Source organism: Lutra lutra, chromosome 3 (genome assembly GCF_902655055.1).
Source record: "Lutra lutra chromosome 3, mLutLut1.2, whole genome shotgun sequence".
NCBI lineage: Eukaryota > Metazoa > Chordata > Mammalia > Carnivora > Mustelidae > Lutra > Lutra lutra.
The window spans coordinates 29,264,005-29,509,177 of record NC_062280.1 but is presented as its reverse complement, the minus strand read 5'-3'; the positions used below and the strand labels follow the sequence as shown (position 1 = coordinate 29,509,177).

The following is a 245,173-nucleotide window of genomic DNA, read 5'->3' as shown; positions in this document are numbered from 1 at the left end:
GGTCCAAATGAGGCTTCAGGGATCAGAAACAAGGGAGAGGCTTTGAAAGCAGGAAGAACTCTAGATTCATGTTACAGCTAGAAAGGCCGGCAAGGAAGGGAAGAGTGGGCCTGGGATGGCAGGGGATAGGCTGTTCCCTCCTCTCTTGGGTGTGCATAATTCCGGAGAGGAGTGGAGTGGAGTGGAGTGAAGTGGAGAAGGTCTTCCCCACATGATTCCAGGCTGGTGGTCAAAGAACGCTTGGCCCCTAAAGCAGGACTGGGATGAACTGCTTGGTCCTGGAAATCAGAAAGTTCAATGCCCTTCCAGAGGAGCCACATGAGAATCAAGAAAGCTGGACCCTCTTGCTTCATCAAACGTTCTGAGCCTCTTCTCTCTGCCTGATGTGTTGACACTGGAGATACGGAGCACCTCATGCACGGTTCCCGCCCTCCAGCAGCCCGCTGGGCGGGGAAGGGAGACTTCCGCACGTTAACAGATGTGGGGCGGCATGGTAAGTGGGGTACCAGAATAAGCCTTTTTGCTCTGCTTGAGAAGTAATTACCACAGACCTTGAAAACAAAATGAGCACATCCATCAGCTTTCCCCAAGCTTGAAGGCTTAACCTTGTAGAGGGTGTGGAGAAATGGGAATTCTTAAACAGTTGGTCGAAGCCTAAATTGATGCATCTCTTTTGGAGAAAAAAAAAATGGGCAAGATCTAGGGGTCCTGATGGCGGTCTTGCTCTAGAGAAGTTCTCACACAGGTGAACAAGAAGAGAAGCCGGAGAGCCACAATCTCAGAAGCCGATTAAATGTCCTTCAACAGGAGAAGATGGACAAAGAGTGGCACAGAAGTTGAAATGGGTGAACTACAAGAAAGAATCTTACCAAAAAATTCTTCCCAGAAAAAAAAAAAGCAAATTAGGGAAGAATCATACAACAGGATACCATTTATAAAGATCTTTAACTCGTAAAATAATGTCGTGCGTCATTTACAGATAAATTTATATTTTGCTATATATTCTGGTAGCATGTGTGTCTTACAAAAATAAAGAAAGCAAGGGAAAGTATTAACACTAAATTTGGAACAATGGTTCTCTCTGGGAGAAAAGGGCAGTGTATGCAGTTGGAGAGGGATTCTCTTTCTTAAGCTGGGTAGCAGGTGTTTATTATATTATTCTTTATACTTTCCTGCCTGGAATATTTCATAATTTTTAATGAGGATGCTGTCTCCATAAATTTAACACTTGCCTGGCTTTTAAAATATGATGCAAGGGCCTTGTCTGATGATTTTGAGAGGACTGGGATTAAACCATACATCGTCATTACTTCTCTATTTGCCTTGAGCAAGACTGTTGACCCTTTTGTGGGTCTCCCTCCATCCCATGAACTGGGGCAATAATAAGAACGCCCTCCTAGAATTACAATGGGGATTAGAAGAAAGAAGGCGTAGAAGTTGCCTAGCTCACTGCATGACACATGTTGCGTCACCATACACGTTGGGTCCCCTCACCAACTCCCATTCCCCAACCCCTGCTGTCGTAGTAAGAGAAGGTAATGAATTAAGCTGGGGGGATTGCTTAGGGACACAAGGACTCCAGGAATCCTCATACCCCACAGGGAGGACTGACAGGGTTTACCAGTCTACTGGCAAGGCCAGCCCTGGCAGTTGCAAATTCCAGCCTCCCCGGGCTCTGTCTACAAAGCCAGACACCATCTTGGCCCCCATGACTGCTGGCCCACACAAGGCATCTCTGACCTCTTGGGTAAGCTTGAGATATTAGAAATGATGCCCCTTACTGTGGGGCAACAGGTTTGGGGCAAAGAACTCAACCCCTGGAATCACCTAGATTCAGCCTCAAACCCCGTCCCTCTGTGACCTCAGACAAGTTCCTTCTCTTCAGCTGCTCCACTGCCCTTTCCTTGAATGTAAAACTAGTGTGATCTCGCACCTGGCAGGCTTTGTCATTACATCATTTCGTTCCCCTGTACTAAGCATTAATTAGGCGCCAGCCACTGTGCTAAGCGCTCTGCATACATCATCCCATTTCATCTTCACGACAACCCTGTAGGTAGGTCCTTTCACAACGCCATTTTGCACAAGAGGAAACTGACACTCAGGTTAAGCAAGTAGCTCAAGGTCATGAGCAAAACCAGTAATATTCGGGAGTGGGAATGGCTTGGCGCCAACCATGCTCTTCACTGCTTTTCTATCCCTTCTGGTGAGGAGCCTGGCAAAAGATATCAAAGGAGCCCCATGCACAGCCAGCTCTTGATAAGAGGGAGCACACTCTCTTTCCCTCCGCCTTCTCCTCACTCTCTCTGTTGAAATAAGGGGTCAGATCGGATGCATCGGCTGGGCAGGGTTGCAAGGATGCGTCCCGCCAGCCAGGAGAGGTAGGACCAGAGGCCAACGATGAATCTGCTGTGGGGCCCAGGGCTTGTAAAGTGCCTGCACTTCCTGTTCCAGTGCTGCTTACTCCATCCTCCTCACCCCTAGATCCAGAGCCTCTCAGCAGCCCTGCTCCTGAGCAGAGTCTCAGACCCACATCCTGGTTACCATCACTCTGTCCTCCACCCCTGCACGTGCTCTCACGTACCAGCACACTTAAGGGGGCACACTCACATATGGAAGTCTCTTTCCATCTCCCCATCTCACCTGTGCACACAGGAGCCCCGGGAACACCTGGAGTCCTAGGGATCCCTCACACCACTCGCCTGGGTCCACTAGGACCCTCACTAGAATGCCCAGCCCCCGACCCCTGCTCACCATGCTGCTTGGCTGGGTGCTGGCTTGGGTTGTCTGTCTGTCTGCTGCTCGATGAGAGGCAGATACAGGTCTGTGAGAGACCTACAGCCACCGGTCTCATTATACTCTCCGGTCAGCTCTCAGCAGGGAAAATGTAGTTAGAAACTGCCCCAGGAGGGCAGGCCTGTTGACTTGGTTACCAAGTGCTGGGCCTGGGCTCAAACAGAGCAGCAAGGTGGGTTGGGTAGAGGAGGGGATCGGCTGGTCCCCCCACACAGATCCCCCCACTGTGTACCGGGTACACAGGGTCTGCAGCTCACTCAGTCCCATTTCCTGGTGGCTCACTGGCAGGGGAGGATTCAGAAATCAAAGCCCCTGAGCTCCAGCGGCAAGGCCACCCTTAGGGTGGGTGAGGACTGGAAGTGGAATGTGGGTGGCGCTAAGAGAGTGCACTGAGCCGGAAATAATGAGTCCTAGGGCAAGAGACCAAGCCTCAGGGCCTTTGGGATGGAAACTCAGAATATTATAGGACATAGGGAACTAGAGCTCAGTCTTAGGGCCAGTTCTGGTATTTAAGGTCTTTTCCCACCTCAGTTTGCTTATATGTAGAATGGGGAGAAGTGGTATGGTGAGGATGAAAACAGATAAACAAAGAATGCTTAGTCTAGAACTGCTGTTGTTCTCCACAGGGAGAGAACGCCCAGGAGCAGGGGCTCAGGGCTCCTCTCAGGGTCTCTCCCTATTCTAAGCAAGTGGCTGCCGGGCCCCGGCCTTACTTCCTCACACGCCTCTCCCTATGGCCTCTGGCAAACTTATGAAATACAAAAGCGACTCTGTCACATTCATATCCCATTTTGTGGCTCTTGAGGTGGCTACACCCCTTATCTCCTTTGAGTCCCTCAACAGCTTTGTGAGGTAAGCAAGGTGGGGCCTCCATTCCCCTGAGGGAGAAAAGGAAATGGAAGCCTCTTGCATCTGGCCCAAGATCACATGGGGGCTCATTAGCGGTAGAATTAAAACCCACCTGGGACTCAGGCTCAGTGCTTCTCCCCTCTCCACAAGGCAGAGCTTTCACTGTCCCTTATCCCCCCTTCTATGTCTGTATCTCCTTCCTTTCCATCTTAAATTCCACAGCGGCCATCATCGCTCGCTTGCCTCTCTCCACTTCAGCATCCTCGTTTGACTAAACCACAACCCTGATTCTTCATCAACTCTGCGGCTGCACTGAGCCAGCTAAACAGTGGCTATAGAAAAACCCAGAAATGGGCTGACTGACCTGACTTCAAATGTATGACCACTAACCTCAAAGGGACTGTAATGCTGCCTGGAAACCACACTGTGCCTCTCCAGTCCTTCTTCTGATTAGCGCCAATGACCAGGAATAGGAATGCCAGGTTTAGCAAATAAAGGAATTTTATCTAGCAAACCTATCCATGAAGCAGTTGGTAATATGAAATTTCAGTCACTGTGCCAAAAGGCGGAGGGAGTTATTAGGTTGGGGGCTATATTAGACTATAACCTAATTATATTAGAGGGGGCTATATTATAAAGGTTGGGGGCTCTGTTAGAGCCCTTCTCAACACAGTGTACCAGGGAGGACCCAGAATGTCAAGATGGTTAACTCTGGTTTTGGCTGTGAACTGCAGTCATCACTCTCCCAACTGGAATTAAGAGGCCAAGAAGGCCAGAGAGAAGACACAGCCAACCAACGCTTCAAAAGTCAGCAAGCCCAGCCTACACTGGGTTGATCCACGAAGCCAAAGACCTTAGGAATTATTATCCAGTTGGAGGGATTTGGGGTCCAGAGGGCCCAGTGGCCCAAAACACTTCAACTTCCCAACTGGCCTTCAGAGTTGGGCAACTCAAGAGTCAACGTAGACATCACCAACTCTGGAAAGTAAACTATCCTGAAGGTAGGCCAGGAGGAGAGTCTTATGTACAACAAAGTAAAGAGACCAAGATTTTAAAAGCATATTAATGGGGGTACCTGGGTGGCTCAGGGGGTTAAGCCTCTGCCTTCGGCTAAGGTCATGGTCTCAGGGTCCTGGGATTGAGCTCTGCATTGGGCTCTCTGCTCAATGGGGAGCCTGCTTCCCCTTTCTCTCTGCCTACTTGTGATCTCTGTCAAATAAATAAATAAAATATTTATTAAAAAGCATATTAATGTATCTCAGTTATAAAATGAGAGGAAATCTATATCTTAATTTCTTCAACAAAAATTTATTGAGAGTCTGCTATGTGCCAAGGACTGTTCCAGGGGCCAAGGATATAGTGATGGACAAAGAGGCTGTGTTCTAAGGAGCTTACATTTTCTTTTTCTTTTTTAAAGATTTGTTTACTTATTTGACAGAGAGAGAGAGAGAGAGTGAGCACATGCAGGGCAAGTGGCAGGGAGAGAGAGAAGCAGGCTCCCACTGAGAAGAGATCCTGATATGGGGCTGGTCCCAGGACCCTGAGATCATGGCCCAAGCCAAAGGCAGACACTTAACCGAGTCAGCCAGCTATCCCAAGGAGCTTACATTTTCATGGAGAAGACAGATAATAAATAAATAAACAAGGCAATTTCAGAAAGAAATAAACACATGAAAAAAAAAAAATAAACCAGGATAATGGCAGAAAGAGATGGGGCTACTATGGAAAGGGAACAGCTCTCTAAGAAGCTGATGTTTGACAAAGGAAGGAAGGAAGGGAGGGAGGGAGAAAGGAAGGAAGGAAAAAGAAAGGAAGAAAGAAAAGAAGAAGCAGATGTTTGAACTGAAACTGAATGCTAAGGAGTCAACTATAACAACGTCTGGATCATGGATCATAGTGCTCTAGATCAAGAGAACTGGTGAGGCTAAAGGAGCCAGCCTGGTGTGTTCAAGGAGAAAGAGAGAGGCAGGGAGGGAGCTCTGCAAGATGAGAACACAGAGGTAAAAGAGTCTTGGAAGAATGGCTTCCATTACTAGGGCAATGGGAGGGTATAAGCAAGCATAATTGCCTACTTTGTGTTTAAGAGAGATTATTGCTGCTGCTGCTGCTGCATGGAGGAAGCATTATAAGGGTAAGCAAGTCCAGGTGTTCAAAAGTAGAAGCAGGACAATAGTTAGAAGTCTACTTTTGGCATCCAGGAATGAGGGATGGTAGTTTGGAGTGGAGCAGGGATTGTAGGAAGTAGCTGGGTTCAAAATAAAGTTATAGGACATGCTAATGTGGGGTGTGCAGATCCACCTAACAGCCTTACTGCCCCCTGCCTCTATTTTGTCTTTGTTGGTAGGGTCTTGAATTTGTATATTTACCCTTCCACTTGCTCAAGGAAGATGGCCTTTCTCAGACCTAGGTGTGAGTATAAATTACTCTAAACCATTAATGGTAATTCCATTCCCTCCTTCCAACTACTGGTTTAGGCAAGGGACTAGTGAGATATGAGGGAAGTCTGCAAGGAGGCTTGAAGACAAGGATTTTCTGACTGTGGGAGGACATCCACCTTTCCAGCCTTAGTAAATGAGAACATGACACTTGGAGCTGCTGCAGTCATCTTGTGATCACAAGAGAAGATGCCACCAGCCATTGAGGATGTCAGAGCGGATAGCTGGAAATACTGGAGTTGTTGGTGACATCATTGAGTCAACTCTGGAACCGCCCTACACTCAGATTTCTTGCAGGATAATAAATATCCTCATTGTTTAAGCCTCTGTTAGTTAGGCTTTCCGTTATTTGCAGCCAAGAAAATTCTAAGCAAAAAAGAGAGGAAGGAGAAAGGGAAAGAGGAATGTAGGATGATTCTAGGTTTTTAACGTAAGCATGTGGGTAGAAGACTTGGAAGCCTTAGGACAGAAGCATTTTTGGCAGGGAGCAGGGTGAGAGTGGGACATTGGGAGTTTTACTTTGAATTTGTGATGTTTGAGATGTCTAACAGGCTTTTAAGTGCTAATGTCAAAAAAGCAAATAAGCATGTGAATCTGATATTCAGAGAAGTCCTAAAGAACATATAAATTTGTGACTTATCAGCACATAGATGATATTTCTTTCCATTCTATTCTCTTTGGTTTGTGAATGTATACACTCTAGTTCTATTCCTTTTTTAATGACCCTAAAATGTTACAGTAACTTTTTATTTTTTTTATTTTTTTATTTTTTTTTAAGATTTTATTTATTTATTTGTCAGAGAGAGTGAGCACAGGCAGAGTGGCAGGCAGAGGCAGAGGGAGAAGCAAGCTCCCTGCTGAGCAAAGAGCCCGATGTGGGACTCAATCCCAGGATGCTGGGATCATGACCTGAGCCGAAGGCAGCCGCTTAACCAACTGAGCCACCCAGGCGTCCCTACAGTAACTTTTTATTAAGAACATTTAATAATACACCCCAAAGTAGAGATAATATAATAAAACCCCATATACTCTACATTTACCTTCAAGAACAATTGCTCCTTTGGGGAGGAAAAGAGAGAGCCTGGAACTGAGCCTTGGGAAACACCCATTAGGGGTAAGCCATCAAAGACTACCAAGAAGGAATGGCTGGAACCAAGAGAGAGGTGTGTCACTGAAGCCAAAAAGAAAGTTTTTCAAGGAGAAAGGAAGGGTCAATTATCTCAAACAATGGCGAGAGGCTGAAAAAGATGTAAAAATGTGACCTTTAGCTTTAGCCAATTGGAAGTCACTAGAGATTTTGGCAAGAACATAGAATGTGAACCAAGCCTGCGGGGACAGTGAAGAGGAGAGAAGACGTGAATATATCCCTTTCGAAAGACGGTACTGTGAGACAGAGGACAGCTGGTAGATACTCTAGTCTTAAAAAATGGAAGGATATGCACTAAGGCTCAGTTCCAACTTTCCCAGATGGAATCAGTGAAGACATTTTAAATTTTGAGGACCTTGCTGCATGGCTCCAAGACAGAGGGGAGACTCTGGGAAGGGGTTAGAAAAGATGGAGATAACAAAGGGCAAGGGGAAGAGGGAAAGAGATCCAAAGACAGAGTGGTCTGCAGGACACCCTTGGAGTGTAGACAGTCTAAGCAGTGATTCAATTGGAAAAATGAAGAAGTGTGGAGCATCATCTTCTAGATTCTGTACATATGTGTGAATGTCCAAGTTTTCAGGGTGCCTGCATGTCTCAGTTGGTTAAACGTCTGCCTTCGGCTCAAGTTGTGATCCCAGTGTCCTGGGATTGAGTCTTGCATCAGAGGGGAGTTTGCTTCTCCTTCTGCCCCTCTCCCCTGCTATGCTCTCTCACTTGTGCTCTCTCTCTTTCTCAATAAATAAATAAAATCTTTTAAAAAAATGTTCAAGTTTTCAATCTGGCAATATGGATTGCTGCTTGTACACCCACCCAGACGTTATGGCCCTATTCAGGAGATACATACATACTCCAGGTCATGTGCACACATGCACGACTGTACACACACACAGAGGCAGAGGCAGAATCTATATTCTACTAACAAGTCTTGGACATTTCTCCCTCTACCCTTGTCTTCTCCATCTTGCCTGCCAGGGGTTATAAACTTCTTGCTAAGGGCCAGGGTAACATAAATATGTTACAGTTGAGCATATGATGGTAAATGGTGGACTGAGTGATTTGGAGCAGCTTGCTGTCCAGCCTTAGAAGGTAGCCACCAGCCAGCTCTATTTGTTGCCCTACTGGTTTCCTACTGCTGTTTTAACAAATTGCTACAGGCTTAGTAGTTTAAAACAACACAAATTTATTATCTTATAATTCTGGAGATCAGAAGTCCAAAATAGGTCTGGGGTTACAAGTCTCTGATTTATAAGAAAAATATTTATGTGGTTATTCAGATGACCAAAATATAGTCCTCATATACATTCGGTCTTTGTGTAGGATAACTGGCTCACAGCAGCTAAAACCCTTGGAATTTCATTAAGTGTTGAGAGTGATAAAGATATCTTTTGTTGGGGCCCCTGGGTGGCTCAGTGGGTTAAGCCTTGCCTTCGGCCCAGGCCATGATCTCAGGGTCCTGGGATGGAGCACTGAGCACCAAGCCCCACCCCCCTCTCTGCTCTTCAGGGAGCTTGCTCCCCCGGACCCCTGCCTGCCTCTCTGCCTACTTGTGTCTCTGTCTATCAAATAAATAAACAAAATCTTTTTTTTTTTAAAGAGAGATATCTTTTTTACACTAATGAGGTGTCATTCGGAAAGCACCTAGGGTTGGGGGCAGGTGGCCAGTAGAGTCAACCAAGTGTTAGAGGGTTGGAACTTTCAGTCCCTTTCTCACCTCCAGAGAGGCGGTGCCCACCCAGAAAATGTAGAATAAGGTCACCTCAAGAGTGGGGAGAAGAGCTAGAGCAACACCAGTGGTCCGTGATTCCATCCACCATGCCTATGTAATGAACCGCCATAAAACCCCAAAAGGATGGCGTTTGGAGTTTCTAGGTTGGTGAACATGTGAAAATACTGGGAGAGTGGCATGCATGGAAAAGGCATAGAAACTCCTTGTCCTTCCTCCACACCTTGCCCTATGCCTCTCTTCCATCTGGCCATTCCTGATTTGTATCCTTTTATAATAAACAAATGATACAGGAAGTGAAACATCTCTCTGAGTTCTGTCGGCAACTCTAGAAAATTAATCAAACCCAAGAAGTAGTCATGGGTACCTCTAATTTATAGCCAGTTGATCAGAAGCCCAGGAAACAACAGGAGTACTGGAGAGGCAGTTGTATAGGACTGTACCCTCAGCCAGGGGAATCTGATGCTATCTCTGGGTAGGTAGTGGCAGAATTGAGTTAAATTCCCAAGACACCCTGCTAGTGCCTGAGCATTGCTTGGTGGTGTATGGGGAAGCCCACCCCCAGAATTAATACCAGAACCTATTTAAGGTATAAATAAACTCAAGGCATTGGCAGATTGCCTTCCTTCTAGAGACTCTAGAGGAGAATCTGTTCCTTGCCTTTTCTTCCTTCTAGAGGCTGCCCATATTCCTTGACTCATGGCCTCTTTCCACCTTGAAAGCCAATAATCACATCACTTTGACCTCTGCTTCTGACCTCTCCTTCCCTGACTCTGTCTCTCCTGTCGCCCTCCTCTACTTATAAAGACCTTTGTGGTTATACTGGGCCCACCCAGAAAATGGAGAATAAGCTCACCTCAAGACCTTCACTTTAGTCACATCTGCAGTGTTCTGCCACGTAAGGTGACATAGTCACGGGGTTCAGGGATTAAAATGTGGACATCTTCGGGGGACGATTAATTCTGACTATCACAGTTGCTAATTGGGAATGCAAGCCTGATATAGCCAGATCTTCCAATTCTTTTCAAGATAAGCTAGGAATCTAGGTTTTTATATGACTGTGCAGAAAGAGTTAACACAGTTGAGACTGCTCCTTAGAAAGTTCTGCTGTTAAGATTACCTCAATGCCCTTGGCTGGCATTGAGAACTTGGCTCTTAGAGTGTCAGTCAGTCAGTCAGTCAATAGTTAAAGGACCAGGATGGTTTGTTGTGCCTAGACTGTGTGTATGAAGAATATGGTTTGTGCTGTGGGGCACCGGGGCTGCTCAGTCGGTTAAGCACCTGACTCGATTTCAGCTCAGGTCACAATCTCAGGATTGTGAGATTGAGCTCCTCATTAGGCTCCGTGCTGGACGTGGAGTCTGCTTAGGATTCTCTCTCTATCCCCTTCTTTCTGCCCCTCCCTCCGCTGTCAAATAAATAAAAGTCTTTTTAAAAAAAGATAATGGCTTATGCTGAACAGCTGCTTTTCTTCTAGGAGTCTGGAATTTGGGTATGTGCAAGGCAGAGGTGTCTATGTGACCAGCCCTCTCGACAAGTCTTGGGTGCTGAGTCTCTAACAGGCTTCCTTAGGCAGAACTACTGCAGGGAAATGTTGCTCCTCTTCCGTTTTGAAGGAAGAGAATGCTGTGGGAGCCCTACCGGGAGGGAGAGGGCAAACATTCCTTCAGATTCAGCTCGTGTCTTTCCCCCGTATGATCCAGCTGTGCAGCCTTCCTACATCACTAATAAACCTTAATAGTTTATTTAACAAGTAATAAACCTTAGCTAGGGGGTTATTTATCAACTTTATGCTGAGTCCTTCTAGTAAATCTCCTGACATGGGGGTGGTTTGGGGGATGCTCCAGAACAAAGGCAGTTCCTGCTTTTTCTCATATATTCTAAACGCTATGGGGATTTAACACTGTGAGGGTCTAACAATTCTGAGAGGGAACTTGGCCTCCAGGCTGCCAATTTGCAACTGCTGGCTTCTTAGAGTTCTACCCTAATTTTATTCCCATCTCAGAAGCGAAACAATTCTTCTGACACACATTTAGCCAATGCTTACCCTGTGCGAAACACTATGCTAGGATCTAGGGACACAAAGATGAATAAGATCTAGTCCTTACCTGGAATGAGTCTGCAATTTCTAAGATGGACATGGACACAAATAACTGCAGCCTGGTGTGCCAGCGCACTAAAGCGAAGGAAGGATATGCTCCAAGAACCCATTCAGATGCTTACACGGCACTTTGCTGTGTATGTACACAGCCCCGAAGTTCATCAGGTCCTCACAGTCTGAAGTTATCCCTGTTTCACAAAGGAAGAACCTGAACCTGAAGGTCAAAGGAGTTTAGGGTTTTGCCTGAAAGAGCTCAGATCTTTTACCATACTCATTCTGTAGGGACTGGGGATGCACAAGGGAAGAGGAGGGCCCGGGAAGGTCTGCAAGAGATTGTATGCTCTGTCATCACCAAGGGTCTTTGCTCTGTAGAGACCATGACCCTATTTCCCAAAGCAGCTTCACTATATGACCTTGCCCCTTTCCATGTTTATGAATGAGTCTTGTTCTCCCAACCATACAGCAAGTGCATAGGGAAGAGAGACCTTGTCATGCTTCACTGTGTTCCTTTCCATGCCTTGCTCAGGTAAGGTGTCAATTAACTATTTTGTTGGCAGGAAGTTGCCATTGTAGTTATTTTAGCCTACTGTGTTGTCATGTCAGACTGTCTAGTGGTCCAAGGAAACGCTATCATGGAGATGCAGGTGAATCATTTCCAAGGAACTAGACTGGGAGACACGTTTCTTCACGATATGCTGATGGGCTCGAGGGGAACTTCCTGATGATTTCCCCAGTGAGGGGAGAGAGCTAGAAAACATAAGGCATACAAGGGAAAGCAGAAGATCGATAAGGGGCACCTGGATGGCTCAGTTGGTTAAGGAGCTGCCTTCTACTGCGGTCATGGTCTCAGAGTCCTGGGATCTAGCCCCGTATAGGACTCCCTGCTCAGCAGGGAGTCTGCTTCTTCTTCTCCCTCTGTGCTCTCTCTCCTCTCGCTCTCTCTCTCTCAAATAAATAAATAAATAAAATCTCTTTAAAAAGTAGATGGAAAAGCCCATTCTTGCAAGAAATGGAAATGAAATGTGGAAAGAAGGGGTAATTGATGTTGAGGCCTCTGCCTGAGCGCTAAGGGCGTTGAGATGTGGTCGCAGATGCCTGCCCGGCCCGGGAAACAGGAGAAGATGAGAAAGTCAAAATCAGCTATGATACCAGAATCTCCACTTTCTTTTTTCCTCTTCAGAGTCAACGCACATTTTGATACCTCACAACAATGCTTTCAGTGTAGGATCATCGCCTCCTTTTCACCGATGAATATGCCAAGGACTCAGTGAGGTTAGGTCACTTGCCCAAGGTCACATAGAACAGTCTGGCTTTTTACGCAGGTCCCGAGGGCTTCCGCCCAGAGCTCTGGCGGTTCTGGCGGCAGGGAAGCCGGCAGGTGTGGGTGGCGAGGGCTCCCTAATAGTGACGGCGTTGATGACGGGGCCACTGACCCGCGGGCAGCCGGCGAGCCGCGCCAGATTCCTGGGGTCGGCCCTTGCAGACAGGCTGCGGAGCTTGGCTCTGTGGGGGTACTCTGAGGGATCGGCACCCTGGGGCTCAGACTGTGCAGCTCCTTGTCCTCGGCCGCCCACAGGCATTGGCGAAGGCCAGCCGTCCCGGCCGAGGACCAGCAGGCCGTGTGCCGCTGCAAGGGGTTCCCCCGAGATTGGCCAGAACCACCAGGGAGGCAGGGCGGGGAGGGGGGCACGGGCGAAGGCCCGCTGAAGCCACTTCGCAAGGACAGCCTCTACAGCACCCGGCCTAAGTCAGAACACCCGGGTGATGGGCGCCCCGGGGATTCAGGTGCAGGCGAGATGCGCCCTGGCACCGCGCCCTGCGCCCCTGCAGTGGAGATCGGGAACCCAGGGTGTCGGCTCAAAACCTGGAGCGAAGGGCAGAGGCCCGCATCGCTACACCTAACCCAAGTGCGACAGGTGAGAGACAGGGACAGGGCAGGGGGAGGAGACCCGCCCTGACCCCGTCCCTTAGCGCCGCCTACCATGCGGGGGCGTGGCCTCCGGGCCGCTCAGCTCCTAGTGGGCGAGAGCAGCGCGCGGGCCCCGCCCTCCGCCTATAAGAGCTGTGCGGCACTGCAGCTAGCGCAGTTCTCACTGAGACCCGTCACCCGGACTCTACGTGAGACCCACCGCCCGGACTCACCATGGTGAGTGCGGCCCCGCGGAGATCGCGGCTCTCCCCTTATTGCCCTTCTCCTTCGGGACCCTGCATTCCGGGATGCTCCGGACCCCCATCCGATGTTCCCGGGCTCGAGGACGCGCGAGGGTTTGTGCATTCCCCCACCCCCACTCTCTCGTGACTTTGGCCGAGACGTGCTGTCCACTTTTGGAGGCTGGGGAAGGGGGATGGAGTGGGGTGGGATTCTTCACTAACTGAGAAGAGTCCTTCTGGAAATCGCCTCCTGCTCCAGCAAGCATTTGTGCCCTAATCCTCCTAAAAGGGAGTCGCGATCCCGCGCCCAGTCCTTTCCGCGGATGAAGGAGACCCGCTGGGCTGCCCTCCGCCCCAGCCTCCCGCCACCCCTAACCCCGCTTCCTGGATCTGACCGAACACGTGCTTAGCCCAAGAAGGTGGTAGGGGGTCACATTACTTGGTCCAGCATACCCCTTTCCTCCGACTGTGTGTGCATCCCTCCTACCCAGAGCCCCCCCCGTGACTCAGCACCCCGATTCTGAGCCGGGAGGGGTGGCGGGAATGGGGTTCGGCGTTGTGAGGCGAGCTGGACCCTCTCCAGCTGGAGCCCAGCGAGCGGACGGGCAGAGACAGCTGGCGCTGAGCGAGAGTGCGGGCCCAGGCCAGGTTGGGGGGAGGGGAAAGAGGTGTGTGTAGGGGGTTGATATTTATAGACCAGGAACGGGGGCCGAAATCCAATCTTCACTTTCGGCTGGGATGTAACTGGAAAGAATCTAGAAGGGGGCGAATGCAGGGCCCTGGTGCAGGATGGCGCTTGCACTCCGCACCGCAAGGCGGGTTACCTCTGGGGCCTCACCCCAGGTTCCACTTCCTTTTCTGGGTATTTGGAAACCGTCACCCCGCCATTTCGGCGTTAGGAAGGGAGGCTGCGTGAGCCCTGCGCCGCACCACTTTGGCTCTTTACGGGTTAATTTCAGACTGGCAGGGATGAGCCTAAGGCGCCTAGTGCCCCAGTGCCCACAACCCTTATTGCCTGCACCTGCCATCTGCACACTTTGCTATTTCCGTGAGGGCTGCGCGGTGGATGAAGGTGGTGAAGATACCCAGAGTGCGGGGGTGGAGGTGGGGAGAGCAGCCAGCTGGGATTGATCTCCAGAGCCAGATGGGATTTAAAGGTGGGGGAGAGGGCATCCTGAGGGGGGCCAGTTGATGCCAGATCAGAAGGCTGAGACCTTTCTGCAGCCCACAGGAAAGAAAGGGAGAGAGTTGTAAGAAATTCTAGTTCACCTTCAAAGAGGGCTTCTGGCTATAAACCCATGCCTCTGGAACACCTGTCCCTTCTCAGGCTGGAGAAGCTGGCTTTGGGAGTAGAAAACTGGAAACAGCTGAGAAGTTGTGTGCTGTTGTGTGTTTCTGCAGCGTCTGCCTGTCTTTCATATGCACTTGCCCTCTCTGTCCTCCCTGAGTGTCCTGTGAGTGTGGCAGGGTCATGCGGAGCCACAGTTCTTACTTGACAAGGTCCCCACAGAGAAGTGAGCTAAGGGATTTTTCCCTACTGGGTGCCTCCAGTTGTCAAGTCCTATGTGGGGGAGCCTGGGCAGGCTGCCAGCCTCTTCTGACCTATGCCCAGGCCCAGGCCTCCACTTTTGCCAACAGAATCACCCTAGCCAGTAGGCAGTGGGGTGGAAGAGAGGCTCATGAGGTGAGGACTGCAGATGTGGTGCTTATGCTGTGTCCCCTCTCTTTATCCCTCAGCGCGAATGCATCTCAGTCCATGTGGGGCAGGCAGGCGTCCAGATGGGCAATGCCTGTTGGGAGCTCTACTGCCTGGAACATGGGATCCAGCCTGACGGGCAGATGCCCAGCGATAAGACCATCGGTGGAGGGGATGACTCCTTTACCACCTTCTTCTGTGAAACTGGCGCTGGGAAGCATGTGCCCCGCGCCGTGTTTGTGGATCTGGAGCCCACGGTGATTGGTGAGATGAAGATGGGGTGGAATTGAGGGGAGTAAACCGTGACTCCAAGCTTCCCTCTGCAGGGATGGTGTCTAGACCCGGCTTTCCTGGCCCTCAGCTCTGCCCTGTTTGCAGCTGATCGCAGGCAATTCTGGGTGGTGGGTCTGGGTTTCTCACCCACTGCTATCACAGGCCAGCAGAAGGATGAGCTTTTCCACACATCTGGCCATAGCTACTGTGCTGGGGGAGGGCGATCCCTGCTGAGCATGGCCTTGTGGTTTTTGCCCTAACGATGTGTTTGTGCCCCACCAGATGAGATCCGAAATGGCCCGTACCGCCAGCTCTTCCACCCAGAGCAGCTCATCACCGGGAAGGAGGACGCTGCGAACAACTACGCCCGTGGCCACTACACCATCGGCAAGGAGATCATCGACCCGGTGCTGGACCGGATCCGCAAGCTGGTGAGAATCTGGGATGGAAGGGAGGGGGCTTTTGAGATGATGCTAATGGTCCGGAAATTATTTTTTTCCAGGACCCATGTCTTATGCTGCTGCTATGAGATACTTCCTAGTCTCGGCCCTGACTCCTGAAAGAGTTCAGGCATTTGTGGAGTCAGAAGGTAGAGCTCTACAGGCCCCTGACATACCTACATGCTCTTTCTCTTTCCTGCCTTTCAGTCTGACCAGTGCACGGGACTCCAAGGCTTCCTGGTCTTCCACAGCTTCGGAGGGGGCACCGGCTCAGGCTTCACGTCTCTCCTGATGGAGCGGCTCTCGGTTGACTATGGCAAGAAGTCCAAGCTGGAGTTCTCCATCTACCCCGCGCCCCAGGTGTCCACGGCCGTGGTGGAGCCCTACAACTCCATCCTGACCACCCACACCACCCTGGAGCACTCGGACTGTGCCTTCATGGTGGACAACGAGGCCATCTATGACATCTGCCGCCGCAACCTGGACATCGAGCGCCCCACCTACACCAACCTCAACCGGCTCATCAGCCAGATCGTGTCCTCCATCACGGCCTCCCTGCGCTTCGACGGGGCCCTCAACGTGGACCTGACGGAGTTCCAGACCAACCTGGTGCCCTACCCCCGCATCCACTTCCCCCTGGCCACCTACGCGCCGGTCATCTCTGCGGAGAAGGCCTACCACGAGCAGCTGTCGGTGGCAGAGATCACCAACGCCTGCTTCGAGCCTGCCAACCAGATGGTGAAGTGTGACCCCCGCCACGGCAAGTACATGGCCTGCTGCCTGCTGTACCGGGGCGACGTGGTGCCCAAGGACGTCAACGCCGCCATCGCCGCCATCAAGACCAAGCGCAGTATTCAGTTTGTGGACTGGTGCCCCACGGGCTTCAAGGTCGGGATCAACTACCAGCCCCCCACCGTGGTGCCCGGGGGCGACCTGGCCAAGGTGCAGCGCGCCGTGTGCATGCTGAGCAACACAACCGCCATCGCCGAGGCCTGGGCCCGCCTGGACCACAAGTTCGACCTGATGTACGCCAAGAGGGCCTTTGTGCACTGGTACGTGGGTGAGGGCATGGAGGAAGGGGAGTTCTCGGAGGCCCGGGAGGATATGGCTGCCCTGGAGAAGGATTACGAGGAGGTGGGCATCGACTCCTATGAGGACGAGGACGAGGGAGAAGAATAGAACTGCCTGGACCCCACTCACTATGTTTATTGCAAAATCCTTTCGAAATAAACAGTCTCCTTGCACGGTTTCTTGTCCCCTCTGTGAGTGCTTGAGCTTCTGCTGTCTTCCTCTCTGTGCTGCTGCTGCCCGCTGCTTCTGCTGCTGCCCTCATTTTTGCTGCCTGTGACCCCTTTCCCTTCTGTGGCTGAAGGTGAAACCTGCCAAGGGGTCCTTGCCAGGCCCGAGGAAACATGACCCCGGGGACCTTGATGTAAGACCCCGGGGATGCCCAGGATGGTAGAGAGGAAATGAGGACTTACTCCCGGACCTGTGCATCCAGCCGCAAGCTGTTGAAAGACACAAGTTTTCACTTCCTTTCCAAGTAGGAGTTTAAGTCCAGCAGTTTCTGTATTTGAGTTAGACTGCCACCCTGTTCTTCCTGCTGCTTCTGCATTCACCGATTCTGGAAGCTTGGCCCCGGGCACTTCTGTGTGTCATGAGGGCCTGGGACCAGGACTGGGCTGGCCCACAGTTGCTGGGCATGGAGCCTAGTCATGAGCTTGGGGGATGGGAAGGGACAAGGGCGATCTCCTAGCGTTGTCTGTGTCACCGCACCTCTGAGCAGCTTCGTACAGCTATCTCTCTTGCTGCATTGCTGGGGCCTAGGGCTGTGCCATTAAAGTCAGGTCGTCTCCCCTCTGTTTGTTCTTTCTTTCTGACCTCAGCCTCTATGCTAGCCCAGGGAGCCTCCTGCCAGGGCCCTGGGGAAAATACCAACATTGCTAATAGGCACCCCAGGACCCACATCGACGTCAACACATGGGGGTGAGCATGGCTGTGGTGGGGGATGGGGGGGTGGGGATGAAGCTTCAATCTTGGGAGCAGAAGATGTCAACCCTGCCCTTCCCCTCCCTGGTGATTCAGGGACGCAGTGCCCTTCCCTAGGGAACATGTTTCAGCCCAGCAAAGCCAGGGCCCCTGTTTACTCAGCAGAGTAGGGCAGGAAGTGGCAGCTGGATACAGCCACGCCACACCGGCCTCATTAATCATTAACCATGTGTGTGCTAGAACCCTCTGGGAGAAACTCTGGGCCAAATGGCTGCCACCTCCACTCCCCTCACCCCCAGGCTGAGGCCAGGAGAGACCTGCTCAGCTGCGGTCCAAGAGCTTCCTCAGGTGTCTCCACCCAAAAGCCCTTGCCTGGCAAACCGGCTGGGCTGCTCTGACTCAGCTACCTACTCCTGGGAATGAAGGAAAGAACAAACTGAATGTGCTTCTGGGGTGGGGGGGGGCATGGTCCCAGTTCTTAGCACACAAGCCAACTCGATCCAGAACAGCATAAGTTTCTGACTGAGACAGGCTGGGAGAAGATATGCCTCCTCCAGCCAGCCAGGTCTCAGGTAAGGACACTTGCCTCCTTAGGTGGAAGGACGAAGTCATGTCATTCCTCACGAAGCCAGTCCCTCTTCCCAGTCTGTTCCCTTGGAAATGGCAAACAGGGCCCCTGGACCCTCTTCTCTCTCCCTCCAGGAACAATGAGACTAAGATCCACACCAAGCTGCTTTCACTTTATTCTTCTATTTATACATTCTCCTGCTCCCAGATGTGAAGGCAGACCATGATGTAGGCTCTGCAGTCCTGCTCAGAGCCTTTCTAAATTCTATCCGTTTCCCTTTCCCCCTCTCCCATCCTCGTCCACCCCAACTCAGTCAGTCCCCCTGTCCAGTTGTTGCTTTTGGAGGTCAGAGAGCAGAAGCAGAGAAATAAGACTGAGTCAACTGTCCCATCCACCTGCCCCAGTGACAAGACAGCAGCCCTGGAGAGACTGGATGGAGGTTCTGAGGGATGGGAGCCAAGGCACAGGGGCCACCATCTCAATGTGGCCACTGGCTCATTCAGATTTGGGTGGTGTGCTGGCCCGAAGCTGGGGGTTGCAGTGCCTCCAACTGACTGAGAAGGAGAGAAACAGGCGGGCGCTGCTGGGGATCTACAGTCATCATGGAGGTCAGCAGCTGCCGTAAGGCTGAAGAATGCCTGTGGAAGGAGGCGGGCAGAGTGACTGGAGGGTCGCTGTTCCCCGTGCTAAGGTTCCAACTCTGCTAATGGCAGGGAGGAGTCTGAAATGTTTTGGTGCCCCTTTTATTGCTCACCTGGGGCTCTGCGGGATGCTGAGTTGGTTCTGCACAGCAAGGGCCACGCTGTCACCCTTCTGGAACACCATGTCATACGGGCCTTCCCCAAACATCATGGCGTATAGCACACAGCCTAGGGACTGAGCATAACTTGGTTATTCCTTGGCAAGGGACCAACGGAGGTGATTATCTCTCCTCTTATTTGGTAGTGAAAGGTGACTTCATAAGCTAAAAAGAATATGCTGACCTCAGCCACAGGACATCACGAGAGTCCAGAGAAACTGCCAGTTCGCTGGAGGCCTCTGTACCCCTTGCTTGACCACTGCCTTCAGCCTTGCCACTTAGCTCTACTCAGTCTGTTCGAAGGGCAGGATTATACCACTTCCTGAGCAGCTGAGTACCATGTCAGTGACAGTTCCCAGGAAGGAAGTCGAGGGGGATGGGGACATACATGGTTCCTGGGGCCCCATGCTTTTGAAACCAAAGTCCCACCCCTCCATCACACAGCAGGCAGAACAGCACTCCTCCCCCGCCATGTGCCTGGCCACACGATCCTCACCCAGACATCAGTGCGCTCGTCAATGACACAGTGGCTCTGCACGGAGAAAAGCTCCGGGGCCCGGTAGGAGATGGTGCATCGCTGGGCTGCCCAGTCCTGGAACAGTGGCCCCAAAGCTCAGATGAGGGGCACAGGTCATGGTCACGTGATCAAACTGGGGCAGGCAAAAGAAAAGGTTGAGGATGGGGAACAGGAGGGGAAAGGAACCTGCACACTCTTTTACCTGCAGGGCTAGAGCCTGGCGGGAGCCCTCCACGTGGATGCAAGCTTGATTCATGGAACCCAAGTCCATTAAAATTGGCTGCCCCTCATCTCCAAGCAAGATATTGGTGGGCTTCAGGTCCCTGTAGGGAAGTGGAAATGGCCCATGAGCATCCCTGGATAGGGAGGCTAGAATTCCTTGGGGCAAAAGAATCATGGGTACTGTTCCTCGGGAGGAGAGCAGGACCTCTCATTCCTTTTGGTGAGGCCCTTCCTTTCTGCCCCATAAGCACACAGGGCCCTCCCACTGACCTGTGGGCATAACCTCGGGCATGAATGGCCTCAAGGCCTCTGCAGATACCCAGCAGCAGCTGAAGGATCTGATCTTCAGTCAAGAAGTTGCCTTTGTCCTTTAGCCTTTCTATCTCGTTCCACAGCGTACCCTTCTGCAACACAAATTTCCCCATAGTTGGCCATCTTTTCTGAGCCTCTGCTTCCTCATCCTAATCCCTTTTCTGTGCCACAGCCTAGCAACTCTTTCACCATACACACTCACACACTAGACACCTCACGGTCCCACTTGGGTTCCTCTAAACCCCAAATCTGCAGCGGCTCACCCCAAGACACGGTCTCTGCTTCCTAACATGCTGGACTACTCACACAGCCCTCGGTAGATGATTCTGTTGCAAGCCCCTCCATTGCCAGGAGACTTTCTGACCTTGAAGAAGGGCAGCAGCAGCCAGGCCTCATGTTTAGTGCCCCGCTCCCTCAGACAATAAGCCACAAGGCGAAGGATGTTGGGGTGATGGAAGAGGCGATGCATGTCTGCTTCTCGTTGGGCCTCCTCCCGATCCTGCTGCTCGTGACACAGGATCCGCTTCAGGGCGTAGAAGTGTCCATCATGTAACCCCTCCACTAGGTCCACATAGCTGAACCCACTGTGGGCCAAAGGGGTCAGTGAAGGACCATGGTCATCTCCCACACTGCTTGGACCCCGAGGAACTCCCTGGGGAGAAGGGGAGGGGGGTATCTTTCCCAGTTGGCAGAAACCCTCCCAAGATGTGGCTTCAAGAGAAATCTGAAGATTTTACATTCTGAGCTCAAGAGCAGGAAAACCATAATTTGAGGTACTCTGGTCATAATGCACTGTTCTGCACATGACAAATGCTCCATAAATATCACATGAGTAACAGTCAACATTACCAAGTGCTAGGAATCAGGCCCTGGGTGAGATGTTTTATACGCAATATCTCATTTAATCCTCACAACTCCATCACCAACAAAAGACAATTATCTCCATTAAGCAGATGAAGAAACCATGGCTTTTCAAGGTCACACAAGGTGGATCCAGGAGCCCTGGCCCCAGAATCCACTTCCTTGACCACCATGTCACTAGGCTCTCTCAGGTGAGCTAAGAGGATAAGTTAAGAGAATAAAACTTCTATGCCCCTATCATGTGCAGACTGCTGTCCTTCAATCACCAGAACCTTGGGGACTAGCTAAGTGATTTCCAAACACTCACCCCTCCCCCAGTTTTTGGATGAAGAGGTAGCGCTTATTGTCAATGATGACAGTTCCCCGAGAGCAGACACACAGTGCGTGGCCCATAGTGTCTCAGTCATCCTCCTAAAGGGCGGTCTGAGGCTGCCGACAGCTGCGTTCAGGTTGAGTGGGCTCTTCCAGGTGATGCGCTGGGGGCCCAGCGGATCATGCTGGAAGGAAAAGAACAGCAGGGTCGTGGGTCAGGCACGATCCAGACGATTCCTGAAGTACTAATGTGGAAAGCTGGCGCCCGGGTCTCGGAACGTGGAGAAAAGGGGCCTTGGCGACGTCAGCTCCAAGAAGGCTGGGGTCGGATGCCTTAAAGCCTCCGGCCACGCAGCGACTGCAAGGCCGCTTCCTCCAACCCCAGCCCACCTCTGAGCGGCCCCCGCTCCCCAGGCCATCGGGGCGTCACCGCAGGGCAGAGGGTAGTCCGGCGGGGTGCGAGGCCCAGGCCCACCCCTGGCAGGGCCCACCCCTCAGGAAAGCCCACCGCCAGCCTCTGCGCGCAGAGCCCCGGGAAGGCCAGCTCCGACTCCCCACTGACCTGGCTCGGGCTGTAGAGAAGCGCCGGGGACCGGAAGACGTGGATACGTCATCAGTCCGCGCCGGCGTAACGGCCCGCGGTATCCTAGCAACCGCTGGGCATCGGGATAATGTCGGGGCACCGAGCTGAGAGGCCGGGGGCGGGCTAAGCCTGGGGGAGAACGGGTCCCAGGACCCGGGTGAGGGTTCCGCATCTGGCCTTCAGTAGTGGTCAAGACGCAGGCACCCACGCCAAAAGGGAGCAAAGCCGGGCTCCGCCCGAGGCCCCCAGGACCTCCATCTCCCAATGCCGGAGGTAGGAAGCTGACTACAGTCCAGCCCCGAGGGGCGGGTGCTGGGGCGCGTGCTGCCGGCCTGGACTCCTACCCCCTACAGCTCTGATCAGTACAATCTTGGGGGCTCTGACCTGTATCCCACTCCCCTAGTTTCAGTGGTTGAGACCTTAGGCTATTGAGCCAGACTAGGTTCTAAATCCTGTCTTAATAGCTTAGTTACTAGCGTGTGGTCTTGGACCACTTAACCTCTCAGAGCCTCAGTCTCCCTAATTGTAAACAAGGTATAGTGGTACCTAAGATTAAGTGCACGTACTGTGAGGCCAGATGGCCTAGTTCAAATCCCAGCTCTGCTAAACTAGTAGTGCGACCTTGAACAGGTTATTTAAAATTTCTGTCTCTCAATTTCCTCATCTGTAAAATGGTAATAATAACTATCAACTGCACGGAGTTTTTTGAAGATAAAATGAGATGTGACATACTTAGCACAATAGCTGACATAGCCCTCAGTGTCAATAAACAAATTACTGATATTTTTATTATTATTTTATTTTTCTTATTCTGATCCTTACATCCCAGGTTTGGGACTGTGAAGGCAGGAGCCATGGAAATTCACAAATTCCCAAACCTTAGCACCAAGTAGCTGTCCTTGACATCTCTCACACAGGCAGGCAGGGATAAATTGAAGAGCAGTGCACATCCAAAGAAGACAGAATGGCTGAGGTGATACAGGGCCACCGGGAAAAAGAGCCCTCTTATAACTTGGTCCCCCGTTTTTCACACCACTGGGAAGATCTGGTTTCTCTTGGTTCTGAACCGTTTTAGCCCCCTGGTTCTGACATTCATTCATCTAGATTTAACCTGCTATGTGCCAGGCCCCATGCTAGAAGCTGAGGATTCAAGATGGACAAGGTACTCTTCACCCTCAGGGAGCTCAGTTTAGTAGGACAGTGCTTCTCAATCTGGAATGTCTTTAGGATCACCTGGGAATCTTGTTAAAATGCAAATTCTGATTCTATAGGTCTGAGGTAGGACCTGAGACTCTGCATTTCTAACAAGCTCCCAGGTGACGATGATGAAGCAGATTCAAGATACAGAGGATTTTTACAAACGTAGAGTAATGGGGTGGACAAGTCCAGGCTACTGGCCTGGCAACTTGAGGTGGTCCCCGCCCCCTTGCTCGCTGAGGTTCCCTCCCAGGAATCCGCCACGTGACAGCCGGACCGCCCTCTCAGACTAGAGGAGCCCTGTTAGCGCCATGGCCCCCAAGAAGCCTCTCTGCCTTCCCGCCCTGCTGTTGCCACTTCTGACGCTGCTGCTGCCCCAGGTAAAATGACAGGATTGAGTCAGCAGGCTGGGTGTGGTGAGGCGGGACTAGACGGAGCCCAGGAGGGAAGGAAAGTGAAAATCACAGAACAATGGGCAGGGCTCGTTCCACCTCCTCTACCGACACTGCGCCTCCTCCCGTCCCCCCTCCCTCCCCCCCCCCCGCCACCATCCCGGACTCCAGACCTCTGCTGAGCATGTTCTCTCTCTCTGCAGGCAGGCACTCGGTCGTTCGTAGTGGATCGGGAAAATGACAGATTCCTCCTAGATGGGGCCCCGTTCCGCTACGTGTCTGGCAGCCTGCACTACTTTCGGGTACCACGGGTGCTTTGGTCAGACCGGCTTTTCAAGATGCGAATGAGTGGCCTCAACACTGTACAGTTGTAAGAAGTGCTCAGGAGAGCCGTGGAGGGTGGGATTTACCCTTCCTACCACCCCTATAAGAAGGGGTTTGGGGACAGGAAGACCAGCTGGGTATGAGAGCTCCAGGACTTTCAGGCCAAGGGTGGGAAAGGGTAAGCCAGGACCACCTTCCGGCAGCTTCCTGGAGATTCCCTGCAAGGCCTGAGCCCTTAGGCTTCCCAGCACCTCCCCACCTTGGGCCCTGTTAACCTCTTTCTTTCTCAGTTATGTGCCCTGGAACTACCATGAGCCCCAGCCTGGGGTCTATAACTTTAATGGCAGCCGGGACCTCTTTGCATTCCTGAATGAGGCATCTTTGGCGAACCTGTTGGTCATACTGAGACCAGGACCTTACATCTGTGCGGAGTGGGACATGGTGAGTTAGGAGAAGGGACAGAACCAGAGCCACTCACAGGCAGTTCCTCCACACCTCCCATCTGCCCTCATTGTAGGGCCACTTCCAGTGCTGCATTCAACATACTCCCTTCTTACACGCCCCCCGCTCCCCCCCCCCCCCGCCCCCGCCAAACAACAAAACCTCCTGTTTATGTTTGTCTCAGGGGGGCCTCCCAGCCTGGCTGCTTCAAAAATCTGACATACAACTGAGAACCTCAGATCCAGGTGAGTTGAGACAACATTTTTAACACAGAAAAAAAGCAACCAACAGCCACAAAATGGGTCGTTTGGGTGCCCCAAACCGGAGAGACCATCCCCAAACTGGAGCTCATTCATGCAGACATTTGAGTGTCTCCTTCATGCCTAGTGAGGCGCCACATACTGGGGGACCAGACAGACCCAGCTCCTGTGCAGTGGAGCTTTTGGTGAAAGAAACAGCTTTTTATAAAACCAAAACCTGCAAGATTAGCACAACCTGTAAAAATACCAGCCATGGAAATAGACAAGGAGTTGAGATCATGAGTAACAGGGAAGGCCCGTTTGGGGTAGGGACATCAGAAAAGGCTCTTCTGAGATGATGACATTTCACTTGGCTCTAGGGAAGGGAAAGTACTGGTCATATGAAGAGTGAAGTGACAGCAACCAGGTAGAGGGAACAGTCTATTCTAAAGCCCAGAGTTGGGAAAGAACATGGCCTGATTGAGGCCAGCTTGGCTGGAGCATAGCGGGTAAGGGAGGGAAGAATGTGTCGTGAAACTGGAGATAGATCAGGACTGTTCAGGCAGGACCTGGTAGGCTGCTGTAGGGTTCACATTTTATTCCAAGCACAGCAGAAATCCATTGAAAGAGCCTAACCAGACAGGTTTGATTTGCTTTCAGATTACTTTTGCCTGGATGTAGAGAATAGAGGGAATTTCAAGGAGTTTGAATTTTACTTCAGGTGTGTAAATAGGAAGTCATCAGAGCAAGGGAGCGATTTTATCTGATTTCTGTCTTTCAAAAAGATCACTCTGGTAATCTGGTAAGAACACTTTGTATCTGCTAGGGACCCTGCAGGGACTGTCCCACTTCTGAGGGTGCTGAAGGGCTTTCTGCCCCTCACAGCAATTCCCCAACTCAGCTGGCTATGAAATACATTTGAAATGGTAATTTGTGCTGGAACACCGGCAGGCGGTGTCCGCTTTTCTCAAGAAAGCCAGTGACCTCTTCACTGCTGAGTCCACACTCCCTTTCCAGGCCTCTCTCCTCCTTGGCCAGTCAGGAGCTCCCAGCCCAGCTTTTCCCACAATCCTTTGACATACACTCTTCTCTTGGCTTCCAGGATACCACCTTTATCTGATTCCTGCTCCTTCCCTGCGCCCCAGCCTTGCTGACCACTCCTTATTAGTCTCTTTTGTTTGTTTGTTTTAAAGATTTTATTTATTAATTTGAGAGAGAGAGGGAGAGAGAGAGATCCCGGGGGCAGGGAGAGAGCGAGAGAGAGAGATCCCGGGGGCAGGGGGTGGGGCGTGTACAGAGGGAGAAGCAGGCTTGCTGCTGAGCAGGGAGCCCGAAGCAGGACTCCATCCCAGGAGCCTGGGACCGTGACCTTAGCCAAAGGACGAACCACCCAGGCGCCTTCCTTCCTAGTCTCATGCTGGCTCTTCTCCCATTCTCTTTCCGCTAAATGCTGGGGTATTGCAGGGCTCAGTCCTTGGACGCTTCTCTGTTCTATGTGTTCATTCCTTAGACAATCTCATCCATTCTCATGGCTTTCGATCCATCTAATAGCTAATGACTCTGAAATAGGAATCTTCAGTCAGGGTCACCTAGGTGGCTCAGTCGGCTCAGGTCATGATCCCAGCGTCCTTGGCTTGAGTTGTGCGTCACGCTCCCTGCAGAGACCCTGCTTCTCCCTCTGCCTGCTGCTCCCCCGGCCATTCCTACGATCTCCTCTCAGTTAATGGTGACTCCGTTTTGCAACTGATCAGGCTAAGTAAGCACTGTGGTGTAATTCATTGGGCCTCTCCCTCCCACTTCACATTCAACCTATCAGAAAACCCTGCAGCTTTACTCTCAAAATACATTGAATTCAGCCCCTTTTCACCACCCTCATTAATCCAAACCACCTCCCCCACCTGGCTTCTTTAATAGCTTACTTACTGGTTTCCCTTCTTTGCCCCTAGCCTCTGTTCTTGACACACGGTGATCCTATTAAAATAGAAGTTTAAATACATATCTCAGATCATGCCATTTCACTGCTTAAACATCTCCAATAGGTTCTCACCTCATTCAGAATAGGAACCATGGATTCCTTAAAATGGCCTATTAGTGGGGCGCCTGGGTGGCTCAGTGGGTTAAGCCGCTGCCTTCGGCTCAGGTCATGATCTCGGAGTCCTGGGATCGAGCCCCGCATCGGGCTCTCTGCTCTCTCGGGGAGCCTGCTTCCTCCTCTCTCTCTGCCTGCCTCTCTGCCTGCTTGTGATCTCTCTGTCAAAAAAAAGAAAAAAAAAGGCCTATTAGATCCTACCTAGTTGGCCCTGTCATCTCCCTGACCTCTGCTCTTTTCCTCATTGTTCATGCTGGCCTCCGTTGCTGTTTTTCAAACCCACCAGGCACATTCCTCCTTTGAGGTGTTTGCACACAGTGCTCCCACTGTCTTCCCACAAATGAGGCCTGCCCTAGGCTACTCTCTAAAATTTAAGCCCCCCATGATTTTATATCCTTCTTCCCTGCTTTATTTTTTCTCCTTGGCACTAACATACTATCTATTTTAGCTATTTATTTATTGTCTGCCCTCCTCACTGGGAAGGAAATTTCACAAGGGCAGAGATTTTTATCTATTTTGTTCTACTCTGTGTCCCTAACACCTAGAACATTGGTACACAGGAAGCATGAATAAATATTTGTTGAATGAGATTTAATATATGCTTGGATTAAAGGAGACAGTTAAGTCTGGACACCCCTTATACAGAACACAAAATGTAAAGGAATTCAATGTTTTTGTTTGTTTTTTAAAGATTTTATGTATTTGTCAGAGAGAGAAAGGGCTCATTCACAAGCAGGGGGAGCGGCAGGCAGCGGGAAAAGCGGGCTCCCCACTGAGCAAGGAGCCTGATGCGGTATGATGCAGGACTCTATCCCAGGACCCTGGGATCATGACCTGAGCCAAAGGCAGAAGCTTAACCAACTAAGCCACCAGGCGTCTCTAACATTTTTCTTACGTTTAAAAATTAAAATTTAATAATTAAATTTATAAACACTGCTTTTAAGGTTTCCTGAGCTCAGATGTCCTTGCCATGCAAATTCACAGGTGCTCAGGGTTCAGAGTCATTTGTGGACAAGTGGAATGCAAACTGTAGCCCAGGGTTCAGACAGCACTGAGCTTGCTGACCTTGGTGCTGTGGGTGGGGGCTGCAAAAGTGGTTGTGTCCTAATGAGCAGACCACCGCTTCTTCCTTTAGCCTTTCTTGCCGCAGTGGACTCCTGGTTCAAGGTCTTGCTGCCCAAGTTATATCCATGGCTCTACCATAATGGGGGCAACATCATTAGCATTCAGGTACAAGTGGACCGGGCAAGAGGAAGGTGGTGCCAGGGGTCCTAACCTCCACTGGATAGCTGAGCTCCACTCCTCCTTTTCCCTGGCAGGTGGAGAATGAATACGGTAGCTATAGGGCCTGTGACTTCAGCTACATGCGGCACCTGGCTGGGCTCTTCCGTGCGCTGCTGGGAGACAGGATCCTCCTCTTCACCACAGATGGGCCTGAAGGACTCAAATGTGGCTCCCTCCAGGGACTCTACACCACTGTGGATTTTGGCCCAGGTCTCCTGAGCTGGGGTGGAGTGGAGTCTGGGGACTGGGCATCTCTTCTATGCTCATCTCTCATCTTTGCCTCCTTTCTGCAGCTGACAACATGACCAAAATCTTTGGCCTACTGCGGGAGTATGAACCCCATGGGCCACTGGTGAGGAGCTGGAGGGGAGGGCAGTCAGAGCTGGAGTCAGGGTTAGGAATGGGTCGAGCTCAGTTCCCATCCCACTTACAGCTGCTGTCACTCCACATTTTAGGTGAACTCCGAGTATTACACAGGCTGGCTGGATTACTGGGGCCAGAACCACTCCACACGGTCCATTTTGGCTGTGACCAAAGGCCTAGAAAGCATGCTGAAGCTGGGAGCCAGTGTGAACATGTAACTGGAGACACGGGGGCCAACATGAAGCCATTAATGGGGTATTGGGGGATCAGAGCGATTCAGTGGGTCAGCTTTTGCCTTTCTCCACTTTCCCCCACTTCAGGTACATGTTCCACGGAGGCACCAACTTTGGATACTGGAATGGTGAGTCCGCAGGGTCCCTGGGGTGGAATCAGGGAGGCATCAAGGAATTTGAATCCGAGGGCTGGGTAGATTAGGAGGTCTAGAAATTGAATGTGGCCACCACTGCCCCCACTGGTGGCAAAATTCTTTGCATGAATGTCTTTGCTTAGTGCCTATCATTTGAAAGACACTGAATTAAGGAAATTGGTTTGACCCCAGGTGCTGATGAGAAGGGACGCTTTCTTCCAATTACTACCAGCTATGACTACGATGCACCAATATCTGAAGCAGGGGACCCCACACCTAAGCTTTTTGCTCTTCGAAACGTCATCAGTGAGGTGCCCTACCACTTCATTAAGCGCCCAAGGCTCTTATTAATTTGGGGAAAGGGAGTACCTAAATTGTTCGTAATGGGATCCCATAAATCACTGGTGGTTGTCTGGGCCACGGAGCCCAAAGAACCGTTTCCCAGCTATGCAGATGGGACTACCTGGGAAGATAGACACAAGCATGTGCAAAAGTACAGGATCTTCATGACCCCTTGAAACCATTCCCTGGACCCCAGATTGAGAACCCTATGCTAGGGTCTTGGAATAAGGGTTGTTTGTGTGGTTTTCCTATGGCTCCTGAGAGAATTTGGGCTCAGTTCCAGGAAATTCCCCTGGGACCTTTACCTCCCCCCAGCCCCAAGATGACGCTTGGACCTTTGACCCTGCAACTGGTAAGTTCTTCTTCATCTTTTCTGATCCTACCCTTTGTTCTCTAAATGGCCCAGCCTATCCTGCCCTCTATTCTGGAACTTCCCTTTTATTCTAATACCTTCCCCTTCTTCCAATAGGATGGGGATTTGCTGGCTTTCCTAGACTTCCTGTGTCCCCAAGGGCCCATCAGTTCAATCTTGCCAATGTCCTTTGAGGCTGTCAAACAGGTAAGGCAGAATCCCACATCCAGCAGGCATGGCAGCTTTCCTCAACAGCCATGGCCAAAGTTTCCTTCTGCCCCACACACCTTCCCCAGAGCATCCTCTCTTACCTCTCAGTTCATCTTAAATACTTCCTCTTCCATACCCAGGACCGTGGCTTTGTGCTATACCGGACCTATCTGACCTATACTGTGTCTGAGCCAACACAGTTCTGGGTGCCTAACAATGGAGTCCATGACCGCGCCTATGTGATGGTAGATGGGGTAAGGACCTAATTCTAGGCTACCCTTGTGAGCCTTTCTCTTCTCCCCCCAGCATACCTAAGCCTTAAGTTCCCTGTATCTGCCTTTTCCCGCTGTCTGCCCACATTTGTTGGGGGCCCTCGGATAAGCTGGGATGAGGAAGAATTTAACTGAGGCTAAGGTTCCAGAATGCATAGGTAACCGACAGATGGGCTACGTTCTCTTTGCTCTTCAAATACGTGGGCTAACATAGCTTTCTCTGTCACGGCCATGAGTTAGAGGCTGAGGCCTTCCTCTCACAGCTCCTCTTATCTACAGGTGTTTCAGGGTGTTCTGGAACGAAATATAAAACACCAACTATTTTTGATGGGGAAAGTAGGGGCCAAACTAGACATCTTACTGGAGAACATGGGGAGGCTCAGTTTCGGGTCTAACAGCAGTGACTTCAAGGTAAGTTAGTTTTTCCCACCCCTTCTCCTCCGGACTCTTACTGACCAGACTCCCTTGGAAAAATAGGGGCCTAATAGAGGACAAACAAGAGCTTAATGAATGATGAGTTTTCATTTGCCTTCTTTGCAGGGCCTATTAGAGCCACCAGTTCTGGGGCAAACAGTCCTCAGCCAGTGGCTGATGTTCCCTCTGAAAATTGATAAGCTTGTAAAGCGGTGGTTTCCCCTCCAGCTGAAGAAAAGGTCACATCCTCAAGTTCCCTCTGGCCCCACTTTCTACTCTACAAAGTTTCCAATTTTAGGAGAAGGCGGGGACACTTTTCTCTCTCTACCTGGATGGACCAAGGTACTGCTGACAGTGGGGTCAGAGTGATGAGAGGAGTATCATGGAAGGAGGGGGGAGCAGAAATTATTCCCTATTAGAAACCCAAAAGGGAGGGGCACCTGGGTGGCTCAGTTGGTTGAGCATCCAACTCTTGATTTCAGCTAAGGGTGTGATCTCAGGGTCATGGGATCAAACCCCCGTGTCAGGTTCCATGCTTGGGATTCTCTCTTTCTCCCTCTGCCTCTCCCTGCTGCGCTCTTTCATTCTCACTCTCAAATAAATAAATCTTGAAAGAAAGAAAGAAAAAGAAAACCCCAAAAGGGGATGATTCTACCCCTTGAGAGCTGACCCTTTTATTTTCCGCTCTTCTCTTTCCCAGGGCCAAGTCTGGATCAATGGGTTTAACCTGGGCCGGTACTGGACAAAGCGGGGGCCCCAAGAGACCCTCTATGTGCCAAGACCCCTGCTGTTTTCTAGGGGAGCCCTCAACAAAATCACACTGCTAGAGCTAGAAAACGTGCCACCTCAGCCCCAAGTCCAGTTTCTGGATAGGCCTATCCTAAACAGCACCCTGCATAAGACATACATCTATTCCCTCTCAGCTGATACACAAGGTGCCTCTGAACCAATGGAGTTAAGCGGGCACTGAGAGAAAGGTAACCCTTGGACCTGGGACACGGAGTGGGCAGGATTCCTTGGTGCTGGCCACGATGACCTCAAGGAACCAAAGGCCACAAGGCCCAAATGCTAGTCCCAAGTGCAGCTTCCTTGCCAAACTTTATTGTGATTAAAATTCCAGAGACAGTCCCAGCTCCACACTCCTCTGTGGCCCTGTCTTTGCCCGGGTTCCTGAGTGTCCTTCCTAATCTTCTGAATACTCCACTTTCATGGGAAAGAAGAAACCTAGGGCTGGTGTGAATGTAGCTTCTCAGGGCCGAGCTGGCTCCAGGTGCAGCCGTGAGAGATCAGGAAGAGGGCTTGGCGGCCTGGCAGCGGTGGTCCCGAAGGCAACGTGTGGAGCAGAAAGAGAAGTCGAGATAGTGAAAGGGAGTGAGGCCCTGGAGGGATGTCCCACAACTCCAGCAGCGTCTGGACAAGAGGAAGACAGATGGTTGAACAGGTACCCCCAGAAACTCTCCAATCCAGGCTCTCCCCACCCCTCTGGCCATTTCTGGTTTGGCTCTAGAGGGTTCCCAGAACATCTCCAGTCCCCGCAGTGGCCTTTCTGAGTAGGCTGCAGCATTCAGTCTGCTTGCTCACTCCCAGCCGAGCCATCACGCCCGCCCCTGCACTTACGGAGCACTGCGGTCCACAGAGCCGGGGGTCCGCAGGGTGGGGACGCCCAGCTGGGCAGCTAACCGCTGCTCTGCGGCCAGAGCCCTCTGAGGGAAAGAGAAGTCTTGTTAAGGACAAGGCCCCAGTGGTGGGCAGAGTACCCAAGAAGGGACAGCTGCACGCTGGGAATGGGTCAGACCTCTAAAATCAGGGCTGTGGAGGAGAGCAGCTCTGGCCTCACCTTCTCACGATCACTGAGGGCGGCAAAGCGCTGCTGCTCTTCCTGCTCCCTCTCCTCCTGCTCCCGCTGCTTCCGCTGCTGTTCCCCCCGTTGCCGCCGGGCAGCCTTCTGCTCCCTTTTCCGCATAGCCTGCCGTGCCTCCATTTCGGGCGTCAGCGGCCCTGGCACCTGGAGGATTTCCGGGGAGGTGTAAGGTAAGACCCATAGAAACTGTCCTTGGGAAAACTTGAACAAAGTAGAAAAGATTTTAGCCTGGATCTAGGCTGCCTTCCTACTGTGCTGCTGCTTCCTTTTCCAGCTGACCTGAGCCTTGCTGTAATCGTAAGCATCTGGATTCTTCTCCATGAACCTTCGGAACTCATTTCGCGTTGACCTGTCAGCTGCAACCGTATATGGTGGCCGGGCCCGGGAGTCCCTAGGTGCAAAGAGCCCCAAATATGGATTCAGCTTACCTCCTGCATCTCCCAACCTCACCCAAACAGATCAAGGGGAATTCTGTCAAGTAGCCAGTACCAACGTTAGCCTCCAGATGATCCTCTCTATACCCCCAAAGGGCTCAGCTTGGAGACCCCTACTTACTGCACGGTAGGGTCGGCACCTGCCTCCAGCAGCAGGCGAACTACTGAGCCTCTCCCAGCTGCAGCTGCTGCATGCAGGAGGGTGAAGCCACTGGAGCCCCAGGGGGCACTGAGCAGAGACAGAACTCCAGGGTCTCTGGGGCCAGCAGCTAGCTGGAGTTTCAACATCCCAACGTCTCCGGCTCGGCAAGCAGCTAGAAGCATGTCCCAGAGCTCTGACTGATCAGGGGTCTTGGCCTCATCCAGGGAAGGCCCCAAAGGGGCCGTGTGTGCCTGGGCAGACTGTGAGAAGGCTTCATCTCCTTGAGGTTGCTGAGGAAGAGTCACGTGTGTCCCAGCTTTCAGGTCTCGGCTCCTCTCCTTATTCCTCTTCCTCCTCCTCCGCTTTGGCAGTACCTCAAACTCACGAAGATCCAGGGTCCCCACTGTCAACTCTACTAGCTCCAATTCTACCTGGGGGCTGTCCTCTCCCTCCGACCCTGAACCTAGGGAAAAATACGACATGTTTGGTCCACCTGAAGAAATACACAGGGTGGGCTGCCCCAGATGTATAAGAATGTACATAAAAAGAGAATCCAGATTGTCTTGAAATGAAAATTTGTATTTTGTCACCCGAGATCTGTATCCATTAGTACTGAGTGCAGAAATGAGGCTCAGCTCAGAGGGGAAAGACCCAGAAGGAGCTATGGAGGGTCAAGCATCCTTAGACTCTCCCCTCGAGCCGCGTTAGGATGGTACACAATGTGGGAGAGATGGAGGCAGCGACAGCCACTAAGGCTAAGAGTATGAGGCCGGGAAAGCAGGCCTTAGCCCCAAACCACAGCATCTGGTAAGAAAGCAAATACGTGAGATTTCACATATTTGTGAAACCACAGCATCTGTTTCATGTAGTATTTCATGTTAAGTACTGGGATACATCAGTGAACAAAAGCGAACAGGAAGTCTGGAAAGGTCCCTGACCCAGTCCCAGTAATTGCTACCAGGTGCCCCTTATCATAACGACCTATGTGTTGTGTAGGGCTCATTATAAAGAGGGAAGCGACGGTACATTTGACACTGCATTTCCGGGACAGTCACCCAGAGAGAGAGTTGACAGCTGCCAGATGGGACTCAAACCCTGTTTGGAAGATTCCTCATTCTGCCCAAGTGCCTCATTTTCATCACTGGAGACCTTTCTTTCTGCCTCGGTAGCCTTCTTCCCCTCTCTCTTCTTCCAGTGTGTCTGAGGTGAGTCCAACCTGTCTGCCTCCCGGGGGTCCTCTCCTGTCATAAAACAAAAGATGTTTCTCAAGTTGAGCTGAGCAGAAGCCAGCCCAGGTCTCGCAATGGAGTATACATGAGAACCCAAAGCCTGGGCTGGAAGTTACAGAAAGGTCTAGGGAGTCTGAGGACCTGGATCAGCAGCTCACCGTGGACGTGCAAGGTGGTCAGCTTATGGAGCACATGCTGTAGCTCTCGGAAGGTGGGTCTGCGGGTAGCGAGGGGGATATCCCAAAGTCGGGGATCCCCCCGTTGCAGGGGTGCCCCATGGCCTCCGAAGAACAGGGACCGGCCAGAGCGGGGAGCACGCAGCAGTATTGTCCCAGCCTCCCCCAGCGCTTTGGCCCAGACTGGCCCTGCCAGCAGGTCACGAACATCCTAGAGAAGAGAGTAACTCAGCCCCGTGCAGCTTCACTTGCTATTTCTAAATCTCCAACCATAACACCGGCCCACAGATGACGTGTAAGGAATGGGACGCACAAGACAATAGAGGGGAAGAAGAATGAGAGGATGAAGACTCCTGGGGAGCCATCCCTAGTCTACCTTCACCTTCCCAGAAATAATGAAGACCGGAGGATGCAGGCGTCAAGCTCCCCACTGTAACATTTGATGAAAGAGGACAAAAGGAGAGGAGCAGACCACCAGATCTGAGATGCCTAACTCACCTTGTATAATGTGGCTTCATTATAGCGCCTCAGGTTGGCTCCGGCAGAGCGAGAAGCCCCACCCCGGGCGTCCCGAATTCCCTGGGCTGTGCCCCGCTTGGCCCGCACTGTGTAGCGGTGAAAGGTTTTGTGGGTCACCACGTCTCTTCTGTAGACAACACAGACCCAGTGCTGGCAACTGGCCCGTACGCCCAGGCTAACAGGACCCACTGCATCCTTATACCCCAGGTAGCACCCTCTCACCCTTGGAAAATGGCTCCAGCAAAGTGCCCAGCTGCAGCCATGAGCACCACACAGTGTCTGGGACTTCCGTTTTGCAGGTTGTGTAGGAGTAGTTCGGGTTCTTCTTGGGGCACCTGGAAGATAGAGGGAGAACACAAACATGCCCATGGCACTCACTGACAGGAAGAAACCCCGTGCCAGTGCTGAGTGTCTTAATATGCATGATCTCATTCCCTACAACCATCCTGAGGCTTGTCTCCCAGTTTTCAGCCAAGGAAATCTGAGGCTTACAGAGTACAGGTAGTCAAGATCAAGTGGTAGAAAATTCAAACCTAGATGGGTCTGTTTCCAAACTTAATTCCATTATGCCTGATCCCAGATTCAGGCCATGTCAATCCAAGACTGTGCTGTCAATGGTGAGACCCACATCCAAAAGGAAGAAAAGTAAGAGATGGCCTGGGCTTAGGGGAGACCTAGGCTGAGTGTACAAAGGCTGTAGTTGGCTATACAACCCGGGCTGCCACTTGCCTGGCGAGGGCCTAGCACACAGCGATAGGCATAAAGAAACTGGCCCTGAGCGTTCTGGAAAAGAACCCGATGAGGGTGGAAGCCTTGGGGTCTGCTGGGCTTCTCAAACCCAGCCCTCTCCTCATCCGGTATCTGCAAGCCATCCTCACTGGCTGAGTCTGAGTCCTCTGATCCTGAGATGCTGGAAAGATCTCCTGAAAACAACATGAGGTGCACAAGTTTGGTGTTCCATCTTTGGCCTTTCCTCATGCTCCTAAACTAGAGCCTTCTTCCACCCCCATGTCCTACTCAACATGTCCTACCGGCCATCACCTGTGGAGCTCTGCTTTTCAAAATCCAAGGCAGACAGGAGAGGCTTGTCCTTGAGACGTTGCTTTAGGTTAAACCGATGCCAGTCAAGCTTATAATGTTCCCTCTGGTAGGACGCAAAGAAAGAGGCTGAATGTGGAAATATGCCCTAGCCTGGCCCTTCGTAGTACCCAAGACCAGTGATAGAATTCCAGGAAATATGACCAGGTAATACCAACTGCCTCAGTCAAAACATGGACCTTTATTAATTAAAGACCTGTCACATGTCTCCCTCTCCTCATGCCCCATGATACTTTGCTTTCACCCCTTAGCTCTGCACCTGGCTTTCTACCTGTTCCTGGTGGTCGTGGAAGGTCTGGTCACAAGTAGAACAAAATAACTTCTCTGAAATAGCCGGGAGACCCTGGAGTGGCTTTCTTTCTGGGCTTGATCTCTCCCCTGAACATAAATAAGGGGAGGGTAATCAGAGGGGGAAAGGGAGTCCAAATCTGCAGTACCTGGAATTACATTCAGGGTCTGGTATACAAAGGAGGATACAAAAGAAAAAGATGGCACATCCTTTCCTTCAAAGAATTATAATCTGGGAATCATGAGATAAACGGCACAGTAGTCACTTTTCTCAGTAAAGATATTACGTGAAACAGACATATATCAAACGCGTTAACTAAAGGGATTGTTTAGAGGGATCCTGTAGAAAATAATTTTTGGTAACATTAAAATTATTTTTAACTGCAAAAACCACTTCCCAACGCCCATTTTTTAAGCTTATGTTTCCAATTACAGTGTGGTTTCTTTCAAACTTCAAGAAAAACAGCCAGAAACAAATTAAGGTTGTAAAAAACGAAATAAAAATTGTTTTACATTCATTAAGAACGACTGATTTGATTGGAAACCAGTTAAATTTGGACTGTATCTAGGAATTTTGAAGTTTTTTTGCAGGCAGTGCTGTAAACATGACCAGACATAAGAAATGACAAGAAGCTTGTTTGCAGACAATTCGGTGGGCCTGTGTGGGAAACAACACTGAGATTGTGGGAATTGAAGAAAAATTTTATCCTGTAGAAAGAGATTATCAGCAAGGGCTCTTAAACCGGGGAATATCAGTAAGAATGTGTTCCCTGGACGAGCAATAAGCTCTAGCCTGTCACGGTCCTCGTGGTTCCTCCTCCCCAAACCTTCCCAGATACCTGGACAGGAAGCCCGCAGAGCCTGGGCCAGAGCCTCCCCAGAAGGGCGGCTCACCAGGCTCAGGCCCTGAAGGACCGGAGCATCGGCGCTGAGGTCAAAGAGGGAGACCAACGCAGGAACCTGGGTTGCAGCTGAAACCGGCGACATGGCTGAGCAGAAATTCTTTAGGAGGACCTCCTGGAGCAGAAAGGGGGACAGAAACAGAGCTCCCCAGAGTGCGATCCTACCGCCCGGTCTCCTGCCTGCCTGCCTTGGTCTCCCCACGCCGGAAGGCAACTTGGGCCTCAGTCTGGTACCAGGAATCCGCTCTGGGTATTAATACGTAACCCCAGGCCGCTTTCTCAAACCCACAGTCTCGAACCACATAGAGTGAAAGGGGGAAACATCCAACTCCCAAATGGAGTCCAGTAGAGCCAAAATCACTCAGGTTCCCTAAGCGACTGCTCCTCGATACCCGTGCGATGAGCTCCAGCAATGACTAAACCGCGTGGACTCGTCCGCGCCCTCAGAAGCGGCACCAAAGGCCCCAGGGAGCCGAGCGCCACGCTCGTCTACAATTCCAAGCCCGGATTTCTGCAACACCACAACAATCTCGTCACTACGGAGCAGCGAAGGGGACAAACGGCGTCGCCCGCGCCTCAGCCCCGCCCCACACGGCGCTCACTATTGGTCCTCTGACGGTCCAAAACCCACCTTGAACCTTTAGTCCCGCCCCCAAAGCCGAGAATTGGCCGTCGTGTCTCCACCCCCAATGCTCATTGGCCAGACTGACTGCGGGTGACAGTGAGTGGCAGGCGCCGGGCCTAGGGCTCCGGGTCCGGACGAACCCAGCGGAGCCGACCGAGCCCCTGGAGTCGCTAGGGTCACGGTTCCTGAGGTGAAACGCGGAACGCGAGATCGGTTACTGAACTCCCAAGGCCCGGGCCGGACCTGACCGCGGGGGGGTTGCCCGCGGAGCCCTAAGTGAGCTCACGGCGAGTAACGGGGGGGAAGGGGCGCCGCGGGAGGGGCGAAGGCGCGCAGCCGGAATGTTTTGATGGCGGGGGCGCGCGAGCAGGGGCGCGCGCGGGCGGCGGGGCCGCGCGCGAGGTTGTCCGCTGTTGGGAGCCGAGCCCTTGGCCTGGCGCCGGGGGACCCTGGGGCGCTCTGGGCTCGGGTCCTGGCGGCTGGGTGTGGGGAGGCAACCCAGCCCACCTGGGCGATCCGCTATCGGACTGGCTCGATTCTTCCACCATCCGCAGGAACCCCTGAGCCCAGGCCCGGCCAGCCAGGGCTCCATGAGCCTGGGTCCACACTGACCCGGTGAGTGGTGAGTTCCCCGAGGGCTTGGTCAGCTCCTTTGGACCCAGGGCTCTCACTAACCCAGTGAGTCCCACTGGGGTCCGGCTGGGTCGTGTTCCACATCCCGTGGGTCTGCACCGACTGGGTGAGTGCCGTCTAGACATGCCTGGCTGTGGGGATCTAGGGACCCCACAGTGCACCCAGGATCTGGGTCTCCACTGACCCATTCAGGATTTCCCATCCAGCTATGCCTGCCTTTGGTGCTAGGAAAGCAGGGGAAGACGTTGACCAGAAAGGTCCTTTTCAGGAAAGACTCTTTTCTTGGGTTTTGGATTTGGGGCTTTGAGGACCCCGAGAGGCCCAATTTCAGAAGCTGAGGTGGGGCGATGGAAGAACAGTCCAGAGGAGCTGCCTGACCTCAGGCCTGTACTGACTCAGTCTTGACAGGCTCAACAAGCCACTTCTTGGGATCCTAGGGTTGGATGAGTATAATAAACCAGAGGAAGGACACCTCGCCCAGTGCCTCTTCCCCAACGCAGCTCCCTGCCCCATGCTTGGCCTCCTCTCAGTGGAGGCTGGGTTGGTAGGAGGGCTGGGTTTCTTTCTCTCCCCACTCCCCTCTCTCTGGGGCCTGACACCTTCTCCTCCAGCAGCTGCGGAGCCCGGGCATCAAGGGCTGGAGTGGAGCAGACGCTATCCATGGAGCTGGTAGGGCCATGTGCTTATCTCAAACCTTTGTTTACAAAGTGCTTCGGGACTGCTAGTCTCTTGGGAGACCTGGGTTTCTCTAGGAGGGAGAGAGAAGTCCCCTTAACTCCACTGCATAGAAGATGAAACAGCCCTCCCCGTCCCCCCAAAAGCAACAGAGTCTTGCTTTAGTCCTGCCAGATCTCAGTAGACACTCAGGAAAGGCTCTGGGAAGGACTGAGCTCCCAGACCCTGAGCTTACTGCTCTCCTTTGGTAACTACTCCTCTGCCTTTGAGCTAAGAAGACTGGGAGTAGAGACCAAGCCCAGGGATTCTTTCTCACTCTTTGTGGTCTACTAGGCAGGGCAGCAGACAAGCAGCCCCAGGGTCTGAACCGGATCTCTTCATCATTACTGGCAGGTGGACAGAGTGGACAGGGGGCGGTGGTGATGGCGCAGTTCGACACTGAATACCAGCGCCTTGAGGCCTCCTACAGTGATTCACCCCCTGGGGAGGAGGACCTACTGGTGCACGTCCCTGAGGGGAGTAAATGTGAGTTCTCTGACCCGACAGCGCAGCCGGGGCCTGGGGAGAGAGCCGGTGGAGGAGCGCTGAGGGAGCAAGGGGCTCCGGCTCCGTCAGGGCTCTGACATCTCTGCTCCTGTGCCCACAGCACCCTGGCACCACATCGAAAACCTTGACCTCTTCTTTTCTCGAATATCCTTTGTGTCTCTGCGTTGGAGCTCTGGGACCCTTAGCCCCGCTCTAAGCCAGGGCCTGGATGGGAAGTTGGGGTGGGTTTGATTCTAATCCCCGGAAGGGAGATGGAACTTTTAAGGTTGAAAGAGGCTGGGGAAATAATGATCATTATGGATAATGATAACCCTGCATTTCCGAAGAGCTACGTGCCTTTCACTTGGTGGTGTCAGTTCATAAGGACCTTCTCTAAAGGAGGTCTTTCTTTTTGAAGGGACGCTAATAACTATAATAGTTAATATCTTTTGACTGTGTCAGCTCTGTGTTAAATACTTTACACCCATTATCTGATACCTAATAATCCTATGAGACGGGTGTTGTTTTTCCAAAGTACCATTGCAGACAAAAGTTGAGAGAGATTAAGTAACTTTGGCCAAAAGCTCGAAAGTCACAGAGCTGGGAGTTTTAAGTTCGGGCACATGATCCCCAAAGTCTGTGCTCCTAATTGCTGTCTCTATCAACCACATTTTTCTTGACAATTATACGTTTATAATCTACACCAGAAGAATGGCTTCACTTGCATGCTCATCGGGGAGATCTTTGAGCTCATGTAAGTCTAAGAAGGGATGGTGATGTGGGAAAGGACTGCATCTCAGTCTATCCTTTTCTTTAGCTCAGCCCTGGCACCTGCAGGTGCAGCTCAGTTCCTGGCTTGAAACCCTACAGACTAATTTTAGAGTTCAGGGACTAGGTGTGGCACCAACATTTATAGTCTCATTTTTTCTTTCTTTCTTTCTTTTTTTTTTTAATCTTCCAAATCCTCTCTCCTCCACGAGGAGAACTTAAGACGATTATTTCTTCAGAGCCTGGATGGAATGGGCGTGGTTCGGTCAGGAGGTCTCAGAGATGTCAACTACTTAAGAAAAGTGTGTGTTTGGGGCTCCTGGGTGGCTCAGTGGGTTAAGCCTCTGCCTTGGGCTCAGGTCATGATCTCAGGGTCCTGGGATCGAACCCCACATCGGGCTCTCTGCTCAGCAGGGAGCCTGCTTCCCCCCCTCTCTCTGCCTGCCTCTCTGCCTACTTGTGATCTCTGTCTGTCAAATAAATAAATAAAATCTTTAAAAAAAAAAAAAAGGAGGGGCGCCTGGGTGGCTCAGTGGGTTAAGCCGCTGCCTTCGGCTCAGGTCATGATCCCAGGTCCTGGGTTCGAGCCCCACATCGGGCTTTCTGCTCAGCGGGAAGCCTGCTTCCTCCTCTCTCTCTCTGCCTGCCTCTCTGCCTACTTGTGATTTCTCTCTGTCAAATAAATAAATAAAAAATCTTTAAAAAAAAAAAAAAAAAAGGAAAGAAAAGTGTGTGTTCTGCCTTAGTTACACCTAGGAAGGCAGAGTAGAACGCTTTCTAAAATGAAAAAGCCATATGGCCTTGCCAAAGAGGATGCGATTGGGAAACCCTCCTTCAATCAGAAAAGACTGTAAATCCCCTTAGGGCTTCTAAATACTATCTCAAAAGGCAATCAAGGATTGGGTAGCAGAGACCACAATCACAAGATCTTTGCGTGAGTCTAGTAAGTGGTGGCAGAGATTACTAAGCGGGGAGGAAAGCAGGTTAATTGTGTGACGCCCAAGGCTAAGAAGAAAAAGCAGGAGCTGGTTTGGACCCAAGACGGTCCTGGGGGCTGAGCAGCAGAGAGCGCCCACTGGGAGTTCTCCAGCCTCTGCTGGTCCCCAAAGGCTGCTCTAATCTTGTTCTGTTGCTTCCAGACTCTTACCCTTTCCCACACTATTTCACTGGTGCCTCTCTGACTCTTGGGCCCTCGTCCCAATCCCCCAGGCAGTTCCTCTTTGTGGTTGCCTTCACCACCTTCCTGGTCAGCTGTGTGGACTACGACATCCTCTTTGCCAACAAGATGGTGAACCATAGTCTTCACCCGACCGAGCCCGTCAAGGTCACTCTGCCAGACGCCTTTTTGCCCGCCCAGGTCTGTAGTGCCAGGTGAGGGCCTCAGAGGACCCCAGAGCCAGAGTTCCACCAACAGGTGGGAAATGGAGTGGAGTGGGAGGCACATTCTCTCAAACACAGACTCGGCCTCAGTCTCGCCAGCCTTCAGGGTAGCATCCTGTCTGCCAAGACTCCTTAGGGGCCACTCCTCGTCCCCTTTCTTCTCCCCAACAGGGTTCAGGAAAATGGCTCCCTCATCACCATCCTGGTCATCGCGGGTGTGTTCTGGATCCATCGGCTTATCAAGTTCATCTACAACATTTGCTGCTACTGGGAGATCCACTCCTTCTACCTACACGCTCTGCGTATCCCCATGGTGAGACTGGGAAGTGGGGCTGTTCGAGCCACAACCCAAGGTGCCCTCAGCAGCTGGGGCCAGGTGGGGTGGATTGCTGGGCCTCGGGCATCCCCCTCGTGGCCTGGTGGGTCCAGGAGCCTTCGCTTAAAGGCTCCCCCCAGCTCCACGAGGGGTCTCACAGCTACTGCGGGGAGAAGAGGAGTCCTGGGCCACAAGCCCACCTTCCCTGGTGGCCCTCTCTTCCGCCCCCGCAGTCCGCCCTCCCCTACTGCACGTGGCAGGAAGTACAGGCACGCATCGTGCAGACCCAGAAGGAGCACCAGATCTGCATCCACAAGCGTGAGCTGACTGAGCTGGACATCTACCACCGCATCCTCCGTTTCCAGAACTACATGGTTGCCCTGGTGAACAAGTCCCTCCTGCCTCTACGCTTCCGCCTCCCGGGCCTGGGGGAGGCTGTCTTCTTCACCCGCGGCCTCAAGTACAACTTCGAGCTGATCCTCTTCTGGGGCCCTGGCTCTCTGTTTCTCAATGAATGGAGCCTCAAGGCTGAGTACAAGCGTGGGGGGCAGCGGTTGGAGTTGGCCCAGCGCCTCAGCAACCGCATCCTGTGGATCGGCATCGCCAACTTCCTGCTGTGCCCCCTCATCCTCATCTGGCAGATCCTCTACGCCTTCTTCAGCTACGCCGAGGTGCTGAAGCGGGAGCCCGGGGCCCTCGGGGCGCGCTGCTGGTCCCTCTATGGCCGCTGCTACCTCCGCCACTTCAATGAGCTGGAGCATGAGCTGCAGTCCCGCCTCAGCCGAGGCTACAAGCCTGCCTCCAAGTACATGAACTGCTTCCTGTCCCCGCTGCTGACGCTGCTGGCCAAGAACGGCGCCTTCTTTGCTGGCTCCATCCTGGCGGTGCTCATTGCCCTCACCATCTACGACGAAGACGTGTTGGCCGTGGAGCACGTCCTCACCACCGTCACGCTCCTGGGGGTCACCGTGACCGTGTGCAGGTGCGGCCCAGGGCGGCAGGTGGGGCGTGGGGGGTGGGAGCAAGCTGACTAGTGGCCCCTGGGAGAGGCAGCCCTCTCACTGTGGCCCCACTTCCCGCAGGTCCTTTATCCCGGACCAGCACATGGTGTTCTGCCCTGAGCAGCTGCTCCGCGTGATCCTCGCGCACATTCACTACATGCCTGACCACTGGCAGGGTAATGCCCACCGCTCGCAGACCCGGGACGAGTTTGCCCAGCTCTTCCAGTACAAGGCAGTGAGTGGAGTTGGGAGTTAGGGCCTGTTAGAGACCGGCTGATAGCTCGCTGGTGAGGGCTGGGATCTCGCCAGCTTTCTTGTGACCGCAGTCCCCTCCCTTTCAGGTGTTCATCTTGGAGGAACTGCTGAGCCCCATCGTCACGCCCCTCATCCTTATCTTCTGCCTGCGCCCACGGGCCCTGGAGATCATAGACTTCTTCCGCAATTTCACTGTGGAGGTCGTCGGTGTTGGGGATACCTGCTCCTTTGCTCAGATGGATGTTCGCCAGCACGGGCATCCCCAGGTACTGGGAGAGGATGGGCGCGGGTGGCCAGAGGCAATGCTGGGGCACACCGTGTCCTTGGGCAGACTGCAAAAAAGACACCGCTCTGAGCCGGTGCATCTTGAAAAGGTGGCCCCGTCTCTAGCAGCCAGGCACCAGGGTACACACTGTTTGGGGAACTAGGAGCTTGGGCTGGATTTTAGCCTTCACCTGGCACCTCTGGCCAAGTTTGCTTGAGAAAGTCACAAACCAAGCAACTCGGCCAGCATACGGCTGCTCCTGGGGCGGGGGTCCGCCCCAGGGCCCTGGACGAGATGTGGCAGTCCTGCTCACGGTAGCCTCTCCTATACAGTGGCTGTCGGGTGGGCAGACAGAGGCCTCGGTGTACCAGCAAGCTGAGGACGGGAAGACAGAGCTGTCACTCATGCACTTCGCTATCACCAACCCCGGCTGGCAGCCGCCACGTGAGAGCACCGCCTTCCTCGGCTTCCTCAAGGAGCAGGTTCAGCGGGACGGAGCAGCTGCCAGCCTCGCCCAAGGGGGTCTGCTTCCTGAAAATGCTCTCTTTACGTCCATCCAGTCCTTACAATCTGAGTCTGAGGTGTGTCCCTGGGTACTGGGAGGTGACGGTAGGCAGAGTGGACTCCCGGTGCTGGGATTGAGGACCAGGCCTGGGATGGAAGGACCTACCCTTTCGGTTGGTTTCCTTCTGTCCAGTCTGTGCCCTGGGGTTCTGACGTCCAGAATACTGAGGGACCCCGCGGCCTCCCTCCTGCCCTGGGAACCCTACCCACTGCTTTCTTTCACAGCCACTGAGCCTTATTGCAAATGTGGTAGCCGGCTCATCCTGCCGGGGCCCCCCACTGCCCAGAGACCTGCAGGGCTCCAGGCACAGGGCCGAAGTCGCCTCTGCCCTGCGCTCCTTTTCCCCTTTGCACCCTGGTCAGGTGCCCACAGGCCGAGGTCCCAGCACCATGACAGGCTCTGGGTGAGTAGAGGTGGGCTGCAGTGGGAGGGCATGGCAGTAGTCCCCCAGGAGCCTCTGTGGGGCTCAGAAATGTTGACGGCCACTGTTTGTGTGTGCCGGATGGGACAGGCTGGACGCCAGGACAGCCAGCTCTGGGAGCAGTGTGTGGGAAGGACAGCTGCAGAGCCTGGTGCTGTCGGAGTACGCATCCACCGAGATGAGCCTGCACGCCCTCTACATGCACCAGGTGAGCCCGCGGGAAGGGGCAGAGCCCTGGAATCAAGGGGGCCACTGACAGGCAGAGGGGTTTAGGTGTGGAAAAGCAAGACGTGGGTTCGGAACCCTTCTCTGCCATTCCCCTTCTCTGATCTGCATTCCCACATAGACGAGCTTATTGTCATCCGGGGCCTTTATACATTTGTTGTTTCCCTTGCCAAGAGTCCACTTCCCTGAGCTAGGTGGATGGCTCCCTCCTTTATTCACGTGTCTGTTCTTACCTCTTCTGTGAGACTATCTGTGGCCATTCTGACCAAAAGAGCCTCCCTTGGCCACCCTCCTGAATCTTCCTGCCTTATTTTTCTCTGTAGCATTTATCTGACATATTTGCATTTTTTTCCTTTTTTTATCTTATTGTCTCTAACTCCCTGCCTCCACCCCCCAGCATATAAAGCCATACAGAGGCTGGGACTTTTGTCTGTTTTGTTCACTGCTGTCTTCCCAGCATCTTGAAAGGGCACCTGGCACTTTCTTACATGGCAGCCAATTCGTAATGGACTCAAATGACTAGGTTCCAGGGATCTGCAGAGAATTTAATCTATAAGACGTCATATGTGTGGTACACACCATTAACGTAGTTACTCTGGGTCATTGATTCTTGGTGATGTGAAAATGGGAACTGGGGGATAGCAAGGTGGGGGGCAGCTGTTTCAGATATCCTATTCCCAACTAATGAGCCCCCCAACCCCCCACCCCCACTTCTCAGCTCCACAAGCAGCAGGCCCAAGCCGAACCTGAGCGGCACGTGTGGCACCGCCGGGAGAGCGATGAGAGTGGGGAGAGCGCCCCTGAAGAGGGGGGAGAGGGTTCCCGGGCCTCCCAACCTATCCCCCGTTCGGCCAGCTATCCCTGTGCTGCAGCCCGGCCTGGAGCACCTGAGACCACCGCCCTGCAGGGGGGCTTCCAGAGGCGCTACGGGGGTATCACAGGTATCAGTGCAAGTCCGGGAGGGTAGAGAGCCTTCAGGGAAAGGTGGCTTTTTGGGGGACCTCTTGGGGAGGAAGGAGGTCAGAGCGATCAGGCCCAAAGAGACTGAGCCTCACCCCACCCCAAACAGCCCCAGAACCTTTCTCCACATTTTTGTCTGTGCTCATTCTAAGAGTATGTTTACTTGTGTCTCTAGATCCTGGCACAGTACCCCGGGCTCCCTCTCACTTCTCACGGTTGCCTCTCGGAGGGTGGGCCGAAGACGGGCAGGCAGCCTCCAGGCACCCAGAGCCGGTGCCCGAGGAGGGCTCAGAGGATGAGCTTCCCCCTCAGGTGCACAAGGTAAGGGCTCCAGGACCGGACAATGACTACTACTGGAACTAGTAACTTCCAGGCCAAGATCAAAGCCCCCCGTGAAGGAAGGCAGACCTCTCCTACAGAGATACTGTTGGTCCCCCTCCAAAATACACTCCCCTTTCTTGCCTCACTTTCTCTGAAATCTGAGGCTTGGTTTTCCCTACGCTTTCCTCCCCAGGAATCAAGCTTTCATTTTCCTTTATCTCTGATAAAGACTGTTTTTTTGGTAAGCCGATAGCTGAAGATTATCTCCACTGCTAATGCTTTTCTCTCCACAGGTATAGACGAGGCTGAGGAGGGTCCCTATGTCCCAGGATGGTGGCTGCTGATGCCCCGCCATCCCATCCGCCCGCCACGGAGGGCTCCTCTGAGTGTTGCCTGGCTCCACGTGTGTGGTGTTTGTGTGTCTGTGCCTGGCCAAGGGAAATGCCAACGCTGGGCTTTCCACAGCCCCAGGAGAGAAATGGGGGGCCTAGGAACCAAGGCGCACAGGACTCTAGCCTCATCCCCAGGACCCCCCTTGGCTCAGAGTGTGGTGCTAGAAACTGGTCCCCAGCCCAGCCCCAGTACTGCCACCTTTGCACCCACCCCTGCAAGTCTCCAGAGGACTGCCCACCACAGAAGCTGCCAAGCAGGGAGAACCTGTGCCAACTGTGGAGTGGGGAGGTTGGGCCCCAGCCCTTAACCTCTGCAGCCTCCCTCCCCGACCCCAAACAGAAGAGCAGCCCAGGCTGTGGCGCTTACCTCACCCCCAGTTCTCTCCCAGTGCTGCAGCCTGCTCGCCTCTCTCCCGCCTCCTGCACAGGACTGGCATGTGGGCCTCTCGCTCCCGTTCTGTTTGCTTTGCTACCATTCTGTTCAGCTTTTGCTTTGCATTGGTGCGGAGGCCCTGGCTCCCAGCTCCTCTCATGCTATCTTTTGACACTAAGAAGGAAGGTTTCTAAACTGGCAGGAGCAGGATGGAAATTCTTTGCTGCCCTCTCCCAACTTTTAAGGTGGGCCCCTGGGAGACAGGCCATCCTGGCTCTCATTGCTGCTTACCGTACCCCTTACCGCCTGCACAGAGGATGGACTGGGCCGGTTGTGCCCTCGGCTGTCTACTTCCCAGCAGGAGAGCTCTGGCCTGCCTCCCCCTGTCCCCAGAGCAGGGACAGGCGCGACAGGAGGCTTTCGCCCTAGGCTTCGAGCTGCCGCATTGCATGCTGGGATCCAGCTCCTACTTCCCTCTCTACCCCTCACCCAGGTGTAGTCCGCTGCGGGTGTGGTGAACTGTGCCCCCCGAGCTCACAGCGGAAGGCGTAGGAACTGTGTACAGCTTGATAACCCTTAATAAAAAAGGGACTTTGACCAGGTCGCGGCTTGGTGTCTTGCGCCTCTAGCTGTCTCTTCCTGCTAGGATTCTGGGAACAAGTGGGATGTGTGTGATTTTTCCTGATGGCTGGGGACCCTGTCGGGCCCTGTAGGAAAGTGGGGCTGTGCCGTCACTCGGATATAGCGAGCTAACTAGCAGAAGGGTCATTCCCCAGCCGTGCTTCCCTGGAGGTCAAAGTCTCTGGCTGGAAGTGCGGTCAGATTTCGCGCCCTGAGCACGTGACTAAACCGACTCCGCCCCCGTATCTTGCCTCTCCCGCGTGCACCCTCTCCCTCCCACCCCTTCAGGGAGTTTGACCAATGGGAGCCCTACGTGGGGCCTGGAGCCGCCCTGGTGGGCCGGGCGGCTGCGCGAGGGAGCTGCTCGCGGCAGACGCCCAGCATTCCAACCCCGCCCGAACTCCGCAAGAGGTTCCCGGGCTGCGAGCGAGGGGCGGACTGACGGGCGAAGACGGCGTGCGTGCCCTGCGTGAGTGCGTGGCGGCGGCGCGTGCGCGAAGAGTGGGTAGTGTGGCGGGGCCCACGTGTGTCCCTGCCCAAGACCCCCGCGGCTTGGCGCCCCTCGGCTCCATGACCCGAAACACCCCAGCGTCCGCGCCCCGCCCCAGGCAGCTGGTCCCGTTTGCCCTTCCTGCAGTCCCCGCAGTCCCCGCAGTCCCCACAGCCTCGGCCAGCGGCCACGTATCGCCATGGTGATCGTGGGCAACTACTGCGAGGCCGAGGGGCCTTTGGGGCCGGCCTGGGTGCAGGGTGGCCTGAGTCCCTGCTTCTTCTTCACTCTTATGCCCTCGACACTGATGGCCCTGGGGGCTCTGGCCTTGGTGCTAGCCCTGCCTTGCAAGCGCCGAGAACGGCCTGCTGGCGCCCGCGAGGTGTCTTGGAGCTCCGGGCCTCTTGTCGCTCCCTACGTACTGCAGCTGCTTCTGGCCACACTTCAGGTGGCCCTGCCCCTAGCCAGCCTGGTTGGCCGGGTGGGCACTGCCGGGGGTGCCCCGCTGCCAGGCTACCTACTGCTGGCTTCCATACTGGGGACTCTGGCCAGCGCCTGTGGCCTGGGGCTGCTCGTGGTGGAACATAACCAGACCTGGCAGAAGCTAGCTATGGGCATCTGGATCGAGTTCAGGCACAGCTCGGGTCTCCTGCTCCTCTGGACTGTGGCATTTACAGCTGAGAACTTGGCCCTTGTGTCTTGGAACAGCCCACTGTGGTGGTGGGCACGGGCAGACTTGGGTCAGCAGGTAAGGGACCTCTTGGGGAGAGGAGAATCATGAGTGGCAAGGGCCGGGAAGAAGGATGGTATGCCTGGGCACAGTGTTCCACACTTTGGGATGTACCTAAGAAAGGGAAGAAGGGGAGGCCTCCTGGCCTGGCTGCTGATAGCCCGCTGGTGGGGTGTGTCTGTGCTGAGTCACTCTAGATGTTTTTAAAGCTTCCCTGATGCTGGGCCCCTGACTTGGGTATGTGCCCTGTCTCACTACCCAGCCCTGTTATAAGTGTTAATAATGTTACTTTTGGCCTTCTCTGATGCTCTCCGGATACGTTTTATTCTAGGTTCAGTTTAGCCTGTGGGTGCTGCGGTATGTGGTCTCTGGAGGGCTTTTTATCCTGGGACTCTGGGCCCCTGGACTTCGTCCCCAGTCCTATGCCTTGAAAATTAATGAAGACGATCAAGATGTAGAGAGAAGCGAGGTATACATGAATTTCTGAATCTTAGGGTCTGTCTTACTTTCATTGCCTGTCCTCATTTTTTCCCACCACGATATTTCTTTCCCAAATCTCAGTTTGTACCCTGTGAGCCTTTCTGACCTCATTGGGGATCACTTATGGGTCTGAGATAGCTGGGATCTGTAATCCCATACTTTTTCCCCAGAGGGGTTCGCCTAGGGCACTTCTTTTTGACTTCTGAGCTCCCCGCCCCTATGTGTTTCACCATCTTAGGTTCAGTCAGCAGAGGCACCACCACGATCTACATGGCAAGACCTGGGCAGGAAGCTCCGCCTACTGAGTGGCTACCTGTGGCCTCAAGGGAGCCCAGTTCTGCAGTTCATTGTGCTCATCTGCCTGGGGCTCATGGGCTTGGAACGGGGACTGAACGTGTTGGTCCCTATCTTCTATAGGGACATAGGTGAGGGGATGAAGAAGTGCCAGCTCAGTTCTCTGGTCCTTCATGGGCCACGTGCAGGGTCCAGGCCCTAACCTACGGAGGTGGGGCAGTGTTAGGAGCGGGAGGATGAGAAAGGGGCTGTGGCTGGTGCCTGGAGCAGTTTCTCCTGAACAGAGTCCTCAGGGCTGGAATTGGGCTCTGACTTTCTGTCTCCGTAGTGAACTTGCTGACTGAGAAGGCCCCTTGGAGCTCCCTGGCCTGGACCGTTACCGTCTATGTCATCCTCAAGTTCCTCCAGGGGGGTGGCACAGGCAGTACAGGTACGAGGGACCCTGCTGTCATCCTGGTTGGCATTGGCCTCTTCCCCTCTTCCTCCCCTAAGCACCCCTCCCCTGGCCCTTTGGTGGTCTCGGACCTTTCATCTGGGGTACCGGGCTGATGGTGTTTGGCCCCCCAGCTCTACCGAGGCCTCCCCCGGCTCCCCCTAGGCTTCGTGAGCAACCTGCGCACGTTCCTGTGGATTCGGGTGCAGCAGTTCACGTCACGGCAGGTGGAGCTGCGCCTTTTCTCCCACCTGCACGAGCTGTCCCTGCGCTGGCACCTGGGGCGCCGCACCGGGGAGGTGCTGCGGATTGTGGACCGGGGCACGTCCAGCGTCACGGGGCTGCTCAGGTGCCAGGCCGGCGGAAACGGAGTGAGGGGCGGCGGGCTGGAGGAGCAGGCATGAAGGGGGCTGGCTGTAGAAAGCACCCAGCTTCAGCTGCCTCTCCGTCCTGTTTTATCCTTTTTTTTTTTTTTTTTAACTTTAAGACAAACATAGGTATGCTAAATGGAGCTAGTATCTTATAAATTCTGCTCGCTCTTCCAGAGGTTCCCACCCCATCTAGAATGTTGGGTTCTGTTTTTGATACGTTGACACATGTATGTGCACAGCCTCATGGCCCTAACAGGGTGCCAGGGAGGGTTTTCCCAAAATGCATGGGATCACGACATAGGTGTCGTTCTCAGAATTGCCTTATCAACAAAACGGCAGGATATCTATTCCTGCCCTGCATGAAGAGCCTCCTCGTTCATAACTGACCCGGCGCATCCTGTCCTTGGGGCCTGCTATCTGTTTATTTAGCCGTCTATCCGCTGAGGGGCAATTCAGCTTGCTTCTACTCTGTCACTGAGAAACAAAACCACAAGGAAACTCCCGGGGGCAGAGCTGCTGGCTCCCAGCCCCTAAACCTTCCTTTGTCGCATGACTTGCCTCCTTAGCTACCTGGTGTTCAACATCCTCCCCACACTGGCTGACATCACCATCGGCATCATCTACTTCAGCATGTTCTTCAACGCCTGGTTTGGCCTCATTGTGTTCCTCTGCATGAGTCTTTACCTCAGTGAGTGCTGCCTGGGGGAAATGTCTCCTTGAAATGCTCCAGGGACTTCCTTGGGTGTGAGCCCTGCCCCTACTCAGCTGGCCCAGCGAGGGGAGGCTATAGATGAGGGGACTCGAATCCACTCCGGCTGTTGCTCCCTAGCACGACGGACTGGCCTCCTCGGCCAGGGGAGCCATAGCTCGGCCTGGACTGAGGGCTGGGGAAGGGCATCCTGGTCACCTTGTGAGTTCACGTCACAGAGAAACCTCATCCATGTAACCAGATGCAGCCAGCCCCCAACAGCATTTTCACACACAGGCCTTGTACAGGTTGCATGGGTGTCTTGGGCATAGCCCCTTCCCTCGGGGAGCTAGGGCTCCCTTTGGTACCTGGGTCCCTGGTCACCGTTCACGTGTATGTGGCAGGTGGCAGACATCCCCCTGTGGTCTCTGTTGTCGAGAGTGACGCCTCGCTCTCTTCTTCCCCTTCCTCCCCCTCTTGTCACTCTGCAGTTGTGACCATTGTGGTCACCGAGTGGAGAACGAAGTTTCGACGTGCCATGAACACACAGGAGAATGCCACCCGGGCCCGAGCTGTGGATTCTTTGCTAAACTTTGAGACGGTAATGAAGGCCTTGGTGGTATTAGTGTGAGGCATGGAGGTGTGGGCCAGCGGGGCTGCCAGGGGACCTGGGGTGGGGGAGTGCGGTGGGGAGGGAGTGATGTTTCAAATGAGGACAGACAGACACCCGGCTGGCTCAGTCAGAAGAGCATGCGACTCAGTCTCGGGGTTGTGAGTCTGACCCCCACGCTGGGTGTAGAGAGTACTTAAATATGAGTAAAAGTTTAAAAAAATAAAATATAAAACGAGGAAGGAGGCAGTGGGAATGTATTCAGGCAGCAGCTGTGTCTCACAAGGGCGGCTTGACTTCGTCAGGTGAAGTATTACAATGCGGAGGGTTACGAAGTGGACCGCTATCGAGAGGCCATCCTCAAGTACCAGGTGAGGATGCCCGCTGGACACCTGCTGAGACCAGCAGCCCAGCCACACGGAATTGCCAGGGCCAAGGGGAGGACAGCTTTGGGCTGAGAAAATGAGGTCGAAGTTGCCTGGGCTCAGTTTGGATTTGGTGAGAGTGCATATGTGACGTTCCACCTCCCCCCGAACTCCCATGTCATCGCCCCAGGATCTGGAGTGGAAGTCAACAGCTTCATTGGTTCTACTGAATCAGACCCAGAACCTGGTGATAGGGCTCGGGCTCCTCGCTGGCTCCCTGCTTTGTGCGTACTTTGTCAGCGAGCAGAAGCTACAGGTGAGGGCACTGTGCTGGGGACAGGGAAGAGAGGCCCGGGGCCTGTGTCTGGGCCCTCAGGTACCTGGGTGGGAAGTGGGCAGGGTGACAGCCCGTAGGCGTCCCGTGACCTCGTCCTCCCCTCGGATCTCCGCAGGTTGGGGACTTCGTGCTGTTCGGCACCTACATCATCCAGCTGTACATGCCGCTCAACTGGTTCGGCACCTACTACAGGTAACTGACCTCCAACCCTGCCCTGTCTGGGGTGCGCACTGATATCCCCTGCTCCTCGGAGGGGCCCCAGCCGGCACTGTTCTTGCAGGATGATCCAGACGAACTTCATCGACATGGAGAACATGTTTGACCTGCTGAAAGAGAAGGCAGAAGTGAGTGAAACGTGGGGAGTGGGGCGTGCAGGACATGGGGGTCTGCGTGGTGGCCCCGTGTCTCGGGCATACCAGACCTGTGGTGGCAGCACACATGGGCGGCACTCTCCTAGGTGAAGGACCTGCCTGGAGCAGGGCCCCTGCGCTTCCAGAGGGGCCAGATTGAGTTTGAGAACGTTCACTTCAGCTACTCCAGTGGGTGAGCCTGCCTTCTGCCACCTCCCAGCCCCTGTCCCGTCGTCCGTTTACATGTGGCCAACCCAGCTTCTCACCCACCATTGCCTAGAAAGGGAGCCTGAGCTGGGGAGGGGCAGGGCCCAGGAGTAGCTCTGCCAGTGGAAGGGGTCACTGGGAGTGCCGCAGGCCTGCTGACCATGCCCACCCTTCCTTGTAGGCGAGAGACCCTGCAGGACGTGTCCTTCACCGTCATGCCTGGACAGACACTGGCCCTGGTGAGAGAAGACCCGGGTATTGGCCCAGACTCCTTGAGTTTCCCTACTCCCAGTGCTTCTGGAAGTTTGTGATCCAGGCAGTGGAGTCCAAATCCTGTCACGCAGGCCATAGGATCGAAAGTAGCAGCCTCTGTGGACACTGGCAGCTTCTTGGACAGGAAGCCTTAAGAGCCAGCGGGCCTGAACATGTCTTCCCTCTGTTTCCACTGCGCCAGGTGGGCCCGTCGGGAGCTGGGAAGAGCACAGTGTTGCGCCTGCTGTTTCGCTTCTACGACATCAGCTCCGGCTGCATCCGAATCGATGGGCAGGACATCTCCCAGGTAGGGCTCCCAGGGAGGAGACTGTGAGTTAGGGGCCTGTGTGTTAAAGAAGGATACTCTGGGGAGTGCTGGCCACTGTCCGGGGAGAGAGGATGTCACCCCTGCAGAAAGCTGCAGCTGGAGCCCTCGGCCTTCCTCGTGCCATGTGACCTCCCCAAGTAAGGGAGTCTGGGCACGCAGAGCGTCTTGTTTCTTCATAGACAGAGAAACAGACTCAGGGAGGTTGAGGGGTTGGCCCACACAGCTAGGATCTGGGGCGGTGGTGACAGGGTTCCTGTACCCCCTCCCATGTGCTTCCCCTCTTGCCCCCCCCCCAGCCCCCGCTACCTCCAGGCCAGAGGGCGGGTGTGGGGCAGTCTCACAGCCTGGGGCATTTGGTCTCTTGGCTCCAGGTGACCCAGATCTCCCTCCGGTCACACATTGGAGTCGTGCCCCAGGACACCGTCCTCTTCAACGACACCGTTGCCAACAACATCCGCTATGGCTGCGTCACTGCTGGGGATGAGGAGGTGATGGCGGCTGCTCAGGCTGCCGGCATCCATGAGGCCATCCTGAATTTTCCTGAAGGTGAGCTCCCCTGCAGAGAGAGCCCCTCCCCTGCCTGATTCAGCCCTGCTCCTTCTTCTGACCTCTGCTCCATCCCTTCCTGCTCATCTGGTCACAGAAACCAAATGTAGCCTGTGTGACTTGAGGGAGGTGGGCGATGTTCACAGGATACGAGACGCAGGTGGGTGAGCGGGGACTCAAGCTGAGTGGGGGAGAGAAGCAGCGCATTGCCATTGCTCGCACCATCCTCAAGGCTCCAGACATCATTCTGCTGGATGAGGTGAGGGCCCGAGGCTGCCTGCTCCCCTTCTTCCTCCCTTGCCTGGGTCCAGGCCGCTGCTATGGGGCAGTGTCCCATCGCGGATAGATAGCGTGAATCCCTGCTTCGTAAAGACATCTTAACAGTTCTCAAATGCGGAGAAGGTCCTTATTGATTCCCAAGACCTCAGGTAACAGCTCGTATCCTCCTTCTATGGGGATTTTGGGAGGCAGGACCAGGTTTACCCAGATCTTCTCTGTAGGCAACATCCGCACTGGATACATCTAATGAGAGAGCCATCCAGGCTTCTCTGGCCAAAGTCTGCGCCAATCGCACCACCATCGTAGTGGCGCACAGGTACGGGACCTGGGTGGTGGGTGGCGGGTGGCCACCTGTGTTGTGCACTGCCTAACTCAACTCTAATTCCTCAGGCTCTCAACTGTGGTCGACGCTGACCAGATCCTTGTCTTTAAGGATGGCTGCATTGTGGAGCGAGGACGGTAAGGAAGCCCGCACGATGAACAGGGCAGGGCTTCTGAACGGGGGCCAAGGAAAAGATGAAATCCCAGGAGTGTTTCAGAGGGATCTCTTGGGCCGATCCCTCTCCTCTCTGTGGGCTGGAGGTGAGGACTCTTAGAGTTAAGCAGGTAATAGGGACTTGCACTTTCCTCCTTACCCCAGGCACGAGGCTCTGTTGTCTCGAGGCGGCATGTATGCAGACATGTGGCAGCTGCAGCAGCGGGGACAAGAAGAAGTTTCTGAGGACACCAGACCCCCAGAGTGAGGCCAGTGACTAAAGCTGCAGCCACGTCCCTCCCAAAGGAGAACTCAGAGGGGAAGAAGATGTATCCCTTCTCCCAGCACATTTCATCCCAGTGAAGGGGTATGGTGCTAGCCATAGCAGAGGAAAAGAACCTTTCAGAAAAGCACTTTTTGGGGAAATAAAAGTGTGGACCATGCTAGGATCCTTGTGACTCCGGTGTGGGGTACTCTGGGGAGCCTCTACCCTTAAGTCAGGGGCGCATTCTTGATGGGACTCCTCTGGTTTCGGTTGGACAAGAGAAAGAAACACGCCACCTGGAGGTCTTAGTGACTGCCAAGATCCTTTATTCCTTCCAGGCCCCTCCTTGCCCCCTACACATGAGGGCAGCCTCAGTGTAAAGGGGATGACAAAATTCAGGGGGCTGTACGGGGCCTGGCCAGCATTCACCAAGGGCCCACCCACCGGACACTTGTAGCTGCTCTCTCCTGGGCAGCTGGAGAGGCCAGTGGGGCCTTCTGCAGGCTCGGCTCCACACGCTGCTCCTCCGGATGCTCCCCGGAGGTGGCCTCCTCATCTTCACTGCTGGCTGCTCCCAGCCTCCTCTCCCTGTGTACCCTAGAGGTGTGGGGGCCAGAGTCCTCCTCAGCTGAGCCTCCCTCCCCAAGCCCAGGGCCCTAGCACAGGCTGCAGTTGGACGGCTTCAAGCTGCGGCTCTGGGCCTGGAGCAAGGAAAGGGGAAGGAAGGGAAGAAAGGGCATGGTGTCAAGGAAAGGAGGGCTGGTCCTCACTTCAGAGTCTAGTGTGGGCTGGAGTCACACCAAAAACGAAAGGATAACCACCATTCCCAAACTCTACCACTTGAAGAAAGCACCCCCCCGCCACTCCCCTCCCGGCCAGGCCCTGAGCTCTCCCCAGTCCTCATACCTGCTGCCGTCGGTATTCTGCCTCACTGGCCGACAGGGCCTGTGCTAAAGCTAAGTCTTCTTCCTCCTGAGAACTGGGAGGGAGCAACAGCGCAAGTTGGATGACAGTAATATCTAAAACGCGAGCATCTGATCTGCTAGCGTCCCTGTGCTGAGCGCTTCCGAGTATTCTCAGTCTTCACGCGACCCTACAAGGTAGGTAGCAGTTCTGTCCCATTTTAGAGAAAATCAAGAACCTTTATGGGTTCAAGAACTTGTGAAAGGTTGTAGAGTTAAAAAGCAGAATTTTGAGCCCAACTTCTTAATTATTACTCTATGTGGGGTTGGAGTAGTCCCACCACCGTCCCTCCAAACAGCCTTTGCCCACATCCCACCCTCTTTCACCAGAGGAGGCACCTTGGGGCCTGGGGTTTGGTCTCTGCCAAGGACAATTCCAGAGCTCTTTGCAGAGCCTCATCCTCACTCTGCAAAAAAGGAGAAAGAGGACCAGTTGCTCTGGACTTTATTCTCTGTGGGGGGGTTGCTTTGGTCGCTCAAGCTCCGCCCAACTCACCAAGCCATTCTGCAGGGCAATCACTGGAGGGGCTGTCCGGGACGGAGACTGGGTTGTCGCTCTACGGCAGACATTCAAGAGGCTGAGGTCAGAGATGCGAAGGGAAAAAAGGGAGAGAAGAACCAGGCAGGCGTGCCTACCTGCTGGGAGAGGTAGATGAAGGCAATGTCCGACTTGGGCTGGGCATGCTGCTTGTAGAAGAAGCCAGACCTTGTGCTCTGGAGATGGCAGCAAGTCTGTAGGGAAGAGACACTCTTGGTATGCCTCCAAGAACAGCTTGCATGCTCCTCCCAGGCCTTACCCAGGAGGTCAGGAGGGAAATTCCCCCAAACAGCCTGGAAAAATACGCATTTGAATAGAAAGCTAAAAGACTCCTCTAGCCAAAGGCAACAGGTTTGAAGCTCCCCAACTTGTAACAGTAGAGGCTGAGTCAGTTCCAAAAGGATGGGGTGATTCCTAAAGGCAAGTACTGGACGTGGTTGCAATTACCCTGCCCGACTGGTGGGGTGACTGTCCCCGGAGCAATCATGGTCCAGTGGGTGACGGTGCTTGATGCAGAAATTTCGGCCACACCGCTCGCAGGTCAGTTTCATCATTTCTCGCTGCCGGCAGCCAGAGCGTTCGCACTTATTGGTGAAGATCTGAGGCAGAGGGAAGGTTTGTCTCTGCGGAGACTCTGACCACGTTCTCCAATGCCATCGCAAGAGCTGTTGCGGTTTGCAAGCATCCATGGTCCCAGCTGAGTCATGGCTAACCCCTCCAACGCTTACCTTACGTTTTTGCTGTGCTGGATCTGAGCGACAGTCTCGGTCGATGTGCTCCCCCACAGCGCGGTCAGGGGGCTCCCCTCTGGCCACAGGCACAGGCACATTACAGAGTGGGCATACAGGTACCTGGATATCCTAGAGTTAAGGAGCAGGGGTCAGTCTGTGGCCCGCTCCCAGTCAAACCAAATCTCTGGTCCTGAAACATCCTGCCCGAGAGAACCTGAATATACCCCCTATAAACACACAAGGAAACAATGTTTCCAGCACTGAGCCTCAGAAAAACAGTAAAGGAGAGGAAACGGGAGACAGAGGGACTCCGGAGATAATGCAAGCATCCTCCACCCGCCCCCTCCCACCCTCAGACCGCCCCCTCACCTTTTGGTAAGCAGATCCACAGTGATGCTGGGCGTAGGCCACATGGTCTGCGCAGAAGATGCCGGAGCAGGCGTCGCACTTGAGCGGCAGAAAATCTGCAGGGAGCAGGTCGGATTGCAGGTCCAGCGGGACCTCAACGTCGTTCCCACTCACTCAGCCTTCCACTCCCGTGCAACCAACTGCACCCGGTCCTAGGCCACTCTCTCCTAAGCCACGCCCCCTTGGCCACCGCCCCCAAATTAGGCCCCCGCCCTCCTCCGGCACTGCCAGCCCCGGAGCCCACCCTTTGCTCCACCTGCAACTCCAAGCCCCTCTTGGCCCGGCCCCGCCCCTCGCGCGCTCCGCCCCTCACCCAAGCGCTGACAGCTCGGCTCAGAACAGTGAGCCCCGAGGTCCGGAAACTCCATCGCCGGGCCGGCCGGGGCCTGCTGGCTGAAGAAACGGCGCTGAGCGTGTGGAGGGGTCTCTCGCTCCGGGTCCGGACCACGATCCCGCACTCCAGGGGGCTCCTGCCCCGCCCCTCCCTCTCCCCCTCCCTGCCGGGGTTACCGGAGCCTCAGCCCTTCCCGGCCAGCGACTCCCACTCCACCCCCGGCGCGCGCGGGCGTGCTGACGTCATCGCGCAGGGCGGGCACGTCCCGCGCAGTCTCTGGGTGGCGGGAGGAGCCGCCCCTGCAGAGCCGAGTCCCGCCCTCCCCGGCCGGGTGAGGAGAGGCTGTGGTCTCGCGCGGCTCGGGGCTGGCGGGCGCTGGCGGGCGCTGGCGGGCGCTGGCTAAGCTCCCGGAAGGGCGAAAGCGCCGGCGAGGGCTTGGGTAGTTAGTATCTTGGGGAGGGAGGGCTAGGGGCTTTTCACAGTCGGGTCCCGCGCCCGCTCCTCACTCTACCACTCTCGCCCTTTCGTCCACTGCGACGGCTGCTCTTATTGCCCACGAGCTGACGACTCCCATATTGCCTCGAAGTGAGATTTCTCCCCAGACCTGCGCATCCTTCCTCCGGCTTTACCTCTGATGCCCTTCTGTAAGACTTCGCTGACCCTCCCCAGTCTGAGTTAGGAGCACCTGCTGTGTCATCTTCCCCATGGTGTACTAGCGCCCATTATCGCCTTGTAATAAGCGGTTCACACGCGCGCTCGTGAATGTACGGGGCAGTGAGGGACCACCTCTATCTTGTTCTAGATCCCTGACGCCCAGCGCAGTGCCTAGGATTCTGTGGTTTTGTTAGGTGGGTTTGATACAATTTCGAAAGTTGTTTTTAGAAGTAAAGTTGTTTTGACACGGGAATGAAGTAAGTTGGGTCGGGATGTCATCATCTCATCTGTTCTCACGGGTGGGGACTCAGTAGCTCAGCGGCTGAGGGGCCCCTGGGGGCTTATTAATAAAAACATATGAAGAAACAACTGGATGATATATACAAAGACATGACTCACAGGGCAATATATATCCATTTCAGATACCCCAGTCCAGGGTGGGCGCGTATTCTTTCAGTCAAAACCTGAAGGGTGAGTGGATGTTGGTTGGCTCGGTGAAGGCTGAAGGAGAAAGGAAGAGAGTGGAAGGAGATGGTATTCCAGGCAGAGGAATCAGCAGGGACAAAGAGCTCGAAATAAGAGTGGGAATGAGGTCCTTCAGATGACCTTTAAGAAAGCCTGGGGCTAGGGGACGCCTGGGTGGCTCAGTGGATTAAGCCGCTGCCTTCAGCTCTGGTCATGATCTTGGGGTCCTGGGATCGAGCCCTGCATCTGGCTCTCTGCTTAGCGGGGAGCCTGCTTCCCTCTCTCTCTGCCTGCTTCTCTGCCTACTTGTGATCTCTCTCTGTCAAATAAATAAATAAAATCTTAAAAAAAAAAAAAAAAAGCTTGGGGCTATACACAACTGATAAATTATTGAACACTACATCTAAAACTAGTGAGGTACCTATATGTTGGCTAATATAACTAAAATTGAAATTTTAAAATTTAAGTAGAAACAAATTTATTTAATTTAAATAAAAACAAAAAGAAAGCTTGGGGCATCTGGATCTTAGGTACAGAAAGCAGTCTGGCAGGAGGTGAAGCTGGCGAGCTAGCAGCAGACAAATTAGCTCAGATAGTGGAGGCCACAGCAGTATTGAGAATTTCAACATAAATATGACAAGAGACTAGAGATAGCTTTAAGCAGGGAAGTGACATGATCAGGGTTGTATTTTGGGGAAATCACTCTGGCTTCAGCGTGGAGAACAGATCAGGGGAAGTATGAGATTGGAAAAAGGGAGATGGGGGGAGGTGGTGTAATCCAGGCAAGAGATGATGATGGCCTGAATCCGAGTAGGGGCAATGCTTAGAATTAATGAGAGCTCAGTAGAGAGTTTAGATATGAGATAGATATTTTAAAATAAGTAACTTTCCAGTGTATCACTAAAGGGATAAAATGGGGGTGGGGGGAATTCTATTCCCAGAGCAATTATAAAGTACTTAAAATTTTTTTAAAGAAAAATTCCAACCTTATCTGCAGGAAACACTTTGACTTACCTCTATGCAAAAGTTCAGCCAAACATTAGTTTAGTGTATGGAGCACCTTTGGCCATTCTTTCAGGGAAATCCTGACAGCTGCTTCCCTCAACCCACCCTCATACCCTGGGGTGGCTCAGGACAGCCATGTTTCTGCCTTCCCAAAGATGATTGGTCTGGGAGTAATCACCTGACATGTACTGGGTATCTAAGTTTGTGTTCCCCTAAAAGCATAGCCTGAGACAAGGATTTGGGCACAGGTGGTTCACATGGGAGTAATCGTAGCCAAAAAGAGAAAGAGACAAGGAAGGAAGGAAAACCAATGAAGAATGTTATTGAGCTGGTTACCACCATGGTAATAGGAGCTCAGTTCCACTGGCAACCATAGGAGAAACCACGCAGACTGCACCTCAGAATTGTCTTTCTAAAGGGCAGACGGTGGGGCGCACTCCTGTTTGCCACGAGCTGGGGGTTGCTGCCAGTGGTGGTAATTCTCCACGCCCACTTTGCGGAGCCTGTGCTCATGTGTGCAAGCTGAGCTATGGAGGTTTTACCTTGAGGCAGAGATGGCAAGGCTGGGCTTTGAGGTAGGAAGCCATTAGGGCTTCTATGAACAGCGCAGCTGCAGTCATAGATGGACTGAGCAAATGTGGCACAGGGCACTAGGAACATCTGCTATATTTGGCAATATTTGGCCAATCGGTTTCTTTCCCAAAAATTTGGAATTGAGGTCAAGAGAATCAATGTTCAGAAAACCATGGGGCCTGTAACATAACCTATAGTTTGGCCCTCTGCCATACTCCCATACTGTCATACTAACTGGGTAACAGGAAAAGAGATTGTTACCTGCAATATTCTGTTTTCACAGTGGGACACAGTGAGCCTCCTAAAAAGAGGTTGATCTTGTAGCTCACCTATATGGGCTTAAGTCATACCGCTGATTCTTTTGCCTCTTCCCAAAGTCTACACTCCGACAAAACTGTGGCTAACTGCCATTACCCCTCATTTCACTTTGTCTGTTTTAAGACAGTTGTAAGTCATCCCGTTAGAGTCAGGGTATTTCTTAAGGCTTCGTCAGAATCTCTGATCACAATGTGAAGTCAGGCTGATGACATTGTGGAGGCTTCTGAGACAGGTCTACACATCAGGCCCTCTGCCATGGGGTTTAGCTTTTGACCTTGGCCCTGTAGAAAGAACATGTTGAAGAGCTTGCCATTTGTGAATTCCAAAACTCCATATCTGTGAAATCCAGCCTCAGTTGGGTTAGATTTAAACTTACGAAATAGCTAATACTTGACTACTTTTTTTTACACTTAAAAATTTTTCATATGGGGCACCTGGCTGGCTCAGTTGGTAGAGCGTGCAACTCTTGATTTTGGGGTTGTGAGTTTGAGCCCCATGTTGGGTATAGAGATTACTTAAAAAAATAAAATCTTTAAAAAAATTTTTTGTATGATTTATTCTCATCTAAGCAGCATACATCATGGGCAAGAATTGTTTTTCTCTGACCTTCTATCTAATCGTGAGCCTGCTGGGTTTTGCACCAAGACATGAAGGCAAACAGTTACTGTCCGAGAGTATGGTCTAAGTCCACATACCTTAAAAACAGAGGTGCCAAATGTCTATGTACCTCTGCCCTTCAAACTTTTATTTTCTACTAATCGTATATAAGAAGAGGATATAGATAGGAAATAAGTTACGCTGCCATAACGGGGACTCAAAACCAGTGGCATAAATAAGAAAGGAGTTTAATTTCTTGTTTGTGTAATAATCCAAGGCTAGTATGAAAACACCTCTCAAAGGTCCGGACACCTCCGTTTTGTGCCTCCTTCATCCTAACCTGTTGCCTTTGTTCATGTGGTCCCAAAAGAGTCCTTGCTCCAGGCAGCAGAATGAAGGAGCGGAAAAGGAAGGCATGCCAGTGATTTAATTTTATTTGCATGCATCACTTCTGGGCGCTTTGGATGGACTAGCACTTAGTCACAATGATCATACCTAGCTCTATCGGGCTCATTCCCTCTCTAGGAAATGTAGTCCTCAGCTGGATGGTCATGTGCCCAGATCAAATTTCAATTATTATGTCAGTGAAGGAAAACAGATATTAGGGAGGAGACTAGTGTCACAGGGGGAAATAAAGGACACGTTTTATGTTACGTGGACCATCTTGAGCTTGAAGTACTAAAGCAGGGTGTGGGTCACTTAACGTCACATAGCAGCCAAGATTGTAGGCCTCTTACCTCATGTGGTTTGAGGATGAGAACGAGCTCTGCTTGGCCTGTCCCCTGTTGCAGCGCTCTCTGCTGGTTGTCTACCTAACAGCCTTTCCCAGCTCCCTCCTTGAGGACAAAACCATGATTTTAATCACCCTTGTGTTCTACGTGGATCCCTTTGCAGCCCCTAATCTTAAATGCCCTAAGTCAGTGTTCCTCAAACTTGTTAACCACTACCAACATTGAATACCCATTTTATAACTACATTTTATAAGCCAACACACTCCCAGAGGCCAAAACTGATACTTGACCTTATTAATGTTTGATATATTCCAATATTCTATTGTTTCATTTTTAAAAAAATCTGGTTGCCCATTCACTATGTTGATTTCCGTGCCACCCACCCCCCATTAATCGTTTGTAATCTTTGGCTCTGTGGGGAGGGGGAAGCCAAGCTGCTCTAAGCCAATTAAGCTGCCTTCATTCCCCTTGGTTAAAGCATATTACACAATTTGTAATCTGAAAGAAAAATTTATCCTTATCTCTAAAAAAACCAAAATGATGATCATTCTCTTTAAAAAATATAATGCTAAAAATACAATGCTGGAGGTTTTCTAATAAGCCTCCTTAACCTTCATCTAGTGCTCTTGGAAATATAACTGTTGTTATATTTGGCTAACAATCTACTACTGATAAAAGCACACTTTACAGTTTATAGCATTGGGCTGTGGAAATTGATAAGGTGTTGTTCATACATAACTTCAAAGAAACATACATATCCCCAAAGGCATTTTTTTTTTTTTGCCTTGTGGAATGTTAATCAGTTTGTAACCAACCTAGTAATTTTGTTCATTTATCGATATACATTTCTTCCTTGAAAACTCCAACTTTTTTGTATTCCTTACCAGGCCCCTCATTCATGATTTAAATAAAACCTTTATATGCACATACTTTTTTTTTAAATTTTATTTATTTGACACAGAGAGAGAGAACACAAGCAGGGGGAGCAGCAGAGGGAGACTTCTGAAGGGGGGTGTCAGACACTGGGCTTGATTTCATGACCCAGAATCATGACTTGAGCTAAAGCCAGACGCTTAACGAACTGAACTACCCAAGTACCCCACACATACTATCTATCCTTTTTTTTTTTTTTTTTTTTGGTCAGAGAGAGAGCACAAGCAGGGGGAGCAGCAGGCAGAGGGAGAAGCAGGCTCCCCACTAAGCAAGGAGCCTGATGCAGGACTTGATCCCAGGACCGTGGGATTGTGACCTGAGCCAAAGGCAGACACTTAACCAACTGAACCACCCAGGCCTCCCTTTCCTATCTATTCAGATGAGAACTTATTTCTGCTCTAAGCATTACCTGTGACATGCAGCACTTAGGAAGTCATTTTCTGACCATGAGTGGAGCCAAGCAGAGAGGACAAGCCAACATGTTGAAGATGGCAGAGAAGAGAGATGGAAAAGATCCAGGATCATTGATAAATTCACTACCCTGAGCACCGCATCTGGCCTTTCGGTATAGGAGATTAAGTGTCCTTGTTAGCAAAGCCTTCCGACTCCTACAACCCAAAGCTTCCTTTGTGATGTACCTGTTATGGAAGCTCATATTAATAAAAATGAACATTTGATTCCTTCACTTGGAACTTCCTGCTGGTGTATTGTCTACATAAGGTGTTGGCTGTGATGGTAGCAGTAGAGGGATTTCTGAGCTCCCTAACCAACGTTATAGACCCTCCACTCACAGCTCTGGCAGGACTCGATATACTGACATTATAATCTGTGCATGAATAGTCTGTTTACTTGTTTTTAATTTTAAATAAGTTCTAGGGCTTTATAAGTGCTTTTATTTTAAGATACAATCATCCGATTTTAAATCGTGCTCTTCATGTTAAATTATAATCACTTGGTTTTAAGAATTTTTTTTTCTCTCTACATTCATCCGTGGCTTTAGAATTGTAGGCTTTCAGTTTTTGGAACCTTGTCTGGAGCAGACTAAACAAAGATAAACACTGTCTCTCTCCCCGCTCCCGCTCCACGGATGCTCAGATAACCAAAGGCTTAGAGAACCCTAAAAATAAAATCTTTGGAGCTCTTTCTTGGGACTTTGCCAAAATGTTTTAACCGTCCCAAGACTTACTTAGGACACCACAGAGACCACAAAAGGGAGGGAAGCTTTGGGTCTTCGCTTTTCTCAGACAAGACATCTCCTAACCGATGGGTTACAGTCTAGATTAAGCTTTCCGCGTGGATCAGCAGCTGAGGAGCTTTGGAAGACTTACAGAGGGTGTCGAACAGATCCAAATCACCACTCCCTAACGTGGAGTTTGAATGTAGGATCCTTGCTTCCTGAATAAAGGAATAAAGAAGAAAGTCAACAACATTTCTACCTTGACGGAGCTGTGTCGGAAGGGATCCGTTAACAGTCAAGCCCCACGTAAGTCTCTTTCATTGTAGCCCAGCAAAGCCTACACAGACCCGATAAGCAGCTTTGTGCTTCAACTGCGGGAGTAACCAGTAGCGGAGCAGGAGCCCCCTCCCTGGAACAGCAGGAATCAGCTCCTCAGTAACTGAGCAGGTGGGGGCAGGGCCACACACAACACCTCTTGTTTCAGGGTCAGCAGGTTTAAAACAGACAAGGTTAAAGCAAGGATGTCTCCAGCGTAATTCAACTCAAATACTAGCTAATGGTATCTGCTCTGTGGTCTTCCTCCTCCTCAATCAGCGCTCAGAGAACGAGGGCATGAAGAAAGGAAAAGGAAAACTTACCTGTCCTGTCCTGCTCTTGCGAACCTGTTAGTTTCTTTAATCCCGCATGAAAACCTTTTGAAGGAGAGCTTAATGTGTTCCCATTTTGCAGAGAAGCCAACTGAGTTTGAGAAGTTAGCTGCTTACGGAAATGGGATCTGGAGCCAGCTTTTTGTGATGCCTTGAGTCCCATGTTATCTCCTGATACAACATTGCCCCCTGAAATCTACTCTTGTGGCCTTCTTAACAACTGAAAAGAGGAGTCTTAAGTGGTATTTTCTCAGAGTGTTTGTGGGAAATCCCAAATCTCTCCATGGGTCATCAATAATCAAACACCCTGTCATAGCAAGGTATTTAAATATCTAAGTGAGAACCAGGATGGGGAGTTCTTTGGAACGGGCTTCAGATCCCAGGAGATCTGTAGAGCATCCCGACGGCTCTGCCTTTTCTGAGGTCAGCCTCCCTGTCTCCGGTACTGTCGGTTGATGTCCTCAAGTGCCCTAGCTCTCCTGTGAACTAATTAGACTCCTAGTTCAAATCATAGGACTTTATGGGTTGCACAGTGATCTCGTATATATTTGGTTCACTCCACTAAATAATGCCATGGGTAAGCAGAAGGTGAATAACTAACCCATGGTCTCTACCCCCAGCTGTTCAATGTCTAGTAGTAAAGACACACAAACAACGAATTCAAAGGGAAAAGTACCCCAAAACAGTGGCTTTCAAACTTATTCAGTCTTAACTCACACCAGGAAATATATTTTATACCTCATCCCAGTATACAAAAGTATAAAATAAATGCTATTTAAGGTTCCCTAAATTGATTTTATGACCCACTAATTCATGAAAGTTTGAAAACCAGACTCTCATGGGTGTGCAGAGCCTACAGAACACAGAGAAGGGAGCCAGTAATGCTCAGGAGCGGGGCCGAGGAGGGACAGTGAGAATTCTCCAGGTGGACAAGAATCTAAAGGTGTTCCAGCCACAGGAAGGTCACAGGAAGGGCATCGCAAATGTTACAGACTACCCTCACAAGTAAGGCATGGAGAAGACTGAGGCTAAGAAGGTGGAAAAGAGACTTTCTGTTAAATGCAGTAGATGGAATACACACGTTTTATGTTTGTTCCCTTCTTAAACTCCACTGAAATAGTAATAAAGGAGTGAAGAGAGCAGAAGAAAGAATACATGGAGATATGATTTTAAAAAACCATCTTGACCATCCAACTCTTGGTTTCGGCTCAGGTTGTGATCTCAGGGTCGTTAGATCGAGCCCCACATCAGGCTCTGTGCTCAGCACGGAGTCTGTTGAAGACTCTCCTTCCCCAGGCTCCCTTTAGCAGCACATATACTAAAATTGGAATGATACAGAGATTAGCATGGGTCCTGAGCAAGGATGGCACACAAATTCGTGAAGCATTTCATATTTACTTATTTATTTTCAAATATCTTATTTATTTATTTGACACAGAGAGAGAGAGAGAGAGAGAGAGAGAGCAGGAACACAAGCAGAGGGAGTGGGAGAGGAAGAAGCAGGCTCCCCGCTGAGCAGGGGGCCTGATGTGGGGCTCAATCCCAGAACTCCAGGACCATGACCCTAGCCCAAGGCAGATGCCTAACGATTGAGCCACCCAGGCACCCCAAACTGTTTCATGTTAAAGAAAGAAAGAAAAAAAAAGACTGTCTCCTTCTGCTCCTCTCCACACCTTTCTCTCTCTAAAAATAAACAGATAAATCTTTAAAAAGAAAAAAATCTCAGGGAGGGCGCTCCTGGCTGGCTCAGTCAGCGACTCTTGCTCTCAGGGTGATGAATTCAAGCCACATGTTGGGAGCGGAGCCTACTTTAAAAAAAAAAAAAAAAGGAAAAGCAAACATCTTGGAAAATGGAAAGGTTACAAAAGAGGGATGACAGGGAAACAAGCCAGTTTGGGCTGCAGGGCCTTGGAAAGGCTTGGGATGGGAAGTGCCAGGTAACTCTGAAGGGAGGATAGAAGGCTGGGGCTAAAAACAGAAGGAGGAGGGCGCCTGGGTGGCTCAGTGGGTTAAGCCGCTGCCTTCGGCTCAGGTCATGATCTCAGGGTCCTGGGATCGAGTCCCGCATCGGGTTCTCTGCTCAGTAGGGAGCCTGCTTCCCTCTCTCTCTCTCTCTGCCTGCCTCTCCGTCTACTTGTGATCTCTCTCTGTTAAATAAATAAATAAAATCTTAAAAAAAAAAAAAAAAACAGAAGGAGGAGTTGAAGAGCTACATAAGCGGCAGTGGGATTTCCTGATCCCCTCCTCTGACCTGGGCAACGGGGTGGGGGGGGGGGGAACTCTGGGATACCGGCCTGCCGGGAGTCTGCTTCTCCCCCACCCCATAAGTAAATAAAAAATAAAAATAAAAATATAATCACAGAATAAAAAACTCAGGAGGATGGTTGCAATGGAAAGTTGAGAAGACATTTTAGAAAGTAGAACAAAAAAGAAAAATAAATGGACAAATAGGAAAGAAAGATGATAAAATCTCAGTCTTGAAGGAGCCAGAGTTGGTCAGGGGGGAAGTAGGGAACCATATTCCTGACTGAGACACACAAATGCAAAGGAGTGACTAATGAGAATAAGGGGTTACAAATACTTGTGCTGTGGTTGAAATATCAAATTAGAGGGGGAAATGGGCGGAGACATGAGGCTGAATAGCCGGGTAGCTTTTGTGTTATTTTGAAACTTGTGCTTATAAACATTTATAGACCTCGGTAAAAGTAGCCTTCAGACTCACACCTTAGTATTTTTTCCATACAGCCAAGGGCAGTATGATTTAGACCAATAGTTCTCAAGTGGGCGTGGCGGGGGGACGGAGCGCATTTTTTCCACCAGGGACCATCTGTGAGGGCGGAGGGGAATGGGGGGAGGGGACTACTGGCATTTAAAGGAGAGGTTACGGACGCTTTTATCCATTCTGGATAAACAGGACAGTCCCTATCACCACTGACCAAGAATTATCTGGCTGGTAAGGTCAATAGTACAGTCAATAGTTGAGAAACCCTGATTTAGATGAAATGTAAAATTGGAACTATTCTGAGTGAGTTCAAATCCCAGCCCCTTCAGTATTTATTTTACATAAAACAATCATTTATTTTTACAGAAAAATGCTCAACATTTTAAAAAGTAGTTTCTGAACACCTTTGAAAGACATACACACAGGATGCTTGGGTGGCTCAGTTGGTTAAGCGTCTGCCTTTGGCTTGAGTCCTGATCCCATGGTCTTGGGATTGAGGCCCATGTCAGGCCCCATGTTGGACTCCCTGCTCAGTGGGGAGTCTGCTTCTCCCTCTGTTCTTCTCCTCCCTCCACTTGCGCTCTCTCTCAAATAAATAAATAAATAAATAATTTTTAAAAAGAAAGACACATATACACATAACTAAATGTAAAAAAGTAAGTTTAAAAAGCATGGATATTAAATATACATTATGTTAATATAATTTACTATAATATAAAATTAATACATTTCAAAGTAAACACTAAACAGCAGTCCAAATTGAAATGTAGTAATAAAATTATTTGCTCCTTTTAAAAATAGTGATCCCTTAAAGAAAATAATCAAGGTGTCACTGGTAAATTTTAAGTGTATTTTGCGTGCAAATTTTCGGAGCTGCTGAAAAATCACTTTCTGGTATGACACCACTCAAGAGAATGTGAGGAGATGAAGTTATAAATCTAACTTCAAATACAGTTCTCTGACTCTTCCTTATTCAAATAATTTCATCTCTTGTTTGATAACTTTTTAAAAGTACAGTTGACACACAGTGTTACATTAGTCGAAGTTATAAATCTAACTTCAAATACAGTTCTCTGACTCTTCCTTATTCAAATAATTTCATCTCTTGTTTGATAACTTTTTAAAAGTACAGTTGACACACAGTGTTACATTAGTCGCAGGTGTACAACGTAGCGATTTCACAAGTGTATACATTTGACTGTGCTCACCACAACTGTAAGGAGGAGATATTTTTGAGCCAATATTTTTGTTTCTTGAGATAGCTGTGACGTTTTTCTTTTGATTTCTGGCAAGCTCTAGTTTTTGTTTCAAAAGCGAAGTTTTTGATTTATAGCCAACTTCTTTAATTTCATTGAATACAGAATGAGATTCTGATGCAGAGACTCAATATTAATTTTAATATTGTCTTGTTCCTAATTCTACTCGTTTTGTTTTGTTTTTATTTGACAGAGAGGGAGAGAGAGAGCACAAGTAGGCAGAGCGGCAGGCAGAGGGAGAGGGAGAAGCAGGCTTCCCGCTGAGCAGGACCTGAAGGCAGACACCCAAGGACTGAGCCACCCAGGCGCCCCAAGGTCTTTATTATTATTTTTTTTAATGTGTAGGTAATGTGTAGGTAAGCTTGGTGTGGCAATTTTAAAATACATTCACAAATTCTTCATTACTTCTCCATTCACAAGTGGGAGCTGGACTCAGTGACTTGCTTCTAACAAATTCAAGACAGCAGAGGTGATAGCATGTGACTTTTGACACTAGGTTATACAAAAAACCATGGTGGCTTCCTTCTTGCTCTCTCTTGGATCACTTGCTCTAGGGAAGGTAGGTGTCTCGTGACCATACTCAACAGAAGAGGTTAGTGTGATAAGGAACTGAGGCCTCTTGCCAACAAGAAGTGAGTAATTGTGGTTTCTAGGCAACAGTTGCCTAAGGGCAGCAGATACCCTAGCCCCAGTCAAGCTTTCAGATGACTGCAGCCAGTGCACATCTTCAGGGCACCCTTGTGGGAGACTTTGAACCAGAACCACCCAGATACTCCCAGATCCTGATCCTCAGCAATAGTGTGAGATAATGTTTTACGCCACTAAGTTTTGGAGCACTTTGTTATGTGGAAATAGACGATCAATACACTTGGTGGTGACACTTTTTATTGATCTATGACATATGACATACAAACAGAAATGTATACAGGTGACTGAATTTTCACAAATTCAACACTCCCGTATAACCAGCACCCTGAACAGGAAATAAGATATTATCACTTTCAAGAAGACCCTTCCAGGGACGCCTCGGTGGCTCAGTCAGTTAAGTCTCCACCTTCAGCTCAGGTCATGATCCCAGGGTCCTAGGATTGAGCCCTGCATCGGGCTCCTCGCTCAGCAGGAAGCCTGCTTCTCCCTCTCCCTCTGCCTGTCACTCTGCCTGCTTATGCTCTCTCTTCATCTATTCATCTCTCTTCCTCTGACAAATAAATAAATAAAATCTTAAAAAAAAAAAGAAGACCCCTCCAGTTGCTGCTCCCCCACCCCCAAGGGTAGCCACTATCTTGACTTCTAACAATATAAATGTACTTTATAAAATGGGATCATATATGTATGACTTTATTTGAAAGAGAGAGAGAGTGCACGAGTGGGAGGAGCACAGGGAGAGGGGAGAGAATCTCAAGCAGACTCCTCAATAAGTCTGACCCCAACACAGGGCTCAATTCCACAACCCTGAGATCAGGACCTGAGTCAAAACCAAGGGTCAGACACTCAACCAACTGTGCCACTCAGGTGCCCCATATATCATATACTTTTTGTGTCTAGTTTCTTTTACTCAATATTTTATTTATGAGATCGACACATATTTTCATGCTTAATTATAGTTCTTCATTCTATCTGTTTGTCTGAATATACAGCATTTATCCACTGAGTAGCAAACTTCTGTGTGTTATAGTTATATGTATTCCTTCCTGACATTGTGCCATTTGCTTTATCATTCTCTCTCTCTCTCTACACACACACACACACACACACACATCATACGTTCACTCATTTATTCACATTTCTAAATCATTTGATATGATTTGCAGAGAACATAACCCTTTTCCTCTAAAATCTTTAGACTGTCTAACCTAAATATAAGGATATCCTCTTATATATACAAAGTGAATGTCAAGAAGTTTGATCTTATGCAATATTTTATGTAATATACAATCCATCTTCAAATTCTACCAGTTGCCCCAAGAGTGTCCTTTATAGTAACATTTTTATAGTAACTTTATAGTAACTTTTTTCTCCCACCTAGCCTAGGTGTAACTTTATAGTAACTTTTTTCTCCCACCTAGGATTCCAACGAAGATCATCTCTTGCTTTTATTGTCATTTCTCTTTTGTCTCCTTTTTAATCTTGAACAGTTTCTCAGTTTTTCATTATCTTGTATGAAATGGACAATTTTGAAGGGGATCAACTCATTTTTCACACTTAAAAAAATACTCTGAGATTTCTTTTTAACTTTATCCCATTTCTGCGGAGCCACTTTTTTTTTTTTTTTTTTCAAGCAAGCACTAATACATATAATTGGATTTTGGTTCAAAATATTTAGTTGAGTCTCAATAGTTTGGTCAAAATTGTTTTTGAAATAATATGATGCCTTGACAAAATCACAGAAGATCGATCTGGTTGGGCAATCTCACTTTAAACTCAGAAAAGCCTTTAGCTCCAAAACAACAAATATGAACCTCTAAATCTAGGTCATTTTCATTGCCTTTGGCCTAGTCCAGGAACAAAGAGCTCGCAAGTCTATGGGAAGGTTAGTTTAACTTAGCTACCATCTACGCTAGAGAAATAACAGACAAAGCCAAGGTATCTACTGGAAATGGGTCTGTACCAATCACCACAATCAATTTACATTGGCTGCTTCCAAAGTTCAAACACTTTTGTTTAGGTCAACATACATTTATTGAGCATCTACTATGCGCCAGGCACTGTGCTAGGCTCTGGGAATATTCAGATGACTAAAACATAGTCCCTGCCTTCAAGAATAAGCATTATAGGGGTGCCTGGGTGGCTCAGTGGATTGAGCCTCTGCCTTCAGGTCGGGTCATGATCTCAGGGTCCTGAGATCAAGCCCCACATCAGGCTCTCTGCTCAGCAGGAAGCCTGCTTCTCCCTCTCTCTGCCTGCCTCTCTGCCTGCTTGTGATCTCTGTCTGTCAAATAAATAAAATCTTTTTAAGAAATGAGAATAAGCATTACAGTGGAAGTTATACATAAACACATATACCTATATATCCCCTATACCACACTTGGATAGAGAAAATGAAGATTGTGTGTGATGCATGGAAAAACAGAAGTACACTGAGGGAACACTAGGAAAGCCAGTCTGATATGGGGGGGCAGGTCACCTGAGACATCAGGGGAGTCTTCGTAGATGGAGTATGGCCTAAAGTCCATATTAAAAGACAAGTGAAGTGTTTGCCAGAGGGATAAGGTGTGTGTTTGTGTGCAAAGCAGGGGTGGAGGAGGGCAGCACAACCCAGCAGAGAGGACGAGCCGTTTGGAGTTTGATACTGTAGTGTAAAAAGCAAGACAGGGCATACCCAGTGTTGGCCTCACTGAAATAAATTTCCTCCTCCCCCTCCTCCTTCTTTTTTTTTTTTTTTTTTTTAGAGATTTTATTTATTTATTTGTTTGCCAGAAAGAGAGAGCACAAGCAGGAGAAGCAGCAGGTGGAGGGAGAACAGGTTTCCTGCTGAGGAGGGTGCCGGATGCGGGACTGGATCCCAGAACCCTGGGATCATGACATGAGCCGAAAGCAGATGCCTAACTGACTGAGCCATCTGGGTGCCCCTAAATAAATTTCCTTCTTGTTTTACCACCACCACTGCCGCCACCAAAATAAAACAAAACAAGACAAAACAAAAAACAAAAAAGGCCAAGAAGGGGAAGGGGCATATCTCAGAGGTTTTTTAACCGTATCAGGAAGATTGAATGAAAGTTTGTAGAATGAGAGCCTTTGATCAGTATTAAATAGCAGAAAGGTCATCATATTTGTATTTTAAAATCATCTAGTCACATTTAGGGATGTGAATTTCCGTGGGGGACAGGAGTGTGAACAGGGGGGCGCCTGGGTGGCTCAGTCATTAAGCATCTGCCTTCGGCTCAGGTCATGATCCCAGGGTCCTGGGATGGAGCCCCACATGTGGCTCCCTGCTCAGCGGGAAGCCTGCTTCTCCCTCTCCCACTCCCCCTGCTTGTATTCCCTCTCTCACTGTCTCTTTCTCTGTGCCAAATAAATAAATACAATCTTTAAAAAAAAAAAAAGAGTATGGAAGGGGAAACTGTCCTAGTGTGTCAGGTAAGCAATGAGGAGGGTGTGACTCAGGGCTGTGGTACAAGTGACAGAATCAAGAAATAATTAGGACATCCAATTAGCTGCAACTGGTGATTGCATGTGGAATTAGGGAGAGAAGTAGTCCTTTGTGGTTGGTGGTGCCAGCAAGCAAGATGGAAAATAAAGAAGAAGCCTATCTGTTTCGGGGAGTGGGTGGCAGCGTGGAAAGAGTTTTCTGTATGTGGGGAAGAAAGCACCCATGGGATGTTCAAGTGAGGTGTCTCGTTGGGAGTTCCAGGCAGGGAGTTGAGCTAAGATGTAGAGGTCATCAGCACGGGAGTGGAAACTGAATGGGTGGACACGAGAAATTGCCCAGGCAGTGAGAAGCAAAATGAACCAGTGACACACTCAGTGACCACCAACATTTAAGGGAGCAGGCGGAGGAAGTCCAAGGAAACTTAAGTCAGCCATTGAAAGCAAAGCCATATGGTGATAGAGTGTCCTTCCGTGATGAAATTAACAGTACATGATCACATGTACATGTACTCTGATCTGCAATAACCCTTGACCAGAAAAACAAAATCTGCCCAGCACTACTACTAATCAAATTCTTCTTGAAGACTTCATTTCTGCCCTCTCAAGTCCTATAGATCACCCTTCAGAGTAGGAAGGCAGCTAATGTGACTCAGCTCAGCTCCCCCTTCTTGGAACCTTCTCCGTTCCCTCCACAGTTCCCCATTGGACCATGTTGAACCTTCATCTCTGGTGATCCTTTTCTGAGCGCACTATAATTTGTCAGCTTGTCCATGAGCCAAGCAAGCCATCCCTGGCAATATTCTAACCTGTGCACGGCACGCTACATACAAGTATTACCTCTCTTGCTTCGGAAACAGTATTTCCAGTAACGCAGCCTAAAATTTAGTTTATGGCCAGCCACCTTACACTATTAGCTATTGGAATGTCTAGGTAACTAGAGCGCACGGCCCTTCCCTCCAGTGTAAGTCTAACCCACTCTTCTTGCCCCAGCGTGTACTCTGCAGGTGATTTTTGTTTAGCCTGAATTGTACGTTTCACATTTCTGCTCATTTTTCTTTCACTCATAGGAAAAGTTTTGTCCCTTTCATCAAGGGGCAGAAAATACCCAGGACACCTGTTAATGAAGAAAAAAACACTGTAGATGAACATGTAAGAACCATCAGACCAAGGTGAATGTCCAGATTTGACCCTCATGGAACTCTTAATCTATGATGAATGTTTTGATCCAACTGAGACTTCTGGCTTCATCTTCAGACTGTAAGCTTAAGAAGGAGATGGGTTAAAGGTGAGACGTATGGCAGAGAGTTGGGTCTAATTTTCTTCAATTTCCTATTTGTGGATTAGAACTGTTTTCCTATTCCCTTCTGAAACCTCCAGATGATTAAAAGTTCATGTTCCTTAGAAGCAGAGGGCAGGGCCTCAGTCAACTCTAACAGATGATCTCCCAGGTAAAGGTGAAATAAAAGAGAAGGAAAATGTCCCCACACACTTAGGAGAGACACAGCATATGAGTCAACCCCCAAAGTCAGGCAGCAAGGCAGTCCCCCCAGCTGAAGGCAGAAGAGGCCCTCTGCTCAGGTCAGGGTTTTCTCTAATATTGTTCTTCCCCACAAAGAGCAAGGACTGCTAAGTTGTGAAGCTGAGATAGTAGATTGGCTCTCTATGGCTCCCAAGTCCTTGGACATCTTCCCATTTGTGCCCTTTCAACAGACAGGGGCTTCCCGTTCCAGCGCGACTGCTGGAGCCAAACTGCTTGACGTCTAGATCCTGACTCCATTACTTACTAGGACTGTGGCCTTCAGGGAAGTGAACTCATCTGTAAAATGGAGTTACAAATAGTACGTATCTCAAAATTATGAGGAAAAACGTGACTTACTAAAATATAAGTCACTGGGCTGCCTGGGTGGCTCAGTCGGTTAAGTGTCCAATTCTTGGTTTCAGCTCGGGTCATGGTCGGAGGGTCCTGAGATACAGCCCAGTCAGACTCCGCGCTCAGAATAGTGGGCCTGAGATCCTTTCCTCCGCCCCCTGTCCCTGCAGCCTCCCACCCCTCCCCCCGCAGCTCCGCCATCCCAGTGCACTCTAAAAAAAAAAAAAAAAAACCCACAAAACATCAGAAGAGTGCTGAGCACATATTACGCCTTCAGTTAGTGTGAGATACTATTCCTTCAGTGTACCTCAGCCTCAAATCAGCTTTGATATGGGCATTAGGTCCTACGTGTTTGGGTCCCCAGGATAGACAAATCATGCCGAGGGAGCAAATCGGTAACATGTGGATAGGTAAGGACTTCTGAGGACGTTGTAGGCAGGCTTGTAAACAATTGTTACGGCCCTCAATTTCTACCGACTGGGAAGACGAGGCAGTTTCCTCCTGCATATACTTTATTCACACATGCTAAATCTCACTAAACGTATCACACTGTCAGGGAAGAGGACTAGGGGCAAGTTGGGGCTGTTGGGGTAATGCTTGCTTCTGGCCTTTTTTTGCACCAAGGTAAGTCTGTCACCAGGAGCGAGGGAGCTGGGGACACTGGGAGCAGTGAGGAAGGAACAGAGCAGTGTGGGAGGTAGCTCCCAGTGAGGGAGGAGGGAGGGAGGCAGCAGTTCTAGCCAATCAACACTTTATTTTTCCAGTCAACACCCGCACAGATGTTACCGTCCACCTCCTGACCCTAACAGGGGGTCCCATCACACTGGGACCATCCGTGGCCCCCAGAGAGCAGTCTTTTTATTCCTTCCTAGGATAGTAGGAAAGCCCTTTGTTCCAACAGGACAGAGCTCCTGCTCACTAACGCAGCGCTGGCGCACATGCTGCGGGACTCCTGCTCTCCCCCCTCATCAGGGAAGGCCATGTTGAACTAGGACACCGGCGCAGCGGAGCGGACATGGGTGACAGTGGCCTGAGCGCATCACCACTGGCCTGACCCACCACCCCGGCGTTAGTCTGTACCACCCAGACAGGGGCCTCCCAAAAGCTTAGCCAAGGCCTGCTGGGAAGGAGGAGCTGGCCAAGAGTGGGGATTGAGCTGCTGAGGACAGGACACAGCCAGGAAATAAAGCAGAGGGAAACATGGAACAGGAGAGAATGATAAAGTGCCCAAACTAAACCACCAGTGGGACACGAGGACAGAGCAGCACAGGTCCCTGAGGATAGGAGGAAAAAAGAAAGGGACAGACCACCAGGGCTTGAAGCATAGTGGAATGAGAAGAGAGATGAGGCAGGGAGGCAAGTGCAGGTTGTGGGAAGGACTTCCCTAGCCCTGTTCACATCCACTAACCCAAGTGTAAAATTATTTACAAACTTAAAACCAATCCCAGGCACGGGCACCATACCAGGCCCTGGGACAGCAGGCAGGCAGGCAGGCAGAGGGTGGACTGGCTACCATCTGACAGCCAGCTTCCCCACGCATGACCTCTCCCTAGAGCAGGGAAGAGGAAACAGTGACACCCCTAGCCAGGAAACCCTACTGTGCCTGCAACTCCTTCCCCCACGGCTCATGGCTCTGCCACGGCCTGAGCCTCTTGGTCTGACTGTACCAGAGACAGGGTGTCGGGCCCTAGGGATGCAGGGGGCGGAGCATCAGGGGGCTCTGAGGGTGTCTCTGGCCCCAAACCCAGCTCAGCATTCAGCTGTTCCAGCTCCCCCTGATCCAGTAATTCGAAGTCCTCAGTGGTGAGCGCCTCCTCTTCCTCAGGGGCAGAAAGGGGCTGGGGCAAGTCCTGGGGAAGAGGTGGGAGCACTGAGGGGGAGGGGACCGGATCACTTTCAGCAAGGCAAAGTAAGGGTGACAGGGTGCTCGGTGCAGTGGTAAGGTCACCACTCACTGCCTCCGGGCTCAGTGTCTCCACCGGTCCTCCAGGGGAGAGCTTCACCCCATCTGTGGGAGAGCCCGCCCCATTGAAGTGCGTGTTCACAAAGTGAAGGGGGGACGAGAGCCGAAGCAAGGTTTCCTCGGCTACTACATCTTCCTCCTCCTCCTCCGAGTCCAGATCTTGCCTTGAGAGGGCCTGAGGGAGCCCCAGCAGGTCTTCAGCAGGAGGGGCTGGCTCTGTCTCCTCTCCTTCCCCCAGCTCCCGGCTCAGGGCCTCCTCTGGCTCACTCGGCAGGCTCTGCTGGTCCAAATCTGTGCAGGAAACAAAGGGTCAGGAATGGGTGGATGGGCCTGCTGTTCTGAACCATCCCAACAGGCAATTAGTTCAAGGAGGAGACTCAGGACATGGAATACTGGGCCAGGCCTTGGATCTTAAAGTCTTTCAGAAGCTTGAAGTCACATTAGAGGATCAGTTCCCAGAAAAAAAACATTTATGGGAGTGACAACCAGAGAGCACAGCCAATAACCACAACAAAGAACAGGAAGATTTGAAGGGCAAAGGGCTTCTCATACCCTCGGAGACATCAGTTAGCTGTGGAGTTGTGGCCCGGGATACAGAGAAGCCACCACTCTCCAAGATAGAAGCCTCCTCGTCTGACAGCTCTGAGTCTGTAATGGCCAAAGCCAATGCTGTTTTCTTCACATCCACCTGCAGGAGGACCCGAATGACACAACAGGTGAAAAAATAAAAGACAGAATTTTTCAAAAGCACCCCCCCAGCCACCGACTCCCACGCCCTTGAGGAGAAGCTGCTCCAATGCAGATTCTTCTCCAACCTTCTATTTGACACCCCATCTCCCTTGGACCTCACCACCGGGGAGAAGCCGGCCAGTTCCGCTTCACTTTCACTCTCTGTCTCCGCCAGCGGCTCATCACCTCCGGGGGGTGCGTTCTTCCCCTGCCGCTCTAGAGAAATGAGAACAGCAGGTCAGCGACCAAGCAGAGACAGTGGTGGGGGATGAACACAGCCCAGAAACTGGAAAGTAAGTTCCAGGACACTTCATGAGCCATGCCCCCAACGCCCGCCTCGCAGGACCCCTCCTGGGTATGGGAGCCCCTTACTCTTCTTATCGTGTTTGTGATGCAGGGCGTCAGCTTCTGCCTTCATGCTGTAGTCCAACTGCATGAGCAGGGGCTCCAGGCGGGTGTACATCCTCTGGATCAGCTCATGGTAAACCACCAGGGGCCACAACAGGATGCTCAGCACTAGGGGGCAGAGGGTTCACTCACAGCTCCTGAAGTCCATTTCATAAGGGCCCCCATTTAATTGGTTCCCAAAAAGAAAAGGCTGAAGGCTTTCTGGAGGCTGTACCAACCTCTTCCCTCCACATCTACTACTCTCCTCCCCAGATGACTCTTGCGCTATTACTAACACACCAGCACCCCCTGGAGATCTCCGTAAATGGATAACCAAACAGAGAGAGAGAGAGCACCACCCTCCCTTAGAGTCAGTCTCTTTGATTCAGTCCAGTAAGAGAGAAGAAAAGGGCTTCAAGAAAGGCAGGGGTTAAACCCTACTCACAGATAATGTAGGAAATCATAATCCCCGGAACATAGTGTCCCAGCACAGCCAGCACAGCACAGCCAGAACAAACTCGAGCACAGAACTGCAGAGAAGAGCAGAGGATCTAAAAGGAATATGCCCCACTCATCTGGGCAAGAAACTGCTGCTCAGCTGACAGAAGGAGGAACGTATGCCTTCTCAGGATGCAGGCATCCAGTCTAGTCAAGAGGATGCCCGAGACCACCAGTTCGAGAAGTTTACACTAGACATCACCAAAACCTATAATGCAAACTGTTCTGCCCTGACAAGAAACAGTGTAAGCACATCAAACACGTCTTCCCTGAAATGAGACTACTTCTACACCAAGCTACCACCGGTGAATGCTGCCTCAGAAAGGCTCCAGCCCTCTTCCTTCAGTGTCCAGCCAGGGATTGCACATTACCCCCCCCGCCTCCCACCCGCCTCTACTTCCCCACAGTGCAGGACACTGTTCTAGGGCGCGGAGATTACCTGAGCTGGATTCTGCCTCTTGTACTGCAGCAGCTCCTGCAGGTGAATCTGGAAGGTGAGCCAGCTCTCAGCCAGGTATCTGCACAACTCGGGCACACTCAGCAGGTGCGGCCGGGCGCCTGACCCCGCACCCTCGCTGGGGAGACACGACATGACCCCTGGAGGCCTCAGACACCAGCTTCCTAGGCACTCAAATCCCTCTGAGAATGCCAATGAGACCTTCACTCTGAACGAGCAGACAACCCCACCTCCCAAAGGGAGGCTGTCCTGATCTTGGGGAAGCAAAACCAAGAGTTTCCCACCCTCTGCCCCGGAAAGGAGTAGGCACCCAAACACATAAACAGGAACCCAGGACCAAACTTGTCGCCGGTCCATTTGCTACGCTGGGGTCTGTGCCTGCAGAAGCTGCTGTGCACCGTGGTGACACTGGCACCAAAGCAAGACAAGGTTTGGGTCTTTGTCTTCAAGAGGTGGCCTGCACTCACCTGTCAGAGTGTGGCTCCTCTGGAGACGATGCTGTAAAGAGAAGAGGGGAACTAGTTGAGTGGTAGGGCTCTGGGAAACACTCCCCGGGGCAGATATAGCTGCCCCTCCTCTGCATTCCCAGAGCACTTTCTTCAGATGGCAGTTGCAGAAAAAATTACATCGTTATGGTTGTTTGTACTTGTATGTCTGTTTCTTTTTTTAAGTTTTGTTTTTTTTTAAGATTTTATTTATTTGACAGACACAGATCACAAGTAAGCAGAGAGGCAGGCAGAGAGAGAGGAGGAAGCAGGCTCCCTGCTGAGCAGAGAGCCCGATGCGGGGCTTGATCCCAGGACCCTGGCCTCATGACCTGAGCCGAAGGCAGAGGCTTTAACCCACTGAGCCTCCCAGGCGCCCCCGTTTCCTTCTTTAAACTCCTCTCTTCTCTTCAAATATTTTATTATTTTTAAGTAACCTTTATACTCAACATGGGGTGCAAACTTACAACCCCAAGATCAAGAGTCCCACGCTCTACCAACTGAGCCAGTCAAGCACTCCAAACTTCACTCTTTTCAAACACGTTTTATTCATGTTTACATCCCAAGCAGCTCACACAGCCTGACATCTAATTGCTCCTAGAACACCTATTTAGTAGACCCACGGATAACAACAAAACAGAACCTAATACTTCTGTGATCCCTGTAACACGAAAAACTCTACCACAAACATAACAGTATTAACTCATTCAGTCTTCATCTCCTTGTTTGGTAAATTTTATCCTCCTTGATTCATAACAGAGAAAACTGAGGTTAACAGAAACTGAGTGGTTCTTACAAGGTCACATGCATGGCAAATGGCAGAACAAGCAACAGAACCCAGGTAATGTAGCTCTACAGTCCACACTCTTTAACTACTACACTCACTTAACACTGATTTAATAGGGAAATTCTCCATTTCGGGACTGGGGAAGTGGTGGTGCCTGGGAGCTGACTGCCTGCTGTCCATTTTCCCTCCCCTTTCAGCCCACCCAGCGGGGTCAGGCACAAAGCAAGTGCACGACGGGGCTTGCTGAATGAAGTTAACACTCACCTGAGATGTCAGGGAAGAAGCGAGGCTGCCAGAGATCCAGCAGAAAATAGGCCAAAAGAGAGACGCTGAGTAGGAAGAAGGGCCGGAGGGACGACGAAGACAGCAACCTTAGGAAGAAACAGGCACCTCGGCGGTGAGTGGGTAAGAGGTTCCCGCATCCATCGCCAAAGGCGGAAAAGCGCCCACTGATGGGGGAACGGAAACCTCCAGGCCTAACTCGAGACCCGAGATAGAGGAATGGGGCAACCCCGACGGACAACAGCCGGGGGAAGGGGTTCATTCCACCAGGGCAGGTGTCAACCCTGGGACCGTGAATGGTGCTCCGGGCCCCTCCCGCCCCCGCTCGCCCGCGCTGTCCGGCCCCGCCCCCTCCTCCTCCGCGGCCGTTACCAGAAGAGGCCGTTGAGAGCGGCCGCCGTGACCAGGCTGTGCAGCGGTTTCTCCCACACCAGCAGCCGCTGCGCTGCCGCCAGCACCGCCTCCCAGCCGCGGAGCCGCAGCCACAGCGTCGTGGCCAGGCGGCCCACCGCCTCGGCCGTGGCCGCCTCCTCCTCCGCCTCGCCGGTGGCCTCTCCCATGCCTAGGCTCAGACCCAGGCCCAGGCCGAGGCTCAGGCCCAACCCCGGGCCTCCACCCGCGCCGGTGTTACCACCGCCACCGCCGCTCGCCATGGCCCCGTCGCAGCCGCCGCCCGAGCCCGCGAGGAGCCAGGGCTGCGCTGCCGCCGCCGGGGGCGCGTCAGGCGGAAGGGGGCGCACGCCGCGGAGAGCGCAGCCGAGGCCGCCGAGGCCCGTCACGTGACGGCGGACCGAGGAGCCCGTCACGTGACGCACCCTAACCGCCGGGATAGGGCGGTCCGCGCCTGCGCGCTGGAGGCTACCCGGGCGCCTGCTTCTGCGCAGGTGCGTGTTGTGGCTGCTGGAGTCGGGAGTCTCAGTCTGATTGTTACCGCGCTCTCGTCGGTGGGGCTCGGAGGACTGTATCTCCGCGTTTCCGCACTGTGGCCCGTTTTCTTCTCCCTGTACAGGCAGGGCGCCTAGGGAGTCGTTACTCCCGATGTGATGCCGACCGAAGGGGCAGGAAGTGGGCTTCCAAATGCCTAGTGTCGCGGGTAGGATCTGCTTCTGCTCGGGAAGGGCGGTGGCCGTCCCATTACTCAGCCCTTGATTTACTGGTCCTCCCAGTTCCCTCCCCTCAGCGGATAAACAAACACCAGCGCGTGACTCGACCGACTCAAAAACAGCTTCACCTACTTAAAAAAGTTGTTTCCTCCTCATCCCCTTCCGTAAACTTCACTGCCAGCGCGTGTTGGAACTCTTTCCAATCCCTTGCTCAAACAGGAGATCGGGGTTGCGGGGTGAGTTTAAAAATAGAATCCTGTTTAGATGTTTATTTGAGGGAGCATAATACCATTTAGTGAGGCTTACAACGTATCAGGTGCTTTATGATCCCTTGTGATCATTTAATTTCTGCAGTAACCCCACAAAATACGTAATTGGGTGTAGAATTCAAACTAGTGAAAGGAAGGTATACAGCAAAGTTTCTCTGCCACCTTGACCACAGTGCACCCACTGTTTTTTTCTGTATTCTTTATGATGTTTTGTATGTACATTGTTCTGTGTGTGTACCTTTTTCAAAACATTCAGCAGCCACTCATCTTGCATTTTGGCTTTATTATTATCTGCTTTGCTACGAAAGGGTCAGCCGGGCTCGTTCATCCTCGCATGGTTCTCCGGGAATTGTTCCTGTTACCCAGACGAGGACACGCTGGGGCTTAGCTCTGGGACTCGCCCGGGCTCGGGGCGACCAGGAGGAAGACGAGCCCAGCTCGTCCGTGGGGGTCGGTGCTGGCGGCTGGGCCCAGCAGGGGGGCAGGAAGTGCCGGGCGCTGAGTCTCCGGCGACACCCCCGCGGCTAGTAAACGCGAGGCCGACGCGCGGCGGGTTAGACTCGCTGCACGCGCCTCGCAGCCGGGTCTACTCCGCACTGGGTGAGGTGAGCGCCCCGAGCCCCCGAGGCCCGCTCCCGGAGCCCGGATCTCGGAGCCCGGAGCCCCGCCCGGGGCGGAACAGGAAGAGGCGCCCGCCAGCCCGGCCCCGCCTGCCGCCGCCGGCGCGAGGACCGGGGGCTGCGCTGGCCAAGGGCGGCGGTCTGCGCTGGGGAGCACGGCGCGCAGGCGAGGGCTCGGCGGCTTCCTCACCACGCGTCCCCTTCCACGTTCGCAGGGCGGCGAGTGGCGGCGCGATGGACCTGGCCGGGCTACTGCTGGACGAAGAAGGCACCTTTTCCCTCACCGGCTTCCAGGACTTCACGGTGAGAGGGCGGCCCGCCCCCTCCGCGGCCTGTCGGTGCTTGAGCTCGGACCGCGGGCGCTCCCCTGGGTACCCGAGTGGGGCTGCCACCTCTCCTGACCGCTGGGTCCGGAAGCCAGGCGGCAGCCGCTCGAGCCTTGCCTACTCGAGGCGCCGGCTCCTTGGGCCCCGAGGGAGAGCCGCGGGGTAGAGGAATGGAGATAGGGTTAGCCAGCCGGGACCTGCACGGAGGAACTCTCCTGCGTAGCAGTCAGTGGCGGAGGATTCCTGCCCTCCCCTCTGCCATTTGTGATAGGCTGCCCTTGGCATATAACCCTAACAACGGGGCGGGTTAGGGCGTGGGCCCCACTAGCAGTGAGGTGAGCCTGCTGCCCCGCACCCCACTTCACCCTGAGCCAGGATCTCTATCGTTGCCTTGCCTGCCTTTCATCCTCCAACACCTGCCGTTTCAGTTCCTCCCCGGGCACCAGAAACTGAGTGCTCGGATCCGAAGGAGACTGTACTATGGCTGGGACTGGGAAGCTGACTGCAGCTTGGAGGAACTCTCCAGCCCTGTGGCAGGTTAGTGTTGCGTGATTGGACAAGTGAGAAGCCTGAAGATGGGCTTGTCAGCAGTCACCAAAATGGGCAGGTGTGTACCCCATGAGCTACACCGTGTGGCCAGTGCTAACTTATTGGTACCTGGTATAAGGACTGGCTTTCCATTTCACATTTTTTCAGTCTAGATGAGTAGAAAACAGTGCTGTCTTACAAATTTATATTCTTCTTGATTTGTATATGAGACACATATATGTATCCCAAATTCACAGGGTGTGTTTATTTCTCAGATGAGTGGGGCAAAAGACAAATCTAGGTAATTTCTTCAGGTGATCCAGAAATAAGCCTCCCTGCTGGAAGGAGCTGAAATTCACATGTAGAATGGGTCCTTTGTCTCAGCATGGGAGAATTTGATCTACATTGTTACTGTGGTCCTGTCTCTGAGGCTCAGATCATACAGATCAGAGTTTTCTGCTGATAGCAGTGGAAACTGGGTGTGTTGGGGGGGTGGCAGGGTGGTAAGGGAGGAGTTGTTTGCCTACTCTGGCTTCCTTCTGCCTCCTGCAGACATTGCCGTGGAACTGCTCCAGAAGGCGGCCCCCAGCCCGATTCGCCGACTCCAGAAGAAATACGTAGCTCATGTGTCCCGGTGAGCCTGGAATTGAGGGGGACGGGATAAGAGTGTTTGGGCCTTAAAGAGAGGGAAATGGTTATGCCTAAAGAGAAGATGTAAAGACCCAGGGATGTGCATCCTGAGAGGTGAGAGTGGAAAGACCCTTGGGATTAATTAGGGATTCTTTCCATCACGCAGGGAGGCGTGCATCTCCCCTTGTGCTATGATGCTTGCCCTGGTGTACATCGAGCGGCTCCGGCATCGAAACCCCGACTACCTACAGCACGTGTCATCTTCTGACTTGTTCCTGATCTCCATGGTAGGACGCCCCATCCTCTTCATCTCCCTGGTGAGCTGGGAGCTGGGCGCCAGCTCTTTCCACTCCACTTCTGGTTCCTTTGCAGATGGTGGCCAGTAAGTACCTCTATGACGAAGGGGAGGAGGAGGAGGTATTCAACGATGAATGGGGAGCTGCAGGGGGTGTGGCGGTGCCCACTCTCAATGCCCTGGAGCGGGGCTTTCTGAGTGCCATGGTGAGTGGCCATTGTGTCTCTCACTCAGTTCCTCCGAGCTCTTCTTATGTTCCTTTCATCCTCTGCTTTTCTCTGTCAGCGTTCTGTAGTTTCTTTGTTTCTCTTTTTGCCTCTTCTCCTTGTGTCTTTCCTTATTAGTGGCTTCCCTTCCCACCCTTCTGGACCAGCCACAGCCTTTGGAGGTTCCTGGCATGGTGAGGCCAGAAATGGAGCAGCCGCCACCCCCCAGTTCCTCAGGCCCTACATGTTACACTCTGAGTCAGAGCTTATCTCATGGGGTTCTGATTATTTGTATCCAGACTTCTTCTGCCTCCTGACTCTGAGTTCCCTACAGCCCGGTCTTAGGATTATTTTCTCTCTTTTCCCTTAACGGAGGATGTCCTGTGAAACCAGATAATGTGGCATTAAATGAGTTAATACATAAAAGCTCTCAGAACAGTGTGTAGCGCCTGGGAAGTGCCAAGTCAGTGTCTGAGGGAGCAGTGCTTGTAGCTAGTGCCGTGGTCGTGGTTGTTAAGTGACGGCTCATCGCTGAGCTTGCTCGGTGCCCTTGTCTTCCTACCCGTAGGATTGGCGTCTCTACACTGACCCTCGGGAGATCTTTGAGGTGCTGAGCTGGCTGGAGAGCTGGTAGGTTCTAGAGTTGGGCAGAGGGGCTTAAGGGATTTGAGGGATTAGACCTCAATTATAAGTCGACGGTGGGGGGGTGGTCTGTGTAACTGGAGGGGGGAGGGATGAGACAGGAAAGAGAAGTGCTCAAGGTAGTGGTTCCTAAACCTGTCTGCCCTCTTTGTAATCACCTTGGGAATGGTGGGAGGCGCTTATGTAAATACAGATCTTAGTGTCGTGCTTAGCTCCTGGATCGACAGGTAGGCTAGGAATGTGCACGTGTAACAGGTTACCCTGCGTGTCCTGGTGGCTGCCCAGGGGAATGAGGCCACCACCGGGCCAGCTGCGGAAGGGGTGTAGATGCCCTCTGTCTTCCTCCCCTGCCCACAGTGTGGCTGCGCAGCAGGGGCGGCGGCGGGGCTGGTACACCTACACAGACCTGTGTGTGCTGCTGGAGCAGCCGGCCTGGCAGTTGGCCCTGGGCTCCCTCTGCCAGCACCTGGCAAAGGTGAGGAGGGTTGGGAAAGACAGGGGCCGGGTGTGGGCTGGTGTGTAGGGTGGGATGAGCAAATGCTGAAGGCCTCAGGAGATGGGGTTTGAGAGTAGATGGTGAAAGAGAGCTCTGACTTGAGCAGACAAGGTAAGGGGTGGGCGCTTTAAAGACAGAGCAGGTTTTGGGGGAAGGGTGTTTGGGCACTGACTCTTCTTACTTTCCTGCAGCTGTCCTGCCTGTTGGCCATGGCATATGTGAGCAGTGTGGCCTTGGCAGTGGCCTCAGTGGCCGTAATTCACCAGTCCTTGGGCCTGTCCTGCAGCCCCTCACCAGGCCCTCCAGACCTTGGACTGGCCTCCAGGAGCCTCTTGGAACCCTGCACACCTTCTTCCGTGCCGCAGTGCCTGCCATGTCCTATTAACATCTCCAGTGGCCAAGAAGGTGACGCAGGGCTGCATTCACTGTGGGGCAGTCTCCTGACCTCACTGACTCCTCCATCAGTGCCTCCCCCAGACCCGCCTTCCCCTTCCGCTCTTCTCCAGAATTGTCCCCTTTGCCGGAAGTTGCAGAGAGACTCCCCAAGCTGCCATGCCTGCCACCACGTGAACCATACAGTTCCCACTGGGCCCCCCAAAGCTGGGTACCACTCCCATGGCCTGGCTCCACCCTGGCCCTGGAGCCCAGTGCCCCCGCTGCTCCCCCAGCCCCAGCAGTGTTCCCTCTTCAGTGTCATGGAGCTAGCCCGTCTCAAGTCTTTCATTTTCCCAGGCTAGGCAGGCCTCCAAGGAATACATTAAGAGGATCTGGGAGTCCTTGAGAACCTGGAGGGACAAAGCTTGATTTAGATCCTCTCTGCCTCTCTGGGTCCTCGGCTGGTCCCTGTCCTTCTAGGTGATGGAGCTTAAGGGGTTGTGGGGCAGAAAGACTGAAGGTCACTCACTCTCCTAGACCTCAGCGGCTGGCTGCTTGCCCAGGGTGGTGAGGGTACCAGGGGAAGCTTTAGCTTGGGGATCAGGGCCATGTCACAACCAGTCAGAGAAGCCCCCATCTCTCTACCTCCCTGGGTTCTAGACTTGCTGTTGAGTTCCCTAGGAAGGAAGGGGAAAATGGGGTGAGGGAGGGAGGGGATGTTGACTGGCAGCCTGTGTGATGTCCCTGAAGCAGGAGAGCCAGGGACGGATAGGGCCAAGGTGGGATCTGCCAAGGGAAGGCAGGGGGAGGTGGGAAACCCTCTCCACACCCATCCCTTGGATGTGGCCTAAAGGAACCAGGGACTACTGACATCTTCAGCCTCACCCTTTTGTCTTCCAGCCTCTTCTTACTACCTTGCTCCTGGCCTTCACTCTCTTCCCGTTCTTCTCCTGGGTGTTCTTTTCACAGGCCACTCTGGCCACTGCTTTGTATCTGGGTTTTTCACGCTTTTGTAGAACTGAGATTTCAATAAACAGTGTCAGTTGCATGGCCTGGATTCTTAATTCTGCCGCAGCCCTGGAAGAATCCCTCCTCCCCCCACCCCATATCTGGATTCTAAGCCTTTCTACTTCCTGAGCCCGTCATCTTGCAATTCATTCTCCCGGAAACCCATTTTATTTTTTTTTTTTTTAATTTTTTTTTTTAATTTTTTTAAAAGATTTTATTTATTCATTTTACAGACAGAGATCACAAGTAGGCAGAGAGGCAGGCAGAGAGAGAGAGGAGGAAGCAGGCTCCCTGCTGAGCAGAGAGCCCGACGTGGGGCTTGATCCCAGGACCCTGGGACCATGACCCGAGCCGAAGGCGGAGGCTTTAACCCACTGAGCCACCCAGGCGCCCCCGGAAACCCATTTTAGAACTTACCTGTTTGAGAGACGCCTGGGTGGCTCAGTGGGTTGGCAGCCTGCTCTTGGTCTGGCTCAGGTCATGACCTCAGGCTTATGAGATTGAGCCCCACGTCCGGCTCCATGATCAGTGGGGAATCTGCTTGAGATTCTCTCTCCCAAATAAATCTTAAAATAAAAGGGGGGGGGTTGCCTGGGTGGCTCAGTGGGTTAAAGCCTCTGCCTTCGACTCAGGTCATGATCCCAGAGTCCTGGGATCTAGCCCCACATTGAGCTCTCTGCTCCGCGGGGAGCCTGCTTCCTCCTCTCTCTCTCTGACTGCCTCTCTGCCTACTTGTGATCTCTGTCTGTCAAATAAATAAATTAAAATCTTAAAAAAAAAAAAAAAAAGAACTCCCTTGTTGTTCGATGATTAGACTCCCATTTCAAACTTAACCCTCAACCCAGCTCCCAGCACCCTGGGGCCCCTAGTGCTGCTTGACTTGGTTGCTGTGGGGCACAGACGGTGACTCCACCATGCCTGAGGTGGGGCCCTGTCTGTCACAAGTTCTGGGGGTTCCCTATCCTGGTGGATCCTGAAAGGTCAAGGGAAGCGTCCTTGGGAAGCTCCAAGGACACCTCTCTCTATCCTGACTTCTGGTCTGGTTGGACACATGGTGGTAGTTGGTGTTCTTAAGACAAGTCCAAGGCTGGGTTATCATTGGAAGAAGGAAAACCTTTCTGGCCCTTGGACAGGGTGTCCAGGACAGGTAGTACTGCCCGTTAGGGGAACTACCTCGAAACATGGGGCATTTTTTTGATGGAGGTAAACATCTGAAGAGATGCAACCTGCATTCAGCTGAGCAGCCTGGGAAGCTTCAGGCCCCTCCCTTACAAAGAATTCCCAAGACAACTTTTGAACGACCCCCTGCCCCAGGACCTCACGTATATGAAAAGCCTGTTTATCTGAACCTAGACCTTTTTTTTTTTTTAAGATTTTATTTATTTTTAAGATTTTATTTATTTTTTAAGATTTTATTTGACAGCGAGAAAGATCACAAGTAGGCAGAGAGGTAGGCAGAGAGAGAGAGGGAAGCAGGCTCCCTGTTGAGCAGAGAGCCCAATGCGGGGCTTGATCCCAGGACCCTGAGATCATGACCTGAGCCGAAGGCAGATTCTTTTTTTTTTTTTTTTATTTGACAGAGAGATCACAAGCAGGCAGAGAGGCAGGCAGAGAGAGAGAGGAGGAAGTAGGCTCCCCGAGAGAGCAGAGAGCCCGATGCGGGGCTCGATCCCAGGACTCTGAGATCATGACCTGGGCCGAAGGCAGCGGCTTAACCCACTGAGCCACCCAGGCGCCCCCCGAAGGCAGATTCTTAACCCACGGAGCCACCCAGGCGCCCCAAGAACCTAGACCTTTTTAACACAAACACCAAATTGTTTTTGCACATTTTGAGAAAGCTTCCATTTGCCAGGAATGTACCTACATGTAAATTAAAACCGGACTTTGCTTTGTGCAGCACTTTGCCAAGAGCCGGATCATGATTTTGGAACATCAGGTCACCCGCCGTGGCGCAGCTTGTGGTACACCAGTGGCCAGGAAAGCAGCGGTATCCGTTGGCGTCATAGCTGCTGCATCCAGGTTGATGGTACATAGCGGGAGGGCAGTGGATTCCATCGCCTTCTTGTTCATCTGGGCCCCCCCCCTTTCACATAGGAAATACTTACCATCAATCACCTTCATTTCTCCTTCCTGTTGGGGGTGGAAATGGTCTAGAGTTGTGGTCACTGTCGCCATGCACCGTGGACGGATATTACCCATGCGTTTCCTTCCCAGGCAGCCCTGGGGGCTGGGACCCGAAAAGGTTGAAAACTGGGGTAGCAGTGATCTTTCCAAATCACTGGAAATTTCAGGGTTTCCAGTGGAAAAAACCTCCAGTGAAAAACCTCCCCAGAATATTTTAAAAGTCTTCTTCCCGCGCCCCCCCAACCCGCCTTATCCTGCTTTGCAGAGCTTGGATTGAGATGGAGATTCTTGGGGGGGAGGGGTCCAGAACGTGGCTCCCCAGTTAATGGGTGATGGAATTTGTACAAGAGCTGGGCAAAGGTGAAAGGACCTGTCCTGCCCCAAATCCCTCATCCCTTTGCTCCGCTTCACTGACCCTTTCACCCCTCCCCACTCCAGGCAGCTAACTTCATCCAAACTCTGACCTCTTACACTCTCTACTTAACTCTGGCCCAGGGCAGCCAAGACAAGAAGCAAGCAGGGCAGCATGAGCCGATTATCCCCCCACCCCATCCAACTCCAATCCACGGGCCCCCAGAATGCCCCGGTTCCCCTGCTGCTGCCGCCGTCGCCGCCGCCACCACCTGATGTACAAAATCCCTCCTCTCACCCTTGGGCCTCTCAGTGTGGGCCTCCTCCCTGGGGCCTCAGCTGTCTTCTGGCTCTGCAGGTAGGCGCAGAAGTGCAAGAGCTGGTTCTGACTGAAGAGGCATTTGGGGGGAGTAGGAGTGGCATGAGAAACCCTCCGGAAATAGGTATTTCTAACCCTTTTCTGAAGACCACCCTTCCCATTCCTCCCCCTGCAGCATATCTTGGTCCTGGCTTCTCTGCTCTGGGCCTCCCACCTGTTCCTGCTTCCAAGTCTCCCCCCGGGAGAGCTCTCGTACTCCCCTGCCCAGCTCTTGGCCTCCAGTCTCTTTTCCTGTGGTGTGTCCACCACCCTGCAAGTCTGGATAGGCAGCAGGTGAGGGGAACTCCCTGGAGAGAAGGGGGCGGGGTGTGTGTGTGTGTGTGTGTGTGTGTGTAGGTGTGTGTGTAGGTGTGTGTGTACTTGTGTGAGTGTAGGAGAGGCCTGAGAAGTTCTTTGGGCTGCCATGCTTTTCTAGACCTGCCAGGGCTGCTGTTCCTACAGGCTTCCTCTTGTCCAGGCTCCATCCTTAGAGTTCCTTGTCCCTGCTCTGGTGCTGACCAGCCAGAAGCTACCTCTGGCCATCCAGACACCTGGAAACTGTGAGCACAGAGCAAGGGCAAGGGGTGAGGGTGGGGTGGGCTGCCAGTTGGAGCCTCCAGGTGTAGGTGGGTGCAGGATGGAGAGTGGGCAGTGATGGGAACGGCTAGGCTCTGGAGTCTTGGAGCTGTGCTGAGCCCCAGGTAGGATGGTGGAATACTGGGGTTCTGTCCCACTTACACTCTCCTCTCCATGCCCCCCACTTTTCCCAGCCTCCCTTGTGCTGCGCCTGTGTGGGGGGTCTGGCTGCCATGGCCTGGGGCTCTGGAACACTTCTCTCAGAGAGGTGAGTGCCTGGGGGTGGGGAAGAGGAGAGCTGCCGTGTTGCCAGGATGGAGGAGGTTCTAGTTTCTAGTTGGTGGGGCCTGAGATGGTCTGGGGGAAGGAGCGGAGGCAGAGACCCACATCTGGAATTTGGAATTCAATAAGAAGTCCAGGTTGACATCAGAAAGGACCAATACCTACCATTTACATCGATGTGGATGGAACTCGAGGGGATTCTGCTAAGTGAAATAAGTCAAGCTGAGAAAGATAATATGGTTTCATTCATATGTGGAATACAAGAAATAGCACGGAAGACCATGGAAGAGGGATAGAGGGAAAACTGAATGGGAAGAAACAAACCATGAGAGACTCTTGACTCTGGGAAACAAACTGAGGGTTTCAGAAGGGGTGATGGGTGGGGGATTGGGGGGATGGGGTAACTAGGGGATGGGCATTAAGGAGGAGGGACCATGATGTGATGGGCCATGGGTGTTATATGCAATTAATGAATCAATGAACAGGACATTGAAAACTAATGATATACTATATGTTGGCTAATTGCATTTAAATTAAAAAAAAAAAAGAAGTAGTAGTAGTCCAGGCTGAGGTCAACTCCACTGAGCAGAATGCTTCCTCTTTGTGCTTTTCTTGGCTCCTCCAGGTGTCTGGGGCTGTGGTGGTATCCGGGCTGCTCCAAGGCACCCTGGGGCTGTTGGGGGGTCCTGGCCACTTGTTCCCCCACTGTGGACCTCTGGTGCTGGCCCCCAGCCTGATGGTGGCAGGCTTCTCTGCCCACAGGGAGGTGGCCCTCTTCTGCTCTACTCACTGGGGCCTGGCCTTGCTGTACGTAATTCATGAGAAGCATGGGGTGGTGACCAGTGGGTTGTGTGGGCCTGGGGGTGGGAAGAGCAGCTGACCCTCCTCCCCAACTCAGCAGCTGTCTGAGCAGGGCCGATCCTTCATGGATTTAGAATCCTGAGCTTTTTCTGGATTCATTTGGTCTCCCACTGACCCCTCCTCCCCCTACCAAGGTATCCTCCTTCCTCTCTTCTCTGGGACCCCTTTAAGGGAATTCTACCACTCCTACCTCCATTACCACCCCCCCCCCCTCCAAACAGGATGCTTGCTTCCTCTTGCTCCTGAAGCTCCTTCTCTCTCCTAGGCTTATCCTGCTCGTAGTGGTCTGTTCTCAGCACCTGGCCTCCTGCCAGTTACCTCCCTGCCCCTGGAGGCCAGCTTCAAACTCTTCCCCTCAAGCTCCCATTCCCGTCTTCCGGCTCCTCTCGGTATGTGGTGGTCTGGGGAGGGGCAGTTGATGAGAGAAGGACTGGCATAGAACGCTTACTAAGCCTGCTACCTGTGGCTTCTGCCTGCCCTTCCAAGGCTGGCTTGGAAGGTTCTGGGTGGAGGGGCTCTTTCCTGTCTCAGTCTTGCCGCTCAGGTGCTGATGCCAGCGGCCTGTGTATGGATCATCTCCGCCCTTCTGGGTCTGCGCGTCATCCCCCCGGAGCTGTCTGCCTCCCCTGAGGTGCCATGGGTCTGGCTGCCTCACCCAGGTAGGTTTCCTCTTCGTCCTTCACTCTCTGACTCGAATAAAGGGTCTATTTCTTCGGACTCACGATTGAGTGAATTTCATTTGAGTTAAATCCTGTGTTTTCTCAAAACACGCAGTGGAGAGGAGTTGCCAGTCCGAGGGTCAGGGCTGGCCCCTCGTCACAGGTGTTTTGTTGCGTGTTAAGAGACATCTATAAGCCTACCACTCCCTATTGATACCCAATTGCCCAATTTATTCATTTGTTACCACCACCCTCCACAGGCATTTGGGCCAGTGACCTATGTATAAATATTGCTTTTGAGGCATTGTGCACAAATGTCATTCATTTGTCAACTTAATACATGTCTGTTGATTGCTGATTTTGTGCTGGACATATGATAGGGAACATGGTGATGAATATAACAGACACAATAGCTATACTTATGAAGCTCTGTCTGCTGGGGAATGCAGATACTAATTAGTCATCAAAGCAAGTGTGAAATTGCATGTGGTATGTGTCACAGTGGGGAGGTAGGTTGTGTAATGACAGCTTATAATGGAGAATCTGACTTTATCGGACAGATCAGGAAAAATATTCTTGAGGAAGTGATCTTTGAGCTGAGATGTGAGAGATGAGTAGCAGCCAACAGGGTGAAGGCAAGGGAGAAGAGCATTCTAGGTAGGGAGAATGCAAAGGCCCTGTGGTAGCCAGCCACACAGCAAGTTCAAGGGCCTGAAACAAGGCCAGCGTATCTGGAGTGAAGGAAGTGAAGCAGATTGCCGTGAGCGATGAAGCTTTGTAGACCGTGGCAAAGGGATGAGTCTTTATCCTGAGGTTGTTGGTTTTGTCCCAAGACATTATCTTAAAAAACAATGGGCTCTCAAGGATTCTTGAGGCACAGAGCTTTGGAGGCAGGGGGATGCTCCAGACTTGAGTCTGGCCCCAAGGTGGCTCTCTCTCCCTCCCCAGCTGAGTGGGACTGGCCCTTGCTGACACCCAGGGCTCTGGCTGCGGGCATCTCCATGGCTTTGGCAGCCTCTGCCAGCTCCCTGGGCTGCTATGCCCTGTGTGGCCGACTGCTGCAGTTGCCATCCCCACCTCCACATGCCTGCAGTCGTGGGCTGAGCCTGGAGGGTCTGGGCAGCGTGCTGGCTGGGCTGTTGGGGAGCCCTATGGGCACGGCCTCCAGCTTCCCCAACGTGGGCACAGTGAGTCTTATCCAGGTATGTGGGTGGGGGTGGGGGTGGGGGAGCTGGAGGTGTGGGCGAGGGGAGGAAACTCACACTGACTGGTTGCCATCTGTGTCCAGCGTTCTGTCAGGAACTCCATATCAATGATCTCATTTAGGGAGGTGCCTAGAAGTGGTAAGGGGCTAGGAGTGGGAGGAAGACACTAAGTCACCACCAAATTCCTTCTATGCCTCAGGCACTGTACCCAGGCTGGGAGTCTGGCGAGATCAAGTCATATAAAGTCCCTGATCTCTTGGGTACTTCAGAGGGGGAGAGGCAGATAATTTAAGGAACAGAGTAATATAGGGATGCCTGGGTGGCTCCCTATCTTGGTTAAGCATCTGTCTTCAGCTCAGGTCTTGGTCCCAGGGTCCTGGGACTGAGTCCAGCATCAGGCTCCCTGTTCAGCGAAGAGTCTGCTTCTCTCTCTGCCTGCTGCTCCCCCTGCTTGTACTCTCTCTCTCTCTTTCTGACAAATAAATACATAAAATCTTAAAAAAAAAGGAAAAAAGTAAGATAATTCCAGAGTGATAAGTCCTATCAAGAAAACAAAGCAGATAAAAGTTAAAAATAAAATATTTTAAAAAGAAAAAGAAAGCAAAGCAGGGTAGTAGTGGGATAGTGGTTGAGAAAAGGAGAAGCCTTCAGGTAGAGTGCTTCTTGGGAGGGTCATGTTTGAGTTGGGATCCAAATGATGAGAATGCACCAGCTGGGCAAAACCCTTGGAGAGTCGAGGAAGAGGTGGTGTTTTCTGGCATCTCTTCTTCACCTAGGCTGGCTCTCGGAGAGTGGTGTACTTGGTGGGGCTGTTCTGCATGGGGCTTGGGCTCTCCCCGAGACTGGCCCAGCTCCTCACCGCCATCCCACTGCCTGTGCTTGGTGAGTGGATGTATCAGCAGGCCTGGTATTGAACCAGCACTCACACCGCCCCCAGGACAGCCCAACTGGCTGGGTGTGGCTGGCCACCTCTCTTTCCGAACAGCATCCCTTGACATATTGATAGCTGTGTGTGTCAGCTGCCCTCATTTCCCCCCACCCAACATCTTGACCTCTTGACCGGGCTTCTGGCATCATTGGAAAATGAGCCTTTTGGTCATCCATCTCCATCACCACCTGTCCCACCCTGCAATCCTCTCTGCTATTCCAGCCCTTCCCAACCCCCTTAACTACTTCCCTACGAGACAGGTGGGGTCCTTGGGGTGACCCAGGCCGTGGTTCTGTCTGCTGGATTCTCCAGCTTCCACCTGGCTGACATTGACTCTGGGCGGAATGTCTTCATTGTTGGCTTTTCCATCTTCATGGCCCTGCTGCTGCCAAGATGGCTTCGAGAGGCCCCAGTCCTACTGAGCACAGGTGGGAGAAAGGAGACGGATGGGAAGGGGAGTTGGACGGGGTTGGGAAAGCAAGAACTGGAGGCTTAGAACTCTCCAGACTCCAGGTCCCACACCCTTTTCTGGGCTTTGGCATAAATAGTTCATCAATTCGTTTAACAAATATTGATTGAGCACCAGACGACCCCCTTAGGATACAAGGTGCCTCCAGATGTTCCAGTCCAGCGAAAGAAAGAAGACGTGTACAGACATAACAGGAAAGGTTCAGATAAGGAGCTGGGTTGCTCGGCAGCAAGAGAGAGTTTCTGTTTGAGATGATCCAACTTAAATTTTATGGAGAAAGTAACATTGAGCTGGTTTGACTTGAACATATTTAGTGAGAGAAAGCTCATTTCCGGTGGGGGAACCATCATAAACAACGACTTAGAAGTAGGAAGTCCTAGGGTGTTTCCGGGGAGCAGCAAATACCTCAGTTTGTTAGTGCAGCCTAGCCAATAGCAGTGGCACTCAACTGAGGAGGATTTTGCCCCACAGGGAATATTCAGCAAAATCCAGAGACATTTTTGGTTCTTACAAACAGAAGAGGGGATTGTTATTGGTATTTAGTGGCTAGAGGGGTTCTGCTAAATATCCCACAAGGCACAGGACAGGCCCCCTCAAACAAAGAATTATCTGGTCCAAAATGTCAGTAGTACTGAGGTTCAGAAAACCAGGCTAGAGCATAGAAGGTAAGAAGTGGGAAGTAAGGGCCTCCTGCGTGGCTCAGTCGGTTAAGTGTCTGCCTTTGGCTCAAGTCACAGTCCCAGTACCCTGGGATCGAGCCCCACATTGGGCTCCCTGCTCAGCAGCAAGTCTGTTTCTTCCTCTCCCTCTGCCCCTCGCCTGCTTGTGTGCAATCTCTCTCTCAAATAAATAAAATCTTTAAAAAAAAAAAAAGCGGAAAGTAAGGTTGGGGCTTTTATCTATTTATTTATTTTAAAGATCTATTTTTCTTTTAGAGAGAGAGGGTACTACTGGGGGGAGGGGCAGAGGGGAAGAGAGAGAAAGAGAGAGATTCCTCGAGCAGACTCCCCACTGAGCAGGGAGCCTGATGAGGGCTTGATCCCAGGACCCTGAGATCATGACTTGAGCTGAAACTAAGAGTCGGCCACTTAAACAACTGAACCACCCCAGCATCCCAATGGCTGGGGCTTCTAATACCAAACTTTTGAGAGCCTGGATCTATCTGGAGGGCATGTGGATACTCAGAATACAGGATGATGGACTGGGAACTTGTGGGAAGGGCCTAGGTGGAGGAAATAGAGAATAGGGGGACAAAGGTGAAGGAAGATGGGATAACAGTTCAGAAAAACCTGTCCTTAGCCCAAGACTTAGACTTAGGTCTAGGAATATAAGACTCATTGACCCTGCACAGGATCAGAGTTCCCTTCCTGCCTGGCCCCAACCCTCTATAGGCTGGAGCCCCTTGGATGTGTTACTGCGCTCGGTGCTCACAGAGCCCATCTTCCTGGCAGGATTCTTGGGCTTCCTTTTAGAGAACACCATTCCTGGTAAGTTGAGGCCAGGCCCCAGCACAGCGGGGAGGAGCCAGGAAGTTCTCACTTCCTGGGTAGGGCAATAGCCTGACAAACCTTTCTTTTGCAGGCACAAGGCTTGAGCGAGGCCTAGGTCAAGGGCTGCAATCTTCTTTCACTGCCCAAGAGGCTCAGCTGCCTCAGAAGTCCAGAGAGAAGGCTGCCAAAGAGTATGAGCTTCCTTTCCCCACCCAAAACTTGCGTATCTGTATCCCCCAGCCCCTCCATTGCCTCTGCCCGCTGCCTGAAGACCATGGGAATGAGGAAGGAAGGCCCTCTGAGCCAGGAGAGACAGCTGATTTGTTGCCTGGCTTTGTGGAGCAGTGTCCTGAATCTAGCAGAGAACTTGGGTCCCAGTGATTACCGGGAGTCCTACTCCTTCCCCGGTTAGTTTACCGTATCTCCCAGCTTGCTGGAGAGTCAGCTCCCAAGTTCTAATTTCTCCTAAGAAGAAGGTGTGTGTTTGCGCATGTGTGTGTGTGTATGAGAAATGGGCCCACCTAAAGGTCTCATTTCCCAATAGGTGTGTTGCCTTTCCTTTTCTTAATTAGGCCTGACAACAACAACAAAAATTAATTAGGCCTAACTGTTCCACGTTCCAGGGAAGGGCCACGGTTTAGTGGGCTGTGATCGAATGAATGAGATTCTGCATCTGAACTCTCTATGGTCAAACCCCAGCATTCACTTAACAAATATTTATTGAAGGCCTTCCATGTGCAAGGTTCTGGAACTACAGATGCGGATAACATAGGGTCCCTGCCCTCTTAAGGAACCTATCATTATAAAGACCTATGTAATTACTAACTAAAATCTAAGGTAAAGGCGGCCTGTAATAAAGATTAAAACAATGTTATGGAAGCCAAAAGGAAGAAAAAATTAATTCTGATTGTGGATAGAGGCAAACACAGGCTTTCTGAAAAAAGCAGCACCAAGGGAGGCCTTGACGGGAGGAGGATTTTTGCTCGTATAAAGTGGGCGGGGAGAGTATTTCAAGCTCAGGTATCCAGTTGGAGCAAAACCATAAATTGTGCAAAGCAGAAAATGAGTTGAGGGATTTCAAGTTTTTCTGTGGTGATGGAGCATAAATATGGGGCTAAAAGGAAGGAGAAATGAAGACAGGAGAAAGGATGAGGTCAGACGATGGGATTTATGCATTTAAGAAGGATCCTCTCTGGGGCATCTGGGTGGCTCAGTGGGTTAAAAGCCTCTGCCTTCGGCTCTGGTCGTGATCCCGGGGTCCTGGGATCGAGCCCCGCATCGGGCTCTCTGCTTGGCAGGGAGCCTGCTTCCCCCTGTCTCTCTGCCTACTTGTGACCCCCCTCTCTCTCTCTGTCAAAAAAAAAAAAAAAAAAAAGAAAGGATCCTCTCTGAAACGGTTCGAGCGCTGGTGAGGACCAGAGAGATTATCTAGTGAAGTTCAACCTCCTTATTTTATTTATTTTTAAAATATCTATCTGTCGATCGATCTATTTATGGTGGGGGGAGGGGCAGAGGGAGAGGGAGAAGCAGACTCCCTGCTGAGCAAGGATCCGCGGGGCTGGATCCCAGGAACCTCAGATCGTGACCTGAGCTGAAGGCGGCCGCCTAACCGACGGAACTAGGCAGGCGCCCCTCATTAGATTTAAAACAAAACAAGCGGTTGGACAGGTAGGGGAGGGAAGTGATCTTAGTTTACGGCCAAGTCCAAATCCAGACACCCCTCTCCCGCACCTCCTCTGGCATTCTTTTTACTCCGCCAGCGTGACTTCGAGGGGCGCCCACCACCACCTCATGTCCTATAGCAGCGGGTCGCCCAGCCCTGTTCCGGCTCCCCTAGGGCGCGGCGGACCCCCAGCTCTAAGAGGTCGGTCCGACCGCTCGGAGGTCCTAGATGCCCCGCCCACGTCGGGCCCGGGCCCCGCCCCTCTGTCCCGAAAGGCCTCTACCCTAGGCCTTTCGGTTTGCGCGGGCCAGCCCGCCGCGGGGAGCGCTGGAGCTCTCGCGGCCCCTCACGGTAGGTGGAGCGGGTTTCGAACCGGGGCCGGGATTCGGCCCGGCGCCGGGCGGTGAGGGACCCCGGGGGCCCTGCGCGCGGGCGAGCAGGCGGGGACCCGCGCTCGGCCTGAGAGCCGCGGCAGACCTCCGGGGGTGGGCGGGGCGCGTGCGCCGCGCGTGCGCAGCCCGCCTTCCGGCGGCGAGGCGGGGTTTGTGAAGCTGCTTGGTGGTGGGCTCCTCGCTTCTGCAAAGGGACTGGTGGTCCGCTTTGTTACCCTCGAGGGGCCCGGAGCCGCGTCTCGGTGCGGCCGGTGCTGTCGAAGGCCGACGGCGAAGCCCCTCGCAACGAAGCCGGATGGAAACTACGCCGCCAGGCGGGGCTTCTGGGGTGGGGCTGCGGTAAAGCGAGCGAGGGTTGGTCCCCACCAGAGGGCCGGGGCGTGGCCCAGTCTAGTCCGTCGCTGGGGCCTTGCTGCCCTCTGCAGGATGACGGGGGAACTGCGCCGAGAGAGGAGCTCTGCCGAGGGGCGGGACTCCGTGCAGACCCGGGTTCTCTGGCGACCTCCTGCTGGTCCTCGACGCTCTCCCGCTTCATTCAAGAATAACGAACGGGCGAATGTAGTTAACGTGACAGTTAAAGGCGGCCTTGAAGGGGGAAAAAAATGAGATACAGAGGTCTTGGACTCAACAGGACGCGCTTTGTGGGAGCAGCCGACACCAGGTCTGGTGCTGAATGTTTTAGACCTTCCTATGGGGCCTGATCCTGAGCACATTTTAAATTTCTGCCCCAAACAGGACAAAAAACAATCATGCAGTTTGAGAGTTTTGAGCTCCCAGGCTTTCCGAAGCGATGGGCCAGGATAATCAACCCAATTTGGGGCACTCTTACAAGACGTATGGCAGAGCGCCTACAGAGGACAGAAGGGCTTGGCGGCTTCACTTCTTTACTTGCATTTGTGACCTTTTGCAACGTGGAACTCTAGTGAGGGGGAGCTTAATCATTCCAAGATCCCCTGCCTGTGGGACCAGCACGTGGCAAGGGACTGATGTCCCATCCTCCAAAGGCAAGGTTGTGAGGCTGCTGCGAATAAAAATCACAATATATATTTACTTTTCACCCAACTATTGACTGTACAAATTAAGTGTTCTTACAAGACCATGCATCAAAAGCTAAGTTATGGTTGGAGGAACCAGGGCTTAGACCGTGATGGAAATGACTGGAGGAACAGAACCGTGTTAATCATGCAAATGAAATCCTAGAAATTTCACTATTTTCTTTATATTCTAAGGCACTCCCCTCACTTCACTTTGTATTTATAGACTGAAGTAGTGAAGAAGTTGTATCACTCCCTGCCAACAGGAAAAATGATTGAATTTCCTGTACGGTAGCCATAGTTACTGAACATCTACTAGATTAAGACTACAACTTTAGTTGAACCAGAAGAGTTGGTTTCCAGAAGTTCTAGGGTGTGATGTCATTGAGGGCAGTACCTTGGGTTAGGGGTGTATGGGGGATGAGTGAAGCAGAAGTTAATTAATTGTTTCCATCTCTGGGAAATGGTGTGCCTTGTTTTTATGTTTTTAGTCATCCAGGTTCTTGAAATGGCATTTGGGGTTTTTTGGTTTGCTTCTGGACATAGAGTTTGTTAGCTCTTTATTTGTGTGTCATTGATCCCTTTGAGAATTTGACAAATTTGGGGATCTCTTCCTCCCAAATGGTTATCTGCATGTATGCATAGATTTTGCCTATAATTCCAGAGTGTTCACATGCGTAGACTCTAGATTAAGAATCCCTGTCTTTGGGAATGTACGTATCTGTGTATATATAAATATTTAGATATCTATATTATATATTATTATATAATTATTACGTAATAACTATATATAACATTATATATTATTATACATTGTTATATATTATTACATAATATATGTATATTATATATATGTATTTGAAAATCTGAGACCTAGAGTTTCATTTCTAGATAATGATAAAATAATTTGAATTTCCTGCTCATGACACTATGACTTACGATGTTTTGTAAGACAAGAACTATTCCTTCTCTTCTAGAAGTTCTGGGAAAGGGTGTATTTATTAGGAATGTGATAAAGAGACAAGAATGACTTAGGTTCCCACCTGTTAGAAAGCAGAAATACTGAGACCAACATGCCAACGCTTAAACACTACAGAAGAAAGGTATTTTCATGCCCTTTAGGAACTTAATTTGAAATATAAAATAAAATTCTAATTAGATTTTAGAGGCCAGGAGATAGTAAGGTTATACGTGGGCTGGTTATATGTGGGGAAGGATATAGGGTGGAGGTTGTGTGTGTGTGTGGGGGGTAAGATGTAAATGTATACCTTCTGTCTTATTAGGGAGGAGTCCTTCACAAGGCTGATTTGCTGTAGCACTGTTTGTGTGGGGCCGTCCCCAGGCCTATAGTGTCCTGGGGTACTTCCCTAAATCCAGACTCTTCTGCAGATGGAGGAGTTGGAGGAAGGCCTGCTGATGCAGCCGTGGGCCCGGCTAGAACTTGCTGAGAACTCCCTCCTGGCCAAGGCGTATATCACCAGACAGGGGTATGCCTTGCTGGTTTCAGATCTCCAGCAGGTGTGGCATGAACAGGCAGACGCTTGTGTGGTCAGCCAACGAGCCAAGGTAAGCACGAAGAGAAGTTCTGCTGTGGGAAGGTAGTGGATATCATTTCTAGCTTAGTGAAGGTCAAGGGTGTGTTCACATCAGCCAGCTTGCTGACCTGTAGGTTGCCAAGGGATGAGGAATCATACTGAGACAATTCCAATGTCCTGCCCTTCTACCTAAAGCCCTGAGATCTATCTTTCTCTCTCTCTCTCTCTTTTTTCTTTTTCTTTCTCTCTCTCTTTCTTTCAAGATTTTATTTATTAGGAAGAGAGAGAGAAAACTAGTGAGGGGAGGGGGAGAGGGAGAAGCAGACTCCCCGCTGAGCAGGGAGCCCAATGAGGGATTCCATCCAAGGTCTGAGCCCGATAAGAGAATCTGTCCCAGGTTCCTGGGATCATGAGCTGAACCCAAGGCAGATGCTTAACCATCTGAGCCACTCAGGTGCCCCGCCCCCAGGATCTTTCCATATTGTCTGTGTGTTCATTTTTGCACTGGATACAGTACAGGGTAGGATGGTGAAGTAGGCCAGTTGCTCTCTGTTTTTGTTTTCTTCTTTCCTGTTCCCCTGTTTTTGTCTTCCCTTCCTCTCAAGCCCACTGTCTTCGCTTTAGCCAGATTTTCCTTTGCTGGGACTTAGGGGAAAGTTGGTTTCCTTTTTGTACCCTTACTCTGTCCAACTCGTGTTGTCTTTTTAGGAGCTGAACAAGCGGCTGACTGCCCCGCCTGCGGCTTTACTCTGTCATCTGGATGAGCTGCTCCGCCCGTTGTTGAAGGACACTGCTTGCCCCGGCAAAGTTAGCTTTGTCTGTGACCATGTGGGCGAGGCACTGATACTGCGGGTGCGCAGTGAGCTCTCAGGTCTCCCCTTTTATTGGAATTTCCACTGCATCCTAGCTAGCCCTTCCCTGGTGAGTGTAATTCAAATGTGGAGTTGGGGAGGGGAATGCCAGCTGCTTTGAGGTGACTCTTTGGGTGCTCTTATTTTTTTGAGTTTGACATTCTTCTTTAACCGGAAAACTTTCCTTGACCAGACAGAAGGCAAAACGGATTCTTGACTGGTACATCCTGTCTTTGCAAAGGGACCAGGCAAAGGTTTGGTTTACCTGCTTTATTGGGTGTCTTTATTCATTACTTTATTTAATATTTATGAAGCATCTACTATGGGCTAATTGTTGGGTGTCCAGATCTAAAACAATATAGCCTATATCTAGAGTTCATCATCTAGTGAGAAGACAGGCAGGGAATAGGTCAAAATATGGTAAATTCTTTGATTGAGGTAAACTCAGGATGATTAAAGGTCTGAAAAACCTTCTTGAAAAGAGAGGTTTTTTGTTTTGTTTTTTAGTGATGGGGAGAGAGGAGGTGGGAGGGGGAGAGGGAGAGAACGAATCTTAAGCAGGCTCCATGCCCTACAGGGAACCCGACATGGGGCTCGATTCTCACAACACTGAGATCACGACCTGAGCTGAAATCAAGAGTCAGATGCTTAGCCAGCGGAGCCACTCAGGAGCCCCATTGAAGAGATAGTTTCTGAGCTGAGTTTTGAAGATGAGTAGGAACTAACTGGGAGAAGATCAAGAGGTCATTCTAGGCTAGAGTGCATTTTGAGAGGTGGGGAGTAGTGTAAGTGTGGGACAAGTGGGGAATTTCCTGACTGCAGGGAGTTGTGAGAAATGAGGTAGGCAGTGGCCAGATTTTGGATTCTAATGAGTTTGGATTTTATCCTAAAGGCAACAGAGATTCACTGAAAAACTTTAAGCAGGGGTTTAGCATGATTCAATTCATAGTTTATTAACAATTCATAGTTCATTAATAGTTTATTAACATAGTTTATTAACAGCAACAGGATGGATAATGCACCAGCATTAGATACCTTTCTGAACATTTCTTGTCACTGAATCCTCACGACTGTCCTGCAAAATAAGTAGTATTGTTCCGTTTCCAGAGTAGGAAGCTGAGGCTGAAGTCTCTCCAAAGTCATCCAACTGTTGATTTTAATTGAGTTTTTTGTGAAATTTTCCATCCTTGTGCTAGTCTACATCTTCTGCTCAAAAAACCCTGTCACTTTTTCTAAGTAACACCAGGGGGCGCTGTTCCCTCAATAATGCTTGTTCTGGGACACCTCTGCGCTGCCCTAGACGTCCTAGCCACAGCTAGTCTCACTTTACATCACGCAGCCCTAGAAATTCAGAATAGTGAGACCGAGGATGTAGTTCTGCCAGGAGGCTGGTGGGCTGTAGTAGTTTTTTATTTGCCCCCAAAATAATAAAGTAAAGAACACTTGTATGATGATGTTATCACTGAGAATGATGTATAAAAGGAAAACTAGCCCTTCTAGGCAAATTCCTCTAGTTGGGAACCCGCCATAAGAAAAGAAGCGTCAGTGTTTGGAGTGGAATGAGTCCTGGTTGGCCATGGGGAGAAGTGACCATTGGGTGGTTGGTGAATAATTAGACTTTAAGGTAAAATAAAATACTTACTATTAAAAAAAAAAGAAGAATGCCAGCCCAGGGAAACCCCTGAGGCTGAGGAAGCTTTACAGGGAAAATGTTAGAGCCAGCGGACACCGTCAAGGATGTAGGCGGACACTATTTCGGGCTTGTGTGTGTGTCCGTGAGGTCACAAAGTCCTAATTTTTGTTTGTTACTCATTCTTGTGATAGTTTTTATTTCATTTTTTTTTCAATGAGCCATTCATGCAAAAGGCAAACATTTCAAATAGAATTGAAGAAGGGTCTAGAGTGAAAAAATAGGTCCTTCTATTCTTCTCTCTAGTCCCTCATTTTCCTTGTTTAAAGCAACTACTGATACCATCTTCTTGTGCATTCTTAAAGAAAGCTGTAAGTAGGTTTGTATGTACGCAAGTATGTATATATACTTATACCATCGAATACCTATCTGGGTGGACATGTGTCTTTTCATAAATGGCAACATGCTATCCACACTGCTGAGTAGCTTGCTTTTTTCACTTAATTATAGAATTTAGAAACCGTAACATATTTAGAAAAGCTGCCTTAATATTCTTCACTGGTAACAGAGAGCTTTATTTGATGAATATATCAACATGTATTTAATTGACAGGCTACCGGTAGACACCTACGTTGTTTCCATTCTTTTGTTATTACACATAGTGACTATCCTTGTAATTTACTCTTCCTAAGTGTAGGAAGTGTACGAGTCAATTCCCAGCAGTGGAATAGCTGAAACAAGGAATGTTTGGGGGCACCTGGCTGGCTGGGTCGGAAGAACATGTGACTTTTGATCTTGGGGTCATGGGTTTGAGCCTCACATCTGGTATAGAGATAGCTTAAATAAATAAATAAACTTAGCGGTGCCTGGGTGGCTCAGTGGGTTAAGCCTCTGCCTTCAGCTCAGGTCATGATCTCAGGGTCCTGGGATGGAGTCCCGCATCGGACTCTCTGCTCCGCTGGGAACCTGCTTCCTTCTCTCTCTGTCTGCCTCTCTGCCTACTGGTGATCTCTCTGTCAAATAAATAAATAAAATCTTAAAATAAATAAATAAATAGATAAATAAATAAACTTAAATAAAAGGGAATATTTGTACCTTTAATCTTGGTCCTTTAATACCAGATTGTCTTCCAGAGAGATTGCACATGTAAATTCCTACCGGTCACGCAGGAGAGTAGGAGAGTACAGCGGGCGGTGGATTCACGCTAAGTTCTCAAGCTGTGCGGGACAGGATGGGATGGCTAAAGCCTCAGGTCTCTGCTTTCTAGCCCTTTTCCACTTCCAGCCAGCTTCCTTCGTCCCTTCTTCCTCCTCACTGTTCTTCCTTGTAGCAGATGTCATTTCTTTGGTGGTGTTGCTATTATCTTTCCTTTCTAATGTAATTCTTGATATTCCAAATTTTGACTTTCAAATTTGGCCATTTTATAATTTCTAGGAGTCACAGCCTCAGGTTTTTTTGTTTTGTTTTGTTTTGTTTTGTTTTTTATTTGTTTTGTTTGTTTGTTTGTTTGTTTTGTGGCAGGAAGAGCCCACAGGCTTTGGAGCCTGCAGGACTGAATTTGTCACTCAGCTCCACCCCTTTGACTATTTGTGTTACCTTGGATAAGTCATTGCATTTTTATGAGGTTTGGCGTCATCATCTGTAAAGTGGAGACGCCAGTCCTCACCTTACTGCTGATTTTAATTGAGTTTTTAGATTAAAGATAAGACCATACATAGTATTACTTAACTTTAGCATTATTGTGGCCCTGAGAGCAAATACTCTGACTCCCTAATTTTTCCTTGAAAAACCTAAGGACCATGAGAGCGCTTGGGATTAAGCCATTTTCACATCTGGGTGCTCCCAGAGCTGGGGCTAGAATCTAGATTTAATTCCCAGTCTGTTGCCCTTGTCGCTGTATCCAAACCTGATAGAATAATCTTGGGATTGCTAAGGCCATTTGGGTCTCCCGCCTCTGGCTTGTCTATGTTTCAATGGGAAATCTGCAGAGGTGGGGGGATGTTATAAATAGATTTCCTCTGGAAAAGATTGGAAACTCCTGCCTCCTTATCCATCACACTTCCTGACCTCCTTAACTGTTGTGAACTCTTCGGGGGCAGAAGCCTCATGGGGTCACAGTATGTGTTAGGCAGATAGTAGGTATTTGTTGAATTGACTTGTGAAACCACAACCCTTCATAGATCATTGTCTTTAAATGAAGGGTGAAGATCTTCCTCACCTCCCCAAGCGCTTCAAGATTTTTCCTTGTAGTTTCTGTGGATTTGCTTTGAAACCCATTATTTCAACCACAGGCCTTATCTGAACTAACTGATCTCTGATTTAAGTTAGTGTGTTAGTGGGCATCTAACTTTGAAATGAGTTATACCCCAGTGATTCAGAGTGATGTAACCAATTCTATGAAATTATTTGAGAAGTTGAAATATTTAACTGTTATTTATTTATTTATTTGGCTATATAGACATCGGAGTCTGATAAATAACTTCTGGCCTTACCGTATTTAATTAGACATGACATTGATTAATAACTGTTTCTAATTCTGTTTCATGTGGTCAGATTTACCACCACTCAAAGAGATGGCTGTTAAGGTGGGCTCCCAGAGAGAGGCTGGTTGTCCCCTTAAGGAGTTTCTGTTATTTGAGTGAGGGCTGTCACCAGAGGGAAGGTGATGCTGCTTGGTTACCAACTGTGATTACTTTCAGCTCCCCACTCCAAAACTGACTTGCTTTCATCCGAGGAGTCCCCTGTTTCTCCTCCTGATCTCCCCCAAATGGGACCAAACCCAATCAAACAATTCTTAGGAAAGAGGGTTGGGTCTGGAGCAGGTGAAAGTACCCAAAGCAGATCTTTGGTCTCATTTTGAGCAGTACTTCCTGCTTATCCTAGGGATCTGAACTGAGGACCAGGGCCGGCTTGGGGTGTGCAGCATGACGGCAAGAAGTGACGGATATTTACAGCTACATTTGACTTCCGGTCTTGTACTCTGCATCAGTACCGCTGCATTGGTCGGGTCCTGGTGATGGTGCAGAAGCTGCGGGCTCTAACCCTTACCACCCCCACCCCCCCCAATCTCTTCTTTTGTGCTCTGTCCTTAGAGAAGCCTGGGGGGTGGGCTGACGATGGCCAGTGGGCCAACTCTGGCTTGCTGCCTGTTTTTCTAAAGTTCCATTGGAAACCCACCACCCTCATGTATTACATGTTGTCTGTGGTCGCTTTCCTGCTGCAGCAGTGGAGCTGAGCACTGTGGCGGCCTGTATGGGCCCTGGAGCTGAAAATATTGACCCCCTGGCCCACACGGAATGAGTTGCTGACCTCTGATCTAGGGCATTTCTTCTTGGGGCCTCCTTGGGCTCATCTCTTTGGGGGAAGGGAAAGGGACCCCCAGAGCTTCTACTAGTCACAAAGAGATTAATGATTCTAGTTACTTTCTTTGGCTAAGGCTTTTTTCTTTCTCAGGCTAGTGGACACCTTGTGCGGGTGGATTAAGTGATTATTCTCTATAGTTATACGTTGTTACATGAGGACAGTCCCAGTGGCACAACGGTGTGCTCATGCTTGTGTCCTTCTTACCTTGAAAGACACCTAGGAGCAAGGTGTGCTGGTGAGTTTCTTCCTTTCTAGGCTGGCCTCTCGGGGACTGGCTGGTTTCTGTCATGATGATCTCAGACTTTGTGGCCTTCCTGGGAGCAGAGTGAAACTCTGGGCTCATTCTGGGCTATCGTCAGCCCTGAAATGGCTCGTAATCAGTGTCTGGGTCTAATCTGAGACAGATTCCAAGGCTCTCTACTGTCTGTTGCTTTTTTTCTTCTGTTATGCTCCAGCTAGCACACTCTGTTTTAGCCACGCCTACTTTCCTAAAGTTCTACTTGGATCTGCTTTTGTCTCTCAGTCTCTGTGGAGAGTTGAAGCAACACCTTTCTCTTACCAACCTTTTAAAATCACTACCCCAGGCTGCCTCTCCACATGTTCTCCTCTATTCTTCCCACCCTTTTATCTAGGCTACAAAGAAAACCCTTGAACTTCTTTTCACCTACCTATTTTGTTATTGTATTATTACAGTCATGCCAATGGGTTGCTTGCTTATGAAATGTTAAGTTCCTGTGAAAACATTGATTTTGCAGTATTTTTCTAGTTCCTAAGACAGTGGGGAGTACTCCATGCCTGTTGGCTGATTGACATCTCTTGCATGAAAAGGTCTCCCAGCATCTGATTCGTCCTCTCATGGGCATGAGTCTGGCCTTGCAGTGCCAAGTGAGGGAGCTAGCAACCATGCTTCGTATGAAAGATCTAGAGATCCAGGACTACCAGGAGAGTGGAGCTGTGCTGAGCCGAGGTGAGAGGGCATTCTTTGTGGGTGTTGGGTGGGGAGTGGGACAGATGGTCAAAGGGACTCAGGAAAGTGGAGAGTCATCTACATTAGAGGGGTGCTTCCCTGAGGAGGTGGGGTGCTGGGTCCTGACCGTAACTGGAGACTTGATGCCGGTGACACTTCTCTCTGCCTCAAGGACCCGACTGGCACCCAAGTGACCCATAGATGCTGTAACCCATCCAGCCCTGCCCTGGGCAATGGCAAGGACAGACCTTGGAAAAGGGCCAGCAGCTGTATAAAACTGGGGTGGGGGGGCGGACAACACACACTTGGGACCTTCCAAAGCATAGTTCCAGCTTCAGAATAAAAATTCAGTTCGACCTTCGTCTTTGTGGCAGGAAGAATGCCTAGAGTGTACACGCCACTGGACACGTCCTGTGTTGCTGATCGCCCTCTCCTCTGCCTCCTGTTCGCTCACATACTTTCATCCCTTCTCCCAGTGGACTCTGGGTGTTGCACATGTGTGTGTTCCCTCCCCAGAAATCTTGGGCTCTGTTTCTTTTCCTTCTCATAGGCAGGAAACTCATCCTAAGACTAATATTTCTTTTCTCTATCCCTTCTTATTACAGATCGGTTGAAGACAGAGCCATTTGAAGAAAATTCCTTCTTGGAACAATTTATGGTAGAGGTAGAGTATATCACGATAAGGATTTCCTTTCCCCTTGCGCAGTTTTGCTTTATTTTCTCTTTCTAGGTGCCCGAGTACTGACTTGCATTTTGGGTGTTAGGTGGCTTGCATGGTTGGAAAACCTTTCTCTGGATAAGTTGCCCATAGAAAATCTGATAAAACTTGAGATGCCCGTGGGGAAGATGGGGTGAAATAAGGGGCAAGAATATAAAAGGCAGAAGTGGGCTGGTCAACATTTGTAAAAACATCTCTCTGTTCACAACCCTAGGAATTTCATTTAGAATTCCCTAACCTTGGAAAGTTTGGTTGACCAGTTGATCCATTTTTGCTTGTTAAGATCTGATCGCAGGTCTGGATTTGGATTATGGAGCGGGGGGGGGGGGGGGGGGCAGCTAATCATTATTACTGGTCTGGGCCCCTCCAACATCCCGCAGCAGAGGAAGGTGAAAAGCACAGGGTTGCCATTTGGGAACTGTCTTGTGGGCACAGTAGGCTGTGGAAAATCACAGTGTTTATACAAGGGGACTGGCAAAGGAATGAATGGGGAGTAGATAATTGTGGCCTGTCAGAAGCTCCTGCCTAGGTTTCCCTTCTAAGGATTAAGCTTGGCCAAAAGAAACATCTATTAAATGCCAAACAGGGGGAGTATTAATAATAGTGACCTTTGATAATACCAGTCAATATTGATCTTCTCCTTCTCTAACTCTTTTAGGACTTGTTGCTTGTACAGTTGGTACTTTAGCATTATTGCCCTTTTTTCTAATTATACATGTGACCCAAGTTGGTGCTTCACTATGTAAGCAAATAATGCTATTATAATATCGTGTTCTGTATAGATCGTTCGTATTTCTGTCTTGCCATCTAGGCTACTTTGTAAACCCCTTGTGGACAAGGGTTGTGACTCATATTTCTTTTGAACATGAAACTCATATTTTTCCCAGGGCTAGGCAGGAAGAAAGCAGGTGTTCTTGACTTGGAACCTTCTGTTCTGCCTCTGTACATTGGCTGAGCAAAGACGCCATCATGCTTCGGGGCTTAACACTAAAAACAAAAAGGCAAGTTGAGTGCTCAGTCCATCTGTTGAAGCAGTCTAACGCTGGAGAAGAAGAGAAGCTCACACTGTTACATTCTTGAAGTAGAATAGATTTCAAGTCTTTATGGGGAAAGAGAGATCATTAAACCTAGACTTGCCACAGAGAGATTTCCTTGGCCATTTTTCTGTCAGATAGCTTCCTCTGTCTACAAGTGTTCGTATTAAGGAGGCTAACACAGGCTGGGGATGACATGCTGATTCCCTGCCCCAGCCCCTTAGCTGAACAATGCAAGGCTTATTCTTAGCCCAGCAGAAGGTCCCTTCCTGATCCGGTGCCCAAATATCCCTCTAGCTTGGTTTCTTGATATTTTTCATTATGAACTTTATGCTTTAAGTCACAGAGAATGACTTTGGATTGCCAAAATGCCTTCCTCTAGCCTTAACGTCTTGGCATGCATTGTTCCCTTTATCTATAACGCCCAGTGCCCTGGCCTTAACTACCTTGTAAATTTCTATTAGTCTTTTAAGTGTGGGCTTTGACTTCTTTGGGAGACTTTTCCAGACTCTCCCTGTAAAGATAATCCTTCTTCCCTGCTGCTGTCGTACCTTGGTTCCTACCTCTGTTTTACCACTTATAACTGTGTGATAGATTCTGCCGTTTATATGTCTGTGAGACTGTGCCTTTCTCCTCCATTGATCTCTGAACGATTTGGGGACAAGGACTGCGTCGAATGCATTTCTATGTCCCCGGTGCCGAACACAGTGCGTAGGAGTAGCAGATTCTCCATAAGTCTGTCAAAGAAGATGTTGATAAATGTGTGCTGGGAACGGTGGGTGAGGGGATCTCACGTGTGCTGGGAATGGTGGGTGAGGAGTGGGGGCAGGGCACAACCCTGCAGTTGTGGAATGAGAAAGCATGCAGAAGCTCGGGGCAGTCCAGGAGGCCTATTGGTGGTTTGGAATCAATTACTTCATGAATACTGGTCTTCTGAGCCCTGGGTGGACCACACCCAAACCACAGAGACTTACAGAATTTTATATATCTGCAAAGGATCTGAGAAACAGGTAGCTGTAGTTTTCCACTTCCTGGATGAAGAAGGTGGGCCTCAGACAGGGTAGGTGACTTGCCTAAGGTCATGTTGCTATAGCTGGACATTTAGGAGGAGGGATCATCCCTGTTCTGCCGCTCTAATGGGTCGTGCACACCAGTTAGAGGAAGGTTAAGGGCTCGGAGAGTGTGGCGTACTCCCAGTCTTGCAAGGACAGGATCACTGCACCGTCCTCCGGGATCACGGAGTGTCCCGTGTACCTGCCAGAACCAGCTTCCTCATGGGACTGCAGAATTTCTTATGGCCACTGCACCTTTTCAGTGACTCTGCTTGTCTGGGGTCCTACAAACAGGACACAGAAGGGTCATGGGGTCACCCAAGACAGCTGAAAGGATGTGCCATCAAAATAAGCAACATAGGAAGATAAATAAACCAGGGACAGAAAGCCTGGGACGAAGGTGCCGGGGACAGGGGGGTGGCGCAGGGCTGATGTCAGAGGGGCCTCACGGTCAGTGCTGGGGTCTGTTTTTCCTGGTTCTAGGGGAGAGGCCACAGAGATAGGGCACAGAGGGCAGTAGGACAGGGAGGTTTCTAGGATACTAAGGCCAGCAAAAATATTTAAGGGTTGACCAGGGGTTATGTCTTCATATTTGGTTCTTTTGTTTTTCCTCCTCTGCGCCCCCAGCCTTGGATTTCGCATTTCCAGGGAGCCCAAGGGGGCCCATCGATGGTGGCCTGACCGGAGGGGACATCCTGGCAGTGTTCTTTGGGTCAGCTGGGAGGAGTGGCTGCTGGCGTGCTCTTCATAGAGGGAAGATCCCCATAGAGAGCATCTCCTAGGACTGGGGGCTGGGAGGCACTGTTCAGAGTGGGAGATGAGTCAAGGATTCGGGAACAATTCTTACATGGCCCAGGAACTGCGTGAGCAAAGTTTAGGAGGATGAGGCTGGCGTGGCCTTCTCTCACTCTGGTCCACTGGAGGGAGTTCCTTCCCCCAGCCCTGTCCCCGCCTCCCCCTCTCCATCTGGTTGCCATCAGGCTGTGCGGCTGCTGGCGGGCTCTTTATTTATTTATCCCAGTGTAATGGGGTGAGGAGGGAGCTGGCCTGAGGCTGGCATTCCGAGGCCATGCCACTGAGCCACAGGCGGTTGGCCTGGGTGTGTGAGTCACTGGGGCTGCGTGCTGCTCAAACCAGACGCGGCCAGGCTCAGGGATAGCAGGCAGCCCAAAATAGAGCCCCGCCCTCTGCAGCTGGCAACCCCTGGCCAGGAATCAGCCCTTGACACCAAAACCTGAGCAGTTGCATGAAGTTGGCTTCTTTAAGGGGCGGGGGTTGGGGGGGGGCTTCACAGCGAGATCCTCTCCGTCCCTGTCTTCAGAGGAAAGTATTGGGTCCGCTGGACACTCCCATTGCAGCATGCCATTTAATCCGTTCAGTGTAATACCTTCACGAATTTTTAGCATGTACTCACAGTTATATAACTATGGTGGACACTGATTTGCTGAGCACCCTAAATGGTGCTCAGGCAGATACTTCTAGTTGGGAAGATATTCCCTTCTGCTCTTAGAAAGCTAGGGGTTTTATCACAGCTGCCTGGGGAAAGAGGAGGAGTCCTTTAACCTGGAAATTGCCTTCTGGTTGATTTCATTCTTAGAGGACAGCTTCTGCTTGGTTTCCTCAGCTGGTGTCCCACACTTCACCTGCCACTTAAATGTTAGTGTCACTCAAGACTGTGTCCTTATCCCCTTGCTCTTCTCTCTCTGGGTCATCCCATCCAGATCTCTCTTGGAACTGTCACTAGTATGCCACCGAGGGCCAATTTTATATCTTCATTAGTCAGCCCACATTTCTTTCTGCACTTTTATTTGACTTCTACTTGGATGTCCCACGTTGCAGCACCCTGCCCATGTCCAAAATAGACCCCCTACACCTCCCAAATCGAATTCTCTTCTGGCATTCTTTATCTTGGGGAATCATACCCATATCCGTTCAGCTTTCGAAGCTGGGAACTTGGGAGTTACTTGCTTTTCTCTTTGTCCTGATTTCCAAAGCCTAACTCGTCAACTGTCTCTTGAATCTGCTCTCCTCTCTTCTGGCATCCATTGCTAAGAGTAGCAGCTACCCCCCACCCCCTACAACGTTTTCTGGTTCTGGTCTGCCCTTCCAGCAGCCTCCTGACTTGTCACACGGTCAGTCCTTATTCCTCTTCCAGTTGAGTCTGTATTACAGCAGAGTGGTGTCTTTGAAACAGAAACTGCAACCTAATTGCTTGGTCATTCAGTGGTTCCACCTCCTGGCATGGCACACAAGGTCGTTCATGCTTCGGTCCCCTTGACCTCTGTAGCCTGATTCGTGGCCACTCTGGCACACGGAAGTCTTGATGCCCATACATCCCTTGACCAGTTTGCCTGGCTTTCTCTTCCCTCTTGTGCTCGAGACAGACTCCTACTCAACTTTCCTGACTGCACAGACTTCATCCCTCTCGTGAGTTTTCCGTGAGTGTTTTTCCTTTCCTCAGCCGTCTTATTTTAGGCGCTGGCATACTCTCCTGCTGTTCCCAAAGCCTCCAGTACAGACCTCTGCCATAGCGTTTGGCATAAGCGAGGATATGGAAATGAAAACGATGGATAGGGAGGTGAGGAAAACTGAGTTGGCCCATCTACCCTCATTTAGGTTTTTCCTTCGTAAAGCTTATGAATTCCTTCTCTTCAGTGTTTTCTTAACGTGGCTTCCATACTATGAAACTCTCCTGCTTTTCTTCCTACTTCATTGGTTTGCTCCTTCTCAGAATCTCTTGCTGGTTCTTCTTCTCCCTTACCTCTATTTTTTTTTTTTTTTAAGTAATCTCTACACCTAACACAGGGCTGAACTCACAACCCTGACACCCCAGGATCAAGAGTCGCGTGCTCCTTCGACTGAGGCAGCCGGGCACCCCTCCCTTACCTCTTACTGTGGGAGTGCCCCAGGATTCCGTCCTTGGTCTCTTATCTTTTTTCACTTGAGTGATCTCAGGGAGTCCCCTGGCTTTCACTTCCGCCTTGTCGGAGAATCCCGGACTTAATCTCTATTCTTAGACCTCGCCCCCAAACTCTGGACTGCCGGCTCAACATTTCCACATGGAAGTCCAATAGAATCTCAAACTCAGCATGTCCAAACCTGAACTTCTAATCTTACCCCCCAAATTTGCTGTTCCAACAACCTCCTCCCCTTTCAGCTGATGGAAATGTCACCCTTTCACTTGCCAGGGCCTCAAACCTTGGAGTCATCCTTGACTTCTGTCTTTCTCTCACACCCTGCATCTGGCCCATCAGGAAATCCTGTTGGCTCTGCCTTCAGAGTACACCCATAATTTCAATTCTGCTGCTGCCATTCTGGTCTGAGCCACAGCTGTCTCTTTCTTGCTTCATTGCAATAGTGTCTTTACTGGTGTCTCTGCTCCTCCCTATGCCCCTTTCTGGGCCATTACCCACAGAGCAATCTTAATAAAACACAGATCACATCATGATACTCCCCTGCTCAACCTCCTTCATTGGCTTCACATTACACTTCTAGAGTAAAACCCAAAGGCCTTACAGTGGCCTACAAAGCCCTACATGATCTGGACCTCATTACCTTCCTGCCCTCATCTACTACTTTCTTCTTCCTTTTCCTCCCTGTGCCCTCAGTGGCTGCTTGCCGGTTTTCTAGCTCTCTAACACCACCTGCCTTTAGTTCTTTCTGCTGCCTGTTTCCTCTGCCTGGAATGTTCTTTCTTCAGACACCTGTGTGGCCAACTCCCTCACTTCCTTTATTTCTGGATTAGTTCTCTATTGCTTTGTAACCAATTACCCCAAAATGGCATGGTTTAAAACAACAAACGGTTGTGGAGGGCCAGGAATTTGCAAGCAGCTTTGCGAGGTGATTCGGGTTCAGGATCTCTCGTGAAATTGTAGTCAAGATGCTGGCTGGGAGGGGCGGAGAAATGACTTCCAGGTTCTCTCATATGGCTGTTGGCTGGAGGTGCCATTGCCCTGTCATAGGGCTGCTCCCATGACATGATCCTGGCCTCCTCTGGAGCAGGAGATCCCAGAGACAGCCCAAGACCAAAATGGAAATGACAGCCTTTTTATAACCTAATCCCAGGAGTCACAGCACCTCACCCTCTTGCTGTAATCTTTCCATTGGAAGTGAAGCACCAAGTTCCGGCCACACTCAAAGGGGAGGGTAACTAAGCTCTACCTCTTAAGGAGAGATGTGTCAAAAATACAATATGTGGTTTTGTTCCAATGTCACCTTCACAATGGAGTTTACAGTGACTATCCTATTTAAAACTGTAAGCCACATCCTTGCCCCTCTGCACGTGGATCTATGTGTAATTTTTTCCGTAGCACTCATCTTCCAACATATAGTAAAATTTCCTTATTTCCTTACATTCATCGTTCATGGTATCTTCCCCCACTGTTAGAACATGGAGGTGAGCAAGGACAAGGATGGATATTTGGTGCCCTAGTTTATCCAAAGTGCATAGAACAGTGCCTCTGCACACAGTAGGCACTCAGTAAATACTTGTTGAGTGGATGAGGCCATCTTAACTTCCTTCTTCTCTATATTTTCCGTATCTTATAAATAGGCTGTGAATTTATCGCCTATTGGTGGCCTAAGACCCAGATAGCCCTGGTGCAACTAGACGAGTAGCCTAAGGAGAGAATTGCCTAAGGAGAGAATGTCAGATTGCCATTCTCCTACCCACCTGTTTACTGGGAGATAGTCCCAACTTGGGGATGAACTATAAGCCTTAAGTCTTTTTTTTTTTAAAAGATATTATTTATTTATTTGACACAAAGAGAGAGATCACAAGTAGCCAGAGAGGCAGGCAGTGGTGGGGGGGAAGCAGGCTCCCTGTTGAGCAAAGAGCCCCATGTGGGGCTCGATCCCAGACCCTGAGATCATGACCTGAGCCGAAGGTAGAGGCTTAACCCACTGAGCCACCCAGGTGCCCCAAACCTTGAATCTTTTATTCCTGAGAGCCTCCAAAGCCTCTCTTTTAGACCCAGTAAAGAAATTAGATATCTCAAAAACCAAAAGAAGGAGAGCCTACCAAAATCCTGGAAAGAACATTAGTCATACAGCCAAAAGCAAGTTAGTAAGTTTCCTCTTTCCTCACTCTTTCCTCTGCCTGGGCTCTTCCTCCACAGTGAGCAGGGCTGCCCAGCAACCGTACGCCTGGTATTCAGCATGTAGAAGACACAGGACTCGGTGTATGTTTCTTCAGTAACCTCCATGGGCATTGTAAAGCAGGAGAAGTCTAGGGGCGTGAGACTGTCCTCTCTTCCATCATGTACATCCGTTCTCCCGTCTAGAGAAAATTGCAGTGAATTCATCCTTCCAGGATTCAGCGTTGGACGTGTGTCCGGTGCCTGGCTCTGTGGGCATACAGGGGATGATAATACAATTCAACGCTGTGCTTGATGAATGATAGTAAGGGCCATAGTCGCAGAGTGATGGGAGAAACTCCCTGCAAAAGGCAGGACTTGATCTGGACTTTCATGTTGGTTTGGGGTTTTGCTAGAGAAATAGGTGGAAGGCATTTTAGCTGGGAAACACATGGGCGAAGGATATAAGTCATAATGAATGGGTGAGGATTAGCAGAAAATAAGGTTAGCAAGGTAAGAACTCGAGGCTAGGTTCTTAGGGGGGCTTTAAATGCTGGGCTGGAAGTTTGGTAGTGTATTCTGAAGGTAAATGTATTTCAGCTTTCTTTCCCCGCTGGAAATCCGTTTATTTGCCATTTTCAGTGCAGTTATGAATATCTATCATTACATGCTGTGACTCTCAAACAGGCTCATCTCCCAAGAAGGAGCTGGCTCTTCCTTCTCGCAGTTATTAATTACTGTTGTAGATAGTGGGAAGCCGTGGAAAGTTTTGGCTTGAGAATTGACATATGAAAGCGATCTTTGGGAAGATTAGGCTGTCGGTGGTATGCCTGTGTGAGCAGAAGAATAGTGGTACTATTGACAGACTAGGAAAACCATGGGTGGGGCTCAATTAAATCTAATCTTGGGCATACAAAGGAATGGTTTTCCTTATTTAAAGCACGAATCCACCAGTATTTGAGCTCTGGAATGAAGATCTCCAGGGAGGAAGGGATGGCTGCATATATTTCTCAGCTACATTTCTTGAGAATTTTGCCTCCTCTTTGGGGTTTTTTCAGTGTGGTTCCTGTAGGCACCATTGAACCCCACTCCCAGTGGCTACCACCTCTTTTCTTTTTGGCCCCAGAATATATTAAAAGGCCTCTTTCTTGATTTTCCTTTTATAGGGTATTATAGGGGCTTATACTTTCAAAAGAAAACTTATCAAAAACCTGAGGCAAACAAAAAGGAAATCAATATAAAAATACAAATGGGAGGGGCGCCTGGGTGGCTCAGTGGGTTAAGCCTCTGCCTTTGGCTCAGGTCATGATCCCAGGGTCCTCGGATCGAGCCCCCTCACCGGGCTTTCTGCTCAGCGGGGAGCCTGCTTCCCCCTCTCTCTCTGCCTGCCTCTCTGTCTACTTGTGATTTCTCTCTCTGTCAAATAAATAAATAAAATATTTATAAAAAAATACAAATGGGATAAAATTACTCATAGCCAAGAGATGGATTTCTGATTCTGGGAGTCCTGATAGTGAAGGACTTGATCAGCTTCCCAATTCTCCTAAAAGCCTCAAAATCAAGTGTTACTCACACAGATGCCTACAGGGGACAGGCGTACAATGTAGATATGTGGTCTGGGTGTAAGACAACAGAGATTTGTAGGGGGTCTTTGGAAAACAGGCTGGGTATATGACAACAGAGATCTGTAGGGGTCTGTGGAAAACTGGATTGCGTATGCCCCCTGTATCTAGACCCCGACAGGCTAGCACAGCTTACCAGACACTGTTCTGGGGGTTTGTATAGTTTATTTCATTGAAAGGAAGTTTCCAACTCCTGAAATGAAAACTGTTTTTTTTTTTTTGTTTGATTAACTCCACTGAATCCACTATTAGTCTCTCATTTGATTTCATTCTCATTTCCAGTCTGAGAAATCCTCTTAGTTCAGAATTGAGCTGTGAGGCAGTGATGACTGAGATCGAGATCTTATTTCTGGCAAACATCTGGCCTCCTTCGGCCGGAACTGTAAGCTTCTCCTACTTTTGGAGCATTTTTGCAAGATTCACATAGTTGAGTCTCTCTCCTCTTCCCCTGGTAGAGGAAGGGTTTCATAAAAGTCCATTCATTTCATAAAGATGATTAAACAGTGCTTTAGTCTCTCTCTCTATGTATAAAGATGGCTTCTATATAATCTGAGTTTGTTTAAAAATATAAGATGAAAGTCTTTTTCCCATAGATTTTGGATTTAAATTGATTATAGGACCTACAAGAGGGAATGCTCCGGGAAGTGATGACACAGTAGTGTTGAAGCTTTGGTTGAGAAAACCTATAGAAATAGAGAGATCTGGAACTCTGCTGCAGAGGAGAAATATTTGAAATTACAAGAATGGACCTTTTTTTTTTTTTTTTTTTTGCTGGGAAGAGCACAGAGAAAAGAACAAAGTCCAGTGGTTGAGATTTGGGGAACAATCCTCATTGGAAGGAGTCGTAGGAGCCAGTGAAGGAAATGCGAGCAGATAGGAGGAGAATCTGAGCAGAGTAGAAATTAACCAAGAAACAGGAACAGATGGTTAATCGAGTATATCTGTGCATGTGCCAGACACAGCGGCCGGGTTCTTCATCTAACTTATAACTTTTAATCCTTACAGCAAACCTATGAGGTTGGTGGTCTTATTCTCATTTTAAAGATAAAGAAGCAGGGGCTCAAAGGCTAAGTAGTTGTTTCAGGTCAACTCACCTGATTTGCTCCTAGTTGTTTACTCAAGTCCCATGTTCTTCCCGTCACCCGGAGGGTGACCCACAGTGCCACATGTGGGAAAGAGGATGGGTGCCTGCCCACCCAAAGAAAGACCGTAGGCCATCTGTGATCTTGGACAGCATCTGCAAATTCGCAGGCAGCCAGAGGATCAGTTGATAAGGCAATGAAGACAATGAGTCTAGAACTCTCGCCCAGAGAAGTTGCACAATGAAAAGGCAGTGAGAGCCATCTGCTGAGCTACTGGTGGCTTGAGCAAAGCCCCTTCTGAAGATGGAAAGATGCATGTGTGTCTGAAAGCAAAGGAGAAGCCACTGGAAAGGGACAGACTTAAGCTGGTGAAAACAGGGAGTGAAAACAGGGAGCTGCGGAGCTGAGTGCGGGGGTCGGGGGAGAATTAATCCTTCCTCTGAGAGTTGTAGATGGTAGGAAGGCATGGGTGATGTTTAGAAGCAGATGACTTGATTTCTGCCTATTTCTATCCTCTTTCCCCAGTAGCCTTTTCAGTTAAGAATTTTAAAGTCCTTCCCAAGGGCATTTAGTTCTACTGACTTAAACAGAGAATCAGATGGTCCCGTGACTTTTGTGACTTTTCTGTTAAGGATGGAAGTAGCGAAACTGACAAGTAGAAGCATCAGCCGAAACTGACAAGTAAAAGTATCAGCCATGTTCTTTCCCTCTTCTGAGCTCCGGTGTTACGTGTCTTTACTCCCTCACTTATCATAGCAGTGCCTTTTAGGCAGGAAGCACACAGTAACCAGTGGTTGTAGCTTAAAGGTCTTGGCTTCCCAAGATTCTCTCACATTGGTAAATGTTGTCTCTGGTTATAGAAACAAAGAGGGAAGACAAAGGTATCAAATGATTTACCTTTAAGTTTTCCTGATGTGTCGGCCTCCTAACTTTAGCCTTATCTCTGTTCTCTCATTATGGCCTTTCCTTTCTTTTGGATAGTGAGTCACATTGAAAAGTGAGAGACTGAGTCCCACAGATGAGCACCTTAGCTGTCTGGTGTGTGCAGAACAAGACGTCAGGATTCACAGGCATCCTTATTATCTGCCATAAGGGGATCGTCAAGGGAGAAATCGCCAGAAAGTCTCAGGAAGCATTTTCCCCCCATTCTGTATGGGAGATCTTCACTCTATTTGATTTTGTACTTAGAAGTTTAAACTCTATGTGGATGGGACGTTTTAAGCACCATTGAGAATATTAAACGTTGTGGAATCATGCTGGAAAGTGAAAACATGGTTTCTGCCCTGGAAAGATGGACTTTTGAGGGAGATCAGACCACTGAAACTTACATATATGCAAAGGATATTCCAAATACACAAACTCTGTGTTAGCACAGAGGGAGAAGAAATAGATTGATTTGGATGGGCTCTGGGCTCCGTAGCAGGCTGGTTTGGAAGAGATACTTCTGGAAGAGGCAAATCTTGAGCTCAGAGTGTGAAAGGATTTTGTGTGGCTGCCGAGCTAGGTGTTTCATTCAGTTACACAATCTGAGAGGCTCTTCCTATGTGTGGTGGTTTGAGGGAATCCTTGAAAAGCTCCTTGCCTTCTGTTACTCCTAACCTGGAAGCCTGAGCAGCTCTGAGGCCATACAATGGAGAATCTTTGACCCCACAGAACCCCTTCCAGTTTGGTATGAGTGAAGCTAGGAATGGGGCGGAGCTTTGAGACAGAATGGCAGTACCCCTTGGTCTAAAGAAGGAATAGCCAAGAATGGTCTTAGCATTCAGTTTGCCGCAGCCTCAGCAGCAGGGGGGAAGAACAGAGGGAAGTTGTGGAATTTAGTGGATACCAAAGGAGGGACACCTCAATACTCTCAGCAGAGTACTCTCCCCCGTTTCCCCCCAGTTTGGGGTAAGCTCTGATATTGAGGTAAATGAGAATCAATAGGAAACAGATGAGATTAGCTATCTACAGAAGCGCCCTGTCCTCTTGTTTGTAAATATAGGGCTTATGAGACTTAGTTACAAGTCTTGACAAGGGCTGAGGTGAGTCCCTCAATGAAGGCAATTGTGGCGTCTCAGATATATGTAGAGAAGATTAGAGCCATGGGATTTGAGGAGCTGGAAGGGACTTTATCAATCTAAGAATATATCAAACCTTTTTGTTTGGCTTTTGAGGAAATTAGGCCCCGCAAAAGAACTCTCGAGTAGACCGACAGTGGTAGATCTTGACACCAGGACCCAGGGCTCTGAACTTCTGGTCCAGTGTCACTCCATCATGTCCCGTAGCCTTGCCACATGCTACACAGCTGCACTTGGAACTTTAGGTGGGCAGTAGGCAAGACTGAGACCCATTTGTGAGCATTCCGGAGATCTCACGCAAGAGATGGAAAACCGGGTCCATGGCTAGAGAGCGCTGCCCCAAGGACGGGCTCCTCTCTTCCTCCACATCGCTTTCTTCCAACCTTTGGTCTTGCACACCTCTAGGCTCTTGTAGGCCATTCGAGAAAAACTGTTGTGTAATTAATTCATGAGGTCTGAGGAGGAGATGTACTAGCAGAAGAGAAGAGTGGTATAGAATTAAAAAACGAGAATGAAAGAGCGTCCATTTATCGATATATCTAGCACAGTGCCAAAGCAGTGATGTAGTAGGACAGGGATGAATGTCTAGTTTTCTCCACAGTGTATAGGAACTCTCCCATAAAGTCATTTGCTATTTTCTCTGCCTTTTATTCTTCATCACTGGTATGATACAGCCCCAACCTTATAACCCAATACACCAGCATTTTAATTTCTAAAGCGGTGTCCTGTGATTTTATTTAATTTTATTTTTTTAAGATTTTATTTATTTATTTGACAGACAGAGATCACAGGTAGGCAGAGAGAGGGAGGGGGAAGCAGGCTCCTGACTGAGCAGAGAGCCCTATGCGCGGCTTGATCCCAGGACCCTGAGATCATGACCTGAGCTGAAGACAGAGGCTTAACCCACTGAGCCACCCAGGCACCCTGGTGTCCTGTGATTTTAGTTAGCATTTGTCATTTATCCCTAACTGGACTAATGGAAACTGCGCTGGGGACTCCAGACCTTTGGTAACCCGTACAAAGTACAGACTTCCTCTGAGATGCTTCTTGAACCGCTACTCGGGGGCTCTCCAGTCCATATACCTGTCTGTGTAACACCCCTGATATCGGATAGCGGGGCCTTCTCTAACCATCTTAGAGGATCAAGCTGGGTTAGAAGCAGTCAAGTAAGTATTCAGGTAGGGCTTACTGGAGGTCCTGCCTTTTGTTCAGTGCCCTCTGTGGCTCAACCCTACAACCCCTTTCACTGAACCTAACACGAATACTAAGAAAACCTGCCATTAATTTTGGGTCTTTGCCCAGCTGGAGAAGCCCTTGGGGTGATGAGTGGAGGTGTGGAAGTTCTGCCTCGGAGGGGGGTCTCTGTCCGCACTCTCATAATTTATAGTTTCCTTTACTCCATCTGCCAGTGGACAAGAGACAGGTCGGCCCCTTTTGCGCTCTTCGTTTCCTCACACCCATTTTAGGAAATTGAGTGTCAGAAGACTTCCCGGAGTTCTGCTTCCCGGGTCTAAAGAGCCCTCATTGCTCACAGTCCCAAGGATTGGTTCTAGCTGCACCGACCCAGTCAGACCCACTTGGATCAGCCAGCAGTGGGATTCAGACCAGTAACCTGTCTCTCCTGCAACCGTTCCTCTTTCAGGCCTCAAAGCCTGAATCAAGCGACCCTTGTACCAGCCCCGTATCAGGACTCAGAATGTCCGTTTTCAGTGTGTGTCCTCATATATAAATATAGGTCTCTCTAGATGTAAAAAGTGAGAGAGTCTGTAAGTTGCCTTTTTTTTTTCTATACCCCCTTTCACGGGGCAAACTAATGAGATGCATATCATTAAAGACCCGATGTTTTGTGGGACGGAGCCTTTTAAACTGGATGTGCCTGGCTTAGTCATGGCAAATATTTACCAAAAAAAAAAAAAAAAAAAAAAGGGACATACCATATAAAATTAGAGTTCTGAAAATAGTACTGAGAGAGGGAGAAAGAAAAAAAAGAAGAAAAAGAAAAAAAAAAAAAAAAAAAAAGAACCCAGGACAGAAAATACAGGCCAGTCTGTTTGGGGAAAAGGGAAAAAAGAGATAAAATGAGAGAAACCTCGGCAGTAAAAACAGCATCTTGGTAAACAGACTATAAAAAAAACTGTGACCTGCTTTCTGGCAGCCCTGGCGGCTGTCGAGCGGGCGAAGGTGGCAGAGCTGGCGTCTGTGTGGACACACGGTGCCCGGGGCGCACGGCTCCCCTGGCCGCGCGGGGTGTTAAATTTAGCCACATAATGATGGGCCTGAGGACAGCCTCTTGTTGACCACACCATAATTACTGCTTCGCTTTATGAATTTTATTTTGCTTATTCTGTTTCCTTCTTCTTTGGTGTGAAGGGGACCTGGAGTGGGGGGGAGTCCCGCCCGCACCCCCTCCCCTTCCTGGACAAATGAGTCTTCATAGAAACTTGGGTACCTGGGCCATCAGGGTAAAGAGTAGGCACCCTTGATTAACCAGAAAGGGAGATGGGTTTCTGGACCCCAAGGCTCTTGATTTTAGATTGTGATTTAATGTCTGAGTGGAACCTGCTTAGCCCGGGTTTCTCCCTGCTTTCAGAGAAACTGTCCTGAAGTCGCTGGTCTTAAAAGGCACGTTCACATGAATCTGGGAGGTTGACAACCTGACTCCGTTTAAAAAACCCCAGGAGTGAGGCTCCCAAGTGTTGTTGGATTTTTTTCCCTCTTTGGTCCGAGGCTCCCTTGCTAGCTACTTAGAAATTCAGTTTTGACAACACCTTGCGTAAAGAGATACACTGTTTTATGTAGATCTTGGTCTTGGTGATAACAGGGTTCTTGAAGCTGAGGATCTAATATAATCAACTCTGTTCAAGTAATACAAAAATACTTGTTTAGAATATTCTGTGGAAACCTCAAGTGTCGTTCTTTGGGAGCACTTGACGCTGATCTTCTCAGTTTTAGAGTTAAAACAGCATAGTTTGCTAGAGCACCCCATGGCCTCTGTCAGAATGGTGCTCTAAGGCTTCTAGATTTATCTGTAACTCTAGGGAAGGGCCAGGAGCCCGTGGTCTCAGACCCGAGGTACCATACAGGGGAGAGAGAGTAAGCTGTGGAGAGGGTGTCAGAGTGTCGTGTGGAGTAGGTATTGGGTCATTGGGGGTGACGTTTTTGAATGGTGACCTAGGCTGGCAGCTACCTATGGCCCCACAGTGGCCCTCCAGCTGAGGAAGTGGTGGAAAAGGAAAAGCAAACAGGGGTTGTGGTCAGGGTACCGGCTTGTCTGTCGCTGGCCAGGACTGTCTTGTTTGTGTGTGAGGGCCGGTTGGGCTCCTCCCGAAGCCAGGCAAGAACGTGTCAAGGAGAGGCTTCTTGCAGTTCTTGTTTTCCCAAAACAAAGGAAACTCCTTGCATTGCTGGAAGTCGCGTGCTTGGATGCTGAGTTTGTTACTGCCTGATAACCTGGCCGCCAACTCCTGCCCTCCTCTTCACCCCATGCAGCCAGCGGCTTAGCGGGGGAAGCTTCCTGTTCCTCCTCCGAGGCAGCGGATTCATGCCCTATTGTACCCAGAAAGGGGGAGAGAAGGAAGAGGTAGCCCTCCTGTCCCCAAACCCACCCTCTGCTCTTCTCATGGAACCTTCTAGAACAGTGCTTCTCAGAGTAATCTGGCACATGGTCTTAACTGTGTGTGACCGATGTGACAAGTTCAACAGTACATGGACCATTCTGTGCCCTGTTCGTTGAGAGCAGTCCTTTTGACCAAGTGTCCAGATGTCACGGCGATGTCACATTGCAATGAGAGTTTGTAAATGCTTATTTTATTCAATTTCCACACTTCCCTCATCATGGGCTAGCTGCAGAGAGTTCATGGAGCAGCCCCAGTTTGCCGACCACACTTTGAATAGCAATGTTCTAGAACCGTAAGGCCCAGTGAGTCAGAGCTATTTCTTAAGGGACATAGAAGTCCTACCCTGAACCTGTTCGTGGGGAGGAATAGAATTTTTTTAAAAAGATTTTATTTATTTATTTTGAGTAAGAGAGAGAGAGAGAGCATGAGCAGGAAGAGGGACAGAGGCAGAGGGAGAGAGAAACTCAAGCAGACTTCACGCTGAGCGCAGAGCCTAGTGCAGGGCTGCGTCCCACAATTGTGCGATCCCAACCTGAGCCAAAGCTGAGAGTCAAACGCCCGACTGTCGGAGCCACCCAGGTGAACCTAGAAAAAGGAATTCTCAAGGAAATTTCAGGTAGTAAGGAACAATCTGATCTCAGTTGCCAGGTCATGCCAGGGAGCTCCGGTGCTTGGGTGGAAGTTCGAACGGGCTGATTAGAGGTTTCTTTCCTGGTGCCAAGGTTTGGTGATTTTCATGCTAAATGGTAAAGCCAAGAGGCGAAATTAACAGCCTCTATGATTTTCCTGCAGGGTGGTGATTCTAAGTCTTCAGTGGCAGCTCTAGATGACTTACTGAGGTAAAGAAAGAAAAGGAGGGGATGTTTTCCGTAGGGTTCAATTACTAGTCTGTCATTTTCGTCTAGATATGAGGTCTTTCTTATACAGATCAATCATGTGTTTGGTCAGCATTATCTTAGTCTTCTGTTAGGAGGCCACCAAATTGTTTCCAGAGGTTGAGAGATCTAGGATTGAGGAGAAAAGTAAATATTGGCAGAGTTGGTGGAATTCAAGTAAGAGATAAGGGCTGGGCCTTGGATTAGAACCGTGGGATATTGGCAGGGTCACTTGACAGGCCTAGTTGGAGAATGGGGGCTCGCAGCCCAGGGCTGGAGGACAGCAGGGTAGAGGTTACTGGCCACACAGTGAAAGGTTTGTCTTTGCCAGAAGGAGCAATAGGGCACTGAGAGAGAGGACTATTTGGAAAGTAAGCCAGGAATTTAAAGGACTGGAGAATTTCCGGGAGGGGGGCAGTGGGAACCTGCTAGGTTCCACCCTTGCTGAAGGACAGAAGGAAGAGAAGTAAGCCCAGACTCACCTCTGTGCCTCTTCTCTTTTTAACACCCCACTCACCCCAGGGATCTGCAATCAGGAAAAGAAACCAGGTGGAAGCTGATGATTAAATCTCATCACGTGTCCCTGCTTAAAACTCCTCGGTGGCTCCCTCTTGACCTTAGGATAAAGTCCAACCTCCTTAATAAAACCATTAAGGCCCTTTATGATCTGGTCTCTATTTACCTCCCCCAGCTTCATCTCCCACTCTTCTGCTAGGCCACACTCCCTCCTCATCCACACTTCTACCCTCCTTCCTGAATCTACACTCGAGGCACAAAGCCCTGCTGTCAGTTCCCAGAGCCCTTTATTCTCTGTCTTATCTCTCGTCCTTGGCACATGGTGTTCCCTCTGGGAAGTCCCTGCCGCCACCAGCAGACCTTTTCACCTGGATAACTCCTGTTCCTTGTCTGGATTTCAGCAGAGATGTCACTTCCTCTGGGGAATTTTCCCTGGCCCCCTGATTTCAATTTAGTTGCCTTTCTTGTGTGTCCCTTTATTTGCTCTCATAGGCCCTGTCACACTGCATTATAATTATTTATCTGGCTCCCTGCCCCCCCCAGGGGTAAGTTCCCCAAGGGCGGGGATATTATCAGTGTTATTTAACTTATCCGATTTGTTGTGGTACTCAGTACATTTTGTGGTGTGTTATATATTCTGCAGAGACATTTTGCTTTTGTTGTTTAATTTCATTCTCTTTTAACTAGCAAGTGAAATGAGCAGACTTCATTGAGTAAAATTCAATACAAATATATCGATTACCTACTCAGATAAAAAGAAGACACAAATCGACATAATTTTTTTTTTTTTTACTCCACTAGGGCTGCTTCCGGGTGAAGAGGTATAATGGCTTAGTTCAGAGAAATTAAGAGGTGCAGTGTCCCACAAATAATTGCTATTGAAACCAGAGCCTCATCCTTCCACTTTCTAGTACAGAGCTTTTCTTCCTGCTATTATTTCTAGTGAAATATATTTGAGAAGAGAGGCTACTCAGAGGGGAAAAAAGCACTCCCGTAACTCTTCTTTAATCTGCCCCCCGCCCCCCGCCAAAATACAGGTCTGAAACTGTAGAAAAACGGCCAAGCATCAAACTGAATTACCATCACGTCGCAGGGCAAGGAAAAGCGTCAGTACCGTGAGACATGGAAATGTCTCTGAGACACAGTTGGAGGGGAATCCTCAGTCTTGGAGAAGGATCTGAGAAACACTGATATTTTTCAGCTGCCAAAATGTTTTCCTTGGGGCTGGCCTGAGAACAGGACAGCCTAGTGGGGTGAGGACAGAGCTGGGGGGCCTGGGGAGACCCTTGCTGGCCCTTTTCCAACTCTGGCGGTTTCTCAGCCACTGAGCCAGTGAGGCGGATGAGCTACAATGTTTCAGGCTGCCTCTCAGCCCTTTCTAATTCTTCAGCTTCTGGGAGCTGGAAGGAATGGGTATCGCCCAGATCAGCGGAAACCTAGTCTGTAGGCAGAGCTGGCCACAAGGCCAGGTTCAAAATTACTCCTGTGCCCTGGCCTTGGGGCAGGGAAGAGTATGGACTGGGTTCTCTCATCAACAGGGACCAGTAAATTCTAGCCATAAGGGGACCCAGACGCTCTTTGTCCAGCAATGTTTTCCCAGTGTCTCCTGGGGAGTGATTCAGGGCCAAGGTGACAGTGGGTTTGGAGCCCAGATGAAAGGATCGCAGGGACCACAAGACAAGATCCCTTGTGTGGTGGCCGGCTGGAAAGAGGAGGGAGGGAGTGTGTGTGGAGGTCAGTGACGCAACTCTCCTGGCTTGCAGGGATGGAGGAGGAGAAGGCTCGCGGTGTGTCTCCTTATAAAGAGGCCCTCACCACATGAAGCAGGGGAGAAGGTGGTCCCACAGTGAGTCACCCAGGAAGGGACGCTGTGTGCCCAGAGCCCAGAAGAGAGGACTTGTGGATTTCCCACTCTTTCCTTCTATGATTTTAGGCGTCATACGGTTGCTTTAGCCATTCAGGCCGTGCTGCTTCCCGTCCTGCCTTCTAACCCAGTCCTTCTCCTCGCTCTGCACTGTCCCTGACATGCCTGGGTTTTAATCTGTCAATTTGTTCTTGATTTCTGTAGTTGGGTTTTTTCTTTCTTTTTTTTTAAACTCTGAAGTTTGATCTCTGCTGATTTCAAGAAACCCCAACCATACTACTCATTGTATTTGCCTTTGAGAAGATAGCCGGGTGGTTCTTTGCCAAGCGCGGTTGTTCCTAGATTGTGTTTGCTCTCCCTCTTATCTTCAACCAAGGCAGGTATCATATCCTGGACTGGAATCTGAAGGGATTCGAGGGGGGCCCCTGGATCCAATTGCCTCGCAGTTGAAAGCAGCTCTCGTCTGGCCTTTATTGAGGTCTGGGACTGCACAGTGCTCTGGGGAGTGTCCCTGTAATCAGCCAGCCACCAGCCCCACACTGCCTTGTAATAAAGCACTCTATATTTGTTCTGTTTATAGTCTCCTCTGTAATAATGCCACAGCCCTCACTGCTCTCTTTCTTTGGGGAGATTTTCTGGGTAATAGAAAATTTTGAAATGTTAAAGAGGGTCGTAGACTCCGAAAATGTTTTTATCTGGGATGTGTCTCAGGTTGGGAAGATGCCCGGGAAGGCCGGGTGACCAGTGAGCTCTCGTGGGGAGGAGCGTGTTGTGGTGAGCATGGGGTGTGTGTGTGTGAGGCACTGTGGCCTTAGGGCCCATGCATGTGGAGGGGGGTGTGTGGGAGCAGCCGTGGGTGCGTGCTCTGTGGTCACGGAAGGTGTGGAGCGCACTGTCCTCATGCCGGTGGTGAGTGGAGAGCGTGGTTGGGAGGGGGGTGGGCAGTGTGCAGGAGGGGCCCATGCAGAGATGGAAACCCTTGTTTTGTCAAATTTCAAAACTGTCAGGTATGAAGACCTAGGAGTGGTGCCTCAGGATTGAACATTCCATTCATTCTTTTAGCTGTCTCCCCTTTCCTCTGGTCCCCAGCTACATGCTTCTGCCATACTGTTCTTCCTTCTCCTCCTCCCAGTTCCTTGTCTCTTTCTTTTTTTTTTTTTTTAAAGATTTTATTTATTTATTTGACAGAGAGATCACAAGCAGGCAGAGAGGCAGGCAGAGAGAGAGGAGGAAGCAGGGCTCCCGACGCGGGGCTCGATCCCAGGACTCTGAGATCATGACCTGAGCCGAAGGCAGCGGCCACTGAGCCACCCAGGCGCCCCTCCTTGTCTCTTTCTCTGTTAATTGGGAAGAAGGCAGAGACAGACTGTTACAGAGAGGGGGTGAACTGTAGGCCACCTTGGTCTAGGTTGGCGAGAGCGGGCCGGATGTCCCAGGCTGCGGAATTCGAAGTTGACCTGTGAGATGAGTCCTGGGAGCTGTCCTTACCAGGGCTCCTGCTAACAATTCCAATTCCTCCTTTTTCCCTCCCAGTCTCTACCTCCGCCCACCCCCATCCCCCGGATTCTATAAATACTTTATTATATGGCACTAGTAAAACTTCAAGTATTTCTTTTTATTAGAGCTACATAATATGGTAATTGTGTGACAGAACACAGCTCCCGTGCCCAGTCCCCACCCGCTTCCTAGGTGTGGCCTCTCACCGCCTTGGCTTGGGCTGGGCCCACAGGCCTCTCTGTCCTCTGGAGGGTGTGCGAAGGGGGCTGGGACCACTTTTCAGACAGAGCTAAGGGGTCAAGGCCTTTGAGTAGGACCAGGCTAGAGGAGTAAAGGGGTGCTTTTCAAGTTTTAAGCCGTCTGTCCTGCTGTGTGAGAACAGCAAAGATCTTACTATTAGCATTAATTCCAACCAGTGCAGGAGGCCACTCGACCTGCCTTTCCTGTTAATGACGTTTGTCATGGGCCATAGAAGGTTTTGAATTGAGACCGGACCAGGGCTCCATGGGTTTCTTTGGTTGACTCTGGTTCATGGTACGTTTTATTTATTTACTTTTAAGAGCAGTCATCATTCTCTGATGAGATCCTGAATCCCTGGGTTCAGAATCTGGAGGTGCTAAAAGAACCCGATCCCTCCCATCTCCTGCTTCTTCAGGCCTAGAATATCTTCCTTCTTAAACCCAAGTCGTTGGCCTCTGTGTCCACTAGTCTCATGGGAGGTGTGGGGCTGGAAACACCACAGTCCATGCTTCTTTCCTTACTGTTATCATGTGATCTGCTAATGGTGCATTTTGTCACCTAATTGAGCCTTATTGTTTGATTCTGATTTTTGGCCAATGAGAACTGACTTTGAACTTTCCCTTTATCCCGCATTATAGCTATTGTACCAATGCCCTCCCCACCCCCGCCCAGTTCCTCCCTGCATTGCACAGGACGTCTCTGCATCCTTACTTCTGCGAAGCCTGAGGACTGGGGTTTCTGCCCGGGTAGCAGCTAACAGAGCCCTCGGTGCCAGGGACGCGGGCACAATGTTTGGTCCTTTCTTAACTGCCTCTGTGCCCAGTGTTTGCATAGGGGCCAACCCCCAAACTAGGCTCTGCCATGCACTCTTTACTCCCCACGGAGACCTATGGGCATATGCTCTTCCCACGTTTTGGGCCTAGCCAAGGTTAATATTAGGCCTTCTAGCTGGGCTGCTGTTCCCGAAAGCCACAGGGTGTTGTTAATATTCATGTGACCGCAGAGGCTCATTAATATTCATGAGGTATCTGCAGTCTTCCTTTAGGCCCTTCGCTCGGAGAAAACAGGAATGATTAGAGTTTCTAGAACTTAAAACTAACCCTGTTTCCTGGAGTCTCTTGAGGAGGAGGCAAACCTTAAGAGTAAATGTCTGGGCCAAGGGAAAAAGGAGTTTTCATGCCAATATCCTAAACTGGTCTGACAACTTAGTGGCACTGGGCTGGATGGCTGTTCATGTTATCATCCTTATCCAGTGTTTATTGAATGCCACTGGGCTTAGGTTCTCGTACAAGCCCCTGCGGGGCGTAGGAGACTAGCACTGTGAGGTCCTCAGTGATAATGGACATGATTCTGGCCCCACGCAGCCTGGAAGAGCAGGGGACACAGGTGTGGACGTACCTGTAGCTCAAGGTGAGGGCCCCATGCTAAATAAAGCTGGGTGCCCACTGCAGAGGTGGGGATGCAGGAGGAAGTCCTTCTCTGTGGGGAGCTCTTGAGAGAAGCGTGAACCTAGGAAAGTGAAGGAGAATTTTCTGTGACTCCCTCGATAACCCTCAACGAGGCATAGAGCCGCTCCCCGTGCCCATCCTGGGCTCCCTGGCTTACCCACCATGCCTCCCTTCCCTTTTGTCAGATGTCTTAGCTAGTCCAATATCGAATTTACTAGAACTTCTTTCCTGTGAAGTATCCTTCTTCTTCCTAGATGGACTCTTTTCTTTCTTTCTTTCTTTCTTTTTTTCCTGAAAAACTTAGCTAGTAAGAGCTCTCAACTGTGATACAGTCTTTAGCAAGTTTGGGTATTCAAAATGATGACCATAATCCTGGGTTCTGTGATTGAAAGAAGACATGAGAGCACGAGATCACCCTCCCATCGTAGGTTAGCACTAGTCGGCCTCTTAGGATTCTGGTGTTGTGCTTGAAAGTTGCGTGGGATATTTGTGCCCATAGGAACAGCAGGACAATAGTAAAAGTGATGGAAACAGAACTTAAAAAAAAAAAGTATGCAAGGAAAGTGGGATTATTTAATTCAGAGAGTCGATTGGTAGCTCATTCTTTTAAATATGAAAAACTGGTACATGTAGAATGGTAAAGAACTTTTCCGCTTTTCCTTCAAGAGTCTGTGAGAAAGAATGAACTTGGGTTATAGCAATAAGGATATAGTTGAAGTAGAGAGAAGACTTTTTTTTTTTTTTTAACCTGCCAGGAATGTGACCAGGGAAGCTTGGAAACTCCGTTCCTAGAATTCTTCAGGCGTCTTTCCCTCCCAACAGGTGTAGCATATTAACCACTCTTCTGCACACAGTCCTCACCCGCTCTGTACATCCGGTCTTTTCTGCCCTCTCCGCGTTTCTTCATTCCGTTTCTTTACGAAGTCTGCTCATACTTTTGTTTTTGTTTTTTTTTAAAGATTTTATTTATTTATTTGACAGACAGAGACCACAAGTAGACAGAGAGGCAGGCAGAGAGAGAGAGGGAAGCAGGCTCCCTGCTGAGCAGAGAGCCCGATGTGGGACTCGATCCCAGGACCCTGAGATCATGACCTGAGCCGAAGGCAGCAGCTTAACCCACTGAGCCACCCAGGCGCCCCATACTTTTGGTTTTGATCTTCGCTGCTCACACAGGTGTTCTGTGAGAGGAGCGAGAGATCGCCAGATGACCTTCCTGAATCAGGCAGAAGGTGCTGAAGCTCCGTGAGAATAGAAACCTTGTCTTACTCCCCCCGCCTCCAGTGTGCGCCTGGTCCATAGTAGGCACTGCAGAAATATTTGTTAAGTGGATGAACAAATGTTTAGATTTTTGAGATGAACCGACTTCTCCGTGAGCTTATTGCTTTATGAGCATGTTTGCCCAGACCATAGTGAGGGCCCCAGGAATGAGAGAACTGAGCAGAATACCGAAGATGTTGCTGTTGGGTGACAGCGTTTTCATTCTGCTGTTTGATGACAAAGGATCATGCCATCTTGGTGCAAAATTAGAATGTCTACCTAAACCCCAGAGAACCCAAACGGGGTAATATAGAAATAATTTTAAAATGTCATTTAAAATGTAAGGAATTTATTAAGTAGAGATAAGGCTTGTTGAGTATTCACTGTTCTCAAGTCAGCAAGATGCTGGGAGAAGGAACTTCGCAGACTAATGGCTGTTAAGACGATCTGAAACCCAGCGATGGGGGTCTGGCTATTGGATTCCTAAGACATCAGTCCCAGGAAGCAATAGAGGGGCGGGGCACCAGTCCATTGTGCTACATCAGAATGGTCCCTTTGGTGGAAGTTATGGTGCGCTTCTCTTGAGTTCTATTCCTTTAGGGCTTAGGAGGAATGCAAAGTAAATTTGAGGTTCATCCGGTTTTAAGATCTAGACTATGCATCCATCAGGAACGGACAGCAGGTGGCGCCAAAACATTGTCATGCTTGCGCGGGCTCAGGGAAAGATTCCTGATGGATAGACAGAAGGATTGTCTTTTGACCGGGGGACAGGGAGAGGGAGACTGGCTACCTTCGTCATTGCTCAGGGAAGGAATCTCTAAGGGCTAAAGTCTGCCAGTTCCCCACCACCCAGGATCTGTCCCTCCGACCATCCTACTTTGGCAAGAGGATTGGTGGGCAGAGAGGGATCCCAGCCAATCAGTGTGGAAGAAGAGCCCATTCGCTTTCTGTCCCTGGCATCCTTGTGTCTCCTTTGGGGCCTGATTCTACCAGGCAGCATGGTTTCCAGGGCTCTCGCCTCATTCTGTCAGCCTCTTTTTCCTTTCCGGTGTGTTCTAAGTGATGATAGAGGCCCATCTGAGGACACTTTTCTTATCTCAGGACACTCTCCTTATGGATAGATTTCTTTTGCTTGCCTGTCCCCCTCCCTAGTTTCTCTTGTGTGGGGCGGGCACTGGAAGTGGGGAGAGGGTGGTAGGGAATGGAGAACACTGGCCCCTGGACGAATTTAAACTGGGGCGTGCTGACGGGGAGAGCGGAGGATGAGCGACCCAGTCCCGTCAAGGCTCCCCAGTTCTGAGAGGGAGCAGGGCACTGTCCTGAGGGCAGGAAGTAGGGTTAAGACTGGAACTCAGAGGCTCTGTGGCCGTGACTCCCTCCACCCTGACTGATTCCCCCCGCTGAGCCATTAGCTCTCTCCCAGCATTGTCCCTGACGCCCCCAATTTCCCCACTCCCTTCCTAAACCCGCCGGGCTGTCTCCAACCTTCATTCCTTGAGCTTGTTCCCTGGGCCTCCCCCCTTCCCTGGGGCGGGTTTAAGGGCTGGGCGGAGCTGTCCGCCCGAATCCCCTGTGGCCCCTTTGGTTCCCGGTTCTATATATATCCCTGTCCTTCTCTGCGAGGGTTTGATACGGCTTTATGGGCATTTCCATCCGCTTCACAGGCACAGCCGTCACAGAGGCGTGTTTCACCCGAGAAACCTCAGTGGAGCCTGGCCTGTGGCAGACTCAGTCTGGCCCCTGAATCAAGGCTCTCTTCTCTTCCTGCCCTCCCCCCACCCCTCCCCCCTCCATCTCCCACTACCTACCCCCAAGTGAATAACAGAGCTCTGGGGAGCCCTCCACCTCGTGGGCAGGGCATTTTGGAGCTTCAGAGACTCATGGAGAATTCTTTAGTGTCCGTTTCTTCCCTGTGTTAGGAAAGGTATGAACCCTGCCTTCTGGCTGAGACTGCCACGATAGGGCGTTCCGGCGTTTCTCTAAAAGAGTGGAACCTAGTGGGTGCTGGCAGGTTCTCTCGAGGCAAACGAAGAGAAAAAAAGAACCTTTATAGACTGAGGCTGGAGGAGCCAACGGGCAGATGAGGAGGGTCAGGAGCAGAACTGGGTCATAGGAGTTCAAGGAGACAAAGGGACAAGGGTCCTTAAGACAATGGGTAGGAAAGAATACACCCCCAGAGGACTCCTTTGGCCAGGAGATGAAAAGGTGGAAGCCGGTCTAGAAAGGGAAAGTTTGCATGGAATAAAGGAGAAACCTGTTACACGGACTAAAATTTGCATAGGGAAGCAATAGACCCCATCCCCCATTTTAGGATGTCTAATACCTCAACTCAAATCATTATAAGGGCAATGTTTTCGTACCTGCTGAATGCCAGGCCCAGGCCCTCTGGCTGTAAATCTTGTTACTCTTCACAGCCTTCTGAAGAGTTGCTATTTTCCCATGGGACAGAGAGCAAAACCGAGCTTCAGAGAATGACTTGGCCTGAGTCACGCAGCTGGCCCATACGTGATGCAGCCAGCCTTCGAAGCCGTTCAGCCGAACCCTAGCCCCTGCTCTTTCCCCTACACCATACTTACTCCCTCCCGGGGGAGCCCACAAGAAGGTGACAAAGCTGATTCTGACTTCATTTGTGGTCTAAATGATATTTAGTCTCTTTCCGTTATTTAAAACATTCACGTTTCCACATGGTCTCTAAACCTGACACCTGTGTTTACTTGTGAGCTTCTCTGACATTCTGGCTGTGTCTTCGAGCCTGGGAATTCCCAGGGCACCAGGATGCTTGGCTGTACCCCATGAAGGATTGGCACATCTGTGTGTACATCTCTTTGTTCTTACCCAGCTGAGCTCGGGTGTGAAGGCCAGTTCCCTGTTGTTGCCTAGACGCCTTCATCCCTGGCTCAGAGACCTCTGTCCATTTGTGACTCTGCTGTCCAGCACGGCCTGGCTAGGTATTTTCTTTTCCCTGTGATGTTTACTGTTCTTTCGTGGGATTTCAGATTTCCATGATGGCGGAAGGCTTGTAAATTGCAGGGGTGGGGAAGGGTGGCTGTGGCGGGAGCCCGGGCCAGGCCAGGTCGAGCCAGCAGCACAGACAGCTTTTATAATGGTGTGCAGGGCGAGGAGGCTTGTAAAGGCGATGCAGGCAGATAGGGGGATAAATCATGCGAGCAGTGGGCAGGGTGGTGAGCCGAGGTTAGGAATTAACTTTGTGTTGGATGGAGCCCAGGTTGTGGGATGGGAAGGGAGGCCTCCCTTCTTTTCCTCTCCTCTCAGCTCTCTTCTTTGCCTCTCCTTTCTGTTGGCCCTATTCACTGCAGGCTGTGACATGTTTGCCCTAGCCCTTCTTGTCCCTCCTCCAAGTTGCCTGAACTAAATCAACAAGGGAGAAGGTACCCCAGACTAAGGGAAGAAAGCCCTTCGTGCTTCTACCAATCAGACTGCTTTGTTTCATTGCAAACAAGGCATGGCTCTAGCTGTCCCCTTCCTTCCTACAGCCATGGATGAGCAGGCCCATCCCTGGTGCCTTTCTGCTTGTTCTCAGGGAGTACGGCCTTGACCTAGAAAATGGACTGGAATCCTCTGGGATGATGACAGAAGCATTAAAGGCCCTGCCAACTGTTCTGAGCGTCCCCATCTTGACCTAGGGTCTCGGTCCACCCGAGCCAGAGTGCAGACCTAGGCTGGCTTCTTTGACGGCTGAGGCTTCATTTGGGAATTATGCTTCACGATGGCTCCTTTTTCTGTCTATGTCATGTCTGGACATGCGAGGGGAGCTGGGAGAGATGCTGCATGAGTGGTCAGACTGGACTTGGTGTCCAAAAAGGAGCCAAGGTCGGATGTTCTCTGACGACGCATCCGTGCATATCTAGTGACTGAGTGTTTCTAGGCACGTACTTAGCACGGGGACGGTATTTAAACACCTCTTCAGGTCAGAGTTGTGTCTGCTAGGAGGGTCTCTGTTTCTCCTTACAGCCCTTTGTACAATGCTTTGCAGACGGTGGGTGATCAATGGGTGTTTGGGACACTCTGCTTTGGCTCGTGACTGGCACGATGCCTCCAGCCCTGGGCCCTCTTCTCCCGTTCCCTGCTTCCCCTCCAACCTCTCTCACCAAAAACTGTTCCCCTAATCATCACAGCTTTCAAGTGGACGGCTTAGCCCAAACTAAAGTCATTGACTGCATTTCTTCCTCCCCAGATCTGTAATAACAGCACTGCCACTTTCCTTTCTAATTAGGCCCTAATTGAAAACTGGTTGCATCTGGACTTTTCTTCTTCTGTTCTGCTGTTTAGTTCCAGTGGTGGAAAAACATTCAACTGAGGTTTGGGTTTTTCCTTTGCGCCCCCCCCCCCCATTTTTTTTTTTCTTCTTCTCCTCCTCCTCCTCCTTTTTTTTTTTTTTTTTTAATATGGTAGGATTCTTTCAGAAAAGCTGTCCCCGGCCTGTTGGAGCCCCACTCACAAACCCCAGCCTTCTCCTAGAAGACCGGGTCTTTTCAAGTGGTTTGCGTTGAACACGTCGGAGGCCCCCAATGCCTGTGACAGTTTCTGTTAATTATAGAGGCTCTTTCCCCCCTCTCACATTAGTCAAAGGAGTTTTGTGTGTTTTAACAGCGTTTTCCCTTGGCTTGAATAAGACTCTGTTCAGACATTTCCTAGGGCTGGTGAGTCGGCAGCCCTCCCTGGGACCCGGTAGCAATGTTTCCTTATTGGCTTCTCTCGGGGCTTCAAAGATCACAGTGGAGGGATGCTTCCTAGTGTGCTTGAAATGTCGTTGTTTTGGGATTATTGGCCGAGTTCCTACCCCATCAAAAACTTGTACGCTGTCTGGGCTTTAGGCCTAAAATGGGTGTGTCCTTGCATGTGGAGAGGTTCCTCAGGTCTCTGCTTGCACTCTGCTCCCTGCCTTATCCAGTCCCCGTGTCAGAGTCCCCTTCTTGTCCTTGCTGTCCTTGTTGGGTTACATCAGAGCATTTCTGGGGACCCTGGGTTCCATTCTCTGTTTCCCAGGCCTTATAAGCATTATGGCTTGTGTAGGGCTTTGGAGCGCTTATGCTGCTGTCATCTTAATATTAAGGCGACCTTCTGTCTCCAAGCCCCGAGGAAGAACATGTCGCCTGCTTGGGTTGGGCCAAGGCATTCCAAACAGAAATCAGCGCGGGCACATGGTCTGCTTAGGGACTTCTCTGAGAGACCAGGCCACCAGTTGGCGAGGAGAGAGCAGGAGCTGACTAAAACAGACAGTATTTGACTAGACTCCTGTGTGGGGTTGCATTTTGTTGAATTTAGGCTGCTTGAATTTAGTCTAGGAGGGGATCAGCAGGGTCTCACAGGCAGAGCTGTGGGTAGGAGGTCAAGAGAACCCTTGCAGGTAAAGTGTCCTTGGACACATGTGTTATAATTGCTGGATGATAATCACTTGTCCCGTTTCAGGCTTTATTGTTTTTTTTGTTTTGTTTTGTTTTTTTTTAGAGATCTACTGAGTGCTATGTGGTTCTCCTTAAGAATATTTTGCCTTTTTTTTAATGTTTTTTTTTTTTTAAGATTTTATTCATTTATTTGACAGAGACAGAGATCACAAGTAGGCAGAGAGGCAGGCAGAGAGAGGAAGGAAAGCAGGCTCCCTGCTGAGCAGAGAGCCCTATGCGGGGCTTGATCCCAGGACCCTGACATCATGACCTGAGCTGAAGGCAGAGGCTTTAACCCACTGAGCCACCCAGGCGCCGCAGTATTTTGCCTTTTTTTATTTTTATTTTTTTTAAAGATTCTATTTATTTGAGAGACAGAGAGAGAGCATGAGCTAGGGAGAGAGGGGCAGATGGAGAGGGAGAACATCTCCATGTTGTGGGGCTGGATCCCAGAACCCTGAAACCACGACCTGAGCCGAAGACAGATGCTTAACCAGCCGAGTCACCCAGGAGCCCCATATTTTGCCTTGTTTAAAAAAAAAATTTTTTTTTTAAGATTTTATTTATTTATTTGACAGACAGAGATCACAAGCAGGCAGAGAGGTGGGCAGAGAGAGAGGAGGAAGCAGGGCCCCCGCTGAGCAGAGAGCCTGATGCGGGGCTTGATCCCAGAACCCTGAAACCATGACCTGAGCCGAAGACAGAGGCTTAACCCACTGAGCCACCCAGGCGCCCCTAAAAAAAATTTGTTTGTAAGTAATCTCTATACCCAACAGGGGCCCCGAACTCACAACCCCAGAGATCAAGAGTCATGTGCTCCACCGACTGAGCCAGCCGGGCACCTCAAGAATATTTTGCTTTTGAAGGTGCTTGTGCTCAGCTCCTGGACTATTTTCCTAGCCTAGAAACCTCCCTGTCTGAGGCATTGATTTTCTTTGGTTGAGAACTAGGTGGGAGGAGGATCTTGAGGGAGTCATAGACCCGCCGGCTCTGTTCAGAGCTCCTCTGGTCAGCTCTGGCTCTCGCAGGGAGAAGATGGACTTTCTTGGGGTAATAAATGAGTGACAGTCTTGACTATGGCACCTCTCATTTCCCTTTTTCCAGAAGTGTGGGATAGTTGAAGTTACTGTCCATTCTGGCTATAGCTTAGTGGGTCTGGCAGGGAGTCTTAGGCTGCTCCTGGGAAGGTCCGCGAGCTCAGTTTCTCTGTGGTTTACAGAAGATGGAGGTAAGACCTATGGAGGGGAGTCACTCGCTCCTGGGAAAGATGGGGGTGGAGTGAGGAGAGGATTTTTATTCACGTTCGAAAAACAAGAGCTTTTGAAGCCCAGAGTGGCAGGACCCAGAGTCCCTCCTGCAGGAGAACAAAACCATAGGAAGAGAGTTATGGAAATTCAGTGATTACATTTTTTAAAAAATTCTTGGATCGGAATTCAAGGGAGCTGGTTCCCCACACGGAGTCTCATTTCCCCATTTTCTTCCCGTTTTCTTTCCTGTCTGTCTCCCCCTCCCCAATTTGTTTGGAGTCTGCTCCTCAGCACATATTCAGGCATCGAATGCAAAACATCTCCCTGCCTTGTGACCACAGAGACTGCAGCGTTGGAAATTCTTCCTGAGTTGCTGACATGGTCGTGCTGTACATTGCTTCTATTTTATGGCACACGTTTAACAATATAAACTGTAATATATTAAGGTAAAACATTGAACAAGCGAAACAGAGTCAGAAGATACGAGCAACCTGTGTTTGGTTAGCAGCGAGGAGGCAAAGGGCTCTCACGTCATCCCTGCCTGCTGCTTGTGCCGTGAGGGACAGACACTAGTCTTTGCTTTTAAGGTGTAACGTGTAAACAGTGCACCACGGAAGGCTGCAGGAGCTCTCCGGGACCCCCGGCACGAAGAAGATTTTGGCAAAATCTTTTCAAATGTTTTTCCTAATATTTTTATCTGAAATACTTAGATATTGTGATTCCTGCTGGCACAGATGCAAGGATTTGGGGGAGGGTTGTTTTCGTGCCCTACTATATAGAGATTGGGTCCAGACTTTTTCTGATTATTATTATTAATTGTGGAAGCCATGAGTATAAGGAAAATATAAAGGAGGGTGAAGACATCAGAGGTTTGGAACAGAACAAAGTTACCCAGCATCTGTGATGTTTGTTCCTTAAAAAAAAAAGGTGAGTTGCCAGAGATCAGCTTTCAGGGAAATAGCACTGATGAGTCCTTTCTCCCCCTTTGTATCTGGACCTCTGAAGCTGGCGGTGTAGCTTCTGGGGCCAGTTTCAGCAAGCTGGCCTCCCTGTTATCTGTCAGCCAGGGAAGGATTTAGTCCTATGCCTGTAGGAGGCTTTTAGCAAGTTCAGGGACAGAAGCTCAAGTTCCCCTTCTGACCCCTGGCTTTTTCTCCGAGAGACTGCCGTTCATTGGGTAGTTCGGAGTGGAAAGGTGCACGGTTAGCTGGATCAAATTAATAAAAATAATGACTTCTATCTGGGTCAAGTTTATGGTCAGCCAAGTGCTTTCACTGACATTGTCTTCTGTCTTTGTAAATCAGAGCGAGGTTTCTGTATTGTTGCCTCTATTTTATCAATGAGAAACCCGGGGTCTGGAGTTTGCCAAGGTCACATAGCGAGTAAGCGGCAGAGCCAAGACTCACACTGGGTCAGTTTAGACGGTTCCATTAGGTTAAGTTGGTCACCTGGTCTTCTAGCTTATGACTCTTGGTTTGACCAAGGGCCAGGGTTCAAAAGGGTAAGCTCCCCAGTGTTCCCTCCATTCTGTTTCAATCTCTGTCGTATTTCTCCCTATTTTTAGCAATTCTTTTTCTTCCTGACACTTCCTTTTTCCTCTCCCTCCCTACTTTTCTGATGCCCCCCCCACCCCTCTCACTCCCCTTCAGAGGCTGCCTTATTTGCTTTCTTAGAAATTCCTCTTGCAGGCTTTTGGGAACTTTGACCTACCTGTAGTCACTGCCTTTCAGAGAGTGTTTAAAACATCTCCTGCCCCTCTTATTCATCCCCCACCCCCAAAGCATGGCCTCACCCCATCCTGCCATCGTGCCGGCCAAGCGCGTGGGGCAGCTGTGGTCAGTCCCATTTATAAAACTGGTAAATATGGGACCGGTTTCTGTCCCCTCCAAAGGTCAATATTTGTGCAGAGTTTAATTTTAACTTAACAAGCAGTTGTTTTCTGCAGCTGCCCTGGTGTGTTGTGTTGTGTGTGCTCTCCTTCCCCTCCTTCCCACTGACTGTGCGCGTCTCTGTGTGTGTGTCTGGGTTCCCACTGGAGGCTCGGGGCTGGTCTTCAGAACCTGCAGCCCCCGGGCCTGGCCAGGCTCCGGCTCATGGAGGGCATTTGGGCTGAAGCAGGGGGTGGGGGGGCGTGGCTAGATAAAGGGCGGTGGGCCGAGCATGGGGAGATGGACATTTTCAGGGGTCTGGGGACAAAGAACACTGTTCAGTCTTCAGGAATCATAATGTATCACCATAGCTTCGTTTGCAGGAGAGATTCTAGAATGTAGGATTTGAGAGAAATGGTCCCTTCTTGTAAAATCTACACTGTCCCCTGCCTTGCTTTCTGAGGAGTGTTACACCCATATCCTGGGCGCTCATGTCGGCAGCTGCTTCTTGAGTTGGATGAAGGGAATAGGTAAGATAATCTCGTGATGCCTCTTCCCACTTCTACTATCCTGTGATTTTATCAAAAATCATAACGCATTGGATTGCATAGTGAGAGTAAATTCGATTCCAGTTTCTAGCTTCAGAATCATTTAAAAACTGGTTCTTGGGGCGCTTGGGTGGCTCAGTCCGTAAAGCGTCTGCCTTTGGCTCAGGTCAGGATCCCAGGGTCTTGGGATCGAGCCCCGTAGTCGCAGGTGGGCCCTCTACTCAGCAGGGAACCTGCTTCTCCCTCTGCCTTCTGCTTCCCCCCACCTGCTTGTGTGCTTTCTCTCTCTCTCTCTCTCTGACAAATAAATACATAAAATCTTCAAAACAAAACAAAACTGGTTCTTGAGCTAGTCATTTTCCCCCTCTGGCCCTTAGTTAAGGGGATAGGGCCTTTGCTCCTTACAAGGATTTTGTGTGAATGGATGAGATTTTTATTTAAAAGAAATCTGAGCTGTTTAAAGAAAGAGAAATACTTTACTACTCAGCTCATCTTACCCACCCGTGTCTCCTTTCATCAAGCTGTATCGGTTTTTTCTGCTTGTGAGCATGTCCCTGGCTAGGACAGTTGAGTCTGGCAGGCGATCAGCCCAACTCCTCTGAATCGGAGAAGGAGGGCCTCTGAGCACCACGGTGACCACCGCCTGGCTCTACCTGGAACACACGGGGCGCGAGGACCTTCATGCTTGCTGGTCCCCCGGCAGAGAATGTTCTTTCCCCAGATATCCTCATGGCCGGTTCCTTCTCTTCCTTCAGGAAGCTGAGGACTTCCGGGCCACCCTATCTAAAATTTCATCCCCACCTCTAGCCCCACCTCCACCAGCACTCCCCCCCCCACCCCACCCCACTCTGTTTTTCTCCTTAGCGTTTATCACGACCCAACATGCCACAGATTTTACTTTTTTATTAGGTTGTTTTTCTCCCCTGTGAAGGCATAGATTCTCGATGAGGGCAGAGAATTTTGTCTGTGTGTTCACCGCTGTCTCCCCTGTGCCCCTAGAACAATGTCTGGCACGTGTAAGCTCTCGAAACGTTATATGTTGAATACATGGAAGGAAGGAAGGGAGGGAAGGAGAAGTAGGCTCCCTAAACTGATGATTCTTCATAGGGGGTCTGTAACCCCTAGGGAAGGCGGCCAGGATACTTTGGAGGCCTTTTCAGACGATTCATACCCTTACCAAGAAATTTCTGATATGTGCTCCCTCTCTCCCCGGGATGGCTAAGAACCAGGGCATAACGACCCGTAGTTACTGATGAAAATATGCGGTATGCCTCATGTGTGTTGGGTAGAAGAAAGTCGAGAACCACTGTCCTCGGCCAGGCCTGTCCCTCCGGGCCTGTGACTCGCATACAACTCTCCCGGCCAGGCAGAGATTGGTTGTTTCTGTCCCCCTCCCCACCTTCCCCTGCCTCCTCTATACCCCCAGCCTCTACCCTCCCTGCCCCTCCCCTTCCCTTTCTTCTGGCCCAGACACCCACCGACTGTAGGCTGTAGTCGGGACACAGAGAGCCCTTGACGGCAGCAAGCGCTTCTTGTGACATCAACCCTGTGGCTTTAGGGGGAAGGCTGTGGCTCCAGGTCCCCAAGGGAGGGGGCTGTTTTCCTCTTCTTGATCGTTCACGTTGGTGCCCGTCTGACTTATAAACTTTAATGGCCAGTTTTAAAGGTTACTGCCATGGGGCACCTTTGTTGCCAGTTTTAGTTTTTTAATTTGGAAACTTTTTTTCCCCTTGTGGTCTTGGGAGGAAAGATTTGGGGCCATTTGGGGCTGGGAATTGGTATTTGTGGGTGATGATGAGATAGCTCAGCAGCGTTCTGGTTCTGGCTCCAATAACCAGAATCCTTGGCATGTTACCCACCGGCCCAAAGGAACCCCAAGTCAAGAAGGGGAGGACTGACACCGAGATGTGTCATCTTGGGCAGTCATGGTCAAGGTTATATAGGGGGCTGTGAGTCTGTTGGGCTGTCTGGGATGAGAGGTAAGCCTAGCTTGGGCACTGGGACGCTGGGAAAGGAAGGACAGTTCACACTCTTACTCTAACCTGTAACTTTCTCCTCACTTCTGGCCCCGGTCCTTTGCTCACAAGGTGAAGAGTGGACAGGTTTCACTGGGATGGACATGAGGCTTCAGATACAGAATTAAGAGTCAAGGATGAGGCCTGCTGGGGGTTGCCCCAGTGTACTGCAGACACGGAACTGACAGAGAAAACCTTGCTGAGTCTTTTTGCCAAGTTTTTGGTTTTTTGTGTGTATGTCCCTCGTGCCTTTAATTAAAAAAAAAAAAAAAAAAAAGAGCTTTTCTCCACTCAGGATAACTTCACAAAGCCCCATATGTCAGAAAATAATCACTGCTCGTCTTAGCGTCATCTCCATTCTTAGGGGGAAATAATGTTATATAGAATGATACACAGATAATAGCATCTTGGAATCAGAAGGAATTATTTAGAGCATCCTAAGAAACCCATCCTGTTCAGGGCTCTCTCTGAAACTCTGAAATTTCAAATGTATTTGGTGGGTGTTAGAAAAGAAGTTTCTGCAGGCTTAATGCTGAGCACACCCCCTCCGTGGGTACCTTCTTTTGTTGCAGAGTAGTAAAACAAATGGGTGGGTCCTCCAGCAAAGAGACCCCCCAGACAGGGCAGGCATCCCAATCTCCAGATACTTACACATCTACTAAAAGAGATACGCTCTTTGCTGGACTGTTCGCAGTGTCCTTGGTGGCCAAACCCATATCTCCCCTCTCTAGTATTTGAATGGGTGAGCCTGAAACTGGGATTCAACTTTGATGAACTTGAAGAATTCAGGAAAGGATGCCTGCTGTAGAAGGAGGGGATAGCACAGCTCTCCAAGATACACAGTCTGAGGGCAGACCCTCTGGACGGTTCTGGTACCTTCTTCAGGACCTATAATATAGGGTCTTGGATTCAGATCCCACTCCTGGCTGTTCTTCCTGGGCCAGACAAAGCCGGATTTGCTGCTTTTTCCCTGTGTTGCAAGGGCGGGGGAGGAGATGGGGGGGATTGGCTCAGGGCTGGGCCACAATTAGTGACCTGGAAGCTGGGCTGGGCACCCAGAGGCTATAAATAGAAGACATGGAGCAGTCGCTGAGCGGATTCGAAGCCCAGCCAGACTAGCCGCGTTTCAAGTGGTCTGGGTGGGATTTTTTTTTTTTTTCCTCTGTTAACCGTTTGTACATCTGGTTTCCTCAGTGTTGGTGGGGGCAAAGGAGGGTGGGGTAGTGAGCAGAACCAAAGGTTCATATATGGAGTTGCTTCTTGGCTAGTTTTGCCATATGTGTGTCTTGGATCTTCTTGGGTCCTTAGGACTGGAAGGGCCTTGGGAATATAGGAACAGCAGCTGCTGGGAGCTAACTTTCAGAGCAGGGCGTGTGGGGTGGGAAATGCACGAAGGGATGCTGGGTGTTCCTGGGCAGGGACAGAGCACAGTGTCACACGGAGCACCGGATTTGCGGATAGCCTGGGACTTACATCTCAGGACCTTGCGGAACAGTCCCCTTGTCACAGCCAAGCCCAGCCACTCACCTCCTTCCTCACAGTCATTTGCCAATTCTTGCTTCTCTGGTGCGGTTCTGTTGTCTGCCCTGGATGTGAAGACAGAACACCCTGATTTGAGGTTGAGTTCTTCCACTTATCTCTGTGTCCCTGGACATATTATTTAAGCTCCCCGGGGTTCTGTTTACTTCATCAGTCAAAGAGCAGTTTCGATGGGATATACCTCATGGTTCCTTCTAGATTTTATGACCCCTTCCATTGATTTCAGTCCGGCCATTTCAGCGTTTCTTCTTCAGGAAGAAAAGGCGCCTCTGCCAGGAAGCCTTCCCAGAATTATCAGTGCCATCTTATCTTAAAACTCTTACTATGCAGACCATTTGCAGATAGATAATGCAGCCTTTTTTTTTTTTGGCTGCATATGTCACGTGTTGTTTTGCAGTGATTTTTGTGCAATGTGCACGTATTTCTGTTTTGTCTCTTCAAGTAGATTACAAGTTCTTTGAAGCGGGAAGCCGTATCTTCTCTATCCCGCCTGCTCAGTACTTACTGTGAATGTCATAGGCACTATTGGCATCCACTGAGACTTCCTGAGAGCACGCAGGCAGACGTGCAGGGGAATGGGAAGAAATGCATATGTTTTCAGCAAACACCACTTTTAGAGGTGGCTTTGTTAGAGTAAAACGGAAAGCAGCGAATGAAGACTCAGAAGGGAGATATCATGGGTTTTACAGAATGGCGGGGAAGGGGTCTGGGCCCACCGCTGTACTGATTCCCTCCTCCCCCTTTTCTCTTCTCTTGAAGATGCTTTTCCCTTACAGGTGAAGTCCAAATCCGTAGTTGGGTTTTGTTTGTTTGTTTGTTTGTTTTTGGGGTTTTTTTTTTTTTGGATACTGCTTAGTAACACGGAGCTCGGGGCTGCATTCTGCAATGCGGTAAAAGGGCTTTGTGTTGCAGGCGTGGGCTTTTTGTTTTAGGGTTCAGGTCTTCTCACTGCAAGAATCCATCTGTTTGTAGACCTCCTTTTGGCCTAACAGTGAAAGTAATCACACTTGTTGATATCTGTGAAAACATACATGACGGTGACGTTGTTGTTTGAGTCCAAGGAGAACAGCGTGTCCCCTGGTTGGCTTTCTGGTCACGGGGCTTTGACCTTCCATGCTGCGTTTTGTCCTTTCTCCTACTTTCAGCCCTTCAGCGCAGGCTAAACAATTCCTCCCCTCTTGGGTGTTTACTCTATCCCAGCTTTAGCAGAAGATTACCGTATGTGGTCCCAGACATCACTTAGGCCATCTGCCCCGTGTGCCCCTCATCGCTGGCTCTGTTTTCACCCCGCCCTCCCCCTCCCCATGCCAATTTTTTTCCTCTTCCTGGCACTCCCTCAGACTTATCTCAGCAGCTCTGGTGCCCGAGGGCCCGAGGCTGAGTGCCTGAACCAGGCAAGTCTCTCCGGCCATTGCTCTCTCTTCAAGGCACACCCTCCAGCCCCAGGATTTGAGGCAAAGAACTTTGTTTTGTTGGTATCTTTCTTTCGGTTCATTCATATAATAAATATTTATCGAGCATCTATTAGATGCTGGCTTTTTATTAGACACCAAGAATGTCATTCTGTTTTATTAAACTTAGCAGACGTTTAAGTAATGACTGTTTATAGGGCATTATGTTAAAAGATGGGGTTTCCAGAATCACCAAATCCCTCAAGAACCTGGCCCTCAAGGAGCTTATAACCTAGTGGAAGGGTCAGACACAGCAACACAGAATACAAACAAAAACAAAAACAAACTGAATTACAACATAATGCAGAGTGAAATGAGATGAGTGATGGGCTTGGAAGCCAAGAATGAAAAAGGTTTAATTCTGGCATTTTGAAGGAGGTGGGGTTGCGGGGAGTAGGAAGGGATCTCAGGGAAGACTAAGAAAGAGAAGACATTTGTGCAGGACCTTGAAGGATGAGAATTTCCCTGAGTAGAAAATGTGAAGAAGGCTATTAGACCAAGTGAACAGCATTCCTTCTTTCTTTCTAGAAATGTGTTTTTTTTGTTTTGTTTTGTTTTGGTGGGCAGGGGGCAGGGAGAATGGGAAAAGGGCAGTAAACAGAACAGCATTTATTCCTCCTCTGAATATTTTTGAGTGCCTACTATGCGTCAGTCACTGTGCTAGAAGCGGGGATGGAACAGTGACCTAAACAAAGTCATTGCTCTCATGGAACTCACAGTCTCCTGAGTTGTCAAGCTGAATGTGGCATTGTTTTCCTCTGTCCCTATTATCATTTGCCATACTTCTAACTGTTTTGAGTCCTTTGAACTAAAAAATATGATGGCTCTTAACTCTGGGTATTGTCTTCTCTTTATTCGGTGCCATCTACATCTTTCTAGCTTCTTCTGAGCCAGGTCAGTAACTGAGACCAGATTCCATACAGACTTTGGGCAGTCGTAACCACTGATACTTTTGATAAGCACCCAATGTCACTGGAAGATTCTGAGGCATCTTCTATTTTCGTGTTATTTTTATTTTATAGCATACTCGTGAATTCTTTGAAAACTGATAATCTGTGTAAGTAACAAATGGTAAACGTTAAACTAGAAAATGCAATTACCCAGAATATCTCCTTCTCTAGCAAGCAAGTGATTGGCATTCATGATCATGTTTACCGTGGCTTCATCTGTCGCGTTGCTTTCAGTTACTGTGCTGATTCTCAGGGCCCATCTTCTGCCCAGCTGATGTGTGTTTCTGTTTTACTCATGGTCTCCTCATGGCTTTAAGCCATTTTAATTTGGTCAAGTTAAGCCTTTCTTCCCAAGTCTGCAATTGCCTTTGCCTCAATTCTAAGAGAGGCTGACAGTAGGAATGAATCCAAAATTCCATTCATTTTACATTCACCACATCTGGGTTTCTTTTAGCATCATTTTTCCCCTTGAGAACATTTTCAAGGTTCTCCTAATTTTCTAGTGTTTTTTTGTGTTTTTTGTGTTTTTTTTTTTTTTTTTTGGTGGGGGGAGTGCCTCTTAGAAGATTACTCAGAAGTTTCCAAGGACTGATTATCTAGTCTTGAGTCTATTACTGCCTGTTCCCACCTTCTCTGCCCCCTCCTCTAGTTTAGTAAAGTCATTTTCCTTTCCTGTCTTCATTTACCGTGTAGGCATCTTATCCTTGAGACCTGAATTCTGGGCAATACTTATCTTCTGTTCCCCTTTGTTTCCTGGGGGCCACCCTTGATTCTCCAAAGAGTAGTTTTGGGATAATCTTGCGTTCTTTTGTAAGGACACCCTCTAGATAGAGCAGCGGTTTGTCTTCATGTCTCCCCATTTCGTCTCAGTGGCCACCCTCGTTCTGTCTGTTCTGGAGATTTTGAGCTCTACTTCTGTGGTCGTCAACACGGTTCTCAACCACTAGGGGGCACTCTGTTTCCCTGAGCTCTGCGGGCCCAACTGCGGGAAGAAATCGGCCATTTCCTTTAGACAGTCTGTATCTGGTCCAGCACCACCACATTCAGCCCTGCAGGTTATGGACTGAGCAACTCTAGGGAACTCCATTCACATAAAGTATGATGCCCCTGAGCCATGCGACACAGTGGCCCTGCCTTTAGTTCAACCAAGGCAATGTCAGGATTTTTTTTTTTTTTTAACTGTAGGCAAAAGAGAACCCAAATACCAAAATCAGACCCCCCCACACCAAAAAAAAAGTTTAAGTAGGAACAAATTCTTTCTCACACTGTCATTACATTATTCATATAGGTGATGCAAGTTCTGTTGAACAAACACCTTACATATGGGTGCTCTGCCGCTGGTCAGACTTGGCTTTGAATCCTGACTGCACCAGCCACTGCCTATGGGACATTGGTTGAGCAAGTCACACTGTTGTCTACATGGGGGCTTCAGAGTCAGGTAGTCTGGGTTCAAAACATTCAGTTACTAGATGTGTGACTTCAAGAAAGCTACTTCAGTTATCTGGCCTCAGTTTCTTTTTGTGGAAAAAGGATCTATCCGTGCCCTCCACAGAGTTTTAAGAGCTCAGGAAGATAGCCTACTTGAGTACTTTTCATGGTGTGGCACACAGTAAACATTCCAGAGTATTGGTTATGTGTCTAATGATTATCATCCTCAGATTTCTTTCCATTCAGCAGTCAGTATATTTAACGAAGATGCTATCTTTTTGGTTCCATGTGTCTGCATATAAAGGAATCTGAAAACAGTTCTCATTGTTCTCAGACGGACATATCACCCCCCACCAAAGAGAGCAAACAGAACAAAATAGCGGTCACATTAAAGCAAGGATGAGATTTTCTTCTGTCAGTCAGCAAAAACTGAAGTCAATTATTGTATCTTTGGCAAGATTATGGGGAATTGGGCATTCTTCATACAATTGTAGTGGGAATACAGATTGATACGTTATTTTTGGAGGGCAGGGTTTTTTGGCAGTATCAGCTCTATCCTTTGATCCAGCAGGTAGGAATGTGATCTGTAGAATTAGTAATGTGTGAACACTTGTGCACGAGTATGTTGAAAGCCGTGTTGTTTCTTTTTTTTTTTTTTTTGAAGATTTTATTTATTTGACAAATATAGATCACAAGTAGCCAGAGAGGCAGGCAGGCAGAGAGAGAGGAAGGGAAGCAGGCTCCCCGCTGAGCAGAGAGCCCGACATGGGCCTCGACCCCAGGACCCCGGGACCATGACCCGAGCTGAAGGCAGAAGCCTCAAGCCACTGAGCCACCCAGGCACCCAGCAGTGTTGTTTTTAATGGGGAAAATTGGAAACAGTTTAAACTCCCTTTGTTGTGTAAATATGAAAAAATTGTAGTTTATCCATACAATGTAGTACAATGAAGCCTTTAAAAAAAATGAGGTTGACCTATATGTAGGTCATCCTTGAAAAGACAGCCATCATATACTAATAAGTGACAAAAAGCAAAATGCATAAGAATATCTGCAGTGTGGTCCCATTTGGGGGGAGAAAACACCTCTGTATATATACATTTATGTAAGAATAGAAAAAAGTCTGGGGAGATACACACCAGATTGTTCACAGTGGTTACCTCTGAAGAATGGGTCTGGAGGCAAAGTGAAAAGCATCTTTTACTTTTATGTCTACAGGTCCATAGTGTTGAAACTGAAATGTTAAGTATGTATCTAAGTGTTAAAAGTCAGAATGTCATTTTGTAATTTTTTGAAAAGGAAGAAAAGGTAGTGGATAAATTTACCCAGCTCCAATTCCTTATCCTGATAGAGTTCTTTGCTGTTTCTTAATTTGATTGACTCAACTTCCCCGGCTTCCTCATCCAGGTTCCTTTTCTTAACCCTGACTGGCTTGGGGTGATTCTCAGTCCATCTGGGAATTCACCACATTCTGATCCTCTTCCAGAGCATAAGCACGAGATCAGGTCTTCTGGGTTCTTGGCCATAATCCATTGCTTCTTTAGAGATCTTCTGCCCCTCTTAGATCACCCTAATTTTGAATCCCCCAAGAAGGAAGGCACTTGCCTGATTGACCACAGAAATCCCACTTAGGGCTTTAGGCCTATCTGCATGAACCTTACTCAAGCTTCCTTCTTCTGGAAGATTTCCTTAGCTCCCAGGGTTTTTTTTTGTTTGTTTGTTTTGTTTTTTTAAGATTTTATTTATTTATTTGACAGAGAGAGATCACAAGCAGGCAGAGAGGCAGGTAGAGAGAGAGGAGGAAGCAGGCTCCCTGCCGAGCAGAGAGCCCGATGCGGGGCTCGATCCCAGGACCCTGAGATCATGACCTGAGCCGAAGGCAGCGGCTTAACCCACTGAGCCACCCAGGCGCCCCTAGCTCCCAGGTTTTTGAAAACCCTGTTCTCGTCTCTTGATAGATGTGTGTCTGTTTGGTTGGCTTCCTCATATTAAAGCTGGTGCTGTTCTTTGGGGAAGTGAAGATGATTTTCTTGTTCTAGACCACGTCTAGTCTAGGGTTGGTAATTACAGCGTGACTGCTAGTGGCGTGCACCCTATTCCCGGAAGATTTGTACCTTCTGTCCACCTTTTTGCTAAAATAACAGGAAGCTCCCTTCTCTTGTTTTGAAGATGTGTGTCCACTAAGCCACCACTCTCCTTAGTGGACCTGCTACCGGATTCCACCTTCCAGTTTGAGGGACACGCCTTGCACTTCCCTCTGTCTTCTTTTCCCAGCCTTCCACTGTGCCTTCTGGAACTAATAGTGTATCATCAGCAAAATTGTCTTTATGTTTAGTCTCTTCTCTGAGCACTCCTTTCCCCTTCTTGCTCACAAACCTTGCTTTCACAGAGGATACTTCTTTATCTGCTGCCCACTCACATTGTCCTCTTGCCCCTGAATATGGTGGTGGGATATGTGTCTTCCTGCTTCTCATTGCTGCTTTCTGACCGTTCTCCCTCCTCTTCCCTAAAAAGCCCGGTTTGGGCTCTCTGGTCAGAGTATACCCGCCAGTACACATTTGTTGTGGTGTAGTGACTCTGAGTCATTGCCATTTGTTTCTTGAGGACTTTAGCTCCTGACTCAAGGCCACTTTCTCCAGTCTTCCCTAATTATCTTGACTTCTGCTCTGTCTCATTCACTGATTTCTGTGGTCATACTCTAGAGCAATGCTTCTCAACACAGGGAGGTTTTGCCCACAGGGAACATTTGGCAATGTCTGGAGACATGTTTGGTTGTCATAACTTGAGAGACACTGCTGGCATCTAGTAGTCGTGGGTAGTGTCCAGGGACACCGCTCAACACCCTATAGTAGGCAGAATGCCTTCCAACCCCTGCCTGCCATGGCCAAGCGTTGTCTAGGCCAGAGTGGCTGCTGTTTAGAAACTCTGCCCTTGAGTCCGCTCTAGACCTTGTCATGGTTAATAATGGCAACCACTCCCATCATCTCAATTTTATAGGTCTTACTTTCCAACCACTTCTTCCTCTTACTCTTCCAACTCTCTTTCTCTACCTCAACTCAACCTTCCTTGAATCCCACAGGGACCTCCAGTCCATTGATCTTACCCTCGTTTTTATTGTCCTGGCTCCTTTGATGTCCTGCTTCCCTTCTTTACTCAGCTTCTGTGGTCAGTCATTAGAATCACTTCCTGCCTGTGTTCTTGACCCATTTGCCCATCTTTTGTTTATAGGTAAACCTAACTTTTTGGCCTCTTCCATAGCTGCATATTTAGCCAAACATGGTTAGTTCAGGAAACAACAACAACAACAAAATAACCATAACAGCCATGCTGACTGTTTCCATTTAAATTCTTGATGTCCCACTCCTGATTTTGGCTCAGGTCATAATCTCAGGGTCATGAGATTGAGCCCTGCATCAGGCTCCAAGCTGGGCGTGGAGCCTGCTTAAGGTTCTTTCTCTCCCTCTCCCGCTAACCGCCCCCCCGCCCCTTTCTCTATTTCTGACTCTCAACAGAAGAATAAATAAATAAATTCTTGACCATGAACCTCAAATGTACTCTTAATACTGCCATACGTTCTTGTTGTAGTTCCCTGACCCAGTCCCTCTCCCATCATTTCATACCTTCTTCTCTTTCCTCAAGCCACCTTGACCCTGCTTCCTGTTTTGCTGGGAAAAAAAAATAAGAGTCATCAGAAGTGAACTTTAACAGATTTGCAGCACTGCTTCTACTCCCTGCTAACATCTGTACTCTCATACACTGCCTTTCTACCTGTTTGCATAGAAAAATTCACCATCTGCCCATCTAAAGGCAGTTCCTCATTTGTGCATTGGATTCTAGGTCACCTATCAAGGAAAGTGCTCCAGTAATTCTCTCTCTCTAACTTTTTGCTTTCTATAGGCTCATCATATTAGCACACAAATGTGCTATTATTTTTCCCACCTCAAAAAACCTCCTCAGTTACCAGCCCGCTTCTTTGCCTGCTTTCCTATGGAACTCTTTACAAGAGTTGTCTATTTTCATTGTGTGCAGTCCCTCACTTCCTGGTCTCTCTTGAAACCATTTCAGTGGGTTTTGACTCCTTATCACTGTCCTGAAGTTGTTCTCAAAAAGGTCAAGACTGACTTTCTCATTGCAAAATCCAATAGTTAGTTCTTGGTTCTCTTCTTATTTGGTCTACGATCAGCCTTTCATACAGTCGGCCAGCCAGTCCTTCTTGACACACTTTCTTCATTTGCTTCCAGAGATGTGTACTTTACTGGCCTTGTTTTTCTATTTCTATTCTCTGTTTCTTCTTTGCAATCTCCTTTGATGTTTTCCTTTTTTCTGTACCAAGGCTCTTTGTTTTCCAAGGCTCTGTCCTTGGTCCTCTTCTGTTCTCTACCTGCCTTCCCTCTGTTGGTGATTACATTTAATCTCATGGCTTTAAGCCATTTTTATGCCTGTATCTCCAGCCCAGATCTTCCCAAACCCTAGACTTGTGTCTCCAGCTGCTTGTTCAACATTGCCAATGGAAAGTCTGATAGACAATTCAAACTCAACACATTCAAACGGAGCTCCTGATTTCCCCTGCTCTCCCCAGCAACCTACGCCAAGCATGTTCCCCCTTTAACCTTCCCTTCTCAGTTGATGCCAACTCTGTCCTTCCACTTATTTGAGTTAAAAAGCAATCTTGGGGTCATGTTAATTAACTCTTATTTCTCATCCAGTCCATCAAGAAATTCTGTTGGCTCTTCTTTCAAGATAGATACAGGCTCTTCTTCTGCTTCTTCCACCTTGATCGGAGCCATCTTCAATTTTTGCTCAGATGACTGTCGTAGACTCCTAACTTGTCTCTGTACATCCACTCTGGCTCTCCTACAGTCTCTTCTCAACTTGGAAGCTGGACTGATCCTTTGATGTTCTAAGTTAGCCACTTCTTGGCTCCCAACCCTGCAAAGGGTTCCCATGTCACTTCAAGTAAAAGCAGTCCTCACCATGGCTGAGGAGTTCCTGGATATCTGACCCCCGTAGCTTCTCCGACCTCTCCTACAATCTCTTATTCCCTGACTTCCCTCTAGACCCATTGACCATCTTACTGTTCTTTCAGTACCCTGTGTACACTCCCACCTTAAGCCTTTGCACTAGCTGTTCCCTCTGTTTCCAGCACTTGTCTCTCAGATACCCATGGACTAAATCTCTCGGGTCCTTCCGATGTTTGCTCAGATGTCATCTCGTCAAAGCCCCCCTCCCCCGCCTGCCCTATTTAAAATGGCAATCCACCCCTCCATCCCTACACTCCCAATTCCTTATCCTACTTTTCTTCCTGTCCCCACTCCTCCCCTTGGCACCCAACGTTCTTTAACATACTATTTTTTATTAGTGATCTTTCAGCACTAAAATATAGGTGCCACAGGGCAAGAATTGTTTTATGTTGTGTTCATTTTTGTAGCCAGGAACGGTCCTGGAATACGGCAGGCCCCAGTGCCTATCTGTTGAATTGACGTTCATCTAGTTTTAGGCGTGGTCACAGAGCACGATGACTGACAGGTTGAGTCCATGAGTGGTAATTTCATCTCTCTAGCACCTTGTATTTACAGAACCTTTCTTGGCTCATTACCAACTCTTCTACCTCGTCAGGGGACCCCAGCCCCTCTCCCTGGGGGACTAATCTTGCAAAATTCTACCAACTTTATACAGGAGAGAGTGACCAAAATAGCAAGACGTTGGTCCTCTCACTTTTCTCCCACCCTGAATGATTTAGAAAGAAAGAAATCTTAGAACTCTGTGTTTCCTTTCCCAAATGACCCTTTCTCAGTTTGATTCCTTGATTTCTGGGCTTTGGGATCCTGTTTTTGGAGGTGTTTCTCGATGAAGCAGAAGCTTTGCCTCCAGGAACGCCTGAGTAAGTCAGTCTCCACTTCTCTCCCCTAATCTACATTTTGATTTACTGAGCCTCTTACCTTATGACAGCTTCTCAAAGCTTCTCTTCTTAGGCCCAACCCAGGTGGAGTTGAACTGGTAGATTCATAGCTTTTCCCAGGATTTCTCTGCTTTTCCGCCTTCAGGACTCCTTATGACCTCTGTGAACATATTTCTCACTTCCTGTCTTACTTACTTCCTTGAAACCTGCCCCTTAGCTCCTTTCACACTTTTCTTTTTTTTTTTTTAATAAAGATTTTTATTTATTTCTTAGAGTGAGAGAGAGAGCACAGGCAGGCAGAGCGGCAGGCCAAGGCAGAGGGAGAGCCAAGAGCCCAATGCAGGACTCAACCCCAGGACACTAGGAAGGCGGCTGCTTAACTGACTGGGCCACCCAGGCGTCCCTTCACACTTTTCTGATGGCATTTTAAATTTACTTTTTAAAAAAAGATTTATTTATTAATTTTAGAGGGAGGCAGAGGGGTAGAAGGAGAGGGAGAGAGTTTCTCAAGCAGACTCCGCTCTACGCACGGAGCCTTACATGGGGCTCGATCTCACGACCCTGAGATCATAACCTGAGTGGAAACCAAGAGTCAGATGCTTAACGGGCCGCGTGCCACCCAGGCACCCCTCTGACTGCATTTATGATGGTGCCCGCAGCCCTCCTCTCTGAACTAGATCCCAGGTTATTAGGAATTTGATTTGAGAAGCTGACTCCTGCTTTCGATGGGGCTACCCCTATTCACTGTTGGCTCTTGTTGTGGTGGGGAGACTCTTCCTGAACCAGATCAGGCCTAGGCACAGGAAGCAGGCAGGGGCTAAGGGGTCTGCATAAACTAAGGTTCCAATTGTGGGGGGAATGAGCTGGGTGGGGGCCAGCTATGAAGTGACCGTTAGGAGTAAAGCATTGTGCCCACGTGCCAAGAGCTGCAGTGAGTCACTTTAGCACTCAGGGTTCTCGGTGGAAGATATGCCCCTCAAAACGCGGGGACCTGGCCTCCTGGGCTAGCCGTCTACGTGCTGCCCGGTCTCTTTTTATCACGGTTGGCTTTTATTTCCTTGCCCTTCTCTGCTTTATTCTCCCACAGATCTTACAGAATTCACCTCAGTAGTTAGACACAATGGAAGTGGAAGTGGAGGATAGCAGACTGGGCCAGGTGTCTCCTCAGCCTTTCTCCCATGTCCACGACCCGCCTTCCCTTTGGAGGAAGGGGCCGATACAGTCCCTCGTCCCTTGGTCAGTCCTTCCTTGAGAGTCTCCCTCAGGTGCCCTTCTGCTCTGGCTAGTGGCCTTCAGAGTGGGATTGGGCTGGGGGCTGTTGCTCCCTGGGGTGGGAATCAGAGGGAATACAATTTCTCTCCCACCCTCTTCCTCTGTTTTGGTGGGTTGGAGGGCCAAAAGCTTGACAGTTAGTGTTTTATTATCAGCAGGTGTTCAAGATGCCCCGTAACCAGAGCCCAAGTTCGGGCCTTCCTTCGTGCCCTCACCTGGAGATGAACCCTGGAGTAGCTCTTCTGTTCCCTAGGGTCAGCCTGGTGTCAGGGCTGCCTGTCCTCCCTAACTGAGCCTGAGGATGGCGGTTTAGCAAACTCAGGGGGAATTTTAAACCCACAAGGTTATGGCTTCCTGCAAGGAAGTGGGGAGTGTATCAGTAGGAAGCGCTAAATTAGGTAACCAGGGCATCCTGTCCTCCTCAGTGAAACCTAGACCCGAGAGAGTGTGAGATGTCATTCCCTAGAAGTGACCTTAGAGGACATGGACGGTAGCCAGGAGAGAGGGCAAGGAGTGGAGAGAAGTCCTGGGCCGAGGGACTGAAGTCTCAGGAGGCAGGTTTGAGCCTCAGGCTTGATCTCATCCATTTAGGATGATTTCCTCCCCATCAGACCTGTCAAGACCTGATTCCCGCTTCTCTCCTCCTCCAGACCATGCCTCCTGCCACCCACCCTCTGCTCCCCCATAGTGTGGCCACACTCCTCTTCTGAGTCGAGCTCTGACTTGAAGCTTATCTTTCAACCTCCACTTTTGTCTCCCTGCACTCCTCCTCCCCTGGTATCTCCTTAGGCCCCACTCAGTTTTTCCTAGACAGCCACTGGATTTTAGAGTCCTTACTGGGGGAGGACACTTAGAGATCACATCCCTCCAGGGCCCCCCCAGCCATGACGTTAGCAGGTGCCCTGTTGGGAATGCGTATTTTGAGTTAAACTGGTGGCTGGTGACTGGGGCCTAGCAGTCAAGCTTCTAGCCCTTCAGCTTCCTAACCCGCAACCTGCCAGGTTTCTTGTCTTTCTGGAAAGTGACTTTGTATCCAGATTTTTTTTTTTTTTCCTAGAACCTCAGGTTCCTTAGAATCCCTGCCCTTCCTTAGACTCAGAGTTCAGAGGGCCAGGAACTAGTTCAAGTCTGGAGAGCACATCCCTCAATGGACCTATGTTTTTGGACTCGGGTAGTCACTGCAGATGTTGTGTTAAATAATTTTCACGTTTTCACTGGGGTGTTTGATTTGTTCTGGTTTTCACTGTGTCTTTTAAGCTATTTCCACTATAAAATATTTGGTACCTATGAAAGAAAATATATGATGTATCTAAGGTATAAAGGGTAAGAAAACAAACACTGTGTACCCACCAGCCACTGTGTTTTTAAGCAATTAACAGTAATATTCAGTTCCTTTGCCCTCGCGTGTCCTTTCCTGTTTACCCTCAGTGGATTAAGAACAGTGGGAAGAGCAGCTGGAGAGCCTTGAGGGTCATTCTATGCCCTTCTCCACAGAAGCAGCCCTGGGCTATATCCGTCTAGTGGAGTTCAGGCGCTGACCATGAGTGTTACTTTTGTAACAGGAAAGCTGTGCAGGACACAGTTTATCCCTCAGGACACAGTCCATCCCTGCCCCCATCAAATGGGATGTCTAAATATTTAAGATGCATTTCCCCAGAGGACCTCTGACAGCTTTGGTTTCCTCTTCTGGGCATTTCTGTCTCCTTCGTCCCTTGCCTTCCCCAAACCTAAAGATCAACAATGGTTCAGGTAGTTCCAGGAGTCTTCTTTGATTTTCCATCCTGCTCCATTTTGTCTGGCTCCTACCAGCTAAATATCTAGAGATAAACCAGACTTCCCAGGTCGGCCTGCCGGGTTTGGCCACAGAGGAAGAGGACAAGCCACTTTCCCTCTTCCCCAGAGCCACTGGACATGAATTAAGGTTGCTTGTAGTCTCCATGGTTGAGTTTATAATCCAGTGGAATATTAATATACACAAATATACAAAACATATTATAAACTCAGAGTAAGTTAATTCATTTAACTATTATCTCGGCATATGCAACTGATGAATCACTGACCTCTACCTCTGAAACTAATAATACTCTACAGGTTAATTAAATGAAGTTAAATAAAATAAATAAATAAATAAATGTTATCCTGGCAATTAATTGGAAGGAAAAAAATTTCCTTCATTAGCTTGAGTGAAAGGAAAATTTACTGAAGAGGCACGGGGAGCTCTCCTGGTCCCTGATTTTAGGACACTTAACCATGCCTCACAGCAGCTGGAAAGATGGCTCTTACTCTGGGATCTCAAGATCACTCCTTTATGGCCCTCACACCGACCTGCTGCCCATTTACTTCTGCTCCCATAAACCATTAGCTGGCATGTGACTTTGGCTTGCCTTATGGTTCACTCTGACTAGCTCTGTGTGACCTTTCTAGCTAAGTACCCGCTGTTATCTGGTGAAAGTCTTTACGGCAGTTTCTTACCCGGGGGTCCATGCTTCCCTTGAACACCCATGTTTAGAAATTCAAGGTTTCGGGGCACCTGGATGGCTCAGTCAGTTAAGCATCTGCCTTTAGCTCAGTTCATGGTCTCAGGGTCCCAGGATCGAGTCCCACACTGGGCTCCCGCCTCAGCTTGGAGTCGGCCTGTCCCTATCTCTCTGCCTTTCTCCCCGCTCATGCTTTCTCTCTTTCTCTCTCTCTCAAATAAATAAACCTTAAAAAAGAAAAAAAAAGAATTCAGGATTTCATGAATTGGATGGGGTGAGGGGGTGGAATTGCAGCCTTATCTTCAGTAACCTGTAACTGAAATTTGGCATTTCCTTCTATTATAAATACAAGGAAAACCCACTACTACATCAGCGGCATCTATGATTTTTGTCACTGACAGAAATCACAGATACTTTCCGGTCATTTTATAGTGGCTGCTGATATCATGGGATATAGCTTATGTTCATCACTGTTTGAAATTAGGACTTATTAGAGCCACTACTAGATCTTGTCATTTAATGTATTCATAAAGAAGCATATATATTATCACAGCACTCATGTAAAAAATATTTGAATAACAGCATTTCGATTCATTGGTTTTCTTTGTAATAATCTGTGTTTTATTGTATGTATTTGAAAAGAGTCCTCAGGCTTCGCTGGACTGTGTAGGGGTCCATGACACCCAAAAAAGGCTAAGAATCCATCCTGTGTGGCTTTTGGGTCACAGACCTGATGGAGATAATCTGATTGGTCTAGGGATTGGGTTCTCTTGGGTCATGTGTTCACCCTTGACCTCATTAGCTGAGGTCAGGGGATGTGGGTCACGCAGCACAGATTTGACCCCCTCATCTTACCCTTTTTAATGGGGCACTGTGGGTGAACAGGATGCATTTCCAAAGAAGGGGGCTTAACTGAGCTAGCTGCCTTAATTTACTTTGAAGCCTTTTGAATTTGATACAGAGAACAGTTTTCTTCCATAGCCATATTGTACCATCTAGCTAGGAAATCCATGCTATGGGTGCACCTGGCTGGCTCAGTTGGTAGAGCGTGCAACTCTTGATCTCTGGGTTGTGAGTTCAAGCCCCATGTCAGGTGTAGACATCGCTTAAAAATAAAGTCTTTCAAAAAAATGTGCTATTGATAGTCAAAGAAACCAGTAGAATGTGGATAGATCAATGTGAATCCAGAAAGAGATCTACTGATGGTTTAAGTGGTATCATATTAGTATGGCAAGGAAACACAGTTTGTATTTGGAATAATAGTAAAATTTTAAGGCTGAGTGAAAAAAAAAATTCTCCTCTTCTTCCCACCAGGATCATGGATCCTGGGAGAGGCAGTCTTTCCAACATGCGTTTTCTCCAAATTATAGGTTCCATGTTCAATCTGTCATAGATGGGCTTGGCGTATTCTTCCAGGATATGCAATCTTTGTGCCAGGAAAACAACACAGTACTCACTATCTGCTCAAAGAGGGGCAAGGGAGTTTAGTGCTGAGGACACGCATTCTTCTAACCTGGGGCTGAGTTAGGAATTTGAGTGCAGAGATTTCCAGACAATCTCCTTTTCCTGGGACAATATCACACATATTTAGCTGCACAGTCTCATTCCCTGCCTGACACCGTTTCTCCTTGCTGGTTTTCCTGCATTCACGCCAATAATTCTGACAGATCTGGTAGCAGTGATTTCAGCTGGGGGCTGTTAGCTGGCCGGTTCTTATAGATCTCCCTCCTATTTTCAACTCAATACCGTGGTCCGAATTAATGGACCTGTTTTTCCTCTGGCCCCACCCTCCAGATTGCCTGTGCAGGCCTCCAGCACAGGTTAAGAGGAGAGAATTTGGGGGCAGGGTTGGGACATAGCTGACAAGGACAAGAAATCCTGCCTGCTTTTCCACTGTTCTCGGGGCAGACTGGACATAGACCTGTATCACAGAACTGAGCAGATTTCACTGAACCCACAATCATTCATTTCTTTCTTTGGTCCTAGAATAATCTGGCTCAGAGAAGGTGCCAAGTAAGTGAATAAATATATTTGTTTCTGTGGCTTGAGATTTTTTTCCTTGATCCTGCTTTCGGGAATTATCTCCTGCTATGAAGCAAGGATTTATTCCGCGTGCGTGCGTGCGTATGTGTGTGTGTGTGTGTGTGTGTGTGTGTGTGTGTGTGTGTGTACACTCCCTTGTTTATTTAATAAAGAATTTAAAGCAGCTTTTTAAATAATCCTTTGAATCTTATTATCTCCCAGTTGCAGTCCTGGGAAACAGTGTTCCCTTTACCTATTCCCGGAGAGCTTGGAGCAGAACGTACTTACTGGAGTCTGATTCAGCATCCCCAGACCTCAGGCTGCCTTAACAGCAAATGGTCTTTGGGATGAAGTCAGGCTCAGTGATAGAGAACCTCAGACTGTGGGAAGCTGCCATCTGAAAATCTCAGGGCATTGAACTTGAAAGGTGCTCAGGACACAGAATCTCCAAGTCTACTTATTCCTTCTCTGCAGGACTTAAGGAGACTCCCTTCTCCCTCCCTGACCTCCAATCCCACCCCCTCCCCCAGTTGGTACATCCTTTGCTCGATACCAGTAGGTTTTGCTCCTACGAGCTGATATGAAGAGCTTTAAAAAAAAAAAAAAAAAAAGGAGCCAGATACGGCTTTGAGGTTGTGCTGTGTGCCCCAACTTAAACCCTGCTGGGTCGTGGGAATCTAGGGCTGTAGAAGGAAGAAGAACTAAGAAGTCCCCAGAGTTCCAGCCTCTTGCTTTTTGGATTCAGTGAGAGATTGGCAGTCCAGGGCCCAGATCTTTAACTGGGCTCACCAAAAGAAGGTCCTCAGCCAGGACTGGGGTCAACTTCCATCCCAAAGCTCTGCAGCAAACACAGATTATAGGCTCTATGAGGCCATGTCTGTGCCCCCAGACTTAGTGCCCAGCACGTACCGCAGAGCCTGGCACATAATAGACTCTGGGTAAATATTTGCAGAATGAACCTGAACTCTAGGAACACACAGCCTGGTTGAGGAGATAGAAAATGAATAAACAAATCAACCGTTGAAAGTAATTGTAATTGGTTTGAGGGAAAAGAATAGATTTCTCTAAGGGCAGACACTGGATGATGTGATCAGGGGCCTGAAGAAGTGGCATTTAAACTGAGACCTGAAAGATGGGATGGGACCAGCTTTGAAGCCAGCAGAGGACAGAGATCCAGGAGATGCCGGGGGACGGAGATCTAGGAGATGTTGGTGAACAGAGATGTAGGAGGTGCCCTTACCGCCAGCCAGCTAGAAGTCATGCCGAGGAAGAAGTCTGCATGCCTGTGTATCTAGATTCTTGGAGGCAATTAATAGACAAAAAGGAGGGTCTACTGTTGGTTCCTGGTTAGCGTGTTCACCATGCCCCCGCCTACCCTGTTCCTCACATATCCAGCTTTGTTTTATAATGCTCTAGACTTAGGGTTATTGACTGGGAATCAAAGGCTCCAGTGTGTGCTGGCCAGGAAGAACAATTATTTGTTTATGTGTCTGGCTCCTCCACTGGACAGTGAGCTTCTTGAAGGCAGTGAACTCCGTCTTATCCTCAGGACAGGGCGTGCTTTATGGCGGAGTCCACAATTTGGTTGAATGGCCGAGTGAATCGTACTGCTGATAGCTGTTGAGTGCTTTCTATGTGTCAGGCTGCGGAACAGGCACCTCCCATGTACTAGCTCATCCTCGTGATGACTCAGTAATGCAGTCGTAGTGTTATTCCCATCATGTCACTGGAGAACCAAAGGCTCATTAGCAAGAGAAAGTGATGGATTTGGGATTTGGGCAGAAGCACTTGACTCCAGAGCCCATACTGTCCAGCTGAATTAAAATGCTTCTGGTTGCCTTCAAGGAGCAGAGATTGCTTGGAATGCTCAAGGGAATGGGACTAACAACATTACACACATGATCTCATTTAACACTTCTCCCAACAACCCTCATCAATAGGAATTATTTTGCTTGTTTTATAGAGAGAAAATTGAGGCTCAGAGAGATTAAGTCATGGGACACCTGGGTAGCTCAGTCAGTTGAGTGTCTGACTCTTGGTTTTGGCTCAAGTCACAATCTCTTGGTCATGGAACTAAGTCCCACCCCCCCCCCCGCTGCCCTCCCCCACCCCACCTTGAGCTCTACACTCAGCACTCAGCATGAATCTGCTTCAGATTCTCTCTCCTGCTCACTCTCTCTCTAATAAATAAATAAAATCTTCTTAAAATATTTAATTAATTTGTTAATTTGAGAGAGAGAGAGAGAGAGAGAGCACAAGCAGGATGAAGGGCAGAGGTAGAAGCAGACTCCGCAGAGTGGGGAGCCCAATGTGAGATTTGATCCTGGGATTCCCGGATCATGATGAGAGCCGAAGGTAGACCCTTAACTGACTGAGCCACCGAGGTACCCTAAATAAAATCTTTTTTAAAAAAATTTAATTTAAAACAAGAGAGATTAAGTCACTTAGCTAAGATAATAAAACGAATATGTAAATGGTGATCTTATTTTCAGAGCCAGGCCTGCAGGACTCTAGAGCCTATGCTCTGTCCCCGTTCTGTGCTAACTCCAGTCACTCACTCACTGGGCAGGAATCTGCCATGCTCACTGTGTTAATGTCCTATAAATGTTTTTCAGGCCTTTTGGGAGCCTGAGAGTCTCTTCCTCAAAGAGGAAACAGAGTGGAGAATGGGAAGCAGATAGGGGGAGGGCAGAGACTTTATCTTTTTTAAAAAAATCCTTTTAAAAAATTGAGTATAATTCTTGTACCATAACATTTACCAGAAGCGTGCAATTCACTGGTTTTACTCTATTCACAAGGCTGTGGAGCCATAGCTACTATTTTAATTCCAGAACCTTTTCATCGCCCTGAAAAAAAAGAATCCGTGTACTGATCTGCAGTCATTCCTTATTTCCTCCTACGCCCCCCAGCCCCAGCTCTTGGACTCGCTAATCTACTTGGTCTCTACATAGATTTGACTATTCTGAATATTTTACACAAATGGAATGGTACAAGATGTGGTCTTTTGTGTCTGGCTTCTTTCACTTAGCATTGTGTTTTCCAGACTCATCCTCTGAAGGATGAAGTATCGTCCTTCATTCCTTTTTTTTTTTTAAAGATTTTATTTATTTATTTGACAGAGATCACAAGTAGGCAGAGAGAGAGGGAGAGACAGGCTCCCTGCTGAGCAGAGAGCCCAATGCGGGGCCCGAACCCAGGACCCTGGGATCATGACCTGAGCCGAAGGCAGAGGCTTTAACCCACTGAGCCACCCAGGTGCCCCCTTCATTCCTTTTTATGGCAGAATAATATGCCATTATATGGGTCTCGTGCCTTTTGTTTATCCATTCATCAGCTGATGGACGCTTGTGCTGTTTCAACTCTGGGGTTATTTTGAATAATGCTGCTGTGAACATGCGTGCACAAGTTTTTGTATGAACATATGTTTTCAGTTCTCTCTGGTGGAGACCTCGCAGTGTAATTGCTAGGTCATATAGTAACTTTACCCTTAACTGTTTGAGGGACTGCCAAATTGCTTTTCAGGGTAGTTTATCTTTTATTAATAAATGTCTTAACTTGAAGTATAAGATATATACAGAAAAGTGCACATATCATCAGCGTGGGGCCCGAAGAATTATTACAAAGCACACATGGCCACATAATCAGTACCCCGCCAGGAACTAGGAAGTTTCCAGTACTCAGTACGTACCACCTCTGAAGGATAAGTACTGTCCTGGCTTCTGATGTGATCAATTATTGTGGCCCATTTTGAGCTTCATAGGAATGGAATTCTATGGTACATACTCCATTGGGTGTGACTTCTCTCCCTCAACGAAATATTCACAAAGTTTCTCCACGTTGTGGTGACCAGCGCTGTGTTCCTTTTCATTTCCGGATAATAGATCATTGTCAGACCACACCACAATTCATTTATGTGTTTGCATTCGGGTGTGTACATAGACTTGGAAGGGTTGTTTCACAGTTATACACGTTTGCAGACTTAGTAGAGACTGCCGAACAGTTTTCCAAAGTGACTGTGAACTTGGACTCACACAAGAACTCTCTGAGAGTTCTGGTTGTACCACATCCTTGGCACCACTTGTATCATCTGCCCCTTCCCTTTCGGCCATCCTAGTAAATATGCGGCCGTGCCCTAGTTTCATATTGATTTTTAAGAGTTTTTCATGTATTTGCCGTTGACTCTGGAAACGAGTCCTTCGTTGGTTGTGTCATTGCTGGCAAACCCTCCTGTTCTGTAGCTTGCTGTTTTGCTCCTAGCGGTGTCTGCTGATGAGCAGAGAGGTTCCTAATCCTAGTGGGGTCCAGTGTATCAGTCTTTTCCGTTGTGATTTGTGTCCCATTCAGTCTTTACCTACCTAAGATCATGAAGATCAGGCCCTTATCACGAGTGTGTGTGTGTGTGTACATGGGTGCATATGGGTAGGCAGTGTATCCCCCTACAGAGTAAGATTTCTGGGGTGGATGGGACATGGTGTCTCCCTACAGGGAGTAGGTAGCAGGCAGGGTGGGGGCGTCGGGGGATGCCCGTGAGATGACAGCCACCACGGGCTTGTGTTCCCAGCTGTCAAGCGTGTAATCTGGAGTGAAAGAGAATCCCTTTAGTGGTACGGGTCCTACAGAGAGTACTAGCAGATCCTCTAAATCATTTCTGTGCCCCAGGGGCCCAGCTGACTCTCCTCTGTTCTCCCCTCGAATGCGGGGGCAGGGGGATGGAAAAAAAAAAAAAAAGAAAGAAAGAAATTTACACTCCCGAACAGTGCTCGTGGCCCAGGGCAGGGATCCAGAACTTTGAGAGCCAGGTGCCTGCCTCATAGTTGTGATTTTGGTTGTTATTAAACCTTAGGCCTTTTCTCTCTGATTCGCACTGCACGGCTGCATCTGCATCTGGGAAGAGGATGGTGAGGTGGCTGAACGCGGGAGAGGCGCTTGACCATCCTTCAGACTGCTCGTCTCCCAGCCCGGCGGCCAGAGCCCCTCCCTGAGCCCGCGCGGACAGGAGCTGCTTGTTCTTGGAGCAGGAGCGGGGGCCGCTGCTGCAGTTCCTGAGGGGCTCGAGGATTCCCGCCCCCCCAGGAAACCGCTTTGGTCCCCCAGCCCCTGTGCTGCTTGTTAGGCGCTCCCCAGACTAGAAAGCCCCGGTTTGTGCTGGGGCTGGGTGGGGCTTCGGGGACAGTTTCGGCTTGGGCCTGCAGAGGGGAGGGGTGGCTGTGGAGCGAGCAGAGGGTCACAGCTCAGGCTGTACCGTTCGCTTGTCACCTTGAGAAGTTCCACCTTGTCTGGCAAAACCCCCTTTCAGAGGCAGCCACCACAAAGGGCTCTTATGAGCCCAGCGGCCCCTGCCCCCACCTCCACTTCCACTCCCTTTCCCATTATTTTTCTTTTGGGGCAGAGCTGAGGGGCCTTCCTGCTATGACTTTGAGGGGCTGAACTCCTTTTAAAAGGAGACATAGAGTCTTGAGCCTCCTTGTACCAGAGACTCCTTTTGCGGATTTTCTAGCACCATCAGAGGACCCTTCAGGCCTGGAGTCTGGAGGGCCTCACAGTCTTTTCCCTCTCGCAGCCTCTTGGGCTGTTTGGGGATTTAAGAAGCAGGTGAGGGCTGGCTTCTAGTACTAGGCCTCAGAGTGGGGACAGCAGCCTGCTTCTGGGGATGTGGGAGGCGGGGGCAGAAGGGAGGGATACCTATCTCCCTGGGTGACTCTAGGACTTAGTGGGGCCTAGGAGGTCAAGGGTGCATTCTGGAGTTGGGCCTCCTAGGTCTTCTACTTAGCGTTCTGCCAATTTCTAGCTGTGGCCTTAGTCCAGTCACTTAACCACTCTGAGCCTTTGTTTTCTCATACATACAGTGAGAATGATCTTAGTGCCTAGCTGATAGGGCTACTGTGGAGACTGAGATAATGCATTAAAATGCTTATTACTCTAGTACCTAATACATGAAAGCATCCCAAAATGTTAATTTTACTGATATTATTCAAGCTGTCTGTTTGAAGTTTTTGTTTTTTTGTTTTTTTTTTTTTTAGAGAGAGAGACACAGAGAGCATGAGCAGTAGAGAGAGGGAGAAGCAGGCTCCCTGCTGAGCAGAGAGCCCAATGTGGGGCTCCATCCCAGGATCCTGGGATCATAACCTGAGCCAAAGGCAGACACTTAACCAACTGAGACACCCAGAGGCCCCCAGGCCGTCTGCTTGGATGTCTCTTTCATAGCTCTCTTCCCATCTCTGTCTCTTCTGACCATATAGCTTAGGGAGCTAGCTGGGCCTCCAGAGGAGCCAGAAAAATCTGAATAATATAAGTAGGACTGGACTTTATCTCAGACTGTTTTGAACTCTGCACGTATCTTATCTCCATTGCATTTCAGGCACCATGAGAGAGAGAGAGAGAGGCGGCAAAATGATCCCATTAGAAGGGCAGGCTGCAAAGGGAGTGATTTCATTTGACCGGATTGGTACCTGCATTACACATGCAGTGCAGCCATCGCCTCCCCCCACCCCCCACCAACCTTGTTTCAGCCTGGGGAGGGGCAAGGAGGACTGCAGTGAATCCGCAGGCTCCTAAACACAAGATTAAGTTCAGGCCTGTCTATGGCTTCTCCTTTGCAGAGCTCGGCACTGAGCGGGCGGGGGTGGGGCTCAGGAGCTGGGAGGCTAGGGGCCACAGGGAGAGCAGCGCCAGGTCAGCGGAGGCCACCAGAATGGTCAGCGGAGGCCTGACGTGGCCCAGACCCAAACAAAGCTAAACCAGACCAAACACAGGAGCAGCCCCAGCTATCTGGTCCTCACGTGCCATGTTCAAGGGCAGCGTGCCTTGTGCGCATAGGGTGCCGTGTGCTCTCCCACATCAGCAAGATTTGCAATCAGTGGGCTGAGAGACCCCACAGGGTATTCTGTGAGGGAGCAGACGGAGCCTGGATCTTGGCCGAAACTCCTAGATGAACCAGCCAGCCGCTGTGGAATAATCACGGGGAGGGAGGAGGAAGAGGGAGCTGGTTGTCTCTGGAAAACCTGGACATCACCACCCTGTCTCTTTTCTGTGTCCTAGTAACGATTTATTTTTTTCTCCCGGACTCTGAAGAAATGCAGAGATTAATCCCATCTAGACACATTGGTCTGTTCACTGCATGGGTGACGCTGCTGCAGCTCGTTTTCTTCTAGTTCAGGAGCCTTTGTTGAGTGTGTATTGGTTTGCATGTGGCAGGGCGGAGCCTCTTGCACGAGGCTCATTTGGGGTCAGGAAGGGGCAGCGAGAAAGGGTCCCACCCCCAAGCCAAAGTGTCCTCAGAAAGGGGGGGCTAAGTGGGATGCTTCTGCTGGAGTGTTCTGGGGAGCAAGCTGCCTGTGCTCTGTGTGCCTCTGGAGAGGTTGGCGTTCCTCCACCACCCCTACAGAAAGAGGGGAGGGGGATGGAAGTGAGACCTGGACCTCTTGGGGAGGTCCTGAACTCTGGGGGAGCAAACGAGATCTTCCAGAAGCAACAGAGCAGTGTGCGGGGAGATAAGGAGACATCATATTTCTCGAGCGGGCAACCTTTATGTTACTGTGTGTGACCCTTCCCACAATCTCTTGAAAGTACATGTCGGTAGCCGTCCTCACTTCTCTGGTGAGGAACATAGCCACTGACTGGCACAGCGGGGACTTAGAGCAGAAGCCACACTGCTGTGGTCCTCCCCAGAGTCTGAGCAAGGGGCTCGTGTGGCAATGGCGGACAGGGAATGACCGGCAGGTTACCAGCCAGGGTTTCCACAACCGTGGGTCCCTGCTCTGGACTTTGATTAGTCACTGAGTTGTTGGAAGAGCGTATGCTTTGGAGTATAGCGGGGAGGTGTTCATAACTGGGTCAGACCTATAGTATTAAGGCTTCTCTTGAACCTCCTTGGCCCAGGCGAGAAGAGTCCCAGTGTGCCTTGCAGGGGAAAGGGACAGACATTTCTTGGGTACTTACTCTACCCTCTCATTTATCCTTTCATGAACCCTGACGTAGAGATTGTTAGTTTCTGCACCCCTCCCTGTCCATCTATCCATCGCTCCATCTCTCTCTCTCAAGAATCAGACCTTGATTGAGTATAATAACTTGCCCAGAATGTTCCCACCAGCAGATAGACCTAAGGTACAAATCCAAGTCTTTGGGCTCTCACGCCAGAACTTAAAGCTTGTTTCTACTTCTCTTTTTTCTTCTAAGAACTTTCCCCCCTAATCCCAGATGATCTTGTTGCTTCCTCTTCGAGTGCAAAGCCACTTTTGACTTTCTCTTTTTAACCGTGATACTTCCCCTGGGTATCGGCTTCATCTTTCCTTCTCCTCTCACCCTTTTGCTACTAAAGCTGGGTCTGTGTTGTGGACACAGGGGTCATTTCAGGTTTTCTTTGGTCTAGGGATTTATTTTAGGTTTCTGGGTCATCCCCCTGTGACATCTACTTTCTGCCCTGGAGCGGAGTGATCCTTGAGTGTCTCAAACGCTACATCTACTCCATCAGCAAATCCTGGCTGGCCATGCCTTCAGATACCCCCCAAATCTGGTCATTCCACTGCCCCCAGCCCCAGCCTCCCACCGCCTTCCACCTGATCACCCTAGCAGCCTTCTAACAGGTCTGCCCACTTCTTCGTGCCTGCCCTTCAGCACTCAAAGTGATGCTTTTTAAATGTAAATCAAATCATTTCCCTCCTCTGTGAGCTCTCATGGCTCCCCATCTTACAGAACAGAAGCTAATATACTACATGAACTCATGATTTCAAATAAACACCCAGACACATATGCTCCAACCTGCCAGGCTCATCCTCTGATACGAGGCAACCATCTAATTGATCGTGCAAACTCGGTCCTAATAAGAGAGAAAGGGATGCCTATTAATAAATAGCACCAAGCGTGAGCCAGGGCTGGACCCAGGCAAACTGGGAATCTTGGTCTCCTGATCCAGAGAGCCGCGTGGATCATTCTCCCGCTTCTGTTTGGGTCTTCTAAAAACGTTACTCTCTCAGCAAGGCCTTCTTCGGCCTCTGTTCAGAATAGGAACACATCCCCGCCCCTCTCCCATGACGCCTGTGCCCATTTGTTTCTTCTCCGTGACGCTGTCACCATCTGCTAAAGTGAATGTTTTAATCAGCTCTGTGTGTGTTGTTGATTCCGCTCCCTAGACTGTAGACTTCAAGAGGGCAGGGGATTTTTTTTTTCACTTGATCTTAGCCAAAAGGCCGAGAAGCGATTGGGGATTTTTTTTTTAATCTCTTATTCAGTCTGTCCTGTCCCCAGCATCTCAGTCATCCTGAACACCATAGAGGGTCAGTAAATATTTGTTGGGTGAATGGACTGAGGGTGGAGAGGAGCACCCAGCAGGAGTCCTGTCGGTTAGAGTCTTTCCCTTTAGAATCCTCATCCTAAACCATTTTTCTTATTCTTCTCTATTTGTTTTGGTAACCCTTTGGTAATGTGAAACCTTAGAAGAATTTTCCAGTGTGCCCTTAACCCTACGCAGAGCTACTGATGAAAATGTCCATGCTTTCCTAAAGGAAGGCTTGTGCACTCCCCAGGACGGGGAGTTGGTGAGTGCTACCTGCAGAGTTCACCAGGTTGCGAGAGAGAAGCTGTGTGTTTGGGGCACTGCCCCCTGGGTGTGCTCCTGTGATAACTGGGGGCTTCACCGGCTCCTGGGGCTGATGCCAGCCCTGAAGACCTGCTCAAGGCTGATGCTGGGGGGTTCCAGTTTGCATGGTTCCGCTGGCTCTTTTGTCCCCTACACCTGTCCCCTGGGCTGTGGGTCCATATAGAGTAGGATGAGCACTGTGTCAGGGTCCACCCTTTCCTTAACTCGGATTCTAAAGGTTTCTTTTCTGAAACAGCCTCGGGAAAAGGAGGGATGGAATTGGGGTGGGGGAGAGAGTAGAGTGGGAAATCTGACTTCTTCTTTCTTTCTTTTTTTTTTTTTTTTGAAGATTTTTTCTTTATTTATTTATCCGAGAGAAAAAGAGAGAGAGCTTGAGAGAAGGAGAGAGAGCACAAGCAGGGGGAGTGGCAGGCAGAGGGAGTAGTAGTTTCCCCGCTGAGCAGAGAGCCCAGTGCAGGACACATTCCCAGGACCCTGAGATCCTGGCCTGAGCCAAAGGCAGACGCTTAACTGACTGAGCCACCCAGGGGCCTCCTGACCTCTAATTTCTAATGGAAATCCACAATGGGGATCTCTCCAGCAGATTCTGCTGGGGTCAGAGAGCAGGAGGGAGCCTTGGAATCATTGGGAGCGAGTTTGAGATCTCACCAGTGGCGATGGGAGTTGCAGACACATCTCTACTAAAGAAGGGAATTTGGGTGCTGGGACCAGAAATGGGCTGCAGTAGGAAAAGAAGGGGAAATAAAGTGCCCTATAGGATTTCTGTAGCTTTGGTTTTCCTAAAGCTTCTGATACGGCCAGATGGCAGGGGCCAAAGTCCCAGGGAACTGGAGATAGGAGAGAAATGCTTCTCTGTTTTGCCTAACGAAAGGTCACAGTCTAGCAGTTCAGTTAGTGAAGGGCTTCGAAATGGAGCAGAAACCTACAAAGGCAAACTCAGAGGATGCGTCTGGCCCCTCACTCTTGATTCAATATTCATTCAGAGCCAAGCAAGCCTTGGCAAGCATGGGTATAGCAGAGAAAGCCGCTTTGTGAAACAAAAGGAAACTTCCGGGGCATATCCTTTGTCAGAACACCCAGCCAGCCCTTAGCAATCTAGCCTTCTGGTCTTATTTCCCATGAGATACGTCAACATATCCTGTCTTTTCACACCTTTGTGCTTCAAATACTTACCCACATTCGCAGCCTAAGGGAGGAGGCTGGTTGTATGTCACCCCCCAACCCCCACCCCAGGCTTTTTGCTGGATAGTCAGAACTCCTCCTTTTCTTTTTCTCTGGTTCTCATTACCCTTTATTTCTAACTCTGATAGCATAAGGCTTGGAAAAAAAAAAAAACAAAACCTGAAAACTGCCTATTCCTTGCACCTGAATATAAACCCTTTGAGGCAAGGACGGTGACTTCTTCATCTTTGACTAACTCGGCCCTGTTCTGAGGGGGGAAGGGTACATCTCTTTTCCCTCGCCCCAGTCCTGCAGTAGCTAACACAGGGTAGGATCTCGGGCTTTCTGCCGCGTCGAAGTGGTTCTGGGTCGATCAGATGAACGCAGTCCGCAGTAGACCAGCCTGTCTCTTCTTCCCCTCCCCACTCCGCGCAGTGACCCGCTCTGTGGCTGGTACACCTTGCTCCTGGTTCCTTCGTACTTTTATGGCAGGGGGCACTGCTGTTTGCTTTTCTTAGTCCTGACCCCGCTGTTCTCCCTTTGATCTCGGCTGCCTGCCCCAGCTCGCCCCTGCCATTGTCCTGCCTGCGGAGCTAATGTTTCTCCTTTGCAAGCTTGGGCCTCTCCACCTCCTCTTCCTTGTACACTCTGAGGATAATGCCATCACGGAAGCAGTGATGCTGGGGATGGCTGGACTGAGGGATGGCCTCAGCCCCACCAAGGGTTCCGGGTGGGGTCAGCTTTTCTGGTAGAACGTCTGGATTCTCTGCTTGCTTCTGTTTTGTCACCTGAGGGAGCTTGTTCCTGAGCTGGCTGGGAATTCAGGCAAGTGATCTGTGATGGGAGCCACAGGTGGTTGTGGCCCTGGGAAAGAAAGGCTGTGTGGCTCCTATGACTAAAATTCTGCTGTTTAGAGAAGGAAATAGGGTAGTCATACGCCTCGGCCCTGAGGTCAGCCTGTTTGGGTTCTAATCCTGCGGAGCTGTTTACTAGTTGGACCATGTCAGTAAGATGGGGTTACGCTAGTGCCTACCATGTTCATGTCCAGGTGCCAGGGAAACAGCAGGAAAAAAATAAAATGGGTCAATACACTTAAATTCTTAGAACAGTGTCTAGCACATAGGAGATATGCAGCAAATGTACCACTGTTCTCTTTCTTTTGTTTTTAAAAGATTTTACTTATTTATTAGAGAGAGAGAGAGAGCATGAGCTGGGGGACGGGCAGAGGGAGGGGGAGAAGCAGACTCCCTGCTGAGCAGAGAATCAGGATGTGGGACTTGATCCCAGGACCCTGAGATCCTGACTTGAGCCAAAGGCAGACGCTTAACGGACTGAGCCACCCAGGCGTCCCCCAGTATTCTGTTTCTAGTACTTTTCTGAGAGTACTCAGGGGGGATAACTTCCGGCAACACCTGCAGGACCAGATCTCTCGGAGATGGGGAAAGATGGAGGAATGTCCAGGATATCAGTTCTGTATTTGGGCTTAGGATCGGGACGCACCGGCTTTAGTGGCCTTTCATTTCTGCCACTTTGTTTGGAGACTCAGTTCGGGATATGGCTGAAGAGCGCCCTAAAAAACGTAGGCGTCTGTCTGGTTCCATAGAAGGGGCAGGAGGGCAGGAGGGCAGGAGGGTGGGGAATGGGTTAGCGGAGACTCTGCCTCGTCCATTTGTACCGGCAGCACCCGGCCTCCCGAGCCCTGCGTGCAGGAGCCTGAGAGAGGCCATGTTCCTGGAGCCATCTGAAGGAGGTCCTGGAGATGGGAGAGATAAGGAAGGAGAACAGCTGTTGGCCTGTCCAAGGTCGGGGCTCTCTGGCTTCGGAGAAGAGGACATGTTTTCAGAGGATGTGGCTTGGGGAGGCTGAAATTAAGGAGAGTGAGGGGAGATGGAGGTGTATGGCCTGATAGTGTACCCACCCCCCCAACCTCCCCACCCCCCCACCAGTTTGCTCCTCGGGGCCCTTTCACTCCTGCGGTGATCGCTGGTCAGAAGCAAAGTTCTGACTTTATTTGTGGTTTCCAGTGAAAGTCCAAGCCTGACGGAGTCCTGACGGACCAGGCTCGGAGCACAAGTGCATGCTGCGTTTCCTGGGGATCGACAAGGGTTTCCGCTCTCACCATCCTTAGGGAGAGATAATCCTGACTGTGGTTCAGCAGCTGCTTGCCTGCTTCTCCTGCTTTCTCTCTTTCATCCTTCTCCCTCAGCGGCTTCTCAGAAACGAATGCCTTTATAGCACAGAGCACGTGCCCTTGACGCGAGCTGTGGGTCCACCCAGGGTTCTCAGGTGGGCGCACTGTGAGCTACTGGCACGGCTTCCCTCCGAGGCCGGCTAGCTTGGCCGGGAACCAGGACAGTCTGCCTGCACAGGTGAAGGCATTCTGGGTCCTTTCCAAGATTGCGAAGCGCAGCCAGGTTTGGGACCCCTGGATACCGGACGCCTTCATCTCATTTTTATTGCCCTTGCTTCCGTCTCCAGCCATCACAAGTCTGTTAAGCTGAGTGCGTGAAACTTGAACTAGGCAAAGCATTTTCCTGTGGATATAAATCCATGGTTCATTCACAGCTAAGGAAACAGGTACATAGGGTGTGATGAGAGCAGGATTTCTCAACTTTCTTCCCCTCCTCATCTTGCTCAGGAACCTAAGGCACTTTTTCCTAATCCCTACCCCTCAGGAAATTTTAATACCACAGGGAGAGCAAAATTCTGTTTGTGTACTGTATGTAGACATTTCATACCTTAAAAGAGTAAGATTTTTTTCACCCCTCAAGAGCCAGTTTTCTCCCCTCTTGGGGGAATGATCGCCCCCATTTGTGGGTTTGTGGATTGCTGTAAAGCTACGTAAAAGGGCCAGGAAGCCTCCAAATCTTTGCACACTTTAGTCCCCCCGCCCCAATCCCCTCTGAGCAAACACCACAGCTCCATAATTTAGTCTTGTCTCTCAGTCTTTCTTATTTTGCTCTTTCTCCCCTTTCCTGCATTTCATCCTTATTCTCTCTCTAGTGTGGAACTTTAAGATGGAATGTGAATAAAACAGTGATCTGTTTAAATTGTCAGGGACAATTTAAGTAAGATGATTTCCTAAAACAGTCCTCTCAGAGGTCAGCCCTTTGGAAGAAAGACCCTAGAGACTCTTGGGCAGATACCCCAGGGGCATTCATGGGAAAACACAATAGGTATTGGGGGAATTAAAGATGTGCTTTTGGAGTTGCCTTTCAGAGAAGACCTCACAATCGGTCTTTATACTATTCCCAACAAGGTATGGATATGTTGGATCAAACTTCCCTGTATAAATTCTTTTATGGTTGATGCCACTTCTGCCAATGGGATATCAAACTGCTTTTCTCTGTCAATATAGTATAACCAATGACAGCATCTCCTCTCCCCTCTAGAAACTACCAGAGGCATGCAGTGTAGGTGACGGAAGACCCTTTGTCATGAACTTACAGAGTCTGTATATGGCGGTCACCAGACAAGAGATCCAAGTGAGACAGAAACATCCGGGCAGCGGTGAGTAGCTCCGGAAGTACTTGGTCTCCCTGGGGTTAGAGTTCCGCCCTCCAATGTGGTAGCTCTCGCCCCTTGTGAATATTTCAGTTAAATACAAATGAAACGAAATGAAAAATTCCTCTCCTCCTTTGCTGTAGCCACACTTGAAATGCTCAGTAGCCCCACGTGGCCGGCAGCTACCAGGTCGGACAGGGCAGATGGAGAACATTTCTATCATTGCAGAAACCTCCACTGACACTGGTCTGAATCTTCAGCGTAGAAGCAGGGCTTCCCAAGAGTCAGCTGGAGGTTGGACTTGTAGCTACTTCCGTCTGTTTATATTATTAATCCTGAACTCTGACCTCGATCAGAATGCTTGCTAAATGCTAATGCCTCCCTGGTAAGAAGAAGATATTTACCACGGTCTTCCCTTGATCCTTCTGATTTCAGGAGATCCTCAGCTCTCAAGCAGCACCTCCCCACAAGGGACTGAAAACCAACTTCTGAACGAGCCAGAAGAGCCGGTCTCCTCGGCGCCATCCCTCCCAGTGCCCGAGAAAGAGCCCACAGTGAGTCACGCACCTGCAGCCCCCGAGCCAGACGTCCTTGACTTGTCACCTCATTGAGACGCTGCCTTAACCGTACTGGAGGATATGTGTGACCAGGCCGCCAGATGACGGATTTCTGGAAGAGAGTCATGGTCTTTCACATCTTCCCTTGATACTTCCTCTCTGCCATTCCTGTACGGAGTGAAGGACCTTGACTCCTTTTCTTCCTTATCCCACTTCCAGTGATGGTCTGGGAGGTTGTTCCCTGGGGGAAGAGGGGATGTACGCAGGGCACGGGGTCTTAGATCACATTCGTTGCCTGACACAGCCTTCAGAACACCTGTGTCAGCCCCTCACCCCCGCCAGAGCCACGGGAGCAAGGAAGTTTCTCTCCTGACTTAGGTGGATCTGTTCAAAACCTCTGTTAACTCAGGTTCCTTTTCTTTCTAGGGTCCTTCAGGCCCTGTGCAGAGACCTCGGCTGTCAAAGGTCAAGAGGAAAAAGCTAAGGGGGCTCTTCAGTTAGCCCATCACTGTCTCGACTGCTAAGGATGGACTAGAAGAGCTTCCTCGTGTCACCTTGAGAGGAGCTCCCATGGCAGCAACATCTGTGACACGGAATTATATAGTCAGAGCACCACCACCACCCCCCCACCACAAGGCTGAGATAACAGAAGTTCACACGGACAGGCCTGGGTACTCTTAACCCCCGGGGAATCTTGGCTCCACCCATTGGGCACTGGCCTTCCCTAGCCGAGTGGAAGCCAGCTTCCGAGAGTCCCAGACCTTCCTCTCTTTTGTTGGAGGTTCTCCAGACCCAGGATCCTACCGTGGACTCTAAGCACAGAGGCCAAGTCAGCAAAAAGGCACAATGCTCTCAGGAAGCCTTGTCCACCTTTCTCAAGAGCCCCTAGCCAACCCCAGGTGCTCCTCAGAGACCCACTTCTCTCTTAAGCATGGAATAAAAAGCACTCACACTCCCCTGCTTTCAAGATTGCTTATTCTGGGGAACACAGAACCAACTTCTTTCGCTCTACTGGGCTCCACCCACTGTTGTCTCTAGATGAAGTTCAGGCCCTCGATCTGCTCCTTCAGATTCTTCTCATGCTTCTCTTGTTGTGGCCTGTGCTAAGCCTCCATTTGGGACCTTTGATCTTGAGAACTCTCTCCATGGTGGGCACAACACAGCACAGATCGCTGCCGCTCTCCTTTGCCCAACATCATGTAGGGTGTTTTATTGTTTTGGGGGGATTTTTGTCTGTTTCCAAGGCATAGACAACAGACTAAACCACAGTCTGGGATAAAAATTATAAAGAGCTCCGAGCACAAGGGCTGAGGTAGTTTCCCACTGGAGTGGGAGAGATTTCATGCCACTTCAAATAACATGACAACTAGGAAAACTTGAAAAGGTAGGACGGCAGGGAGCAGGAATGGGCACACAGTTCTCTGGGACAACGGAACTGGCCTAGAGCATGAACAGCACCTTAGCAGGAAGAAGGGCAAAGTTTCTATGAGGTAGGCAGCATCCTAGGGAGAAAGTCAACTCTTTGGACAGATCGGGCAAGACTTAGCATCCCATGATTGGCAAAGTCCCTTGGGCTTTCCGGCTAGGTTCTCCTTACTAGGTAAGACCCTCTGAAACACGACTTCGGAGAGACAGGAAGGAAAGTCGAGCTCAGATGTTCATGGGGAGCTGTCGGGTGGAGGGAGGCATCGGGGCAGGACCCACGGACGCCTCGCCTGGTTTGTTTACTTATCATGGTCAAATGCCTTCCCATCCCCACGCCTTCCCTGTCTGGGACAGGTGTTTCTGTCCTTACGTCAGGTCATGGGAAGAGGACAACCCAAGCAATAATAAAATAATAATGATTATAAGGAGAACAGCACAGATATAAGCAGCTAACAGGTACTAAGCAGTTAATGCACACCAGGTGCCCTGATAAGCGCCTCACGTTGAATCCTCACAGCATCAGAGAGGGAAGATACTGTTCACCCACTTGGAAATAGAGTCTGGAAGCGATTAAGTGACTTATCAAAGGTCACACAGCTAATAAGTAACAGCCAGCATTTAAACGGAGACTGCTGAGCTCTTAGCCGCGTGTATGCACTGACCAACGTCTCTGTTCTCCGGAAAGGGTGTTAGGCCTTCTTTCTTTCTTCAGCTGTGACCCTCCTTCTCCTAAGGCCCTGCCTCCTTTCAGGAGGATCTCCTGGTTGCCACTGGCTCCTCACAGCGGGAGGCTCTCAGTACTCCAGGGGCCCCATGCTTTCACCCGACCAGGAAAGTCTATGGGCTCCCCCAGGGCTCGTTCCCAGGCACCACCAATAACGGCTTCTGGACCACAGCACCCTAAGATGCGCCCCACCATCCGGACTGTCATCGAAGTGAACTGGGGACTATGTACAAACAAGTCCTCAGGTGGCTCACTCTGTTCCCTGGTTTCTTTTTGGCATAATTTAGACAAGCCAGATTCCGGTATCGATGAGGTATGAGACCACAAGGAAAGTGGGAAGACTTCCCCAGCAAGCTGAGTCGGGGGGGAATAAGGGTTCTTCACCTTGGATAATCCCTCTGTGTTAAGACCACGGTGTCAAGAGCATGCATTTTTTTTTTAAGATATTTTTTATTTGGGGCGCCTGGGTGGCTCAGTGGGTTAAGCCGCTGCCTTCGGCTCAGGTCGTGATCTCAGGATCCTGGGATCTAGTCCCGCATCAGGCTCTCTGCTCAGCGGGGAGCCTGCTTCCCTCTCTCTCTCTCTCTCTCTCTGCCTGCCTCTCTGTCTACGTGTGATCTCTCTCTCTGTCAAATAAATAAATAAAATCTTTTTTTAAAAAAAGATATTTTTTATTTATTTGACAGAGAGAGAGAGAGAGAGGTCACACGTAGTCAGAGAGGCAGGCAGAGAGAGAGGAGGAAGCAGGCTTCCTGCTGAGCGGAGAGCCCGATGCGGGGCTCGATCCCAGGACCCTGAGATCATGACCTGAGCCGAAGGCAGAGGCTTTAACCCACTGAGCCACCCAGGTGCCCCAAGAGCATGCATTTTTTTTTAAATTTTAATTAAAAAAAAAAAATTGGAGCCCACTGAGGAACTTGAACTCATAGCCCTGAGATCAAGTCAGAGGCTCAACCAACAGAGCCACCCAGGTGACCCAAGAGCATGCATTTTTAATCAGAGAGGGCCCAGGGGGTTGTGAATCCCCTGAAATTGTGAATAAAATGCTAAGAGCGTAACTTTTTCACATTCTCGAAAGAATGTGTGACTTTTTTAAAAAGTTAAGAGCACACCTAAGCGATCTCCCTGCCACTGCACTGTCCCCTTCACCCCAAAGTTTGCTGCCTCCATAGGGATTTGCCTAAACACATCCTTCGAGGCTCTGCCCTGAGTGGGTATCCTTGCCCCTCAGAGCTAGGGGTGGTGATTGAGAATCCTGGGGGCAACTCCAGGGAAATCCCAGCCTCTACAAATTGGCCTAGCCAGGCTGTACTCCAGCCCTGCCCCCTGGCTTGGGCCCCTCCCCAGGCCCCCAGCCTGGCCCAACCCCCACCCCACATGCACATAAAAGGGTCGAATTCTCGTGGCTGCTCCATAAATTTTATTCCGTAAATATTAGTTTTCCCTGTGTTTAATAAAGCAGTGGCCCACCTCCCCGCCTACCCGCCCGCTCCCCGGGGCCGGGGCTGGGGCCAGGGCTGGCTGTTGGGAGAAGGGACTCTTTCAATTGCTTTGGAGTATTTTTAGAAAAAAAAATAATATAAGGTGGTTCACAGGAGCAAGCCAGCAAACCGGGGGCAGGACTAGGGACCTCGAGGAAGTTCGTGCAACTTGACCGAAAAATAGGGGAATAGCGCCACCTAGGCTGCCAGGCCTCTTTGGCCTCGCGGACAGGCGCCCCTGCCCCCACAGTCAGCTGGGACAGTCAAGCTCTTTGCTGGAAGAGAAATCTTCGTCCCTTAGCCGGCCAGCTGGGCAGCACCTCCTTCGGCCCGGCCGGACTGAGGGCTTCCCAGCAGCCTTGAGGTCAGCGCCCTGGCCACCACCTGGAAAAAATCCCACCGGGGTCATTCTCTGCTCTGTCACGTCTCCTAGATCGAGGAGTGTTTCCAAAGGATAGAAAAGTTATTGAGAAGGGAAAAAGGAGCTTCTAGTCTCCATCTTCCCATTGAACCTGGAGGAGCTGACCCTGGAATTTCTGGAGTGTAAGGAAGCAAAGAGATCAGTGCTCCTAAGTTCCAGACGAGGAAAGAATCTGTCCCTTCCCCGGGGTCTGATGAACTTCACCTCCATGGAGCACTTGGGGGGAAGGAGAGAAGGTCAAGACTCCCAAATACTCAGCCCTACTGCTTCTTAATTTTATCTGGTGGTACATTTGAATTGCCACATCTTGCCTTCCTGTTCGCTGAAACCTCCTCTCTCCCCCAGCTCTTCCCTCCGCTCCTCGACTGGGTGGTTGGGAGATGAGCAGGTCCGCCTCTGGATAGCGACAGTGGAGTGGGGGGGGGGGGGTGGAAAAGGCCACAGCTTGGTCTTGTTCTCCTTCTATCCACCATTATGCTGTCCCTCGTGTTCTCCTATTTACAAAACTAGGAAGATCTGTTCCCAAGAGTACAGGGGCACCCTAAAATCCTCTTAATAACCCATCCTCACGATGTAATAAGCTCTTTCTCTGTTCTGCCTACCCCCTCGCTATTTGAGCTATTAATGTCATCTGTGTTATACACCTATTTCCTGTGTGCCTTCTGTTTTCATCCTTTCATATTCTCGAGGAGTAAAAATACTCTTTGAGAACAGAGTCCGCTTTTGACCCTAACTCAGAAAATATCACCATGGTGGGATTATACTAGCAAACGGTGCAACTTCATGTTAACTGGGTTTTGATAAGATCCGGATGTATGCTTTTCTTTCTTTTTGAAGTAATCTCTACCCCCAACATGGGGCTCGAACTTGCAACCCCAGGATCAGGAGTTACACGCTCTACCCACTGAGCCGGGCAGGCACCCCAGGATGTGTGCTTTCCTAAGCTCTGCCCTGAAGTATTTTCTATATTCTAGTTTTCCTAAAGAAGAAACTGTTCAAAAGGAGTAGTGACCTACTACAGGAAGACCCCCGCCTCGGATCCAGAGCCTTGGCTCTGGGTTCCTAGACCCTGTTCCTGACATCAGTAAATACGTGGGCTCACTGACTTGCACTGGATTATGCTGGGCACTCAGTTACGGAGAGGAACAACGGAAGGGAAGGGAGCCCCACTTTGGAGGGAGAGATTTCCCAAACCGCCACGACCTTCTGGAAGCTGCGAGTTAATCTTGTTGCTCCTTACTGCTCTATTCCTCCCCGCACCCCCACCGCGTAGGACAGGGCATCAGAAGACCCCATCCTGAGGGGAAATGTCCAGACAGGGAGAGTCTGAATTAGCTTGTGTGCATGCGCATGGGTGACACAGAGGGACCTAAGGGATCCCTCGTTCCTTGAGCTGCAAGCCCAGCTGTCCTCTGTCTTTTGTTCCAGACCCTTGGAGGAATACTTTTCCATCTCCCGAGGTGCTGCCTTATGGTGGTTCCTCAACTCTGGGGTCTCATTTCTTTACCCTGGCTTCCAGGAAGTCATGACATGGCACCAATGCCTTCCAGCAAAGGCTCCTTTGCTCTTCCAAGCTGTTAAGTCCTACCCGTGCTTGGTCTCTCTCTCTCTCTGGGAGCCCAGCACATTCTGCTGGGCCCTCTACACTCCCGGACCCTTTGAATGCGGCTAGCCTCTCAGCACCTAACTATCATGGGTTCCTGAGAGTCTGGGCCAGCTCAGGGGAACCCGGAAGAGGCACTGGAAGGACTCCAGGGTGTGGGGAGCACATAACCATTGACTCACCTGGGAAGATTGTACCAGGATTACCTGTCCTGCTGGGCCGAGGGCCAGGAGTTAAAGGAGCATATGCGATGCCACGCTTGTTCTCCCTCACTTTGGGGCCCCAAACAGAAGTGGGGCTAGAACTGGGGAGGAGGGCTTGGGGGCTGCTGGGAGTCCCTTCTGAAATCTGGGTGTTATATTTACTTTTTCATATTGGCAGCTGGAAGGGGAAGCCCATCCCAGCTCGGCATTGTTGTCTAACATGGTTAATCAGATTCTATAATCCTGCTGTGGAAATATTGGGCCTCACTCAAAACAATAGAGACCAAGAATATTGTGGTTAAACTTCAACCAACTGCCTCCCTGGCCTGTTTGCCTAACCCCTACCCCCCTCTCCCGGGCCAGAGTCCTCCTCGCTTTATGGACCCCTGATAGGATCGACAGGAGAAGGGAGAATGGAGTAGGGTAAGGGTAACCCTCTTGACTAGCGTTCCATCCAGCTTCCCCCTCCCACCCCAGGCCTTGAAGGGTAGGTAAGCAGGATGGTGCGCTGAGTCGGCACTGGGGGGCGGGGGTGGGGGAAGCCCTGCAGGGTCTAGGTCTATGGTCAGGGGTCAAGCACAGTACTGCCGGGGGTCCTGGGAGGAAGGAGCATGTAAAGAGATCCTTTATTCAAGACAAAAAGACCTGCTACCACGGGAGGAGGAAAGCCTGCCAGTTTCATTTACAAGTGCTACCTGGCGCTGCCCAGGGCACACGGCAGTACCGATGGGTCCCATGTCACATAGGGGAGGAACAAGAAGGCCCTGGCTGGGGGAAGAGGAATTGCCAGAAAGGATTTCTGTTTCATTAGTAACCTGATAGGACAGTAATGTAAAGAGTCATACTCTGATGATGTATGGATGTGACCCAGATACTCCACCTTGAGTGGTTTTCTGCTGGTGCTAATGTCCATTACGTTGCTCTCTTTAATAAGTACCAATTCAGTGTGGCAGGGTAATTTACACGATTGGAAGAGGAGGACAGAGGGACTAGAAGGCCTGGGCAATGGCCACATGGAATCGAAAGGAGATGCGGGGTCTGGATTATGCTAAAGGGAAAATTAACGCAGTGGTATGTTTGGCCAAAGGCAGACAACGTTCCTCCTGTGGATACTAGGGCACCTGGTTTGAGAAACGGCCAACTCTGAGTTTGTCCCCCACTGTCACCCTGGCTTTAGAGGTGTCACAGCCAGTGAGCTGAGGTACAGTGAGGCCCAGCGCCAGCAACTTGGACTACTGAACGGTCAAAGTGTAGGTGCATTTTTAGGATTGGAAGAATGAAAGTAGCAGAACTGTGCCAAACGAAACTGTACTTGATCATGTCATATAGGGCGAGGACAGAACACCAGGAGGGAGCATTTGATGTTTCTCACCGAGGGTGCTGTGTGGCAATTTGGGGACTGGCATGGCTCCTGTGGGTCCTCCCCCAAAGCCATTTTAAAGCAGGAACTGGTTTAAAACTGGCAGAAGGACATCTGGAAGATAGTTCTTGGGAGTGAGACGCTAAGACGTGTGTACGCTCCCAGAGAGGAATCTTGAAACCACCCTAATGGCCGTCGTCAGATGGGATTGAAGCTGGTACAAAACTGATGTCAAGATGATCTAAAGATGATGGAAAACACTTCAACAGCGAAGTAAGTCGGACAACTAGTGGAGAGAAGTCGGTGGGAAGAAAGATTACCCGGTGGAAGCTCCAGAGGCTGGGTCGTCGTTCGGACCTGGAAGGGGGACGTCGGAAGCCAGGCCGGTTGGTTAAACCTTGTGCTGTATATAGACTGGGACTGTCAATGGGAAAGTCCACCGGGGCGTTCCAAAACGTCACAAAGGAATTCAAAGAAAGGCAAAGGTTTGTAGAAACTATATCAGGAATGAAATAAAAAAACCCATATTCCACAAGAAACAGGCACAATTAAAGACGCATTAATTCAAGCCCTGTATATGTAGAGTGCCGACCCCGCAGCCTCCCCTCCAACCAGGGATGTTCTGCCACTTGCCTTCTGGCCACAGAGATGTCGCTCCTGTTTTCAAGAAGCCTCCCATCCCAAGACGATAGTGAAGGGATAGTTGTTTTCAACTGTATAAAGTAGAAAGTGAGAGCCATGCCTGTGTCTCTTTTTTAAAAATGTTTAAAAGAATTCTATCTATTATTTTATTATTTATTATTTATTTATATCTATTTTTTCCATTTTCATTTTTATTTTTATTACCTGCTTTTATTTTTACCGGACTATATTGTGTCCATATTTACATATCAAACATAAATCTCTTTAAGGGTAAATTATCTTCAGTACGAGCATTATACAAAGCTTGAAAATTGTACTCATGATTAGCGAGCAGAAAACCAGGCTTACTCCGTTTCTTCCCCCAGCTTCGTCCTTGATCTCACTGGTCTCCTTGCTATTTCTTTAATATGCAAGCACGTAAGGCCATTCTTTGCTCTCTCTGCTCCAGAACGCGCTTCCCTACACATCTGCTTAGTTGAAGACCTCACCTCTTTCGGGTCTTGGCTCAAACCACACTCAGGGAGACCTCCACTGACCACCTTACTTACCAGAGTGACCTACCTCCCAACCTCACACCCTCCCCACAAGCAGGCTGCCCTCCCACTCCTTCTCTTCCCTTCCACGGTTTGTGCTGATGGTCCTTCAGGTTCCCCAGTAACACATTATGCAACTTCGTTATTTTTAATTGTCAGTATCCCTAACGTTTCCCCAATAGACTATACAGCTCCACAAGGGCAGGACTCTCTTCTCGTTTCTCTGGTTCTCTCACATCCCAAGCAATTCAGGTCATGTTTGGCACTCTATAGGGGCTCAACATGACTCGTGGTGTGAATATCTGAAGAGAGATGATCACACACACACACACCACCCTCCACCCCGGCGGTATCTTGAAGGAGTTTTAGAAACTTGTGAACACAAATGAATTTCATCTTTTTGGTTTGGAGCAACCTGTCAGAAGGCAAGAGTGGGACCGAATGCCATCATGTGAGCTAGAACCACAATGGAATGGAGCTGTCATTTTGCAGAAACTAAGAATACAAGTTAAAAGAAACAAGTGACAGGATACCTTCTTGCTTTCTTTGGCTGTACATCCCCAGTATCCTTAGGATGCTATCTGTACCAAGAAAGACTGGTGAGAGAGTGGGAGAGGGCCAATCCAAACCCAGTTACAGAAAGCATTCCAAGAGCATCGTTTGAGTATTAAAAGAGTAGTACCCTCTCCCGCACCAAACATTCACTGAACTAGTATTTTCCAAGACTCCCTTGAAGCAACTAATTTCTTCCCAAATAGAGACACTGGGGTTGAAATAAGGCTTATTAGTCAACAAACATGTTATTATCCATATACAGAAATAGATTTGTATGTATGTCTTTCGGTCTATAAGAGTTTACCACAGTCCTTAGTTTCTGATTTGCAAGGGGCAGGGGACCTGTCCTAATATTGCTACTTTTCCCCTACATTTTCGAAATCATCAAAGCAAGGTCTTTAATGCTGGAATCTCTCTGAAGTGCCTTGTAATGAGCTCATTGCCAGAAAGCAAGGTAACTTGACTTTCCCATTTCTGATCAACAGCTGGCTTTCAATGCATCTGAATGGCTCTAATTGGATCTCCAAAATGTGCTCTGGACTGATCTGAGGCTTGAAAGACAGGCCTGCTACCATTTCTGCATGTGGGCCAAATTTGGTGGAGTTGCTAACCTCTTTAAAAAGATCAACAGTACGGGGTGCCTGGGTGGCTCAGTTGGTTAAGCGACTTCCTTCAGCTCTGGTCATGGAGTCCCAGGATCGAGTCCCACATCAGGCTCCCTGCTCAGCAGGGAATCTGCTTCTCCCTTTGACCCTCCCCCTTCTCATGCTCTCTCTCTCATCCTCTCTCTCAAATAAATAAATAAAAATCTTTTTAAAAAAATCAACGGTACAGGGGTGCCTGCCTGGCTCAGTCGGTAGAGGGGAAACTCTTGATCTCGGGACTGTGAGTTTGACCCCCACGTTGGGTGTAGAGCCTACTTAAAAAATCAACAGAAGGGGCACCTGAGTGGCTCAGTGGGTTAAAGCCTCTGCCTTCGGCTCGGGTCATGGTCTCAGGGTCCTGGGATCGAGCCCCGCATTGGGATCTCTGCTCAGCGGGGAGCCTGCTTCCTCCTCTCTCTCTGCCTGCCTCTCTGCCTACTTGTGATCTCTGTCAAATAAATAAATAAAATCTTAAAAAAAAATCAACAGAAATCAGAATGATCCCAACCAGCTGGGGAAATGGTCAAAGATATGAGGTGTTAAAAATCCAAGATAAAGGTAACAAAAGAGTCTCCTTGATTTAGAGAGAAAATGAGTGTCTTGAACAGAGGTCAATAACCCAGTGTGCTTGCCCCAGAAATCACGAAGAAATGGGATTATTATGGAGTCAAACCGGTCTGGATTCCAACTCCAACTCCCTCACTTACAAGCTCTGAACCTTAGTTCCTCATTTGTAAAATGAAGATAATGGTGTCAATTTCATAAGGCTTTTGTGAAGGTTACGTTAGATCGCAGTGGGGCTTCCCCCTTTCCTAGATCGTCCAGCTTGGGTTTTCATTATCACTGGGCCATCATCTGTGTTTGAGCCACAGCCCATCTCTGAGTTTCCTCTTCATTCTTTTCAGGCATTCCTTCCCCTCCTTCAAAACTGATATCTTTCAAGAGGTCTAACCCCATCATCAGTTGGAATTAGAGCACCTATGAAATAGATGTCAAAATCATCTGAAGATGATGAAAAACATTTCAATAGTTCAGTCACTGGGACAACTAGTGGGAGAGGTCAATGGGAAGAAAAGATCCCAGGCTAACAGCTTTCCAGTTCCATACCCTTCTAGGCCCTGATCTACTAACTTCTCTAGTTTATAATGCATTATTCTGTACTCATTCAGAAGTGGTATTCACTGCTTTGTAACTCTCTCTTATTTTCACAATTTATTTTTGAGGTTAAATAGTAAATTTCTTGAGGACAACAACTATGTCTTTGACTTTCTGTTTGCATTCTCTGTCTTTATGTGCCCATCATGCTGTTGTGCACAAGGTAGATGATCCCTCAGAGAAAGAATCCTCTTAGTCCCAATGCTGTCTCAGGACACACGAGTATGAGCAGCAGAGTATGAGCAGCTGGATGGATGCTACTCCCCCTGGACGGATGATAGGAATCAGTCAGCTCCTGTTGCTAGCCAACCCAGCAGAGGATAATGACACAAAAGCTTTGTAGTTTACAGCTTATGCTTGTAGTTTACAGCTTATACTTTTAACCCTCTCAACAGTCCTCCGAGGTAACTGATGAGCTTTTCATTTGATGCATGAGAAAACTAAACTTTAGAGAAGTCAAGTGACTTACTCGAGGCCACGTGGGTAGAAGGTATCAGAGACCACGTTCAGGTGCAGATCGGCCAGTTCCAGGCCTGGTGCTCTTTCCATGAGCTGGGGCTGCTGTGCCCTGAGTCACCAGCAGGTATTCGACTAACTGCATTACTGAAACTTGTCTGGTTGTGGCTTGGCTCCCATGGATTTAGAGCAAGATTGATCTGGGCAAGTGGCAGGACTAGTTGATCATAGAAATACGGACCAGCGCAGTATATGTGTGTGTATCTGTGGATATATACACACGTCTGTACACACGCACATACCTACACACACCTGTACAAATAGATGACAACAAGCACGTGGTATTTGTACTACAGTGTTAATTTCAAGATGGAGTAAATATACTAACATAGTAGTCTGATAAACAGATAGTAAAACTTTTAAATTTTCATTTATGTAATCTCTACACCCAACATGGGGCTGGAACTCATGGCCCCGAGATCAAGAGTCCCACACTCTACTGACTGACCCAGCCAGGTGCCCCCAACAGATATTTTTAAATTATCAGGTTCTGTGGTGTCTTTTCCTCTCTCTCCTCTTTCTTTCCAACCTAGTTTTCCAACGTGCACTCTAGTAAGCAAAAAAGGAATCAGCGTATCCAAAGAAATAGATTTTACTTTGTTCTTTGCAAAATCCAGACGATTGAGGGGGCAAATGGGTCTAGAGGTGAGAGAAGGAAAGTGATTTTACCAATAGGCCCAGGACTCAGATGTGAGGTGCCCTCATCAGGCTCTGTTGCTGCTGCTTAAACTCCAGGCCATTGGTGGCCCCGGGAGTGGCACGCCTTGGTTCTCCAGTTTATTGGCAACAGGATCCTACCAGTGACCAGAGAAAGGAGCAGGCTGCATTTGCTTCTGGATGGATGAGTGCAAGTACAAAGCTACCCCACATCTACCGAACAGCTAAGAACATGGGCAGCCAAGCCATCTTTTGCCCCAGTTGGGATCGAAAGCGCTCCAGGATCACGGCTGTGGAAGTGACGATGCTTTACTTACGGGCCTCTTCCCCACCCTCCTTCCACTGAAGGCGACCGGATGGATGCAGATCTGAATTTGAGATTGAGATCCTGAACCACCACTGTGTCCTGAGAAAAAAGTGTAAGTTCAGAGTGAAGAAGCTCCGGGGTTCAAATCCCTACGGTGGGACCCCAGACAAGTAACTTTATCCTTAGAGCTTAGGGTTGTAGATCCATAATGTGAGAATAATAACTGCCATGCGCAGGGGGTTGTTGGGAAGATTTGACTAAGTGCTTAAGGTAAGTGTCATAGAGAATAGACTTGATAAATATCAGCCCCCACCCCCGCACTGTCCCCTGCTTCTCCCAGTCCACACCCTGAGCGCTGTTCCTAAGTTAGCCAGGCGGAGGAGGGGCTGGATTTTGTGGATCCCCGATCTCAACCAATGAGTTTACACTGCGGTAAGGGCACCCCCGATGCCAGGCGCACCCCTGATGCCAAACTCTCTCAGCACTGACAAGTGCTTTTTTTGACACAGATCAGGTCTTTACCAGAGATCTGTATTCAACAGGGTCACAGTTTAAGAAGGGAAGTGAGAGGAAGAATGGCAAAGTTAATACATGGTTATAAGTTTGAGCCTCTGAGAGAATCTTAAATTGTCTTTTGCTTGGAGAAAAGAAGGTTGAAAGTGAATTTAACAAACTCTTCGAGACTGAAGCTGGTTAATGGCCTTGATCTCTAAGACCAGAAAAAAAAAAAAGGAAAGGAGTTGAATTTGCATTAGAGAGGAAGGAAGAAAGACAGACTGAACTTAAGGCAAAACTGCTCTAGATGATTATTACATAACACATTGGGACAGGTGACCCTGGAAGCCTATGGGGTGGTCTTCTTTAGAGCTCCATAAGAAGAGGGCCCTAGTTTGTCTGGATGGGGAGAGACACTGGCCTGGCTGAGTAGTCTGCCCCGGAAATCAGCGGAAGAGAGGCAGGCGGGTGGGGAATATCGCAGGGATATCTTCTGAGACCTGGAAAATATGCCTAAGCTCTTTGAGAGCTTTCAAGGAAAAGAAACAACGTCAGAGTGGTCTGAGACTGGGAGACAGAATCCAAGTACAAGGAAGGAAGAAACCCAGTGTAGGGAACATGGGGCAAAGGGGAGGAAAAGAAACAGCCCATCCTGTATCCAAGTCTACTTCTGGTGGCATCATCATAACTTCCCTTCTGTGGGCCTCAGTCTCCTTTTCTATAAATGAAGTGATTGGATTAAGCACTACCTTGAGTCCTCAGCAATTCTGAACTTCTGTTCACAAAATCGATCCAGAGAACACGTGAGCACATCTGTGAAAAGCCACCACCATCCAAACCCTGGGATGTACTGGTGGCAGAAGACAGAGGGCCAGCACACCAGTGCAGGAGAGGGCTGGGGCTCTGGGGTCAGACTCAGGTAGAGGGTAGAGGATTTGAATTCCTCTCTGCTCCTCAGCCAGAAACTAGTTGTTCATCTTCTTTGAACTACAAAATCTTCATTTGTAAACCGGGAATAATAATAGCCTCATTGAGGGGTGTAAGTTTAAATTAGATAATGCAACTAGAATACTTAGTATAATAATATCTACTAGCTTCTGTGCCTTGGGCACCTATCAGCAAAACCGTACTTATTGTGTTAGTATTCTTGGAACGAGCATTTTTAAACCTTTCTATTTCTATCTCTACTGAATGTTAGGATATATTGCAACCGAATCATATAATTTGTTGCGATGGTGGCATTTGTCTTTAACATATTTGCCTTCTCTTGTTTTAGCAGAATAAATTCGAATTCATTCAGCTTTCCCGAAAGGCATATTAAAATAGGTACACAATCCATGCTTCTCTGGCTGCCTCCGCGTGTTCTCTGTGCTTTTTAATTTGTCAAGTAGAAATAACAGAGTAATTTTCCAGCGCGCCAGCAGCTCTAAATCGCTGAGATGGTCCCTAGCAAGTCCCTGTCCCAGAGACCTGTGCTGCCCCTCCCCGCGGTGGTCAGTTTCTCCAGGATTCTGGTGGTTTCACCATTAGCTATTCTTCTCGGCACCTTGGCCCCTCCCTTTGCAACTTCAGTTTGCTCTCTTTAATAGTGTTTCCAACTCAAAACCCCCTATCCGACTCTTCGTGAGGCTGGATGCCCCACTCCCCCGCTGCACACCTGGGGGTCATAGGATGTGCGCCGGGTAGATAGGGAATTCAGTCCACCGAGCAGAGAAGGCGCGTCTCCTGGGCCAGGGCGGGGCCCCAGGTTAGGAGCGGCCTCCTGCCTTTTGGCTTTACTTCCCCGCAGGGGACACCGTAGGCGGCTGTGCGGTCCCGCCACTGCCCCCCGCCCCTCGCGTCCGGCCGCGCCGTGGGTTGCGGTCTCTGTGGGGGTGGCAGCTCCTGTCCGGGAGGTTTGCGTCTGGCGGGGCACCCCGGAGCCGCGGGGAACCCAGAGGCGAGGCCCAGGCGGGGTGGGGCGCCTCCGGGCGGGGAGGGCGAACTCAGGCAGCGCAGGGGGCGCCGAGGGCAGCGGGCGGGCGGACGCGGCGGAGGAGCGAGCGGGACGAGGGCTGGCTGGTGCCGGGGCCGCCCGCCCGAGGGGGAGGAGGCTGTGCCGCCCTTGCTGCAGGTTCGCTGTCGAGCGCACAGGAGGCAGGGACATGGGTAGGGTGCGGTCTGCGCGGGGCCCGAGCCCGGATCTCTTCCATTTCCCCTCTCACTCGGCCCCGAGCTGCGCCGCAGACGGCAGCAGCTCCCGCTCCGCCCGAGCCGCCTGACCGCCGGGCCGGGGTGCTAACCGCGGGGCCCGCCAGCCCCGCCGGCCCGGCCAGCCCAGCCCAGCCCGGCGGCCCGCAGCCCCGCCGCCCGCCGCCCCCCGCCGCCGCCGCGTTGCCAAAACAAACGGGCCGGCCTATTTATTGGCGGCCGGCGAGCCGGGCAGCTCAGAGTCGAGGCGCCGAGGGGGACAGCGCGCCGCCACCAGCCAGGGCCCCGGGACCCCGCCCCGCACCTGAGTCCCGCCGGCCCTGCGCCGCGCCGCGGCAGCCCATGGCGCCCCCGCCTGGAGCCCCCCGGAGCCACCCGGACGCCTGAGTCCCCGCAGCGCTCCCGTCGACTCGCCCGCCCGCCAGCCCACCAGGCGCCCTCGCCCGCCGCTCGCTCGGGCTCCCCGGCCATGTCTCCCGCCCGGCTCCGGCCCCGACTGCAGTTCTGCCTGCTCCTGCTGCTGCTGCTGGTGCCGGCGGCGCGGGGCTGCGGGCCGGGCCGGGTGGTGGGCAGCCGGCGGCGGCCGCCGCGCAAGCTCGTGCCGCTCGCCTACAAGCAGTTCAGCCCCAACGTGCCCGAGAAGACCCTGGGCGCCAGCGGGCGCTATGAAGGCAAGATCGCGCGCAGCTCGGAGCGCTTCAAGGAGCTCACCCCCAACTACAATCCCGACATCATCTTCAAGGACGAGGAGAACACGGGCGCCGACCGCCTCATGACCCAGGTGAGCGCGACCCGCCCTCGCAGGGCGCCGCCGTCGAAGCACCGCCACCTGCCCGGTCCTCCCCGCCCCCCTGGCACCTTTTCCCGACTGGCTGGCACGCCCCCTGGCACCTGCCCTTCTCGCCAAGCCCGGCCGCCTGCTGCCCAAGATGGGCCGGCCAGGGGTCCCCGGAGGGCAGCGCGGACATCCGCGAACCCGCTGGAGGCTGTGAGAAGAGCTCCCCGCCGCCAAGCGCCACGGCCCAACCGGGTGGCGGCAGCCTCTCTGGCCCGGAGTGTAGGCAGCTGAGGTCAGACGCGGCACCCGGAGGTACCTGGACTCCACCGCCTCCCGCGCCTCTGGGACCCACTCAGTCCCTCCGGGCCTAACCTTCCGCACGGCTGCGGCCCTCTCCTTTTGAAGCCATCGGGCACCCCAAAGGCGAAGAAGCTGTGGGCGCAGAGGGCCTTTCCTTCCCGCGCGCTCGTGGTCCGCCGCGCTGCCCCCTCCTGGAGTAGCGTCCCCCCTGGGTCTGGTCTTAGGGACAGCGGGAAGAGTTGGGCTGGGAGGCGGAGGTGGGAAAGGGAACTTGCCCGGCGAGCCCACGTGTCTGTCCCGAGAGCTGAATGGCCCAGTTGCGGTTAAGGGTGGGGTGCCGGGAACTTCGGGCTCTGGGAACGAACTTGGGGGATCCCCTGGGCCGGGACGGGGAGGGCTGAAAGAGAAGAGCCACGATGCCTGCCTGGGGAGGCCGGGAGCAGAGCTAACGCTAGGTAGTTTCTGCAAGCGCAGAAGAGGACCTGCTCAGCCCACGCTCTTGGGGGGCAAACTTTCTTTCCTGCAGCCTGAGTCCCAAGGAATCAGAAACCTTCCTCCCCTTCCTCAGTGGTGTCCCGGGGCTGCCCCTGCAGGCAGAGAGCCTGCTTGTTAGGTGCTTTGGGAAGAGCAGCTCCACCACAACCCTCAGCCTGCGCCCTGGCGCCGGGGCTGGCCGGCCGGTGTCGGGGCCGAAGGTTGGCTGGTGGCCGGGCCGGGCCGGGCGCCGAGGAATGCAGATAAGGATCCGGGCCACGGGCTGGCTGGGCAATCATTGACAGCGCACGCCGGGCTCTGGACCGCGGGGGGAGGGGGAGAAGGGCGGGGAGCAGGGGCCTGCGGGGCCGCCGGAGGTGGGGGGCTAGAAGCCTGGAGGCAAGGAGCACGCAGAGCTCCCTCCCTGGGCAGTGAGCGCCCCCCCAGGTAGGCTGCTTGCCCCGGAGGTTGGCCAAACCTTGGGCTGTAGCCGCTGATGGCTCCTGGGAGACCCGAGTCCAAGGGTCTGTGGAGCCTGGGCTCTCTCAGGTGGGGCACTGGCTGCCCAGGCTTGGCAGAGCCCCACACCCAGTCAAGGACTGTGAAAGGGACCCCTCTCTCACAGGCCCCTCCCCCCAGCCAACTGCAGGGTCCTTTGGGCTGCAGGCACGGTAGGAGTCACCACAGACAGATGAGCTCTCTGGTCCTTCCCAGTAGGCCAGGGCGCGGCTCGACTCCCGCCCCCATGTGAGACAGAGCATGGAGCCGGCTTGCTGAGATCAGAAGCTCATTTCCTCGGGTCCCTTCTCTGATAGGGGCCACACAGAGGTGCTCATGGCTCTGGACTCAGGGAGAACGTATCCTGGGATTATCAACCCCACGGGTTCCCATGCAGCAGGAGATGCTCCCTGTCGCCCTCCATCTGGCCGGGCTGTGAGCTAGCATTTCCATCAGCTTCTGGTTCCCCTGCTTCCACATCCTCCGATCCATTGCTGGAGGCTTTTGGATCTTCAGTAGCAGCAGGAATTGAAAGGAAGAACTCTGTGGCGCTGGAGAGATCCAGGCAGCCCGGGGTTCTCCTCCAACACACCCCCACGCTGCTGGGGTGCTCTGCACCTGCCGTGCCTCAGGGCTGGGGATGGGGGGCTTCAGCCCTGAGGCTACGGTGACACCTACTGGGCACCTCCGGCCTTGCATGCCTAGCAGTCCTGCCGGAGGCAGTCGGCTTTGCTACCACTTCCCCCCACCCCCCACCCCGCTAGCAAAGTGCGGTTTCTGGTCTCCAGGGCCTTGGTGGGACAGGGGGACTGGGGCTGGAAGAGTAGCCCCATCTGTGGAGGGATGGGTGGCCCGGATCTGAGGGGAGGGAGTGCAGGAGGGAGGGGCCATTCATCAGAGAAGGTGGCCCAAGGGTGCACCTCCTGCCGGGCCCTCCGGATTTGTGGCGCCACCATGCGGTCCAGGTCCCTGGAGCAGCAGATGCTAGGATGCAAGGAAACAAGTTAGGGCTCTTTGTTCTTAAGAGACAGGGATAGAGCACCTCCCCGGTTTCCCAACTCCGGCAGATGATCCGGGAGAGGCCTGGCATGCAGGCCAGCATCTCCCCTAACTCCACGTGCTTTCCTCTTGCAGCGCTGCAAGGACCGCCTGAACTCTCTGGCCATCTCAGTGATGAACCAGTGGCCTGGCGTGAAGCTGCGAGTGACTGAAGGCTGGGACGAGGACGGTCACCACTCGGAGGAGTCGCTGCACTATGAGGGCCGCGCGGTGGACATTACTACTTCAGACCGCGACCGCAATAAGTACGGACTGCTGGCTCGCCTGGCCGTGGAGGCCGGCTTCGACTGGGTGTATTACGAGTCCAAGGCCCACGTGCATTGCTCCGTCAAGTCCGGTGAGCCGCTGCCTGGGGGCTGGGCCCGGGGCCGGGGCCGCAGGGCGTGGGCAGGCACAGGGCTCACTGCTGCCCGGAAGGTGAAGAGGCCGGCCAGGGGATGGAGGAGGGGACCCCAGGGAAGAAGACGTCTGCGGCGCTCCCCGCTGCTGCTTGTGACCACCTGCTCATCCCGTCCCTGGTAGTGTCATGGCAGGAGCCTAGGGAGACAGGGCCTGTCCCAGTGCTGCTGGGGGCCGGCCTTGCAGTCCGCAGTCCAGAGCCTGTCACAGGAAGTGCAAGCCAGAGCGAGCTGGACAGATGGAAGCCAGGCTGTGACAGAGATGGCCTCCCCACTCAGCTGACTCAGAATGGAAGCGGGTGGTGGGACCAGGGGCCAGGGCCAGGGTGTGCCCAGACACCAGCCTGCCTGACCGGGAGCCAGGAGCCGAGAGATTCAGAATCCACCCTGCGGCAGGTCAGGCCCTTTAGGGCACTTCATATGCTCCCCCGGGGGGGGGGGTGCAGGTGTCCCCAACCTCTCCCCCCAGGGCCCTGAAGCTGGACATTTTGGGGCAAAGCCAGCCACGAGGGCCAGAATAAACAGAGTGGACTCAATAAAGTGGATTTTCCCAGATTGGCCGCCTTGTTGATCCAAATGGGCAGGCATGGGGGCCTCGCCCCTCCCTCGACCTTGTCAACATCCCTGTCACCTACACTGAACCCAGTCACAGATGCTTCAAAAGGTTCCTGCGTGACGGCCAGCCTAGCCCCACCAGGCTGTGCACCAGCCCATAGTCACACTTGAAGACCTGGTACACTGAGACCAGGCCCACTGCTTCCTATTTCAAGACCCACCGGGGCACACCGTGGGGCCCCCACCCCCACCATCCCCTCGGGCACTTGTCCACCAGTGGTATCTGCTTCAAGTCACATCCACCCTGCACCTGTGAAACACTGGCCCAGGGCCAACTCCCCAAGTGGCCACCTCCATCCTCATTCCTGACCCCCAACACTGCCCTCCATCCCACTCCCCAGTGCCACCATGTCCTGTCCCCACACAAGGACCCAGCACACGAACTGAAGATGGTGATTTTACCCTTGCCAGTGAGCCGAGCCCTGGCCTGACTGTCTGCTCCGAGGCTCCCCAGAAATCTGTGTTTGTGCATGGCCGGTCCTCCTCTCACTTCCTTATGGACTCTGAGGTTCAGCTCTGGCCCAGAACTTGGGGAGTCCATCTGAGAGGGCAATTTTGGGGGAGTGTCCGAGCAAAGAGTGAGAAATAACGGGACATCCAGACCCCAGAGGAGCTAAGTGCCTTCTCTACGGAGACTGCTGCTTGCCGAGGGTCAGGTCATGGCTGACTGCTGCCCGGCTCAGACGATCCTGGTCCTCTCTGACAGCTTCATGGCACTGTCAGGATGGAGGGCAGGCGGGGGTGGCAGAGGCTTTCCCTGGGCTTCAGGAGGGCCCTTTCCTCCTCACCCGTGGGTCTCAGCACACTGAGTCCACTCCTCTCGCTGGCAAAGGATTCGATAGGGTGGCGGTGGGGGAAGGGAGGAAGATGACATCATGGGCTGGGGTGGATTCAAGGCTGCATGGGACTGGGGTGTGTGTGGAGCAGAGCTGGTGTACGGTGAGCGGTGGCAGGGAGCACCCTGGGAGTGAGAGGCGCTCTGGGGAGGGGTGCTCTGACATAGTAATAATACCTTTGTGTCCCTTCTTCCCACAGAGCACTCAGCTGCGGCCAAGACAGGAGGCTGCTTTCCTGCCGGAGCCCAGGTGCGCCTGGAGAGTGGGGCACGTGTGGCCTTGTCGGCCGTGAGGCCTGGAGACCGGGTGCTGGCCATGGGGGAGGATGGGAACCCCACCTTCAGCGACGTGCTCATTTTCCTGGACCGTGAGCCAGACAGGCTGAGGGCCTTCCGGGTCATCGAGACCCAGGACCCCCCGCGCCGCCTGGCACTCACGCCTGCCCACCTGCTCTTCACCTCCAACAATCACACGGAACCAGCGGCCCACTTCCGGGCCACCTTTGCCAGCCAAGTGCAGCCTGGCCAGTACGTGCTGGTGGCTGGGGTGCCAGGCCTGCAGGCCGCCCGAGTGGCGGCTGTCTCCACACACGTGGCAGTGGGGGCCTACGCCCCACTAACCAGACACGGGACGCTGGTGGTGGAGGACGTGGTGGCTTCCTGCTTCGCGGCCGTGGCTGACCACCGTCTGGCTCAGTTGGCCTTTTGGCCCCTGCGACTGTTTCACAGCTCAGTGTGGGGCAGCTGGACCCCGGGAGAGGGCGTGCACTGGTACCCTCGGCTGCTCTACCGTCTGGGACGGCTCCTGCTGGAAGAGGGCAGTTTCCACTCACTGGGCATGGCCGGGCCAGGGAGCTGAAAAGTCCCCTTGGCTGCCCTCCCGCAGCTTCCTGACTCAGTCCAAAGGCCTCCTTGCCAGCAGGGCACTGGCACTGGACGGGACTTGAGTCGGGGGGTCGCTGGTTCCCACCATCTGCTCTTTCACGGAGACACACCATTGCAACTTCATTGCGCAGTGCCAGTGTCGACCACCCATCCCACCTTGATGCAGTGACAGAGTTAAAAGCCCAGCTGGTTGGTGGGGGTGGGAAGGGCTGGTCTAGCCTTCTACCCTAGAGACCTCGAGGCTGGCAGAGCGGGGCCGACCCAGCCAGCTCTCCCTTCGACTTTTCATACCTGCCTCCCCCGCAGAGGAAGGCCCATTCCATCTGTCTTAGGCCCCTTGTAGGTGGGCTTGCCCCTCAGTTGATGCTGCTAGATTCCCTGGGAGCCAGCAGGGAGCTGGCTGGACTCGACGTCAGCTGCCCAGAACCGAGAAGGCCGTAGGGTAGGGCAGCCAGCCCGGCAATCATGAGGCAGGACCTTCCTTTCCGGACACACTCCTCGGGACGCCTCCAGAGACTGTTGTTATCAGCGGGAGGAGTTCTGGGTTTCAGCCAATGTGATCACAGCGCCCAGGAACCTGGGGAGGGGGCTGGATGTCCTTCCCCCCCCTGCCCGGGCTAGCTCCCTCTTCTGCTGAACCATGACCCCCACTCCCCCTCCGGTCAGTCTCCCCCACCTTATTTATTGGCACGGAGGGGGAAGCCCATGGGAGAATTTGGGGGATGTTTTGGTCTTTTCTTCCTTTTGTAATAAAAATTATTTAAGTTGTTAGAGTTGTAGAGTCTAGGACGCTGAGTGGGGCCAATACACAGCCTGGTCCCATGGGTGGGTCTGTCCCAGGTGTGCTCACCTTCCTCCATGGACAGAACTTCCCATGCTCCCACCGTCTCTGCAGGCCCTCCTCATCCAGCAGCCCAGCAAAGCCTCCCCCTACACCCACCCCCGCCCCCAGAGAGCTGGGCTCGGCGCCGGGCCAGACCCTTCATGTGCTGACCTCCAACTTTGCCTTAAACACTACTGGACCAGAGAGAAAACGAGGTAACTAGCCCAGGACCCCGTTACTCCTCTCAAACCACCTCACTGTGCATAGTCAAGGCCCGTTTCCTGCTTGCTCCAGACTTTCTCGGGGCCTGGGGTTCTCTTCCTTCAGTGCGAATAATGGACCATGGTACAAGAAGATTCTGTAGAATTTGCATCTGCCTCATGGCCCATTCTGACTTCTGGGATAACTCAGGGGTCCCTAATCTAGCAGGTCTCAAACCTCAGAACTCCCGGTGCAGCATGTTTAAAAATGATTCCTGGCTCCACTCAAACAATTCTGCTGTAACAGATCCAGACGAGGCGCAGGAACTTTTTACAAACACACCCAACATGGCCAATGGCCCATGGATGGCCCTTGGAGAAACATGGCTTAGTCTAGAGAAGGCCCAGTTGGTTGCCCAGACAAGATGACCGCCTTCTTCATTTTCTCTTGGTCTCTTGAGCCCAAGGCTGTTTTTTCTAAGCTGATCTCACTACAGATAGCGGAGATGCCCAGGTCCAGTGGTATATTTGTGAAATTGTCAGACGTTTCACAAGCCTGTTGAAATAGGCCACGGCAGGAGAATTCACACCATGGAAACGGGTGTATGCTCCGAAGTAAAGTTCCCCCGACCATGGAGAGCCAGTTGCTAAAACACACCACCGTCCAGTTTCTCCCCTCTGCGTCAGGGATGACTGCTCAGACTCTTACCTCACCCTTCCCCCATCTCCATGGAGGAAAACACCAGAGAAAACGTCATTGCCCTGGAAGCTGTGTCATCTGGGAGGAAATAGGGTCCCCCAGGCGATAATGACAACTGCTGTTGTCTGGTGCAGACTAACCATCACCATGCATTGTTCTGAGTACTTTATAGGAAGCTACTTAATTCTGGCAACAACCTTATGCGATGTATGTTTTCATATTACCATGTTTCAGATGAGCACAGAAGCACAGGGAGGTTAAGTAACTTGCCCGAGGTGACAGAGCAAGGGACAGAAGCAGGATTCGAACCCATGCATCTTAGCCTTTGGGCCCAGTTTTGACCACAAGGTTTTTCCCTTGGTGAACCTGAGTTCTCTCTGGAAGGCATTCTCAGCATTTCAGGCCTAGAAGTCAGCTTTGTCAGCACATCTAGAATGGACTCATGGGCAGATGCTCATGAACCAGGTTCACAGGGACCGAATGGTCATGAACTCATCTACAGTGAAAAACAGAAGATCAAGGTCAAGATACTCTTGTCCGTTTGTTTGTACATTCTCTCGCTTACAGACATTCTTCATGGGGGTGAGGGAGAAGCAGAGAGAGAGAGAGAGAAAGAAAGGGAGGGAGAGAGGGAAGAGGGAGGGGGAGGAAGAAAGAGAGGTTTCCCCCATGGGGTCCAGCTGCTTCTCCTACTGGGCCTGTGTACACTCTGTCCTGCAGACACAGAGCCATTTGGTGTCCCCAGACCTTTCTGTTCTAGATGGGTTTCCTCAGGAAACACATTCATTCTCCAGACAAAGAAGGCTGCAAAGATTCAGAAAGAAATTTATCTGAATCCAGACCCTCAAAACCCAACCTTGGGGTGGATATGGGACCCTGTGGCTTTTCCAAGAATTCTGGGACCAGACCTGGGCACAATGTGTGAGCGGGGAGACATGGGGAGACAGCCTGAGAAGACATCTTCCACCGTTACAGGATGATTGGGGCCCCAATCCCTCCCCCCCAAACCCACCTTGTCCCAGCATCTATAATGCCAAGGCCCAGAGGAGGGTCAACCATGCCGCCCAGGCAGCTACTGATCCTATGCCTGCCTCTCTTCTCAAGGTCAAGTGCAGCCCCTAAAGCTCCTGCATCTGCAATTATGACCCGCATTCACGTGTTTGGTCCTCATTCACTGGATACTCTTGTGTTGGGTCCCATGCCAGAGTGATGGAAAGTGGTGATCCCCGCCATGGGGAACCCTTGGGTGGTGGGAAGCAGCATGGGGAGACATGCCCGTGCTGTGTGCTGGGTCCTGTGGCCAGCATCTCACAGGGGCTATGGGAGTGCCAAGGAGAGGTGGGGAGCTAGGAAGGCTTCCTGGAGGCGAGGATGCTACAGGTAGGGCAAGGAAGCCTTTGCATTGCGGGTCTGTAAAGGAAGGGATCCAGGCTGAGGACAAAGAACATGCAAAAGTGTGTGGGCTTGAGGGAGACTGGGGGCTTGAAGGAACTGCCAGGCCAGCGTAACAAACCTATGTGCGCGTGGCCAAACTGAAGTAGAGAGGTAGGCAAGGGTCAAATGACACAGGGCCTTCTCCTGGTTGCCCAAGGCTAGTCTAACTGGGTTCAAGGGAGCCTGGGGCTCCTATTTTCTCTGCCTGCCCACCCCCCATTGGGAGTGCATGGAGAAGAGATTCAGAGTCATCCCGCACAGCCCAGTCCAGGCGAAATGCAACACCCTTGCCTGAGTCCATAAGTCCTCAGGGATAAGTGGAGCTAGGGAGACCTGGAGTGTTGGGGTACAGGAGACAAAGTGGGGAATCTGGCTGGGAAGCCTATGGAGCTGCCTGGACGGATTGCCCTCAACACAGGGGCCTCTACACCTGGCTCTCCTACTTGTCTGGGCAGAGGCGCCCCCTCAGGTACCCACTCCCCAAGCTGTCCTTGCAGCCTTCTCTCTCCTGTTTGGAATGACCCAGTGACCCTGGGGATGGCTTTTCTGAAGCTTCGTGGGCCTGCCATCACCTGAAGATGCTGCCCTGGGGATGGTTTCTGACAGTCTGCAGTGCTGTGCTGGGACGGGCCGAGCAGAATGCACCGATCCTTTAGGCAACCAGGCCTGTGGCGGGGGCCAGCAGCCCGTGTGGGGACTGGAAATAGGAGCCGCTCCCTGAAAAAATTTAACCTATCCCTCCCTCCCCACCCTGCAAAGAGATCCAACTAGAAAAGGCAACTCCTCTGGCCTGGTGCCAGCAAGCCTGTTTAGGTGAGAGCCTGGTGCAGGGGTCATGCCAGGGTATCAGCACACCCAGATTTCAGCCCCAGCTGTCCTGCCGAGCCTAGAACCCATCTGTAATGTACAACTTGTACAACTTTAACTCTAGCCCAGGAGGCCAGCAGGGGCCTCTGCCAGGCTCAGCAGATTCCCCGCCTGCAATTAAAGTTTGGAGAGAAGTTCCCCACAGTGTCACATGGGAGGAAGCAGAGAGCAATTAGACAGGAGTGAGGACTGGATGAGCTCAATGACCCCAGTGACCAGGGACTTCCTGGAAGTGGTTTTGGGCTGCCGCCTTCCAGGTTGAGTGACGGGGTCAAGGGTAGGTGGAGGGATTACTGGGAGCCGATGTGCTGAGAAGATGCAGGGCACGCTCAAGAACTGGGAACTGGTGTGTGTGTTTGGTGTGCGGGCCAGCAGGGGGGATGCTAAAGGTGCCAGGAGGGGAAATGGGAGCTGGGCTGGGGATTGGGGGACACTGTGCCCCCTGGAAGAGGTCTAGCTGCTCGCCTGGTGGGAAGGCTAGAGCAGGAAATGCTCCAAAGAAGTCAGAACAGTGGGTCCTATGGGAAGGCACAGGTCCTGCTCCCCACAGGGGAGCGTGTTCCCTCTGCAGAAGAAGTTCTCTGGTAGGGGTTGGAGGCAGCGGCTCCCTCACCCCATGCCCTCTGCCCACTGGGTGGAATGCGCCTGATGGGGCTCAGCCCCATGTCCCACACCCCAGCCTGAGCCTGGTTCTCAAAGCCTCTTTGTTCCATGGGACTGAGTTGTGGCCAGCCCGGATCTGATAAGGCCGGTGGGGCAGATAGTGGCCCGCCCTGCATGCTGTACCGCCCCAAGCCACACCCTGGCCACCTCGCACGCACGCACGGGGCAGGGGGCCCCAGCAGTGCAGAGATGCAGGGGGCTTCCTGGCCAGGTTAGGGTCAGGAAGCCTCAACTTGTAGGCTGGCCCTCCCTGAAGTCCATTTAAGACCCCTCTCATCTGCACGGGGGAATTGGGTTAAGAGAATTATCCCCATTTTCAGAAATTGAGTCTCCAAGAGGGAACATGACTTGCCCCTGGTTGTTCCTTTCATCATCAGGAGCATCGACTGTGCTGTCTGTTATTCACATTATCTTTTAAAGTCCTAACAGCCTATGAAGTGAGGTTGTTCCTAATTCCTACTTTGCAGAGAAGAAACTGGGGCCAGAGAGGTGAAGTCACCTGCCCAAGGACACACAGTAGCAGAGTCCGGATCAGAACCAGATCAAGTGCCCTTCAGCTGCAAACTGAAGAAGGTAGGAACTGATGAGTCACCATCCCAGAGGAATGGGAGGAATGCATTTCAGCTTCAACCTAAAAGATCTGGTGGGGCTGGGGGTGGCCAAGAACTCATTAGGGAAGGTGGTCCTAGAGGACTAATGTTCTAGAAGCTGTGAGAGGATCCTGTGCTGGTGGGAGTGGCAATGGCTAAAGTATGTCCACAAATTACTTGACACTTCTCTCCCCTTGGAAAAGGCCATATAGCTTCTGCCTGGTTCTACCATGAGATTGCCAGGCTAGAGAGGCTACAGATAGGTGTTCCTGTCCTTAGGCTAGCCCAACTCCCAGACCACAGCACCATCTTGAAAGTCACAACCCAGTGGAACTTACAGAGGGCGGCCCTGGCCCGCATCTGAAAGGCTCTAAGTAAGAACTGCCTGGCCAAGCCCTTCCTGAACTCTCGACCCACAAAACCATAAGCAAAATAAAATAAGGGTTTGTGTGTTTGGAACTTCGAGTTTTTGGAATGATTTCTTACACAGTGATGGTAACCAGAACCAAGGGCAAAGAGGGGATGGGAACAGATGAACATATCTTCTAAGGTCTTTAATGCTTTTACACAAAAGCTTTTAAAAATGGAGTCATGGGGTGCCTGGGTGGCTCGGTTGATTAAATGTCCTACTCTTGATTTAGCTCAGGTCATGATCTCTTGGGTCCTGAGATCAAGCCTTGTGCTGGACTCTGGACTCAGTGTAGAGTCTCCTTGAGATTCTCTCTCTTCCACTCCCTTTGCCCCTCCCCCCACTCATGCACACGCTCTCTGCCTCTCTCTAACGTAAATATATAATTTTTTTTTTAAATGGAGTCACTATTGGGCTGGAGGAGGTGTGATGCCTCTTAATCTTTTTTTTTTCTAAGTGTTTATTTAAGTAATCTCTACACCCAGCGCAGGTCTTGAACTCACAGCCCTGAGATCAAGAGTTGCATGCCCTTCCAGCTAAGCCAGTTAGGTGCCCCAACTCTTAGTCTTCTAAAGCAGCAGCATGGGAGGACACACTGATTTGGACTGAACTAAGGGCAGATAGAGATGCAGACAAAGGGGAAGGTTGGATAAGCAGATCTCTACACACTCAACTGATTAGAAGTATGTTATGTATCCATTTTAGGGGGAGGATCTCTGATGATAGCAAACTCCTGGAGGAGTGAAGAACCTTCTAGAAGGAAGGAAGCTCATGAGTCTGGGCTACTGGGTGGTAAGGAGTCATCATAGACAAATGAAAGGAATTCTGTTAGAGACTTTTAAAAAGCCCAATTGTTAGATGTTGAAAAAAGTGCTCAAGGGTTGGGGCCAGACCAGAGAGATAGGCTGGACCCTTCTGTGGAGAGTTGCTGGCCAGATTTTCTCAGAGTGCCCCTGCACACAGAAACTAGCAGGGGCTCAACGAGAAGGTCCCTAAAAATGGGCAAGAAACACCCTGTTGTCCTTATAAACTCCAGGTGTATTTGCATTTGGCTTCTGCACATGCTTCCAAGTGCCCGACTTAAGAAGACTCAGGGGAAAGTGACCAGGCAGGATCTAGGGAATGGGTGTGTCTCAGGGGAGTGGTTGGGAGTGTAGGGGTAAAAAAGGTTAACTTCAAGGACAGATTTCTTCATTTTGAACGCTTTTTTGTTGTTGTTTTTTTTTTATAAACTTTTTTTTTTTTAAAGATTTATTTATTTATTTGACGGAGAGAGAGAGAGATCACAAGCAGGCAGAGAGGCAGGCAGAGAGAGAGGGGGAGAAGCAGGCTCCCTGCTGAGCAGAGAGCCCGATGCGGGGCTCGATCCCAGGACCCTGAGATCATGACCTGGGCCGAAGGCAGAGGCTTAACCCACTGAGCCACCCAGGCGCCCTGTTGTTGTTTTTTTGTGCAAAATGGTGGTTTTATTAAAGCTTGGGGACAGGTCTTGTGAACAGAAAGAGCCACTGCACCCGCAGAGTTGTGAGAGGTGGTTCATTACACACTGTGGGGCTGGGGGAGTTCTTAATCCTAGAGAAGCAAAAGATGGACATGATCAAAATCTAATAAAGAGAGGAAAGTAGCAGGTTGACAGCGGACAATCCTGACACTGCTTTGGCCAAGTAACCAAAGTTAACATCACCAATGTTGCATATGGATATCAATCATGTGCCCTCTGATATAATGCCCTGAGAAGAGCATATCACCTCTGTATTATGCTTCCCATTAACACGTACCTTACTCTAATCACATGAAACAAACCCAAGATTGAGCAACATTCTACAAAATAACTAACAGTACTCTTTAAGAGAGTCATGGTCATAAAAGACAAGGAAAGACTCAGGAAATGCCCCAGGGAAGGTCCTGAATTGGATACTGAAATAGGAAAAGGATATTAGTGGACAAGCTGTGAAATCTAAATAATTCTCTACTTTCTAAACATTTTTTAAGGATTTTATTTATTTATTTGACAGACAGAGATCATAAGTAGGCAGAGAGGCAGGCAAAGAGAGAGTGGGGGAGGGGGAAGAAGGCTCCCAGCTGAGCAGAGAGCCCGACTTTCAGGGCTCCATCCCAGGACCCTGAGATCATGACCTGAGTCGAAGGCAGAGGCTTAACCCGCTGAGCCACCCAGGTGCCCCAAATTCTTTACTTTCATTAATAGTGTGTGTTGTACCAGAGTTAATTTTCTTAGTTTTGATAAATGTTCTATAGTCATATAAGATGCTAACCTAAGGGGATGTTGCATGAAGTGTTAATGAGAACTTTCTGTACTACTTTTGTGATGCTTCCATATATCTATAACTAACTCAAAGTTCTTAAGATTAAAAAAAAAAAAAAGTCAAGAGCTCGTGGACCAGGCAAGGGTGGGCTCCCTTACCATCTTTGAAATCCAAGTCAATTTTCACACCCAAAGGAGGGCAGCTGCTCTGTGCCAGTGGTCATATTATGGTATTTTTACTTGAGAAAGAGCCCTGATCAGAAATGGATTGGAGGGGCACCTGGGTGGCTCAGTGGGTTAAAGCCTCTGCCTTTGGCTCAGGTCATGATCCCGGGGTCCTGGGATCGAGCCCCGCATCGGGCTCTCTGATCAGCAGGGAGCCTGCTTCCTCCTCTCTCTCTGCCTGCTTCTCTGCCTACTTGTGATCTCTGTCTGTCAAATAAATAAATAAAAAATCTTTAAAAAAAAAAAAGAAATGGATTGGAAAAGTGTTTGAGGAATTAAATAGGATGGAAAGTCACAGACTAATGATGTTATTCCTCTATTTAAAACATGTAATAAGGCAGGCTTTGCTAAGTTCTTTAATTTTTTTTTTAAATCACACTTAAGCCTCACAACCTTTTGAGGTAGGTATTAGTGTTCCCTATTTACAGATGAGCAGACCGGGTCATATAGAAGCAAAAGAACAAGATCGTAGAGCTGAGAGTTGGTGGGGTTGGGATTCAAATCCAAACTTTTTTACTCCAGAGTTTGTTCTTAATCACTCCACTGTACTATCTTTTCAAGGATGACCCTCATTCAGTTCATACCTCAGGGGTTCCACACTTGGGTGGATCAGAGTGGTGGGGATAGAAGGCAAGGGAAGGGGATGGCCTCAGATGGGTTGGTCAGCTAGAGCTGTCCATGGTGCTGGCCAGAGAGGTGTGCAGCTGGAGAGAGGAGGTCTAAAGGAAGACAGCTGGGAAAGCTAACACACAGAAGGAGCACTGCTCAGACTAGAAAAAGAGAGCAGTTAGACCTGGTGACTGATTCTTCACCAACGAGGAGACATTCAAAGGGGAGATACTTCAAGTTTTGGCTAGAAATAATAAACTGGGAGCCCCTGGGTGGCTCAGTTGTTAAACGTCTCGCTTCAGCTCAGGTCTTCCTTCCCCAGGCTCCCTGCTCAGCAGGAGGCATTCTTCTCCCTCTCTCACTCCCCCTGCTTGTGTTTCCTCTCTAGCTGTCTCTCTATATTAATTAAATAAATAAACTCTTTTAAAAAATAGAGAAATGTGTAAACAGCAGATGGTGAGGTGGGACTTTTCCTCAGGTTTCACTTGCAACTATTACTATTCACTACAGCTATTGTTAGAAATCTAGAGATACTTTGGTACCAGTCACTTGCTGAGTTCTCTACTGCTGTGGCTGCTCTCCCTCCCTCACCATACTCCCAGCTCTCCCTATGACCCGACGACAAAAGGGTTAAAGCCTGGCAAAATGGGAGCAACCAGGACCCTGGCTCTGGCTCTGAGGGCAGCTGGTATCCATACTCATAGCTTGGCATCCATACTTTACCAATTATTAAGAATTTTGAATACTATCCTTGTTTGCCCCCATTTTACAGATGAAGAAAGTCAGCCTCTGGAATGTTTAATAATTTGCCTGAAATCACCCAGCTCTCAGATGGTAAAACCTAAACTTGAACTCAAGTCTCCTGGGATTAAGCCTCATGTCTTTTTCCCTTGATCCCACTAATGTTGGCTTGCATGTCTATCTACCCTTTGGTGGGGACAATGAATGGAAGGAGCAAATTATCTAGGGAGTTTGGGTTGGCATAAAATTGTAGAAAACCCTATGTGGGGCGGGGAGAGGGGGCATCCTAAGCAGAATGGAACTCTTTCATTTGAATTCTCTTATGATATGACTTTCTGGCCCCTAGCCCCTGCCAGTTTTGTGCGTTGGCAGCCCTTTCAGGCTGGAGGGGCCATCAACCTCTTGATTCAGGCTCCCTACCCCCAGCAGCTTCAGAGGACCATGGCACGCTAATGCAGAGAGTGCCCCATGACTGCTCTTAGATCCAGCCCCCAAACCACTTAAATGGCCCTCTTAGCTGCAGCTTTCTCTCACTCTTCACCCTTCAGGCTGGGCTTGGAAGACTTACTTAATTTCAGAAGTCAGAGATTTCCATGGGAGGACTCACCTCCTCATCTCTCCCCAGCCCCCAAGTTACGTACATCTTGAATGTAGAACTGATTTCAGAACCAACACTGGAAATGGAGTCAGAGTGCAGGGAAGGAAGATGGGAGGGGACTTTGCAAGTTCTGGAGGTGGGTTGACTTGCCAACTGGACAGAAAGTCACTCTGGTATCTCCTTTCATCTTTCTCCATCCCAGAGCACCAAGGCAGGCTCCTTCTTATAGAAACAAAAGAGGGGGATGTGGAGAGAAGAAAAACTTCCTGCCTCTCCAGTGTGGAGCAGAGGCTGGGAGATGGTAGGAGGGGAGGGTGCACAGAAAACTGAATGGCTTGATTATAGGGACCTCCCACTTGTTGAGTGACCATCATCTGTGCATGCACATGTGGCTAACTTTATTGTCTACCATGTGTCAAATATTTTTCACATGTCTGATCACTTTGTTGCTACACCAGCCTTTTTAAAAAGGTTTTTAAAAGATTTTATATATTTATTTATTTGTCAGAGAAAGAAAGAGAGTGCACAAGCCGGGGGAGAGAAAGGCAGAGGGAGAAGTGGACTCCCTGCTGATCAAGGAGCCCAATGCAGGACTCACTTCCAGGACCCTGGGATCATGACCTGAGTGGAAGGCAGATGCTTAATCAACCGAGTCACCCAGGCATCCCACTTTCCAAAAGAATTTATTTATTTGAGAGAGAGAGAGCGAGCATGAGTAGGGGAAGGGGGAGAGGCAGAGAGGGAGAAGCAGACTCCATGATGAGCAGGGAGGCCAACCTGGGATTCCATCCCAGGACACTGACACTGAACCACCCAGATACCCGCTATACGAGCCTTTTGATAATTATTCCCAGGTAACAGTTGAGGAAACTGAGCCTCTGAGAGGTCATGTAACTTGTTCAAGGTCACACAGTCAGTAAGTGAGAGTCAGGATTAATCTCAGGTCTGATTTCCCAGACCAGAATCTCCTCTGTTCTATTTGGTGGGGGAAGGGAGGGAGGATTTAGATAAGATATATTTGAGTGTACTGAAGCCCAAATTACTGAGTGTGTGCTTTATCTTTATTATCTCCAATAAGGTTTCTATGCAAAAGGATTCAAGTCCTTCTTCCTCTTTTTCTCCCACATCCTGGTCCTCATCGATTTCCTGAATCATCACCCACTCTTGTTCACAGCCTTGAACCCCACAGCATCCACCCTGTTGTCTTTCTTGGGTCTATAGAAGATATAGTCACCAGGACCTAACACCCATTTTTTCCCATGGGTTCTGGGCTCCTGGAAAGGGGGACTTCCAAACCTCCTCTCTCCTCCTGAGACTCAACCTTTTGCCACACCCCTTTCCATGTTGTTTGCCTCTTGGAGCAAAGTCCAGCTTGGACCTCTCCCTGGGAGTCCACTGTATCAGTCAAGGTCAGAGCTCTCCAGCAGAATTCTCAGCAGGCAGCCAGAGACCCATAGAAGTGGAGCCCACAGGGCGGGGACAAGGAATCCTCCAAAGTTTGGGCACACCAGAGCTGTGGAGGGACATTCCCTTAGTGAAAAGGCACAAGGGCACATTGCTCCTAGCACGATCTTTTCTACCTTCTTCAGGTTTTGCTGCTGGGATTACTGAGGCCACCACCAAGCCCTCTCTGCAGAGTCACTGCTCCTATTTCTTTTCAGTCTAAGAAGGGAAAATCAGGTCTCTTTCCCTGTCCTGCTGAGTCAGGCTGACCATTTCAAAAAGAGTTTAGAGGAAAACAAAAAGGAAATCATTATAGAAACAACAAACAGCATAGACGTTGTCACGTCCAAAGTGCAGATTTTAGATTCTGGGAATAACATTAAAACTGGTGAAAGGCTCACTAAGTTACACATTCCTTGATCCCAAGAAAATTCCAGACTTAATGGTGCTGGCGTAACTTCATGAGCCCCCTGGCCTGCCCCTTCCCTCCAGTTCACTCAGCCTCTGGCCATGTGATTTTCCAGGCCAACTCAGGCCACTTTGTCATCTTAGTCCATCCACTGTTTACTTTCACAAGTAAATGCCAACTTTCCCAAAATGAGAGTTTATTTTCTGGGTTTACCCTGAGACTCACTAAGATCTCTCCCTGTAACACCATCCCCATCACTGTCCTGGGTGGTGAAACATCTTTAACTGCCCACGAGTGAACTTTGAGGCTTTCGGCTTCACCCACCTGAGTCTTCACTAAATTAGAGCTGTTACAAAGAAAACCACAGGCCCAAAATGGTGTCCCTTGGGCCAAGTTTCAACCTCCCCCAGAAATGTAGTCTTAACAGATCAGACAGGAATTTTCTGGTCAGCACCAATGAGGTCATCTATCACAGGTACCCTCTCCAACCCCCAAAAGAAGATAAGGCAATCTGTAATAAGGGTAATAAGGGCCCCTGTCCTTCCCCATAAAGGAAGGCCACCTCACCTGGAAAAAAAATCCTTCCTTTTCTTTTGCTAATAGCATCTTGACGCACCCTCCTGCCTGTATAAACCTTCCATTTTGCACAACTCCCTGGAGCTCCCCTCTACTTGTAGATGGGATGCGGCCCAATTCATAAATCCATTTAAAAAAACCAACTGGATTATAAGTAATAATTATTTATTACTTAAAGTTTACTCCCTTGAATTTTTGTTGTTCTACAGAACTTTTCCACAAAGCAAATGTGGACAAATCAACAAATGGGCTTCCAAGAATCCACATTAGCGTACCAGCGCCTTCTTCAACCATTAACCTCCAGATCCCCAGAAAAGAGTTAGTTTGCTGCCAGGGAGGAGAAATGCCGGCAGAACACGGATAGGACACTTTCTCTCCCACCTGCAAAAGGAATCCAGTCGTAAAGCAATATGCAAATGAGAAATAACTACTGGGTGCTTTTAAGTTCACAATCGCAGTCACAGACTGAAGTTTCGGTTGAGATTCTGACCCTACGTCACCATCGCGCGGCCGGAAAGAACTGGAACGGCTCCCACTCCTGGGGCGAGCCCACGGAGTAACCTCCTGGGAATTTGGTTGTCTACTAAAATAAGGATTGCAAGGACGTCACGACAAGTAGAAGACCATACATTCCATGTCGCGACTGATAGAAGCTCAGTAACTACTAGAAGGGAAAACCAGAAAATACAAAAAGGGTAAGCATTAAAATTGGCCGGCGCTTTCGCCTTCCTTGAGCCTTGACTCATTCGGGATGCCGTCGTTGTCCTGGGATACCGAGAGACGCCGTGCCCTGAGCGTCCTGTCTCTATGGAGACGACAATATGGCGGCGGAGTGAGTTCCGAGAGTTGGTCCCAGGACCTGGGGAACAGCGCGAGTGGCGACCGAAGGTATCTGTCCTGGAAGACCACCTCCTTTGGGAAGTTGTGGCCGGGGGTCCCCTTCATGTCCCTTAGAGAGCCCCGTAGGACTGAGACTTGGGTGAGATCAGCCTGGGATCTCCTAGAGAAGGAACTAACTTAAGTATTTTTTATCACTTCATTTTATCAATTTCTTTTCCACTCCACACTACGTGACTTTTCCAGTGGTCATCTTAGGAATGTTTACGTTGGAAATGAGGCAAATGAAGCTGATGATATATATTTTTCTAAAGTCCTCATGATTAGAAAATTGGATTTAAAAACAACCCCTAACTGGCCCAGCGTCTTCACAGTCACTCTAGATGGGTGTCTTTTAGAAGAGTAGCTCAACCGAGTATGGAAGTTATAATTGTTAATTACAGTAACACTGGTTCATCTACGGCTTTTTCAAATCCCTTATTTCATTCCAGCTTCACATCAACTTTGTGAAGTAAGATAACCTTCATTTAGTGAGGTGACTGGGGCTCAAGAAGGTGGAGAAACTTGTCCATCTCAACCAGCCTGAGCCAATGCAGCCTTCCTTGCTCCAGGAGCAGCACTCTCTTCCCTAAGCCCTAAAACCTGATCTAGACCAGATTTCTACCCCCATCATCTCTAATTTCTTCTACGGCTGTTGACTGGAGATTTTTTCAGAGCTCTGAGGCAGTGGCTATCTATAGAATCCCCTGAGGTCACAGACTTTACTGAGTCAGGCTGGACTACAAAGCCATCCAATAGCCAAAAAGTAATGGGACTCCCCTCCCTGCCTCCCCAGCTGACATTTTTTTTTTAGGTTTTATTTATTTATTTGACAGACAGAGATCACAAGTAGGCAGAGAGGCAGGCAGAGAGAGAGGGAGGGGGAAGCAGGCTCCCCGCCGAGCAGACAGCCCGGCCTGGGGCTTGATCCCAGGACACCGAGATCATGACCCGAGCCGAAGGCAGAGGATTTAACCCACTGAGCCACCCAGGCGCCCCCATTTTTTTTAATTCCATTTAACATCCTCTTTACAGTGGAAAGGAGAGGCCTTCCCTGTCTTGTTCATTGCTTAGCACTGCACATATATAATAGCTACTCAGTAAATGCTTTGTGAGTGAATGAATGAATGAGTCAGTGAGTGGATCTAAGATATTCTCCAGAGGTTTTGGAGGTGTTGCCCATTAGGAAAAACTGAATCAACAGAATCTTTTGCTTTGGATGGTGATGCGGAGGGGATGGGAGAGTGTCTGATGAAACTGTGTAAATTTCTAAAGGATAACCATAAAACTGTTGACTAAAGTGTAATATGTTATAATAAGGAGTTAAAAGTTGAACCCCAAACTTGAAAAGAGGTGATTTTTTTTAAAGTAGGCTGCATGCCCCAGTGGAGTCCAACATAGGACTTGAACTCACAACCCTGAGATCAAGACCCTGAGCTGAGGTCAAGAGACACTTAACCAACTGAGCCACCCAGATGCCTCGAAGAGAGAGAATTTTAGGACAAATAAAAGACAGCTGCATCTCACCATAAATTGTTGTAAAGATTAAAATATATAAGGGACGCCTGGCTGTCTCAGTTGGTGGAACATGTGACTCTTGACCCCAGGTTTGTGAGTTTGAGCCCCACATTGAGTGAAGAGATTACTTAAAAATAAAATCTTAAAAAATAATAAAATAAATGGGGGGTGCCTGGGTGGCTCAGTTGGTTACGCAACTGCCTTCGGCTCGGGTCATGATCCCGGAGTCTCTGGATCAAGTCCCGCATCGGGCTCTCTGCTCAGCAGGCAGTCTGCTTCTCCCTCTGACCTTCTCCCCTCTCGTGCTCTCTCTTACTTGCTCACTCTCTCAAATAAATAAGTAAAATTTAAAAAAATAATAATAAAATAAAATACATGAGAGGGCCTTCCAACACTGCTTGGTATATAAGTTCTCACTAAATGTCAGTAAAAGTCGTTGCTATTTTGGAGATTGTTATTCGAAGATGTGGGGAAAGACACTGAGTAGTCTGAAAAATATACATATGTTCAAAAAGGTATTAGATTGATGCTGTCCAATATAGTAGCCACACCTGGTGTGTGTGCTAAAGGAAGTTCCCTAAAGGAAGAGGGGTTTTGGAGTTTAGGTCCCATGTGTGTTCCCGAGAGCAAGACCAAATATCCTTTTGAATATTTGGTGAAAGCTGCGGACAGTTTCCCCGGGAAAAAAGCACTTCTCCATATATATGACATTTTGCACATGGTTTGCATATTAAATTTGCATATATTTGCCTATAATTTCCAGCTGCAGTCTCTCCCTGGATCCCTCTGCTCTAGAAGTTGACTTGCTTATCTCTGGATTGAGCGGTTATTTCAGTGAATGCTTACTTTAAACCTGGACTGCAGGTTGCATACTGATAGAAAAAACCTGAAAGACCAAGAACTATCCAATCTCATTCACCTATTCTTTGCCCCTTCTTCGTAGAGGAGGCCAGACACATTCAGAAGAAACAAGTAGAGGGCAAAAGCCAACTAAAGGTAATGCATGTGCCTCACTCCCTGGGGGCTTCCTGAGAAATGCCATGCATGGCTGTGGCAAGCCTCATTCCTGGGTTCCTCTCCTGAATGGGGAGTTTCTAGGCTCCTGGGTCAAGCACTGGATCTTAGATTCATGCTCACTGCTCGTGGCGCCACCTCCTACCTCCTTGCCACAGCTGGAAAGTGGGCCCTTCTTTGATAATGAGAGCCTCAGTGAGTCTACTCCACGAGCCTCTCTCTTTGATGTCCCTGTCTCCCCTCTGGTCTCTTCCTAGCTCCCCATTGGCAGGAACTTCTGGCTCAGCCGGAGTGCTCCCCTTGGACTTGTGTTCCAGGTGGCTGATGCTCCTCCAGGCAGCCCCAAGCTCCCTGACGCAGACTAGGGACAGCGGGGACTGTACCATGAACTCTGGGTCCTGTCTGAGCGCCAGCACAGCGGCCATGGCCACCGTCACGGGCAGCAGTGTGGCGCTAAGCGTCTGCAGCAGCAGCAACACCAGCGCCCGGGTGAGCACATGACCAGGGTGGGTGGGGCAGGGGGACAACAAGGCGGGGGGCAAGGTGGCGGGGGGCGGGGTAGCACTCTGGAAGGACCTGACTCCTCTGTCCAAACCCCAACCCTATACCCTGCATACATGGAGCACCACGCCGCCTGGAGCGGTGGCCATGGCGAGAGTGCCCGTGGGCACCGGGGGTGCATGGGAAGAACGCTGGAGAGGTGCCAGTCAGAGCTGAGAGAGTAGTCAAGGGCTCTCTCTTCCCTCAGAAAGTTCTCCTGGGCTTGACCCCGTATGCATGACCCAGATGTGGATGTTGCTGACTTTTTGCAGCTCTCGGGGTGTCTCTCTGTGACATCGCAGTGGCAGGGGTGGAAGGCGGTTGTCTAGGAGTGTGTGGGGTGTGACTGTGGGGGTGCCGCATGTGTCTGTGTTGTGTGTGCATTCTTGTGTCTCTCTAGATGCAGTGGTGCTTGCCTTTGCTTCCCTGAGGACTGGGGGTCATCTCCCTCCCTCCCTCTGTGCCATTCTGGGCCTGTCTGCCCCATGTTTCTTTGCCGCCCTTCCCTACTCTGCCCTGAGCTGGCAGGAGATTGGAAGTGGAGTGGAAGGGAGGGGCCAGGGTATTTCTCTCCCCCACTTCCCCCCTGGCTTTTGAGACCGTAGTCCCATCAGCAGCTGCATCTCCCCATGACTCCAGTCCCCACCTGACAGGCCTCAGGGCTCTGAGAAGCCCAGCACCTCCCCTAACCAAGCACAGCAGCCCTTTCTTGATGTTGCTAGCTTCTGGGCCCTTCACTATGCCTTGGTTGTGCATTAAATTCCTCATTTTAAACACCCACAGTGGCTTCTGTTTTCCCAACTGGACCTGACTGATGTCCCAACTGATATTACCGTAAATTACCCTTTCCCACCCATGTCACCTTTCCTCCATGGGCTGACCAGGAAAGAAAATACCACATTGGCCACCTGACGCTCTGTAAATATTTAAACTGAGAGTGTAAGTTCCAAGAGAGAAGAGATGCATCTATCTTGTTCACTGTTGTGGTCCTGGTGCCTAGCACAATGTCTGGCATGTGGTATGTAGTCACCAAATATTTGTCCAGCAGATGAATATATCTTTATGTTAAGTAACAACATGGAAGCAATACTTGCCCAAAGATAACGTAACATGGCGGTAAGTGGAGTGTTCATCACAAAGACTGTGGTAGGAAGAGGTATCTTGCTCATCTTCTCTTCACCTTCGCTTTGCCCCTCCATCCCCCTCCCTTCTCAGGTAGATGGGGCTAGGGATCAGCTCGGGAAGGATTTTCCGTTATTGATGGGAAGCGTTGGCACACAGCTCCTCTAGCATCGTCAGGAGCAGCCCTTGGAGTGGCCCCACATCAGGGCGGGGGGTGGAGGTTTCTTGCAGGCAAATTGACTCCTTCCCCTGCTCTACCAGGCAGTTGAGGGATGGGAGAGGGAATGGTAGAGTATTCTTATCATCTCCAAAATTGTGCAGGATAGACCACTCTAGCTATGAGAGACCTGCAGCAAAAGCATAGGATGGGAAGGAGGGAAAGGACAAGGCCAAACCAGAGGGGACTGGTATCTTTAGGTGCACTGAGGAACAGAGCAGACTAAGACTGCTCAGTGTCTGATGGAGTGGTCCAGGGAAGGCTGCAGGAGTGGGGTCACGGAAAATCTAGTTGGAAAACCATTGCCATGACCTCAGAAATGGTAATATCTGACTCCAGGGCTTACCTGCCCCTCACTGTCTCTCTCCAAGACCATGCCCCAGGGGCCAGAGATGGGGTAATTCCTTACTTCCTGGAGAAGGGAGATCTTTGCCTGTTCTCTGGGTATTTGAATCTTACCCTGTTAACACGTCCTTTCTTCTCCTCCTTTTCCCTGACAACTGGACAGCCAGCCAGCTTGATGGACACTCACGTGTGCTTCTCAAAGAAGCGAGAAAAAGTGAAGAAGAGAGTCATCTGGGGCATTGAGGTGGCCAAGGTACTGCAGTGGAGAGGTTGGACATTAGGGAAGGAGATCACCAAGAACCTGGCTCTGAAAAACGTGTCCTTGAAGACCCAGAAGATGGTGTACAGGTATGAGTATCAGGAATCAAAGATCCAGCCCCTGAGCCCTCAAGCCCCCCAGTCATTCTTTAGAAACCAAACTTTAAAATTTTCATATAAAATTAGGGGCCTTTGGGTGGCTCGGTCAGTTAAGCGTCAACTCTTGGTTTTGGCTCCGGTCATGATCTCAGGGTTGTGAGATCAGCCTTGCACCCGGCTCCTCGCTCAGCGGGGAGTCTGCTGGAGATTCTCTCTTCCTCTCCTTGCACCCCTCCCCACCGCGCTCTCTGTCTCTCTCTAAAATAAATAAATACATCTTTTCAAAAATTTAAGTTATCATTTAAAATTAGAAGAGCATATAAAACAGGCACAGTTTGAATAATTATTGAAAGAGGAGCCCTCATGACCAGATTACTAATAGAATAGTACGTGTCTGAAGCTGACCTTCTCCCATGGTGTGTCACTCCCCTGTTGAAACACCTTCACGACCATAAAAATGTAACCACTCTCCTGACTTAAAGATTTCCTTGCTTTTCTCTAATGAAGGGACTTACCACCTACGTTTGCATCCCTAGATGATATAGTTTAATTTTACCTTCTTAACAAACTTGATGTAGGTAGAATAGTATGGTATATTTTTGTATCTCCTTGGGTTTTGTTAAGTTAGGTTTGGAAGACTCATCTGCATGTGACAATAGTTCATTCTTGGTCATCACAGTATAATATTCCAACAGATGCTTATATTGTAATATATTATCCATTCTTCTGCTGAGGGATGTTTGGGTTATTTCTGGTCTGGGACTGTGATCAGCATTCATGTATAGATCTTCACCTGCAGGTTTTTTCCTAGGGTAGATACATAGGAGGAGAATTGCTGTGACCTAGAGCATGTCCATTCTTGCCTTTTATAGGTAAAGTCAAATTCTTCTCTAAAGTACTCATTCATATTTCTGTTCCCACCAGCCATGCACGAATTCCCACACCTCCGCAATTTTACCAACCAAAGCTATTGTCAGAATTTAAAATATTTCCAACAGTGGTGATTTTTTGTGGCTCTGATTTACATTTCCCTGCTTGCCGACACAGCTAAGTGTCTTTTGTGTGCTATTGACCATTTCATTGGTGGAATTCCTGTTTAAGTCTGGACTCACTTTTCTCTTAGATTGTCTTTTTTTTTTTTTTTAAATGAACATCACCCTCATGCAAGGCTCAAACTCACAACCCCTAGATCAAGAGTCCCATGCCAGGTGTCCCTGTCTTTTTATCAAATAGAAGTTCTTATCGTTACTAATCTTTTGTCAGTTATGTGTTGTAAATATCTCCTCCCACCTGTGACTTGTCTTTTCATTTATTTACCATGTCTTTTTAAGAATTGAAGTTCTTCGTTTCAAAGGAATCAAATGTATCAATCTTTCTAGGTTATGATTGGTGCTGCTTTTAAGAAGTCCTTCTCTCCCACTGCCTAGGTCATGAAGACGCTATCCTATAGTATCTTCTTCTTTTTTTTTTTAAGATTTTATTTATTTAGGGGCGCTGGATGGCTCAGTGGGTTACGCCTCTGCCTTCCACTCGGGTCATGATCCCAGGTTCCTGGGATCGAGCCCCGAATCGGGCTCTCTGCTCAGCAGGGAGCCTGCTTCCTCCTCTCTCTCTCTGCCTGCCTCTCTGCCTACTTGTGATCTCTCTCTCTCTCTGTCAAGTAAATAAATAAAATCTTTTTAAAAAACAAAGATTTTTAAAAAAATCTTTTAAAAAATCTTTTAAAAAAATCTTTAAAAAAAAGGTTTTATTTATTTACTTGACACAGAGAGAGAGACAGCAAGAGAGGGAACACAAGCAGGGGGAGTGGGAGAAGGAGAAGCAGGCTTCCTGTTGAGCAGGGAGCCCGATGCAGAGGTCGATCCCAGGACCCTCGATCCCAGGACCCTGGGATCATGACACAGGCTGAAAGCAGATGCTTAACGACTGAGCCACCCAGGCGCCCCTCCTATAGTATCTTCTAAAGATGATGTTTTTGCTTTTCATGTTTGTCTTTTATCTATGCAGAATTGATTTTTGTGAATAATGTTATTTTATTTATTTATTTATTTATTTATTGAATGGTTTCAAGTAAGGATCCGATGATGCTTTTCTTCAAACAAATGTCCAAATATCCCCAAGCCATTTATTGAAAAGTTCATACTTTCCCTGATGATCTCCTCCTCCACTGATGTTTATCCTTGTTTGTTTGTGATCTTAATGTGAAAAATTCCAACATATCACCATTGGTTTGGGTGTTTCCTGTGGCTTTTGGTTTTGACTTGGGTTTTTTTTTTTTAAAGATTTTATTTATTTATTTGACAGAGAGAGATCACAAGTAGACGGAGAGGAAGGCAGAGAGAGAGAGAGAGAGAGAGAGGGAAGCAGGCTTCTTGCTGAGCAGAGAGCCCGATGTGGGACTCGATCCCAGGACCCTGAGATCATGACCCGAGCCGAAGGCAGCGGCTTAACCCACTGAGCCACCCAGGCGCCCCTTTGACTTGGGTTTTTTAAAGATTTTATCAGGTTAAGGACATTCCCTTCTATTCCTACTTTGCTAAGAGTTTTTCTCACAAACAAGTTGAAGGTTACCTAATATTTTTCTTTATTGAGATGATCATTTGATTTTTTTTCCGCCTTAATTTGTTAACCTGGTGGAGTACACTAATTGATTTCCTCTGCTAAACCAACCATGTATTTACTGGAGCGAACTCAACTTTGTCATAATTCAGTATTCTTTCTATACATTGCAAAATTCCTTTGGCTCTCTCCTTTTGTTTATGAGAGAGATAAGCCTATAATTTTTCATTCCTCTCCTGCCTCTGTTAGATTTTGGTAACAATGTTACAATGGATCCGTATAATATTGGGGGGATTTTTCCCCTCATTTTATATTACTGGGAAGGTAAGGCTGGGGTAATTTTTTATCAAATGTCTGGTAGGACTTGCTGTGAAGCCATCCAACTTAGTGTTTTCTCTGTGGGAAGATTTATTTGTGAGAGAGGGAGAATGAGAGAGTACAAGCAGGGGGAGCAACAGAGGGAGGGGAGAAGCAGGCTCCCCACTGAGCAGGGAACCCCATGCGGGGCTCCATCTTAGGACCCTGCAATCATGACCAGAGCCGAAGGCAGATGCTTAACTGAGTGAGCCACCCAATCACCCCTCTATGGGAAGATTCTTGACTACTTATTCAATGGCTTTGATGATTTTAGGTAGGATGGCCATAAAGTGAATTATCTAATTATTGAGTCCACTTTGGTAAGTAATTCTTTCCTAGAAATGGGTTTATGTCATCTAAACTTGAACATTTTTTAATTTTTAATTTATTTATTTGACAGACAGAGATCACAAGCAGGCAGAGAGGCAGGCAGAGAGAGAGGAAGGGAAGCAGGCCCCCTGCTGAGCAGAGCCCAATGCGGGGCTCGATCCCAGGACCCTGAGATCATGACCTGAGCCGAAGCAGAGGCTTAACCCACTGAGCCACCCAGTGCCCCTAAACATTTATTGGTACAGAGTTATTGGTAGTATCGTCTTCCTGTGACTATTTCAGAAGTCTGCACTATCTACGGTTTTGAGCCATGTTGGACTCCACAGCCTTGCCTGGATCTCAGCTTGGATCGGCACCCTGGCCCCTCTGGTCTCAGCCTTGGTTTCCCCCAGCTCAACGCTCCAGGATTTTTCTTGTTATCTGAGCCCTGATCGTGAAATGCTTAAGCCCCGGCTCTCTCCTACAGGCCCCCCAAGACCAAGTTCTTCTTCACTATCATCCCCCTGCCCATCTTGCTGAGCCCGGGCATAACCTTCACACTCCCCATTATCTTCCGGCCTCTGGAGGAGGTAAGGTCTGCCACTGAGAGGGGGTGGTCAGGGAGGGACACGGGCACCGTGACCTTGGAATAGGAAGCAGAGCAGAGCAGCAAAAAGAACCCCCCTCCCCCACCAAGACACACACACACCCATTCCTGCCAGCTGTAGCAGAAGCTCCAGCTTGGAAACCCTGGAGAGGCTCCGAGCCTGAACTTATTGGACAGCAGGGGGTTCCCAGTCGGATGTTGGAGACTAGTCTGTGCTACTGTATTGGCCACAAACCTTATATTCCTTACCCTTAGCCTCTTCCTACTCTCAGAACATTCCCCCAAATACTCTGTTCTTTGCAAAAGAGGCCCCTGATCTCTGAGACCAAGACAGTGTGAGAGGATAAGTACCCAGCTCTCCTTGGACACTGATGGGGGAGGGCCATGATCCAGCCCCGCCCTCAGCGACTATGTTGGGGACAGAACCAAGAGCTGGAGGGGCGGGGGAGGAGGGATTGTGGTCCCTGAACACCATACACTTACCACGGATATCTGACTGCCTCCGGCCTCCCACCTCCCACGTTGCAGAAGGAGTATGTGGACCAGCTCTGGTTTGAGAAAGAAGAGGGAATGTTCTGTGTGGACCTGAGGGCCACCCTGCCTCGCCACAGTCTGATCTGCCCACCGTCCCTACAGTTGCCCATGTGTGCCGTGGGGGACACAGCCGAGGCCTGGTTCTGCCTGGAAAATGTGGGGTGAGGGGAGCAGCTGAGGCTCAGAGGTGGGGAGAGTGAGCTCAGTGAGGAGGGTCCCAGGATGCTGTTGGGGGAGGGGAAGAAGAGAAGGGCCCAGCATCTCTGCCTTTCTAAAGTAGGGACAGGGGTCCAAATGAGCCCAGTGGCTCTGATCTGCAACCCCCCTGCCCCCACCAGGGACCTGCCCACCTTCTTCACCTGGGAGTTCCCCAGCCCATTCCATATACTGCCCACCACGGGCCTGCTGGAGCCAGGCCAGGCCTCCTACATCAAGGTGACCTTTCATCCCCTTTTGGCTATCCTCTATGAAGTTCAGGCCACATGCTGGTACGGAGAGGGCAGCAAGCAAAAAAGCAGCATCCAGCTGCAGGCTGTGGGTGAGGCCCGACCTCTCACCTGTCCTGAGTCCCCCTGCTGCCCCTTCTCAGAGCCTCAGGGTGCACCCCCGCACCTCCCCCGCTGGCCTGTCCTCCACAGGACCTCCACCTGCTTCCCCACCCACCCACCCCCCCAGCCCTGCAGGCTTTGCCTTTTCTTTGCCTTCCTTGGTATGGCAGACCAGTGCTTTCCTGGGGATCCCTGCCTTCTTCAAGGGACTGTTCAGCTGGGGCAACAGAGACCCTGGTGGGTTTCTTCCCAAGACTCCCCGTCTCTGCCCCAGCCAAGTGTTCACAACTGCTGGTGAGCATAAAGCAGAAGCGCCCAGAGGACCAGGATGCTGAAGGCGCCCAGAAAGTGCTGCACTTCGGCACGGTCGCCGTGGGCTGCACCGCGGAGAGGCAGATCAAGCTTTACAACCCTTCGGTGGTATGCCTCCTGTTGGGGGGGGTCAGGGGGTGGGCAGGCAGGACCACAGGACCTGATGCTTCTAAGACCCCTCCCCTTTACAAAGTGCCCTCTTTCTCTCCATGCCTTTGGCCCCAAGCCTCACATAACCCACGTCTGTTGATACACGCATGTGTCAACAGGTGTCCTCTCTTCTCAGCTGGGGGCTGGGCTGGGATATCCCTTGACCACCCCCAGAGCAACTCCAAGAGCAGCCCTAGGGGGTCCTACCCCCAGGACCACAGCTAGCCTTTCTGATACCTTCGGGGAAAGAAAAGAGTGCCCGCCAGGCAGTCCCAGTGCCTAGCACATAGCTTGGCCTCTTCTTTCCTCTTGGCGGAGGTGGTCTCTGTACTCAAACTGACAAGTGGGGCACAGGATGGACTTCGGCTGTCCTCACCTGCTCAGCCGGGCACTTTGGTAAGGACAGCTGCCTCACCCTGTGACCTGACCCTTCTGCCCCTCCCTGGCCCCACAGGTGAGCACCCCCTTCCGGATCGAAGTAGCCCCAGACATGCTGGCCAAAGATCATGCCTTCTCATGCCCCACTACCAATGGCATTGTGCCTCCAGGCGGGAAGAAGTTAGTTTCAGTGTCCTTCCACCCCGAGACCTTGGATGTCAGAACTATTGACTACTTGTCCATCGTGCCCTCTGGCTGTGCCTCCCAAACCCTGCTCAAAGTCGTTGGTTTCTGTAGAGGTACTGGCCACCCTTGGACACCGCACTGCCTCTGGGGACGGGAGCAGCCCCCATTTAGGACTGGGAAGGGATCTTGGCCTGCTTGAAAGGCCTGGTGCCTCCGCGCCCTTCAGCCTGGGTGTCTGCTGCCCCCTGGTGGGCTCAGCAAGGAATCAGTTTTGGACGCCCAGAGATAATATTCCTGCCCCACCCCCACCCCGGTGAACTTGGAGGTCAGCTCAGGTTGCTGGGGCTCAGCCTTCTATCGCCAGGAAGTGCCTCCTTCCATTAGGGGGACTCCTTCTGAGCCATCCTCAGGGAGGCTGATAGCCCAGCCCCACCCAGGTGGCAGGGCTCACAGGAGTCCCATCTCCACTCAGGTCCTGATGTGTCCCTGCAACACAACTGTGTCAACTTCAGCTGGGTCAACCTTGGACAGTTCTCGGAGCAGCCCCTGTGGATTGAGAACAAGTCGGACTGCACAGCCTACTTCCAGTTTGCCATTGACTGCCAAGAGAGTGTCTTCGGCATCAGACCCGCCTTTGGGACTCTGGTGGGCAAGGCCCGCATGACCCTGCACTGTGCCTTCCGGCCCACTCACCCCATCATCTACTCCCGGCGAGTGGCCTGTCTCATCCACCACCAGGTGAGCAGTGGGGGCAGAGGCGAGGAGGGGCTCTCCTGGGACTTGGAGGAACCAATCTGAGGCCCAGTGATGAAGGCAGTGCTTGGCGATCACTCTTTTGTATTCTGGAAACTCTGCTTGGATTATCTCTGCCAGGGCCGGGCCAAGGGCATAGGAAGGCTCACTCCAGACCAGGTCAAGGGCTTTTCTGCTTCTGCTGCTGCTGCTGCCACCAATGGGCTGGGGAGAGGGGGGACTGGACTCAGAGTAGAGAGCCTTAAAGTCAGAACCCAACTCAGGGCCATGGGCAAGGTCATGCAGATTGCAACTTGACCAGCTGGCATCTGGCCCAGGTGGCAAGCAGGGGCTAAAGTCTAGCCTCATACAGACACATGTCATAGGACCCCCTGTTCCTGGACCTGATTGGGACCTGCCACTCAGACAGCACCAAGCCAGCCATCCTAAGGCCACAGCATCTGGCTTGGTACCGCACACACCTGGCGCGGGGCCTGACGTTCTACCCTCCCGACATCTTGAGCACCTTGCTGAGGGAGAAGAAGCTGAAGCAGGATAAGAATGGGGCCCTCAGGATTCCCACTGAGGTTTGATGGACCACTTGGGGCCTCCCACAGATAGGCTCCCTTCCCCAGGTCCATGCCCCCTTCTCCAGAAATTCTTAGCAAGTCGTGTTCCCCCAGAGCCCTGCGGGTGCCATTAGTAGTTGGGGATGACCTGTGTGGAGCCCCTGTCGTCTTTTCCAGAAAGGGGCACACGAATGAGGGGCAGTGGCAGGAGGAATGGCAGCTGGGCCCCCGCTCACCTGTCTCTCCCCACACAGGACCTGGCGGACGCGTCATCCCCGAAGTATCCTCTCATTTCCCCCATGACTGAGTACTTCTTCGATGGCACCAATGACATAGCCATCTTCCCCCCACCTGTCAGCATAGAGCCCATGGAGGTGGACTTTGGTGCCTGCCCCGGGCCTGAGAACCCCAACCCTGTCCCCCTGTGCTTGATGAACCACACCAAGGGCAAGATCACGGTGGTCTGGACGCATAGGTCTGATTGCCCCTTCTGGGTGACCCCAGATACCTGCAGTGTGCCTCCACTGAAGTCCATGGCCATGCGCCTGCACTTCCATCCACCTCACCCCAACTGCCTGTACGCCGCGGAGCTCGAGGCCTTCGCTATCTATAAGGTGTGTGCGGGCAGAAGAGATCAGGGGAGGGCTGCCTGTCTGCCTTGGAGCTTGAATGGCAAGGCGGGGTTGGAGGAAGTGGCAGGAGACCCTATAGGATCCATCCTCTCTGTGCCAAGCTCCTCTTTGGCCACACTCCACAGTCCTTACTGGTTTATCTTCTCCCAGGCTTATAGGCTGCCTTGGCCAAGGGGTTCTTGGCCCATCTGACTGCCTCTAGGGCTTGTGTCGCCCCTGTACCCCACATCCAGCCGAGGGAGAACTCAGCTGGGGTCCAGCCCTTTGGGAAAATTCACCACCCAAGAAGTCATTCCCTGGAGCTCCTGGATTCTCTCTAGTCCTTGAAGTAGGGAGTGGTCCATCCAGAAGAACTATGGGCAGGAACCAGAGCCTGGGAGACCAAGTCAGGGGAGCCGGATAATTAGGCAGGGGCGGGGGTGGGGGGCTTCTAGCATACCTCCCTTGGCCAGGGAACTTGGACCACAGGTGCTCAGCCCAGCCTCTTAGTCACAGACGCTGGTCACTCCCTCATCTCTGGTCCTGCTTTTTCCCTTCCTTATCGGCTCTACCTATGCTGCTATTCTCTGCCAGGGGCCAGGGTGCCAGGAATGAGAGATTAGCATCCCTTATCAGCTCTGTGACTCTGGGCAAGTCCCTTAATGTCCCTGATGCCCCGGTCTTTTCATCTAAAAGTGTGGGGCCATATCTGAACTTTTGAGAAGGCTTTCCAAAGCTGAGACTTTAACTGCCTCTGTTTTAATATCTTGACAGCGGGCAGTGGGGGGCAGGGGGGATGTGGAGGATTATAGGAATAAGGCTGTGGACACCTGGCTTTGCCAAGGCTGACCCATCCAGATTGTTAGGCTACTGGCTCTGGCCCGGCCCTGTCTGCTACAGCAGCCACCAGCCACACATGGTCACCGAACACCCACAATGTGGCCAGTTCAAATGAGACATATCATAAGAGACCCACCGGCTTTCAAAAACTTAGCGCCAAAAGAATGTAAGGTATCTCACACATCACTTAAATGTTGATTTTAGGTTGAAGTGGTAAGATTTGGGATCCGTTGGGATAAATAAGTCATATCGCTGAAATTAACTTCTCGTCATTTCACTTTGTTACTGTGGCTGCTCGAACACGTAAAACTACCTTTGTGGCTTGCCTTCGTGGCTCGCGTCCTATTTCTTTTGGCGGGCGCATCTCTAGGCACATTCCTGCAGGAGAAATGCTGTCCTCGCACCCCAGCCTTGGCCCCAGCCTGCTGCTGCTGTGGTTATCACAGAGCCTATTTGCGGGAGCGCCGAGCGCGGCGCCTGTGCACTACGGTCAGAGCCGCTAAGATGGCTGTTCTCTGCACTGTCTTCTCAGGGAGACCCTGTCCTCTCTCTGTGCCTGGTGTGGGACTCCTGTAGCGCAGGGGGCAGGCTGGGGGGGCCCCGCAGGGTCAGACATGGGACTCTCAGCTCGTCCACTGGTCTGGCCCCCTGTGCAGGTTCTGCAGAGCTATAATAACATCGAGGAGGACTGCACCGTGTGTCCCTCCTGGTGCCTGACCGTCCGCACACGAGGCCACAGCTATCGTGCTGCCTTGGAACACCCTGTCCCTCAGTATTCCCTGCATGCCCCCAAGGTGAGCATGGCCCCAGCGGCAGTGGGAGGTAGGACGGGGGAGTTTGGTCTTGGTCCCGTCCACACTCTGCCGGCCTTGCATACATCCCAACAACCTCCCAGGTCATCCCACCCTCCCCACCGCTAGGTCCTAGGGCTCCGGGCATGGAGGGCTCTCTCGTGGGCCAGTCTGGTTTCGGACCCCTGGCCACTCCTTGCTCCATCTGGAATACTCCCCGGCTCTCTCGCACTGAGATTGAAGATTCTCTGGCTCCTTCATTTGTCTGTGCCTTGTTTGCTAAGCACCTGCTCAGGGATCTGACCCCCCACCATGAGCCCCTGGCCTTGGAGATTGCCCAGGCTCCTGTGGGTCACAGAGCTGGACCCTCGGTTTCCTGAGTCATAATTCCCAGGCCCCTCCGAAGAACCGTTGGAGGCCAGGTCTGACCCGAGCAGCCAGATGACAGAAGGCTTAAAAGCATCAAGCCTGGACCCAGACGGCCGAGTTCCAGTCCTGGTTTCTCCTTCGACAACTCTTTCCGGCCTCCCTGACCTTTGTCATCCTTTCCATCCATCTCCGCTGCCCTCATGCCTCATATAGCTGGAAAGGCACCCCTCTAGGGCTCTGTGCTGCACCCCCTCACCAGCTGCACTTCTGCTCTCCAATCCCCACCCAACTTCACCACCCGAGATTCAGCTCAAGTCCCTCCCTGACTGCACGGGGTTCCCCTCCCTGATCCCCGTCCCTTTCTCGTGGCTGGTTCATCCCAGTGGTTTGTGGCCTTTACCACTGTCCATCTGATTCTGGGCCTGTGTTGCCCAACCCCCCACCCAGCTGTCCCAGCTGGGTGGGCGCCCTGTCCGAGATCTCAGGCCTTGTACGATATGCCTGGCCTAGCTCTTACCCTGCAGCTGACCATACCCTACGCGCTTCAGGAATGTTTGGAAGCTGGGAATTCTGGGGCTTTCCCCTTCTCGAAGAGGAGCCAAGGGGTTCCTCTCAGCTGTCTGTAAGAGAGTTATCTAGAAGGGACTGCTGATCCAAGAGCTTCTGGACCAGGATCTCTGAAAGTGAATTCTCCAAAGGATGATTTGTGGGCACCCTAAAATGAAAGACCTCCTTAATTCTGAGGAGGAAGTCTCAGATGTCTGTGTTTCCTGGGCTCACTTCCCTACGACCACTCCCTCTCCCTGTCTGGAGGTCTCTGGAGGACAGAATCATTTTTGGGTGCCAAACTGTGACCCTCTGTTCCCTGCTCGCAGGGGAGTGACTGGGATGTGTGGAGGTATCTTGGCTCTCCTTGAAGACAGGCCCAGCCAAGCCCACACAGACTTCCCTGAGCCCCCGGGTGTCTGGACTACCGAGGGATGTGGTGCTCGCGTGCGGATCAGTGGGGTGGGGGAGGAGGAAGCATATAGATCTGAGCATGGATCCCTCTTGTTGTGCACCCCAGCTCTTTCCTGCAGTGTCCGCCGGCGAACCCTCCTACCGTAGCCTGCTCTTGATCAACAAAGGCTCCATGATGTTGACCTTCAACTTGGCCCCCCAAAGCAGCTCAGACATCTCCCTGCGGCCCAGTTCAGGCCTCGTGGCCCCCAGGGCCCACCAGATCTTCCTCATCTGTACCTACCCCAAGGGCAACTGCTGGAAGCAACACCTTTTCTACTTGCAGTTTAATTTTTGTCCCCAGTATCTCAAGGTAAAAGGCAGGGCTAGGGGACCGGGTCCTGAGGAGTGGGCCATAGTCTGGGGCTTTCCTTCTCAAACCCAGGTTCTGGGGTCGGCCTCCAAATCTCCCCTAAAGGAGCCAAGGGGCTGCTTTTCCCCCCTCCCCCCAGGAAGTGCCACAGGAGGGCAAAGACCCCTTGGCCCCATTTGTGAACAGCTCTCCCACCCTCAGGCCCAGCATGTCGACCTCAAGGTGTCTGGGACAAGAAGGGATGCAGAGGTCCCAAAGAAATGAGTGGGGGCAAAATAAGACTCATTGCAGGTTGCAGAGGGAGGTGTGGGGTTGGGCCGGAAAAGGAGCCAGGCTGGTGGGCCCATATCTGGCCCATGAAATGATCGGTACCTCCTGTCTCGGTCCCTGGGTTCTTCTCAAGAACCATCTCTTGGGTCGGTCTCCACCTACTCTGCCTTGACAGAAGCTGTCTGTGCCCAGGCTGGAGGAGGGCCTTTTGCCTTCCCTCCCCGGGGAAAAGCTGCCCACCCGTGGCCTCTCGGACATTTGGGGGAGCCAGGGCAGCGGGGTGACATCGGGGCCCTGCCCTCCCTCCCCCGGCCCTAGGAGGTAAGCATGCAGAGCCGGGAGGAGCCCCTACAGCTGAAGCTGGACACCTCTAAGAGTGTGTTCTTCAAGCCCACCTGGGTGGGCTGCTCCTCCACCAGCCTCTTCACCTTCCGTAACCCCTCGCGTCTGCCCCTGGAGTTTGAATGGAGGATTTCCCAGCCATACGGAAAGATCCTGGCCGTCCAGCCTGTGCGGGGGCTTATCCAGCCCAGTGAGAGCCTTGTGAGTGCCCCACCCTGCTGCTGCCCCCCACCAACCCCACCCCTGTGCTCCCATCTGCATGCTCCCCGCACCCTGCCCACAGCCAAGGCTCACACTGGGGAGAGTCTACGTTGAGCTGGGGCTGCTGTCTCTAAGGAGATACAAGGTCACCTTCACTTTGACCATCATCTCTTACTCACGCCTCTCCGGAGGCCGGACTTACAGTGTATACCCTCCCATTTAATCGATAACCACCTCCCCTGCCTTACAAGCAGGTGGGACAGCTACCATGGTCTTAGCCCCCATTTTACAGAGAAAAATTGAAACTTAGAGAAGAGAAAGACATTTATGAATATTACAAATGAGGAGGTGGAGAGCTGGCACTTGAACCACTTTCAAGGGGCAAGTCCTCTCTCCATCCGTGGTCCCCAAAGCTGCAAGATCGCTGCGAGGTGGTTTGGAGCAGCTGGGTTTGGGGCCAGGTGGGTGCGTATCACGAAGGCGTGAGGAAGGGGAGTCCTCGAGGTCTCAGCAGCAGTCCGGAGTGGGGCGCTGGCTGGCACCCAAATTAGCAGAGCCCCATTTCCTAGTCTAGGGCCATATAGACGAGTTGGGGAGGCCAGACACCAGAACCACCAACACATGGTGTCTGGAAGAACCCAGGTGGTAGTCAGGGAGGCGAGAGACGGCATAGACTCTGGAGTTGGCTTCAGGAGCTCACACTCCAGCTCCCACCAAGCCCCTCGTCAGCCGTGTGACCTGGGGCAAGTTACCCCACTTTTCTGTCTCCAGTGTGTCATCATAAAATGAGGTACTAAATAATACCACTTACCTCATGGGGTAAAGGATGGAGAGGCTGAAGGAGTGAACATAAAATCCGATGCGTGGGAAGTGCCCAGCACAGGGTTAACACTCAGAGGTACCGTAGCTTGGTCCCCCACTGTGGGATCTCCTGTGGCCAGGAGTCTGGGCAAGGGGTTTTGGAGACCCCACGCAGGGATGATCTCTGTGACCCCAGACGCTGACATGGACCTTCAGCCCTCTGGAGGAGACCAAGTACCTGTTCCGAGTGGGGATGTGGGTCTGGGAAGCCGGTCTGCCCCCAAACACCAAGCCCCCTGCCACCACCCACTACATGCTCAGGCTCGTGGGCGTGGGCATCACCAGCAGCCTCTCTGTGAGTAGGAGAACCCTGGCAGGTGGGGCTGGGGAGCTGCGGGCCAGGGCACAGTTGGGAGGAAAGGCCCCAGGGTGCCCGACTCCAAGAGGGCAAGGGATGGGAGCTGTCTAGCCCTCTGGCCCTGTACTCCCTCGTTAATTCTCTGAGGCCAGGGGTGGGGAAGCCAGGGCTGTGGCCAACTGACTCTGGCCCTCAGGTGAAGGAAAAGGAGCTGGAATTCGGGAACGTGCTGGTGAACAGCAAGCAGTGCAGGTCGCTGATGCTTCTGAATGATGGCAACTGCACCCTTTATTACCGCCTGTTCCTGGAGCAGTGCAGCCCTCAGGTCGTGGACAACGGGCCTCTTGGTACTCGGGCCCGGGCCAGGGCTGGGGCCAGGGAGGCAAGCAGTGAGGGACGATGGTTAACCAGATCATGCTTTGGGGGAAGGCAGAGCAGGGCTTGAAACTTGGTGCTTCCACCTTTTAGATGTGTGGCATGGGGTGGGTGACTCTCTGAGCCTCAGCTGCCTCATCTGTAAAATGGGACGATTGCCGGCACCTGCCTCCCAGGGCTTTGAGGCAGAGTGAAGTGCTTAGCAGATGCCAGTGACACAGAACGTGGTTTCCTCTGTCTGCCCTGGGAAGAGGGACTCTGTTCCCTGTTTTCCTGTCTCTGGGCCTGCTCTCTAGCCAGTACTCTGCGCCCAGGGGAGGGTATGTGGAAAGGAGCAGGAGGAGAGGCTGGGACTCTCTGGCCTGCACTAAGGGCTTCTTCTGCCCTTGACCCCACCCGGGTCATCCCTGAGCAGCCCTGCAGCTGGACCGCACAGAGGGGAGCCTGCCACCCCGGTCCCAGGACACCGTCTGCTTGACCGCTTGTCCCCACCAGCGCTCCCAGTACTGCTGGAAGATCAGCTATGCTCTCCTCTCCCACAGAGGTACGTGGGCCACCTGAGAGGAAAGGGGACGGACTGTGTGAGCGGGACCTGGGGTGGGCGGGTGCCAGGGATCCAGACAGTGCCAGCAGGGTGTGCATTAGCATGCTGGGATGTGCTAGGGTGACTGGTGTGTATGCCTCATAATGACCACATCTGTCCACACAGATGTCCATGTATGTGTGTGCACATGTGCCAAAAAAAAAAAAAAAGTCTGATACGTGTTACCCCATGAATGAATCTTGGAAAATGTTATACCAGGTGAAAAAAGACAATCACCAAAACCCCACATATTGTATGATTCCGTTTATGTGAGATGTCCAGCCAGGACAGGCAACTCTATAGAGACAGAAAGTAGATCATAGGTGGCTGGGGGATGGTGTGGGGGGAGGGGAATGGCAAGTGACAGCTTTTTGGTACCAGGCTTCTTTTGGGGGTGACGGAAAGGTTCTAAATTAGATAGTGGTGATGGTGGCACAGCTCTGAATATAGGACAAATCTGGATTGTATGGGTTAAAAGTGTTAATTTCATGGTATATAAATTCTACCTCAATAAAGCCGTTAGTGAGAGTCAGTTTGCAAACAAGCGATGGCACCCAGTGAACACCGCGATGCACACAGAGGGTTTCAGACAATGCCTGACACATAGAAAGTACCAGACGAGGCTTGGCTGTTCTGGAAAGGTCCCAGAGCCTGGGAGATATCTGCTGCTCCTGACAAGGGTCCTGGGAAGGTGGCCAGGGGTCCTACATGCTCAGCCTGCATGCTAGGGCCCGGGGCAGCGGAGAGGTGAGGTCACTCCTCACGTCCACACCTCTCTCCCCTAGATAACAAGGCTGGGAAGAGGCAGGAGCTGTGTTGCGTCTTCCTGATGGCTGTGTACCCCTTGCTCTCCATCCTGGATATCTGCCCCGTGGGCAGCGCCAAGGGCATCACCCGGAAACACCTGTGGCGCCTCTTCTCCCTAGACACCCTCAACAGTTACTTGGAGCGTGACCCCACCCCCCAAGAGCTCACCTACGAGGTGCCCACCCGGCACAGGTGAGATGGGCCCAGGGCGGGGGCAGGGTCTATCTGGGGTGTTCTTGGAGCTCTCTGCCCACACCCTCCCCCCGGCACCAGGACCTATCCATGGAGCGTCTCCCCATCTCCCCCCAAATTCTTGCCCATCCCTAGAGCGGCCTGAAGAAGTCAGGGATGGGCTCAAGGTCACAAGTGCTAGCCCACCCCAGCCCCCGAGTCCCAGATTCTCCAATTCTCACCTACAGGAAGATGATTGCTTGGCCAGCCATCCACCCCTGGTGGGGGGTTCCATACTGTCTGCCTCTGTCTCTGAGTCTGAGTCTCTGCTTCACACAGCACAAGCCAGATCCCCACTGTCTTCACCCATCTGAAGCTCGACTTCAACTTCGGGGCGGCGCCAATGGAGGCCCCACCCTCGGTGGTGCTCCTTGCCCTGAAGAACCACGGAGTGGTGTCCCTGGACTGGTATGAGGGGCTGGGAGGGGGCTGCCCGGGGGCCCGGGAGGCAGGTGCTGGAGGCCATCTCTGGCTCCGGGTGGACCTGGCTGTCTGGTGCCTGTGAGCAGTGGATCCCCTCCTTCATGGGGGGGAGGCCAATGTGGGATTGGGGATCATCCTTCAGTGCTCCAAACCTGTCACTGCCCGAGACATGGCCATAGGCTCAAGAGTGGGAGAGACTGATGGAGCCTGGCATGGTCATCCTAATTACTTAATGAGTGAGAGGTGTCCTAAGGGCTCCTGCTGCGTGCCAGGTACCAATTTATGAGACTTTTCTCCTCCAAGCCTCACACCAACCCCAGGGGAAAAAAATCCTCCTCTGCTGACTCTTGCAGATGGAGGCTAACTAAGGCCGCTCATCCATTAGCAGGCAGAGCCGGGTTCAAAGCCAGAGTGTACCGGTTAGACAGCAAGAAGTCTTCAGAGTGCCTCCGTGTCCCAGGCACTGTGCTAGGCAGTGGGGCACCCCCAGTAAAGTTTCAGTCCAGGGAGGCCAAGCCTGTATGGGGCTGAGTGAAGATCTCTGGTGGGGAAGGACAGGGACAGGCTGCCACCGAGCTGGTGTCAGGGAGGAAGACGTGGCTGAGAGAAGTCACTTGGGCTGCGGGAAGGCTGGAGGCTGGCCGCAGGGCAGGCTGCGCCTCTCTGGTCACAGCAGCCCAGGCCTGGAGCTCTGAGCCTGCCAAGCGTGGCCCTTCCTGTGCTTGACTTTCCTCCCGTCGGGGCCCCAACTTGTGCCCGGTAAACATCCTGTTTCCGTGCCAGAGCTTTTTCTTGTTGTTCCTCTTCACCTCTGCCACGCGTCTCGACTTCCTAGTAAATTTCCTCTTGATGACGTCTAACTTTTCTTGCCTAAACGGAAGTGATAAAGAAGTGCACCCACTGGGGTCAGGCTTGAGAGAGATAGCCAGGGGCATGTCGGGGGCTGGAGTGGGGTGGGGTGGGGTGCTTCTGCGATCTCAGGAACCTTCCTACCTGAGCAGAGTCTTGGGGTGAGGGCAAAGCCAGAGGGAGGCAAGCAGGGAGGCCGGCTCCTGTCTGAGAGCGGCCGGACTATGAGTAGCTGAGGGCTCCTGGCCCTGATGACTTGAAGCTTGGCAGACAGGGCTGCTAGCCAGGTGGGGAAGGCCCGGGGCCCGCCAGAGCTCCAGATCCATCATTCCCTGAGGCTACTGGTGTGGCCAGGAGCCAGGCACTACAGGAAAAGCGGGCGTTAGTCCCTCCTGGCGCAGAACAGGGTATTTTGGTGGATTATGCATGCAAGTGTGTTTGTGTAGGAGCAAGCCAGCTCACACTCTCTGTGGAGAGAGTCCAGGTGGCTGGAAACCGAGGTGGGAGGAAACCCAGGCAAGGTGCCCACTGAGCTGAGCCCATCCATCAGGAGATCATCTGAGGTTCAGGAAGGCAGTCCGTGCTTCTTCCAGGAGTCCAAGCACAGCGAACCTTCCTTGGAAGGCTTGACTCTCCTAGGTTTTTTGTGTTGTTGTGTTTCCTTTCAATTTCTTAGAAGGCTATTTTTGAAACTTCTAGCTGGTCTTTGCTGAGCTCATAAAGAACAGACTGAAGGTTTTATTCCTGCCAAGATCAGTAAGAAATGGGGAGTGTGGACTTGGCCTGGAGGCAGCCGCAGGCAGGACAGAGTGAGAACCCCAAGAGGGAGGGGAAGCATCGGAGGGAAGAGGAGCCTAGAGTGGCCTTCCCCGTTCCCTCCTGGCCTTCCCCATTCCCTCCCGGTCTTCTCCCCCTATGCCTCTGCTCCTTCCCAGGGAGGTGGAAGGCCTTACCAACATCAGATACTCAGGCTAGCACCTCCTGGTCCCTCATGCACTCATTAAGTCTTGGCTAAACGTTTACTGGGGGCTTCTAGGCCTGGGCTCCCGACATGGCCCTCAGAATCGAGGTGCTGACAGGTCCAAGCCTGGCCCCCCAAGAGCTGCAGGGGTCTGAGGCAGGGTGATGTGGGCTGAAGAAAGCTACAACTGAGCTAGACCAGCAGCATAGGGAGAAGATGCAGAGAGGCTGCAGAGAACCTTCCAGACAGGGATGCCTGGATGGCTCAGTTGGTTAAGCATCTGTCCCCGGCTCCAGTCATGATTCCAGGTTCCTGGGATCAAGTCCCTGTCGGGTTCCCTGCTCGGCTGGAAGCCTGCTTCTCCCTCTGCCTGCTGCTCCCCCTGCTTGTGTTTGCTTTCTCTCTCTCCCTCTGACAAATAAATAAAATCTTTTTAAAAGGCGGGGAGGGGGGAACCTTCCAGACAGAGGGCCTGGTATCTACATGCATAAGAGAAAAGGGCTCAGCCCACCTAGAGTGTTGACAGAGAAGGAGGATGGGGTCCCGGATGTGACTGGGAAGGCAGACAAGGGCCACGGCATCGGGACCTTTCTCCTAAGAGTTTGGAATTCTTCCTGAGGGCATGGTGGCGATGTAAACGGGGACAGGGGACAAAGACATGATGTACCTTTGAGACCTGCCACTCTGGTCTAGGGTGTGGGGTGCAGGGAGAGAAATGGACTAGCAGCCTGAGGCAGGGGAGCCAGCAAGGGCGCCCACACTAAGGGACTGGCAGGGAAAAAGGGGTCAGGATTATTTGGAGGGGGACTGAGCAAGGGCAGCGAGGAAAACAGAGGTGTTGAAACTACCCAGATAAGCCCCCCAAAGTAGCAAGATCTCCACTTGTGCTGCAGATCAGTATCCCCTGGATGAAGTGAGAAAGCAGTTTATTCACCTGTCAAAAGACACAAAGCAAGCAACTCCCCGGCTCCTGCTGCTGTCCGCTCCTCTGGGGGTGATGGAGGGTTTGTGGGGGGCTTCCATCCCCAGCCCGTGTGCCATCCACATGTGAACACAGCCCAGGGTTATTCTGTTTCCCTTGAATTTTTTTTTACAGTATTGGCACAATGCTGTGCATACCGCTTTCTTTTAGATCATTAACATTTTCACTCAGCATTATGCCCATAACATTCCCTTCAGATCAATACTGATCAGTGCATAAAACTCTTTAACTCTCTTTTAATATTTTTTTAATTGATTCATTTGAGAGAGAGTGTGTGTGCAAAAGAGAGAACATGAGCAGGGGGAGGGGGAGGGGGAGAAGCAGACTCCCTGCTAAGCAGGGAGCCCGATGCGGGGCTGGATCCCAGGACCCTGAGATCATGACCTGAGTCCAAGGTAGACGCTTAACCCACTCAGCCACAGGCGCCCCTTAACTCTTTCTCTGTAATATTTGGCATAATAATCCGTAATATGAATGGCCCTGAAGTTATTAAACTCCTCCTGTATTGGATGACATTAGTTGTTCCCAGTGGGTTTTTCTTTCCCCCACTACAAAGAAAGTTGTAATAAACATCCGTGTGCATGTGTGTGAGTTGCTGTGCGCACGTGTGTGAGCGTGAGCATGTGCACGTATACCTTTATTCCTGCAGGTTAGTTCCCCAGGAGAAAATTCCTGAGTCAAAGGGCTCATGCAGTTTTTATTCTAGTAGATGCTGTCAAAATTCCCACAGCAGAAAGTGGTAGCTGTGCCCTCTTCTCCTTTCCTGTTTGAAGGTGTCTGTTCTTTCAAAACTTCCCAGTGTTGAGTGGAACTGTTTATCACATTCCTTTATTTTATTTTATTTTATTTTATTTTATTTTATTTTATTTATTTGACAGAGGGAGACACAGCGAGAGAGGGAATACAAGCAGGGGGAGTGGGAGAGGGAGAAGCAGGCTTCCTGCTGAGCAGGGAGCCCAGTGCGGGGCTCGATCCCAGAATCCCGGGAACATGACCTGAACCGAAGGCAGAAGCCTAATGACTGAGCCACCCAGGCACCCCATGTTTATCACATTTCTGATGTGAAACTATTTTAAGACTGATTCAAGGGAGGGGTGCCCGGGTGGCTTAGTGGGTTAAGCCTCTGCCTTCGGCTCAGGTCATGATCTCAGGTTCTGGGATCGAGCCCCACATTGGGCTCTCTGCTCAGTGGGGAGCCTGCTTCCTCCTCTCTCTCTGCCTGCCTCTCTGCCTACTTGTGATCTCTGTCAAATAAATAAATAAATAAAATTTTTTTTAAAAGAAAATTCCATTAAAAAAAAAAAGACTGATTCAAGGGAGTCTAGGTTTGCGATTTCCTCCATTCTTTGAACATTTCCCCTTTGGCTGCTCCCTGTTCCTGCCATCTGCCCAGTTTGAGGGCCAGTTCTCTGCTGTGTCTCTGCAATCGGAGGGGTCCTCCTTTTCAGATCATAACTCGGGGACCCCTTCACCTCTCGCTGTGTTAACCAGCTAGAGGGCAGTATGCACTTTCCCACAACGTGAGGCATTTGGGGGCCATGAATTCTATGCCCAGACTTGCTCTAGATTCGAGAACACCAGCCCTGCTGGGGCATCTGTTCTCCGCCCCAGGCTCACGCTGGCCTAGACACCCTCCCCCTGGAGGGAGGGGGGCCTGGTGTGTGCTGCTGGCATTTGTAGGTGCTTCAAATGGCCCTTCCTAAGGGCTTTGTCACACAATCATCCCCCTGGGGTTAGTGGCTAGCTAGCTCAAAGTTACCCGTATACACGGGTTGTCCCCCTTGACTCCTGTCCCTGACGATGGAAGCCCCAGTCTCCACTTTCCACTCCATCACCAAGGACCTGCTGCCATTTCTGGGTTTGGCTTTGGGGTTGTTAGGAAGTGAGAGTCCGCTAGAGCCATGTTTGCTCAGGCACGCGTGGGGCAGCTTGCCAAATCGGGGGGGAGGGAGTAGGTCCTGGGAGGCCTCTATCCACTCCGCCTGCCGTGCAGAGCTCCCACCTCTCTGTTCTAAAAGGCTTGCACACCCTCTTCCAGGGCCTTCCTCTTTCCAAGTGACCAGCAGATTGACCTGGAGTTGTGGACGCAGCAAGCAGAGTTTGACACCACTGAGCTCCACCAAATGCGTGTGCAGGACAACTGCGTGTTTTCCATCAGCCCCAAGGCTGGGAGCCTGAGTCCCGGGCAGGAGCAGGTGGTGGAACTCAAATACAGGTGCTCCTCCCACTGCCTGTCCACACTTCCGGTCCTGGAGACCCACCCCACCCCCTGCTTTCCCTGTGCTCCCAGAGTAGCTCCTCCTTGGACTCTGGTGACTCCACCACCAGGGTGCCCACCGCCAGGGGAGGACCCCGTCCACCCACTTGGCAGGGAGGTTTCATGTCCCTCTTGCCCCATCCCAACTCGGGGGGTTTCTTCCACAATCTCCCAGGGGCTGGCCCTCTCAAAGCTGCAGGCACTTTGCTCTCCTGTGGGTACTGGGGCTCTGTAATTTCAGCCCAGACTCGTCTCCTCCCTTCCAGCCACGTGTTCGTTGGCACTGATCGCCTCCCAGTGCTCTTCAAGGTGTCCCACGGCCGGGAGATCCTGGTGAGACCCTTGACCTCATTCTGTCCTGGACACCCGAGAGAGGAGCAGGGAACTGTGCCCCTGGGGATCTAGGGTCCAGAACTTTGGGCTGGGTGCTTCTTTTCTTCCTGGGGAAGGACGCTACTCATGGGCTTTCTATTTCCAGCTAAATTTCATAGGTGTGACAGTGAAGCTGGAGCAAAAGTACGTGCACTTCACCTCCACTAGCCACGAGTTTGTCCCTGTCCCCATTGGCAACACACTGCCCCCAAGGCAGGTGAGTGGTCTACATTGTCCCAGTTACCAAGAAGCCTAAGCATTGATCTCTGTGTATCTGCATCAGCCCTCTACAGGGTAACAAAGACCTTGCCCTCCAGAAGTCCTCACGCTGAGAGGTGGGGCTACAGGTCAAACACTGAGTTTGGGCAACTGAGAGTGATCCAAGATGAGAGGCTTCTGCTTCCTGGTGCCTGGTGCGAAGCCCTTTGCCTCGTTCCCATGTTCCCATGCAAAAGCAGGGGGTTCTCTCCCCTAACACAGGATTCTTCGAACTTCTTTGACCAGGAATCACACTAATATATTTTGGATAATAATCCCATAATAATCCCATAAGTACGCAACATATACTTAAAACAAAATATCACAAATCAGTATGCACACTATTACATGCAAAGTGTTTGGATGTTTTCCATTTTTATTTTATTCTGTTCCACCTGCTAAATTGCTTTCATGACCTGCTCACTAATAGGTCTCAGCCCCAGGTTGAAAATTGCTGCTCCAGGAAGGAAGTTTTTCTGGAGTGTGAAAAACTAGACTATGAATCCTTGCGAAGCTATAGGATTTTCTTTATCAAGTGGAGGGAATTAGGTTCCTTTGCTCTGAACATGTACACTGGAAATCTCCCAGAGGGGGATGTAGTATTTTCCCAAACATGTCATGGCTGTGAAATTTCTCTTTTTTTTTAAATATTTTTTTAAAGACTTTATTTATTTATTTGACAGAGATCACAAGCAGGCAGAGAGGCAGGCAGAGAGAGAGAGAAAGGGAAGCAGGCTCCCTGCTGAGAAGAGAGCTGGATGCGGGGCTCGATCCCAGGACCCTGCGATTATGACCTGAGCTGAAGGCAGAGGCTTTAACCCACTGAGCCACCCTGGCGCCCCGACTGTGAAATTTCTAACCATTTAGAAGTCCTTGTATTTCTGAGCAGAAGTCTCTGGTCGTCCAGCCTAGAGTCAGAGGAATGGGCTTTCCGGACCTGGGAGACCACCCTTTACCCTACTGGCTTCCTGGAAGCCCCCCTGCCCCTCCCCAGGCCAAGGCTGCAGAGGCCCAGGTCCTTGAAAAGGAAAGCACTGATTGGTGCCCCCTGGAGAGCTTTCCTGAGAGACTAGACCACTTCCCTGTGGTCCTGAACATAGACCATGGAAAATGCCCCCAGATCTAGAGCCAGGAGACCCAACTGTGCCTCCAAGCAACCTCCAGAACTGGCCAAGCTTCCTCTTTCACTCATGAGAGGATGACAGACGGTGGCCTGGACCCATGAGAGGACAGCAGAAGTAGAAGTGAACAGATTTAACTTACATTGTGGAGGCAGAATCATAGGGACTTGCTGGGGCTAGCTTGAGAATGTAGGAGAAAGAGAGGGATTGAGCTGTATTGAATTCCTAGTTTGAGCATTTACTGAAAGGAGGTGCACTCCGAGGCAGTAGGGAGGTAGAAATAGGCTTTCGAGTGAAGAGTTGGGTTTTTACCACATTTGAGATGTCTGTGAGACAATCCGTGGCTGGCGAGGGGGCAGGAAGGGCTTGGGAAGCGGAAGTCGGATACCAGGTCTGAAGCTTGGACGTGGCCCAGGCTAGAGAAATAAAATCAGCATATTCAGGAGTGCGTCCTGGGAAAGATGAGGGGACAAGACCTAGGTCCAGATGAACTGTTTGCTCTCTCTGGCTTCCATTTTCCTATCCTAAAATGAAGGCTTGGACCAGAAGATCTTGGGTTTCTTCCAGGACATTCTGTGATTCCCACACTTTGGAGTTAGTCTTGGGGGACATCATAGCTTCCTTCCCCTCCCTCATCTGCCTTTAAGCAGGACTGCCTCTAAGGGCAGACGTGGAAAGTGGCAGCCTCCCGGAGGGTTAGAACAAGAGCCTGAAGGGCTAGAAGGGTGCGTGCATGGACAGTTCTGTAAATCCCCACGCTAGAGACACGAGTGTTAGTGTCGCCTTTTACCTTGACAAAAGTAAATGAATAGCAAATAAGGATTACAGATTATCCTAAAATGTCCCAGACTGAAAATACAGTTACATACTTCTTGGATGATCAGGCCATAATGGAAATCAGAGGTGGTTAGGGGGTTCTGGAGCAGTAAAGTCACATCATGGAGATCAGCCTGTCCTCCCACCGTGGACACAGAATTCCAGGCTCTCTATGCTCCAAACCCTGATCTGGTGTGGAGACTTCATTATTCCTGCCGCCCTTGCAGATTTATGAACTGTATAACGGTGGCTCGGTGCCCGTGACATACGAGGTCCAGACCAACATCCTGTCGCAGGTTCAGGAAAAAAATTTCGATCACCCCATCTTCTGCTGCCTCAACCCCCAAGGGGAGATCCAGCCGGGCACAACTGCTCAGGTCTTGTGGATCTTCTCCCCTATCGAGGCCAAGACTTACATGGTGAGCCACAGCCTGGGCTGAGTAAGGGTGGGGGTTGGTGTTGGCCTCCTCAGCAAGCCTTGCTCTGACCAGTCCCTTCCCCACCCTCCTAATTTCCTAGGTAGATGTACCGATACATATCCTGGGATGGAACTCAGCCATCATCCGCTTCCAGGGAGTGGGCTATGACCCCCAGGTCATGGGGGACACAGCCCCATTCCACAACATCTCCTCTTGGGACGACCACTCCATACATTCTAGGCTGATGGTTCCTGGACAGGTAGGGGTAGGGAGGTGGAAGGCCTGAGGCCTAGGAGGAGCCTGAGGGCCCCAGGTGACCAGGGCAGAGGGAAGTTGGGAAGGAAATGCGATAGAGGTGATAAGGAGGGGATACAGAAGTAAAGCCTGGAACCTGCCCTCATCGTGCACGCAGGACTGGCTCCATGAGAGGCTTACCCTGCCCCCTAGTGCCCACAGGTGTTCCTGCTCAAGTCACTCTGGGCATTGGGATGGGGATTTTGGAAGGGATAGAAGGAAGCTCTCCCATTTTAGGGCTATAAAGTATTATCTTCATACAGAACAGTCCCTCCCTGGACCTAGATGGATTTTGCCATAAAATATCTAGGGTCAATAACCCCATCTTTAGTTCAAACACACCCCACTGTTGGGACGTCTGACCCATTCATTCATCCACCCATCTGTCCATCTCCTCCCACTGGCCCACATGCTCATGTTTTTTTTTTTTTTTTAAGATTTTATTTATTTATTTGACAGAGAGAGATCACAAGTAGGCAGAGAGGCAGGCAGAGAGAGTGAAATGGAAGCATGCTCCCTGCCAAGCAGAGAACCCAATGCGGGACTCGATCCCAGGACCCTGAGATCATGACCTGAGCCGAAGGCAGAGTCTTAACCCACTGAGCCACCCAGGTGCCCCCCACATGCTCATTTACTCATCCATCCAACCATCTGCTCACCCACTTCTCCATCCATCCTTCTGTACAGCCACCCAGTTGCTATACACCTATACAATGGCCTGTCCAGCCTTCCACTCCTACCCTCTCTGGACTCTAACTGCATGACAAGCACTTTGGAGGCCCTGAGGACACAAAGAAGAGCCAGACAAAGTCCCAGCTCTGGAGACATTCAGGGTCTGGACAGAGAGAAAGTGCCCCTCCCATGTGACCTCAGTCTTTCCAGACCCCCTACTATTCTGTTCCCATTGACAATGCCAACTGCTGATCCCCCCACCACCATTAATCTATAAGCATTCTTCAGGGATTCAAATTATGTTGGCTTTAGTTCTGTCTTCTCTAAGCAAATTCTGATTTCTCAGCCCTCCCAAACCTATTTTAATGGTCAAAAGCATAAGCTTTAGTGTGAGACTGTCTGGGTTTATCCCCATTGTGCCTGTAAGAGACCTTTGGACAAATTCTTTATGCTCTCTAAACCTTAGCAGCACTGGCTGCTGCTAAAGCAGCACTTTACTGGCTGTAAAGTGGGGACAACAATAATATGTGTATCACGGGGACATGGTGAGGATCAAATGCCTGTGAACTGCCTACCCTGACGCCTGCCGAAGGCACTCGGTAACTTCACCTCCCAAAATGGCTGTTGTGTTGTCTCCACAAACAGAACATCTTCCTGTCCCAGTCCCATATCTCCCTGGGAAACATACCTGTGCAGAGCAAGTGCAGCCGCCTGCTGTTCCTCAACAACATCTCCAAGAGTGAGACAATTGTCTTTGAGTGGCAGCTGAAGCCTCTAGAGTTTGGGGAGGTGAGAGTCCCATATTTCCAGAGAATCAGAACCTCTAGCAGGACTCCAGACCCACCTTATTCCACCCCATCCTATCCCATCTTGTCTCTTCTTACTCCATCTCACCCCAGGCCATCGCATCCCGTCCCATTCCATCCCACCTCATCCCACTAAATCCCACCCCATCTTATCCCACTTTATCCCACCCTGCCCAATTCCATCCCATCCCATCTTATCCCATCCCACCCATCTCACTCCATCCAACCTCATCCCATCTCATCCCATCCTGTCCTATCTTACCCCATCTAACCCTATCCTACTCCACCCCATCCCAACCCCATCTTTTCCTGTCCCACCCATCTCACTCTGTCCAACCCCACCCCATCGCCCACCACTCTACCCTACACCACCCCATCCCAACCCATCCCATTCCACTGAATCTCACCCCATCCTATCCCATCTTGTCCTATTTCACCCCATCTAGCCCCACCCGTCCCCATCCCATCCCATCCCATCCCATCCCACCCCATCCTACCCACTCCATTTCATCCCACTCTATCCCATCCCTGTGAAGCTCCAGAGACCCCTTCCCCCAAACAAACAGGTGTCTGTGAGTCCCATGACAGGAAAGGTGGCTCCTGAAGAGACGATTCCCTTTGTGGTGACCCTGAAGGCCTCAGTGCATGCCAGCTTCTACAGCATGGACCTGGTATGCAAGGTAGGACCAGCATCAGAAAGAAACCGGGATGGAGCATAGCTCCCAGTACTGGGATGTGGCGTTGGGAGTGGTGGTGGTCTATGAGATCCCCAGACCTTTACTGAAAGGCAGGGGCCAGCCCCTGGAAGAGTGAGGGGTCCACAGCACACAGGTCCTCCAGACCTTGGCCTTCTCCCTCCTTGTCCTGGGCTATAGGTATACCGACAGAAACTCCTAAATCAATACCATAAGGAACTACAGGAGTGGAAGGACGAGGAAATACGGCAGGAAGTGGAGTTCACCATCACAGATAGGAAAGGGAAGGTGAGTGGGCCTTGAACACCACAGATCTTTCTGATTGGCCTTACCAGAGGGGAGAGAGGTGGGGGAGTGAGGTGGTCCTACATGCAAAACTGGCCAGCCTATCCTAGATCAGCTTGCTTCCATTAGACCAAGCATAGCATCTCCCCAAGAGACTCTCTTCTATACACAGAAGACTGGCTGACCATTCCCAGCCTCATGTAGCCAGTGTTTAATGGGTGCCTGCTAAGTGCTGGGCACCGGGGAGCCAAAGGAGGCAAGACAGCTCACCTTCTGATGGAAGACGGTGTGGGGCAGGGGTTTCAGAGGCAGGCTCTGGAGACAAGTTGCTCAATTTCGATTCTTGGCTTTGAAGATTTCTAGTTCTGAGATCTTGGTCAAGTCACTTATTGTCTCAGTTCCCTTAACTATAAAACAGGGGTAATGTGACATCTGGGATTGAGTTAAAAATAATCCAGGAGTGCCTGATGGTGCAGTCAGGGAAGCGTCCGATTCTTGATTTCAGCTCAGGTCATGATCTCAGGCTCTGCCCTCAGCAGGGAGTGGGGTTGAGATTCTCTCCCTCTGCCTCTGCCCCTCCCCCAACTCACTCGTGTATGCACAGGTGCTCTCTCAAATAAATAAACAAATCCTTTTTTTTTTTAATTAATTTATTTGACAGACAGAGATCACAAGTAGGCAGAGAGGCAGACAGGGGGTGGGCTGGAGGCAGGCCCCCCACTGAGCAGAGAGCCCGATATGGGGATCGATCCCAAGACCCTGGGATCATGACCTGAGCCAAGCCGAAGGCAGAACCCACTGAGCTACCCAGGTGCCCCTAAATAAACAGATCTTAAACAAAAATCCAGAAGTGGGGCACAGATGAGACAAGACTGGCCGTGACCTGCTGATTGTTGAAGCTGGGTGGATTCTTGGTACATTCTCTCTACTTTCCAATGCATTTGAAATTTTCCATATTAAGAAGGGTAAAAATAAAAGTTTAAAAAATATTTTGAATGCAAGTAAAATGGTGTCCGCTTCACAGCACTGTTGTGAGGATCGAATGAGTTAAAGCCTGTGAAGTGCCTACAACAGTGCCTGGCACCCAGGAAGCAAGCACTAAGCAGGCTATTCCTATCTGTAGGGGAGCCAGAGAGTAAACGTGAGACCACACATCCCTCTTGGTTCCTCCCCCAGCTTCCCAGCCTCCCTGGGCTGCTATTCTTTTTTTTTTTTTAAGATTTTATTTATCCATTTGACAGAGATCACAAATAGGCAGAGAGGCAGGCAGAGAGAGAGGGGGAAGGAGGCTCCCCGCTGAGCAGAGAGCCCGATGCGGGACTCGATCCCAGGACCCTGAGATCATGACCTGAGCCGAAGGCAGAGGCTTTAACCCACTGAGCCACCCAGGCGCCCCTGGGCTGCTATTCTGCACCTTGCTCACCTCTGTCCTCACCACACTCAGCCCCCAGGGAGGCTCTGCACCCCTCTGAAGGTCTGGCCCAACTATGAGGGCACAATCCCCTGTCTGGTGGGTGTGGGAGAAGGGATTTCTGAATTAAATCTTAATAAAGGAGAGAATTTCCTTATCGCACTGAACTGCAAAGTCCCGAGGCACGAGGACAAGCACCTTGGTACCGTCCGTGCATATTTGCTGGCATCTCCTTTTTTCCCTTCAGTTGGGTGATCTGATGTTCCTTGTCTGCGGGCAGCACTTCCCTAAGGAAGGTCCTAGAAGGGGGTGTGGCTGGGAGGTGGGGGAGATCAGGAGGGCAGCCGGTCCTGGCATTGGCTGCTGGGACCTCCCGCCCCCCACCTCGTGGGCCGGCAGAAAGGGTAAGAAGAGGGGAGTCCCTCCAGTCTTCTTATATCCTAAATACGGGTCTCTTTGCTTCCATAGGGAGGAGAATATTGTAGAGCCTGTGTCCCTAAGAGGAAGTACAAGGTGAGCTCATATGCCCCGTCTCCTTGGGATAAATTGAGCAGTCCTTTCTAGCTCCCAGAAGGAGCTAGAAACTGCTGGCCCAGCCTCCTGGAAGGGAGGGATGGAAGTGCCAATGGGTGGGGTCACACTTCGATTTGGCTCCAAAGGCCTGGGTGGGGGGCTACAGACACATCGGTGAGGGAGTGACATCCTGTCATCCACGTCTCTCCCTTTCCAAAGACGCTGCCCCCCATCAAGAATCAGCAGCCTCTCCACCGGCCTGTCAGCTGGAAACTTAAGATCCCAAAGAAGAAGATATTCTGGCCCCGTCCCCAGCCGCCCTCGCCAGGCATGCTGTGCTTGGGCCTCACGGCCCGTGCTCATGCCACCGACTACTTCCTGGCCAACTTCTCTGACTTTCCCCAGCACTTCCTGCACCGGTGAATTCTCAGGCAGGGAGGGGGTTTCTGCCGCCTGGGAACCCACCTAGGCTTCCTGCCCTTCCTCCTTCCTTCCCTTTCCAACTTGGAGCCTCTCCAGGTCCTGTGCTGACCCTGGGATTTGGGCTTTGGTCCCCATATGCCATAGCATGACATTTGGGCCAAGGCGGTGGGCTGTCCCAAGCTCATCTATGTTCTCCTGACTGCATGACCACCGCCACTGCTCATGAACCGCCCCCCCCCCCAGCATGGTGGCTTTCCCAGGCCACTCAGAATGTCATGGCCTGCTCCAGGGAGCTGCCAAAGAGGAAATACCACAAGGAGGAAAAGTTGGAGTCTTCTGAGGAAGAAGCCCCAGACAAGTGGGCCCCCACGTCCAAGCAGGAGAAGCAGCTCCTGAATGACTGTCTCACCACCATCATCAGGTGACCCCCCAGACCCTCACCATCCCGGTCATCTCACCAGCTCGGCCAGCCAGCTCTGTGTCTACCCATGGCCCCTGAAGTCCCAGCCCTTCCTTTCCTGAAAAATAGAACTTCCTCACAAGATCCTTCTACTGGTGGCCCCAGGCCCTGCAGGATGGGGCAGCTCTAATGGAGCTTGCTAGAAGGATCCTCAGGGATGGATCCTGAGTTCTGTCCTGTCCAGGGCTAGTAGATAAGGTCTGAGCCAGTTCACTGTCTCCCTGGGGTTCCTGTCCCTTATCTGCATAACTCTGACCTCCTGGCTCTGCCTCTAAGAACCCACGGAGCCCAGAGATGCCTTCCTCCAAAGGAGGGGTGGGCGGGGCAACTGACTAAGGGCTGGCCTCCCCCATCAATCACCCATTTGTAGACACAGAAGTCAGGAACTGCCCCTTGAGGCTTGGCTCTGAAGCCAGAGCCCCACAGGGGGTGTAAAGTCCCCCTCGCAAGCCATCTCAACGAGGACCTCCTCCTCCTCCCTTCCACACAGGGGTCTGCTAGAAGACAAGATATTCCATGAAGCCGTGGACCAAAGCCTGGTGGAGAAGATGCCTTACTTCTGCCAGTTCTGGAATGAGCAGTCAGCCAAGATCACGGCCCAGAGCAACACCCTGCAGTTAGCACCTGTCCTGTCTCCATCCTCTAGCAGCTGGGAGGCCAGCAGAGACAAGGAGTCCGAGGAGGACAAACTGAGGTGGGACAAAGTGGGAGAAGAGGAGGAGAAGAGTGCAGAGGAAGAGGAGGAACTGGAAGAGGAAGAGGAGGAAGAAGAGGAGATAGAGGAGGAGGAGACAGGCAAGGGAGAGCTGGAGGAGGGGGCGAAGGAAGAGAAGTTGTCCTGGACGGAGACTGAGCCCACACTGCAGCCCACATCCCAGGAGTCCCTGAAATGGCGTTGGCAGCAGCAGCTGAAGGTCATGGTGAAGGAGGAACAAGAGCAGGATGAGAAGGAGACCATCAGCCGGTGAGCAGCCAGACCTGGCTGAGGGTTCGCAAGGCAGGTGTGTGCAGAAGGATCCCAAGAGGCCGAGGTGCGCTGGGAGCCAGCCTCTGTCTGGGTGCAAGGCTCTTCCCAGCTCAGCGTTCAGTGACATCCCGCTGGTACCTTAAGGCCTTCAGCGAGGTATTTACAGAATGCCAATCTGGGCTTTAGTTTTTCTCTCCCGGACCTGGCTATTAAACTATTTTCTAGCACACCACTTCAGGGCATAGTTGAATGGTTTTCTAGAGCCAGAAGAGAAGCACCAGCTTTTCCTGGAGGGCCTTTGCCTGGGGCTGCTCTGTGGCCCTTCCTGTCTGCTTTGGGATCCCTTAGGCCCTACTCAATTCCTTGGGCACCCTCTCACAGCTTGAAGCCTCTCCCCAGACCTGGCTCTGAGATGGGACCGACAATTGCCTGGGTTCCCAGCCCACGACTTGTTCCAGCGGCAGGATGTTTGGCCACTTGGTCCCTTTAAGCCACAGTTAGAGCGTCTGTAAAGTTGGAACAAGGATGCCTTATAGTGCTGGGCGGGCGGGGAGTGGAATGAGAATCCACGTAGACTGAGCCCAGGGCACACACGGCACCGCACGGAAGAGGCCCGCGGAGAACACGAGCGCCGTCAGTGGCGGTGCTGACACCCGCGTCCTGCCCCCATCCCCGCCCGCAGGCTCCCAGCGTTCGCCAACCTGCAGGAGGCGCTGCTGGAGAACATGATCCAGAACATCCTGGTGGAGGCGAGCCGCGGGGAGGTGGTGCTCACCTCGCGGCCGCGCGTCATCGCCCTGCCCCCGCTCAGCCTTTCCAGGTGTGAGCGCCGACTGCGCCGGAGGGGCGCGAGGGGCGGCAGGGGCGGGTAGGCTCGGCCCGAAGGCTCTCTCCAACCTCCCTCTGGTGCTTTCTGTCTTCCAGGATTGAGACTCCCGACTTGCTTTCGGCGGCGCCCCTTGGGCTGCAGCAGGCCGAGGTGTCCCGCCTGGTGGTTCCGCCCCCTACCGACTCTTTGAGGATGCCACACCCCAGCCCCGCCGACTTGCGGCCCTCTGTGCGCCCCTCTCCACTGCCCGGCCACTAAAGCATCTAGCCTTCTGTATCTGCCTTCACTTTATTTCCCCAACGCAGAAGGAATTCTCGAGCGCGCTCTGGGAGGGACAGATGGTTGGAGCGGCTGAGGTGGACTGCGGCGACCCGTTGCAGGCTTGGGGGTTGGGAGGTTGCTTCTCTCCACTCCGCCGCGTAGCTGGGCCAGAGTTCCGGCCGCTCGCTGCCGGGCGCTGGACCGGGTTTGGCCAGTGGAGGGCGCTTCGGGCGGGCCTAACTAGCCTTTACTGCGGCATTGCCTGGCTGACAGAAACTGAGCGCCAGGCGGTATCCGCGCAGCAGGTGGCTGCAGGACGAGGCGACCACCCCTCCCCTTTCCCCGTTGCTTCTGCTCCCTGGCTCGGCCCCTCCACCGCCGGCCTTTTCTCAGCATCTGTCTGGCTCCGGGGACTGAGCTAA

General features: G+C 50.8%; 13 protein-coding genes, 2 long non-coding RNA genes and 1 other non-coding gene across 53 annotated transcripts; 10 read left to right on the top strand and 6 right to left on the bottom strand.

Annotated features, from left to right (window-relative positions):
• The first annotated feature begins 13,087 nt into the window (after positions 1-13,087).
• Positions 13,088-16,857, top strand: TUBA4A (tubulin alpha 4a). The gene is made up of 4 exons (XM_047721148.1): positions 13,088-13,194; positions 14,937-15,159; positions 15,451-15,599; positions 15,816-16,857. Exons 1-4 carry the CDS (start codon positions 13,192-13,194, stop codon positions 16,785-16,787), a joined length of 1,347 nt encoding a protein of 448 aa, XP_047577104.1. The 5' UTR covers positions 13,088-13,191; the 3' UTR covers positions 16,788-16,857.
• Positions 16,858-18,316: 1,459 nt separating this feature from the next.
• On the bottom strand, positions 18,317-21,788 carry STK16 (serine/threonine kinase 16). 3 transcript variants are annotated; one of them, XM_047721150.1, is made up of 8 exons: positions 21,751-21,788; positions 21,184-21,373; positions 20,380-20,599; positions 19,974-20,107; positions 19,684-19,804; positions 19,461-19,556; positions 18,920-19,041; positions 18,317-18,803 (listed from the first exon to the last, which is right to left on the bottom strand). In XM_047721150.1, exons 2-8 carry the CDS (start codon positions 21,267-21,269, stop codon positions 18,665-18,667), a joined length of 918 nt encoding a protein of 305 aa, XP_047577106.1. In that variant the 5' UTR covers positions 21,270-21,373; positions 21,751-21,788; the 3' UTR covers positions 18,317-18,664. The 3 variants fall into 3 exon arrangements, with proteins under 3 accessions (XP_047577106.1, XP_047577105.1, XP_047577107.1); XM_047721149.1 differs by lacking the exon at positions 21,751-21,788 and adding an exon at positions 21,579-21,720; XM_047721151.1 differs by lacking the exons at positions 19,974-20,107; positions 20,380-20,599; positions 21,751-21,788 and adding an exon at positions 21,579-21,720.
• Positions 21,789-21,833: 45 nt separating this feature from the next.
• Positions 21,834-31,196, top strand: GLB1L (galactosidase beta 1 like). Of its 3 annotated transcripts, XM_047721213.1 has the most exons (18): positions 21,834-22,044; positions 22,689-22,933; positions 23,222-23,348; positions 23,564-23,730; positions 23,975-24,125; positions 24,310-24,370; positions 27,589-27,683; positions 27,773-27,947; positions 28,031-28,089; positions 28,193-28,314; positions 28,421-28,461; positions 28,660-28,778; positions 29,087-29,161; positions 29,279-29,368; positions 29,512-29,625; positions 29,923-30,054; positions 30,184-30,399; positions 30,758-31,196. In XM_047721213.1, the coding sequence occupies exons 3-18, from the start codon at positions 23,280-23,282 to the stop codon at positions 31,025-31,027; spliced, it is 1,956 nt and encodes a 651-aa protein (XP_047577169.1). In that variant the 5' UTR covers positions 21,834-22,044; positions 22,689-22,933; positions 23,222-23,279; the 3' UTR covers positions 31,028-31,196. The 3 variants fall into 3 exon arrangements, with proteins under 3 accessions (XP_047577169.1, XP_047577167.1, XP_047577168.1); XM_047721211.1 differs by lacking the exon at positions 22,689-22,933; XM_047721212.1 differs by lacking the exon at positions 22,689-22,933 and having other exon boundaries at positions 23,210-23,348.
• Positions 31,137-37,231, bottom strand: ANKZF1 (ankyrin repeat and zinc finger peptidyl tRNA hydrolase 1). 6 transcript variants are annotated; one of them, XM_047721205.1, is made up of 13 exons: positions 36,644-37,231; positions 35,776-35,894; positions 35,460-35,562; positions 35,148-35,341; positions 34,641-34,753; positions 34,398-34,545; positions 33,882-34,110; positions 33,550-33,735; positions 32,474-32,957; positions 32,198-32,309; positions 31,895-32,062; positions 31,675-31,760; positions 31,137-31,467 (listed from the first exon to the last, which is right to left on the bottom strand). In XM_047721205.1, the coding sequence occupies exons 1-13, from the start codon at positions 36,789-36,791 to the stop codon at positions 31,344-31,346; spliced, it is 2,214 nt and encodes a 737-aa protein (XP_047577161.1). In that variant the 5' UTR covers positions 36,792-37,231; the 3' UTR covers positions 31,137-31,343. The 6 variants fall into 6 exon arrangements, with proteins under 6 accessions (XP_047577161.1, XP_047577163.1, XP_047577162.1 ...); XM_047721207.1 differs by having other exon boundaries at positions 33,589-33,735; XM_047721206.1 differs by having other exon boundaries at positions 35,788-35,894.
• A 200-nt stretch (positions 37,232-37,431) lies between these two features.
• On the top strand, positions 37,432-47,008 carry ATG9A (autophagy related 9A). Of its 11 annotated transcripts, none has more exons than XM_047721066.1 (17): positions 37,432-37,607; positions 37,886-37,946; positions 38,579-38,633; positions 39,033-39,164; positions 39,286-39,329; positions 39,854-39,918; positions 41,142-41,303; positions 41,484-41,625; positions 41,862-42,610; positions 42,711-42,864; positions 42,971-43,150; positions 43,482-43,730; positions 43,939-44,117; positions 44,226-44,343; positions 45,079-45,301; positions 45,496-45,641; positions 45,935-47,008. In XM_047721066.1, the coding sequence occupies exons 4-17, from the start codon at positions 39,062-39,064 to the stop codon at positions 45,938-45,940; spliced, it is 2,520 nt and encodes an 839-aa protein (XP_047577022.1). In that variant the 5' UTR covers positions 37,432-37,607; positions 37,886-37,946; positions 38,579-38,633; positions 39,033-39,061; the 3' UTR covers positions 45,941-47,008. The 11 variants fall into 11 exon arrangements, with proteins under 11 accessions (XP_047577022.1, XP_047577019.1, XP_047577024.1 ...); XM_047721063.1 differs by having other exon boundaries at positions 38,576-38,633; XM_047721068.1 differs by having other exon boundaries at positions 37,886-37,953; positions 38,576-38,633.
• A 147-nt stretch (positions 47,009-47,155) lies between these two features.
• ABCB6 (ATP binding cassette subfamily B member 6 (Langereis blood group)) lies at positions 47,156-54,708 on the top strand. Of its 3 annotated transcripts, XM_047721058.1 has the most exons (19): positions 47,156-48,265; positions 48,579-48,716; positions 48,966-49,152; positions 49,350-49,451; positions 49,620-49,803; positions 50,392-50,513; positions 51,005-51,114; positions 51,429-51,494; positions 51,679-51,804; positions 51,941-52,017; positions 52,106-52,169; positions 52,283-52,368; positions 52,564-52,621; positions 52,837-52,941; positions 53,334-53,508; positions 53,655-53,767; positions 54,009-54,103; positions 54,178-54,246; positions 54,428-54,708. In XM_047721058.1, the coding sequence occupies exons 1-19, from the start codon at positions 47,717-47,719 to the stop codon at positions 54,528-54,530; spliced, it is 2,529 nt and encodes an 842-aa protein (XP_047577014.1). In that variant the 5' UTR covers positions 47,156-47,716; the 3' UTR covers positions 54,531-54,708. The 3 variants fall into 3 exon arrangements, 2 of the variants coding, with proteins under 2 accessions (XP_047577014.1, XP_047577015.1); XR_007125785.1 differs by lacking the exons at positions 54,178-54,246; positions 54,428-54,708 and having other exon boundaries at positions 53,606-53,767; XM_047721059.1 differs by lacking the exons at positions 54,009-54,103; positions 54,178-54,246; positions 54,428-54,708 and having other exon boundaries at positions 53,606-53,828.
• A 128-nt stretch (positions 54,709-54,836) lies between these two features.
• On the bottom strand, positions 54,837-57,719 carry ZFAND2B (zinc finger AN1-type containing 2B). Of its 4 annotated transcripts, XM_047721073.1 has the most exons (10): positions 57,677-57,719; positions 57,480-57,559; positions 57,128-57,222; positions 56,756-56,887; positions 56,475-56,626; positions 56,126-56,221; positions 55,986-56,046; positions 55,829-55,896; positions 55,434-55,506; positions 54,837-55,228 (listed from the first exon to the last, which is right to left on the bottom strand). In XM_047721073.1, the coding sequence occupies exons 2-10, from the start codon at positions 57,532-57,534 to the stop codon at positions 55,184-55,186; spliced, it is 777 nt and encodes a 258-aa protein (XP_047577029.1). In that variant the 5' UTR covers positions 57,535-57,559; positions 57,677-57,719; the 3' UTR covers positions 54,837-55,183. The 4 variants fall into 4 exon arrangements, 2 of the variants coding, with proteins under 2 accessions (XP_047577029.1, XP_047577028.1); XR_007125787.1 differs by lacking the exon at positions 57,677-57,719 and having other exon boundaries at positions 55,434-55,620; XR_007125788.1 differs by lacking the exon at positions 57,677-57,719 and having other exon boundaries at positions 54,837-55,124; positions 55,434-55,620.
• An 8,177-nt stretch (positions 57,720-65,896) lies between these two features.
• Positions 65,897-65,998, top strand: LOC125096604 (U6 spliceosomal RNA). The gene has a single exon (XR_007126282.1). It is a non-coding gene; the product is annotated as a U6 spliceosomal RNA (small nuclear RNA).
• A 9,273-nt stretch (positions 65,999-75,271) lies between these two features.
• RETREG2 (reticulophagy regulator family member 2) lies at positions 75,272-80,978 on the bottom strand. Its single transcript, XM_047721309.1, has 9 exons — positions 80,498-80,978; positions 80,108-80,214; positions 79,039-79,069; positions 78,554-78,689; positions 78,062-78,146; positions 77,602-77,745; positions 77,351-77,445; positions 77,053-77,188; positions 75,272-76,791 (listed from the first exon to the last, which is right to left on the bottom strand). Exons 1-9 carry the CDS (start codon positions 80,776-80,778, stop codon positions 76,163-76,165), a joined length of 1,644 nt encoding a protein of 547 aa, XP_047577265.1. The 5' UTR covers positions 80,779-80,978; the 3' UTR covers positions 75,272-76,162.
• Positions 80,979-81,015: 37 nt separating this feature from the next.
• CNPPD1 (cyclin Pas1/PHO80 domain containing 1) lies at positions 81,016-86,663 on the top strand. 4 transcript variants are annotated; one of them, XM_047721312.1, is made up of 9 exons: positions 81,016-81,218; positions 82,333-82,420; positions 82,872-82,980; positions 83,524-83,605; positions 83,768-83,888; positions 83,974-84,102; positions 84,671-84,732; positions 85,102-85,219; positions 85,432-86,663. In XM_047721312.1, exons 2-9 carry the CDS (start codon positions 82,352-82,354, stop codon positions 85,975-85,977), a joined length of 1,236 nt encoding a protein of 411 aa, XP_047577268.1. In that variant the 5' UTR covers positions 81,016-81,218; positions 82,333-82,351; the 3' UTR covers positions 85,978-86,663. The 4 variants fall into 4 exon arrangements, with proteins under 4 accessions (XP_047577268.1, XP_047577267.1, XP_047577269.1 ...); XM_047721311.1 differs by having other exon boundaries at positions 81,016-81,464; XM_047721313.1 differs by lacking the exon at positions 81,016-81,218 and adding an exon at positions 81,535-82,102.
• A 1,836-nt stretch (positions 86,664-88,499) lies between these two features.
• Positions 88,500-96,677, top strand: SLC23A3 (solute carrier family 23 member 3). Of its 3 annotated transcripts, none has more exons than XM_047722658.1 (13): positions 88,500-88,649; positions 89,243-89,456; positions 89,593-89,750; positions 89,919-90,016; positions 90,227-90,300; positions 90,940-91,121; positions 91,441-91,564; positions 91,720-91,834; positions 92,783-93,036; positions 93,816-93,921; positions 94,228-94,395; positions 95,888-95,923; positions 96,018-96,677. In XM_047722658.1, exons 2-13 carry the CDS (start codon positions 89,274-89,276, stop codon positions 96,305-96,307), a joined length of 1,788 nt encoding a protein of 595 aa, XP_047578614.1. In that variant the 5' UTR covers positions 88,500-88,649; positions 89,243-89,273; the 3' UTR covers positions 96,308-96,677. The 3 variants fall into 3 exon arrangements, with proteins under 3 accessions (XP_047578614.1, XP_047578612.1, XP_047578613.1); XM_047722656.1 differs by having other exon boundaries at positions 95,828-95,923; XM_047722657.1 differs by having other exon boundaries at positions 88,547-88,649; positions 89,248-89,456; positions 95,828-95,923.
• A 1,162-nt stretch (positions 96,678-97,839) lies between these two features.
• Positions 97,840-176,857, top strand: NHEJ1 (non-homologous end joining factor 1). Of its 4 annotated transcripts, none has more exons than XM_047721560.1 (9): positions 97,840-97,940; positions 100,405-100,581; positions 101,259-101,471; positions 107,223-107,361; positions 107,967-108,025; positions 159,401-159,427; positions 173,585-173,702; positions 174,132-174,250; positions 174,680-176,857. In XM_047721560.1, the coding sequence occupies exons 2-9, from the start codon at positions 100,405-100,407 to the stop codon at positions 174,752-174,754; spliced, it is 927 nt and encodes a 308-aa protein (XP_047577516.1). In that variant the 5' UTR covers positions 97,840-97,940; the 3' UTR covers positions 174,755-176,857. The 4 variants fall into 4 exon arrangements, with proteins under 4 accessions (XP_047577516.1, XP_047577517.1, XP_047577514.1 ...); XM_047721559.1 differs by lacking the exon at positions 97,840-97,940 and adding an exon at positions 100,034-100,118; XM_047721558.1 differs by lacking the exons at positions 97,840-97,940; positions 159,401-159,427 and adding an exon at positions 98,684-98,990.
• Positions 124,040-134,373, bottom strand: LOC125095299 (uncharacterized). Its single transcript, XR_007125843.1, has 4 exons — positions 133,679-134,373; positions 130,012-130,122; positions 124,979-125,022; positions 124,040-124,625 (listed from the first exon to the last, which is right to left on the bottom strand). It is a non-coding gene; the product is annotated as an uncharacterized LOC125095299 (long non-coding RNA).
• LOC125095298 (uncharacterized) lies at positions 172,144-190,161 on the bottom strand. 2 transcript variants are annotated; one of them, XR_007125841.1, is made up of 5 exons: positions 189,876-190,161; positions 186,490-186,578; positions 185,469-185,672; positions 174,264-174,494; positions 172,144-172,726 (listed from the first exon to the last, which is right to left on the bottom strand). It is a non-coding gene; the product is annotated as an uncharacterized LOC125095298 (long non-coding RNA). The 2 variants fall into 2 exon arrangements; XR_007125842.1 differs by lacking the exons at positions 172,144-172,726; positions 174,264-174,494 and adding an exon at positions 184,326-184,822.
• On the top strand, positions 189,256-195,768 carry IHH (Indian hedgehog signaling molecule). Its single transcript, XM_047721562.1, has 3 exons — positions 189,256-189,945; positions 192,349-192,610; positions 194,322-195,768. Exons 1-3 carry the CDS (start codon positions 189,634-189,636, stop codon positions 194,978-194,980), a joined length of 1,233 nt encoding a protein of 410 aa, XP_047577518.1. The 5' UTR covers positions 189,256-189,633; the 3' UTR covers positions 194,981-195,768.
• Positions 195,769-208,084: 12,316 nt separating this feature from the next.
• On the top strand, positions 208,085-244,756 carry CFAP65 (cilia and flagella associated protein 65). Of its 5 annotated transcripts, none has more exons than XM_047723019.1 (34): positions 208,085-208,251; positions 210,894-210,946; positions 211,282-211,453; positions 213,352-213,536; positions 217,258-217,360; positions 217,906-218,072; positions 218,250-218,449; positions 218,734-218,879; positions 219,376-219,598; positions 219,958-220,223; positions 220,604-220,804; positions 221,041-221,400; positions 222,894-223,031; positions 224,464-224,709; positions 225,298-225,522; positions 226,520-226,678; positions 226,878-227,028; positions 227,472-227,600; positions 228,425-228,638; positions 228,957-229,085; positions 233,931-234,107; positions 234,416-234,482; positions 234,628-234,738; positions 236,944-237,135; positions 237,236-237,394; positions 238,747-238,890; positions 239,474-239,587; positions 239,783-239,890; positions 241,767-241,811; positions 242,031-242,230; positions 242,524-242,655; positions 243,185-243,658; positions 244,344-244,481; positions 244,586-244,756. In XM_047723019.1, the coding sequence occupies exons 3-34, from the start codon at positions 211,289-211,291 to the stop codon at positions 244,746-244,748; spliced, it is 5,631 nt and encodes a 1,876-aa protein (XP_047578975.1). In that variant the 5' UTR covers positions 208,085-208,251; positions 210,894-210,946; positions 211,282-211,288; the 3' UTR covers positions 244,749-244,756. The 5 variants fall into 5 exon arrangements, with proteins under 5 accessions (XP_047578975.1, XP_047578972.1, XP_047578974.1 ...); XM_047723016.1 differs by lacking the exon at positions 208,085-208,251 and adding an exon at positions 208,358-208,444; XM_047723018.1 differs by lacking the exon at positions 208,085-208,251 and adding an exon at positions 208,389-208,535.
• Positions 244,757-245,173: the final 417 nt, after the last annotated feature.

What these genes read in the sequence shown, in the direction of transcription:
- ANKZF1 (XM_047721205.1), bottom strand. Translation starts at nt 36,791, where the DNA reads ATGTCGCCGGTTTCAGCTGCAACCCAGGTTCCTGCGTTGGTCTCCCTC. An exon ending in GTGTGCTAGGCCCTCGCCAG is followed by an intron (nt 34,754 to 35,147) that starts GCAAGTGGCAGC and finishes TCTATCTTCCAG; the next exon opens with GTGCCCCAAGAAGAACCCGA. An exon ending in ACGATTACAGCAAGGCTCAG is followed by an intron (nt 32,063 to 32,197) that starts GTCAGCTGGAAA and finishes GAAATCCTCCAG; the next exon opens with GTGCCAGGGCCGCTGACGCC.
- ATG9A (XM_047721070.1), top strand. Translation starts at nt 39,062, where the DNA reads ATGGCGCAGTTCGACACTGAATACCAGCGCCTTGAGGCCTCCTACAGT. An exon ending in TTGACCTCTTCTTTTCTCGA is followed by an intron (nt 39,330 to 39,853) that starts ATATCCTTTGTG and finishes TGACAATTATAC; the next exon opens with GTTTATAATCTACACCAGAA. An exon ending in AGCTCTTCCAGTACAAGGCA is followed by an intron (nt 42,865 to 42,970) that starts GTGAGTGGAGTT and finishes CCTCCCTTTCAG; the next exon opens with GTGTTCATCTTGGAGGAACT.
- CFAP65 (XM_047723019.1), top strand. Translation starts at nt 211,289, where the DNA reads ATGCTCCTCCAGGCAGCCCCAAGCTCCCTGACGCAGACTAGGGACAGC. An exon ending in AGCCTCTAGAGTTTGGGGAG is followed by an intron (nt 238,891 to 239,473) that starts GTGAGAGTCCCA and finishes CCAAACAAACAG; the next exon opens with GTGTCTGTGAGTCCCATGAC. An exon ending in GAGAAGGAGACCATCAGCCG is followed by an intron (nt 243,659 to 244,343) that starts GTGAGCAGCCAG and finishes CCCCGCCCGCAG; the next exon opens with GCTCCCAGCGTTCGCCAACC.
- ABCB6 (XM_047721058.1), top strand. Translation starts at nt 47,717, where the DNA reads ATGGTGATCGTGGGCAACTACTGCGAGGCCGAGGGGCCTTTGGGGCCG. An exon ending in ATGGGCAGGACATCTCCCAG is followed by an intron (nt 52,942 to 53,333) that starts GTAGGGCTCCCA and finishes TCTTGGCTCCAG; the next exon opens with GTGACCCAGATCTCCCTCCG. An exon ending in TGCATTGTGGAGCGAGGACG is followed by an intron (nt 54,247 to 54,427) that starts GTAAGGAAGCCC and finishes TCCTTACCCCAG; the next exon opens with GCACGAGGCTCTGTTGTCTC.
- TUBA4A (XM_047721148.1), top strand. An exon ending in TCTGGAGCCCACGGTGATTG is followed by an intron (nt 15,160 to 15,450) that starts GTGAGATGAAGA and finishes GTGCCCCACCAG; the next exon opens with ATGAGATCCGAAATGGCCCG. An exon ending in TGGACCGGATCCGCAAGCTG is followed by an intron (nt 15,600 to 15,815) that starts GTGAGAATCTGG and finishes CCTGCCTTTCAG; the next exon opens with TCTGACCAGTGCACGGGACT.
- NHEJ1 (XM_047721558.1), top strand. Translation starts at nt 98,772, where the DNA reads ATGGGCCAGGATAATCAACCCAATTTGGGGCACTCTTACAAGACGTAT. An exon ending in TGGTCAGCCAACGAGCCAAG is followed by an intron (nt 100,582 to 101,258) that starts GTAAGCACGAAG and finishes TTGTCTTTTTAG; the next exon opens with GAGCTGAACAAGCGGCTGAC. An exon ending in TGGAACAATTTATGGTAGAG is followed by an intron (nt 108,026 to 173,584) that starts GTAGAGTATATC and finishes TCTCCCCTCTAG; the next exon opens with AAACTACCAGAGGCATGCAG.
- CNPPD1 (XM_047721312.1), top strand. Translation starts at nt 82,352, where the DNA reads ATGGACCTGGCCGGGCTACTGCTGGACGAAGAAGGCACCTTTTCCCTC. An exon ending in TACGTAGCTCATGTGTCCCG is followed by an intron (nt 83,606 to 83,767) that starts GTGAGCCTGGAA and finishes TCCATCACGCAG; the next exon opens with GGAGGCGTGCATCTCCCCTT. An exon ending in CTGAGCTGGCTGGAGAGCTG is followed by an intron (nt 84,733 to 85,101) that starts GTAGGTTCTAGA and finishes CCCTGCCCACAG; the next exon opens with TGTGGCTGCGCAGCAGGGGC.
- SLC23A3 (XM_047722656.1), top strand. Translation starts at nt 89,274, where the DNA reads ATGAGCCGATTATCCCCCCACCCCATCCAACTCCAATCCACGGGCCCC. An exon ending in GCTGTCTTCTGGCTCTGCAG is followed by an intron (nt 89,457 to 89,592) that starts GTAGGCGCAGAA and finishes CTCCCCCTGCAG; the next exon opens with CATATCTTGGTCCTGGCTTC. An exon ending in GGTCTGGCTGCCTCACCCAG is followed by an intron (nt 91,835 to 92,782) that starts GTAGGTTTCCTC and finishes CTCCCTCCCCAG; the next exon opens with CTGAGTGGGACTGGCCCTTG.
- STK16 (XM_047721150.1), bottom strand. Translation starts at nt 21,269, where the DNA reads ATGGGCCACGCACTGTGTGTCTGCTCTCGGGGAACTGTCATCATTGAC. An exon ending in ATCCAAAAACTGGGGGAGGG is followed by an intron (nt 20,600 to 21,183) that starts GTGAGTGTTTGG and finishes TTTGGCCCACAG; the next exon opens with TGGGTTCAGCTATGTGGACC. An exon ending in ACGAGCGCACTGATGTCTGG is followed by an intron (nt 19,042 to 19,460) that starts GTGAGGATCGTG and finishes AGTTATGCTCAG; the next exon opens with TCCCTAGGCTGTGTGCTATA.
- RETREG2 (XM_047721309.1), bottom strand. Translation starts at nt 80,778, where the DNA reads ATGGCGAGCGGCGGTGGCGGTGGTAACACCGGCGCGGGTGGAGGCCCG. An exon ending in CTTCTTCCCTGACATCTCAG is followed by an intron (nt 79,070 to 80,107) that starts GTGAGTGTTAAC and finishes TTCTCTTTACAG; the next exon opens with CATCGTCTCCAGAGGAGCCA. An exon ending in TGGCCGGCTTCTCCCCGGTG is followed by an intron (nt 77,189 to 77,350) that starts GTGAGGTCCAAG and finishes GTCCTCCTGCAG; the next exon opens with GTGGATGTGAAGAAAACAGC.
- IHH (XM_047721562.1), top strand. Translation starts at nt 189,634, where the DNA reads ATGTCTCCCGCCCGGCTCCGGCCCCGACTGCAGTTCTGCCTGCTCCTG. An exon ending in CCGACCGCCTCATGACCCAG is followed by an intron (nt 189,946 to 192,348) that starts GTGAGCGCGACC and finishes TTCCTCTTGCAG; the next exon opens with CGCTGCAAGGACCGCCTGAA. An exon ending in GCATTGCTCCGTCAAGTCCG is followed by an intron (nt 192,611 to 194,321) that starts GTGAGCCGCTGC and finishes TTCTTCCCACAG; the next exon opens with AGCACTCAGCTGCGGCCAAG.
- GLB1L (XM_047721211.1), top strand. Translation starts at nt 23,280, where the DNA reads ATGGCCCCCAAGAAGCCTCTCTGCCTTCCCGCCCTGCTGTTGCCACTT. An exon ending in GCAACATCATTAGCATTCAG is followed by an intron (nt 27,684 to 27,772) that starts GTACAAGTGGAC and finishes TTTCCCTGGCAG; the next exon opens with GTGGAGAATGAATACGGTAG. An exon ending in CTCTACCTGGATGGACCAAG is followed by an intron (nt 30,400 to 30,757) that starts GTACTGCTGACA and finishes TCTCTTTCCCAG; the next exon opens with GGCCAAGTCTGGATCAATGG.
- ZFAND2B (XM_047721073.1), bottom strand. Translation starts at nt 57,534, where the DNA reads ATGGAGTTTCCGGACCTCGGGGCTCACTGTTCTGAGCCGAGCTGTCAG. An exon ending in GCCGAGCTGTCAGCGCTTGG is followed by an intron (nt 57,223 to 57,479) that starts GTGAGGGGCGGA and finishes TGCTCCCTGCAG; the next exon opens with ATTTTCTGCCGCTCAAGTGC. An exon ending in TTGCCCTGCAGAATGGCTTG is followed by an intron (nt 55,897 to 55,985) that starts GTGAGTTGGGCG and finishes CCTTTTTTGCAG; the next exon opens with AGTGAGGATGAGGCTCTGCA.